The following is a 288,358-nucleotide window of genomic DNA, read 5'->3' on the forward strand; positions in this document are numbered from 1 at the left end:
CACATGCATGTGTCTTTATGTATTAGCTACAATATTTTTAGCCTCCATAGCTTCTTGAATGAAAATCAATATGTGTGAACCTATCTATTGATAGTGGTGCTTAAATGTGCACTTTTTCTTTTCTTCACCGATGGAACTTCAATCCTGATTCTTGAGTTATAAATTGAGTTTTATTGGGGAATACTACTCCTTTATAAACTTGGGTAGTAAACTGAACACACGATTAGCTCTTTACTTTGGCTACAGCACAGACCGAATGGTCATAATCTAGTGACCTTCCATTGTATAACATAATAGTTACTTAACGAACTAAACTCTCGTATGTATAAAAAGACATTAAAAAGGAAGACACCTCCCATCTTGTGTTAACAATATGAAATTTCCTATTTTGGTCAAGGAAGCAAAATCTACAGCCCTATTATAGAAGGTGGCATCTCTATCTATTGGTTTCTCAGCCCTAATGAAGGCTGCAATACTTTTGACAGTCACTTCGATCATCTTTATGTAACACCTACCTACTAAAATTGGTTATTACACAAGACATAGTTCTCCAAACCAATTAACTTAATTCACATATTTATTTTATTCGGACGTGATCCTTCATGACCATTTAGGTTTGAATCAGAACCTGCTTCCCTAGTTATCACCGTAACGCAGGAAATAACAAAAACAGACAAAAAAAACTCAACTACTAGGCGCTTAATAACCTTGCGACTCTTCCTGATCCAAGTACAAATCTTATGATGGGTTTTGAGCATTACAACATTCCTATGTGCACATGCAACCCTAATTGCTTTGGATCTAGGTTTTTCTCAAGTTGTACATGCAAATTAATTTTCCAAAGCAAGAACCCTAGATTTACTAGATAAAATTGAAATCTATACATATTAGGTTTTAGAATAATAACTTTCCTGTTAGCTAGTAGTAACGAGCAATCCTCACTTCAATTCCTTAAGCTTCAAAAGCCTAGTGCCCCGAGCGTTGCACTTCTAATGGAGTTACAAACACCACATGCAAAGAATGAGAGAAAGAGTAAGAAATTGGCTAGACTTTCTCTTATGAATCAAGTGGCCGATTTCTAGAGGCTAAGGGGTCCTTATATACTTATGGCTACTAGCGTTTTAGGTGGAAACCGTAATCTTATTGCCTAATTGCTAAGCAGCCCACGAAAACCTTCTAGAAGGCCCCCTTAGACGAATTCTTCTATGGGCTTCCCATAGATTTCATCCAGCCCTTCCAAGGTGATCCAACAATCCATTTGGCAACTCTCAATGATTTGCAAAACCAGTCCCCTTACTTTTATTTAGTTTCTTTTAACCCTAAAATTAATTCCAAATTAATTTATGATTAATACTAATTAAATAATATGATTTGTCAATTAATATATTATTCTTATAATATATTAATAAACCATTAATTAACCTCTTTCTCTAATACTCATCCTGTCCAGTTGCTATGGTGAAGACAACCTAAAAGGACCATGCTACTATCAAATCAAGCATGTACCAATTATAGTTATGGAATTAGATACCTAATCCAATAGTCTCTCAATTGGATAAGTATGAAACTAAAACTGCAAGTATAACTTCAAAATTCGATTAGCAATTATAGCTCTCAAAAGCGGTTGTCGCACTCTGACCTAGGCAATGACACATCCTTTACATAAGGGATCATATAATCCTTCATTCTGCAAGATATATTGTTGACAAAGATATGGAACATAATCATTCTCAGTGTCCAACATTTTGTTTCCCGATTTCTGATTTGTTTGACATAGAACTTAATTGAACACAACAATTCAGTCCTGACCGGGCCCGACACATAAGTCAACACCACATCATCGAGGGGCCAAAGATATCGCTTTTACCCTCTTAGGATAAAAGGAACAGATAAACTTCGACTTATATGCTTGTACTATTTACTAGTCAAATCATACACAAGAACATGTTTTATAACATCAAGTTACTGATAAGTTTACACACTATCAACGCACAACGAACTTGTAAAAAACAACTCATATATGTTCGTTTAAAGATTATACGATATTATCGTCTCACAATCACTCATGATATATTCAATGAAGTGATTCACATGAGCATGGGTTTAATCCAATACTCAAATCTTATTTCAGAAGTACTCATGAATGTTGCAGCAAACCTTTTCTATGTCTAAGGACTTAGACAATCTACAAACCAATTCATGATAGTCTAACCTCATAACTAACATCCAAAGTATGATCGACTGTGGTTAATTTGAACAATCTAATTATTCTGCAAGTAAAAGATGCAAAAGTGAAACAATAGTAAACAATTGACACAAGATAGTAAACATTACTCATAAATAATTCTCCATTATTTAATCATGAAATGTCAATTACCTTTATCTATTACATGTTTCTAAACATCTATCTAATCACTAAAACTAATATCATCCTTCAGACCAACGCTCCTTGCATGCTAAACGTGCTTAATCCTACTCAAACGCTTTATGAGAGGATTTGCAAGATTCTCTTCTGATGATACCCTCCTTACCACAAGAAGTCCTTCTTCTGCCTGATGTTTGATGAAGTGGTATTTTCTACCAATATGTCTGGATCTGCCATGATCCCTTGGTTCCTTATTTAAGGGAACCGCTCCTTCGTTAGCACAAAAAATCTCCATGGGATCCTTTATAGCTGGTACAACTCCAAGGTTTCCAATGAAGTTCTTCAACCATATCACATCCTTCAACGCTTCACTCACTGCTATGTACTTTAATTCACACGTTGAATCAGCCACAGTCTCTTGCTTGGAACTTTTCCAAGTAACTGCTCCTCGATTCAGAGTAAACACCCAGCCCGACTGAGGTAGGAAATTATCTCTATCAGTTTGAAAGCTGGCATTACTATACCCTTTCACTCTTAATTCATCACTCCCACCAGGTGTAAGGACCCAGTCCTTAGTCCTTCATAGGTACTTAAGAATGTTCTTAACTGTTGTCCAATGAGCTCTACCGGGGTTCCCGTGATACTAGCTAACCATGCACAATGCAAAAGCCACATTAGGGCGAGTACATGCCATAGCATACATGATCGTGCCAATTGCGGAAGCATATGGAACTCGAATCATTTCCTCTATCTCGACATCGGTACTCGGACTCTTAGTCTTACTTAGCTTGGTATTGGTTTAGATTGGCAATTCCCCTTTCTTGGAATTCTCCATGCTAAAACATTTCAGTACCTTGTCTAAGTAAGTACTTTGACTAAGACCTATTAGTCTTCTAATTCTATTTCTCAAAATCCGTATCCCCAGAATATAAGCAACTTCCCCTAGATCCTTCATTGCAAAACACTTCCCAAGACCAGACTTAACCTCCTACAAATTCAAGACGTCGTTTCCTATAAGGAATATGTCATCAACATACAAAACTAGAAAGCTAACTATACTCCCACTAGCCTTGACATACACATAAGACTCATCCTCACTTCTAGGGAATCCAAACTTTTTGACCTTCTCATCGATGCAATGATTAAATCTGCAAGATGCTGGCTTTAATCCATAAATGGATTTCTCAAGCTTACATACCCTATGGGGGTATTTAGCATCCATAAAACCCTGTGGATGACACATGTAAACATCTTCATCCGTCTTCCCATTTAGGAAAGCGGTTTAGACATCAATCTACCAAATTTCATAATCATGAAACACAATGATAGCTAACATAATCCTAATAGACCTGATCTTGGCCACTGGTGAGAAGGTCTCATCATAGTCAATCCCTGGGGTTTGAGTAAAGCCCTTCGGAACCAGTCGTGCCTTGAACGTATGCACCTTTCCATCCATGTTGGTCTTCTTCTTGAATCCATTAGCAACCAACTGTCTTTCGACCTGGTACATTGTCAACCAAGCTCCAAACTTGATTGTCATACATGAATAGGATCTCGCTGTCCATTGCCTCTTTTCATTTTGCAGACCCCGGGCCTGCCATTGCTTCCTTGTAGTTAGTAGGCTCATCCAAATTCACTAGTGTACTCTCACTGATAAACTTATCACCTTCCGTACTAATATGAAAACCATAAAACTTCACTGCTATCCTAACTCAAGAGGACCGTCTTAGAGGTAATGTCTCGTCAATCGGTTTAACAGGAATCTCTTCCTTAGGTTGAGTGCTATTGTTAGAGGTTCTTTTATTGCTTGACTCTTGAAGCTCTTCAAGACCAGTTTTCCTCCTACTGTCCTCTTGGCATATGATTTCTCTTTCACGGAAAACACCTATCCTTTCTATGAAGATGACGTTGTCACTAGGTCTGTAGAAAAGATATCTAAAAGATTTCTATGGGTAGACGATGAAAATACACCACTCAGTTCGAGGTTCATGCTTTTCGTCAGACTCTCGTCTTACGAAAGCTTCACAATCCCAAATTCTGATATGTGCCAATGAGGGAACCTTCCCTATAAACATCTCGTGAGGTGTTTTGGCAACCTTCTTCGTTGGGACTATGTTAAAGATCTGCACAGCAGTCTGTAAGGCATACCTCTAGAATGAGATAGGTAAAGAAGCTCGAATCATAATGGAACAGACCATGTCTAAAGAGGTTCGATTGCGACTCTCAACCACACCATTGAGTTGTAGTGTTCTAGGCGGTGTCAATTGTGAAGCAATTCCACTTTTGTTGATATGTCTAAGACAACAATGCCGCAAGCATGCCCTGTCTAAACCATTAGACAAATCGATATGCATAGCATTATTTCCTAAGTTATCTACGACCATCACTACTTCTTCTTAGCTCCTACAAATCAGAACAAATGTGAAAAACCACATCCTGTATCCAGGACCCAAGAACTAGCATGTGATGAGTTATTAGATAAAATAGTGTAAATACCAACGATGGTGGGTTTTATCTTCCCATCCTTGATGTCCTGCAAGTATTTCGAGCAACTTCTTTCCAATGCCCCTTCTCGTGACAGTAGAAGCACATTGCTTCATTAGGATCGGATGAAGGAGTGGCAGAACCGGCTTTACCTTTGGATCCAATTGAATAAGATCCATCATTGGAGTTTCCCTTGTGGTTCTTAGATGGAGCTTTCCTCTTTTTCCCTTTTCCATGTTTTATAGCAAGGACCACGACAATAGTAGTAGGGTGGACTGGATAGCTTTTCCTTTAAGTCCACTGTCAGTAGTTTTCAACTAACCTTGAAGTTTTATCAAAGTGACTTCCACCTTGTGCGTATGATAAGTCATCTTAACCTGATCATAACAAGGAGGTAAAGAGTGTAGGATTATATGAATCACCAACTCTTCGTCAAATTTGACATTCAACTTGAGCAAACGATCAACTTACCTTTCATTCTTTGCAAGTGGCTTGTGATGGAATCTCCATCTTTCATCTTGGTTGTTGTCAGCGAGGCGACAATCTCGTACCTTTCTTGACGCACACTTTCATGGTTGTTTTCCGTCAAGTCTTGGCACATCTAGTAAGGCTAGTAATCCTCATAGAAGCGTTGTAGCTCAGTAGTCATAGTGGTCACCATTATACATGACACCTTTGTCACATCTTTTTCATGAGACTATACTCAACCATTTCTTCAGCAATAGCTTTGGTTTCATCTATCACTTTGAGTTCTTTTTCGAGGACATATTCTTTCTCCTCGTAGCGCAAGGCTATTCGAATGTTGTGAATCCAATCGTTGAAATTGGATCCATCAAAGGTGAACTTCGCACAAATGTTCATAAGAGAAAAGGAGCTTGAGGAGTTGGAGTTTCAGCCAAAAGCGTTGTTTGAGCCAGACATCTGAAAAAGAAAAAGAAATTTTTTTTTATTAGATAAAGAATCCTTAATATAACACCCAAATGAAATATTAAGGCTAGGACCTAACACAATAATTCACAATTCTGAAGAGGGATGCCGTAATCCAATTGCAAATTAGTTGAAGGTAGGTAAGTGATGATTTACCAATTTCACCACTAAAAATGAAATGAAGAATTAGGTTTTAAATGAAATGAAATTCCTAGATTCTTTTGAGATTCATTGAACATTTCAGTGGTATGTTTAATATCGATTTTTCCCTTTAAGTTTGTAATTGGGATACCGTTAATCACAAACAAGGTGTGAATAACCATGCAATCAGATTGGCACTCTCGATGTCATTTACCACCTAATCAATGCGCCGGTTAACCACATATGCTCCATTGATCTATGGTAATTATCGAGCTACCCTTTTCCATCCTTGTTAGTCCAAGTTAGTGTGTGAGTTAACAACACACGGTCCACTAATGACTTGGCAAGGTGGATAGTGCAAGTTCATAGACTAGCATCATTTTTACATTTTACTAAACTAACTAAGATCGGGAATTTATAAAACCATTTAGTTACTTTATAATTTTCATTATAATTATTAATGAGGAATTAAATTCCTATCATACCCATTCGGCTAACGAGCCTCCGCTAGTCAAGAGTGTGGTGGGTAAGAATGGATACCCAATGACGGTCATTTTATAGGTCGCTTCCTTAAACACACCTTATAAACCATCTTCGTGAATGAGTCCTACTAACGGTAATACTGACTCATCTTATATATATATATATATATATATATATATATATATATATATATATATATATATATATACATATTAATCCTTTAATATTATAATAGTATGAGGGTTGTATTTTAAACATTTAAAATACTAGGGTTTTAGAATTTAATATTTCAAAATTAAACTTTTAATTAAATTTTAAATTCCAAAACATGAGGGCAAATTTTGAAACTTTTCAAAACTTCTAGATCAAATTTTACATAATTAAGCTAATCATCTACTTTTGAACATTATCTTAAAATTTGACCATTATATTTTTAATTAGATAAGGATATCCATTACCATATCAAAAAATCTGATATTTAACAGCTAAAACAATTTTAGGTAATTATCCTTATCTAATTTAGGCCTGAAATCTGAAAAATATGGCAATAGATGAACCAACTCGTCGACTCAGGGCATGGATTCATCGAGTTGATCCAAATCGTCAAGTTCATAGAAGTCGTCAAGTTCAGCAGACAGTGAGTAAAAAACGATTTTGATCGAACTTTGAACAAATTACAATTGCATCATATATAACAGAAAACACCCTAAGCTCTGATAGCAATGATGGGTTTTGAGCATTACAACATTCCTATGTGCACATGCAACCTTAATTGCTTTGGATCTAGGTTTTTCTCAAGTTATACATGAAAATTAATTTTCCAAAGCAAGAACCTACATTTGCTATATAAAATCGAAATATATATATATATATATATATATATATATATATATATATATATATATAAATATATAAATATATATATATATACATATATATATATATATATATATATATATATATATATATATATATATATATGGGTTTAGAAGACTACCTTTCTTGTAAACTAGTAGTAACAAGCAATCCTCACTTCAATTCCTTGAGCTTCGAAAGCATAGTGCCCCAAGCGTTGCACCTCTAATGGAGTTACAAACACCACAAGCAAAGAACGAGGGAGACAGAGTAAGAAATCAGCAAGGGTTTCTCTTAGTAATCAAGTGGCTGGTTTCTAGAGGCTAAGGGGTCCTTATATACTTGTGGCTACAAGGGTTTTAGGTGGAAACCCTAATCTGATTGGTTAACCCTTAAGCAACCCATGGAAACCTTCTAGAAGGCCCCCTTAGAAGAAATCTTCTATGGGTTTCCCATAGATTTCGTCCAGCCCTTCAAAGGTGATCCAACAACCCATTTTGCAACTATCAATGATTTGCAAAACTAGTCCCCTTACTTTTAATCAGTTTCTTTTAATCCCAAAATTAATTCCAAGTTAATTTCTGATTAATAATAATTAAATAATATGATTTCTTAATTAATATATTATTCCTATAATATATTAATAAACCATTAATTAACCTCGTTCTCCAAAACTCATCATGTCCAGTTGCTATGGTGAACGCAACCCAAAAGGACCATGCTACTATCAAATAAAATATATACCAATTATAGTTATGGGCTTTGACACATAATCCAACATCTTGTGCTTCCGATAGTACACTCCTATACTACCATTCACACATATGCATAATCACCCCAAGAATTGCTCGCGGTTCCTAAGTCATTATATATGATAACTACAAAATAATTCAACATACATCAATGTTTCCAAATAAGCACATATACCGATTTTTACTAGATCCTACTAAGGGTTTTTTCGCTATCACGCACATATTAAATCTTCCTTGACTTTCCTTACGTGATTCTTCTCACGTATATGCTTGATCTAGTGTATACTAATGCTTTTTATTCATTCTCTTTGAACTCTACTTCTAAGTTCTCCATATTTCTTCCAGTATAGTCTAGTGTGTAGGGTATACTATATATGAATGTACTTCGGTGGTATTGAGACAAACACTCTTTAATAATTTATACCACTTTTTGATACTTCAAATTCACCAGTACACCATGATATCTCTTCACGTCATCATCCTTTACTTTATAGGAGTTAATCCTAAAAGTCTTCATTTCAGCTGTATCTCTACATGTTTTACTACGTTCCACTTAGTCTTTGACGTCCCCTGACATTAACATTTCTTCTTATGCAATACTATAGTTATATCGCCTATTTAGCTAAATACACTAAATTTACTAAAGGAGTAGGTTATTTAGTACTTTACAAACCAATAACTAATTTCACCATCCTAGTCCTAGATGTTAAAACCAACTTAACGAACTATGGAATTCTCGTAAGGATGTCATAGAAATCAATAGTCACTAATTAAATACCAAGTAAGAGTATCATGTATATGGTATGGATCAGCTCTTATTACAAGACTCGAATTGCATACTACGTACCAACGATAGTCTAAGTTCTGTCCTAATGAGTCTGAAAGATGAAGACTAGACACTCGTGCTATAGCCCATTTTGATGATCGGTTTGTGCGGAATAAGAACATCTAGAGATTAAACAATCATAAAATATGAAGAACATAAAAGAGATGAGTAATTCCATGATTTTACTAGAAAGAGAGAAATAAAATATTACATGTAGAACATGGGTTTAGAGAGATAACTCTCCCTTGGTGGGAGAGAACCTACCACACACACTCTCTTTGGAAACTACATTTATGCACTCTTACTTTTTTACATGACTAACTCTCTCTATATATAAGGATAGAGAAACCAAACAATACAATAAAGGGAATAAATAATCTAACTTGTCACTCATAATATGTAAATCATTTACATGCTCCAACATTCTCTCCCTAAATGCTCGCAAATGATGAGGGACAAAAATAAGTGATAAAGGGCTAAAATACATAGTAACCGACTAGCAAGTGTGGTAATAAAAATGAAACATAATGAGAACCAAATGCTGAAATGTCTCTGAATAGTTTGTGAACTCCAATGTTGTCCATGAATCTCTAATCAGTATCGGTCTTCGGCTTCAAGGTATCCACCCTTGATGCAAAAAAATAAGATTTAAATCTTCAAAGTAGTCACAACCCCAATGATCAAGAAGAAGATTCAATAGGAAAGACACTTCGGCTTCAAGAAGTCTGAAAAACATCTCTAGTTCTCGAATCATAAAACACCCAAAATTCTACAATGAATAACCTATTAAAAATATGAAACATCTTGCGGTAGTGTTTGAATAATAAATAATGTAGATCTAATAAACATCTAGTGAAGCCAAAAATTTGATCATCATAATCTAAATTCAGTGCCACGTCGCATCACTTAATAAATCATTATCGCACCCCGGCCATCGGCGGAAACACTGGGCAGTGTAATGTCATTTCTCGTGTCATAGTTATCAACTTCCTGAAAACACATGCATTTAAAATACGTCAACATTAAAGATGGTGAGTCCACAGGTTTTGACTCCATATAAAGATAATACATATTCCAAGTTTCAAAAGTATAGTTTTGAAAGTATAATTTTGACTCTCCAACGTTTACTATATATATCCTAGGTATAAAAATTTACTTACCAAATAAGTGTATACCTATAAGTCTCATATACTACGAATATAAGTGTTTGTAATTCCATACAAATGAAAGTTGCTACGTATAAATCTTATTTCAGTTCTATACGAGTAAAACCACTACGTATAAATCTATTTCAATTCTATACGAGTATGTGTGCTAGGTATAATTATCTACTTAATATACAAGTAGTACCTAGGGTAGAAGTAAGGGAAACTTATACTTAACATTAATACTTGTATTGCGACGAAGTATAATGTTTCTAACAAGTTGCTACCATTAGTCTGTAACCGCTGCTTGACAATAAAACCTCTGACAAAACAATACACTCATGATTTACCATGAGAAACAATACACTCATGATTTACCATGAGAAACAACACCGCACACTTCATCGACGCCGGAATAAAAATAAAAGGAACGAATCGTCACTCGCTTGTCTTGGGTTGTAATTAACAACCACGAGTGGGGTCGTCAACTCGTATCTTATTCATACACGACTTCCTCGCTCACATGGGATTAACGGTTACAGGTCGGAGGACTTCCACTAAGATCCCCAATCTTAGTTGATGAATGACGTAGCTCATGTAGACTTTGACGGCTTCCTATAGCTCTAACAACAAAAGCATTTTCAGGTCTAAAACCCTAAGTCACTAGACTATGCTTTTAAACATTACTCCTAACTTCATAACATATAGGCAGTATAACAGCCATATCTTGAAGTATAACTAGGTTTTATCTTGACCTAAAACCAATAATAACAACACATAACGTTCCTAGTTTTCTCTTGACATAAAACTATCAATAACAATACAAAGATTTATCTTAACATAAAACTAACAATAACAACATATAACATATCCAGTTTTATCTTGACATAAAACCAATAATAACAATATACTTATCAATTCACATATAGAACTTCCGAGTATAAATCTGGAACTATATCGCACACAAAATATATATTTAATCCTAAGTATAACTCAAGATCTACATTAGTATGACAATAACATGCTAATATATTTATGCTAGTTGTATACTTTCAAATACGAAATAACTATATCCTGGTTATTATAACTATCTACGTTGATACTGATATATACTATCATATAGACATAATAATAACATATATATAATATTTAGCATGTGTTCTCGCCCGAAAATATTAGAAAGTGGGGCCATGAAACTCACCTTAGCAATGTGATTTTATATAATCTCAGCAGAAACGGTCAGCGGTACGAGGTCGTCGGGGCTTGGGATGCAAGAGGGCTTCAGCAAACGAGAGAGGAGAAAGGAGATCAGGTGTAAGAATGGTTGGGGTCGATATTTTTATTTATAGTAAGATTTTTGGTCCTCACGACGTGAAAAACTCATTGTTCAATTCGTGTGTTTGGATCTTATCTCTTCGTAGACTTGCCATCCGTCTGCTAGCTTCCGAAGGTGGCAAAATGAGCCCTCACGACGTGAAAAATGCCTTGTTCACGTCGTGAGTTTGGATCTTATCCCCCCGTAGCCTCGTCACAACTTCTAGATACGAAATATGGCAGTTTGACTACTCACGTCGTAAGTTTTTATGCTCACCTTGTGAGTTTAGTCAAATTAGGGTTTTCTGACAGCGACATATTGGGAAGGCCATAACTTTTGCATACGAACTCCATTTTTGACGTTCTTTATATGCACGTGTAGGTAATTCCGAGTACTAAAACTCTAATAGATTACAGTAGCTAATTCTAAGCCTATATTAAATTCCTTGTGTTATAAATATTTTATAGTGTTCGGTTTATCATAACTTCTTCACGCGAAGTCAGATTTAGACGTTCTCTATATTTTTGGATTCGTGTGGACGTATACTTTGAGTTGTATCATAAATTATGTATGAAAGTTCATACTTTATCATCAATTACATAGAAAGTTTGTCACTTTACTAGTTTAACAAAGTCTCATTACATGATTGGCATAATCACATGTGATTGTTATTGACCTAATTTTGACGGGTGTTACAATCATCATCTTCAAAAGTCTTCAAAAATCCAAACTCAAACAATCATAAATACACATCTGGATGATAACACAATATTATTTCCCTATTTATGAAAACCAATAACCAGATATCAAAAATAAGCAAATCATCTGGACGGAGAGTCTCGGATACCAAGAGCTTTGCATGCTCTCCCTAGATGTATGTGTGACAACCCAAAGTTCATTCCGTTACATTACCCCGTTTCCGTTGACGGAATATTCCACTGTATAAAAGTTCCGTTAATTTGAGGTCGTAAAATAAATAAATGTTTTATTTATTTATATCTTATGTCGTTATTCGTCGTAATAAGATAAGTAAAAACACTTAAATTTCATTTCCATATCAATTTGGTAAAAAGTAAAATTTTATTACAACCACTAAATGGGGTGCGACCAAAAGCCCCGTATAACGGCAGTATCGGGTAGATTCCCATTGAGCCCCAACTCAAGCCCCTATATAAGGGGGAGTGGACTTCATTCCACTCTTTTCCCACACCCATATCACTCTCTCTCTATACTCTCTCTCATAAAGCTCGTTTTAGCCTCAAATTCGCGAATTTCCGCCTCCAAAACGTAAGATCTTCAACCCTAACTTGTTCTAAACATGCATTATTGTCTTTATAGCTCAAAAATCACATGATTGGGACATGAAAAAGGAGTTTACGGCCTAAGAGCCTCCATAGGCCGTAAACACCCCAAAACTGGCCAAAAGTCCCGATTCTTCCTTATTTGAGCTTGGATACTAGTTAGGGAATTTATCTAGGAGTGTTTAAACATCAAAACACAAGGTTTTAGGTCATAAAAGAGAGTTTATGGCCCAAGCACATGCTTAGGCCGTAAACACCTCTAATCCTTGCAAAAATGCCCCAAAAACACTCCCAAACCACCCTTAGGCTTAAGACATAAATTAGGGACTTGCTATTTCGAGTTTAGAACAATTAAACACAATGAAATGAGGGGTAAAAAGGAGTTTACAGCCCAAGCATATGCTTAGGCCGTAAACACCTCCAAACCATGTCAAATGGTAGTTTTAAACCCCCTAATTGGCCTTATACCTTCACTAGAAAATGCTAGGGTTGAATCAAGGGCTTAAAATCAAAGTTTAAAGGGGTTCATGAGAGTTCACGGCCAAGCCAAGAGCTTACGGCCGTAAACTCCTAAGGAGTGGTCATTTGGACCATAAACTCCAAGGGAGTGCACTCTTGGAACCCCAAACACCCCTATAGCCTTGAACAATTACTAGGATTAAAATAAGGGCCTTAAACTTCCATAAAATCAAGAGGGTAGGAGTTCACGGCCGTGAACTCCCATAAGGGTGGTTCTTGGGCCGTAAACTCCCATATGGTCCCTTTAAACCCCTTAAATCCACTCATACAATTTACATTTGGACCTAGCAAAATTCCACGATCAAGATAAAGCCTTTAAACATCCTAGAACCCCCGCACCATGAGTTTACGGCCGTAAACTCATGGCAGTTGTCCCAGGGCCGTAAACACCATATGGAGTGTTTACTCTTGGAGAGTAAACTCCATTCCTAAGCCATTCAAGCCCTTAGATGTTACCCGGGACACCCCAAACACTTAACGAAAGTGTTTTTCGCTCCTTAAAGTGTGTATGCTTGTTTAATTAGTATTAAATGTACTAATTGTATGTGAACATATGTTATCATATGTTAAATAGGCCACTAAGTGTGTCCAAGTCTTTACTTGACACCGAGCACCCAACCGGCACCTTCGTCGGATCCACGTACACCAGGTGATTTCATACCCCTGAATGAACCTTTTAAATGTTTTTACATGTTTTATAGGGGGGAATACAAGTTAAACATGCCAGTTATCATATCAATCACATGTGATTGATAACCAGCATGCACAAGGATTTACCACAATGTAAACTGTTTTACCGAGTATTAGTCTATAAATGGTTTTCTAAAATGTTTTCACATGTTCAAATCTCTTACTTATATTGTTTTATCAAAGTTTCATTAAAAATTGTTTATAAAGGTTCTCAAAGGATTTCTAAAGGTTTTTCAAACTTAATTTACCAAAGAATACTAAGCTTTGATTTTCTTATGTATAAAGGTTTTATCAGGTTTTTCATCAAGGTTTTCTTTCATGTTATATACCCTCACATGTTTGATACCGCTGCTTCACTTCTACTTAGTTTAAACTCCTATGTGATACGCTTTTACCTAGTGATGTGCTTATTCTTCACTTATACTGATTTCGTTTCCGTTTCACTTATACCTATTAACAATTCCACTTTGGGGTACACTTATACTTGATGAAACTTTTGCTTCACGATTCGCTTATACATCACGAGTCAGTTATTCCACACTGTACGCTTATACATCACAATTCAGTCATTCCACACTGTACACTTATACATCACGATTCGGTTATTCCACACTATACGCCTATACATCACGATTCGGTTATACATCACGATTTGGTTATACTTCACGATACGTTTCCACTTGTTACACACTCAAACGTAGTTGGATGTATACGTATGCTTTTATAGATGCATATAAATAATGGTTAAAGGACTTAGGAAGGCTTGTTCGCCATATTTCCTTTTCTTCGTTGAGATGTGGTCTGGTGGGATCGGATGTCCGTCCGAAAGTCATTTGATCATTAGTTATATATTATGTACACAAGCATAGACATATAGGTTTACATTAGTTAGTTCAGTTAAGAGTCTCTATCACTAGTTCAACACTTATATTGGAAACCCACTACCCACTATTTGGGATGCATCTTCGGGACACGGCCTTCTCCGTCGTCTAGTCGGTAACCAGAGTCTCCTGTAGGGAGAGCGGACATTGTGTGTATAGACCTATACGGGATTGACACCCCCGCACCCTGACTGCTAGCTACAGTCCACGGCCTACCAAGCCAAGGGGTGAAAAATGTCACATTCTATAGACGCTTGCAGGGCGTCAGGTACTCTAGTGTCGGTTAGTATGGTTACGAGTATCCCGGGTTACCTTATAATTCATGGCCTTAAGGTAACGGTATTTCACCAGCAATTTACATTGTATGCTGGAAACTCACTCTCAGAGTCACACTATTCTTTGACCTTGCTAGCTGTATCTTTCATTTGATACTGTCTGGGGTCTGTATCCTTTGTTTTAGACCTTACTCGCTGTATCTTTCATTTGATACTGTCTGGGGTCTGTATCCTTTGTTTTTAGACCTTGCTAGCCGTACCTTTCATTTGGTACCGTCTGGGGTCTGTGTCTCTTTTGGTTAGACTGAGCCAGGCGTGTCGTTCGTTCGATACTCCCCTGGAGTCTATGATTCCTCTTGCCTTAGTCAACAGTCTTCACTGCTGAGGCATATGTTATTTTCCCTGATTTCTCCTGCTTTTTTTAATAATCAAATTCTGTATTTTGATAGTGATAGCGATTAAGGGAAAACTACTTTTTACCACATAACTCCGTCCAGTCTTGGTAGAAGACTGCTTTTATTAAAGAAGATATAGGATTTTCTGGAAAAGACACTAATGTAATGAACACTCTAAAACTACCACTTTTATTAAAGTTATTTGGATAAAACAACACTAAATACTTATGAACTCACCAGCATTTGTAAAAATGTTGATACTTGTTTTTCAAATAACTTGTATTCTCAGGTCAACATTAGACAGGTACTTCCCCGGAGCTGTTGATGAAGATAGCTTAGTACCATGTTGTACTTATATTATTGCTTGTATTACTATGATGTATTGAAATGTAAACCGTGTAAAACTATTAGTATTAAGGCAATGTTTTGTTGTACTTTGATTACTATAATACATCTGTTGTGATACTTGACATGACGTCATCCACCCCAGAACGTTTTCCGCCGTTCTGGTTTTGGGGTGTGACAGTATGAAAGGTCTCGATTAAACACAAGAATGAGCGTAAAATAAATACTATCCGGTCATATGTAGCTAGTTGATTTTGTCGCTGAAAAACTACTCGAAGAAATAACAAAGTAGCAAATAATAACTCTGCGTGAAAAATTCTACTATGCTGATAAATACCAATGTACCCAAACTGCAGTGTCGGAAATCTTGAAGTGGTCTTCATAAAAATAAAGTCCACATGCTCAAGATACATGGTTCGTCAACCAAAGATCAAAAGCGACAAGTCATAAAAATCCCGTGAAGCGAAGGTTGCGAAACAATTTTGTTTATCATATGCAACTGCGGTACAATCCTCTTGAAGAAAAATGTGATGTCCGACTACAGTATGGAGTAATCCTCATGGAAAGAACAATTAATTCTTCCAATATAATCAACATGAAATAAACCAATGTGACAATCATAGGTTGGATTGTGGCAAAAATTCGTACTAAAAAATAATTGATTTTAAAAAAATAATTTGGTTTTAATAAAAAAAAATAAAAAGGATAAGGTATTTTTTGGGTTTTGGCAAACAATTGGCTAAAATAAAAAAATTAAATGGTGTTGATTAAAAAGAAAATACGGCAAAAAGAATAAAGAAAAACGGGGGGGGGGGGGGGGGGGGGGGGCTGCTATGTGAAGGGAGGGGGGAAGGAGATGGAAGGAGGAAGTATTGAGGAGTGGTACTGAAGAAGAGGGAGGGGGTCTGCGGTATGAGAAGGGTAAGGGTGAGAGGGGTCTTCGGGTTGACAGGTTTGTAGTGGAAAGGTGAAGAGGTAATATGTACCAAAGAGGGTAGGAGGCTGCGACGGGTAAGGCTAATGCATAATGATTACCACAGAGTAGGGTCTTCGGTAGGAGGGGTGATGAGTGTTCCGAAGGGTCTGCGGTCAAGGCTTAGATTGCAGTAGGAGGTAAGATGTTAGTTTCCAGTGAAGGCTTAGATTGCGGTAGGAGGTAAGAAGTTAATTCTTATCTAGTCTATGATGCAAGGTTTGGCTCTGCGGTAGGCGAAAAGGATGAAGGTTGAGGTAAGTCTTGTTGAATTAGTGTCTAAGCCCGTAACTATATTTGGTAACTACTTGACCCGGTTGTGCATGGTCCTTTTGGGTTGCCTTCACCAAAGCAACATGGTAGGATGATTTATAAATAAATAGGTTATTATGATTTAATAATATATTATATGATTAATACATTAAAAGGAGAAATCATATAGTTTAATTAATAATAGATAAGAATTAATTAAGAATTCATTTTGTGGCTAAAAGAGATTAATTAAATAAAGGGGAATAGAACTGTCAATTGTGTGATAGTTGGTTATTGGGCTGTGGATCGTTATGTGTGATAACCCGATATTTCGAGACAATGTAATGTAACACCAGTCAAATTTAGGTCAAAATATAACTTTCCTAAAATCTTATTTGGGTTAAATAAAGTGGTAGGAATCATATCAAGGTTTTCATACATATAAAGAACATAAAAATCCGAGTTATAACGAGGAAGTTATAACCATTCTAAAATTCCGGACAAAACCGGCAACACCGATTAAACGAAAAATGCGAAGTTTCAATACAATAGTTTTTAGCCTTATGTATCTAAATGAGAGTTGTAGATAACATTAAACCGTGAGCGTACATAAAAAGAACGTCCAAATCTGACTTCGTATGAGGAAGTTATGATTTTTCCAAGATCCGGATATAGCAGTAGACAGCTAAAAACTCGAAATAGAGCTCGAGAGACTTTTGAATGAAACAAGCTAAATGAGAATTGAAGGTCTCAAAAATATTAGCGCAACGGCGAAATGTCTGACGAAAACGGACATCGGATGAAGAAGTTATGGAATTTTAACGGACTTTTCGTGTCCCGGCCCGTTAAAAATAAATAATTAAAAATAAAGTCAAAATTTGCCGATGAAGTCTAAACGAGAGTTGTAGATCTTATTTTTAGCTAAGTGTGCATATAAAGAACGTAAAAAATGGAGCTCGTACGCGAAAGTTATGGATTTTACAAGTTCAAGGCCCGAAATCCGAGGCTGTCAGGCTTGCCACGACGTGGCACAAGCTTGCCGCGACCCGGCAAGTAACTGAGGGTGTCCAATCAATGGAAGAGGATAAGTTTGACTCGCCACGACGTGGCCATCACTTGCCACGACGTGGCACACCCCAAAAATGCACCTATAAATAGATTTCAAGGTCTCCGAGTTCCATTGCTCAGTTCCCTTCTTTCTCGCGCCGAAACTCTGCGTTTATGCCCCCGAGACCCTCTTAAAGCCCCAGTTTTCACCTTCAAGTCCCGAAGGAAGGTTTTGTGTTCCCGAGATTCCAGAGATTCCCGAGTATCCCGAGATTTTCCCGCGTTTTCAACTCTTCCTGTCGAAGTTCTGCTCGATTCTTCTCTCGACTACTTCAAATCAACCACTTCAATCAAGTGAGTTCATACCCCTATAATCTACATTTTCAAATGCGTTATAAATGCTTTTATACACTTTTAAGGGGGGGAATACAAGTAAGCACACGGTTATCCCCGTGTGAAAGACAAATCTTTGTTATACTTTTTGGTTATGAAATCAATCACATGTGATTTATAACTAACATACAATTGGACTTACTACACTTTTAGCCGTTTAACCACATAGAGTACTTCAAATAGCTTTCTCAAACGTTTTTACATGTTAAAACACTTTTAGAAAACTGTCTTACAAACCGTATGTTTCCTTTTTGAATATGTTATAGTTGTGCATCAAACAAAGGTTTTCTTACACTTAAACTGTCTTGTCAACTGTTTTCGAATCATTTTATAAACTGACATCAAGTCACAAATTCTAATTTATTAAACTTTTCAAGGGTTTTACAAAACTTACTTTATGCTTTTAAATTATAAATTGCATACCTCTATATGTATAGTTATATAAATAATGCTTAAAAGAATTAGGAAGGCTATCCACCCTGTTTCCTTTTCCTCGATTTGGATGTGGTATGGTGGGATATCGAATACCCGTCCGAAGGTTGTTTAAATATTAGTTATATATCATGTGTACATATATAGTCATAAATGTTCCATCAGTTAATTTAGTTCCGACACTCTTGGGTAGCAAGGGTGAACCTACTTGGACACTCATCAATTACATTCTAGTAAACTATTATAGGAATAGTTTAGGAGATATAAAACATTATTCCTATTACAAGGAATCACACAAGAGTCAGTTCATTCATGAGTCTATACCAACATCTTATTTACAAGTATGTATTTTCATAACAAGGATAATCTTTTCATATAAAAAAGCATTTCGTTATATTACTCGTGAACTTGTTGTTAGCAAACATGTGAGACAATGGCTTTGTTAGTAACAAAACGAAAGTCCCCACCTATAACCAGAGTCTCTTGGAGGGAGAGCGTGACAAGTGTGCATAGATCTATACGGGGCTGACGACTCCACACCCTGACTGTTAGCTACAGTTCCCGGGGTGACAAATGTCAACATAGGTACTGCGTCTAGTATGGTTATGAGGAACTCACAACACGCGGAAACAACAACTCTTGTACGTAGTAATATACATTTAACTCAATCATGCTCAGGGGTAATAACTACACCATGGGATATTATTAGCATGTTCACAATTCGGGATAAACACCCTTTTAACCAGTTTTACTTAAACAAAAGACTCACGGGGAGTATTAAAAATATATTGGTTGACAGAGTCATCAAGTGCCTTGGCGATTTTATACATACATAAATCTATTATTTAGGCATGAAAAACATCATTGTGCTATAGTTTTGGAACTTTTAAGCTACCACACACTTATGGATAAATGTTGGACTTTTAGAAACAAATATTTAAAAACGGGAAGGTCTTGGTAGAAGACTACTTTCAAAACATTCAGGTCTTGGTAGAAGACTACTTACAAAACATTCAGGTCTTGGTAGAAGACTACTTTCAAAACATTCAGGTCTTGGTAGAAGACTACTTACAAAACATTCAGGTCGTGGTAGAAGACTACTTTCAAAACATTCATGTCTTGGTTGAAGACTACCTTCAAAACATTCAGGTCTTGGTAGAAGACTACTTTCTATACTAGTAGGAAATATGGGATTTTCTAGGGTTTTTCATACTTATACTAAATGTTTCATCAAACATTCACCAGTCTTTCATAACAACTTTTCAAAGCAATAACATTAAAATACTTATGAATTCACCAGCTTTATTGTTGATACTCGCTTTCAAGTCTAAAAACTTACTAACATTACCACAATGAGAACATTATAACAGAACCTAAGTCTAAAATACCATAGGGGTGTTTTGGGTTACCATAATTACTTAATTGAGAACTAAAAAGGATCTTCATTTTTAAGTTGATAGTTGCTAAGTGGATACACTAAGGCTATATGTAAGTAGGATGTTATAGACTTAGAACCGGTGAAATTTTTTCTTTACCCCTATTCCATGTGAATTTGGAGTTAAGGTCACTTATTCGAAAGCCTATCCTGTGCTGATTACATATGACTGGTATGCACTTTACAAATAGTGATGTAACTAATGAAGATTTTCTAATAATTATCTAAATAGTTTGTCTAATAATTATTTCCTTACCCCAATTCTTGCGTAGATAACATGGATGGACTCCATCCCCATGGCAACCCGTACTTTCCGAACGAAGTCATTGCTGGATGGGTTGGAGAAGGAACAGAGAATGATCATCCAATCTCTTTGAATGATCACCATGCTGAAAACCTTTCGGATGTTGATAACTCCGAACCCGAGGTTGAGAACCTACCCCCGGTAGCCCCATTTCCAAATCCTAACCCTCGTCCGACTTTTTATGGCCCGATGCCTCCTTGGGTAGAATGCGTGGAAACATGGAGCGAAGAGTAAGATCAACCTATGCCGTTTAATGGAGACTGAAGCTTCTATAATGTAAACGAAGGGAGCTCAACAGACAGAGTTCTACCAATCCTAATCCGTAGAAATGCCCGAAACGAAATTCAGGGTAAGACGGCTCTCCAATGTATCGAAGAGGTTAATACCAATGCGAGAATGCATACCCTCCACACCATTCATCTGGAAAATGCTCGTGAGAGCTCTGAGATAGACCATGAAGCCCTACTTCGAACACTGGCTAAAACACGATCCGAAGTCATAGAGCTCCAAGTACACCAGAGGGTGTACGAGAGATACCTGCTTGATATGGAACGTCAACTAGCCGAACTAAGGTTTCACCATAGGGTTGACCGTCGCCAATAAGAGATACCTTACTTCCTTCTTTGTTTTAAAGAACCGTGTTCTTGTCTATGTTCTATGTAGTACTTTCTATATGACTACCTTGTACTGTAAGTACTTTTAGTTAAGTCTTTATGCTGTCAAAGGCTTTTCTACTCTGAATATGATGTAAGACCTACAACAAGGTCAATTTCCCCAAATCTATTAAATCTTAAATATCAATGATATCGACAGTCGGCTAACTTCCGTGTCAATCTTTGCTCGAATGCTTTCATCATGCTTTCGTTGGGATCTATCTGAAACCCATTCTAGTCAAGTTATTGGACTAGGGCAATTTAGCTCAGGAATCATTCCCAATTCTCTTTCAAAGGTTGGATCATGTTATTTACCAACCAATAATACCCTGGTTTGGACGATAAACGTCTTGAGACCATTCTACAAGCTTACTTCTACTCCATACTAGGACTGCATCATAGGGATGTAGGTCACACCTTCGTGGACATACTCCTATTCCGTACTGTGACTGCATCATAGGGATGTAGGTCAAACCTTCGAGAACATACTTCTATTCTTTACATGAACGATCGAACTACGTCTAGGTTCAACCATACTCGCTCACAAATTCATTTTTTCTTTCTGTGTAACAGAATCATGTCGCCGAAGAAAAAAAAAACCGATCAACCCATTAACCAAACACCAACTCTTCAGATTGATGCAGCTACCTTTGAAGCTGCAGTCTCGGCTGCCGTTTCAGCTGTTCTGACCCACCTTAACGCTAACAACGCGAATGTTAGCGGGATTGTTAACAATAATTCCAATCCAAGTAAGAATCAAGTACCTCGACGAGAAACAAACTACCACGACACCCCGAATCCCAAGCCCAAGAATAACAAACGAAAGTTCTGGTCTAAGGCTAAAGGCAAATCACCCCAAGGGGCGAGCAAAAGACAACAACCTGCGGCAACCTTCGCAGCCGCAACAGATGTACCTCCTATTACCATCCCTTCTGGTATCCCAATTGTCCCTACACCAGCTAGGCAGTATGTCGAAAACCTACCGAAATGCAATAAGTGCAGCTTCCATCATCTGGGTAGTTGTCGTCTGTTACACTGCTTTCAATGCAACAAGAACAAACATACTACGAATTGCTGCAGGACTCAGATCCAACACATTACTTCAACCACCAATGTTGAAACCTCTCGAATATGCCATCTATGTGGCGTAATGGGACACTTCAAGAGGGACTATCCAACAGAGGAGAATGATGGTGAATCCGGAGGCGTTTGACCTCATAATGGAAAGAGGCAACGAAGGACCCTACTATAGTATAGGTTCACTTCCAATCGTTAGTATTATGTATGTTTTTAAAACATGTTTAGAACTAGTGCAACTCGAGTCTTATCTCTTGCGAGATCCCGTCAGTTAAGGGACCCTCGTGCTGCGTATACTTGCCTTTTATAGTATACTTTGTTCGCAACAGTATTCATGTAGTTACTCTAAAGTACTGTAACTCTGTTAAAAAGTTGCACCGTTGCGTTTTGTCTGTATCGCCTTTATGATCAATTCTAGTGCCTTTATTTCCAAGTGATTCTGATTTCATCATACGAGCAGAGTCTATTTGATCCTCACAATACCAGTTTCGTGCGTAAATCTCTTTCTCCGAAATCATCTTTCTAATGAAACTATCACTTCAAAACTCCAAAGTACTCATGCGTAGAGTGCCTCATGTTTCTTACCCTTTCCAATGAAACCTCAGCAAACCTCCCCGAAGTACCACTCGTGCAATACGTCAAGTTCAATCCAAAGACCCACAGTTTCAATCTTAATTATATACGACTCGTATACCCGAGACTGTGATTGATGAACCAGGTATGAGTTCTACTATGAACTTCAGGACGAAGACTGCCCAATACTGAGAGTGATCGTGCTTCCGTGAGAATAAACATAGAAATACCTATCCTTTTCCCTAATTCATGAGTAGTCATATTTTCTTTTAGATCTTCACGACATCGAATCCACCCCCAAGGTTTTGACATCATAATCAGTAGGAGTTGGTTAAGTCTACATCGAGCCGACATCAATTGCTTTGATAAAGCAGTTGATCTTAACCTCCCTATCAAAGAACCTCTTGTTATTTACGGAGACAAATCAAGTACGGACCTTCGCATCATTTCGTGTATTTAAGCTCAAAAGCGCTTACGAAGGGAATATCACACATTCCTTGCACACATCGTCGAAACGAGCCAAGAAGTGAAGGACATTCAGAACATCCCAAAAGTACGCGACTTTCCCAACACCTTTCCAGAAGAACTACCGGGATTACCACCACAACGTCAAGTCGAATTCAGAATCGACTTAGTTCTCGGGGCTACCCCAGTAGCCAAATCACCTTATCATCTAGCTCCAAATAAGATGCAAGAACTTCCTAGCGAGCTTAACAAACTCCTCAAAAGGGGATTCTTTAGGCCAAGTTTCTCACTTGGAGGAGCACCGAACTTGTCTGTAAACAAGAAAGAGCGTTCCAAACGCTAAAGTAAGCCTGATGCATCGAACCAATATTATCCCTCCCAAAAGGGATAGAATATTTCATGGTGTAATGCAATGCATCCAACCAAGGTCTTGGTTGTATTCTTAAGCAAGAGGAAAGGTCACTGCCGATACCTCAAGACAGCTTAAGACACAAGAAGTTAACTATTCAACACGTGATCTTGTGTCATGAGCAGCGGTAATTGCTCTGAAGATCTGGAGAGACTACTTGTAGGGTACAAGGTGTAATACTCTCACAGACCACAAAAACACTCAACACACATTCAACGAAGAAGAGTTATCATACCAGTGAAGTCAAACGAAAGAAGCAAAGTCATATTCTGATACTGAAAGGTTCGCTGGAATGCCAAGCGAGAACCTGAGCTCACTTAAGAACACAAGAAGCAAATAAAACTTCTATCCGTAACATAATTAGTAATTCTTGCTTAAACTCTAATTTCGGGACGAAATTCCCTCTAACGGGGGGATGATGTGACAACCCGATATTTCGAGACAATGTAATGTAACACCAGTCAAATTTAGGTCAAAATATAACTTTCCTAAAATCTTATTTGGGTTAAATAAAGTGGTAGGAATCGTATCAAGGTTTTCATACATATAAAGAACATAAAAATCCGAGTTATAACGAGGAAGTTATAACCATTCTAAAATTCCGGACAAAACCGGCAACACCGATTAAACGAAAAAAGTGAAGTTTCAATACAATAGTTTTTAGCCTTAAGTATCTAAATGAGAGTTGTAGATAACATTAAACCGTGAGCGTACATAAAAAGAACGTCCAAATCTGACTTCGTATGAGGAAGTTATGATTTTTCCAAGATCCGAATATAGCAGTAGACAGGTAAAAACTCGAAATAGTGCTCGAGAGACTTTTGACCGAAACAACCTAAATGAGAATCGAAGGTCTCAAAAATATTAGCGCAACGGCGAAAAGTCTGACGAAAACGGACATCAGATGAAGAAGTTATGGAGTTTTAACGGACTTTTCGTGTCCCGGCCCGTTAAAAATAAATAATTAAAAATAAAGTCAAAATTTGCCAATGAAGTCTAAACGAGAGTTGTAGATCATATTTTTCGCTACGTGTGCATATAAAGAACGTCGAAACCGGAGCTCGTACGCGAAAGTTATGGATTTTACAAGTTCAAGGACCGAAATCCGAGGCTGTCAGGCTTGCCACGACATGGCACAAGCTTGCCACGACCCGACAAGTGACTGAGGGCTTCCAATCAATGGAAGAGAATAAGTTTGACTCGCCACGACGTGGCCATCACTTGCCACGACGTGGCACACCCCAAAAATGCACCTATAAATAGATTTCAAGGGCTCCGAGTTCCATTGCTCAGTTCCCTTCTTTCTCGCGCCGAAACTCTGCGTTTATGCCCCCGAGACCCTCTTAAAGCCCCGGTTTTCACCTTGAATTCCTAAAGGAAGGTTTTGTGTTCCCGATATTCCAGAGATTCCCGAGTATCCCGAGATTTTCCCGCGTTTTCAACTCTTCCTGTCGAAGTTCTGCTCGATTCTTCTCTCGACTACTTCAAATCAACCACTTCAATCAAGTGAGTTCATACCCCTAAAATCTACACTTTCAAATGCGTTATAAATGCTTTTATACACTTTTAAGGGGGGGGGGAATACAAGTAAGCACACGGTTATCCCCGTGTAAAAGACATAAATCTTTGTTATACTTTTTCGTTATGAAATCAATCACATGTGATTTATAACTAACATACAATTGGACTTACTACACTTTTAGCCGTTTAACCACATAGAGTACTTCAAATAGCTTTCTCAAACGTTTTTACATGTTAAAACACTTTTAGAAAACTATCTTACAAACCGTATGTTTCCTTTTTGAATATGTTATAGTTGTGCATCAAACAAAGGTTTTCTTACACTTAAACTGTCTTGTCAACTGTTTTCGAATCATTTTATAAACTGACATCAAGTCACAAATTCTAATTTATTAAACTTTTCAAGGGTTTTACAAAACTTATTTTATGCTTTTAAATTATAAATTGCATACCTCTATATGTATAGTTATATAAATAATGCTTAAAAGAATTAGGAAGGCTATCCACCCTGTTTCCTTTTCCTCGATTTGGATGTGGTATGGTGGGATATCGAATACCCGTCCGAAGGTTGTTTAAATATTAGTTATATATCATGTGTACATATATAGTCATAAATGTTCCATCAGTTAATTTAGTTCCGACACTCTTGGGTAGCAAGGGTGAACCTACTTGGACACTCATCAATTACATTCTAGTAAACTATTATAGGAATAGTTTAGGAGATATAAAACATTATTCCTATTACAAGGAATCACACAAGAGTCAGTTCATTCATGAGTCTATACCAACGTCTTATTTACAAGTATGTATTTTCATAACAAGGATAATCTTTTCATATAAAAAAGCATTTCGTTATATTACTCGTGAACTTGTTGTTAGCAAACATGTGAGACAATGGCTTTGTTAGTAACAAAACGAAAGTCCCCACCTATAACCAGAGTCTCTTGGAGGGAGAGCGTGACAAGTGTGCATAGATCTATACGGGGCTGACGACTCCGCACCCTGACTGTTAGCTACAGTTCCCGGGGTGACAAATGTCAACATAGGTACTGCGTCTAGTATGGTTATGAGGAACTCACAACACGCAGAAACAAGAACTCTTGTACGTAGTAATATACATTTAACTCAATCATGCTCAGGGGGTAATAACTACACCATTGGATATTATTAGCATGTTCACAATTCGGGATAAACACCCTTTTAACCAGCTTTACTTAAACAAAAGACTCATAGGAAGTATTAAAAATATATTGGTTTACAGAGTAATGAAGTGCCTTAGCGATCTTATACATACATAAATCTATTATTTAGGCATGAAAAACATCATTGTGTTATAGTTTTGGAACATTTAAACTACCACACACTTATAGATAAATGTTGGACTTTTAGAAACAAATATTTAAAAACGGGAAGGTCTTGGTAGAACACTACTTTCAAAACATTCAGGTCATGGTAGAAGGCTACTTACAAAACATTCAGGTCTTGGTAGAAGACTACTTACAAAACATTCAGGTCTTGGTAGAAGACTACTTTCAAAACATTCAGGTCTTGGTAGAAGACTACTTACAAAACATTCAGGTCGTGGTAGAAGACTACTTTCAAAACATTCAGGTCTTGGTAGAAGACTACCTTCAAAACATTCAGGTCTTAGTAGAAGACTACTTTTTATACTAGTAGGAAATATGGGATTTTCTAGGGTTTTTCATACTTATACTAAAGGTTTCATTAAACATTCACCAGTCTTTCATAACAACTTTTCAAAGCAATAACATTAAAATACTTATGAATTCACCAGCTTTACAGTTGATACTCGCTTTCAAAATAAATTGTATTCTCAGGTTACAAATAGACAGGTGCTGATGCAAGGTTTAGAGAAGACAGAGCAGTCAAGATTCGTCTATTATTTTGATTAGTTATCATGTTGTCTTGTACTATGAAAGAACAAACTTGTAATCAAAATTATACTATAAATGCAATGGATGATGTTGTTGCTTATTTACTACTGTACATTTGTTGTGATACATTACATGATGTCCTCCGCCCCAGAACGTTTCCACCGTTCTTGGTTTTGGGGTGTGACATTATGGATCATAGGGTGGACGACATTAGGGTGTATGGACTCCTTGAATTCGTCCAAGACTTATTCTAGAAGGATCATTGGACTGCTTAAGGACTAAGTTATCCAATTAGGGTTTCAAGTTGTAACCAAGCAGCTCAAGTATTTAAAGACCCCATGGGCTACAGAAATCGGCTACCATAAACCCTAAGGAGTTCGTAGAGCCGACTTTGTGTCTGCAGCCTCTCTCCAAATCTTCCTCTTGCTTCTTGGTGTTAGTAAGCCATTAGAGGAGTGACATTTGTCACTCTATGCTCCAAGGATAACAAGATTCAAGCTTTCAAGAAGAGGTAATCATCTAGATCTATTTTTTATTATCAATTTCGAATTGTTTACTCTAGATCTAGGGTTTTCAAGTCTTTGATGAAAAGCATGTTCATTAGAGAAACCTAGATCCAAGCATTAGGGTTTGCATGTGCGCATATGAATGTTCTTATGGCTCAAACCCATCAGTGGTATCAGAGCCTTGATTGGCTTCTCTTGAATTTGATGCTTTGTGTTTGATTCTTGCTTGAAAAAATCATTTTTTTGCTCTCTGCCTGATGAACTCAGCGAGTCCCATTGTGGACTCGACGAGTTGGATGAACTCGACGAGTCCATCAGGGGACTCGACAAGTCGGAGTGTCAGACAGAGAGAATTTCGGGATTTCTTGCTGTTTTGTTTATGGATACTTACCTATGTCGTTTTAGTTTAATAAAATCCGAATTTCATTGCCTTTTTGTCAATATCCTTAACAAAACAAAAGATAACTACCAATTATTTAAAAGATAAATTCCTTATTTGATAATATTTGATTATTTGAATTTATTTAGTGAATTATCTTAATCTTGATTAGGTCAAATTTAGATAATCATAAAATTAATTGTTTAATTGAAAATTATTTGCTTTTTGATCCTTGTGTTTTGAAAAGTTCAAAACTTGTTCTCAAGTTTTGAAATTTAAATTTTGTGATTAAAATGTTTAATTTGATCTATTTAAATTTCAAACCCTAGAATTTTACAAGTTGAAAATCAGACCTTAAACTTTATAATATTATAAGATTAAGATATATATATATATATATATATATATATATATATATATATATATATATATATATATATATATATATATATATATATATATATATAACATAAAATGCTAGTCTTAAGGTTAGTAGGCCTCATTCACGAAGCCGATCTATAAGGGGCGTATAAGGTTATGGCCTATAAAATGGCCATTTAATGGGTGTCCACTCTCACCCATCACTTCATTGATTGGTGGAGGGTCGTTACCCGAACGGGTAGGATAGGGCAACCCTTTCTCATTAATATGTATAATGAATTATTAAAGTAACTAAACGTTTTTTTAAAAAATTCCCAATATTAGTTACTTTAGGCAAAGTGAATTGATGCAATCCCATGAAATTACACTTTGTACCCTTGCTAAGAGGTTAGTGGAGCGTGTGTGGTTAACCGACACACTAATTGGTTTTTAAGCAAAGGTGGCAAAGGGTGACTCATTGTTTGTCATATTTTGATGGAGCATGTGTGGTTAACCGGCACGTCGAATAGGTGATTGTAATAATGAGGGCACCATGTACCTTTGCATGGTTATGCACACCCGCTTTGTGATCCTCAGCATCCTAGTCACAAACTAGAGGGGCATATCAAGATTTAAACATGTCGTTGAAAGTTTCAATGAATCTCAAAAGCATCTAGGAGTTTTCAATACATTTAAAACATAATCTTTTTTTTTGTTTTTCATGGTGGAGAATTAGTGAAGCGTCATTCACTTCCCTTCAAGTTATTTGCATGTTAGATTACGAAATCCCTTTTCTAATATGTAAATAATGTTGTTGGATCGTACCCCTAATTTCTTATTGTGGGTGTTTAGTTACGGATTCATTTCTAATCAAACTTTGTTCCTTTTCTTTTTCAGATGTCGAACATGAACAACAACAACGCTTCTGGCTCGAGTTCCTCTGGCTCTTTCTCACTCGTGAACTTGTGTGGGAGGGTGATATTCGACGGAAACAATCTCAACGATTCGATCCGTAACATTGGAATGGCCACCCGATATGAGGACAAATAGTATGTCTTAGATAAGGAGCTGAAGGAGATCGACATGAACGCTGCTACTCCCGAAGAGATCGCTGCCTTTGAGGCCCCCGAGCGTGATTCCATGAAAGTCCATTGCATCATGCTGGCAACAATGACTTCTGAACTCCAAAAGTCCTATGAGGACATGTATGCCTATGAGATGCATCAAGACTTCCTAGATAGGTACCATCAAAGTGCAAGGAAAGAGAGGTATGAGATCATCACTTCGATGATCACTACCCGAATGGGTAGTGGAGAGTCCCTTACCGCTCATCTGCAAAAGATGATGAGATATGTTGACCGTCTTCTCAAGTTGAATGTTAACATTGATGAACATTTGGCGATTGACATTATCCTTCACTCCCTGCTTCCCTGCTACAACCAGTTCCGCATGACCTACCATATGAATAAGGAAGAGGTCACCTTGAGCAAGCTTCAAGGCTTGCTTAGGACTGTTGAGAGCAATCTCAAGGATAAGTCTGTTGCATCATCTCCCGCTACAACCGTTGCCCCTGTTTTGGCCATTGGGCAAGGGAGGGGTAAGAAGAGGAAGGCTCCCTCAAAGAGCAACCACAAGGGTAAACCCCAAGATGGTACCTCTTTTAGTGGAACCAAAGTTGGTTCTGCTAAACCCAACTCTAACCCAAAGGAGGAAGAGTGCCACCACTACCACAAAATAGGGCATTAGAAGAGAAGCTGCCCAGAATATCTGCAGGCCATCAAGGATGGAAAGATCAAGCCATCTTATTCAGGTATTTACATAATTAAATTTAATGATTTATCACACTCCATTTCTTGGGTACTTGATACATGATGTGGTTTTCACATTTGTTCTGATTTGTAGGGCCTAAGAAGAGATAGGGATGTGGAGAATTGGAAGGTAAATTTGATCATGGGGAACAGAAGATCGTCGCCTGTAACCAAGATTGGAATTTACTCTTTAATGCTTAATACTGGATTAGGATTAGATTTAAACAATTGTTGCTATTCTCCAGATATGGCAAGAAACATCATTTCATTTCATGGTTTATATAGACAAGGTTTTAGATATTCATTTGATAATGAAAAGGGTTCTATTAAGGCTTATCTTAATGGTGTATTTTAGTTTGAAGCATTGCCTATTAATGGAATATATGAAACTTTGATGGTTGTAGATAACTTGGGAAATGATGTGTTGTGTGTTGATTCATCCAATGGTTTGGATAAAGCATGCTTGTGGCGTTGTCGTCTTGGACATGTCAACAAGAAACACATAGCCCAACTCCAAAAAGATGGAGTGTTGGAGTCATTCGACCTTAGGGATGATCACGTGTGCGATTCTTGTTTACTTGGAAAGATGACCAAGTCACCCTTCACTGAAATTGTGAGAGGGTTGAGGGTCTATTGGATCTCATACACACCGTTGTGTGTGGGCCCTTTAGATCAACCACAAGGGATGCGATCCGCTTCTACATGAATTTTACTGATGATTATAGTAGATATTGGTATATCTACTTAATCAAGCACAGTCAGAAACCTTTGAAAAGTTCAAGGAGTTTAAACAAGAAGTGGAGAATCAGTTGGGCAGGAAAATGAAGACGCTTCGATCCGATCGAGGAGGAGAGTACCTAAGTCTTGAATTCCACGACTATCTTAAGGAATGCGGAATCGTTTCGCAATTGACGCCACCTAGGACACTGCAGTTGAACGGTGTGGCTGAGAGGCATGATCGAACCTTGTTGGACACGGTTCGTTCCATGATGATTCGTGCTTTACTACCTATCTCATTTTGGGGGTATGCCTTAGAGACTGCTGCCCATATCCTTAACTTAGCCCCTACGAAGAAGGTTGCTAAAACACCTCACGAGATGTGGACAGGGAAGGCTCCCTTGTTGGCACATATAAAGGTTTGGGGTTGCGAGGCTTTTGTAAGACGAGTGACTCACGACAAGCTCGAACCTCGTAGTGAGCGGTGTATTTTCATCGGCTACCTGCAAAAATCTTTTAGATATCTCTTTCTATAGACCGAGTGACAATTTTGTCTTCGTTGCGAGGGAAAGAGTTTTTCGAGAGAGAGAGAGAGAGAATTCATAAGCCAAGGGGACAGTGGGAGGCAAATCAATCTTGAAGATATTCAAGAGTTGAGTGATGAAGGAACCTCTAATGCTAGCACTCAACCCAAGGAGGAAACTCCGATTGAATCGATTGATGAGTCCTTACCTCTTAGACGTTCTGAAAGACTTAGAGTTCAACCCCAGTTATATGGTTTTCATATTACTATGGAAGGGGACACTTATATTAGTGATAGTACACTAATAAATCTAGACGAACCTAACAACTATAAGGAAGCCATGGCAGCACCGGAGTCTGCAAAGTGGAAAGAGGCAATGGACATCGAGATTCAGTCCATGTATGACAACCGGGTTTGGACTTTGGTTGACCATGTGCCCGGATGTACGACGGTTGGGTGCAAATGGATCTTCAAGAAGAAGACCGACGTAGATGGGAATGTGCACACATATAAGGCGCGATTGGTCGCGAAGGCTTTCAGTCAAACTCCCGGAGTTGACTATGATGAAACCTTCTCACCGGTTGCCAAGATAAAATCTATTAGGGTGATGCTGGCCATTGCTGCATTTCATGATTATCAAATATGGAAAATGGATGTCAAAACTGCTTTCCTTAATGCGAAGTTGGTTGAGGATATTTACATGGCTCAGCCAGAGGGATTTGTCAATGCGAAGCATCCCAATAGGGTTTGCAAGCTTGAGAAGTCCATTTATGGACTTCAGCAAGCGTCTCGCAGATGGAATCTTTGCTTCGATAAGAAATTCAAAGAGTTTGGGTTTCTACGAAGCGAGGATGAGTCATGTGTATGTGTCAAAGCTAGTGGGAGTATAATTAGCTTTTTCGTATTGTATGTCGATGACATACTACTCATAGGAAACGACATCCCGAAACTGTAGGAGGTTAACTCCTGGCTCGGGAAGTGCTTCGTTGTGAAGGACCTCAGAGAGGCTTCCTATATTTTGGGAACAAGGATAGTGAGAGAAAGAAGTAAGAGACTAATAGGACTTAGTCAGAATACTTACTTTGAAAAGGTACTAAATCGATTTAGTATGGAGAATTCAAAGAAGGGAGAGTTACCGATCCAAAGTAATGCCAAGTTGAGTAAGACGCAATGACCGAGTACCGAAGTCGAGACAGCAGAAATGAGCCGTGTACCATACACTTCCGTAGTTGGCTCGATTATGTATGCTATGACTTGTACTCGCCCTGATGTGGCCTTCACTTTGAGCATGGTCAGCAGATATCAGAGGAACCCTGGCAAAGCACATTGGACCGCAGTCAAAAACATTCTTAAGTACCTTCGGCGGACCAAGGAATGGTTTCTAGTCCTCGGTGGGAATGACGACTTAAAGATGTGAGGGTATAGTGATGCCAGTTTTCAGACCGACAAGAACAACTACCGTTCGCAGTTGGGTTGGGTCTTTACCCTTAATGGAGGAGTAGTGACATGGAAAAGTTCCAAGCACGAGACAGTAGTTGATTCAACGTGCGAATCGGAGTACATTGCAGTGAGCGAAGCATCAAAGGAGGCAATATGGTTAAAGAACTTCATTGGAGACCTTGGAGTTGTGCCAGCCATAAAGGAGCCCATGGTAATTTTCTGTGATAATGAAGGAGCGGTTGCCTAGACCAAGGAACCGAGGGATCACGGCAGATCTCGACATATCAACAGAAAATACCATTTTATTCGACATCGGGTGGAAGAAGGACTCCTCGTAGTAAAGAGTGTGTCGTTAGAGGATAACCCAACATATACGCTTACGAAGGGACTAAGCATGGTTAAGCACTAGCAACACACTAGGAGCATCAAGCTGAACGACGATATTAGTTTAGATTAGATAATTTAGAAACATGTAATAGATAAACTGTAATTAATATTTGATGATTAAATAAAAGATTATTATTTATTAGTAATGTTACTGTCCTATGTTAGTTGTTTACCTATTGTTTCACTTTTGCATGTTTTGACTTCCGGAATAATAATATTCGAACTGTCCATAGTCGTTCATATGTTGGAAGTAGGTATGAATGAAGATTGTCATGAATTGGTGTGTAGATTGTCAAAAATGTATTTGACATAGCAAAAGTTTGCTACAACATTCATGAGTGCTTGTGAGTTTGATTTGAGCATTGGAATAAAACACTTGCTAAAATCACTTCATGGAATTTCTCTCGAGTGATCGCAAGATGATAATATCATATGGTCTTTAACCCTAGATATATGGTTTATTGTTTGGTAATTGGGTATGCATCGATAATGCGAAAACGCATCACTAACTTGATTTTATAAAACGCATTGTTGTGTATGATTTGGTTAATTAATAATAAATGAATATAAGTCGAAGCTTATCTGTGACTTTTATCATAAGAGGGTAAAAACGATATCAAGGCCCGTCGATGATTTGGTTTGACTTATGTACCGGGCCCGGTCAAGACTAAATTGATGTGTTCAATTAAGTTCTATGTCAAACAAATAAAAAGATCGAGAAACAAACTATTGGACAACAAGTATGACTATGTTCCATGTAATTGTCCGCACGATATCTAGAACAGAGGGCTATACGATCCCTTATATAAATTACAGGTCACTGATAAGATCAGAGTTCAACAGCGTCTTTGAGAGCTACGATTGCTAACTTGGATTGTGCTTACATTTATAGTTACTAGACTTGTCCAAGTGAGAGACTGTTGGATTAGTGTCTAAGCCCGTAACTACATTTGGTAAGTACTTTACCTGGTTGTGCATGGTCCTTTTGGGTTGCCTTCACCAAAGCAACATGATAGGATGATTTATAAATAAAGAGGTTCTTATGATTTATTAACATATTATATGATTAATATATTCAAAGGAGAAATCATATAGTTTAATTAATATTACACAAGAATTAATTTTGTGGCTAAAAGCGATTAATTAAATAAAGGGGACTGGAACTGTCAATTGTGTGATAGTAGGTTATTGGGCTGTGGATCGTTATGGATCATAGGGTGGACGAAATTAGGGTGTATGGACTCCTTGAATTCCTCCAACCCTTATTCTAGAAGGATCATTGGACTGCTTAAGGCCTAAGTTATCCAATTAGGGTTTTAAGCTGTAACCAAGCAACTCAAATATTTAAAGACCCCATGGGCTATAGAAATCGGCTACCATAAACCCTAAGGAGTTCCTAGAGCCGACTTTGTGTCTACAACCTCTCTCCAAATCTTCCTCTTGCTTCTTGGTGTTTGTAAGCCATTAGAGGAGTGACATTTGTTACTCTAAGCTCCAAGGAGAACAAGATTCAAGCTTTCAAGAAGAGGTAATCATCTAGATCTATTTTGTTATATAAGTTTCGAATTGTTTACTCTAGATCTAGGGTTTGCAAGTCATGGATGAAAAGCATGTTCATTAGAGAAACCTATATCCAAGCATTAGGGTTTGCATATGCACATATGAATGTTCTTATGGATCGAACCCATCAAGTATGTGGTGCGAGGAGGGAAGAAACGAAGGCTGCAGTAGGAGCTGAAGGATTAGGACTGTGGTAGAGCAGCTCTCCGGTAGCTAAGCAGTTCTTCGGTGCTATGTTTGAGAGGGGTACCGCAGGGCCTTCTCAGCACACTTCGGTAAGGCAGTTTTTTTTGTGTGAATTTGGTCTTTGGTATGGGACCCGAGGAGGACATGCTGAACACGAAAAAGGGTATTTTTTTGAGAAAAATTGATGCCGAAGAGCCTATAACTTCAAGTTTATCAATAGGAATCTTTCTTAAAGTCATATGGATGAGGTGGTGTGTTGGGAAGGTAAAAAGTTTAGAGGAAAAAGCATAGGTCAAAGGGAAAAAAGGTTGAGTATGCAGGGAAATTAAGGGACAAAATGTGATGGGATGGGTCAAAGTCACATGGTTTTTGCTTTAGGAGGGAAAATAAAATGGAGTAATATTTCTAAAAAGAGTAACAAGGACAAAAGTCTTTTTGCAAACACCTTATTACGACTAAAAACTTTATCATAAAGATTCACAACAACATTAGAGTTGAAAGGCATGAAGATCATACCTTTTTTTGATGAACTTAAGAAGTTGTTGGACAAAATCTTCAAAGAGAAACTCTCCACTTTCTTCAATAAACCTAAGATTTTTTGTCTTATTTCCATGGCATAAATAAAAGGCATGGAGCAAATTCTTCAATTATTTTTACACCACAAAAATCATCTTCCCTTGAAATAGTCGCTTAAACCTTCAAGGTACGACTCTCTACCAATTGTTGTAGCCCATTTTGACGTTCATTTTGTGCAAAATTAGAACGTCTTGAAATTAAATGATCATAAATATGAAGAACATAAAAGAGATGAGTAATTCCATGATTTTACTATAATGAGAGAAATAAAATATTACATGAAGAACATGGGATGGGAGAGATAACTCTCCCTTGGTGGGAGAGATCCCACTACGCACTCTCTCTCTCTCTCTAGAAACTACATTTGTACACTCTTACTTTTTCACATAACCAACTCTCTCTATATATAAGGAGAGAGAAACCAAACAATACAACAAAGGGAATAAATAACCTAACTAATCACTCATAATTTTTAGAGCGTTTACATGCTCCAACACCTCGGTTTAAATCTTACACACTACCCCAACTATCAGACTATTTTGATTTCAAACTTACTTCAATATAAAATATCCTTTAGAAATCTTAATAAAAATTAAACAATACCATATCGCTAATAATGGATTTCCTAATCATTTTCCTATTTATACAATACTATCACAATATATGACTATTCATTTATTGAACTTAATTGGATCTAGATATTATTTATACATAGTGGTTTAAAACATGTACCATATTACAATCCCTGTAATCGACTTTTAATATTAACTCTTGTTTAAACGACACTATTCATAACCGAGTATATATTCTTAACACATAGTGTATTATAACATGTAGTAATCTTTTAAGTAATTACACTTAGTTTTAAGATTATCACATAATAATATCATATAAATCTTCGAACAATAATTAACCATAACTGGTTCACACAATATATGTTATCAAATACACATTTAATGAATATTCCATATAATAAACATCTAACTTCTCATATAAACTTTCAAGAAATATTAAATTTTTTTCAATAATTACTAGTATTAAGTTACATTCATGAAAGTAACTATACACTCACCTGATTTGGGCGGAAGACTTGTAGGAAAGTCAGATCTTTCATTCACACTTCATATTTTCTTTTAAAATGACCTAAACACAAATATTACTAAGCCTTGGTATTTGTTCGTATTTATAAAGTTTAATCATTATAATGTGTTCTCATATTTATCAGTAATCCCAAAATAAATATTGACATATAGATGATAGGACACAACTAGGTAAGATCTTCTGAGATGTAGGATCCGTTTGGTAAATAAAGATATAATGTATGGAAAATCCACTTGAAATACCTCACCGATCTATCCTTTTCATCATTCCCGTAAGTAGATCGGTCAATAAAACGATTGGTATCATAGATAAATGTTATTTATAAGTTCATAATAACAAGTATAAACATAAATATAAGTTATACTTAGAGCACGATATGGATAACTCAACATACATATTGTTTGATAAAAAATCGGACATTACACAGGAAATATTTCATAATTGAAAGCTCTTTTTCTCAAAGTTCTCTGGCACTTCATAATTTCTCTAATAACACCTAAGAATTAGTAAAGTTTGGCCTTGGGGCCTCAAGAAAAATTGAGAGAGAAAGGAAGAGTTTAGAAAGAAATTGGTGCAAAAATAAGCTTAAAAACATGTCTATTTATAGAGTTTTTTTAGAAGGTACACCGCACCCTGCCATGTGTCACCCATCTGTTTCAAGTCTTGGGGAGGAAGGGTTCCAATAGATCGTGCACTTCTCGTTCATCGGTAATGCCACATGTCACGATCTCGACAGTTGACATTTTATATTTTTCTAAAAATCATATCTTTCACAAATGGACTCCATTCTTGACAGTATTTATATCTATACATAGCTATTGACGAGTACTAGAACTCTCATTTAGATTTTGTTGGCTATTTTTCAATTTATTTTTAGTGTTTCTATTCAGGGGGGCTTATACTATAAACAAAGCTACAAAGTTGATAACTTCTTCATATGAACTCTTTCTTTGACGTTCTTTTTATCCCTGACTTTTTATCGACAAGTACTACAACTTTCGTTTAGACTACATCAACTAATTTTCATTGTATTTCAATTTTTCAAATCTTAAAAAACTTCTCGTTCGTGTCGAAACTTAGGTACCAAGTGTTTCTTATATCCATCACATACGAACTCCATTGTCGACTATCTTTATGGAGACAAATTTGTATTTAGGAGATCTTCAACTTTCATTGACGTTGTTTTGGCTAACAATCAACTGATTTTTATTTCGATTTATGTTTCTCACACTATTGTACTATGCCTTACTCGAAACTTTGAAAAATCAGAACTTCCTCATACGAAGTCATATTTTCGCATTCATTATAACCACAAGATTATCGTCACGACTACGACATTCCCAAACTTATGGTCAGTTTAAAAAATTTATGTATGCCTATTTTAAAACACATTATTTATTTTGTTGCGGAGCTGGTCCCACAAATATTATTTCAATGTGAGATACTATTAACATTAAACATTTTTGAAGAAAAATTCGATATTGATATTTTGTTGGATGTCATAACTGATACAATATATAAGCAGAAACATATCTACATTAATTTAAACTAATAATGCACATCCCATTTAATCTCTTAGTCTAATGTGTCTTCGGATCGATATATGTGATACAAATAAACTGATTAGGTGAGGTTAGAAAACCTGGTGAGATACATAGGGTTTTCAACCCATAATAATAAAGTTAATTCATTTATTCAGATATTTCATGTCAAATAATTAACTAGATTACCCATCCCCATTTTCTTTATTTATTATTCCTTAAGGATTCATCCTAAGGGTAATCTCATACATCACATTTACCTATCACCGCCTACATCGCATTTCCTTATATATTTGTTGCTACGGATTTTTCCTAAGGATCATCGCCTACATCACCTAGACAATAATGTTCCAGGGATTAATCCCCAAATACGTGTCCAGTAAGGTTTAGAGTATCATCGCATTAATACGTAGTTACTACATCGCGTAAACTTGTAGTTCATGAACTATTGGTTATGGGCATGCCAATGTTTCGACATGACTTGTTTAGATTAGTCAGTGGTCGCCAACTATAGGTTATGACATCTCCCAGTATCTCGTATTTATCATAACCTATTTATAATCACCTATCTACCATCACTTATCTATCATCTGCTATTCTACCATCACTTGTTACTATCCAATACATATTTATAAGTGTATAATACTTAAGTGATTTAATAAGTTAAACATCATCTCATAATATCTTATCTATCACGTAATATTCTCAGCACAAACAATAAGCACATAAGCGTGTAATAATCTCGATAATTCATATCTATGTGTAAGAGGAATGTAAGTATGCACTCACCTAAGAAATTTTTTGGTGACAGGTGAATTGGGCAAAGCATCATCTTAAACATTTTTCAAAAAGACCTAGATGTGGATACCACTAAGTCTTAGGCCCCGTTTGTTTACCTCTTAATTGCAAAATAAAGAGGCAATGTCTTAAAAATACATATTCAGAGCGTTTGTTTGCATATTATTTTTTACCTTTTAAAATTAAAAATGCCTCTTATTTTTTCAGATATTAAACGAAGTTTGAAAAATGAAAAAAGAGATGCGCATTCTATTTTCCCTAAACACATCGACCGCCTCCTCTTCTTTCTTCACTTCGAGTCTGCTTGCTTTTCATATTTTTCTCCTCAGTTTCGACGACGCTAGTGATGCCTCCTTCCTCCGCCGTCGCAATCATCGACGACGCTGCACCCAGCAACGCCGCCTTCCTCCGCCACTGCTTGTCTTCCATCTCCATCTCGTTCTTTAGCCGACCGCAACAGGCATTCTTCTGTTTCTTTCTTCTGTTTCTTTCTTCTATCCCCTCGAATTCATTAGTCTTCTTCTGTTTCTTCCTTCTTCCCCTTCAAAATTTAAAATCAAAAATCGAAATTGTTATGCTATTAGTTTCTGATTCGTTTCTTTTCTCCTGTTTTTTTTTTCTAAAATCGGTAATGATGCTTTGTGTTGTTTCAAATATTGATTTTTTTGTGGTGCTTATGTTTTAGATATGAATTGTTATTCTATGTACTATTGTTATTTTATGAATTGTGTTCAGTTTGCAATTAGCACTTGTTCTTCTCATTGTTCATTGCAATTTTTGTTGTGTTGCGGCTGACATCATTCAATGTTGTTAATAGTTTAAAGCTTATTGATTTTGTGTTTCTAATTATTTGTTATCAGGTTTCTCTTTGTAAAAGAGTCTAGAAAATGTGAAGAAAGAGCATATAAAGATTCATGGTTTTTAATATGTATGTTTTTTTTTCACAATTGTAAACATTGCGATCTTGATTACAATTAGGTTAAAGATGATTACAATTTATGTGGAATTTTTTATATACATACAAAGGAATTTAAAACGTAATGTGTTTTTGTTTTGAAATTGTTTATATATATATATATATATATATATATATATATATATATATATATATATGAGTTTTTAATCAGTATAGTTGTTTTCCATATAGCTTTCATAGCATTGTACTTCCTATTTCTACCTAATTAGCATAACCGGTCATACTTTTAAAGTGCAATGTTTTAATAAGAAAAAGTTTGGAAGTATAAGGTTGTAATTAAAAGAAATGATACAGAAGGGTAAAATAGTCAGTTTTGTTATTCAGCACAATACTTAAGAGGTTTCAACCAAACAACATTTTAAAATTCAGACCTTAAAAATTCAGACCCGCTTAGCAATTCAGACCTCTTAAAAATTTAGATCTTAAATATTCGGATCCTGTCAAACAACCCCTTAGTCTAATTTAATGTTTCATGGAACTTAGTATTCGAAGGACTTAGATTCCTCAACAACCCTAAAGTCTACATCAAGATCTATCAAGTAAAGGGAATCCAAGTAAGATCATATCGGAGGTAAGGTTCGTTTCTATACAAAGTATATTATTTGGAAATATCATATTAAACACCTCACTAAATTTTGCCTAGACATTACCTCTGTAAGTAGATCAATATGTATTATGATTTTTAATCACCGATAAATCCTATTTATATCTTCATAAAACAGATTATGAATCGAAAATTCAAGAATTATACTGGCAAGTGTAGCCTAACTTATAGAGATTTGAATCGAAAATTCAGGAATTATACTGGCAAAATTCTAGCTCGAGGGGTCCTATTTGTGGACATTTCTGACACCAAAAATCCTTGCTAAGATACTCCAAAATCCCACAAAAAAAACTTTAGAAAATGGGATATATATATATATATATATATATATATATATATATATATATATATATATATATATATATATAGAGAGAGAGAGAGAGAGAGAGAGAGAGGGAGAGAAAGGAATGTTTGGAAGTGATTTGTGATGAAGAAATGAGATGAAATCATCTATTTATAGGTTGTTCATGAGCCTCTCATATCGTTAGCCATGTGTCTCATTTCATGACAAATTCTTGTCACGTCGTGACCTTACATAGGCAGCAAGCAAAAACATAGGTAAAACTTTAATGTTAAAAAATTCATAACTTTCACATACAAGCTCCGTTTTTATGTTCTTAATATCAATACGTATCCATAGATGAGGTCTACAACTTTCGTTCATACTCTGTTGGCTAATTGTGAATTTATTTTTAAATTGATATTTTAACTAGTTAGACTGTTAAATTCTATTAAAATTTGAGAGCTCTTTCGTTCGACGTCTGTTCTTGACTATCTTTATATCGACAGACTCCTATTAGTGAGATCTTCAATTCTCGATTAGATTATTTTTGCTAAAAATTAACTGATCTAAAATTTAATTTCTAAGCTGTATACTAATACGTTGAATCCTAAAAAAAATCATAACTTCCTCTAATGAAGTGAGATTTAGACGTTCTTCAAATGCATACTCTAGGTTTAACGACTAATACGAATTTAGTTTAGACCACTTATCAAAAAAGTAATTTATGAAAAATTACTTTTTACGATACGAAAAATCGTGCTAGTTTAATCGTGAAACTTCGAGGAAGCATAACTTCTTAATACAAAGTCAGATTTCAACGGTCATTATGTGTACGACATCCTTGTGACATATACTATAACTTTGGTTAAGATTATTTATGCTAAATATTCTTCTATCATGAAGTCATTTTCAATGCTTACTATATCTTAATTGACTTGCCTAAATCTAGGGGTGTTTGTCACACCCCAAAACCGGAACGACAGAAACGTTCTGGGGCGGAGGACGTCATGTATAGTATCAAAACAATGTATAATAGTAAACAAGCAATAACATCATCCATTGCATTAGTAGTATAATTTAATACAAGTGTGTTCTGTGTATAGTTTATAAGACACCAAAAATGAATAATCAAAATAAAGACAAGTCTTGAAAGCTCTGTGTTCTCAAAACCTAGTCATCGGTACCTGTGTACTGGTGACCTGAGAATACAAGTTATTTTGAAAGCATAGATCAACATTAAAGCTGGTGGGTTCATAAGTATTTTAGTGTCATTGTTTGTATGAAAGCGTTTGAAAATGTTTGATCTAGATGTTTGTAAGTGTTTGTATTAAGTGTTTGAATCTCCTAGAAAATCCTATAGTTTCTACTAAAAAGTATCCTTCTACCAAGGCCCGAATGTTCTCCATTTTGTTTGTTTGTAAAAGTTTGTATCTTTCCCAAGTATGACTATCATTACCAAATATAGTTTGCATTTCCGTTTATGTGAGAAGATCATAATGTGAATGCAATGGGAAAATAACGATGTACTATAGTATTATATATAAGTAACTACCAATGTACTAACTACCTTAATCGAATTTGTTAATTAACGTAAAATGTGAAGAGGTTGTAACCATACTTGATAGACTAGTATAACACGACGATCAAGCACGTCGAAATGGTATGACATTCGTCACCCATAGACCTCCAGATCTCTATGTACCTATGAGCAAGGTGTAGGAGGGTCAGTCCCATATAGATCTATACACAAACTCACGCTCTCCCTCCAGGAGACTCTGGTTACAAAATGTGACACAGTAGTAGAGTGGCATGCCATGAAGTAGTGGCTCACATTAATGTTATAATGAACTAGTGTGTGTATAGTATGTTCTAGTTTATTGTATGTTCTCTCTGTTCTAGTGTATAGTATGTTCTCTTTGTTTAGTATGGTGTGTGCTATCTTATTTCTCATCATAGTATGTTCTTTCTGTTTCTCATAATAGAAAGTTTGTATCGACTCATGAATGAACTGACTCTTGTATGATTCATTGTACTAGCAGTAGTGAGTAGTAACCTCTAAATTATACCTATTACAGTTTACTAGTAATGTTGATTTAATGACCGCGTATGTTAGTACACCTTTGCTATCCAAAGGTACAGAACTTATGTAAGAACTTTTTTATCTATACATATATACATAATATATTACTAAGATTCAAATGACATTCAGAAAAACAACCTGATACCCTAAGTCCACAACCAAACAAGGAACAGGAAGTAAAGTGAGTTATCAGTCCTAAGTCCCTTCAACCTTACATATATAACTATATCTATATAGACATGATTTTGACAATATATAAGTTTAAAAGAGTTTAATAAAAAGATTTAACCATTTGAATGGTAAAAGGTGACTTGATGTCGGTTTATAAAATGTTTTGAAGAGTTTGTTTGATAAAACAGTTGAAGTATAAGAAAGTCTACTTGTTGGATAGTTATTAATCACATGTGATTGATATATTAACTATAATAGTTCCACTTGTATCCCCCCCACAAAAGCAGTTAAAATCATTTAAAAGATAGATTAAGGGGTATGAACTCTACTGTAGTGAGTGATGCTAATGTAAGATCGATATTGGATGCTAAGTGTCAAGTGAAACCATGAGCACAAACGGATCCTAATAAGAATATAATGATACATATATGGATATAATTGGTGTTTATACAACTAATCATGCAAGAAAGCCACTCTAGGAAGTAGGAAACACTTAGATTGAAGTGTTAGAAGAACCAAGGATTGCATAAAATGGGTTTTAAGGCCACACTAGTGTGTATACGGCTAAGGGTGTGTGGCCATGGAGTATACGGTCATACACTCCTTGAAGAGCATGTCAAAAAGGGTGGTCTAAGGCTATATCTAGCATCCCCTAAGTGTTCTTGACCTTATGTTGGAGTATATCATGAGTTTGAGGCCAAATATGCACTAAACAAAGGCTGTACAACCATATGAAGGTTGTACGACCATACACTCTTTGTGTTAAAGCATAATATGATGATTTAAGGCTATAAAAGGAGTGATTCCCAAGAGTTACAAGAAGATGGAAGAGTTGTTTACGAATTAGAAGCCTTTAAGTGTATTTAAGGTCCAAGAACTAGTGTGTGTGTTCTTGGTATTCTTGGTGTTTCTTGAATATCTAACCTAAACAAGTAATTTCATGGATGAAATCATGGATCTTCACTAAATATTGTAATGGATCAACAAATCAAGGGAAGTAACGCTTACATTTTGAAGATCTTGGTGAAAAATCTCATGATAGTTGGGTGAGAATCGATTTCTTGGCTTGATGGACTAAAAAGTGAATAAAAATGGCTAAGTCCCACATACATATGTGAGAGTGTACGGCCAGAAGGGGGGGTGTACGACCGCATACCCAAGTGTACGGCCGTACACTCCTCTTGAAGGAGTGTTTGGCCCTTTTGAAAAGTTATGAACTTAAGTAACACATTTCCAAAGCCTAACTTTGAAGGTACTAGGCTTAGAACACTCAAACAAACTCTAAACAATGCCAAAAGATAGCAGCAATGAGTCTGACTTTGATTGATTTGAACGGTTATACTAGATAGAAATCTCGGGTTGTCACAATGTTGCAATTATCTCCCCTACTTGGACACTCATCAATTACATTCTAGTAAACTATTATAGGAATAGTTTAGGAGATATAAAACATTATTCCTATTACAAGGAATCACACAAGAGTCAGTTCATTCATGAGTCTATACCAACGTCTTATTTACAAGTATGTATTTTCATAACAAGGATAATCTTTTCATATAAAAAAAGAATTTCGTTATATTACTCGTGAACTTGTTGTTAGCAAACATGTGAGACAATGGCTTTGTTAGTAACAAAACGAAAGTCCCCACCTATAACCAGAGTCTCTTGGAGGGAGAGCGTGACAAGTGTGTATAGATCTATACGGGGCTGACGACTCCGCACCCTGACTGTTAGCTACAGTTCCCGGGGTGACAAATGTCAACATAGGTACTGCGTCTAGTATGGTTATGAGGAACTCACAACACGCGGAAACAACAACTCTTGTACGTAGTAATATACATTTAACTCAATCATGCTCAGGGGGTAATAACTACACCATGGGATATTATTAGCATGTTCACAATTCGGGATAAACACCCTTTTAACTAGTTTTACTTAAACAAAAGACTCACAGGGAGTATTAAAAATATATTGGTTTACAGAGTCATCAAGTGCCTTGGCGATTTTATACATACATAAATCTATTATTTAGGCATGAAAAACATCATTGTGTTATAGTTTTGGAACTTTTAAACTACCACACACTTATGGATAAATGTTGGACTTTTAGAAACAAATATTTAAAAACAGGAAGGTCTTGGTAGAAGACTACTTTCAAAACATTCAGGTCTTGGTAGAAGAATACTTACAAAACATTCAGGTCGTGGTAGAAGACTACTTTCAAAACATTCAGGTCTTGGTAGAAGACTACCTTCAAAACATTCAGGTCTTGGTAGAAGACTACTTTTTATACTAGTAGCAAATATGGGATTTTCTAGGGTTTATCATACTTATACTAGATGTTTCATCAAACATTCACCAGTCTTTCATAACAACTTTTCAAAGCAATAACATTAAAATACTTATGAATTCACCATCTTTATTGTTGATACTCGCTTTCAAAATAACTTGTATTCTCAGGTTACAAATAGACAGGTGCTGATGCAAGGTTTAGAGAAGACAGAGCAGTCAAGATTCGTCTATTATTTTGATTAGTTATCATGTTGTCTTGTATTATGAAAGAACAAACTTGTAATCAAAATTATACTATAAATGCAATGGATGATGTTCTTGCTTGTTTACTACTATACATTTGTTGTGATACATTACATGATGTCCTCCGCCCAAGAACGTTTCCACCGTTCTCGGTTTTGGGGTGTGACATTATGGATCATAGGGTGGACGAAATTAGGGTGTATGGACTCCTTGAATTCGTCCAAGACTTATTCTAGAAGGATCATTGGACTGCTTAAGGACTAAGTTATCCAATTAGGGTTTCAAGTTGTAACCAAGCAGCTCAAGTATTTAAAGACCCCATGGGCTACAGAAATCGGCTACCATACACCTTAAGGAGTTCCTAGAGCCGACTTTGTGTCTGTAGCCTCTCTCCAAATCTTCCTCTTGCTTCTTGGTGTTAGTAAGCCATTAGAGGAGTGACATTTGTCACTCTATGCTCCAAGGATAACAAGATTCAAGCTTTCAAGAAGAGGTAATCATCTAGATCTATTTTTTATTATCAATTTCGAATTGTTTACTCTAGATCTAGGGTTTTCAAGTCTTTGATGAAAAGCATGTTCATTAGAGAAACCTAGATCCAAGCATTAGGGTTTGCATGTGCGCATATGAATGTTCTTATGGCTCAAACCCATCAGTGGTATCAGAGCCTTGATTGGCTTCTCTTGAATTTGATGCTTTGTGTTTGATTCTTGCTTGAAAAAATCGTTTTTTTGCTCTCTGCCTGATGAACTCAGCGAGTCCCATTGTGGACTCGACGAGTTGGATGAACTCGACGAGTCCATCAGGGGACTCGACCAGTCGGAGTGTCAGACAGAGAGAATTTTGGGATTTCTTGCTGTTTTGTTTAAGGATACTTACCTATATCGTTTTAGTTTAACAAAATCCGAATTTCATTGCCTTTTTGTCAATATCCTTAACAAAACAAAAGATAACTACCAATTATTTAAAAGATAAATTCCTTATTTGATAATATTTGATTATTTGAATTTATTTGGTGAATTATCTTAATCTTAATTAGGTCAAATTTAGATAATCATAAAATTAATTGTTTAATTGAAAATTATTTGCTTTTTGATCCTTGTGTTTTGAAAAGTTCAAAACTTGTTCTCAAGTTTTGAAATTTAAATTTTGTGATTAAAATGTTTAATTTGAACTATTTAAATTTCAAACCCTAGAATTTTACAAGTTGAAAATCAGACCTTAAACTTTATAATATTATAAGATTAAGATATATATATATATATATATATATATATATATATATATATATATATATATATATATATATATATATATATAACATAAAATGCTAGTCTTAAGGTTAGTAGGCCTCATTCACGAAGCCGATCTATAAGGGGCGTATAAGGTTATGGCCTATAAAATGGCCATTTAATGGGTGTCCACTCTCACCCATCACTTCATTGATTGGTGGAGGGTCGTTACCCGAACGGGTAGGATAGGGCAACCCTTTCTCATTAATATGTATAATGAATTATTAAAGTAACTAAACGTTTTTTTAAAAAATTCCCAATATTAGTTACTTTAGGCAAAGTGAATTGATGCAATCCCATGAAATTACACTTTGTACCCTTGCTAAGAGGTTAGTGGAGCGTGTGTGGTTAACCGGCACACTAATTGGTTTTTAAGCAAAGGTGGCAAAAGGTGACTCATTGTTTGTCATATTTCGATGGAGCATGTGTGGTTAACTGGCACGTCGAATAGGTGATTGTAATAATGAGGGCACCATGTACCTTTGCATGGTTATGCACACCCGCTTTGTGATCCTCAGCATCCTAGTCACAAACTAGAGGGGCATATCAAGATTTAAACATGTCGTTGAAAGTTTCAATGAATCTCAAAAGAATCTAGGAGTTTTCAATACATTTAAAACTTAATCTTTTTTTTGTTTTTCATGGTGGAGAATTAGTGAATCGTCATTCACTTACCTTCAAGTTATTTGCATGTTAGATTACGACATCCCTTTTCTAATATGTAAATAATGTTGTTGGATCCTAGCCCTAATTTCTCATTTTGGGTGTTTAATTACGGATTCATTTCTAATGAAACTTTGTTCCTTTTCTTTTTCAGATGTCGAACATGAACAACAACAACGCTTCTGGCTCGAGTTCCTCTGGCTCTTTCTCACTCGTGAACTTGTGTGGGAGGGTGATATTCGACGGAAACAATCTCAACGATTCGATCTGTAACATTGGAATGGCCACCCGATATAAGGACAAACAGTATGTCTTAGATAAGGAGCTGAAGGAGATCGACATGAACATTACTACTCCCGAAGAGATCGCTGCCTTTGAGGCCCCCGAGCGTGATGCCATGAAAGTCCATTGCATCATGCTGGCGACAATGACTTCCGAACTCCAAAAGTCCTATGAGGACATGTATGCCTATGAGATGCATCAAGACTTCCTAGATAGGTACCATCAAAGTGCAAGGAAAGAGAGGTATGAGATCATCACTTGGATAATCACTACCCGAATGGGTAGTGGAGAGTCCCTTACCGCTCATCTGCAAAAGATGAAGAGATATGTTGACCGCCTTCTCAAGTTGAATGTTAACTTTGATGAACATTTGGCGATTGACATTACCCTTCACTCCCTGCTTCCCTGCTACAACCAGTTCCGCATGACCTACCATATGAATAAGGAAGAGGTCACCTTGAGCAAGCTTCAAGGCTTGCTTAGGACTGTTGAGAGCAATCTCAAGGATAAGTCTGTTGCATCATCTCCCGCTACAACCGTTGCCCCTGTTTTGGCCATTGGGCAAGGGAGGGGTAAGAAGAGGAAGGCTCCCTCAAAGAGCAACCACAATGGTAAACCCCAAGATGGTACCTCTTTTAGTGCAACCAAAGTTGGTTATGCTAAACCCAACTCTAACCCAAATGAGGAAGAGTGCCACCACTACCACAAAATAGGGCATTAGAAGAGAAGCTGCCAAGAATATCTGCAGGCCATCAAGGATGGAAAGATCAAGCCATCTTATTCAGGTATTTACACAATTAAATTTAATGATTTATCACACTCCATTTCTTGGGTACTTGATACATGATGTGGTTTTCACATTTGTTCTGATTTGTAGGGCCTAAGAAGAGATAGGGATGTGGAGAATTGGAAGGTAAATTTGATCATGGGGAACAGAAGATCGTCGCCTGTAACCAAGATCGGAGTTTACTCTTTAATGCTTAATACTGGATTAGGATTAGATTTAAACAATTGTTGCTATTCTCCAGATATGGCAAGAAACATCATTTCATTTCATGGTTTATATAGACAAGGTTTTAGATATTCATTTGATAATGAAAAGGGTTCTATTAAGGCTTATCTTAATGGTGTATTTTAGTTTGAAGCATTGCCTATTAATGGAATATATGAAACTTTGATGGTTGTAGATAACTTGGGAAATGATGTGTTGTGTGTTGATTCATCCAATGGTTTGGATAAAGCATGCTTGTGGCGTTGTCGTCTTGGACATGTCAACAAGAAACACATAGCCCAACTCCAAAAAGATGGAGTGTTGGAGTCATTCGACCTTAGGGATGATCACGTGTGCGATTCTTGTTTACTTGGAAAGATGACCAAGTCACCCTTCACTGAAATTGTGAGAGGGGTGAGGGTCTATTGGATCTCATACACACCGTTGAGTGTGGGCCCTTTAGATCAGCCACAAGGGATGTGATCCGCTTCTACGTGAATTTTACTGATGATTATAGTAGACATTGGTATATCTACTTAATCAAGCACAGTCAGAAACCTTTGAAAAGTTCAAGGAGTTTAAACAAGAAGTGGAGAATCAGTTGGGCAGGAAAATGAAGACGCTTCGATCCGATCGAGGAGGAGAGTACCTAAGTCTTGAATTCCACGACTATCTTAAGGAATGCGGAATCGTTTCGTAATTGACGCCACCTAGGACACTACAGTTGAACGGTGTGGCTGAGAGGCATGATCGAACCTTGTTGGACACGGTTCGTTTCATGATGATTCGTGCTTCACTACCTATCTCATTTTGGGGGTATGCCTTAGAGACTGCCGCCCATATCCTTAACTTAGCCCCTACGAAGAAGGTTGCTAAAACACCTCACGAGATGTGGACAGGGAAGGCTCCCTTGTTGGCACATATAAAGGTTTGGGGTTGCGAGGCTTTTGTAAGACGAGTGACTCACGACAAGCTCGAACCTCGTAGTGAGCGGTGTATTTTCATCGGCTACCTGCAAAAATCTTTTAGATATCTCTTCTATAGACCGAGTGACAATGTTGTCTTCGTTGCGAGGGAAAGAGTTTTCCGAGAGAGAGAGAGAGAGAGAGAGAGAGAATTCATAAGCCAAGGGGACAGTGGGAGGCAAATCAATCTTGAAGATATTCAAGAGTTGAGTGATGAAGGAACCTCTAATGCTAGCACTCAACCCAAGGAGGAAACTCCGATTGAATCGATTGATGAGTCCTTACCTCTTAGACATTCTGAAAGACTTAGAGTTCAACCCCAGTTATATGGTTTTCATATTACTATGGAAGGGGACACTTATATTAGTGATAGTACACTAATAAATCTAGACGAACCTAACAACTATAAGGAAGCCATGGCAGCCCCGGAGTCTGCGAAGTGGAAAGAGGCAATGGACATCGAGATTCAGTCCATGTATGACAACCGGGTTTGGACTTTGGTTGACCATGTGCAAGGATGTACGACGGTCGGGTGCAAATGGATCTTCAAGAAGAAGACCGACATGGATGGGAATGTGCACACATATAAGGCGCGATTGGTCGCGAAGGCTTTCAGTCAAACTCCCGGAGTTGACTATGATGAAACCTTCTCACCGGTTGCCAAGATAAAATCTATTAGGGTGATGCTGGCCATTGCTGCATTTCATGATTATCAAATATGGAAAATGGATGTCAAAACTGCTTTCCTTAATGCGAAGTTCGTTGAGGATATTTACATGGCTCAGCCAGAGGGATTTCTCAATGCGAAGCATCCCAATAGGGTTTGCAAGCTTGAGAAGTCCATTTATGGACTTCAGCAAGCGTCTCGCAGATGGAATCTTTGCTTCGATAAGAAATTCAAAGAGTTTGGGTTTCTACGAAGCGTGGATGAATCATGTGTATATGTCAAAGCTAATGGGAGTATAATTAGTTTTTTCGTATTGTATGTCGATGACATACTACTCATAGGAAACAACATCCTGACACTGTAGGAGTTTAACTCCTGGCTCGGGAAGTGCTTCGTTATGAAGGACCTCAGAGAGGCTTCCTATATTTTGGGAACAAGGATAGTGAGAGACAGAAGTAAGAGACTAATAGGACTTAGTCAGAATACTTACTTGGAAAAGGTACTAAATCGATTTAGTATGGAGAATTCAAAGAAGGGAGAGGTACCGATCCAAAGTAATGCCAAGTTGAGTAAGACGCAATGACCGAGTACCGAAGTCGAGACAGCAGAAATGAGCCGAGTACCATACGCTTCCGTAGTTGGCTCGATTATGTATGCTATGACTTGTACTCGCCCTGATGTGGCCTTCACTTTGAGCATGGTCAGCAGATATCAGAGGAACCCTGGCAAAGCACATTGGACCGCAGTCAAAAACATTCTTAAGTACCTTCGGCGGACCAAGGAATGGTTTCTAGTCCTCGGTGGGAATGACGACTTAAAGATGCGAGGGTATAGTGATGCCAGTTTTTAGACCGACAAGAACAACTACCGTTCGCAGTTGGGCTGGGTCTTTACCCTTAATGGAGGAGCAGTGACATGGAAAAGTTCCAAGCACGAGACAGTAGTTGATTCAACGTGCGAATCAGAGTACATTGCAGCGAGCGAAGCATCAAAGGAGGCAATATGGTTAAAGAACTTCATTGGAGACCTTGGAGTTATGCCAGCCATAAAGGAGCCCATGGTAATTTTCTGTGATAATGAAGGAGCGGTTGCCTAGACCAAGGAACCGAGGGATCACGGCAGATCTCGACATATCAACAGAAAATACCATTTTATTCGACATCGGGTGGAAGAAGGACTCCTCGTAGTAAAGAGTGTATAGTTAGAGGATAACCCAACATATACGCTTACGAAGGGACTAAGCAGGGTTAACCACTAGCAACACACTAGGAGCATCAGGCTGAACGACGATATTAGTTTAGATTAGATAATTTAGAAACATGTAATAGATAAACTGTAATGAATATTTGATGGTTAAATAAAAGATTATTATTTATTAGTAATGTTACTTCCCTATGTTAGTTGTTTACCTATTGTTTCACTTTTGCATGTTTTGACTTCCGGAATAATAATATTCGAACTGTCCATAGTCATTCATATGTTGGAAGTAGGTATGAATGAAGATTGTCATGAATTGGTGTGTAGATTGTCAAAAATGTATTAGACATAGCAAAATTTTGCTACAACATTCATGAGTGCTTGTGAGTTTGATTTGAGCATTGGAATAAAACACTTGCTGAAATCACTTCATGGAATTTATCTCGAGTGATCGCAAGACGATAATATCATATGGTCTTTAACCCTAGATATATGGTTTATTGTTTGGTAATTGGGTATGCATCAATAATGCGAAAACGCATCAGTAACTTGATTTTATAAAACGCATTGTTGTGTATGATTTGGTTAATTAATAATAAATGAATATAAGTCAAAGCTTATCTGTAACTTTTATCATAAGAGGGTAAAAGCGATATCAAGGCCCGTCGATGATTTGGTTTGACTTATGTACCGGGCCCGGTCAAGACTGAATTGATGTGTTTATATTAAGTTCTATGTCAAACAAATAAAAAGATCGAGAAACAAACTATTGGACAACAAGTATGACTATGTTCCATGTAATTGTCCGCACGATATCTAGAACAGAGGGCTATACGATCCCATATATAAATTACAGGTTACTGATAAGATCAGAGTTCAACAACGTCTTTGAGAGCTACGATTGCTAACTTGGATTGTGCTTACATTTATAGTTACTAGACTTGTCCAAGTGAGAGACTGTTGGATTAGTGTCTAAGCCCATAACTATATTTGGTAAGTACTTTACCTGGTTGTGCATGGTCCTTTTGGGTTGCCTTCACCAAAGCAACATGATAGGACGATTTATAAATAAAGAGGTTCTTATGATTTATTAATATATTATATGATTAATATATTCAAAGGAGAAATCATATAGTTTAATTAATATTACGCAAGAATTAATTTTGTGGCTAAAAGCGATTAATTAAATAAAGGGGATTGGAACTGTCAATTGTGTGATAGTTGGTTATTGGGCTGTGGATCGTTATGGATCATAGGGTGGATGAAATTAGGGTGTATGGACTCCTTGAATTCGTCCAACCCTTATTCTAGAAGGATCATTGGACTGCTTAAGGCCTAAGTTATCCAATTAGGGTTTCAAGCTGTAACCAAGCAACTCAAGTATTTAAAGACCCCATGGGCTATAGAAATCGGCTACCATAAACCCTAAGGAGTTCCTAGAGCCGACTTTGTGTCTACAACCTCTCTCCAAATCTTCCTCTTGCTTCTTGGTGTTTGTAAGCCATTAGAGGAGTGACATTTGTTACTCTAAGCTCCAAGGAGAACAAGCTTCAAGCTTTCAAGAAGAGGTAATCATCTAGATCTATTTTGTTATATAAGTTTCGAATTGTTTACTCTAGATCTAGGGTTTGCAAGTCATGGATGAAAAGCATGTTCATTAGAGAAACCTATATCCAAGCATTAGGGTTTGCATATGCACATATGAATGTTCTTATGGATCGAACCCATCAAGTATGTTGTGCGAGGAGGGAAGAAACGAAGGCTGCAGTAGGAGCTGAAGGATTAGGACTGTGGTAGAGCAGCTCTCCGGTAGCTAAGCAGTTCTTCGGTGCTATGTCTTAGAGGGGTACCGCAGGGCCTTCTCAGCACACTTCGGTAGGGCAGTTTTTTTTGTGTGAATTTGGTCTTTGGTATGGGACCCGAGGAGGACATGCTGAACACGAAAAAGGGTATTTTCTTGAGAAAAATTGATGCCGAAGAGCCTATATCTTCAAGTTTATCAATAGGAATCTTTGTTAAAGTCATATGGATGAGGTGGTGTGTTGGGAAGGTAAAAAGTTTAGAGGAAAAAGCATAGGTCAAAGGGAAAAAAGGTTGAGTATGCAGGAAAATTAAGGGACAAAATGTGATGGGATGGGTCAAATTCACATGGTTTTTGCTTTAGGAGGGAAAATAAAATGGAGTAATATTTCTAAAAAGAGTAACAAGGACAAAAGTCTTTTTGCAAACACCTTATTACGTCTAAAAACTCTATCATAAAGATTCACAACAACATTAGAGTTGAAAGGCATGAAGATCATACCTTTTTTTGATGAACTTAAGAAGTTGTTGAACAAAATCTTCAAAGAGAAACTCTCCACTTTCTTCAATAAACCTAAGATTTTTTGTCTTATTTCCATGGCATAAATAAAAGGCATGGAGCAAATTCTTCAATTATTTTTACACCACAAAAATCTTCTTCACCCTTTTTCTTGTTCTTCTTCTTCAACAACATCATAAGAGGTTTACAAACCCGAATTTCCCAGTAGAATATTAAACAAGCATCAACAACTTCTTTTTATTCTTGAATGCTTGAATCAACACTTAAAAATAAAAAAACTCATCATAAGAACATCCGGTTCTGAAGCCAAAAATTCTTGCAAAAATCAAAAAGTATCTTCAAGATAAACACTGATCGGGTGTCGTTCCCTTGAAATAGTCGCTTAAACCTTCAAGGTACGACTCTCTACCAATTGTTGTAGCCCATTTTGACGTTCATTTTGTGCAAAATCAGAACGTCTTGAAATTAAATGATCATAAATATGAAGAACATAAAAGAGATGAGTAATTCCATGATTTTACTATAAAGAGAGAAATAAAATATTACATGAAGAACATGGGATGGGAGTGATAACTCTCCCTTGGTGGGAGAGATCCCACTACGCACACTCTCTCTCTCTCTAGAAACTACATTTGTACACTCTTACTTTTTCACATAACCAACTCTCTCTATATATAAGGAGAGAGAAACCAAACAATACAACAAAGGGAATAAATAACCTAACTAATCACTCATAATTTTTAGAGCGCTTACATGCCCCAACACTTCGGTTTAAATCTTACACACTACCCTAACTTTCAGACTATTTTGATTTCAAACTTACTTCAATATAAAATATCCTTTAGAAATCTTAATAAAAATTAAACAATACCATATCGCTAATAATGGATTTCCTAATCATTTTCCTATTTATACAATACTATCACAATATAGTATATGACTATTCATTTATTGAACTTAATTGGATCTAGATATTATTTATACATAGTGATTTAAAACTTGTACCATATTACAATCCTTGTAATCGACTTTTAATATTAACTCTTGTTTAAACGACACTAATCATAACCGAGTATATATTCTTAACACATAGTGTATTATAACATGTAGTAATCTTTTAAGTAGTTACACTTAGTTTTAAGATTATCACATAATAATATCATATAAATCTTCGAACAATAATTAACCATAACTAGTTCACACAATATATGTTATCAAATACACATTTAATGAATATTCCATATAATAAACATCTAACATCACATATAAACTTTCAAGAAATATTAAATTTTTTTCAATAATTACTAGTATTAAGTTACATTCATGAAAGTAACTATACACTCATCTGATTTGGGCGGAAGACTTGTAGGAAAGTCAGATCTTTCATTACTTCATATTTTCTTTTAAAATGACCTAAACACAAATATTACTAAGCTTTGGTATTTGTTCGTATTTATAAGGTTTAATCATTATAATGTGTTCTCATATTTATCAGTAATCCCAAAATAAATATTGACATATAGATGATAGGACACAACTAGGTAAGATCTTCTGAGATGTAGGATCCGTTTGGTAAATAAAGATATAATGTATGGAAAATCCACTTGAAATACCTCACCGATCTATCCTTTTCATCATTCCCGTAAGTAGATCGGTCAATAAAACGATTGGTATCATAGATAAATGTTATTTATAAGTTCATAATAACAAGTATAAACATAAATATAAGTTATACTTAGAGCACGATATGGATAACTCAACATACATATTGTTTGATAAAAAATCGGACATTACACAAGAAATATTTCATAATTGAAAGCTCTTTTTCTCAAAGTTCTCTGGCACTTCATAATTTCTCTAATAACACCTAAGAATTACTAAAGTTTGGCCTTGGGGCCTCAAGAAAAATTGAGAGAGAAAGGAAGAGTTTAGAAAGAAATTGGTGCAAAACTAAGCTTAAAAACATGTCTATTTATAGAGTTTTTTTAGAAGGTACACCGCACCCTGCCATGTGTCACCCATCTGTTTCAAGTCTTGGGGAGGAAGGGTTCCACTAGATCGTGCACTTCTCGTTCATCAGTAATGCCACATGTCACGATCTCGACAATTGACATTTTATATTTTTCTAAAAATCATATCTTTCACAAATGGACTCCATTCTTGATAGTATTTATATCTATACATAGCTATTGACGAGTACTACAACTCTCATTTAGATTTTGTTGGCTATTTTTCAATTTATTTTTAGTGTTTCTATTCAGGGGGGCTTATACTATAAACAAAGCTACAAAGTTGATAACTTCTTCATACGAACTCTTTCTTTGACGTTCTTTTTATCCCTGACTTTTTATCGACAAGTACTACAACTTTCGTTTAGACTACATCAACTAATTTTCATTGTATTTCAATTTTACAAATCTTAAAAAACTTCTCGTTCGTGTCGAAACTTAGGTACCAAGTGTTTCTTATATCCATCACATACGAACTCCATTGTCGACTATCTTTATGGAGACAAATTTGTATTTAGGAGATCTTCAACTTTCATTGACGTTGTTTTGGCTAACAATCAACCGATTTTTATTTCGATTTATGTTTCTCACACTATTGTACTATGCCTTACTCGAAACTTTGAAAAATCAGAACTTCCTCATACGAAGTCATTTTTTCGCATTCATTATAACCACAAGATTATCGTCACGACTACGACATTCCCAAACTTATGGTCAGTTTAAAAAATTTATGTATGCCTATTTTAAAACACATTATTTATTTTGTTGCGGAGCTGGTCCCACAAATATTATTTCAATGTGAGATACTATTAACATTAAACATCTTTGAAGAAACATTCGATATTGATATTTTTTTGGATGTCATAACTGATACAATATATAAGCAGAAACATATCTACATTAATTTAAACTAATAATGCACATCCCATTTAATCTCTCAGTCTAATGTGTCTTCGCATTGATATATGTGATACAAATAAACTGATTAGGTGAGGTTAGAAAACCTGGTGAGATACATAGGGTTTTCAACCCATAATAATAAAGTTAATTCATTTATTCAGATATTTCATGTCAAATAATTAACCAGATTACCCATCCCCATTTTCTTTATTTATTATTCCTTAAGGATTCATCCTAAGGGTAATCTCATACATCGCATTTACCTATCACCGCCTACATCGCATTTCCTTATATATTTGTTGCTACGGATTTTTCCTAAGGATCATCGCCTACATCACCTAGACAATAATGTTCCAGGGATTAATCCCCAAATACGTGTCCAGTAAGGTTTAGAGTATCATCGCATTAATACGTAGTTACTACATCGCGTAAACTTGTAGTTCATGAACTATTGGTTATGGGCATGCCAATGTTTCGACATGACTTGTTTAGATTAGTCAGTGGTCGCCAACTATAGGTTATGACATCTCCCAGTATCTCGTATTTATCATAACCTATTTATAATCACCTATCTACCATCACTTATCTATCATCTGCTATTCTACCATCACTTGTTACTATCCAATACATATTTATAAGAGTATAATACTTAAGTGATTTAATAAGTTAAACATCATCTCATAATATCTTATCTATCACGTAATATTCTCAGCACAAACAATAAGCACATAAGCGTGTAATAATCTCGATAATTCATATCTATGTGTAAGAGGAATGTAAGTATGCACTCACCTAAGAAATTTTTTGGTGACAGGTGAATTGGGCAAAGCATCATCTTAAACATTTTTCAAAAAGACCTAGATGTGGATACCACTAAGTTTTGGGCCCCGTTTGTTTACCTCTTAATTGCAAAATCAAGAGGCAATGTCTTAAAAATACATATTCAGAGCGTTTGTTTGCATATTATTTTTTACCTTTTAAAATTAAAAATGCCTCTTATTTTTTCAGATATTAAATGAAGTTTGAAAAATGAAAAAAGAGATGCGCATTCTATTTGCCCTAAACACATCGACCGCCTCCTCTTCTTTCTTCACTTCGAGTCTGCTTGTTTTTCGTATTTTTCTCCTCAGTTTCGACGACGCTAGTGATGCCTCCTTCCTCCGCCGTCGCAATCATCGACGACGCTGCACCCAACAACGCCGCCTTCCTCCGCCACTGCTTGTCTTCCATCTCCATCTCGTTCTTTAGCCGACCGCAACAGGCATTCTTCTGTTTCTTCCTTCTGTTTCTTTCTTCTATCCCCTCGAATTCATTAGTCTTCTTCTGTTTCTTCCTTCTTCCCCCTCAAATTTTAAAATCAAAAATCGAAATTGTTATGCTATTAATTTCTGATTCGTTTCTTTTCTCCTGTTTTTTTTCTAAAATCGGTAATGATGCTTTGTGTTGTTTCAAATATTGATTTTTTTGTGGTGCTTATGTTTTAGATATGAATTGTTACTCTATGTACTATTGTTATTTTATGAATTGTGTTCAGTTTGCAATTAGCACTTGTTCTTCTCATTGTTCATTGCAATTTTTGTTGTGTTGGGGCTGACATCATTCAATGTTGTTAATAGTTTAAAGCTTATTGATTTTGTGTTTCTAATTATTCGTTATCAGGTTTCTCTTTGTAAAAGAGTCTAGAAAATGTGAAGAAAGAGCATATAAAGATTCATGGTTTTTAATATGTATGTTTTTTTTTCACAGTTGTAAACATTGCGATCTTGATTACAATTAGGTTAAAGATGATTACAATTTATGTGGAATTTTTTATATACATACAAAGGAATTTAAAACGTAATGTGTTTTTGTTTTGAAATTGTTTATATATATATATATATATATATATATATATATATATATATATATATATATATATATATATATATATATATATATATGAGTTTTTAATCAGTATAGTTGTTTTCCATATAGCTTTCATAGCATTGTACTTCCTATTTCTACCTAATTAGCATAACCGGTCATACTTTTAAAGTGCAATGTTTTAATAAGAAAAAGTTTGGAAGTATAAGGTTGTAATTAAAAGAAATGATACAGAAGGGTAAAATAGTCAGTTTTGTTATTCAGCACAATACTTAAGAGGTTTCAACCAAACAACATTTTAAAATTCAGACCTTAAAAATTCAGACCCGCTTAGCAATTCAGACCTCTTAAAAATTTAGATCTTAAATATTCGGATCCTGTCAAACAACCCCTTAGTCTAATTTAATGTTTCATGGAACTTAGTATTCGAAGGACTTAGATTCCTCAACAACCCCAAAGTCTACATCAAGATCTATCAAGTAAAGGGAATCCAAGTAAGATCATATCGGAGGTAAGGTTCGTTTCTATACAAAGTATATTATTTGGAAATCTCATATTAAACACCTCACTAAATTTTGCCTAGACATTACCTCTGTAAGTAGATCAATTTGTATTATGATTTTTAATCACCGATAAATCCTATTTATATCTTCATAAAAAAGATTATGAATCGAAAATTCAGGAATTATACTGGCAAGTGTAGCCTAACTTATAGAGATTTGAATCGAAAATTCAGGAATTATACTGGAAAAATTCTAGCTCGAGGGGTCCTATTTGTCGAGATTTCTGACACCAAAAATCCTTGCTAAGATACTCCAAAATCCCACAAAAAAACTTTAGAAAATGGGATATATATATATATATATATATATATATATATATATATATATATAGAGAGAGAGAGAGAGAGAGAGACAGGGAGAGAAAGGAATGTTTGGAAGTGATTTGTGATGAAGAAATGAGATGAAATCATCTATTTATAGGTTGTTCATGAGCCTCTCACATCGTTAGCCATGTGTCTCATTTCATGACAAATTCTTGTCACGTCGTGACCTTACATAGGCAGCAAGCAAAAACATAGGTAAAACTTTAATGTTAAAAAATTCATAACTTTCACATACAAGCTCCGTTTTTATGTTCTTGATATCAATACGTATCCATAGATGAGGTCTACAACTTTCGTTCATACTCTGTTGGCTAATTGTGAATTTATTTTTAAATTGATATTTTAACTAGTTAGACTGTTAAATTCTATTAAAATTTGACAGCTCTTTCGTTCGACGTCTGTTCTTGACTATCTTTATATCGACAGACTCCTATTAGTGAGATCTTCAATTCTCGATTAGATTATTTTTGCTAAAAATTAACTGATCTAAAATTTAATTTCTAAGTTGTATACTAATACGTTGAATCCTAAAAAAAATCATAACTTCCTCTAATGAAGTGAGATTTAGACGTTCTTCAAATGCATACTCCAGGTTTAACGACTAATATGAATTTAGTTTAGACCACTTATCAAAAAAGTAATTTATGAAAAATTACTTTTTACGATACGAAAAATCGTGCTAGTTTAATCGTGAAACTTCGAGGAAGCATAACTTCTTAATACAAAGTCAGATTTCAACGGTCATTATGTGTACGACATCCTTGTGACATATACTATAACTTTGGTTAAGATTATTTATGCTAAATATTCTTCTATCATGAAGTCATTTTCAATGCTTACTATATCTTAATTGACTTGCCTGAATCTAGGGGTGTTTGTCACACCCCAAAACCGGAACGACAGAAACGTTCTGGGGCGGAGGACGTCATGTATAGTATCAAAACAATGTATAATAGTAAACAAGCAATAACATCATCCATTGCATTAGTAGTATAATTTAATACAAGTGTGTTCTGTGTATAGTTTATAAGACACCAAAAATGAATAATCAAAATAAAGACAAGTCTTGAAAGCTCCGTGTTCTCAAAACCTAGTCATCGGTACCTGTGTACTGGTGACCTAAGAATACAAGTTATTTTGAAAGCATATATCAACATTAAAGCTGGTGGGTTCATAAGTATTTTAGTGTCATTGTTTGTATGAAAGCGTTTGAAAATGTTTGATCTAGATGTTTGTAAGTGTTTGTATTAAGTGTTTGAATCTCCTAGAAAATCCTATAGTTTCTACTAAAAAGTAGCCTTCTACCAAGGCCCGAATGTTCTCCATTTTGTTTGTTTGTAAAAGTCTGTATCTTTCCCAAGTATGACTATCATTACCAAATATAGTTTGCATTTCCGTTTATGTGAGAAAATCATAATGTGAATGCAATGGGAAAATAACGATGTACTATAGTATTATATATAAGTAACTACCAATGTACTAACTGCCTTAATCGAATATGTTAATTAACGTAAAATGTGAAGAGGTTGTAACCATACTTGATAGACTAGTATAACACGACGATCAAGCACATCGAAATGGTATGACATTCGTCACCCATAGACCTGCAGATCTCTATGTACCTAGGAGCAAGGTGTAGGAGGGTCAGTCCCGTATAGATCTATACACAAACTCACGCTCTCCCTCCAGGAGACTCTGGTTACAAAATGTGACACAGTAGTAGAGTGGCATGCCATGAAGTAGTGGTTCACATTGATGTTATAATGAACTAGTGTGTGTATAGTATGTTCTAGTTTATTGTATGTTCTCTCTGTTCTAGTGTATAGTATGTTCTCTTTGTTTAGTATGGTGTGTGCTATCTTATTTCTCATCATAGTATGTTGTTTCTGTTTCTCATAATAGAAAGTTTGTATCGACTCATGAATGAACTGACTCTTGTATGATTCATTGTACTAGCAGTAGTGAGTAGTAACCTCTAAATTATACCTATTATAGTTTACTAGTAATGTTGATTTAATGACCGCGTGTGTTAGTACACCTTTGCTATCCAAAGGTACAAAACTTATGTAAGAACTTTTTTATCTATACATATATACATAATATATTACTAAGATTCAAATGACATTCGGAAAAACAACCTGATACCCTAAGTCCACAACCAAACAAGGAACATGAAGTAAAGTGAGTTATCAGTCCTAAGTCCCTTAACCTTACATATATAACTATATCTATATAGACATGATTTTGACAATATATAAGTTTAAAATAGTTTAATAAAATGATTTAACCATTTGAATGGTAAAAGGTGACTTGATGTCGGTTTATAAAATGTTTTGAAGAGTTTGTTTGATAAAACAGTTGAAGTATAAGAAAGTCTACTTGTTGGATAGTTATTAATCACATGTGATTGATATATTAACTATAATAGTTCCACTTTTATCCCCCCTATAAAAGCAGTTAAAATCATTTAAAAGATAGATTAAGGGGTATGAACCCTACTGTAGTGAGTGATGCTAATGTAAGATCGATATTGGATGCTAAGTGTCAAGTGAAACCATGAGCACAAACGGATCCTAATAAGAATATAATGATACATATATGGATATAATTGGTGTTTATACAACTAATCATGCAAGAAAGCCACTCTAGGAAGTAGGAAACACTTAGATTGAAGTGTTAGATGTAACGCCCCGGGTTTTCTCGGTACATTTGGTTATTTTAATTTAATTATCCTTGTAACCTTGGGTTAATTTATTTAACCAATGTCTGATTTCTTATGTTATTGGGCTCTTTTGATCATCTTGTAAACTCCTTTTATAGAAGTCCATGGGCTATGGGCCTATTTGCAAAGTCCATCTAGTTAATAGTACTTAATGTGTAAATTGAATCATTTGGAACACACACAAGGAAAACACTCTAAACCCTCCCTCTCTCTCAAAAATCGTCCCTCTCTCTCTCTTTGGGATCAAGAGCAGCCAAGGGGCTGTTTGGAGCTTAATCTTGTTCATTTCCAGCCTTGATTCGTATTGGTATGAACCTCCTTATCCTTTCTTACAACTTGATTCATAACCTTGTTCTAGTTTTATGATTTCATCTTCACCTCTTCTCCTTCTTATTTTATTTGTAATTGTATGTTATACATCATCTCAAGATCCTATCTTCACCCCATATATGGTGGATGATGGATCTAGGGGATTACATGTGGCAAAAGATCATGGAAACCCTAAAAGGGAGAATGATGATTTTATGTGCTTATGTTTATTTTCATGTTGATTATTATTACATCCTTGTGGCTAAATGAAATCCTAATGATCCCTAACCCTTTTTAGTACCACCATTATCATGGGGACTGAATTGGGATGATGAACACATCTTAAAATGTGTTTCAAAAGGAGAAGGATGGATAAGCCAAAAAGGAATCACGGGTGGCTACGATTATGTTTTCAATCAGATCTGTAGTCATTTGGTAAAAATCATATCTGGAGTTCTAGAACTCAAACGGACCCCAAACGAGTTCCAAAAGTTCACAAATTGAGTTGGCTAACTTTCTTAAGAAGGCCAACCTCACTGATAAGGGCTTTATCTATGTGAAAGAATTGTATCTTTGCTGTTAGGTCTGATCCGGGTCTGTTCTGATATGTCATTTTGTTTTCATCATTTCTAAGGCTTGGAAAAGGATCCATAGTGATTCCAAGTTTCTATATGTTCCTTATATTATGAATTTAAGATCTGGATAATATGGGGTGTTATTTCCAATTATAAATTGGTTAGAATGGATCCACACTCCAGGTCAGTGGGCAGTCACCAGCTTTTGCTAGTGCTGTGATTGTCCACAATGTGAATTTTATATCTGGAGTTTGAGAGACGATTTTCATTCAATTACAACTCTGAGACTTTCACTTGTATGTCCTTTACTTCTATTAATTTTCTTTTGGACTAATTCTACTCACAAGTTGGGTAGAATTGGCCAACATCACTTGACTGTATTGTTGGAGACAGAAGTGATACACCATTTTGTAAAATTGATATTTAATTCATCTTTTGGAGTTAGAATGAGTTCTTTATAGTTGTGGAATCCAGAGCAATCATAGTTTCCTATAAAATTTAGTTAAAGATATGTTTTTGTTTTAGATTTTGGAGTAAATCCGTTTTGAACAGCAGGTCTGTTTTAGAGACCTTGCTGTGATTACTCTTTTCTCAACTCATAGCTTCGTTACTTCTCCTTTCTAACCTTTAGTCCTTCTTAGGTGAGGTTTTGAAGTTTTCTCAAGCTTGGTAGCATTATTTGATTGTTAGCCATCCTTAATACTCACTCAAGGTGAGTTCTCTCACACCGTTGTATTGATGATTGTGTTTGCTAGTTAGCTCGTGTGTGATTATTTGAATTTATTATAAAAGCATGCTATATAAGTATTGTTTTAATTCGTACATGTGCACTGTATGTAACTAATTATGGATATGGGGACACCACCAAAGTATACGGATTTACCGGTGCGGTGGGTAGGTAAGATCACCAACGTAATACTCTTCGTGAGGTGCGGTGATTAGGGCCAAATGATACGGGATCTTCCCGGTGCGGTTCAAACCTACAAGTCCTTCTTGTAATATAGACATTGATTCGTTCTTTGCCTTTATCATTATAATTGGAAAATGGATTAGGGCTAGTAAATATGAATGTTAGTACAATGTTTGTGTTTGAATTCACTAAGCTTCGTGCTTACGTTTTTCCCTTATAACTTTTCAGGTGTTAAGATTAAAGAGGCTAAGGCTTGACATGGAGCATCGGGACATCGCTACTAGTTATTTTGTTGGGACCTTATTATTATTGTTACTTCCGCACTTATTTTATATGGTTATTAAGTTGATGGATTATGTTATGACTATTTCAGTTGTTTTAATTTAATTTAAGATGGGTTTTAAAAGTTTAAAATTTTTGCAAAAAAAAAAATTGGGTGTCACAAGTTGGTATCAGAGCCACAATTTGAGGGAACTAGGCATTCTTGTGGATGTTCTAGACTCAAATTTGAGGCTCTATAATAGTTTATTCACTTTTTAAAAGATTTTTCAAATTTTCTGAAGACTAGTAGTGAAAGATGTCGCGGTGTGCCAGTCGGCCAGCCAAGTAAGCCTTATTTCTTATGTTAAATGTTTATGTTAAATTGTTGACTATGAATTGGATTCTACTAGTCTTAAAATGCTAGATTACACACTTATTTAATGTTAACATGTGAGAGAGATGTAAAATTAACGGCTAGAGCGAGCTGGAAATTTTGAAACTAGACGCGATTGTGAAATTGGAACTTGTGTGGAAGATAGTAGAAGGGCCCTTACTATTTGAAACATCGGTGCCAGTTTCGGGTCGGGGCAAGGTTGAGAAATTTTCGGCAAGCTGAGTGTTTCGCCTGCTCGCCTTAATCAGCTCCAAATGGAGCAAGTTAGGAATATTGTCGCTGAGGAATTCAATAACGCTTTCAATGAACTAATCCCGGGCGTGACCAGTGACATAATCAACCAGGTCAAAGCTCTTTTGGTTGAGCGCCTCGCAGCTATTCCCGGGGGAGCGTTATCGGCTCCGCCCGTTCGGGATTCGGCATACTACTTCGAGAAGTTCAGCAAGTGTAGCCCTCCTCTTTGGAATGGTGAATCCGACCCAGTTGCTGCTAAGCATTGGGTGTCAGATGTTGAGGGCGCCATCATGACTGTTGGGTGTCCGGACCAGTACAAAGTTGTGATCGCCATGAATCAGCTGCGAAAAAGGGGAAAGACATGGTGGAACACCATCACCGCTCTATTAAACGAGGAAGAAGTGAGGGCCATGTCTTGGGCCCAATTTGTGGAGAGGTTCGAGGCACAATATGTTCCCAAGGTGGAGCAGCAGCGGATGCAGCAAGAGTTCATGGCCTTACAGCAAACTACCGAGTCTGTTAGCGACCTGAACACCAAGTTCTTGGAGATGCTATCTTTTTGTCCCACATTTGCTGGGAACGAGGCCTGGTTGGTCAGCCAATACACTACCATTCTACGTACCGAGATTCGGGAATTCGTTAGCATGCAGGAGTTCCCGACTTTATCCGCGATCATGGATGCAGCAAGGAGGAGGGAAATCGAGTTGCAGACCCAGACCAAGAGGAAGGCCAATGACACCTCCTCCAAGACATCCGGAGATGCCCAGAAAAAGCAAAAGCAGGGTGGTAAGTCAAGGTATGAGTACAGGCCGTCTTCAGGTCAGGGCGAGAAAAATCCGTTGATATGCTACAACTGTAAAAAGCCAGGGCATCATTGGAAGAATTGTAGGGCTCCCCCTGCGAGTGCGGTTCCTCAGATTACTTCTGCTGCTCCAGTCTGCTATCACTGCAACGAGACGGGACACAAGAAGCCCGAATGCCCGAAGTTGAAGGCTGGTAAAGGAAGCGGGGGTACAAATCCTGCAATTCCATCGTCTTCTAAGGGACCCACTATGGTGACATGAGGTCGTGCTCACCAGATGACTGCGGATGAGCCGGTGATTACCGCGACAGTGGCAGGTAAATTTCTTTTTTTTTCTTTCTTTTCTCTCCTGCCATTATTTAATAAATGGTAGTTAGAATTGTTTACATGATCGTATGTGGTAAATCAGGCACTTATTTGCTAGATTCTGAGCCTGCTGTTGTTATGTTTGATAGCGGTGCTACCCATTCTTTTGTGTCTCGCACGTTTATTAATCGTCTGGGGTGTAGTATCGGAAAATTGGCTGGCCCAATGGTTGTCGAAGTTGCCGACAACCGCACTATTTATGTCACCGATGTTTATCGAGGTTACACTCTCGATTTTTCTGGAGTTGAATTCCCCATTGATCTTATCCCTATTGCGAAGCGAGATCTCTGCGTTATCGTAGGCATGGATTGGCTTGATGCGTTTGATGCGGAAATCCACTGTCGTAGGAAGCAAGTTCGTGTTCGAAACCCTAGAGGTGGAGAACTTATTATTCAGGGGGACATTCCCTGCCTGGCTATGGCTTCTTGCTCTTCTGCTATCCTGAGGAACTCCCTGGCTTTCCACCTATTCGGCAAGTGGAGTTTCGCATTGATTTGGTGCCAGGTGCGACTCCGGTAGCGAAATCTCCTTACCGCTTGGCACCACCTGAAATGAAAGAGCTCCAAGATTAACTTCAAGAACTAAGTGATAAAGGGTTTATACGGCTAAGCTGCTCGCCTTGGGGTGCTCCTATTCTCTTTGTGAAGAAGAAAGATGGATCCCAGCGAATGTGTATTGATTATAGGGAGCTAAACAAGCGCACGATAAAGAATAGGTACCCGTTGGCACGTATTGACGATCTTTTCGATCAGCTTCAGGGAGCATCTTGGTTTTCCAAGATTGATTTACGTTCCGGTTACCATCAGATGCGTGTTCGTGAAGAAGACATTGAGAAAACAACATTCCGTACTCGATATGGGCACTTTGAATTCGTAGTGATGCCTTTTGGGCTCACCAATGAACCCGCAGCGTTCATGGATCTCATGAACCGGGTGTGTAGCCTGATGCTTGACCGTTCGGTCATAGTGTTCATAGATGATATCTTAGTCTATTCTAAGAGCAAAAAGGAGCATCAGCAACACCTTCGGGAGATTCTGGAAACTCTGGCAAGAGAAAGGCTTTATGCTAAATTTTCAAAATGTGAATTTTGGTTGGAAGAAGTTCAGTTCTTGGGGAATGTGGTAAACAAACAAGGTATCAAGGTCGATCAAGCCAAGGTTGATGCGGTTAAACAATGGAAAATTCCGAAAACACCTTCTAAAATTCGCAGTTTCTTGGGTTTAGCCGATTATTATCGGAGGTTCATTGAAAATTTCTCTAAAATCGCCTTACCACTCACCCGATTGACCAAGAAATCAATGAAATTCGTTTGGGGCCCGGAGCAGCAACTGGCGTTTGATGAGTTAAGGAAACGATTGTGTGAAGCTCCGATTTTGGCCTTACCTGATGGGGTTGAGGATATGGTGGTTTACTGTGATGCATCGCTTTAAGGTCTTGGTGCCATGTTAATGCAACGAGATAGGGTGATAGTCTATGCCTCCCGACAGCTGAAACCCCACGAACGAAACTACCCCACTCATGATTTAGAGCTTGGGGCTGTTGTTTTCGCTCTTAAGATTTGGAGACACTATCTCTATGGAGTGAAGTTTATCATATACACTGACCATAAGAGTCTAAAATATTTGTTCGAGCAGCCGGATTTGAATATGAGGCAGATCTGATGGTTGGATGTGGTAAAAGATTATGATTGTGAAATTCACTACCACCCCGGTAAAGCTAATGTGGTAGCTGATGCTCTCAGTCGTAAACAATCTGCCGAACCGATTCGAGCTAAGTGTCTCCGGATCACGTTGGTGTCGTCTTTGTTAGATCTAATCCGGGACGCCCAAAAGACGGCAATACTGGAGGAAAACATCAGGCGTGAGAAGATTGGGAAAGAGTTGCCTAAGATGGAACGAGACGGGCGGGGTTTGCTGACTCGCTACGGTAGGATTTGGGTTCCATATACCGGGGGAAATCGGAAAACCCTAATGGATGAGTCTCATAAGTCAAAATTTTCTATCCATCCTGGTGCTACTAAAATGTATCGGGACCTTCATGAGGCTTACTGGTGGCATGGAATGAAGAATGATGTGGCTCAATTTGTGGAAGAATGTATGACCTGTCGGAAGGTCAAGGCGGAACACCAAAAACCGCATGGAAAGTTGCAACCATTGGAGATTCCTGAATGGAAATGGGAGCATCTAACCATGGACTTCATTACAAAACTTCCTAGAACTGCCCGAGGATCAGATACAATATGGGTGATTGTTGATCGTTTGACTAAGAGTGCTCACTTTCTGGCTATAAAGGAGAGCTCATCGGCAGAGAAATTAGCCGAGATCTTTGTTCGGGAGATTGTCTCATTACATGGGGTGCCCGTTTCTATCGTCTCCGATCGAGACACCCGATTTACCTCTCGGTTCTGGAGGAAGTTTCAAGAGGAATTGGGCACACGATTACAATTTAGTACCGCCTTCCATCCGCAGACAGACGGGCAGAGTGAGCGGACGATTCAGACCTTGGAGGACATGCTTAGGGCGTGTACGATTGATTTTGGGGGTAGTTGGGATGACCATCTACATCTAGCTGAGTTTTCTTATAACAACAGCTATCACTCGAGCATTAAAATGCCTCCGTATGAAGCCTTGTACGGGAGGAAGTGCAGGACGCCCGTTTGTTGGGGCGAGGTTGGGCAGAGGGTACTTGGGAGTACTGATATCGTGCTACAGACTACGGAGAAAATCCAAGTGATTCGGGATCACTTGGTCACAGCGAGCAGTCGTCAGAAAAGTTATGCTGACAAAAGACGCTCCAATCTTGAGTTCCAGGTGGGAGATTATGTGTTGCTTAAAGTCTCCCCCTGGAAAGGTGTGATTCGATTTCGGAAGCGGGGAAAGCTCGGACCCCGATTCATTGGACCCTACAAGGTCATAGCTCGTGTGGGGAAGGTGGCTTACCGTTTAGAGCTTCCTGACGAGCTTAGTCTAATTCATAATACGTTCCACGTGTCTCAGTTACGAAAATGCGTTGTTGATGAGACCGCTGTGATACCACTGGAGGACATACAAATTGACGAGCGTCTCAATTATGTTGAGAAACCAATCGCTATTTTAGAACGAAAGACGAAAGCTCTCCGCAACAAGACTGTAAACCTGGTTAAGGTGCAATGGCAACATAGGAAGGGTTCGGAATGGACTTGGGAACCAGAATGCGAGATGCGGGCTCATTATCCGGATCTGTTTCTAGGTGTTGACTTCGAGGACGAAGTCCGTTCTTAGTGGGGGAGAGTTGTAACGCCCCGGGTTTTCTCGGTACGTTTGGTTATTTTAATTTAATTATCCTTGTAACCTTGGGTTAATTTATTTAACCAATGTCTGATTTCTTATGTTATTGGGCTCTTTTGATCATCTTGTAAACTCCTTTTATTGAAGTCCATGGGCTATGGGCCTATTCGCAAAGTCCATCTAGTTAATAGTACTTAATGTGTAAATTGAATCATTTGGAACACACACAAGGAAAACACTCTAAACCCTCCCTCTCTCTCAAAAATCGTCCCTCTCTCTCTCTTTGGGATAAAGAGCTGCCAAGGGGCTGTTTGGAGCTTAATTCTTGTTCATTTCCAGCCTTGATTCGTATTGGTATGAACCTCCTTATCCTTTCTTACAACTTGATTCATAACCTTGTTCTAGTTTTATGATTTCATCTTCACCTCTTCTCCTTCTTATTTTATTTGTAATTGTATGTTATACATCATCTCAAGATCCTATCTTCACCCCATATATGGTGGATGATGGATCTAGGGGATTACATGTGGCAAAAGATCATGGAAACCCTAAAAGGGAGAATGATGATTTTATGTGCTTATGTTTATTTTCATGTTGATTATTATTACATCCTTGTGGCTAAATGAAATCCTAATGATCCCTAACCCTTTTTAGTACCACCATTATCATGGGGACTGAATTGGGATGATGAACACATCTTAAAATGTGTTTCAAAAGGAGAAGGATGGATAAGCCAAAAAGGAATCACGGGTGGCTACGATTATGTTTTCAATCAGATCTGTAGTCATTTGGTAAAAATCATATCTGGAGTTCTAGAACTCAAACGGACCCCAAACGAGTTCTAAAAGTTCACAATTTGAGTTGTCTAACTTTCTTAAGAAGGCCAACCTCACTGATAAGGGCTTTATCTATGTGAAAGAATGGTATCTTTGCTGTTAGGTCTGATCCGGGTCTGTTCTGATATGTCATTTTGTTTTCATCATTTCTGAGGCTTGGAAAAGGATCCATAGTGATTCCAAGTTTCTATATGTTCCTTATATTATGAATTTAAGATCTGGAGAATATGGGGTGTTATTTCCAATTATAAATTGGTTAGAATGGATCCACACTCCAGGTCAGTGGGCAGTCACCAGCTTTTGCTAGTGCTGTGATTGTCCACAATGTGAATTTTATATCTGGAGTTTGAGAGATGATTTTCATTCAATTCCAACTCTGAGACTTTCACTTGTATGTCCTTTACTTCTATTAATTTTCTTTTGGACTAATTCTACTCACAAGTTGGGTAGAATTGGCCAACATCACTTGACTGTATTGTTGGAGACAGAAGTGATACACCATTTTGTAAAATTCATATTTAATTCATCTTTTGGAGTTAGAATGAGTTCTTTATAGTTGTGGAATCCAGAGCAATCATAGTTTCCTATAAAATTTAGTTAAAGCTATGATTTTGTTTTAGATTTTGGAGTAAATCCGTTTTGAACAGCAGGTCTGTTTTAGAGACCTTGCTGTGATTACTCTTTTCTCAACTCATAGCTTCGTTACTTCTCCTTTCTAACCTTTAGTCCTTCTTAGGTGAGGTTTTGAAGTTTTCTCAAGCTTGGTAGCATTATTTGATTGTTAGCCATCCTTAATACTCACTCAAGGTGAGTTCTCTCACACCGTTGTATTGATGATTGTGTTTGCTAGTTAGCTCGTGTGTGATTATTTGAATTTATTATAAAAGCATGCTATATAAGTATTGTTTTAATTCGTACATGTGCACTGTATGTAACTAATTATGGATATGGGGACACCACCAAAGTATACGGATTTACCGGTGCGGTGGGTAGGTAAGATCACCAACGTAATACTCTTCGTGAGGTGCGGTGATTAGGGCCAAATGATACGGGATCTTCCCGGTGCGGTTCAAACCTACAAGTCCTTCTTGTAATATAGACATTGATTCGTTCTTTGCCTTTATCATTATAATTGGAAAATGGATTAGGGCTAGTAAATATGAATGTTAGTACAATGTTTGTGTTTGAATTCACTAAGCTTCGTGCTTACGTTTTTCCCTTATAACTTTTCAGGTGTTAAGATTAAAGAGGCTAAGGCTTGACATGGAGCATCGGGACATCGCTACTAGTTATTTTGTTGGGACCTTATTATTATTCTTACTTCCGCACTTATTTTATATGGTTATTAAGTTGATGGATTATGTTATGACTATTTCAGTTGTTTTAATTTAATTTAAGATGGGTTTTAAAAGTTTAAAATTTTTGCAAAAAAAAAATTGGGTGTCACAAGTTGGTATCAGAGCCACAATTTGAGGGAACTAGGCATTCTTGTGGATGTTCTAGACTCACATTTGAGGCTCTATAATAGTTTATTCACTTTTTAAAAGATTTTTCAAATTTTCTGAAGACTAGTAGTGAAAGATGTCGCGGTGTGCCAGTCGGCCAGCCAAGTAAGCCTTATTTCTTATGTTAAATGTTTATGTTAAATTGTTGACTATGAATTGGATTCTACTAGTCTTAAAATGCTAGATTACACACTTATTTAATGTTAACATGTGAGAGAGATGTAAAATTAACGGCTAGAGCGAGCTGGAAATTTTGAAACTAGACGCGATTGTGAAATTAGAACTTGTGTGGAAGATAGTAGAAGGGCCCCTACTATTTGAAACATCGGTGCCAGTTTCGGGTCGGGGCAAGGTTGAGAAATTTTCGGCAAGCTGAGTGTTTCGTCTTCCTAGAAATATCTAGGCTGAATTATTTCTAAATATTTTCCTCCTTCTACGGATACAGATGGCTCCGCCTGCTCGCCTTAATCAGCTCCAAATGGAGCAAGTTAGGAATATTGTCGCTGAGGAATTCAATAACGCTTTCAATGAACTAATCCCGGGCGTGACCAATGACATAATCAACCAGGTCAAAGCTCTTCTGGTTGAGCGCCTCGCAGCTATTCCCGGGGGAGAGTTATCGGCTCCGCCCGTTCGGGATTCGGCATAATACTTCGAGAAGTTCAGCAAGTGTAGCCCTCCTCTTTGGAATGGTGAATCCAACCCAGTTGCTGCTAAGCATTGGGTGTCAGATGTTGAGGGCGCCATCATGACTGTTGGGTGTTCGGACCAGTACAAAGTTGTGATCGCCATGAATCAGCTGCGAAAAAGGGGAAAGACATGGTGGAACACCATCACCGCTCTATTAAACGAGGAAGAAGTGTGGGCCATGTCTTGGGCCCAATTTGTGGAGAGGTTCGAGGCACAATATGTGCCCAAGGTGGAGCAGCAGCGGATGCAGCAAGAGTTCATGGCCTTACAGCAAACTACCGAGTCTGTTAGCGACCTGAACACCAAGTTCTTGGAGATGCTATCTTTTTGTCCCTCATTTGCTGGGAACGAGGCCTGGTTGGTCAGCCAATACACTACCATTCTACGTACCGAGATTCGGGAATTCGTTAGCATGCAGGAGTTCCCGACTTTATCCGCGATCATGGATGCAGCAAGGAGGAGGGAAATCGAGTTGCAGACCCAGACCAAGAGGAAGGCCAATGACACCTCCTCCAAGACATCCGGAGATGCCCAGAAAAAGCAAAAGCAGGGTGGTAAGTCAAGGTATGAGTACAGGCCGTCTTCAGGTCAGGGCGAGAAAAATCCGTTGATATGCTACAACTGTAAAAAGCCAGGGCATCATTGGAAGAATTGTAGGGCTCCCCCTGCGAGTGCAGTTCCTCAGATTACTTCTGCTGCTCCCGTCTGCTATCACTGCAACGAGACGGGACACAAGAAGCCCGAATGCCCGAAGTTGAAGGCTGGTAAAGGAAGCGGGGGTGCAAATCCTGCAATTCCATCGTCTTCTAAGGGACCCACTATGGTGACACGAGGTCGTCCTCACCAGATGACTGCAGATGAGCCGGTGATTACCGCGACAGTGGCAGGTAAATTTCTTTTTTTTTCTTTCTTTTCTCTCCTTCCATTATTTAATAAATGGTAGTTAGAATTGTTTACATGATCGTATGTGGTAAATCAGGCACTTATTTGCTAGATTCCGAGCCTGCTGTTGTTATGTTTGATAGCGGTGCTACCCATTCTTTTGTGTCTCGCACGTTTATTAATCGTCTGGGGTGTAGTATCGTAAAATTGGCTTGCCCAATGGTTGTCGAAGTTGCCGACAACCGCACTATTTATGTCACCGATGTTTATCGAGGTTACACTCTCGAGTTTTCTGGAGTTGAATTCCCCATTGATCATATCCCTATTGCGAAGCGAGAGCTCTGCGTTATCGTAGGCATGGATTGGCTTGATGCGTTTGATGCGGAAATCCACTGTCGTAGGAAGCAAGTTCGTGTTCGAAACCCTAGAGGTGGAGAACTTATTATTCAGGGGGACATTCCCCGCCTGGCTATGGCTTCTTGCTATTCTGCTATAGCACTAGACGACATTCCTATCGTTTCCGACTTTAGCGATGTCTTTCCGGAGGAACTCCCTGGCTTTCCACCTATTCGGCAAGTGGAGTTTCGCATTGACTTGGTGCCAGGTGCGACTCCGGTAGCGAAATCTCCTTACCGCTTGGCACCACCTGAAATGAAAGAGCTCCAAGATCAACTTCAAGAACTAAGTGATAAAGGGTTTATACGGCTAAGCTGCTCGCCTTGGGGTGCTCCTATTCTCTTTGTGAAGAAGAAAGATGGATCCCAGCGAATGTGTATTGATTATAGGGAGCTAAACAAGCGCACGATAAAGAATAGGTACCCGTTGGCACGTATTGACGATCTTTTCGATCAGCTTCAGGGAGCATCTTGGTTTTCCAAGATTGATTTACGTTCCGGTTACCATCAGATGCGTGTTCGTGAAGAAGACATTGAGAAAACAACATTCCGTACTCGATATGGGCACTTTGAATTCGTAGTGATGCCTTTTGGGCTCACCAATGAACCCGCAGCGTTCATGGATCTCATGAACCGGGTGTGTAGCCTGATGCTTGACCGTTCGGTCATAGTGTTCATAGATGATATCTTAGTCTATTCTAAGAGCAAAAAGGAGCATCAGCAACACCTTCGGGAGATTCTGGAAACTCTGGCAAGAGAAAGGCTTTATGCTAAATTTTCAAAATGTGAATTTTGGTTGGAAGAAGTTCAGTTCTTGGGGCATGTGGTAAACAAACAAGGTATCAAGGTCGATCAAGCCAAGGTTGATGCGGTTAAACAATGGAAGATTCCGAAAACACCTTCTAAAATTCGCAGTTTCTTGGGTTTAGCCGATTATTATCGGAGGTTCATTGAAAATTTCTCTAAAATCGCCTTACCACTCACCCGATTGACCAAGAAATCAATGAAATTCGTTTGGGGCCCGGAGCAGCAACTGGCGTTTGATGAGTTAAGGAAACGATTGTGTGAAGCTCCGATTTTGGCCTTACCTAATGGGGTTGAGGATATGGTGGTTTACTGTGATGCATCGCTTCAAGGTCTTGGTGCCGTGTTAATGCAACGAGATAGGGTGATAGTCTATGCCTCCCGACAGCTGAAACCCCACGAACGAAACTACCCCACTCATGATTTAGAGCTTGGGGCTGTTGTTTTCACTCTTAAGATTTGGAGACACTATCTCTATGATTACTGTAATAGACCGATGGGTTTTGCATTTAATTACCTTTTGTCATATGATGCAATCGCTAGACACAATTCTTTTGAGTCAGAATTCAACATGGAAGAAACCTTCCTTAATGTTCTAATGTGATATAATCACATTATAACATGTAGCAATTCTAGCTACAAGTTGCTTAGCATTAAAGACGGTCGCGACACTTCTATGAATTTTAGTGATTATCCCTTCCTTTAACCACATGACTTGAGTCAGATACTACATCGAACATGGTTATCTGAACCAATTAACTGATTTCGTAGATTTATTCTCAAGTCGGACACGATCTGATATGACCACTAGGGTTGGAATAACGGTCATCTTCGCAGTCATTACTGAAACGATGGTAATGATGGAAACATACGAAACAAACTCAACTACTAATTTCTTAGTTAACTTGTGATTTTCCCTGATCCAAGTGCGAGTCATGTGCTTTAGGTAGTATATGCATCTACTACCTACCACTTCTACTCATACTTGTCCTAAGTATGGCCTCTCAGTTGTCTAAGTCACCACACATGAAAAATCATATAGAAAATTAATGCATTAGGTAAGATAAATAAGGTTTATATCATTTTTTGAAACGATTACATAGATATTCAAGTTCACCCTACACTATGCCTCTTATATTAGGCTACACAATATGATACTATCTATACGACTACTTTATATCTTAATCTTCAGATATATAGATCCTAACTCCTGATCCCTTGCATCATCGCTTGCTTCATCAAGGATCAGATGGAATGCTCTTCCCTTCGGCTTCGATGGTACATTCGGCCTTGCTCCTTCATTTCTCTTTAGCTAGTCATTCCTAAGATAACATGCTTCTCCGTGTTTGTAGCACACGTTGTGGGTGTAGTTACTAGCATAGTGACTAGTCTTTCCACACTTGAAGCAAGACACTTCATTGGTGCATCTTTTGAAGTGTTTCTTCCTACATTTCTCACACCACTTTGCCTCATTGATATCGCTAGTCCTTTTGCCGTTAGGACCGAATTTTGAACATCTACTCATTTTATAAGACCTTGAAGATCCCTCAAACTTCCTTTTCACTCTAGTATTAATTTTCTCTAAATATTTCTCCTTTATCTGGGTTTCTAGGTTTCTACTAGCCTAGATGGAAAATTTCAAAGTAATTACTAGCTTGACTGTTGGCCCATAATCCGATGGTAGTCCCATAGCAAACTTTTTTTTTACCTTTGAAAGTTCAGTAGAAAAGTTAGGAACTAGCTTCATCTTTTCAATGAAAGCGGTAGCATACACGCTGGCACTCATTTTCCATTTTTGTAACACCGTAAATTCTCAAATAAAATTTTCATTTAAAATCGCATATTTCTCATAACATATTTCACATAAATATCATGTATTTAATTTACAAATCACAACTCCATAATTGGTTGATTAAAATCCAAGATCTTCAAAACATAACTCTTTCACTGGTGTGTACAATCAATTCGGTGCCTTCCTGCGATCTTGAGAAAACCTGAAACACATAACACATAACACGGTAAGCATGAAGCTTAGTGAGTTCCCCAAAATACCACACAAAAAATAATTAGCCACATGAGGCTATAGCTCTATAAGACCCTCCGGTCAAGGTGTCTCAGTGGGGTCCTCCAGTCCCACGGCTCTTTGGACCCTCTAGTCCGAACTCTGTGATGACCCTCCGGTCTCACTGCTCGTTGGACCCTCCGGTCCAGTCTCAGTGAGGACCTTCCAGTCTCATGGCTTGTTGGACCCTCCGGTCCGGTCTCAACAATACATAACATAGCATATATATCACACAGACAAGACGCATGATATCAGATAACTCAAATAAACACATAAGACCCTCCGGTCACACAAAATTACCACTCTAGGCAGAGTATAGTGAGAAGACTCACCTCGACAGCAAGCACACATCCTCGTACTCGAATCTCGAACTAGCCATCGCCTACACATAGGGTAGTTATCTCAATAAATACTCGATTCTTGACTCTAAGCAACCAAATTTTATTCTTCTCTCTTTAACTCTTGAATTGGGTAAAGGACCATTTTACCCCTCTATGGTCTCCATTACTCATGTTGAGCAAATCCTAAAGTCAACAGAAGTCAAACTCTAGTCAACAGTCCATGTTTGACCTGACTCGTCGAGTGCACTCTTACAACTCGTCGATTTCCCTCGTTTCCTCCGAAGTCTCAAGAAGTTCCAGCTCAACTCCTTGAGTTGACCCCCAACTCGCCGAGTTATCGCACAATCAAAACCATCGAGACAAACCCTAACCAACTCGTCGAGTCAGGCCATGGACTCGGCGAGTCCCGTCGATCCGAATCCTCATTCAGATGATTTCAAATAGATCTATCACCCCACACACTAGATCTGTCATTTCAAGGATCAATAAGCACGTAAAGCTTCGATCTTTACGTTCATGCATGATGTTATTGCTTGAAAAAGGCTAATACAAGCCCTTCATGAACGATTATGCCCAAAAACCCTCATATGGATGAATAAAGTTGGGACATCTAGACTCTAAGGACCTCACAAGGTCCAGATCTGAGGTCAGGACTTCTTGATAACACATGCTACTCAAAAATCCAGTAAAAGGATGGAAAGAAGCCCTACAACACCATAGATATGAGATTTATCCAAAATAAGAAGAAAGCTGAAGACTTCATACCTTCCTCAAGAGATACGGACAGGAAATCACTAGATCTAATAGCCTCACCTCTAGCTCCTTGTTTGATAATCTCCTCCTCTTCTTCAAATGATGCACAAGAACCTCAATATGAGGTTCTCTCTCACTCTCTAGCTCAAATAGCAATTAGGGGTTGCTCTCGGGCGTGTAGGGTAACTGATGAGACGAAATGGAGGCTATAAGTGTCCTTAAATTGGCCACATGCCCGATAATTTAGTGTTTCCTTCAACAGCACTGACTCGGTGAGTCGGCTCACAGACACGTCGAGTCAGCTCATTAATTCACGTCACCATCCGCGACTCTACTCAACGAGTTGAGGCACCAAATCGTCGGGTCACCCATGCAAACTCATATAGAAATGTTATACCTCGGAACCCGGATGTTACACTTTCTTCAGTTATTGGTATTCAATGTTAATCTCTAAAAGATCTTACTCAAATTAGTATTTCATTTTCAGTTGCACAAGAAAGTCTTCCTAAGATATCTTACTAGTTTCTCCCTTAGGTATGCTATGAACCAGTAACCTCCACTAGCTTGATACTCTAATCTTTAACTATCTTACCATGAGAATGGTCTTATGCTTGTTTTTTCAGTCACAACTCCCAAACACCAAGTCCATCTCGGAGATCCATTTCATAACTTCCACCAATGTTGGGCTACCAGAAAGACTCGGTTGCTTCGATGCCATGAGGTCCTTGTACTTGCATCCATGTCCATCGTTTCCTCCATTTGTTTCGTTTCTTCTAACCACTCTTGGATTAGCTTGGCTAACAGTCCAACTGTAGTTTCCCTCATTAGACAGTTCTTCATTTGTAACATCCCGAAATATCAAGAGTAAAGTGGAAGGGCTAAAAGAGTAAATTGGGAAAGAATGACTCGGCGAGTCCATGGATGGACTCGGAGAGTAGAGACGCGATTTGGTCACGTTTAAGTACCCGACTCGACGAGTCAATGAGGTGGACTCGGCGAGTAGGCGCTGAGTGGAGAAGCACCATTGTTGAGCAAATTAGAGCTTGGAGAGGTGGTTATTGAAGAGATCCTAGAGAAGGAGAGGCTTGGAGCAAGGGGCTTTGCTTGGATTCAAGTTTCATTGCAGTTGGGGCGTTCTTTTGAGGTAATATCTCGTCTTTGAGCTGCTATTTCCTTGATGCATCCTTTTGGGGGTATTAGAGATTATATATTTGGATGTGTTGGAGTTTAGAGGTTAGATCTGAGGTTGCTACCTCAGATCTGGAATGGAGAAGAGCGGGAATGCATGAAAGTCCCTGTGTTGAGTGTTGGATGAAGCTATAATGTCCCAAACCTTATCCCTAATGTGAAAAATGCATAGATCTCTTTGGGTTCACGTAAAGTTTGCCACTTTACGTGATGGATGAGTTGTAGGAGGCTAGATCTATGTTTTGGAGCAATTGCATGGCCTGGAATGCTTCTGAATGGTTTCAGACCTGTGGTACTCGGCGAGTCACATGGGTGTACTCGACGAGTTGCTTGAAGATGAGCTAGAACTCGATGAGTTGGAAGAACAACTCGGCGAGTTGGATGATGATGGCCTGGAACTCGGCGAGTTGGCGAGTAGGTTGAAGATAGCCTTAGACTCGGCGAGTCTGTTCTTGGGCTCAGCGAGTCTTGTCGAAGAGTCCCAATATTTTTCTGGTCGAGTCGAGAATCGGTGAGTCAAGGGATGACTCGGTGAGTTGTAAGCGAGTGGACTCAGAGTTGTTAAACTCGACGAGTCTCGGGGTGACTCGGCGAGTTAGGTCGCTGATTGAGGGAAGTTCTTAGTATGGGGACTCGGCGAGTCATCGGGTTGACTCGGCGAGTAGAGTCAGTCAGGGGTTGACTTTGACCTTGTCTTTGACCAAGGGTTGACTAGTGGTTTCTAGAGGCATTGTGGTAATTGCTGATTATTGTTTTGAGTTCAGTGCATTGGTGGTTGTCCAGTGGCGGAGGTCGTTTCAGTGATCGGAGCAGCTTGGGTTATCTGTTCAGTCGGCAGTTTCGAGGTGAGTTATCCTCACTATATCAATAGGGTCTAAGGCACCAAGGCCAGACCTTATCGGATTGAGATTCGGTTAGTTGTTATTATGTTACTGCTTTGATATGTTTGGATCCTGTGAGTTAGGATGGTATATGTTAGAGACTTGATTGTGATCGGTATCCTGAGAGATAGGGAGATGTTGTGTTAGTGACCTGTTAGGTCGGTATCCTGGTTAAGATGGTGGTATGTTATGTGATCTGTTTGATCTGCTTGTTGACTGCGAATTGCTATATGATTGTATGTATATGTGCACATGGTTGTTTGGACTGGAGTTGGGTTGAGGCGGGTCCTGCTGTGTGCTGTAGGCCAAGATACCCAGGGCGGACCAGTTGTTCCGAAGGCCCAACGAGCGGTCCAGATAGGCTGAAGGCCCCGAAAGGGCCGACCAGACGTTCTGAAGGCTCGGAGAGTGGACCAGATAGACTGAAGGCCCGGTGCGGGCGGACCAGTCATACTGTAGACTCAGAGAATGGACCAGGTGGATTGAAGGCCCGGGAGCGGGCGGACCAATCACACTGCAGACTCGATGTATGTGGATAGACTCGGAGGGTGGACCAGGTGGACTGTAGGCCGGTGCGGCGGACCAGTCACACAGTAGACCCGAGGTGCATGGTTGTTCTGTGATCGGATATGTTATGGCATGTTATGCGTGTATGGTATTTATGGTTGGTATTTTGGGGATATCTCACTAAGCTTTCGGGCTTACAGTTGTGGTTTCATGTTTTTCAGGTTCTTCAGGAGACTGTGGCAAGGCGAAGGCGTGATCGTACCGCTCCTCATGATTTCGTAGTATTGTGATTCTGGGAATACGTTAAATGTTTTGTATTGAAAACCTTTTTGTAAAGATCTAATGGAATCGAGATGTTTTTGAAAAATTTAAACTTGGTTGTATATTTTGGTCGTTACAAGTTGGTATCAGAGCCTTGGTTTGAGTGAATTGGAGGAACATTCGTGTGACTCCAGTCTCAAATCGAGGAGAGTTTTCAAAAAAGTATTTAAAATGGTTTTCAAAATGAGTAAGGGAGGACGCGGAGGTACCATCAGTCGGAGCCAGTAAGTAACCCCAAAATACCATGCATGTTATTTGCTTTTGAGCTTTGATAGAACAACATGCTAGTGATAGGCTAGGGATCTTCAGGATTTCATGATATGTTGCCTGATTTGTGATGCCTGTAGCCTAGGGATCCTTATGGGATATTTTCAGTGATCCTCTAGTGGTGAGGGATGAGCGTTGTTATGCATGTTTCTCTAGGGCGTTGTGGTAGTACTTCATACAAATATGGGTAGGTGTGGAAGGTAGTATGGGCCCGTACTACTGAAAGCACAGGACCCATACGCGTATCAAGGAAACCATGATCTCTTGGGTTGGGTTGAGAGAGTTGGATCCCAGGTTGTGGGAAGAGTCTGAGATTTTGTGTGGTGTTTTTAGTATGGAGATTCTGAGGCATGATGAGAGTGGATCCGGATCAAGATCGGGAGCTGGAGAGGGAGTTCCGGGCGGATCGGTGCCGCCCGAGGTTATCGGTCAGATGCACACGAGCGAGTTGGATGCGAGGATTCGTGAGATCTTGCGTAATGTGATTGCTGAGTTGTTCCGGGCTGAGTTGCTAGAGCTGTTTGCGTCGATTAAGACCGCCATGGTTGAGTATTTTGATGAGCGTTATGCAGCTCTCACTGAGACGGCTTCCGCGGCGGCTACAGCGGCTGTAGCAGCGGCAGGGGGAGGAGCTAGTCGGGGTTTTCAGTATCGGGACTTCGATAATACGAAGCCTCCCACATTCCATGGAGTTCAGGACCCGATTGTTGCTATGAGGTGGTTATCAGACGTGGAGGGGTGTTTCTTCACGTGTTCATGCCCTGCTGATTAGAGAGTGAGGTGTGCTCTGAACCTGTTGAGGCTCGGGGCGAAGGATTGGTGGAGATTGACCATGGGGTCATATTCAGATGCGCAGAGGGCTGCGGTATCATGGGATCAGTTCAGAGAAATGTTCAACACTCGTTATGTTCCGCAGGTTGAGAGGGAGAGATTGGCTCAGGAGTTCCTTGAGCTGAAGCAGGGTTCAGAGTCGGTGACTGAGATCAGCAGGATGTTCACTGAGAGGGCGATGTTTTGCACAGAGTTCGCTTCGGAGCAGGCTCAGATGTCTCAATATCTGAGCATGCTCAAGAGGGACATCAGGCAATTTGTGTCTGCGCAGAGGTGCGAGACCTTGTTGGAGTTGCAGGAGGCCGCTAGGCGGCGGGAGTTAGAGATTGAGTTGCAGTTGCGTGAGCTGAGGTAGGCTCCGGTGCAGTCGCAGCCGGCGCTGAAACGGTATAAGACCATTGATGTTAGAGTGGGGGATCTGAGCAGCCACACTTGTGGGAAGTGCGGGAAGGGTCACACCGGAGTTTGTAGGTCCGGTGGTGCATGCCGCAAGTGCGGAAAGGAGGGGCACTATGCGAGGGATTGTTGGCAGTCAGCGCCAGTTCGGGATTTGAGGATTTGCTATCATTGTCATCAGGTTGGGCATTTGAGGGTCAACTGTCCACAGCTTGCTGCAGGACCGGTGCAGGCTCCAGCACCGGCCACTTTGAGGATCACAGGTGGAGGTCAGGGTGGAGCGGAGCCCCCAAGGGCTTAGGGTCGTGCTTTTCAGCTTGTAGCAGAGGAGGTCAGGGCAGTGCCGGATGCAGCTGCGGGTATGTTTCTTTCTTGATGTCTTGTTATCTTGTGATTATTGTGGTGTAATGTTTATGAGCTAGTATTTTGTTTTGTTTTCGATGTGGTATTCGTCATTTTGCGGGATGTGGTTTGGTTATGGGTTATTGTTTTGGGAATTCCGTTGGTTATCATTCATGAGGGTTATTAGTGGAAACCCGACATTGGGTTTTAAGTCGGGTAGCATCTGCTTTCTGAGAGTGGTTAGATGCAGATTAAGTTTCCTTCGAGCAGGTTGATCGGTGTTGATGTGAGATCTCGTTGAGGTTGTTCATGCTTGTGGGAAGCAGTCCACGTGTAAGTGTTTTCTTTGTGGAAGAGTTGTTCTGGGAGGTCGGTGATGGCGACCGGTGGTTGATAGTTAGTGCCCAAGTGGGGGAGAATTGGAGAATTCTCCAGGAGATCGATGAGTAATTGAAAGTGCTTAGCTGTTGGGATTCAGCAAGTGTTCTGTCAGCTCAGAGTATAGGCTGATAGAAGTAAGTGTCGGACATGCGGGGCGAGATTCAGACCTAGGGCATTTGATTGTGGAGGGCCTGGGAGCAGGCCGGGATCGAGTATGTATGATGGAGTTAGAGTTCGGAACCCCTAGAGGGCTAGAACGGTATGCATGGGAGGATTTCCGGGGGTGATAGCCCGGAATGTTGAATGCTAGTTGAGCGGTCCGGATAGACTGAAGGCCGGTAGGCGTACCAGTCAGGCTGAAGGCTCGGAGAACGGTCCAGCCAAACTGAAGGCACTGAGAGCGGTCCAGATTGGCTGAAGGTTCTGAGAGTGGTCCAAATGGACTGAAGGCCTGGTGAGGCGGTCCAGTGATGCTGAAGACTATGCAGGTATTGTTGGATCAGTTTGAGGATATGGATTGTGTATGTTGCAGTGTGATTGCATTAGAAGGTTTGGCCCCGGGTAGTGATCTTGATTAGTGGAGATAGTGCATGGGCTTGAGTGTCCCTGCGATGAGAGTCAGAGTATGTGTGTTGGATGGATAGCGGATACGCTAAAAAGGGTGGTGTAGCGTTGGGCGAGCACCGTAGCACTTGTTGGAGTGGCAATATGGCCAAGTGGATTCCTTGGAAAAGGAAGTGATAGAGGTGTGTAACTCCGAGAGGGATTGCGTGTTCACGGAAGTGAAAGCGGCAGAGCAGAGTTATGGTTAGAGTAATTCGAGTATGGTTTTTGAGCAGCATGTTTACGGCAGTGGAATAGAAGCTCATCCGGTTTGGGATGTTTGCTGAGATCGTGGAGGGAATTCCGCAGATGTAGAGCCAAGAGACTCGGAAGGGATGCAGGGAGAGAGTCTTGGGCTCTCTGTGTGATTCTGATCAGGGTATTGGATATGTATTAGTGGTTCATCCTGGGGGATGTTGGAGGATATCATCAGTGTATCAGGTCTTCCCAACCTGAGGGTGCTGGAGAAAGTTCAGCATGTGTATGTGATGCAAGAGGAGAACTCGTGGGAGTTGCTCTGAGATTGAGAATGGGTCTTTCCGTCGCCACGGAATGGATAGAGTGGGATTCGGATCGGGGATCCGAAGGTTCATGGCTTTCTAGCCCTTATGGGTCGAGTGATTGTTGGGATGTGGGGCAGTGATGCTTCATGGGTAATTCTTTGTTGTTGAGTGTGATTATCAGAGGGTACAGCCGGTGCCCAGCTCGAGACAGTGGTCAGGACACCGTAAGGAAAGAGAAAGTTTGTTTGAGTTTCGATGGGTATGCCTTGAGGGACTTGGCCCGGTTAAGGCCAAGTGGCGCGTTGTGAGAGTATCTTTGGGTTTGAATCGTTGTAGGCTTCGAGGACGAAGCCTAATTTAAGTGGGGGAGAATTGTAACATCCCGAAATATCAAGAGTAGAGTGGAAGGGCTAAAAGAGTAAATTAGGAAAGAGTGACTCGGCGAGTCCATGGATGGACTCACCGAGTAGAGACGCGATTTAGTCGCGTGTTAAGTAGCTGACTCGGCGAGTCAATGAGGTGGACTCGGCGAGTAGGCGCTGAGTGGAGAAAACCCTAATTTTCGGGGTTGAGCCCTATATAAAGAACATTATGTTTTCCTCCCAGCCTCTTTATTCCCCCTTGAGTCCCAGAAACCCTAAAATCATGGAGAAGCACCATTTTTGAGCAAATTAGAGCTTGGAGAGGTGGTTATTGAAGAGATCTTAGAGAAGGAGAGGCTTGGAGCAAGGGGCTTTGCTTGGATTCATGTTTCATTGCAGTTGGGGCGTTCTTTTGAGGTAATATCTCGTCTTTGAGCTGCTATTTCCTTGATGCATCATTTTGGGGGTATTAGAGATTATATATTTGGATGTGTTGGAGTTTTGAGGTTAGATCTGAGGTTTCTACCTCAGATCTGGAATGGAGAAGAGTGGGAATGCATGAAAGTCCCTGTGTTGAGTGTTGGATGAAGCTATCATGTCCCAAACCTTAGCCCTAATGTGCAAAATGCATAGATCTCTTTGGATTCACGTAGAGTTTGCCACTTTACGTGATGGATGAGTTGTAGGAGGCTAGATCTATGTTTTGGAGCAATTGCATGGCCTGGAATGCTTCTGAATGGATTCAGACCGGTGGTACTCGGCGAGTCACATGGGTGTACTCGACGAGTTGCTTGAAGATGAGATGGAACTGGACGAGTTGGAAGAACAACTCGGCGAGTTGGATGAAGATGACCTGGAACTTGGCGAGTTGTATGAACAACTCGGCGAGTAGGTTGAAGATAGCCTTAGACTCGACGAGTCTGTTCTTGGGCTCGGCGAGTCTTGTCGAAGAGTCCCAATATTTTTCTGGTCGAGCCGAGAATTGGTGAGTCAAGGGATGACTCGGTGAGTTGTTTGCGAGTGGAATCAGAGTTGTTGAACTCGACGAGTCTTGGGGTGACTCGGCGAGTTAGGTCGCGGATTGAGGGAAGTTCTGAGTATGGGGACTCAGCGAGTCACCGGGTTGACTCGACGAGTAGAGTTAGTCAGGGGTTGACTTTGACCTTTTCTTTGACCAAGGGTTGACCAGTGGTTTCTAGGGGCATTGTGGTAATTGTTGATTATTGTTTTGAGTTCAGTGCATTGGTGGTTGTCTAGTGGCGGAGGTCGTATCAGTGATCGGAGCAGCTTGGGTTATCTGTTCAGTCGGCAGTTTCGAGGTGAGTTATCCTCACTATATCAACAGGGTCTAAGGCGCCAAGGCCGGCCCTTATTGGATTGAGATCCGGGTAGTTGTTATTATGTTACTGCTTTGATATGTTTGCATCCTGTGAGTTAGGATGGTATATGTTAGAGACCTGATTGAGATCGGTATCCTGAGAGATAGGGAGATGCTGTGTTAGTGACCTGTTAGGTCGGTATCCTGATTAGGATGGTGGTATGTTATGTGATCTGTTTGATCTGCTTGTTGACTGCGAATTGCTATATGATTGTATGTATGTGCACATGGTTGTTTGGACTTGAGTTGGGTTGAGGCGGGTCCTGCTGTGTGCTGTAGGCCAAGATACCCAGGGCGGACCAGTTGTTCCGAAGGCCCAGCAAGCGGTCCGGATAGGCTGAAGGCCCCAAAAGGGCGGACCAGACGTGCCGAAGGCTCGGAGAGTGGACCAAATAGACTGAAGGCCCGGTGCGGGCGGACCAGTCGTAGTGTAGACTTAGAGAGTGGACCAGGTGGATTGAAGGCCCGTGAGCGGGCGGACCAATCACACTGCATACTCGATGTATGTGGATAGAATCGGAGGGTGGACCAGGTGGACTGTAGGCCGGTGCGGCGGACCAGTCACACAGTAGACCCGAGGTGCGTGGCTGTTCTGTGATCATATATGTTATGGCATGTTATGTGTGTATGGTATTTATGGTTGGTATTTTGGGGATATCTCACTAAGCTTTCGGGCTTATAGTTGTGGTTTCATGTTTTTCAGGTTCTTCAGGAGACTGTGGCAAGGCGAAGGCGTGATCGTACCGCTCCTCATGATTTCCTAGTATTGTGATTCTGGGAATACGTTAAATGTTTTGTATTGAAAACCTTTTTGTAAAGATCTAATGGAATCGAGATGTTTTTGAAAAATTTAAACTTGGTTGTATTTTTCGGTCGTTACATCATTAAACCTAAGTTGCACAATAGGAGCAATGGGTTCATCCCTATTATCATGTAACATTTGTCTCATCTCTTCCTTTGTTCGGCCATCATAGTCAGAATCATTGCTTCGACTCCTGCCATCATGACAGATTCAACTACTGGCACAACCTCAGGTGTACACTCAATCACACGAGACATAGGCTGTTGGTTTCCATTACCGTTTCCATGTGTGTTGCGTGTTCTTACCATGATGTTCTATACACCAAATCAAACATTAAGTGTATTGTGATAAGAATTATGATTGTGAAAACTTTATTTACAAGAGACATACAAATCTACTTATCACTCTAAAAAGTTATATGACAGTTCCTATACCGTAATTAATGTTTAGAAACCTGAACACATAAAATTTCCATATCTAGTCGGCAACATACGATAGATACGATCAAACGATAGCATCCTAAAGCATATAAGGCATCTTATATCTATAACATAAATCATTTAGCACATAAAATAAATTTAGGCATCTTTCCTAAAATAATCTAGTGCTTGTGTATATTCAAACATATTTACTAAATATAGCAGACACTCGTCTCACAATCATCGTTTAGCATTCTAAGTTTAAGTCTAGAAATCCTACAAATTCCTTGTTCGCTTAAACTAATGCTCTGATACCAACTATGACATCCCCAAATTTACGGTCATTTAAAAATTTTATTTATGCCTATTTTATTGTGGAATTGTTCCTAAAACTATTATTTCAGTGTGAGATAATTTTAACATTAAACATTTTCGAAGATGTGTTCGATATTGATATCTTTTCAAAACTTGAGATTTCATAACTGATAGAAAACATAACCATAAACAGATCTTACATTAATTTATAAAAATGATCTACATCTCCTTTAATCTTTCAGTGTAATGTATCTTCGCATCGATATCTCTGATAAAAATAAACCAAATGGGTCATGTTGGGAAAACTTTTTAGTTACATAAGGTTTTCCACACACATGAATGTATTTAATTTGTTTATTCACATATTTCATGTCAAACAGTTAACCTGATTACCCATCCCAATTTTCTTTATTTATTCTTCTCTAAGGATTTATCCTAAGGGTCATCTCCTACATCGCATTCACCAATCATCGCCTACATCACATTTCCTTATATGTTTGTAGCTATAGACTTTTCCAAAGGATCATCGCCTACATCACATAGACAATATTGTTTCGTGGATTACATCCCCAATACATGTCCAGTAAGGGTTAGGGTATCATTACATTAATATGTAGTTACTACATCGCTTGAACTCATAATTCATCACCTATAGGTTATGAGCTTCTCGATGTTTCCACATGACTTGCTCAGATTAGTCAGTGGTTGCCGTCTATACTCCAGTAGATGACTATGCATGGTCACACCGTATGATCTGATGAGTCAAACACATTACATGTTGATCTATTAGTGTCAGCTTATTCAAGTCAACAACACCGGCGTTTCAATTTCAACAACATTAGTTATCCTATGGTAATCTTTTGTATATTAGGAAGTTATTGTAGATATATATAGAATAGATATCTAGTCTGTAATCTTTGTGATAAAAATATGATCTTTTGTATAGATTAGACGCAATCCCTTCAATCAGGGGATATACATGTATATATTAGTATATATACAACATTAGGGTAAACCCTAATGTTGTGTGGTTAGATCGTGGCTTTGTGCCATTCGTCTTTCTGATAAACCCTTCTTCTTGGTGGAGGTGAAACCTCTTTTTTTAGTGAAAGGAACAATTTTAAGAACTTCTATGTTATTTACTTTCTATTTATTATTTTATTAGTTTTACGTTTGTTAGTCATACTTGAGGTGTATCTAATCATCAAAAACCTTGAATTGGTAACAGAGTAAGTTTGTGATACACTCTAGTTATTATGTCGATTTCAAGAAATTCCAAATCCTTTGGTCTTAATAAATTTTCTGCCTTCGATGAATACAACTTCGCCATGTGGTGTTGGAACCTGAAAGTGAGCCTCTAGCATTCTCTAACCTTCTTACAGTTCCAAATTTAACCTCAGTTCCGAAATAGAAGTTGGTGTATAATCAGTGTGTAGTTTGAAGAGAAGCTTGCATCTGGAGATGAAGTTCATTAGAAGACATTCTGAACGTAGTGAAGGCATTCCAGAATAGAAGTAGAGTCCATAATGATAATATGTCGAATCAGTCTTTTGTCCGTCTGAATGAATTATATTTGTCATTTAGCTTGATTTAACATGTCATACGAATTAGTCTCTTTTGTCAAACCTAGATAATCAGAGTATCAGAAATAACCCTATTATCCGGTCCTATGTATGAAATTGGTTAGTACGATGTAATATGTTCTCCTATTTAAAGGATATTTGTATTTTAAATCAAGTGACGGGTTGTTAAAAAAATAGCATTATTCTAGTTCACTTCACCTTCCATTCACTTTCAAGTCATTCTTTCAAACATTCTTCTTGCTTTTCATTTATTGTCTTTACCTTGATCATTATCTTCACTCTTCATTTGTGGCATGAAGATTTTGTTGAATGCATTAACTAAGACTTAACTGTTCTTTCCAGGCTTAACTTGAATATTCCTTAGTAAGCAGACATTAATCTTAAGCATTAACTCAAGGTTTGAGTTTTCAAACCTTGTCCACGCACATCAGATTTCTTGAACTCACAATTTTTATCAGAGCTTGAGTAGTTGTCCTTTCAGTCCATAAGAATAGATTATATTTGGTTTGAAATTACCTTGGTATTTCAATCAATTCTGTGTTCAGGATAAAAGTTCTTCTATATACCACTTTTCCTTGAATATATCTTAACTTTAATGGCTGCTTCTAATCCTCAACAAATGTATTCAATGCAAATAGCAAATAGTGTGGTTTGCCCTACCTGTTCCCCATTACTAGTTGTTGAAGAATATGATCATTGGAAAGTCAGAATGGAAAGGTTTTTACTTGCTAAAGAGAAAGGTGAAGCTATCTGGAGACCCATCAAAGAAGGTCCTCATGTTCCAGTTAGAACAACTGTTAGAGATGTTTCTGCCTAACTCATGGGTCAAGATGACCAAAGTCCAACTCCTCTCACTGCTGATGATATTGAAAAACTACATTCTAATCAAGATGCCTTTTCCAAAATGGTGTTTGGCGTTCCACCGATATCTCTTTCAACACATTAAGCTGTGTAAATTTGCCAAAGATATTTGGGACACTCTTCAAGTTCTAATCGAAGGTTCAAAAAAATATGAAAGACAAGCATCTAAAATCTATTGTAAATGAGTTTGACACCTTTACAACAACTCCTGGTGAATCAGTTGCCTCAGCCTCCAACCGATACCGAATCGTAGTCAACAACATAACTGCTCATGGGATTCTTCGAACTCCCTTGGAGTAACCTTTAAGTTCATAAAAATCCTTTATAAAGGAAGGGGACATGTGAAAGCTTGTCTTCAAAGCAATGGATCTCTAAAGAAGCTGAAGCTTTACCAACTATTTGATGAACTTCAGGGTCATGAATCAAACATTGCTCATACCTTAAGATAACTCTCCGAATGTCCTCTTGCTCTCATTAATGTTGAACCATCTATTCGAAACCCAATAATCTCATACCCCTTCAAATCCGTTTTTCCACCCGTTCAACCCTCCTTACCTATCCTATCTATTCAGAACTATCCTCTTGATGGTAATCATGATTCCGAAGCTATGGACTCCGAACTATATTTCCAACAGGAGTTTACACTGCTCTCCATGAAATACAAACGTCCATTTAATCCCTCTCACAAACCATATCACAATCATTTTCATGCTCATCATCAAAACGATCCCCAACCGTACTCTGTGTCGAAACCTCAATCCACTCCGGAAATTCCACCAGCTTACAAACCAAACATCACTAAACTCAATTCGACCCTCGAACATCAACCTGCTCTGAAATTTGACAAACCTAAAATTGTGTGTCATAAATTTGGTCATGCAAACCATTTTGCAAAAGATTTCCTGGTTGATATTCCACAAAAACCAAAAATCACAGATTCTTCATACTATGCCCGAAGAGCCCAGGAGATGGCTAAAAGTGAAAAGGCATTTCTTACAACAGTTTCTAGAGATGTGGAAGGATATTGGTCGTCTGAAGATGACGATGATGTGGTTACTGGAAGAAACATGTGTCTAATGGCAAGACAAACAATTAAGTGTGATGAAGGCTATTGGTCTTCAAGGTCAGAGGATGAAAATGTTCTTGTTGAACCAAACTACTACTACATGGCCACCAACGATCCACCAGGTAGAAGCATTGTTCAGCAAGTAAAAACTATGATTACTGATAATAATTTTTATATGTCTCTTTTTGAATTTTATCTGACCCAGATCCAAACAGATATGAACACCATCTATAGAGCCTATGAGTCATCCATAGAAGCCAGTGAGAAGAAGGACATTGAATTGAGTCGTCTTAGGTTACATTTCGAGGATAAGAAATTAAAAATAGAGTCTTTAGAACGAGAGCATGTAATGTAACAAGATGAATGTATCATTCTTATTGAAAAATACGAAATCACTTATTCTAAAAGAAATATTTTAATTTCGGATAACAAACGTCTCAATGCCAAAATAGATGATTTGCATAATTCTATTGACTTACTTGAAGAAAATCAATGGATGACTCATAACATTTGTCACCCTTGGTCTAAAGCTCTTGGTCTTGGAAGCGAGTTTCTAAAACTAGTAGCTAGTCCCTAGAAGGAGTTACAAAACCTGACTTTTATGGGAAATGTTCCGAACCATCAACATTCGAATACTCCTGTTTCTCCCTTATCACCCCTTCCTGAGACCTTTGACAAATTTGCATCCTTGATTCCTGAAATTAAAACAATTGTTGTCAAGTGTCCTGATTCCACGCCAATTCCACCTCTGACAAACCTGGACCTGAATCGGACCATGGAATTCCACCATAGTGTTTTAAATCGCATAGATTATGTTCCGAAACACAATCCTCCTAACAATTTTATTGTTGAGGAAATAATTCTTGTGACAACTGAAACTGTTACTTTTGTGTTTGCATGGGCATCCTTAGATGATAACATTGAAAACTCAAGCAATGTCTCCTCTGATTCTTGTCAATCAAATTCTTTGGTAACCTCTAAACCAACCTTGGTGCCCATCCAACCCAAGTTTGGAAATCCTTCAAATGGTCAATCATCCAAGTCAAAATCTTTCCAAAGACAAAAACCCTCCTTGAACAGAAAACATGTCATTAGTCCTAAGCAACAAGCCAAAAATGCCCGTAAAATGGAAGTTCGGTTAAGACAAAACTCCATATTTCTTGAGAATTACAAAAGGATTGTGTCTAGGAGTACTAGCAAATCTTCTTCTCATAATCAAAACACATTTGGTCCTGTTAAGATTCTTAAAAAGCAATCAAGTCTTCCTAGTCAGTCAGAACCTAAGAAAGTTGTTAAAAACACTCCTAAATTGCAAGTATCAACTACTCAACCTATACGAGATGATTCTTGAACTGTTTCATCAGTTTTTGTATCCAAAACAGATGGTACATTTTTCAAACCTCAATCCTTTTCAAAATCAAATGTACCATCAAACAAAGAAATATTTTCAAAGAAACCAATTTCACAAAAATATTCAAAACAAAAACTTCTTTGGAAAGTAAAAAATCTCTTGACTCCGGACGCACCCACAGCTCCGGAAGCCACATGTCCGCAAAAGGTCATTCCGAACCACCATGTTCTTGAGTATGATTATTGGATATATGAGAAAACCATGACCTTTTTCCTGTTTTCAAAAAATTCACGTAATAACTCTAAGAAACATACTGTTGTCCGAAAGTCATAACCGAAATCCAAAGCCCATATTCTTGTCCCAAAACCTATCTCGGAGCCTAAAAACTCCATCCCTCAATAATTTTATAGGCACTTTGTGCTTCGGAGCAAGATACAATAGGGTTTATTGATAGTGGTTTCTCCATGCATATGACGGGGCAGAAGGAATTTTTTATGAGATGTCAAACTTTCTCCAAATGTTGGTTACATGAAATTTGGCAACAACTCGAATCTCAGATTTTATGGTTATTGCATCCTCACCAATGGAAATTTCTCTATTTCAAACATGGATTAGGTAGCTGACCAAAGGCATAACTTGATAGGTGAAGCTCAACTCACTTATTCAAATTAGCATGTTGAATTTTGCAAGTAACATAGCTACGTGATGACCGAAGACAAAAAAGAATGTTTGATCAAGTCAAATCGCAACAAGAACATGTACCCGCTGGACATCAACATAATCATTGGTAAACCTCAACTTTGCCTTCTCTCCAAAGTTGTTCCTGACGTTAGTTGGTTATGGCATCGAAGGCTTGCTAATCGGAACTTTCGGTAAAGGAATGCTCTTGTGTCCAATGAAATGGTAAGAGGACTACCGCTCCTCAAGTTTGAAAGTGATCATTTGTGTGCTACATGTGAGTGTGGAAAGCAATCAAAGAAGAGTCATCCTGTCATCATTGAAAAATCAATCTCGGAACCATTGGAACTTCTACACATTGATTTATGTGGAGCCTCAAATGTAGCGAGTCTTCATCACAAGAAATACATTCTTTTGATTATTGATGACTTTACAAGGTTCACATGGGTCTTATTCCTTAGGATAAAGTCTAAAACAGCTTCAGAACTCATCAACTTCATCAAAGGAATAGAAGTTCTTATCAAACTTCTTGTAAGAAGAATCCGAAGTGACATTGGCTCGGAATTCACCAATGGCACCATTGAGAAATTCCTCACCGATAAAGGAATTGATCACAACTTCTCTGTTCCATACACTCCACAATAGAACAGTGTAGTCGAAAGACACAACAAAATGCTAGTCGAAGCTGCTCGATCCATTCTCAATTTTGAAAATCTACCACTCTATCTCTGGGCCGAAGCCATGTGAACAACTTACTTCACTCAAAATTGAAGTATCATCAATCGACGCCTTAACATGACACCATATGAATCTATCAAGGGTTGGAAGCCAAGCATTTCTTTTCTTCACATTTTTGGATGTCGATGCTTCATCAAGAATGATCGTGATCAGGTTACCAAACTCCAACCAAAAGCTGATGAGGCCATATTCCTTGGATACTTTGCTAAATCAAAGGCTTATCGCGTCCTTAACCGACAAACTCGTGTTCTGGAAGAAAGCTTTGATGTAACCTTTTATAACAACATAGTTCGGAATTCAGGTCCTACTCATGTGACTACTTACATCATGGAGTTTGATGCTACAGCACCAGGACACCCAACCAACAAACAATCTATGAATTTCACTTAGAGAACTTGCTCGGAACCTTAGAAATGGCTCTTGATTCAGAATCTCGAATAAGACTAACCGCATCCAAAGCTCCAGTCTCCCAAAACATTTTAGGTCTGACACCTAGTATTCCTCCTTTTGATTCTGAACCATTTCAACCTTCTCAGGTTGAGGGGGAGAATGGTCAACCTGCCCCTGAATCAAATGTGGATGGATTCCTTGATGTAGTTGTTGAATTTGATTCCAATCCGATCAACAATGATGATGATGTAAATTTCTTTGACTTCCCACCTGATGATGATGTCAATCTCTCCAGTTCAAAAGTTCAGGGGGAGCATTATCCACAAGTTCAAACTATTCACGGGGAGCAACACAACCCCATTGTCGATATTGGATCGTATGCCGCTCAAGAGCTACTGAGAGTTCATATCTGCACTCGAGACCACCCTCTGAATAAAGTAATCGGAAATCCAAATGTTGGTACTCAAACATGCTCAGCTACAAGTATTTAAAATGAATGTAATATTTTGGAATTTATCTCTATGGTTGAACCCAAATCCAATAAAAAAGAATTAGAACATGTTGATTGAGTTACAACCATGCATGAAGAATTAGCAGTGTTTGATAGAAACAAAGTATGGACTCTCATCCCTCCTAATTCGGATCAACCAATTACCGATACGAGATGGGTATTCCGAAACAAGCTAGACGACGTTGGAATTATTATTCGGAATAAAGAAAGACTTGTTTCCAAAGGATTCACACAGATCGAAGGGCTTGACTACGACGAGACCTTTGCTCCTGTTGCCCGTCTTGAATCAATCATAATCTTTCTTGCTTATGCTGCTCACAAAGGCTTCAAGGTTTACCAAATGGATGTTAAAAGTGCTTTTCTAAATGGTGAACTGGATATTGAAGTATATCTCCAATAGCCTCCTAGTTTTGTCAAAATCTCATTTCTGAATCATTCCTATAAGCTCTGAAAAGTTGTATATGGCCTCAATCAAGCTCCTCGCGCCGGGTACGAAACGCTCACTGAATTTCTCAAACGCTCTGATTTTCAAAGAGGAATCCTCGACCCAACCCTGTTCTGAAGATCAAATGGAAACATCTCATGTTTGTCCAAATTTATATTGACGACATCATTTTTGGATCCACCAATTCCACAATGGTTGCTGATTTTGCTAAATTAATGGTCAGTAGATTTCAAAGGAGTACGAATCGTGAATTGAGCTTCTTCCTTGGTCTCCAAGTCAAACAGACCAACCGAGGAATCTAGATTCATCAAAAGAAGTACATTTCATAACTCCTCAAAAAGTACTCAATGGACACCTATGCCTCATCCAAGGTACCCATAGGTTTCGGTCACAAAATCTTGTCGGACCCATCCGGTGTTCCTGTTGATGAAAAGAAGTACAGATGAATGATTGGTTCCTTACTATATCTTATAGCAAGTCGTCCGGATATCGTGTTTGCTACTTGTCTTTGTGCTAGATTTCATGTCAATCCAAAAATGTCACATCTTTTGGCTATAAAACAAATATTCTGATATCTCAAAGGAACAAAAAGTCTTGGAATCTGGTACCCAACAAATGAGAGTTTTCTTCTTCAAGGTTACTCATATTCAAACTACGGAGGTCTTAAATTGGATAGAAAAATCACTTCTGGTGGCTATCAATTTTTAGGAAGTCGACTGGTTAGTTGGTCATCCAAGAAGCAAAATTGCATTACTCTCTTAACAGCCGAAATGGAATACATTGATGCTACTAGCTATACCTCTCAAGTCCTTTGGATGAAATCTCAACTTCTATATTAGGGCTACCACTTTCAACGCATTCCGATCTTTTGTGATTCTCAAAGTGCAATTGCAATCTCGCACAACCCAATTCAGCATTCCATGATGAAGCACATTGACATAATGTACCACTTCATAAAAGATCATGTTTTAAATGGCAACATTAAACTCATCTTTGTTCCATCTGAAGATGAAATTGCTAATGTCTTTACTAAGGAATTAGACGAAACCAAGTTGTAGGGTCTGAAAGGTGTTGCGTCTTGGGCTTGCTATTTAGTCCATTTAATCTCCAGATTGGGCCTGTCCATCCGTGAGTTATATCTAGGGTTTTTTATTTTATAGGTGCTTGCATGCATCTTAGTACGTAATGATTTGGAAGTTTATTATCTTAACAGATTTGATCTTTCTCGTTTGTAACCCTAACAGCCTCTACAGCGGAAGTTCTTTATCGAGCTCTGCTGAGGCTTGAATCAATTGAATCATTCGACATATTTTGATTCATTCTTGTGTTTTATATTGCTGTTTTTCGTTCTTGTGATTAACCTGTTAGAAGATCTAAACGATCAAAGAGTTTCTTAACTCATCAATTGGTATCAGAGCAGGAGATTGTGTAATTCATACACATCTCTTCTGTGAAAGAAGTGATTAGGGTTTATTCCGCATTACTGATATTTATTGAGCTGTCACTCCATAATTGACATATCTCAGTATTTATTTATCTTGCCCTAATATTACGTATTACAAGTCTGATCTTATAACAGGTTAAACGATCAAGCATGGACGATTCTCAATCCAATCCTATCAACATCTCAAACAGTATAGGATCTACAACTAGGATTCCAATTCTCTACACACAAGATTACGAGGTTTGGGCGCATCACTTTGAAGACTACGTCATTGGATCTGAAGATAATGGGTATTTGATATGGGAAGCTATTGTGTCTGGACCATTTGCTCATTCAGGAACATCCAGAATTATTAAAACTCAAAAGGAATATAATGATTTGTTAAAAGATGTGAAAGATGTTGCTCAGGACGAAAATGAGAAGTTTCAGTGCAACATCAAGGCATTGAGACTGATTCGATTCGGTCTTCAATCTAACACGTTTAAATTGGTAAGTTCCTGTAGTACAGCCAAAGAAATCTGGGATCGGCTGCGAGAGCTGTATTCTACAGATGAAGATCTGGAGCACTCAATTCAGACCTTGCTTCTGTCTGAATTTGGAGAGTTCAAGCAAAATCCTGATGAGTCTGTTACACAGACGTTTGATCGCTTCAATCATCTGCTCAGCAAGATGATCAAACATGATATTGAAAGGAAGCTTATTGAACAGAAGGTCACTTTTCTGAATGGTCTAAGATCCGAATGGAGAGCTGTTGTGTCAACAGTTAAAGCACAAGAGCAGTTCAAATCGTACTCGTTGGCGAAACTGGTGGGAATTCTGAAATCCCAAGAAAAGATTGTTCTGCAAGAGAAAAGCGTGGTTTCTAGTCTGGGGTCTCTGGCACTTCTATCCAAGGGTAAAAGTGTAGAAGAAGATGAAGAGGATCTTAATCTGGGAGATCACGATCTGACAACCGAAGACTATGCTTTAATGGTGTCAAATCCTAGAAGGTTTATCAAGAAAAAGTTTCCTTCCAACAAAAATCATAGTTGGAAGGGAAGCTATAGTTCCGAAAGAATGAAAGATGAACTGAAATTTGAGGAGTCGAAAAAGGAAGCAAAGGGTGAAGCTGACTCTGGTGTCAGTTGCTTCTACTGTGGGGGAAAGAATCACTACGCAAAGGATTGCGTGCTGAAGAAGATGGCAAAGAAAGATGAAGAGAAAGATGAAGAAGCAAGTCTTATGAAAAGACTGGAAGAGATAAAAAGGAAGAAGTCTGCTACTAATTCTTCTATGAATGATCTTATTGTGCAGGGTTTGGCAGAGGATGACGAGTTCGGTGGCGTACAGGTGTGGTCGACCGACTCAGAAGATGATGAGGTGATAAATCCTTCTCATGGAAAGGCTTATGTCGCAAAAGGTGGTGAAACCGGTGGAAGATATTTGATGGTGACCGATGTATCTCAGATGAGGGGATACAACACCGATGGTGGAAATGAAGAGGCCAAGGAGCGAGAGGACTTCTGCTTTACAGCAAAACCTCTCAGTGTGCAGATCAGTGAACTTGATGAACTGAACAAGAAGGTACAATCTGTTTTTGTTTCATTTAAAATTCCACAAAAATCATACGAAAAGGAATTAAATAACTTGAATTCAAGAGTTTCAAATATAGATAGTTGTTTAACTCAAACACGAGTCACAAATTCTAATCTGACTGACCAAATAAGCAGGGTGTCATCCAAGAGTGAGGAGCGAAGGATGTGGATTGAGCAGAAGGAGTTGGAGCTAATTAAGTCTAGGGATGAAAACATTTATTTGCAAAGTGACAATTTAAAATTGTTAAAACAAAGGAATGTTTTTTGTTTGATCGCTAAAAGGCTTTATGCTAACATTACTCAACTGCATCTAAATTGTGAAATAGGGAAGAAGATACATCGCATGATTCTACCCTTCCTTGAGTTTAAGGAGGATGAAATCGATGCCGAAGCATACAACTGTGAAAGTGTTGTATCTTCCGATGATGTTAATCCTACTTATATGTATAGTATGGACAAAATAGAATCTTTTATAAAGTCCAAAGACCATAAGGACATGCTTAAAAATCTTTTGGATGAAAATGATAAGCTGAAACTTAGGACTGAAACCATACAAAATTTCGACTCATTAAGTACCAGTTTAAGTTCAGAAAACAAAATTGATGTTGAAAACGCATCTGAACTTAATGAGGACGATGATATGAGTGAAATTTCTGTAGAGGTTGAAGTCGACTGTTCTGAGTTTGTCAAGAGCGAACCCGAAAACCACAAAAACTTGATTTCTGAAAATTCTATGGAATTTGCTCGCTTGTCCAAAACTAAGTCCCCAGCCCTTAAAGAAAATGCCGTTGTGTTTCAGAAGGTTAGAACTACTCCCAATCAGGTGTATAAGGTCACAGGAGTAACCAAACATCAAACATCCGAACTCACTCCTATAGTGAACGAAGATAACGCAAATGGCTGTGATGAGTTTTTCTGGTCAGCACCCATAGACAATGCAGAAGAAACGGTTGGTCTGTCGGAGCGAACATCCTGCAAGACCAAAGGTAGATATGTGCCCGAACCGCTGAATAAGCCTACCAACTTCGACGTACCAAGTACAAGTGGAACAAAAGAAATTCCTGTAGAAGAAGTCACCTCCACAAGCGAAACCTCATCTATGAAGAGTGAACCAGTTGCCAAGAAGCTGAAGCAAAAAGCTAATATTCACAAACAATCGAAACAGGTGAAAAATCAAAAGCAGCTGATAAACCTAAGATACAAGAAAAATCTCTCAGAACGAAAGCAGTTTTGGCACTCTCAAAACCCTCATTACTCTTACCATGATAAAGATTCTAAGTCAGAGAGAAAGTCTTTCGGGCCGCACGAAGAACAGAACCGAAAGGATAGGTTCAGTCCCGAAAGCAACAGCAACCGACAAGCTACTTTCGGTCCGCCAAATAATAACAGGCAAAGACCTGATTTCAGTCCATCAATCTTTTATAATAAAAGACCAAGTTTCAGACCACCAACCAACAACACCCAAAAATCCAACTTCGGCTCATCATCAAGCGGCTACCGAAGGTCCAGGTTCGGTCCCTCCAATGACCACAAACGAAAGGGTCATTTTGAACCCCAAGTCAGGAAAGACTCTCATTCTAATTTCTTTTCCTCTAATTCTTCTCATTCTCAATCTTCTTCTAAACCCAATTCTGTTCCTACACAAAATTCAAGATCATCAACAAACATGAAAGGAAAAAGGAAGATTTCCTCAGCCAGGGAAGACCGAAAGCAGACTAGAGTCCATACCTCAGAATCTGAATCCAAAAAGCATGAAACTAATCCTAATAAAATCAAAGTGTTTACCATTAAAAGAAAAGATGAAACAACCTTAATAAAACGAACATATCTTGTTGATGTTTCTCTTACTATTCCTGTTCCTGTGAAAGGCTCACGAGGACCCAAGAAACTTTGGGTTCCTAAATCTGCTTAATTTTTGCAGGTTATTAGTGACGAGCAGTTTGACGAAGAATGGTATATTGACAATGGCTGCTCACGTCACATGACAGGAAGGAAGGAAGAGCTAAGGGAGTTTCGATCACTTCAAAATGGTGGCAATGTCAAGTTCGGTAACAAATCCTATGGAACAATAAAGGGTTATGGGATGATAACCAATGGAGACTTCACAATAAGAAAGGTGGCATATGTAGAAGGATTGCAGCATAATCTCATCAGTAAATCTCAACTGGTGGGAGGTATCGGTCTCAAAGTTTCATTCGACGACGAAGGTTTAGAAATTATAGAGAAGAAATCTAACAAGGTCATTCTCAAATCAGATCGAAAAGGCGAAATGTTTCCTCTGAATCTCAGACCAATCAAAGGGAATCCATCCATATGTCTTTTATCCAAAGCTCATTCAGACGAAAGTTGGTTGTGGCACCAAAGGCTGTCACATCTCAACTTCAAAGACATCAACAAACTTGTCACCGGAGGTCATGTTCGGGGTCTTCCATTGCTCAAATTTGATCGAGAACACTTGTGCAATGCATGTGAAATGGGGAAACAAAGTCGTCAAAGTCACGCATCAATTATAAACACGAAAGTTATTGAACCACTTGAGTTGCTTCACATCGACTTGTGTGGTCCATCATCAATCGAGAGCATTGGCGGTAGCAAGTATATTCTTGTTATTGTTGATGATTTCTCACGTTTTACATGGGTATTCTTTCTGAAGCACAAATCTGAGGCCACTCCTAAGACAAAGATGTTTATCAAGTAGGTGGAAGTGCAACTAAGAAAAGTCGTTCGAAACATTAGGAGCGACAATGGACTGGAATTCAAGAACAAAGAATTCAAAGACTTCTTGGCAGAAAAAGGAACCAGTCATAACTTCTCAGCCCCTTATACGCCTCAACAGAATGGTATTGTCGAAAGGCAAAACCGATCCTTGTGTGAGGCGGCTTGAACTATGCTAAGTTTTGCTTCTCTTCCCTTATATTTCTGGGTTGATGCTATTGCTGCAACATGTTTTACGCAGAATAGTTCTTATCTCAACAAGCGTTTCTCTCTCACTCCTTATGAGACCATCAATAACTGGAAGTCGAATGTAAAATTCTTCCATGTGTTCGGTTCGAGGTGCTTCATCTTCAACTCCAAAGAACATCGTAACAAGTTTGATGTTAAAGCTGACGAAGGAATTTTTCTGGGATATTCTCTTACTTCTAAGGCATACCGGGTTTTAAATAAACGTTCTGGAAAGATTGAAGAAACCTATTATGTGACGTTCGATGATAATTTCGTCAAGAAACTAAAGACTACTGAAGAAGCAATTGGAGAGATTTTCTCTCAAACAGGTCAAGTCACAGCCATGATTACTAATTTATTTGATCAATTTGTAGACTTATTCGATGAACCTGAGAAAGCCACTCTCTCAGAAGCCAAGGCGGAAGACAAAAAAATCGATCGTCTGAAGCAGATTGTCGAAGATGCAACCAAACAAATGGGAGAAGGAGAACCAGTTCGAAACGAACCTCCTCAGCACGGCACTTCAGTTGAGGGGGAGAATCGTTTCTCTTCAAATCAACCGGACTCACAGTTTCAGAGGGAGAATTCAATCCCTATAGCACCTGAAAGCCCGACTACACCTGAAAGTCCTGTAACGCCTGAAAGCCCGGCTACACCTGAGAGTTCTGTAGCACCCAAAGGTCCAAATCAACCTGAAGATCCAAATGATTCATCATCTATCGAGGGGGAGAATTCCGGCATGTTCTATGATGATGATATTAAATCCATGTTGGAAGAAATGGTCAACGCTGAATTGGATCCATCCTATGATCCAAACTTTCCTCCGCTCACTAAATGGACCAGAGATCATCCTGTATCTCAGATAGTGGGTAATGTATCTGAAAATGTCCTAACCCGATCTCAAGTGAAGGCAAAGCAAACCTCCCTATTCTCCAAAGTAGAGTTCTGCATGTATAATTCCTTCGTATCCAAAGTTGAGCCAAAGACCGTCAATATTGCTCTTGATCATTCTGATTGGGTCCAAGCAATGCAAGATGAACTCAATGAGTTTGAAAGAAATAAGGTCTGGCGTCTCATTCCAACACCAAAAGATGCCTCAGTCGTTGGTCTCAAATGAGTATTCAGAAATAAAATGGATAAGGAGGGAAATGTGATTCGTAATAAAGCTCGTCTTGTGGTGAAAGGATACTGCCAGGAAGAAGGAATTGATTATGAAGAAACATTTGCTCCGGTAGCAAGGCTGGAATCTGTTCGAATATTTCTTGCCTATGCAGCACACAAGAACTTCGAGGTCTACCAAATGGATGTGAAATGCGCCTTTCTGAATGGAGAACTTTAAGAAACGGTTTACGTGGAGCAACCTCCTGGTTTTGTGAATGAAAAGCATCCAAATGACTGCTACATTCTAGATAAGGCAGTTTATGGTCTGAAACAAGCGCCAAGGGAATGGTACGAAACACTAACTAAGTTCTTAAAGATGTCTAAATTCAAAAAAGGTTCGGTTGACCCAACCTTCCTTCGTAAAAAGGAAGGTAACCACCTTATGATAGTTCAAATCTATGTCGATGATATCATCTTTGGCTCAACGAATCCTAGCTTAACAATTGAATTCAGAAAGCTGATGGAGACTAAATTTGAAATGAGCTCAATGGGTTCGATTAACTTTTTCCTTGGTTTAAACATTAGACAGGGACCCGAAGGCATCTTTATCAACCAGGAAGCATCTACCAAGACTCTTCTTGCTAAATTCGGCATGACGGGAGATTCAAAGGTCAAAGTTCCTATGGCGTTCGGCACCAAACTCACACCATCCTTGGAAAAACCGGCAATCGATATAACGCTATACCGCCAAATGATTGGTTCCCTGATGTGCCTCACAGCTAGCAGGCCTGATATAATGTTTTCTGTGTGTTATTGTGCTAGGTTTCAGGCAAATCCTCGTGAACTGCACATTCTAGCAGTGAAAAACATACTCCGGTATCTGAAGTGAACTACCTCTCTCGGTCTCTGGTATCCCTCAAACTCAGGTTTCTTTGTTCAAGCCTACTCAGATGCAGACCTTGGAGGATGTGGTTTAGACAGGAAAAGCACTACAGGAGGCTGTCAATTCCTCGACGAGAAGTTGGTGAGTTGTTAATGTAAGAAACAAACATGTGTTTCACTGTCTACAGCCGAAGCATAATATATTGCAGCCGCTTCTTGAACATATCAAGTGATTTGGATCCAAAGCCAACTCTGGGATTATGGACTCAATTTGAAAAAGATCCCACTATATTGTGACTCAGAAAGTGCAATTAGGATCTGTCATAACCCAATGCAACATTCCAAAACCAAACACATTGCATTGAGGTATCACTTCATTAAAGATCACGTAGAAGACGGAAACGTAGAGATTTATTTTGTTCGAACTACTGATCAACTGGCTGACATCTTCACCAAAGCTCTTCCTGAAGCAAGTTTTAATAAAATTCTACAAGGGCTAGGTATGATGGAATCGGAGTTAGTACCAAAAACTACTTCTCAAAACTAAAAGTTGGAAGCGTAATGAACCGAACGTTCGGGTTCGGTTCACGTGAGTGCCGAAATGAACCGAGTGCTCGGGTTCGGTCCTATTCACTTGTCTTCGCTTATCACTTAAAGGTAGTTTCTTTGATGTAAACTTTTTGTACCCTTTTTCTCAATTATTTCTCTCTTATTTTCCAATTCATTCTCTTTTTCAAACATTTTTTTAAAACCAAAATGAACAGCGCGTTCAGTCTATTTCGGGTTCGGTTCCAAATTTTTTGTTTGTTTTATTTTTTTGTTTTTCTCTTTGAATCAAAAACTCCAAAAATATTTTTTTGTTTTGTTCGTTAATTTCTTTTTATTTTTATTTTTATCATTTGTGGATAATCAATAGGGCAGGTATTGTTCTCACATCTTTTAATAGTTAAGTGTCCCTAGAAGCATGCTGTTGTATGTTGTCCAAAGCCTCAACTGATTTTGAATAAAGCCTTACTGACGTGGTATATACAAACTATGTCTTCCAAATTAGGCTATTATATTTATTCTAATCATGAGCTACCTTATTCTCTTCTCACATGAGATAAGAGTTTTCTGATTGGTCCTTATTTTAACAGCAGAGGTACTTTGGTTTCTTTACAACATCTCCAATGTTTTTATCCATCCTATTCGCTTCATACACGTAACCCTTGAGACTCTCGGCAATTACCACTGAGGTTTATGGTTACAAAATTTCTTTGTTTATGATCTTAGCTTCATGCCACCACGTGCTAAGTGAAACCCACAATTCAATACCTACTATGCATTGACGGTGAACAATTAAATTTGCTCTAGTTTTCACTAATGAATTAACGAATTCACCCATGGGGCTGTACCTTGAAATATCTGAATTTTCTTTTTGTGTGATTCTTATGAAATTGTTAAATCCCATAACATTTCTTCCCTTAGAATCTAGTTTAATTTTTTTTTCTCTGAGATTTCACCTAAAAGTATTTTCAACATGCCACTTAAATTCTCTTCACACTTACTTGTTCAACAGACCACATTGGTCTCACAAGTACTTCAGTCGATTTCTGTCTTATGTCATGATCAGGAATTATGAACTGAAGCGCAAGCCTCCCAAATTAGCCTTATTAAAAGATGCCTTTCAACACTTCTTAATAAGTGTCTGATCGTAATTCAACGGGAAACCACACAAACACTTTAAGGTCTCTCTTGACCTTGAAGGAAGAGATTCGTGCCCGGGATCCATTGTTTCGTGTCTTTATTGACATCACAATTTCCCACATATGAGTTTCTTTATTTATTTTTCTTTTACACTCTATGCACAAAAATCTTTTTCATTTTCCATAAATCCGGTTTCGTTAATTACAAGCAATTTTTAGGTATGGGATTTAAGGTCATAAAAGAAATGTGGCTCACAATGTTACACATGGTCATTTTGCTCTATGACGACATCTCACTCTAAAGGGATAAGTTGCTGACTCAGCCGAAAGTCTAATCACTTTGATATTTCAAAAGGCGCTTGATGGGAAGGTTGTGAAGCGGAACCGTTTTTGACATTTCAAACGGCTCCTGATGGGAAGGCGTGTGAAACGGGACATTCTTTCTCTCTCTTGCGTAATCATCGGGGCTCTAAACTGTCACGCGTTAATCACCTAAGGAAACACTTTGTATTTTCTTTGAAGATTTGGGAACATATTTTTCTCTCTCTTTTCACCACGGTATAAAAGGTATTTTCTACCGTTGTTTACCTCTTTAATGCACCAAATATTCAGAGAGTAAGAAAAGATTAGTTTCTCCTACTATTCATCATCTTCCACAAATTCTTCTCTTCAATGGCGGACTCCTCTTCAGTTCATGCTACTTCTCACATTCTGCCAATCCGTCCTCAACAAGGCCTGATCATCGATCTCACTCCACAAGTTTACGATGCGTTCATGTTTCCAATCGTGGAATGTCTCAAGCATTCACCACTGGTTCTAGCACTTACCAAAGTCGAACGTGTTCCAATGGAGTGTCTGTTGCAAATCTTCTCCACAACCCACTATGACAAGTTTGTCGATCGAATCTTCTTCGACATTCTTGATAACGAGGCCTCCATCTCCAAACAGCGATTTTGTTCGCTTTTAGGGTTTCAACCTGATGAGTCTAGGGTTAAACCTAAATCCATTCCAGTGGGACAGTTGTTCTCCATGTTTTATAACATGGGTTACACTGAAATTCTGACGACTGTTACAAAGTTCAAGAAATCCTGCTTACCTCCTCAGTGGAACGGCTTCTTCACCGTGTTGTTCAAAGGGTTATCGGAACGAAGTGCAGGTTCAGACGGGGCGAGCCGTCTGTTTATGACCATTCTTTATGGGTTGTACCACGATATCAATCTCGATTATGGATCGGTTTTATGGCAGCAGCTGATTCACAGTCTAGTGTCTACTTCTCGCCATTCAGAGATCTCCTATACCAGATTCTGGATGCTGGTTACAAAGTGGGTGATGGACAAGTATCACATTCCTATTGTTGTTGATTCTCCACTCTCCTCGATAGGAACTTTCCACACTATGAAGATAATCATCTCTGATTCCTCTAAATTTCAGTTTGTTGGCTCAATCCCTGAGTCAATGTATGGATGTGTTCCCAGCGACAGTCGCATTATCCGAACTTACAAGGAGTTTCGTCGCTCAGGTCCTAGAGAGCTCACTCCTGAAATGATTCAATCAATCCATGATGCTGATAGGCCTGCTCCCAGGGGAAAAAAACATGACAAGGGAAAAGAAAAGAAGGTTGTCAAAGGAGCGAAAGGTCCTTCTCCGAAGAAATGCAAACCTTCCAAGGCAACTCAATCCCCTCCACCAAAGAAGAGGAAGACTCAACCTAGGCGCAAGGTTATTCTTGCCTCCTCCTCCAGCGAATCTGAGGAAGAGAGTTCAGACTCCGAAGAGTCCCTTCGAGGTAATACTCCTCCACGTTCGCCTACCCCTGAGGTACCTGTTTCCACTAGACCTGTCTCTCCTCCCCCAATCTCCATCTCTATTTCTATTCCCCCCATAACCTCCACTACTCAAATACCACACACCTCTATCCATGTGCCATCTCCTATTTTCACTGAAGCTACCACCACAACCACGGCTGGCGTTAGAACCAACGTATCTGATACGGGGGCTCCTACTACAGCACTCGAAACCTGTCCCGCTACCGAACATACATCCGTACCCGAACCTACTTCCACAACCGAGCCTCCACCCTCACCCTCATCTCCTGCTCCCTCAGTAGATAATGAAGAACCTTTTCTTGGAGGAGAGGACATGACGTTTGACTCGGTCTATTACAGTCCGTATCAAATGCAAAGTGATGATGATGATGATGCTCAAGTCACCAAGAAGCATCTCAAGGAGCTTCATGAGAAAATCGATTCTCTCATTGCTTCCTCCTCTTCTTCCTCACGATCTACTATCTCAGAGGTTGCTATTCAGGGGCTCGTTGATACATTTACTAAGGCTCATGAAGCCTCTATCAACTCTGCCACTACCGTTATCAATGCCTCTACCAAGGCGTGTGTTGTTGCGACCGAAAAAGTCGACAAACTATTTATTGACGCTACTTCTCTTTTGCACTCTTTACAGGGAACCGCTGATTCAATGCAGAGAAGCTTGACTCTCTTGTCAACACGCTGGCCACCTCAGTTGCTTCCGAACTGCAGTCATTTGCCAGTCTTCGTCAATCTCTTAGCGATGACAACAAATTGTTTCAGGCGACTGTTGAAGAGTGCCTAACAAAGCTGCAAGAAAATCTCGCTTCAGAGATCTCAGTGATGGATGCTCTTGCTCGCAAGACCACTGCTCTCAAGGTCAAGAGTCTTCATATTTTCCAATCTGAAAAGGAAGTTGCATCTCTTCGATCTGAGTGTGCTGTTATTTCATCGTGTGTTTTGGATGTCCACGCCGTCCTTTCCAACATCATTGAAGCACATGATCGGATCTTGAATTACTCAGTGAGGCACACTCTTGCAGAGAAGCTTGCTCCTGCCCTTGCCCTACTTAGCAAACGTGAAGGGCTTCTGGAGTTTGTGGCCCATCTGAAACAAGGGGGAGAAGATGTGTCTCAACCGCCTCCCACTTCCACAGCAACTAAAGCAACCAAACCTCCTCCAGCAGGTTAACCCTCAGGTTCGGGTGTGAAAGCCAAAAGAAAGAATATTGTTGAAGACAGTGATGATGATGATAAAGAGACCATTGCTGATCTCTTAAAGAAACAAGGCCAGGATAAAGATGCTGACATGAGCGCTTGCGTTGCCAGAGATTTCGAGGTGAACGAACGAAAAATAAAGGAGGCTCATGATCTTCTTGAGTGTAGGAAAACTCTTTTTCCTCCGTGGACTCTCGAGAAGCTTTTAAAAGAGGCAATTGAAACTCCCAACATTATGTGGCTCGAACCAGTGATTTCATTGGATCGAATCAATTCTGTCGATTCTCAGTTCGACATCCTTCATCTTCCATGCTTTTGATAACGTTGCTGATGTCCCTCATCCTCATCCAAAGGTTGATAGGGAACTTGTCGAATTCTATCTGAAGTCCGCTCAACCACAGTATCAGACTTGGAGCGCTAAGAAAATCATCAACGTTCGGGTTCTCAATCCGTTTCGTGAAGGGAACTTCACGAAGGTTCGGTTCAAAGTGCTGAGGGGTTCTGCTAAAACCGAAGACGCAATATCACTTGTTGATCTTCCCAACCTGAATCCACATGATTGGATTATTTTGCATAACATCCTCCTCACCAACGAAGCTGAGTATGGTCCAATTATTGATCACTTCAAAAGGATGCTCGTATGCTACATTATGGAGGTTGCCAAGATGGATAAGGAGATCGCTAGCATATTCAAGAAAAAGCCTACTATTTCTCCTATTGGCTCTGCTAGTGATTTGAACATGATGCAGATGGGAAGAATCGACCCAAAGCGGAATTTTGTCATGTTTACAAGGAACGAAGGCCAAAAATGCTTGTTCGCCTTGGCAGATAAGCACCTTTACACCACTGCATGCTTGGAACATGTTCTGGGAATCATTCATCGATGCAAGCAAAATTCAGCAGATGATAAGAAGTATTTTGATGACATGATTCAGTGGTACATTCGCTTCAGACATACCATCCTTGCTCTCATCCCACGTCTGTTTGAAACCACTAAGAAAGTTCCTGCAGCTGGGCCCAGCAAGCCGAAGTGATAGTCTCGCTCCAATTGACGCAAAGGGGGATATTGTAGGGTCTGAAAGGTGTTGCGTCTTGGGCTCGCTATTTAGTCCATTTAATCTCCGGATTGGGCCTGTCCATCCGTGAGTTATATCTAGGGTTTTGTATTTGTAGGTGCTTGCATGCAACTTAGTACGTAATGATCTGGAATTTTATTATCTTAAAAGATTTGATCTTTATCGTTTGTAACCCTAATAGCCTCTACAGTGGAAGTTCTTTATCGAGCTCTGCTGAGGCTTGAATCAATTGAATCATTCGACATATTTTGATTCATTCTTGTGTTTTATATTGCAGTTTTTTGTTCTTGTGATTAACCTGTTAGAAGATCTAAATGATCAAAGAGTTTCTTAACTCATCACAAGCTCAACGGTTTCCTGAACAAAATGGGTATGATGGTGCCTGATCCTTAATTCTTTCAAGGGGTACGTACTCTCTGATGGAAACATCAGGAATTATAATTGGTTTCGAAGGAAAATCCTTTTACCTACCAGAACTATTATTTCCCGGAATAATGAGGATCATTTTATGTGTCTTTTATCTAACCTTCAGTCTCAGTGTAAGTTGTACATCTCCTAAAACTTTTCACACTCAAAGACCAATACAGTCACATTGGTAACAACTTTGTCTCGAAGCATCCTTCGTAAGGCCTTCCCGGAATTCAAATCCGGAATAGTAGTAAACTCTTTCTATCTTTTGCTCTGGAAAATCCTAAAACCTGGCTCCATAAATCTTTTTGAAATTTTCATTCCGGAAATCTTTCTCAACCCTTATTCTCGAATCATATGAAACTTTTCTCTCTGGAATCTTTTCAACATTCTGCTCCGGAGTCACCTCAAAATTTTGTCTCCAGAATTTTCAAAATAACTCCGGGCCATTTTAAGCTCATACGCTTCATTCCGGAACAAATAACAAACTTTCATCCCAGAATTCTCATTTTATGAAAACCATTTTCAAAACTTTCAAAACACCATTGTTCCAGAATAAAACATTGTGAAGTCCAAAGGATTTTTAAGTGAAACGCTTTCTAACGGTAACTTTACGAGATCCTTATCGTGTCCACCTTGAAATCTATGCCACGTTTGCCCGATTCAGAAAGAAAACATCCATCGCCGTTTGCCGTTTTTATTTCCAACCTCCATCAATCAAAACCCTTCGTCATCTCAGGTCAACTCAACCCCAAAAAAGGCAAAATATTAAATGCTCCCCATTTCCAATTCGGATTTCCTCATTATAGTTTCAAACCCAACTCGTTTCCATCACATGTATAAGCCTCTTTAAACCATCATTCATCCCTTTATGCGCACACAATTGCTCAAAACTCTCCAAACTTCTTTAGCATTCTTGTGTTCATCAAGCTTTCATCTCCTCTTCATCAATGGCGTCTTCCTCTCCCTCCAAAACTGTTCAAACTGCTCACAAGGTCACCAAATCCATTGCTAAGAAGAAATCATCTAAGGGATCTGTTGGATTAGTGTCTAAGCCTGTAACTATATTGATATGTACTTGACCCGGTTGTGCATGGTCGTTTTGGGTTGCCTTCACCAAAGAACTTGATAGGATAATTTATGGAGAAAGCAGATTAATTACAATTTATTATTATATTATATGAATAATATATTAAAGTACAAATCATATTGTTTAATTAATATTAGTCAATAATTAATTAAGAATTAGTTTTGTGACTAAAAGACATTAATTAAACTTAGGGGACTGGAATTGTAATTATAAGATAATTGCAATTGGGCTATGGATCACCTTGGAACATAGGTTCAACGAATTCTATGGGAATCCCATAAGGAATTCATCCAAGGGGTGTTCTAAAGGGAGTCCATGGGCTGCTTGGAGAGTAAGTTGTCAATTTAGGGGTTCCTTGTGTGATAACCCTAATGGCTTCACTATATAAATTCCTCTATGGCCGCAAAACATGGTGAACTCTTTTGGAAGAACCCTAGGAAGTTTTTGGTGGTCCTCCTCCTTCTCATTAGTCACTCTCTTCCTCTTAGTGTTTGTAAACCATTAGAGGAGTGAAGTTTACAACTCTAAGCTCCAAGGAAAGATGATTGAAGAGATTCAAGCCATTTTATAAGAGGTAATAATCTAGATATGTTCTTACATGTCAATTTCGAAACTAGAATGCTAGATCTAGGGTTTATGAGTCTTGGATGAATTGCATGTACAATAGAGAAACCTAGATCCAAGCTTTAGGGTTTGCATGAGCACATAGGATGTTCTTTTGTATTAAACCCATCAGTAGTATCAGAGCCTTGAATAGTTTTTGTTGTATGATGTTTACATGTTCATCCATTGCTTGAAAAATCAATTTCTTCCCTCTTCCCGATTGAACTCGGCGAGTCACTTGCTGGACTCGGCAAGTCAGCCCAACTCGGCGAGTCCAGAGACTAACTCGGCGAGTCCGGGAGCCAGACAGAGGGAAAATTGGGATTTTGCTATTTTTGCTGAAGGATAATTACGAAAACCATTTTTCATTAATAAAATTCGAATTTTATCAATTTTTGGTGATTATCCTTACAAAAATAGAAGATAATTGTCAAAATTAAGATAATTACTTATTTTATAAGATAAATATTAATTATTTGTAATTTTGTTTTGAATTATCTAGTAAGAAATTCAATTAGGTCAAATTCAGATAATTACCAATTATTTGATTAATCTGAATCATTTGTAATTTGATCTTGATAGTTTTGAAAAGTTTCAAAACTTGCCCTCAAGTTTTGGAATTTAAATTTTTGATTAAAAGTTTAATTTTGAAATATTTAAATTCTAAACCCTAATGATTTGAAATGTTTAAAAACTTGCCTTGAAGTTTTGGAATTTAAATTTTAATTAAAAGTTTAATTTTAAAATGTTAAATTCTAAAACCCTACTTTTTTGAAAAAGTTCAAATTGCACCCTTATGGTTTTATTAAATTAATTAAGTGTATAATTAAAAGAGAGTTAATAAATCCATAATGATATGGTTTACATTTAATTAAATTAAACTTGTAATTTGTTAAATTAGACCATATACTATTTTAAAAGTGTAAAATACACCCTTATACTATATATAAACTTAAAAGTCTAATATTATATATGTATAACTTAAATGTCAGTATTTCCGTTAGTAGGCCTCATTCACAAAGCTGGTCTATAAGGGGTGTTTAAAGAAGCTACCTGTAAAATGACCGCCATTGGGTATTCATTCTTAACCACTGCACTCTTGACTAGTGGATGGTCGTTAGCCAAATGTGTAGGATAGAGCAAACCCTTTCCATTAAAAGTATAATGAATTATAAAGTGACAAAATGTTTTTACAAAATTCCCAATCTTAGTTACTTTAGGAAAAAGTGAATTTGATGCAATTCCATGAAATTACATTTTGTACCCTTGAGAATACGTTAGTAGGGCGTGTGTGGTTAACCGGCACACTAAATGCGTTATCATTAAAGGTAGCGAAGAGTGACTCGATGTTTGTCATAGTTCGGTGGAACGTGTGTTGTTAACCGGAACATTGAATAGGTGACTGTAACATTGGGGGCACCATGTAAGTTTGAATGGTTATTCACACCCTGTTTTGTGATCCTCGGCATCCTAGTCACAAATCGAGGGGTGTATCGAGATTTCAATATGCCATTGAAAAGTTCAATGAATCTCAAAGGATCTAGGAGTTTTTCAATACATTTAAAACTTAATCTCTTTTTCATTTTTCATAGTGGAAACTTAGTGAATCGTCATTCACTTACCTTCAAATGTTCTGCAATTTGGGTTACAACATCCCTCTCCCAAGTTGTGGAGTATTGTGTTGGGTCCTAGCCTTAATATCTCATTTGGGTGTTTTATTAAGGACTCAATCAATCAACTAACTTTAATTTTCTCTCGTTTTGTAGATGTCAAAGTATGACAACTATGGTCTTCCCAAATCCATTGGAACAAGCTTTCCACATGAAGATGATATTCCACGATTTGATTGAGGAACAAGTGATCGTGCTTCACTTCCTCCACATCCTCCTATTTTTCTCCCAAACCCACAAGTTCAAAGGCTTGAAAAGCTCAAGGCCACTCAAGCACTGTTGGCGATGAAACATGAAGATGGAAAACCCGTGTATGCTCACGTCTTTGGGATGAAATCATACATCAATAGGTTGATAATGTTGGGTGTAACTTTCCGAAAGAATTTGGTTGTAGACTGGGTTCTTCAGTCACTCCCTGAGTCATATAATAAGTTCATAAGAGAGTATTATATGATGGATCATGACGCGAACCACATTGACCTAACTTATATGCTTATTGCTACTGAATAAGAAATGATTTGGCAAAGTAATGGAGCATATTTGTCTGGTAATTCAACCAACCATGCTTCCATGGTCACTCCAAAAGAAGCCATCTATTTATGCTCCTATGAGAAAGGGCATTGGATATGAAGCTGCCCCGATCACATGACGAATCTAAAAGATGGGACAGTCAAGGAGTATGGCTCTACTTCAGGTAAAATACAGTATTTAACTCTATTAAGTTCCTATTCATTTATTCTTAATACATGATGTGATAAGATTACATTTGGATGCTTTTGTAGGATCAGAGAAAAAAGAGGAAGCTTGATGGAAGAGCAAAATGAGTCTGATCATGAAGAAATGGATTATGATCACATGGATTCGAAGATCAGATTTTGAGCTTAGGAAGTTATGATAGATTTGTTAGGAATATTTGATTATATAGTTTTCAGTTGATTTTGCATTGTAAGGACATCTTTTCTGCTGCTTTATGAATAAAATATTTTTTTGGGTTGTCTTATATATATATATATATATATATATATATATATATATATATATATATATATATATATATATATATATATATCCAATGAAATCATTGTGAAAAATTGATGTTTGTGTATTTCTATAAATGGACGTGATTCTTAGTTATGTTATTTGTAGTAATGTCGAGAATTCACCAAATAGAGAAAGATTTTTGTCACCCGACTTTCAATTGGACAGAAACTTGGAATCATACAACTTGTATTGTATGATGAATGAGAACCTTAATATTCGGAAAGTTAAGACAAATTCCTTGACAAAGAGTCAAGTGAAGGACTAGGAGAATTGGTACACAATTTTGGGAACTAGTCAAGTCTAACACAAAGAATGATAAAATTATTCGTCATGATTTACTAGAAGTCTAGTAAATGTGGTTACGCTTACATGATTAAGTGTGATTCTGAATCATTGAAAAGTTTCACTATATGGCAGAATGAATAAGAAGAATCAATTTTCCAGAAAGATATAAGTTTCTCCAATCTAAGAAGAAGGGAGAGTACTTTTGTATCGTGTTTTATGATCGTCTTGTTGATTATGAAACCATATCACAATTAATCCTCTAAGGACATCTTAGTGCACTAGTACGGCTAAGAAGAGGATTTGGAAATTGTTGAAATGGTTAAATCAAAAGGATGAGTCATACTTCGCTCCGAAATCAAGTCTTGGAATCGTACTCCAAGATTGTGAATTGAGTGACACATCTTAAGAAGGTCTAACACACTCATCAAATGTGAAGTATTGCTTACTCTTGCACGTTTGAAATTAGTAAGTTATGTCGTCTTGGAGAAGAAAGACCAACTGTGTGTAGTGGTTTGTCTTGATATAGACACACACTGATTCTTGAATATTTGTTTTATCAACAAATGTTACTTGATAAGAGAATCTAATATGTCAAGAAGTTAGTGGGAGTCTAAATGATCTTGAAAAGTTTCAAGAACTAATCAAGAGTAAACCTATTAAATACTAGCATATGACTTGAGGATTGCAGTCTATCATGTTGAAAAAAATTTATTTCTATGTCATTCTAGTAAAGTTACTTATGCATATGAGTTCTATGAATTCTCAAATGACTACATAAGGGCAAACACCTTATTAAATGGAAGTACATTGACTGGCATAGGTGAGCTGCTAAATCACTTGGAAGCAATGGTGGGACCCTTGATGGTAACAAATTAAGAATTAAAAAGTTCTGTAAATAAGAGTTTGAATTCGTCACAATCATTATCTTATGATTATGGTTAAGACAAATTTACATGGATAGGAACATATGCACCATAAAATCTAAGTGTCATAAGGTTTCACCCCTTCATGAAAATGATTGTGTAGAAACGATTTCACTAAGATCAATTTCAAGGTTGTAAAAATCGCTCGACGTTAGCTAGTCGGTGGACTGGGGTCAAGGGATTAATTAACTAGGCAGAAATTAATCAGGGGATTAATCGGGGACCATTAATCGCTAATTTGTTAGACTTCAAAAAATTAAATATGACTAAATTCATATAAAAGTTCATATATACCACTAATATCATAACACAATATGTTAATAGGATAAACACAACACTAATCATACCTCAAATAGTTTCTATGGAGATATAACTTCTTCAAAATGTTAAAATTTCATCGAGTTCTACTGTTTCAGTCATTTTGTATGCGTGGATTAATCGCTAGGCGCTCTCTAATCGGTCAAGTAGCTCCTAGGGATTAATCGGAGATTAATCGGGACCTAATCGAGATTTTTACAACACTGATCGATTTTAAGGACATAGCGATTATGTAAATTGCATTCTCAAATTCGATTATGATTACAACATCCCTTTTCATAGTTCGAATTGTGAGATTTGGCAATTAGTATGAACATTTGGGACTTAGTAATATAAGCTCTCGATTAGTTTAGACACACATGAAAGTTATCTAAGGAAGGTGTATGAGTTTGAGAAGCTTAGATAAAAGGCTTATCAAAGCACATCGTATTGGAAATCTGAACTTTGGAAGTGAATAAGTACTGTCTTCTAGAAGTCCAACTATTTTCTAAATACGTGTCAAAGCTAGTGGGAATATAAATGTTATGTTGGAATGGATATAATCATCATGTTAGTAGGAGCATGATTATTATTATTTGAAGTATTGCAAATTGGCAATATTAATTATGGAAAAACAAAAGTTTCACTTAGCAAAGTTGCAGGCGTTGATAAGTTGTTTTTGCTAAAATTAAGGGAGAGAATGTTGTATTTCGTTTCCAATCTAAAAGCTTAGATCAAGAAATTTTAATTGAATTTAGTCAAGGATATATTTATTATTTGCATTCTCAAAGTTCGATTATGATTACGACGTCCCTTTTCATAGTTCGAATTTTGAGAACACGAAAAATTGGAACACTATAACAATATTATACAAAGAAGATGATAAAGTATCACATTTTTCATTATAAATCGTAACCCATACGCTTCGGGTATAGGATCGATTGCATATACTGTAATATTCGACCGTTCTAGAATTTTCAAATTGACTAAGGGAATTTAGAGGGAAAAAGGGAATAGAAACGGATTTCACTAAAATAATTAGACAACTGTGAAGGACGATCTAAGGTACATTATGGATTGGTCGCTTGTGGGCAGTTGGAAGTATAGTAACGAATGGACCATAATGGCATTATTATGACTAGATATGATTCTATTAAAAATGAGTTGTCGTATGGCAAATATGGAAATATTTCCATATTGGGAGTTGGATATCGAGAATCTGTGTCTAGATTAGAAACTTTTATGCAAGAAGAATGTTTAAAGGAATGTACTTTGAATGTGAGACTTCAAATCTATGGAATTGTCTTGTAACAATATCTAAAAGAGCACTTTGCAATTTCATTGGCAAAGTCTTGGTGAGTTTGGCGCTGTGATATTACAAAAGGACTGTTGCTTAAAATGTTATAATCTAACATATTCTAGTGGTGGCGAGAATTTGTATTCTTACACTAATTGATTAAGATTAGGAATTGAGAAATGAGCAATCATTGGAAATGTGTTCATTTGATCTATTTCACAAAGTAAAGACCATAGGTAAACATAGTGTGCATGCTTGGTGCATGGGGCAACTGTTATAATTCAAATAAGAAGTTGATTACTCGAAACAACAAATAATAAGTAATCAATATGGTGATTAAATAAAAGGTGATTTATTTATACTCAAAAGTATGGGGCCATATAGGATTAGTATTATTATTGTGTTTCACTTTGCATGTTTTGATCTCCCGAATAATAAGATTATTCGAACCCTCCATAGTTGCTCATACTTTGGAAGTAGGTATGAAACAAGACTATCAAGAATCTGTCTGTAGTTTGATTAAAGCGTTTAGACATAGCACAAGTTTGATGTAGAGTTCATGAGTGTTGCTATAAGATTAGAGTATTGGATTAAACCCACGCTCACTTGGATCCCTTCATGGATTTTATCACGAGTGATTGGTGAGACGGTAATATCTTATATTCTTCAAACCGAGATGTGTGAGTTGTATCTTGCGCGTCGGTTACACACTGATAATATGTAAACGCACCAGTAATTTGGTGTTATAAAATGTATTGTTGTGTGTGATTCGATCAGTGAGTACAAGTGATCATTGAGTCGAAGTTTATCCGTTCCTTTTACCCAAAGTAGGATAAAAGCGATATATGTGGGCCCCTCGATGATTTAGTGATGACAAGCTAAGCGCTTGGCCAAGCCGGGACTAAGCTGATGTGTTCAATTGTAGTCTGTTTTCAGTCGTCAGAAATCGGAAATCAAGAAACAAAACATAAACAGAGAGTATGATTAAAATCCATGTCTCAGTTCATACGATTTCTAGAATGGAGGAATATATGATCCCTTATCTAAAGGACAAGTTGTTGATAAGATAAGAGTTCGACAGCGTCTTTGAGAGTTACCATTGCTAATCGGATTGTACTTACATTATAGTTACTAGACTTATCCAAGTGGGAGACTGTTGGATTAGTGTCTAAGCCCGTAACTATATTTGGTATGTACTTGACCTGGTTGTGCATGGTCCTTTTGGGTTGCCTTCACCAAAGGAACTTGATAGGATGATTTATGGAGAAAAAGGATTAGTTATGATTTATTAATAAATTATATGAATAACATAATAAAGGAGAAATCATATTGTTTAATTAATATTAGTCAGGAATTAATAAGAATTAGTTTTGTGACTAAAAAACATTAATTGAACTTTGGGGACTGAAATTTTAATTATAAGATAATTGCAATTGGGCTATGGATCACCCTGGAACATAGGTTGGAAGAATTTTATGGGAAGCCCATAAGAAATTCATCCAAGGGATGTTCTAAAGGGAGTCCACCGGCTGCTTGGAGCATAAGCAGTCAAATTAGAGTTTCCTTGTTTGATAACCCTAATGGCCTCACTATATAAAGACCCCTATGGCCCCAAAAACGTGGTGAACTCTTTTGGAAGAACCCTAGGATGTTTTTTGTGCTCCTCCTCTTTCTCATTAGTCATTCTCTTGCTCTTGTTGTTTGTAAACCATTAGAGGAGTGACATTTGTGACTCTAAGCTCCAAGGAAATAAGATTGAAGAGATTGAAGCTATTCTACAAGAGGTAATCATCTAGATCTGTTCTTACATGTCAATTTCAAAATTAGTATGCTAGATCTAGGGTTTATAAGTCTTGGATGAATTGCATATATAATAGAGTAACCTAGATCAACGCTTTAGGGTTTGCATGAGCACATCGGAAGTTCATTTGTATTAAACCCATCAGGATCCTCATCGTCAATGTCGTCTGAGCCCTTCCTCAGGGATACCACACAACTTTTTCACATAACCCAATGGATTTCAATGAACCTATCAGGATGATGATTGAATTCATTGTTCATCATCCGATCTCTATCCTTCTCTCAAAAATCCCAAAACAACCTCTTCTAGTTAACCTTCTTCACACAACATTCATATGAGTTACGATCGATAACAATGTTCTGGAAACAAAAATCACTGGTGATCGCATTGTGCCAATCCACAAGTTGACGTTTCTCAGAGCAATCAGATTTAAGGAAAACCCTAAAGATTTCAAGGTCCAAGAACCAACCATTGAGGAATTTCAACAGTTCTTGAACCACATAGTGTATGATCTAGTGTACAAGGCAAAGGAGTTCAAAAAAATTCGTTGTTTCCGGTCTTTGGACCGTTCGTATGCACTTTATCATCCGTGGACTGTCCGGAAAGCATGGAGGTATTGAAACGCTGAGTGAGGAATGGCTGTATTTCGTATACGACATCTTTTCCAAAAAAATATAATGCAGTTGATGTTCCTGAGGTGCTCTAGAAATATTTCCAGAAGTTCTCCATCAAGCACAAAGAAAATGAGATTTCAAGCCCTAGGTTTTAGGCCCTGACGATGCAAGAGCTGTACCGAGAAAGGTTCAAATCTATCCCAATTGCTACAATTCCAAAAGAGGTATATGTCTCTTTTAAAACTGTTAAGAATTATCGCATTTCAAACCAATCCTCTTTTGGATAATTTAGATGCTTACTATTAAAAAAACTACTCAATCATAGCAATGTTATTTAAACATGAAGGAATTCACTGCTATGATTGATTGGATTTTTAAATGTTGTTTTAATAAGAAAAAGATTGAAAGTACAATGCCATAATTGGGGTGATTTTTTAACGTGTCGTATCTTGATAAGAGAAAGATTTAAGGTACGAAGTTGTAAAATAGAGAAGTGAAAGTAAGATATTGAATAAAGAAATAAATGGAAGTTGTTTGATGTTTCTTGTAGTTAGCTCTTCATAATATTAACAGACAACAACTTATCCTTTGATAATTTCAAAAGTAAGTAATATTATATCAAAAAAACAATACCAAAATAATGATCTGAAACACTTATTATATAAAACTATACATAATCGGTGTGTTTTATTATGATTAAAATAGTAATATGATTTTTTTAATAACGCAATTTAGAAGGTTGTATTGTATGCATGAAAATTACATTTTGAAAATACAATGTTGTAATTGGGGTGATTTTTTAAAGTGTCGTATCTTGATAAGAAAAAGATTTAAGGTATGAAGTTGTAAAATAGATAAATGAAAGTAAGATGCATAATAAATAAATAAATGGAAGTTGTTTGATGTTTATTGTAGTTAGCTCTTAAAAATATTAACACACAACAATTTATCGTTTCATAATTTCTTAAGTAATCAATATTATATCAAAAAACTATTACTAAAATAATGATCTGAAACACTTCTTGTATAAAACTATACATAATCGGTGTGTTTTATTAAGATTAAAATAGTAATATGATTTTTTTGAATAAAGCAATTTAGAAGGTTGTATTGTATGCGTTAAAAATACACTTTGAAATTTATTACCTCTTAAGAAAGTGATTTAGGAGACTGTAAACATTTAGGTATATTTTGGGTGCATTTTTTTAATTGGGCTACGTGCACAAAACCGCAAGAAACTTCCATTAAGTAATGAAAACAGTAGCAGTAACAACAACAATAACATTTAATGGTTTAGCTAAATCACCAAATGTTTTTTATTCTTGCAAGGCAACCAATTGATGAGAATCACCCTCAATCTAATTGGCCTTAAGGCAAGTCTTGTTTCTTTTTTCCTAATTAATAGACTAAATGTGGAAAGACTTAATTTGCTACACTTTTGGAGCAAATTAGCATGTTTCATATCAAGTCAACTTGTTATATCTTATGTTGATGTGAACAAATTAGTTAATAACATATTTATAAAAGAATTCTATCAGGTAGCTAAACTTGATTGTGTGATAAATAAAAGCTTTTTGTTTCTAATAATGTTCAAGTCATTACTTGTTATCCACACTCGGTGGACAGCAACGCAGTACACTAGGTGGCAAACCAATGATAGGGATGTTTTTTTCTATGACATATGAAACAAGAAGGTGCCACTTAACACAAAAAGTAGTATTAGGTTATATAGTTAGGAAAAACCTCTTAGTAACAATGTACAATCAAATCCCCTTGATATCAATGTTTTACAATTTGTTCACATGATGTTATCTGATGAAATATATTTTTTGGTATATATTTGTTTCAATTCTTTTCTATTATGCGCAAATGAGTATCGTTAAGGGAAGTCATATATAAATATCATAATGTTGGGTTATGAGCATTCTAACACTCCTAAGTGTACAGGCAACCTTAAATACATTGGATCTATGTTCTCTCTATTATACATACAATATGAATATTCCAAGGTATTAACCTAACTAGCATACAATCTTTTGATACTTGAATAATAAACTAGATAGAAATACATACCTTAATGATGTAGCTTAACTCCATGAAGCTCGAGAGCCTAGTGCCCTAAGTCTGACACCTCAAATGGTTCACACAACATCAAATGCACTTGGAATAACTTATAGAGAAATGATACACTTCATGAAAACGGCTAGCCCTCACCATTCCTTCATAGTCTCGCGAGGATGCCAATTTTGACAAGAATAAGATGCTTATATAGTGTGTCACAATTAGGTTTACACCATGTAAACCCTAATTGTCAAGGCCTTTCATTTTCATGATCCATGGGTACAAAAACACCATGGAGCATCCATGGAGCATGTTATGGGTTTTAGCCCAACTTGATAATTCATGGAGCATTAGCCCACTATACAAGTATGGATGATTAACACAATCAACCCATATATTTAATTAGACTCCTTTTAATCACTTAATTAATTCCAAATTAATTATTGATCAATGCTAATTAAATAATCTTATTAATATATTAGAATTTATAATATATTACCAAACCTTAAGTGTTATTTCTCTCATTTTACTCTATCCAAATGCATGATGCCATGCAACCCAAATGGACCATGCCGAGTCAGGTCAAGTACATACCAAATATAGTTATAGACTTAGATACTAATCTAACAGTCTCCCACTTGGATAAGTCTAAAACTATTGTTGAATATGACTTCAAAACCTAACTAGCAATTGTTTCTCTCAAAAGTCGTTGTCGAACTCTGCCCTTGTCGATGAACTATGACCTTTGTCAATGACTTCTCCATTAGATAAGGGATCATATATTCCTCCATTCTAGATATCATATGGACTGAGACATGAATTATAAATCATTCTCTCTGTCCATTTGCTATTTCCCGATTTCTGATTTATGACGACTAACTGATTGAACAGATCAAATCAGTCCTAGCTTGGCCAAGCACTCACATGTGTCATCATTAAATCATCGAGGGGCCGACAAATATCTTTTTTATCCCGAAGATAAAAGGAATGGATAAACTTCGACTCATATTGCTTGTTCTACTACTTGTTGAATCATACACAAGGCACATTTTTTAACATCGTGTTACCAATGTGTTTTCGTGTGATCAATGAATAAACAACTCATAGTAACAAATCATATCTCTAGGTTTGAAGTATATAAGATATTATCGTCTCATGATCACTCGTGATAAAATCCATGAAGTGATTCCAATGAACGTGGGTTCAATCTAATACTCAGAACTTATGAGCACTCATGAGTGTTGTAGCACCACTTTGTCCAACAACTTAGACCTCTACAAGCCAACCCATGACAGTCTTGATTCATATATACTTCCAACATATGACCGACTGTGGATGGTTTGAATAACTTAGTCATTCAGGAAGAACGACCTAGTTATTCTGGAAGTCAAAACATACAAAATGAAACACAAGAATAATTATATCCAATAAGGTCTCAGAACTTATGAATATAAATAAGACACCCTTTATTTATCACCATGTTGATTACACATTATTCATTGCATACTATTTCAAACTATCAACTTTGTACTTGAATTGAAACAATAGTTGTCCTGTGTTCCAAGCATGTACACTATGTTTTTCTAAATAGTAGTCATGCCATACACCTAGTATGCACACTATGTTTGTCTAAACATTAGTTATGCCACACTCCAAGTATGCATACTAAGTTTGTCTATGATTTTTCCTTTGTGAAATAGATCGATTGTACATAACTCCAATGATTCTCATTTCACAGTCCTGAATCCTTACCGCAAATGTAGGAATTCCAAATTCATGCCATTTACCGAAATCTTGTTAGATTCTAAACTTATATGCACTGATCCTCTTGTAATGATTATGCACAAAGTCACAAAGACTTGACAACAAACATTATAGCACATTCCAAAGGAGATCAACTCCTTGGAAACAACCTTCTTGCATTAAGTTTCCTAATCATACATAGATTTATTGACCAATTTCCACCTTCCCATATTCTCATTTTGACTATCACTTCTAAATAAGAGTTGCCTCTTTTTTCAGTTTATGTCATTATGGTCTTTCCAAAATTAACACTATACTTCCAACATTCCCTGAGCAACCAATCTTTGGTAGACCTTAGATTTTCCTCGACAATTGCTTAATCATTTTAGTCATATCCAATTCGAGACATTTTCCCTTCTTAATGCCCCAGGCATTTGGAAAATTTTAGAAAGGATGAACATTATAGCACATGAAATCGATCCTATGTCCGAAGCATATGCGACATGATTCATGATGTCTCACATAAAGACTGATACTGTGACAACCCGAAATTTCCATTATGAACAAACCATTTGAAGCCAATAGAAGTAGAACAGTTACAGTGAAAACTCAGATTTCGAGTATAAGTTTGGCAGTTTTCAGGATTTTACACTTAAGAAGATATTAGGAGAGTGGATGCACTAGGGTTTTGTGCAACACTGTTTTTCCAATTCTCTAGGACATTAGAATTTGTTTCAGGAATAAAAATATTTTCTGCCAAAAATATCTCAGGACTATAAATAGAATTCTGAACCAAATTGGTTCATTAGTTGAATTCCATTTAGAGAAAAGTCAAAATTCTCTCTCATGGATCTTCGGGTTTTTATCCCAAATTGTGAGTAACTCTTTCTAGTAGTGTTAGAAAGCTTTAAATGTGTTCATAACATAGATTACATAGCTAAATCATTCGATTTATGAGTTTACTCCACAAGGTGTTCTTGGGCGGTAAACTCCCGAAACCAAGCCTAGATTGTCCCCGTGATATACTACTGTCTTGGAATTGTATAGGAGTATATTAGGGACATGAGATCAAGCAAGAATCACCCAAGTTTGGGAGTTCACGGCCCAAGAGTATCTTAGGCCGTAAACTCCAAAAAGCATGCTCAAAATGGTGCTTTTAAGGCACCTAAAGCCTAGAAAAAATAAGGAATCACAAGTATTAAGGATTTTACGGCCAAGTCAAGTTCTTGGGCCGTAAACCCCTTTAAAGGGGTCAAATGACACCCTAACTCCTTCCTTATGCCTAGAACCCAGCATAGATCATAACCTTGAAATGTTAGAGACTTGAAAACACCATAAACGCCCTCCCAAGGGAGTTTACGGCCATAAACTCCAAGGGAATATGGTCCCAAGGCCGTAAACTCCTTAAAAGAGTTAATAGGAAGCCCAAACACTTGATTTAGCCTTGAAACAATTCACCACTAGAGTTGTAGTAATTCTAAGCTTCATTTAGTGACCCTAAGGAGAGTTTACGGCCAGGAGTATACTCCCCTGGGCCGTAAACTCCAAAACATATGGTCATTAGACCTTAAACTCCCATTAGAGGTCTTGCACTCCTTTGTTGCAACCCATTAGCCTCCTAGCACTTGACCAAAAGTGTTTTCCTCGCTTTAAAATGTTTATGCTTTTATAATTAGTGTTTTAATCACTAATTATTTATATACATATGTCTTCATATGTAATTAGGATCATTGTGTGTGTCTAAAGTCTTCACTTGACACCAAGCACTTGTCCGATCCTTCCTTACGATAACAGTCCGTTCAATTCCAGTCACTTACTGCAGGTGAGTTCATACCCCTTAAATAATGTTTTAAACTATTTTTAAATGTTTTATGGGGGGGGGGGGGTACAAGTAGAATTATGCTAGTTATTATATCAATCACATGTGATTAATATGCAGCATTCAAATGATTTTTATAAACATTTTATATGTTTTAAACTCCTTATTACACTGTACATTTTATTCTGTATATTACATTTCAAACTTATTTACAATTGTGTTTCAAACAAATTTTCTTTATACTAAACTGTTTTATCAAACCCATGTCTTTGAAACCATTTTATAGATCGACATCAAGTCGATCATTTCTTAGAAAATATTTATGTTCAAAGGTTTTACAAATCTCATTCTATGCTTTTATATTATAAATTGCATGCCTCTATATGTATAGTTATATAAGTAATGTTTAAAAGACTTAGGAAGGCTATCCACCTTGTTTCCTTTTCCTCGATTTGGATGTGGTCTGATAGGATATCGGGTACTCGTTCGAAGGTCGTTTAAATATTAGTTATATATCATGTGTACATATATAGTCATAAAAGGTCTTCCAGTTCATCCCATGCCCTTGGGTAGCAAGGGTATACATCCATGTTCATATGTACCAGTTAGATTACTAGTAAACTACCATATGGGTAGCTTAGGAAGATACTAGAACTATTACTAGGATGCAATATCATACAATGAGTCAGTTCATTCATGAGTCAATACTTTCTAGAACATTACAGTACATTACTATACTTTCTAGATAGAGAGAGAACACACATTACAACTAGCACACGTAGAACATTTCCGTACATTACACTTACATTAATACGTTAATAAAATTGTAATCCACTGTATCAGAGCATGCGTTAAATGTCATGGCCCGAGTTGTAGCCAGAATCTCTTGAAGGGAGAGCATGAGTTTGCGTATAGATCTATATTGGATTGACTATCTTACACCTTGCTGCTAGCTACAGCGGGACCTGTAGGTCTGCGGGTGCCAAACGTCATACCTTTTTACGACTATACCTTGTCGTTGTTACCAGTCGATAGTATGGTGCAATTAATCACATGATACCTTAATATTAGTTCGGTTTAAGGTAGTTAGTACGGCAGTAGTTCCTATAATTCGACACTACAATACTACATTTATTTTCCCTTTACATATATTTAGTGATCTTTTCACTTAAACCTTTAATGTAAAAACTATATTTTGATAATGATAGTTACACTTGGGAAAATTACACACTTTTTCAAGAAACGAACATTTAGAACAGTTAAGTCTTGGTAGAAGACTACATTGAGAGCAGTTAAGTTTTGGTAGAAGACACCTTTATATAAAGTAGGAATCATAGGGATTTCTAGGTTTTTCAAACATTTACAGTAGTTTTACAAACATTTTTCATACTTACATTTCATTTAGAAACAATTTTTTACATACAAAATTGAGACACTAAAATACTTATGATCTCACGAGCTTCAAAGCTAATACTCGCTTTCAAAATTACTTGTATCCTCACGTCATCATAGACAGGTACCGACGCAAGGAGAAAGGAAGATGGAGCTTGTTCAAGACTCATCTTTCATTTGGATTTATGCTTTAGTGTTTATCAAAATTTGACAGAACACTTGTATAATAATTATATTATTAATGCAATGGATGATGTTGTTGCTTGTTTACTACTTTTCATTGTTGTGATACTGTACATGACGTCCTCCGTCCCAAAACGTTTCCGCCGTTCTTGGTTTTGGGGTGTGACAGATACTATACCAGTCCTTTTGCTACAACATTTCTATTTGCCATGTTCTCATAATTTAGATTATGAAAAGGGATGTAATAATCATAATCGAATTTTAGAACACAAATAATGGACCCATATATAGAATGTCCTCATGTTGAGCCAAACCAACATAAAATTCATATATATATATAAATATATATATATATATATATATATATATATATATATATATATATATATATATATATATATAGCAAAACAACTTTTCAACCCCTACAACTTCACGAATTGAAACTTTTGTTTTCTATAATTAACATTGCTAACTTGCAAACATTATCATAATTATCATACTCCCACTAACATGATGATTATTAGCATAGAACTTATGCTCCCACTAGCTTTGACACGTACTCTAAAATCAGCTGGTCTTCTAGAAATTAATATTTATTGACTTTCTTAACAAAGTTTAGACTTTTGATACGAGATTATTTGATAAAAAAACTTTATCAAAATCATACACCTTTCCTTAGATAGTACAAATGTGTGTACTTGGTGGAAGTGTTTCCTCGCCATCATTGTCATGGATCAGAGAGAAACCTTATGACCCTTAGATTTTATGGTGTATGTGTTCTTATCCATGTGAATTGTGAAAACCATAGTCACAAGACAAGGATAATGACAAATCGAAACTCATATGGACTGAAGTCAATCTTAATTTCTATCCACCTGGCAGCTCAAGGGCCTGTCATTGCTTCCAAGTTGATATGCAAACAATTGAGAACTCTCAAAACTCATATCCAAAGCCAACATTAACTGGAATGGGCACATAAATAGAAATATGTCAACACGATAGGTTAAAAAGCTCACGTCGTGTGCTAGTGTTAAACTATAGGTTATTTTTATTCTTCATTTGATCTTGAAATTCTTTTCAGGATCTTTAAGACTCCCACTGTCCTTTTGACATGCAAGACTATCTTGCCAAATATTCAAGAGACAGTGCACATTATTTATCAAGACAAACACTTCACACAATTGGCCTTAGTTGGTCTTTGTTTTATCCAAAACATCACAACTTACCAATTTCAAATATACAAGATTAGAACACACTTTACTCTTACATTTGACTAGTTAATAAACCTTTCTTTAAGATATTTCACTCGAGTTACAATCTTGGAGTATGACTCTAAGAATTGTTTTGGACCGAGGTATGAATCATCTTCTTGATTTGACCACTTCAACAATTCATAGCTCCTCTTCTTAGCTATCAGAATGCACTTAGAAGATGAATTGTGATAAGGTCTCTTAATCATTAAGGTGATCATATAATATGATACTAAAGTAATCTACCATCTTTTCAGATTTGAGAAACTTTTATCCTTCTGCCTAAATTGATTCTTCTCATTCGTTCTGCCATACATCGAAACTTTTCAAATGTTTCAGAATTATACTTAAACATGTAAGTATAACCATATTTACTAAACTTTAGTAAATCATGGCGAATAGTCTTATCAATCTTGTGTGGTGGACTAAATCATTGCACAAGAATGTCTACTCGATCCCTTAGTTCTTCACTTGACTCACATATAAACGTGATCAAGGAGCTAGTCTTAATTTTGCAAAGCTGAAAGTTCTCATTCATTAAACTGTACAACTTGTATGATTCCAAGTTTCTATCCAACTGAAAACTTGGATGATGAAAAGCTTTCCTTGTTTTGTAAATTTACACACTACCACAAATGAAAAAGACAAATTCATATTTTTCAATAATGCTAGAAACATACAAACACCAAGTTTTCATAAATGCCATTGCAAGGAGATATAAAATAAAGTAAAACAAAATTTTATTTATTTATAAAATGGGGGAAAAACTTTTCCTTACAATGCAACTTTAAATGTAAACTATTCTATTACATGTTTCCTAGCAATCTATCATAACTCCTACGAGTAGCTCAAGAATCTGATCTTCAATCAAGCGATACAAATTCATCTTCGCGATCAGATTCATCATACTCTTTCTTTAAGTTTCCTTCACTTTTTCTTTGACTCTTCAAAATCAACATGTGACTCAGTCACATCATGTAATAAGAATCTCATAATAGAAACTTACCCGAGTTAGATAGTGGACTTTACTTGAAGTAGAGTCAAACTATTGACTTTACCAGCCTTATGATATTTCAGGTAAATTTAGTAGCTTCGCAATCAATGCCCTTTCATTTTGGCAATAGAACCGTATGGACCCTTTTGGAATGCTACATGGGACAATCTCAGACTTATCCTTTCTCTTTACCATTTGGTCAACCGAGTTGACTATGGCCAATCCCTTTCCATTGGGAAGAGAAAGCTTTTACTGCGTATCCAATGCAACCATTGTTAATGTCCATCGAAGGTTTTGAAGGTTGATCTACTAATCAAATTTGCTTTACCAAAGCTCCAAGTCATTGCTGATTCAGCAGTACCAAGAAAATAAATAAGATCATTAAGGGTCATTCCATAGTCTATTTCATAGTAGTCCCAAAGGTAACTCACTATGTGACTTAGAAAGTGATTGAGCATCCAACTTTCTTAAGAATTTGACACCCAACTTTCCCGGCTTGTCAATATGTTACTTCATCTCCAATATGTGAGCACACAAATACCTTGATTACCATTAGGGCTTGAGTGACCTTGAACTTGTGGGTAAGGGAGGATAATTGGAGGAGGTGGAGGAAGTGAAGTTCGAAGAGATTTGGGAAGATCATAGAAGTATGAACTAGACATCGTTTGGGAGATATTCAAGATAGTTGATTTAAAGTTCTTAATATAACACCCAATATGAAATATTAAGGCTAGGACCCAACACGATACTTTTATAACTTAGGAGAGGGATGTCGTAATCCAAACTATAAAATATTTGAAGGTAGGCGAATGAAGATTCACCAATTTCCACCATGAAAACGAAATAATTTAATTAGGTTTTACTTGGATTTGAAACTCCTAGATCTTTTGAGATTCATTGAACTGTTCAATGGCATGTGTCAATCTCGAGTGTGCCCTTCATGTTTTGTGACTAGGATGTCGAGGATCACAAAACAAGGTGTGAAGTAACCATGCAAATCACTTGGTACCCTTAACATTTACCCTTTAATCGATGTGTCGGTTAACCACACGTACTCCACCAATACTAAGATAAATATTAAGTTACACTTTGCCTACCATGTTAAATCAAGCTAGTGTGTCGGTTTGTCACACCCCAAAACCAAGAACGGCGGAAACGTTCTGGGGCGGAGGACGTCATGTACAGTATCACAACAATGAAAAGTAGTAAACAAGCAACAACATCATCCATTGCATTAATAATATAATTTTAATACAAGTGTTTTGTCAAATTATAATAGACACTAAAGTATAAACAAAATGAAAGATGAGTCTTGAACGAGCTCCATCTTCTCTAAACCTTGCATCTGTACCTGTCTACTGTTGACCTAAGGATACATGTTATTTTGAAAGAGAGTATCAGCTTTAAAGCTGGTGAGATCATAAGTATTAATGTGTCTTAACTTGTATGTAAGTATTTGTTTGGCATGTAATGAAAGACTTGAAAATGTTTTGAAGGAAAGTTCGTGTAAGTATGAAAATGTTTGTAAAACAACTGTAAACGTTTGAAAAACCCTAGAAATCCCTATGATTCCTACTATTATATCAGGGAGTCTTCTACCAAGACCTAACTGTTCTAAATGTAATCTTCTACCAAGACTTAACTGTTCTAAAAGTAGTCTTCTATCAAGACTTAACTGTGCTACTATTATTATTATTATAAGAAATTGTATCCTTTGGTACTAGGATACTCAAATAATTCACCTCATCGGTTATGTGAATGAGTCACAAGATGGAGGTAATAATATAAATAACCTAAGTGTTTTCCTTTTGTACTAGGATAATTAATAGTGCCAGCTGAAGACATCCGTAGATGTACATTTACCTCTGTTGCTAACAGCTGGGTATAGGAATAGTTAGTCCCTTAAAGTATACCTATAATGGTATCAACCGTTGACATCCGTGGATTTGCTTTTACCTCTGTAGCTAACAGAGATTCTAGGGATGGTTAATCCCACAAGTATCCTTTGGTACTAGGATATTAAATCCAATCTATGACGCCTATTATGTGATTGTATCACAAAGTGAAGATAAGAATGAGGATTATATAACAGAATCTATACATATAAAATGTACTATTAATTCATCATATGTTATCTATGTTAACGTACTTATGTAAGTGTACTGATGTAAATGTACTCATGTAGATGTATCTAATGTAACTGTATAGTAATGTACTGTAATGTTCTACGTGTTCTAGCGGTAATGTGTGTTCTCTCTCTATCTAGCACGTATAGTAATGTACTGTAATGTTCTACGCGTGCTAGCTGAAATGTGTGTTCTCTCTCTATCTAGCATGTATAGTAATGTACTGTAATGTTCTATGTGTGCTAGTTGTAATGTGTGTTCTCTCTCTATCTAGCATGTATAGTAATGTACTATGTGTACTAGCTGTAATGTATGTTCTCTCTATCTAGCAAGTATTGACTCGTTAATGAACTGACTCATTGTATGATATTGCGTTCTAGTAATAGTTCTAGTATCTTCCTAAACTACCCATATGGTAGCTTACTAGTAATATAACCGGTACGTATGAACATGGAAGTATACCCTTACTACCCAAGGGCATTGGATGAACTGGAAGGACCTTTATGACAATATATGTACATATGATATATAACTAATATTTAAACAACCTTCAGACAGATACCCAATGTCCCACCAGACCACATCTCAAGCGCGAAAAGGAAATAGGGTGGATAGCCTTCCTAAGTCTTTTAAACATTTCTTATATAACTATACATATAGAGTCATGCAATTGATAATATAAAAGCATAAAATATGTTTTGTAAAACCTTTGAACCTAATTATTATCTAAGAAAAGATCGACTTGATGTCAATCTACAAAACGGTTTGAAAGCATGGGTTTGATAAAACAGTTTAAGTATAAGGAAACATTTGTTTGAAACACAATTGTAAATGAGTTTAAAATGAAACATACAAAGTAAAATGTACGGTTTAATAAGGAGTTTTAAACATATAAAGTATTTATGAAAATTATTTGAAGGAAACTGTTTGGTAAAACGGCTAACGAATAGTAAATCATTTGAATGTTGCTTATTAATCACATGTGATTGATATAATAAGTAGCATGATTCTACTTGTATCCCCCCCCCCCCCCGCCCCGTAAAGCATTTAAAAACATTTAAAACATTTATTAAAGGGTATGAACTCACCTGTAGCAAGTGGATCGGAAGGAAGTGTCAGATAAGTGCTTAGTGTCAAGTGAAGACTTAGACACGCACAAAGATCCTAATAACATATAACGATATATGTATATAAACAATTAGTCTTTAAACAACTAATAAACAAGTAAAGACACTCTAGGGCATGACAAAGACTTTGTATAAGTGTTATAAGTATTAAGGAGTGCATCTAAGTGTTGTAGGGAAAGGCTAGTATGATTGGGGTTCAAGGAACACTCTTAAAATGATTTTACTCCCTAAGGACCAACACCCCTTGAGTTTACGGGCATAAAATCTTGATTTTACGGTCGTAAACTCCTAACCTGTTGACCATTTGTTGGTTTGGAGTCTTCAATGCTATTCCAAGCATTCCTACTTCATGATTTAGCCTTAGAAGGTGTTGTGTGGCATCAAAACACTCCTAAATGGAGTTTACGGTCTAAGGACCATTTCTCCATGAGTTTACTACCTTAAAATCATGAGTTTACTACCTTAAACTCATAAGTTTGGTATTTGGGGGTTTTCAAGTCCTTAGCTCAATCATGGCAATATTCTAGGTTAGTTTTAGACATAAGGAACATCCATGGGACTTTTATGGGACTTTTACACATCATTTGGGGTGATTACGGTTTTGGGAGATCCCCAAACCGTAAACACATAAAAATGTACAATTTTGGTGCTTTTTGTGTGATAAACTCATCAAGGATGAATCTACACAAGTCCCTAAGGCATTGTGAAGCATCTAGCCACCCTAACACACCACTTTGGCCCTATTCTTGGTGTTTACGGTTTTGGGACCTCCCAAAACCGTGAACACCTTTAACTTGGTTTTCTTGGGACTTTTATTTGATATAAACATGTATAGCAAGCTTTAAATGACTCTAGGATAGAAGTACTTACATTATGGAAGCTTGAAATGAACTTAAAGTCCAAGAACACTAGTGTGTGTTCTTGGTGTTTTGGAAAAACTAGTCCAAACACATAAATGGATGGATTAAAGGATGTAAAATAACTAGATTAAGTGATACACTAACTTGAAAGGGCTAGAAACACTTACTAGATTGAAGATATTTGAACAAAACTTGGATGATACTTGAGAGGATTTTTGGAGTTTACTCTTTTGGTAAATGGGGAGTAAACATAAAATGACTAGATTTTGGGGAGTAAACTCATGCATATGCATGAGTTCATGGTTTTTGGATGATTTTTCGACCCAAACATAAATGTTTGGTCGTGAACTTCTAAGACACGAGGTGGTTGCGGTTTTTAAATTTCAAAACACGAGATGGCACTTTCTTTCACCCGTTCGTTTAAAGAATAATATTAAAATAATCAAACGAACTTTAAATTTGTTAAAATACGTAATATTGTAATTGACCTATAAATCGAAGTGATTGACTTTTAGGGTTTGACCGAATGAAAATTCCGAGTTGTCACACGGTTAACCATACACGCTCCATTAACCGACTTAAGCAAAGTGCAAAGTGTAATTTCATGGATTAGCAGCTTATTCACATGTTCCTAAAATAACTAAAATTGGGAATTATAAAACATTTAGTTACTTTATATTTATCATTAATACTTTTAATGAAGGGAGAATTATAGTCCTTGTCCTACCTGTTCAGCTAACAACCCTCCACCATTCAAGGAAGCGGTGGGTGAGAGTAGACACCCATTAAACTGCCATTTTATAGGTAGTAACCATATACCCACTGCCTTCGTAAATGAGGCCTTCTAATGGTAAGACGACTTGCTATTATACATATATAAGGGTTGAATTTTAACTTTTAAAATTCTAAGGGCTTAACTTGGAATTAAAGTATTCATAAGGGAAAAATTTTCAAATTCTAAAACATGAGGGAATGTTTTGAAACTATTCAAAGCTATTCAATTCCGTAACTTATGTGTTTAAAATAGATTTAATCCAAACACTCTTCAAGTTCCATAACTTGAGGACAAGTTATGGAAGACTTTAAACTATTAAAAGAATCTGACTCTTCCTTATTTATAACTTATGGAAATCTTTATGAGTTTTAGGGATCTTAAATGTGACTTTTCATATAACTTGAGGAAAACTTACAAAAACATATTTTAGAACCAACTCTTAGATTAATTTGGATTGAAAACAACAATTTCACATAACTTTCCTATTAATCTAAGCAACTCACAAGAACAAGATAATTCAAATCAAACTTTTTCACGTAATTAGTCTAATCCGTATACTAATACAAAAATTGAATCTAATGACAATTATCTTTGAAATTGGATTAGCATAAACATTACCACATCAAAAACCAGTTTATAAGTTGAAAAACAACTTAGGGTAATGTTCCTAGTCCAATTCCAGCCAAAACAGTTGAAGATATGATGTCTGGGGGTCCAACTCATCGAGTTCATGAACTAACTCAACGAGTTGGATCGTTTTTTTTAACACTTTTAAATCATCTACTCGCCGAGTCCGTTATCCAGACAGCAAAAAACTTCGATTTTTAAGCAGATCTTGCAGGTATAACAAGAAAACAAGCCTAGGCTCTGATACCAGTATTGGGTTATGATCATTCTAACACTCCTAAGTGTACATGCAACCATATATACCTTGGATCTATGTTTTCTCTATTATACATACAAATATGAATATTCCAAAGTATTACCCTAACTAGCATACAATCTTTTGATACTTCAATAATAAACTAGATAGAAATACATACCTTATTGATGTAGCTTAACTCCATGAACCTCAAGACCCTAGTTCCCCAAGTGTGACACCTCAAATGGTTCACAAAACATCAAATGCACTTGGAATAACTTAGAGACAAATGATACACGTCATGAAATCGGCTAGCCCTCACCATTCCTTCATAGTCTCTCATGGATGCCAATTTTGACAAGAATAAGATGCTTATATAGTGTGTCACAATTCGGGTTACACCATGTAAACCCTAATTGTCATGGCCTTTCATTTCCATGATACATGGGTACAAAAACACCATGGAGCATCCATGGAGCATGTTATGGGTTTTAGCCCAACTTGATAATTCATGGAGTATTAGCCCACTATACATGTATAGATGATTTACACAATCAACCGATATATTTAATTAGTCTCTTTTTAATCACATAAATAATTCCAAATTAATTCTTGATCAATACTAATTAAATAATCTTATTAATATGATAGAACTTATAATTTATTACCAAACCTTAAGTGTTATTTCTCTCATTTTAGTCTATCCAAATTCATGATGCTATGTAACCCAAATGGACCATGCCGAGTTAGGTCAAGTACATACCAAATATAGTTATGGACTTAGACACTAATCCAACACATAAATGGTTGCAGAAGTTTATGACACACAAATTCGTGCCATCTTCATTTATGACATCGACATTAATGATACACAATGCGTGTCCTAAATGCACGTCGTAAGGTTACGACATGCAAATGCATGTCGTCTTCCTTTATGACAGGGCCTTCCATTACATGCAATATGTGTCGTAAATACACGTCGTAAGTTTACGACACACAAAAGTGTGTCGTCTTCCTTTACGACAGGGCCTTCCTTGACACTCGTTTGCGTGTCGTCTATACCCTTTTATGACACGCAATGCTTGTCATTAAAGGGTATTTTTCTAGTAATGTGCTGCTCTTCGTTAGGGTGATCAGGGAGAATCCTACTCCAACTTTTAAACTGATGTGCTTTCCCAACTGTCCTTAATGGTGCAGTTAACTTAGTCAATGGATAAAAGGTTGAATAAAGATTAAAGGGATGTAGCTACAATCAAGAGACTTATTTCTTTGGATGATGGGGATGATGATAAGGTTGTTAATGACACTCTATCAATTTCTCCTGGTGATAAGCCTCCTTCACCTCCACTTCCATAAAAAAATCTTCCCCCACCACCTCCTTCACCATCTCATCCTCCTCCAAGAACTCCTTCTCATCATCCTCACTTTCCTATCCAATCTGATGTTGTCAAAAGGGGAGAGGGTCCTCAGCCAAAGAAAATGCAGATGGTGATTGCATCTTGGCCTGAGATGATTGAACGGAGTGAAGCTGAAGTTAAACCTCTAAAGCAGATTGTTGTTGCTGATATTCAGGATGTTGAAGCTACAACAGATCAGCCCATTCCAGACACTAGTGACCAATCGGAAACAGATGACTATCAAGGGTTTTTCGATCTTGGTTTCATGCAACAAGCTGCTTTTTTTGTTATTCCATTACTTGTTCACTATTGTGACAACCCGAAATTTCCATTCTAAACAAACCATATCAAGCCAATAGAAGTTAGAACAGTTACAGAGAAATTCCAGACTTTGGGTATAAGTTTGAGTATTTCAGGTTTAACACTTAAGGAGATATCAGGAGAGTGGATAGTGACAACCCGAAATTTCCATTCTGTACAATCTATATCACTTCAATAGAAGTTATAGCAGTCTCAATTAATTTTCAGACTTTTTCGTGTAAGTTTGAGTAATTCAGTGTTACACTTCAGGAAATATCAGGAGAGTGGGTGCACTAGGGTTTTGTGCAACACTGTTATTCCAACACTCTATTATATTAAAGATCTTTTCAGGAATAAAAATATTTTCTGCCAAAATATCTCAGGACTATAAATAGAATTTTGAACCAAATTCATTCATTATTCACATTTCCAACTAGAGAAAAGCCATTTTCTCTCTCACGGATCTTCAGGTTTTTATCCCAAATCGTGAGTACCTCTTTCTAGTAGTGTTAGAAATCTTAATATGTGTTTATAACATGATTTAGATGGCTAAATCACTAGATTTAGGAGTTTACTCCCCAAGGTGTTCTTGGGCGTTAAACTCCCGAAACAAAGCCTAGACCTTCCCTTGTGATATGCTACTACCTTGGACACATATAGAAGTGTCTTAGGGACAAGAAGGCAACCAAGAAACTCAAACACATGGGAGTTCACGGCCCAAGATGATCTTGGACCGTGAACTCCAATAAATTGGATCAAAGGGTGCTTTTAAGGCACCTAAAGCCCTAGACATTTACATACAATTGTTCCCACTTAATTGAAGGACTAAAACACATCAAAATCACCCCTTTAAGTGAGTTCATGGCCCTAATAAGTTTCTTGGGCCGTGAACATCAAACAAAGGCACCAAAGTGTGCCTAAGGCCTTCATATGCTTGAAATAAAAGTCTAGAACCTATCCTACATATGCAAGAGACTTGAAAGCATCAAAAATACCCATCCTTAAGAGTTTACAGCCGCAAACTCTAAGGGAAATGGCCTTAGGTCCGTAAACTCCTCAAAGGAGTGTTTCTATGCCTTAAACCCTTCCAAGGACTTAACCACCAAATTAGAATAATTCTAGGGATTATTTAACACGTTAAAACAACCAAAGACATTGAGTCTTGGAGTTTACGGCCGTAAACTCAAGAGTTTACAACCGTAAACTCCATGTGTCATGGTATAGTAAACTCATATATGGGGTCCTTTGGAACCATAAACATAAGTGCCTTGTCCCGCAATAGCTTAGATGCAATCCTTAGGGCTTAAAACACTTATATAAAGTGTTTATTATGTCTAGGATGTCTTAACATTATCAATTAGTAATTTAAGACTAATTGAGTGCATATATGTGTGATTATATGTTCATTAGGATCGTAGAGTGTGTACAAGTCCTCACTTGACACCTAACAATCCTACACCGTCCGGTTCATCAAAATCACCATCTACATGTGAGTTTATACCCCTAATCAATGTTTTAAATGATTTTAAATACTTTAATGGGGGGGGGGGGGAATACAAGTAGAAAACAACATGTTTTTAAATCATCTTTATGTATTTTATAACTGTGTTTTGATTCAACAGATTTCACAATGTGATGCATGAAATGGTTTTGTATCTTTAAAATATTTTGTTATCAAATGTATTACTTTTGAAATGATTATCAAAATGACATCAAGTCACTTTTATATTTTTTCAAAACCCTTAAATGTCTTACAATACCATTTTACATTCATGAACTAAACTATGCATATACACTTATATGTATTGTTGTTATAGTTTACATCTTTCATTTAGTTTCCCACACATTTGAGTAGTAAGAGTGTATAAACCTACTTGAACAACCAATTACCTTTCAGTAAATTATCATAGGGATAATTTGAAGATATCAAACATTATTCCTATTACAGGTAATCACACAAGAGTCAGTTCATTCATGAGTCCACACCAGTACATTACCTGATACATGAGTACATATACATATAATTACCTGATACATGAATACACTTACATGAATACCATACATGAACACTGTTACATAGATATATTATTCTGTATTCACTTGGATACTTGTATCTCAACTTGTGAGGATGATTTGTTAGTATTTTTTGTATAAATTATCTTTCCTATCCCGGTTCAATGGATTATCTCGGCGGGACTAACCATTCCAAACGCCGCTGATTAGCACCAGTGGTCGATGACCATCTACGGAGGTCTATGGTTACTATTTTTATTAGGTAGATCGATATCAGGACTAACCCTTCCACTCACCGGCTGCTGCTACAGAGGACAGTTGGACAATCTTCGGATGTTCATTAGGTTATACTTTTCGCTTATTGCGATGTTGTGTTACTCCTAGTACCCAGTGATAACACTTACATTAATACTTTTTCTGGACAATCTTCGGATGTTCATTAGGTTATCTATTTCGCTTATTGCGATGTTTTGTTAGTCCTAGTACCCAGTGACAACACTTACATGAGTATATTTTTCCGGTTTACTTTATTTTGTGATATGTTCACATAAACAATGAGTTAGACTAAGTACTTTAGTACTAGTCAATAGAAGGAAAAACTATCATTTTACTTACAAAATAGTCGGGTCTTGTTTGAAGACTACATTTCATAATAATAGAAAATAAGGGATTTTCTATGACTTTTCATACTTACATCAACATTTTTATTTAAAGGTTTACATGACTTTTAAAATAGCTTTTCAAAGCCAGACAATGACACTTAAGTACTTATGAATTCACCAGCTTTAAAGCTGATACTCTCTTTCAAAATAACTTGTATTCTCAGGTCATCAGTAGACAGGTACGGAGGCCAGTTTTTGAGAAGACGGAGCAGACAAGTCTCATCTTTTATTTTGATTATATATTTTTGGTGTCTTATTACAACGAAAGAACACACATGTATTAAAACTTTACTTATAATGCAATGGATGATGATTTTGCTTGTTTACTATTTTACATTGTTGTGATACTGTACATGATGTCCTCCACCCCTGAATGTTTCCGCCGTTCGTGCTTTTGGGGTGTGACAGATTGGTATCAGAGCATTGTTTATAGTGAATAAAGTATATCAACCCATAAAAGATATACTAACTATAAATACATGGGGATTAAAACACTCTATCTAAGAATTATACTTTTAAATAATAAAATATTTAAGTAAGTATACGTGCCTGCATTCATACTAAAATCAGTGTCACAATGACAAGAACAAAAGTATTACGATTGTTGAATATCACAAGTAAATCTGGGGATATATGATCAGTCTTGGGAATGGCATAGCCTCATCAACTATGCTGGTCCGAGGAGTGATTAGCATATGCCCAAGAATGGTTGTGACATGGCAACAAGTCAAAAAACTTACCAACACAACCATAAAAAATACCATAGGGGTATTTGGTCTTACTGTAATTATCTTAGTCAGTTCGTCTATTTAGCTATTTCTTATATCCCTTTTCTCGCGTAGATTAAAATGACTGGATTTCACCACGGCGATCCGTACTTCCCGAACCAGGGCAATGCTAGTTGGCTAAAGGCAGAACCAGAAGATGATCACCCAATCCCTTTGGATGATCACCATGCTGAGGGTTTTTCCGATAGTTTTGACTCGGAGCGTGAAGTCAACAACCTACCCCCAGGTGCTCAAAACCTAAACCCTCGTCATGTGTTTCAAGGAGCCACACCTCTGTGGGCCACTAACTTGACTAGATGGAGTCAGGAACAAGGTCAGCCCATTCCCTACAATGGGGACCGAAGTTTCTACAACCTCACTGAAGGAGGTTATGCTGACAGGGTCCTACCCATCATAGTTTGCAGAATTTCCAGAAACACGATACTGGGTCAAGCAACTATTGACCGGGTCGTGGAGATTGAAGGCAACTCTGGCGTTAACACTGTCCATATTCGCCAACTAGATTCTGCTCTTGAAAGGACTTTGGTCCGCAATGCAAATCTGCAGAGGGAACTTGCTGAAACTCAAGCTGAAGTTAGGGAACTTCGAGCTCAACAAGTGAGAGCTGACAGACGTATGAGAGACATGGAACGTCTAATATCGAGATCAAGAACTCATGCTAGCAGTTTTCGTCGCCGATAGAATCTCGTCAACTCATCTTTTGGATATAACCTAGTTTATGTAAAAACTTTGGTCTAATTTGCTATCTTTATAAATCCTAGACCTGTTAGGTCTTGATCTACTCTTAATTCTGTCAAAATTTTCCATCTTGGTTGATGTAAGGCCTACTTCTAGGCCATTTTTCCCGAACTTGTTACATCTGTAATTCCAGTATTATTGAAAGATATCTAATCTTATGGAAATTATTATCCAAATGATGTGTTATTCGTTTAGTCATTCTATTCATTCTGTTGTTGGACTATGGGGAGATAGTCCATGAGACACATTCATTATTCATTTATTCTTACCCATCTCATCCTCTTTTAAACGTATAGTTAAAGATGTCGCCACGCTGAAATACAAGGCGTAACCCAAACAACGAAGCACCGATACCACCACCTCTACCACCACCTGAACCTCTTCAACCACCTAATCCTTTCGATGCCAATATGTTCCAGGCAGCTTTCGCATCTGTTGTGTCAGCAATCAACGCTCCTGCCCCTAGTGGATCAGGAACAGGTGCACCTCCCTCGAACCACGGCGAAAGCCATGGACACCCTCGGGGATGCACCTACAAGGACTTCACGAATGCCAAACCCCGCAGCTTTAATGGAACTGGGGGTGTTATGGTGGTGAGACAATGGATTGAAAATATGGAATCTGTCTTTGAAATCTGTGCTTGCCAGGAAGGCAACAAGGTCAAGTTTGCAGCTTGTACCTTCTCTAACAGGGCACTAACATGGTGGAACGACCATGTTAACTATCTGACTTTGGTGGTGGCGTATTCCATCAGCTGGGAAAAGTTGAAAGACATGCGGATGAAGGAATACTGTCCTCGAGGTGAAATACAAAAACTCGAGCAGGAATTCTGGGGTCTTCAAATGGTTGGATCCGACATCACGACCTACACAAACAGATTCTGTGATCTGGCAAACTTATGTCCTGATATGGTTGCTCTTGAGAGCAAAAAGATAGAGAGATACATCTGGGGACTGTCGCCCCAGATCCAGTCAAGTGTGATCGCTTCCAGGCCTATTACCTTCGATAGCGCCAAAGAACTGGCACAATCTCTCATCGATCACCGGAAACCTCAGAACCCAACAATCCCTACATCCGTACCACCGAAGGACAACAACAACAAGAAAGGGTGGTCTAAGAGGAAAAGAGGGGCTTCCCAAGGATCCTCTAAGAGAAAAAAACTTTTAGCAATCAATGCTGCCACAATTACTCCCGTTGTCCCTACGAACCCCTTACCAACAAAAACTTATTCTGGGTCTCTCCCGAAGTGCAACAAATGCAGCTTCCACCACCGCAGACCTTGCAGGGAGATGCAGTGCTCTAACTGCAACAGGAAGGGGCACACAGCCCGTTTCTGCCAGACTCCAACAGCTCATGCCGCCCAGGTTCCTAACGCCGGTATGGGCCAAACTTGCTACGGTTGTAGCAAAGTGGGCCATTACAAGAGGAACTGCCCTAAAGCAGGGATGGCTGGAGGAGTAGGAAGAGTTATGGCCCTAGGCCACGAGGAAGCGGTAGCTGATCCTACGATAGTTACTAGTACGTTTCTCCTCGATAACTCATATGCTTGCATACTTTTCGATAGTGGAGCAGAGAAAAGTTTCGTAAGCCACGAATTTGCACACCTACTTAAACAAAAACCTTGTGCTTTAGATAATTCATTCACGGTAGAAATAGCCAATGGGAAAACAGAGAGTACTAACTGCATATACGTAGGTTGTACCTTAACTTTAGATAGCCATACTTTCAAGATAGACCTCATGCCAGTCCAAATTAAATGTTTCAACCTTATCAACGGCATGGATTGGTTGAGTCTTCTTCGCGCGGACATCATGTGCTTTGAAAAAGCAGTTCGTCTTAACCTACCTAACAACGAAACCTTAGTTATCTATGGCGACAAACCTAGTACAAGCCTTCGCATCATTTCGTGCATTCAAGCCCAGAAGTGCTTGCGAAAGGAATATCATGCATTCCTCGCACACTTCGTCAATACCAGTCAAGAACTGAAAGACATCCAGAACATCCCAGAAGTACGCGACTTCCCCGACATCTTCCCAGAAGAACTTCCCGGTTTACCACCGCAACACCAAGTCGAGTTCAGAATCGACTTAGTGCCAGGAGCTACCCCAGTAGCCAAATCTCCTTATCGTCTGGCACCGGCCGAGATGCAGGAACGTTCCAGTCAACTTAACGAACTTCTCAAGAAGGGATTCATTCAACCAAGCTTCTCACCATGGGGAGCACCGATCTTGTTCGTCAAGAAGAAAGATGGATCGTTTCGCATATGCATCGACTATAGAGAACTCAACAAACTTACCATTAAAAATCGTTATCCTTTGCCCCGCGTTGACGATTTATTTGAAAAACTTCAAGGAGCCAACTACTTCTCGAAGATAGATCTACGATCTGGATATCACCAACTACGAGTATTAGAGGAGGGTGTTCCCAAGACAGCCTTCCGAACTCGTTATGGGCACTACGAGTTTGTGGTGATGCCATTCGGATTAACAAACGCGCCTGCCGTATTCATGGATCTGATGAATAGGGTGTGTCGTCCTTACTTGGATCAGTTCGTCATCGTCTTGATCGATGACATACTCATCTACTCTCGAAGTAAGGAGGAGCATAGTCAACATCTCCGTAGAGTCTTATAAACATTGCGAGCAAAGAAGCTCTATGCGAAGTTCTCTAAATGTGAATTTTGGATTCAACGAGTCGAATTTTTGGGCCATGTTGTTAGCGAAGAAGGAATACACGTGGACCCCTCCAAAATCATGGCCATTAAGAACTGGTTAGCACAGAAGACACCTACAGAAATTCGTCAATTTCTAGGTCTCGCTGGCTACTATCGCAGGTTCATTCAGAACTTCTCCAGCATAGCGAAACCTCTGACAACCCTGACCCAGAAAGGCGTGGCCTTTGACTGGGAAGAGAAGCAGGAAAGAGCGTTCCAAACGCTCAAACGAGCCTTGTGCACCGCCCTGATACTATCCCTCCCCGAAGGGATAGAAGACTTCATTGTCTATTGTGATGCATCCAATCAAGGACTCGGAAGTGTTCTGATGCAGCGAGGTAAGGTCATAGCCTATGCCTCGAGACAGCTGAAGACACATGAGGTTAACTACACCACCCACGATCTTGAGCTAGGAGCAGTTGTGTTTGCTCTAAAGATCTGGCGACATTACCTATATGGTACAAAAAGAACGATCTTTATAGACCATAAGAGTCTACAACACATTTTCGACCAGAAAGAGCTCAACATGAGACAACGACGGTGGGTAGAGCTACTCAGCGATTACCAGTGCGATATTCGTTATCATCCGGGTAAAGCCAATGTAGTAGCCGACACCCTAAGTCGGAAAGAATATTCTGCTCGAAGGGAAAATATTTGACTCTAACTATCCATTCACACTTGTCCACGCAAATAAAGGAGGCTCAGTTCGACGCTTTGAAACCAAAAAACATGACTGGTGAATCCCTTAGAGGGATGGATAAGAACTTGGAAGTCAAGGGTGGCGGAGCCTTGTACCTCATGGATCGGATCTGGACACCGAAACACGGTGACTTCAGAGACTTGGTCATGACGGAAGCTCACAACACTCGTTATTCCGTCCACCCGGGTTCAGATAAGATGTATCTGGATCTTAAAAAGTTATACTGGTGGCGTAACATGAAAGCAGATATTCCTACCTTCGTGAGTAAATCCCTTACTTGCGCAAAGGTCAAGGTCGAATACCAGAAACCCTCCGGTCTCCTACAGCAACCGGGGATACCAGAATGGAAGTTGGAGCGGAACACTATGGACTTCATAACCAAGTTTCCCAGGACAACGGGTGGACTTGATTCCATATGGGTCATCGTCGATAGACTGACCAAGTCTGCACACTTCCTGCTGATCAAAGAAACAGACAAGATGAAGAAACTTACCAAAACTTACATTAGGGAGATTGTAAGGCTGCACGATGTTCCTTTATCTATCATCTCGGACAGAGATAGTAGATTCACTTCGAGGTTCTGGAAGTCATTACAAAGTTCCCTAGGAACTAGGCTGGACATGAGTACAGCCTACCACCCACAGACCGACGGGCAAAGTGAGAGAACTATCCAAACCTTAGAAGATATGTTGCGTGCCTATGTGATTGACTTTGGAAAAGCTTGGGATACCCATTTACCCCTCGTCGAATTTTCCTACAACAACAGTTATCACACGAGCATAAAGGCAGCTCCATTCGAGGCCCTTTATGGTCGAAAGTGCAGATCCCCTCCGTGTTGGGCTGAGGTGGGTGATACCCAGTTAGCTAAGGGACGAGTTCCCGAAAGTGCTCTCACGGGTCCGGAGATCATTCGGGAAACGACAGAGAAGATCGTTCAAATTCGTGAACGATTGAAAGCCTCTAGAGACCGACAGAAAAGCTACGCTGACAAGCGGAGGAAACCATTGGAATTCCAGGTGGGCAACCGAGTCCTACTAAAGTTCTCACCCTGGAAGGGCTTCATACGCTTTGGAAAGCGTGGGAAGCTGAATCCAAGATACATAGGGCCTTTTGAGATTCTCATGAGAATCGGCCCTGTAGCTTACAAACTCAATCTACCGCACGAACTCAGTAACGTACATCCTACCTTCCACGTCTCGAACTTGAAAAAGTGTCTGTCTGACGAGACTCTTGTTATTCCGCTTGACGAGATCGAGATCAATGTGATCCTCAACTTCGTGGAGGAACCAGTAGAGATCATGGACCGAGAGGCCAAGCAAACAAAGCAGAGTCGTATCCCAATAGTGAAGGTGCGCTGGAACGCAAAGCGTGGACCTGAATTCACTTGGGAACGAGAGGATCAGATGAAACTGAAATACCCTCACCTTTTCAATTAGGTTATTTGTAGCTTCTTAATTGCTTAAATTCTAATTTCGGGACGAAATTCCTTCTAACGGGGGGATGATGTTGATGGGTTTTGAGCATTCTAACACTTCCTAAGTGTACATGCAACCCTAGTAACCTTGAACCTATGTTTTCTCTATATACATGCAAGTTTCTTTTTCAAGGTTATTCCCTAACTAGCATGGCATGGGGATTACATAAAACATAAAAACTAGTAGAAATACATACCTTGTTGTTGCTTGGATTCCTTCAAGACTTTGTGAGCCTAACACCCCAAATGTTGTGCCTCAAATGCTTCACACAACACTACAACCTTGGAATAACTAGAGAGAATACTTCTACACTTCAAAATCGGCTATGCCCTCACAAGATTACTCTTAGTGCCGATTTTGCATGCTATAGGATTTCTTTTATAGTGTGTCATAATTAGGAGTTACAAATGTAAACCCTAATTTTCATGACTCTTCATTTCTCATGACCCATGGGTTTGTAACTCCCATGGACTATCCATGGAGCTCCATATGGTTATAACCAAAGCCATAAACCATGGATCATTAATCCACCATAAAAGAATTGATGATTGTCATAATCAAACCTATATATTTAATTAGTCTCACTTTGATCACCAAATTAATAATAGATTAATACTTGATCAACACTAATTAAATAATACTATTATTAATATATTAGAACTTATAATATATTAATAATCACAAGTGTACTTTCTCTCATTTTGTCTATCCAAGTATTGCAATGCCATGCAACCCAAATGGACCATGCCGGGTCGGGTCAAGTACATACCAAATAAAGTTATCGACTTAGACACTATATCCAACAGTCTCCCACTTGGATAAGTCTAATAACTGTCTCCCACTTGGATAAGTCTAATAACTATATTTGCAAATATGACTTCAAAATCCGACTAGCAATCGTAGCTCTTTGAAAGTCTCTCGGAACTGATATGATGATGATACTCCATTTAAGATAAGTGATCATATAATCCTCTATTCTCATGATATCATCCGGACAAACACATGGAACATGGTCTTACTTATTATCCAGCATTTGTTTCTCGATCGCTGATTTGTTTCGACATAGAACTAAATTGAACGCATCAATTAGGTTCTGACCGGGCCCGGTACATAGGTCAAAACCAAATCATCGAGGGGCCCAGATATCGCTTCTATTTCTAGAAGGAACAGATAAACTTCGACTGATATGCTTGTACTAACTACTTGTTGAATTATTCACAAAGGCACGTTTTATAACATCGAGTTACCAATGCGTTTTCGTACAATCAATGAATAACCAACTCATAGTCAACAACTCATATCTCTAGGTTTGAAGATTTATATGATATTACCGTCTCACGATCACTCAAGATAAATTCCATGAAGTGATGCAAGTGAGCATGGGTTGAATCCAATACTCAGCCCTTATGAGTACTCATGAATGTTGTAGCAACCATTGCATTGTCTAAAGCACTTTAGACAAATCATACAAGCCAAATTCATGACAGTCTTGATTCATATCTACTTCCAACATATGACTGAATGTGGATGGTTTGAATAATATGATATATACCATAACATAATTATTCTGGAAGTCAAAACATGCAAAGTGAAACACAAGAATAATACTAATCTTATATGGCCCCAACACTTTGAGTGTAAATAAAACACCTTTTATTTAAGCACCATATTGATTACTCATTATTTATGTTTCGATTAATCAACTTTATGCTTGAATTAAAACATTACTTGTCCCATGCTCCAAGCATGTACACTATGGTTTTCCAAACAATTATGCCATACTCTAAGTATTCATACTATGTTTACATATGGTCCTCTCTTTGTGAAATAAATCAATTGACAATATTCCAATGATGCTCATTTCACAATTCCAATCCTTGTTGTAAATGCAAGAATACCAAACTCTTGCCATTTACTGTAATCTGTTAGATTCTAAACTTATATGCAATGATCCCCTTGTAATGACTATGCACAAAAGTCACAAAGACTTGGCAACAGACATTACAAAGCATTCCAATGGAAAACAATTCCATGGAAATGAACTCTCAAATTCAAAGTACATTCCTTTGAACATCCTTCTTGTATTAAGTTCTCTAATCTTACACAGATTCAAAGAGTAACTTCCACCTATGGAAACAATTCCATATTCCTTCATGCATTAAGTTCTCTAATCTTACACAAATTCAAAGAGTAACTTCCACCTATGGAAACAATTCCATATTCCCATTTTGACCATCACTTTTGAACAAGAGTTGCCTCTTTTCAAAATATGTCTATATGGTCCTAACTCTATATGTGACAACTCGAAACTTCTAACCCATGTAATTGATCTGTGTTTCAGCACTAAAACTTGAGTTCATTGTCTTTTAGTAAATCTTGTGATTTCATATGGGTGCTTTAGACTTAGTATAATTTAGATATGAGTCTTAGGAAGGGTTGGAGAGTTTTTAGTATCACAAAATCGGGCCAAAACACACCCAACCGCAAACACCCTCAACCTCACACCTAATTAAATTTATGGATGGATACCTCTTCATTCATTCATTTAGATGTTCTCTTCCCTCTCTTTACTTTCTATCTCTAAATCATTAACCAAGAACACTTGGAAGGCTTCATAATCGTGATCTACTTCATCTTCAAGCTAAGTGTAGTGGTAAAGACTTGAATTCCAAGCTTAAAACTCATTATATTCATCATATTCATCATCCCATGAAGGTGTACGGCCGCACACCTTCAAATGGGGGCAGCATACATTCAAAATTCCCAAGTATGAAGAGCATACACTTCAAAATCAACATATGGACTCAAATGAGGAGTGTACGGCCGCACACACCCTCTGTACGGCCGCACACTCTTGTGTGCTGCCTCACACACACTCCTGGCCGCACTCCCCAGCCGCGCACTCATTTTCAAGACCATACACCCACTCTAATACCCATTTTTGGCCCTAAACTTGCATAAATCATTAAGTTTGGATCATAGGACACTTATTCTTAGTAATTCCAAGCCCTAAGGATGTTTTCCCATCATGTTTAGTCATGGAAAAACCTTAGTTCTAACTCATTTATGTGTCATCACATGTAAAATAGGGGCCATAGGAGTTCAGGGCATCCGTTGACACTCGATCGCTACATTAAGCGCTGAGTTCATACCCCTACCCTTTTTCACTGTTTTCATGGAGGGAACATAAGCAAAGTACAAGGGGTTACTTGTACTCAAAACTTGTTTTCATGTGTGCTTCACATTTTATATGCTTTTAACACTGATTGATACAACTGATAATCGTTTGAACATACAGATCACATAAACATATTATTTGTGAAATGGGTTTATACACTATTATGTTTTATATATATTTCACAAATGGTTTCTACATTTTATCAGTTAAAAGCATGTTATTATCATAAAACTTGTACACTGTATATCCTCGGTAACACTCCACAGAGATACGCGAGTGGAAGATTATCATATTATTACTAGTAAATTGTTAGTCCTGTATGATTGGAGACACGTCCTCGGTGAACACTCCACAAAGATACGCGAGTGGAGGACTGCACCCGTAACCAGAATCTCTGGGGATTAGAGAGCGTGACTTGAGTGTATAGATCTATACGGGGCTGACTACCCCACACCTGGCTGCTAGCTACAGCCGAACTGAAATGGTTCAAGGGTGACGAAAGTCATAAGGTGATGTGGACTACTTATTGCCATATCTAGTCTATCATATGGTTATGGAACTCGCAATTAAGATAACAATGATTTACTTAATAGTAGTAATGAATAAATCAACACATTTTACAAGATAACCAGGTTTTAAAATACATCTTTTACATTGATAACCAACATTCAGGAAAGTATGGGACTTTCCTGGGAAATGTTTGCATAACTAGAAAAGTGTAACAAAACGGATAACTTTACGTCTGTTACAATTGGTAAAAACACAATCAGGAAAGTATGGAACTTTCCTGGGGATACATTGGTACGTAACCAGAACAGTATAACAAACCAGATAACATAACTGTACATTTTCACAATAGTAAACGTGTTTTCAGTGTACAACTATACTTTACATGTTGAGAACAAAAACCAATTTTTTTAAGAAAATATGGGATTTTCTTGGTGTGTGTAACATTTTCAGAAACAGAAAGGAAACTCGAACACTTTCACAAAACAAAAACCGCTTATGAACTCATCAGCGTTATGCTGATTTTCAAACAGCTTGTGTTCTCAGGTTAGCGTTAGAACAGGTACCCGAAGATCATTTTGTTCCAGGTCGGAGTACGCAGAAGACTTGTCTCGTTTTGTTTATCTATACTATGTATTACAACTGTACAACTTAATTTTGAAACAAATGTGAGCTTTTCTATATGTAATGTAATGGTTGTTCTACTTTACTTACTATGTGCATTGGATTTGATACTCAACATGGAGTCAACCCCGGAAATGTTTCCGCCTTCGGTTTTTGGGGTGTGACAGATTGGTATCAGAGCCCTTGTTTATAGTGAATAAAGTATACCAAACCTTACATGGTATAAAACTATAAACAATAAAAGGTCCTAAGTGCTCTGAATTAAAAGTATCTTCAAACGATAAGTATTTTCAAAAGTATACAAGTATACCGAACCGTCGAGATCCGTAACTACAAGTAGAACAAAACATAAGTAAATGGGTGTTGAGTACTACGGTTAAACCTGGGCAGTTATGTAGTCGTGTCTAGGATCAATATAGCCTGGCCAACTATATTCATTCGAGACACGACCAACATGTGCTTGGGAGTGACTGTGGTATGCGGCATGCCTAAAACTTACCCTAATACCACAAACATCGCGCCAGTATAGTATCGAATCATGAAATACTATGGGAGTATTTCTCGAGCCAATTCTTCGTAAGAATCCTCATTCACGTATAGATCCTTGATCAATCCATTAGCGATAGTTTACCTGCTTTGATAACTCTTTCCTGCTTTATCGCTTATTTGGAATAAATATCTGTCATATCTCTCGATCCAATTCAGAGGACTTATCATCCTCTCTTTATTGATCTTATTAGATCAAGATGCCTCCCAGAAAGTGACCCAACTCAAAGACCAACAACCCTCCACCACCACCTCCTCCTAAAATTGATCATGTGTTATTCCAAACAGCTGTTACTGCCGCGGTTGCAGCTGCTATGTCCCAATTAAACACTCGTGGTTCGGGAGGTGGTACTCAAGATCAAGAAAGTAATCAGGAACACCGAAAGGAGGGTTCCTACAAGGACTTCATGAATGCGAAGCCTTCATCCTTCGATGGCACTGGTGGTGTCATTTCCTTGTCCCGATGGTTCAATAAAATCGAATCCATTTTTGAAATCTGTGTCTGTGCTAAGTCCGATAAGGTCAAATTTGCAGCCTGTACCTTCAGTGATAAAGCCTTGACTTGGTGGAATGGCCGAGTCAAATCCTTGACCCTACCCGTAGCCAATGCCATGGGCTGGGACACCATGAAAGAACTCCTCCTTGCCGAATACCGTCCTCGTGGTGAAATGCAGAAGCTAGAGCACGAGCTCTGGAACCTGAAGATTAAAGGTTCCGACATTGCTGCATACACTTCTCGATTCGATGATCTTGCCCTTCTCTGTCCTGGTCTGGTCACTCCTGAAAGCAAAAAGATCGAGAGGTTTATTTGGGGGTTAACCAATCCAACAAAGGGTCATGTTTTAGGTGCTCGCCTTGATACATATGATAGTGCTAAGACTTTAGCCCAAGCCATAATTGACCACAGTGATGATGTCGAGGAAACCACTACCGCTCCTTGGTTGACTAAAAGCAGTGGTGAGAAGAGAAAGTTCTAGAAGAAGAAGAAGGGTCAATCTTCCCAAGGATCCTCCAAAAGACAACAAACTGTAGCAGTCCATGCTGCTACTACCCCCGTTGCTGCTGCTTCTGTTGTGGGATCCACAGCTCCAACTCCTACCAGTCGGTATGCTGGTAATCTTCCCCTCTGTGACAAGTGCAAGTATCACTACAACCCTAGCCCCTGCTGAGAACTGTCATGTACCAATTGTGGTAAGAAGGAGCACACGGTCCGATTCTGCAAAGCTCCGGCCCAATCGACCAATCAATCTTCAAGAGCAGGCGTTGGTCAAGCCTGCTACAACTGTGGTGAAGTTGCGCACCCTAAAAGGAACTGCCCTAAGAAGTCTATAGCTGACAACACTAGAAGGGTCCTCGCCATGGGACGGGAGGAAGCGGTCGCTGATCCCACTGTTGTCTCGGGTACGTTCCTTCTCGACAACTCATATGCTAATATTCTTTTCGATTCGGGTGCTGAAAGAAGCTTTGTTAGTCATTCGTTCAAACATAACCTAAAACATAATCCCCAACCTTTAACTGAAACGTTTACCATCGAGATGGCTAATGGTGAGAAAGAAAGCGCTAACGAGATATTCGTAGGTTGTACCCTTACCCTGAACGACCATTCATTTCCTATCGATCTCATGCCGGTTTCCATAAAGAGCTTTGATGTCATCATTGGCATGGATTGGTTGAGTCCCAATCATGCTGATATCCTCTATTTCGAAAAAGCCATCCGTCTCAACCTTCCTTTGGAACAAACTGTCATAATCTATGGCGATAAACTCAGTTCCAATCTTCTTATCATCTCCTGAATCAAAGTTCCAAAGCTCCTGCGAAAGGAGTGCATTTCATTCTTAGCTCATGTAATCAACGAGAAACAGGAAGTTAAGGACCTCGCGAGCATCCCTGAAGTCTGTAACATTCCTGATGTGTTTCCCGAAGAGCTTCCAGGAATTCCTCCCGAGCGTCAGGTCGAGTTCCGTATTTACCTAATTCCTGGAGCTACTCCCAGAGCGAAGTCTCTGTATCGCTTAGCTCCAACAGAAATGCAGGAGTTATCCAGCCAACTCAATGAGTTGCTCAGTAAAGGATTCATTAGACCGAGTTTCCTCACCCTGGGGAGCTCCTGTATTATTTGTCAAGAAGAAAGATGGATCCTTTCGGATGTGTATCAATTATCGCGAGCTAAACAAGTTGACCGTCAAAAACCGATATCCTCTTCCACGAATAGATGACCTCTTCGATCAAATCAAGGGAGCCAGTTACTTCTCCAAGATAGACCTTCGGTCAGGGTACCATCAGCTACGAGTTCATGAGAGTGATGTGTCCAAAACAGCTTTCAGAACTTGATATGGACAGTACGAGTTCGTAGTGATGCCCTTCGGTCTAACTAACGCACCGGCAGTGTTCATGGACCTGATGAACCGGGTGATTCGTCCCTATCTGGACAAGTTCGTCATTGTATTCATTGATGACATACTTGTCTATTCCATAAGCGAAGAAGATCACAAACAACACTTGAGGCTAGTGTTGGAAACCCTTAGATCCGAGAAGTTGTACGCAAAATTTTCCAAGTGTGAGTTCTGGATTCGGAAAGTAACTTTCCTTATTCACGTGGTAAGCGAAGAGGGTATTCATGTAGATCCTTCCAAGATAAAAGCGATAGAGAATTGGTCGGCACCGAAGACACCCACAGAAATTCGACAATTCTTGGGTCTCGCCGGCTATTATCGGAGATTTATCTAGAACTTTTCTAGAATCGCCAAACCCTTAACCACTCTAACGCAGAAAGGTGTACCCTTTTGTTGGAGTGATAAGCAAGAAACCGCGTTCCAGACGTTGAAGAAAGCCTTGTGCAGCGCGCCTGTTCTGTCCCTACCCGAAGGGACAGAGGACTTCGTTGTCTACTGCGATGCCTCTAATCAAGGCTTAGGCTGTGTGCTTATGCAAAGAGGAAAGGTAATTGCTTATGCTTCTAGACAGCTGAAAACACACGAAGTCAATTATACCACTCATGACTTGGAATTAGGAGTCGTAGTCTTTGCTCTGAAGATTTGGAGATATTATCTCTACGGAACCAAGTGTACGATCTTCACTGACCATAAGAGCCTGCATCACATCTTTGATCAGAAAGAATTGAACATGAGGCAACGGCGATGGGTAGAACTACTCAGCGATTATGAGTGTGAAATCCATTACCATCCCGGCAAGGCCAATGTGGTAGCAGATGCCCTTAGCCGAAAGGAAAGTTCGATACGCAAAGTGAAGAACCAAACGATGACCATCCATTCCAACTTACCCATGCAAATCCGAGAAGCCCAGTTAGAAGCCCTCAAACCTGAGAATGTGTCGATCGAAGCCTTAAGAGGAATGGAAAAGAAACTTGAGATCAGGGATAACGGAGTCTCCTGCTTCATGGATCGGATCTGGATTCCAAGGTTCGGAGGATTCAGGGAGATTGTTATGGAGGAAGCACACAAGACTAGATACTCTGTTCACCCGAGTTTGGACAAGATGTACCTAGATCTCAAGAAACAATACTGGTGACCAAACATGAAAGCTGAGATAGCTACATTCGTAGGCAAGTGCCTGACTTGCGCCAAGGTGAAAGTCGAATATCAGAAACCCTCGGGTCTGCTCCAGCAGCCTGAGATACCCGAATGGAAATGGGAGATGATTTCCATGGATTTCATCACCAAACTACCCAAGTGTCCGAGTGGGTATGATACCATTTGGGTAATTGTCGATCATCTGACAAAGTCCGCTCACTTCATTCCGATCAAAGAATCATTCAAGATGGAAAGACTCGCGAGAATTTATATCCAAGAGGTAGTTCGACTGCACGGTGTACCTGCGTCCATTATCTCTGATCGAGATAGTAGGTTTACCTCCAGATTCTGGCAGTCTCTCCAGAAAGCCCTTGGAACCAATCTCAACATGAGCACAGCGTATCATCCTCAGACCGATGGACAAAGTGAGAGAACTATCCAAACCCTGGAGGACATGCTTAGAGCATGTGTCATTGATTTTGGAAAGTCGTGGGACACACATCTACCTTTGATCGAGTTCTCGTACAACAATAGTTACCACACCAGCATCAGGGTTGCCCCGTTTGAAGCCCCATACGGTCGTAAGTGCAGATCCCCTCTGTGCTGGGCCGAGTTGGGGGACACACAGCTAACCAAGAGTCGAATCCCTGACAGTGCTCTCACTGGTCTTGAAATCATCCGCATCTCTTTCCAGATGCATGATTTGTATCTTGACTTGTATCTTAATTTTAAATTTCGGGACGAAATTCCCTTTAACAAGGGGATAATGTGACAACCCGAAACTTCTAACCCATGTAATTGATCTGTGTTTCAGCACTAAAACTTGAGTTAATTGTCTTTTATTAAATCTTGTGATTTCATGTGGGTGCTTTAGACTTAGTATAATTTAGATATGAGTCTTAGGAAGGGTTAGAGAGTGTTTAGTATCACAAAATCGGGCCAAAACTCACCAAATAAGGTGTGTGCGGCCACACACTTGTGTGTGCGGCCACACACCTGTGTGTACGGCCACACACCCAACCGCAAACACCCTCAACCTCACACCCAATTCAATTTATGGATGGATACCTCTTCATTCATTCATTTAGATGTTCTCTTCCCTCTCTCTACTTTCTCTCTCTAAATCATTAACCAAGAACACTTGGAAGGCTTCATAATCGTGATCTACTTCATCTTCAAGCTAAGTGTAGTGGTAAACACTTGAATTCTAAGCTTAAAACTCATTATATTCATCATATTCATCATCCCATGAAGGTGTACGGCCGCACACCTTCAAATGGGGGCAACATACATTCAAAATTCCCAAGTATGAAGAGCATACACTTCAAAATCAACATATGGACTCAAATGAGGAGTGTACGGACGCACACTCCTTTGTACGGCAGCACACATCCTCTGTACGGCCGCACACTCTTGTGTGCTGCCTCACACACAGTTCTGGCCGCACTCCCCAGCCGCACACTCATTTTCAAGACCATACACCCACTGTAATACCCATTTTTGGCCCTAAACTTGAATAAATCATTAAGTTTGGATCATAGGACACTTATTCTTAGTAATTCCAAGCCCTAAGTATGTTTTCCCATCATGTTTAGTCATGGAAAAACCTTAGTTCTAACTCATTTATTTGTCATCACATGTAAAATAGGGGCCATAGGAGTTCAGGGCATCCGTTGACACTCGATATCTACATTAAGCGGTGAGTTCATACCCGTACCCTTTTTCACTGTTTTTCACTGTTTTCATGGGGGGAACATAAGCAAAGTACTAGGGGTTACTTGTACTCAAAACTTGTTTTCATGTGTGCTTCACATTTTATATGCTTTTAACACTGATTGATACAACTAATAATCGTTTGAACATACAGATCACGTAAACATATTATTTGTGAAATGGGTTTATAAACTATTATGTTTTATATATATTTCACAAATGGTTTCTACATTTTATCAGTTAAAAGCATGTTATTATCATAAAACTTGTACACTATATATCCTCGGTAACACTCCGCAGAGATACGCGAGTGGAGGATTATCATATTATTACTAGTAAATTGTTAGTCCTGTATGATTGGAGACACGTCCTCGGTGAACACTCGACAGAGATACGCGAGTGGAGGACTGCACCCATAAACAGAATCTCTGGGGATTAGAGAGCGTGACTGGAGTGTATAGATATATACGGGGCTGACTACCCCACACCTGGCTGCTAGCTACAGCCGAACTAAAATGGTTCAAGGGTGACGAAAGTCATAAGGTGATGTGGACTACTTATTGCCATATCTAGTCTATCGTATGGTTATGGAACTCGCAATTAGGATAACAGTGATTTACTTAATAGTAATAATGAATAACTCAACACATTTTACAAGATAACCAGGTTTCAAAATACATCTTTTACATTGATAACCAACATTCAGGAAAGTATGAGACTTTCCTGGGAAACGTTTACATAACTAGAAAAGTGTAACAAAACGGATAACTTTACATCTGTTACAATTGGTAAAAACACAATCAGGAAAATATGGAACTTTCCTGGGGATATATTGGTACGTAACCAGAACAGTATAACAAACCAGATAACATAACTGTACATTTTCACAAGAGTAAACGTGTTTTCAGTGTACAACTATACTTTACATGTTGAGAACAAAAACCAATCTTTTTAAGAAAATATGGGATTTTCTTGGTGTGTGTAACATTTTCAAAAACAGAAAGGAAACTTGAACACTTTCACAAAACAAAAACCGCTTATGAACTCACCAGCGTTATGCTGATTTTCAAACCGCTTGTGTTCTCAGATCAGCGTTAGAACAGGTACCCGAAGATCATTTTGTTCCAGATCGGAGTACGCAGAAGACTTGTCTCGTTTTGTTTATATATACTATGTATTACAACTATACAACTTAATTTTGAAACAAATGCGAGCTTTTCTATATGTAATGTAATGGTTGTTCTACTTTACTTACTATGTGCATTGGATTTGATACTCAACATGGATTCAACCCCAGAAATGTTTCCGCCTTCGGTTTTCGGGGTGTGACACTATACTTCCAATTGTACATGAGTAACTAATCTTTGGTAAACCTCAAACTGTCCTCGACAATTGCTTAATCATTTTATTCATATCCAGTTCTAATCCCTTTTCCCTTCTTAATGCCCTAAGCATTAGGAAAATTTAGAATGGATGAATATTATAGTACATGCAATCGATCCTATATCTGAAGCATATGAGACACGATTCATGCTATAAAATTTTTATTTCCCAAGTTCTCACAATTTGAACTATGAAGAGGTATGTCGTAATCATAATCGAATTTTGAGAACGCAACATATATAGAAATTCCTTATGTTGAACAATTCCAACATAACATTCATATATATCCTTGACTAAAGCTGATAAAACTCAATCTAAGCTGGTAGAATCGGAATAACGTATAAAATCCTCTCCTTTAATTATAGCAAACAACTTTTCAAAGAAAATTGAAACTTTTGTTTTCTAAAATTAACATTGCTAACTTGCAATACTTCACATAATCATCTTGCTCCCACTAGCATAATGATTACCAGCATAACACTTTATGCTCCCACTAGTTTTGACATGTACTCAGAAATCAACTGGACTTTTAGAAATCAATACATTATTTACTTTCTTACCAAAGTTCATATTTCTGATACTAGATTGCTTTGATAAGAATTTATCAAAAACATACACCTTTCCTTAGATAGCTCACATGTTTGTCTAGACCTTTTGCAATTCTCACTAGTTAGTGTGTCGGTTAACCACACACGCTCCACTAACTATATGAGAATGCAAACATCACAACCGCTATCTACTTAAAATCTTCTTAGTGGAAGCGTTTCCTTACCATCATTTTCATGAATCGAAGAGAAGCCTTATGAAACTTAGATTTTATGGTGTATGTGTTCTTTTCCATGTGAATTTTGTCAAAACCATAATCACGGGACTAGGTTAGTGACACTTCCAAATTCATATAGACTGAACTTGTGCAATCTTAATTTCTTGCCACCCGGCAACACAAGGGCCTACCATTGCTTCCAGGTTGTTATGCAAACAGTCGAGAACTCTCAGAACTCCAATGCAAAGCCAACCTTAACTGGGATGAGCACATAATATTTCAACACAATAGGTTACAAACTTCAAGTCGTGGGCTAGTGATTAACAAATCTCTTTATTGGTTCTTGAACCTATCTTAAGATCTTTTTAAGACTCCCACTGACCTCTTGACATATATGATTCTCTTTGTCAAGAACCATTCCTTGACAAAACAAATATTCAAGAGCTAGTGCGGATTCTTATCAAGTTAAACACTTCTCACTATTGGTCTTAGCTGGTCTTTGTTTTATCCAAAACATCACAACTTACCAATCTCAAATGTACAAGAATAGGAAACATCTTATTCTACATTTGACAAGTGTTATGAACTTTCTAAAGACTATGTCACTCAAGTTACAATCTTGGATTATAACTCCAGGATTTGTTTTTGGCACGAAATATAAATTATCTTTAGAATTAACCATTTCAACAATTGACGATTCCTCTCCTCAGGCAACAAACTCACTAAGGTGTCCTTAGAGGAACAATTGTGATAAGGTTCCATAATCACTAAGATAATCATAAAACAAAATACACAAGTACTCTCCCATCGCTTCAAATTGGAGAAACTTTTATCTTTCTACCTTATTTGATTCTTCTTATTCATTATGCCATACATTGAAACTTTTCCAATATTTCAGAATTACACGTAGACTCGTAAGCATAACCATATTTACTAAACTTTAGTAAATCATAATGAATAATCTTATCAACCTTTGTGGTGGACCTGACCAGCACACAACCAAGTGTACCAAATCTCTTACTCCTTCACTTGACTCACATGCGAATGTGAACAAGGAATTAGTCTTAATTTACTAAATATGAAAATTCTCATTCATCACACAATACGACTTGCATGATTCCAAGTTTCTATCCAACTGAAACTTGGGTGATGAGAATCTTTCCTTATTTGGTAAATCATGATTCCAAGTTTCTATCCAACTGAAACTTGGGTGATGAGCATTTACCCATATTGCTTATCAATGGAAACATATAAGCAACAACCTTTTTCATAAATGCCATTGTAAGGATACTTAAAATAAATAAAATCAAAACCATTTTTTCTTTTATTTGAAAATTTTGCGGAAAACTTATCCTTACAACCCATATGAAAACCTTGTTGTTATCTATTCCTAAGCAATATGTTTCAACTCTTAAGTAACAACTTAAAATTCTGATCACTGAACCATTCGATCGAAATCCATCTTCACGATCAGAATCAGCATATACTTCCTTTAAGTTTCTTCACTCTTCTTTGATTCTTAAAACATCAACATGTGACCCAGTCACATCATGCAATAAGAATCTCATAATAGAAACTTAATAGAGTTAGACGATGGACTTTACCTGAAGTAGAGTCAAACATTTGACTTTACTATTCTTATGAACTTTTTGGTAAATTAGGAAGCTTCGCAACCAATGCCCTTCCTTTGGCAACAGAAACATATGGACTCTCTTGAAACGGTACACGGGACTATCACAGACTTAGCCTTTCTCTTTACCATTTTTTCAACCGAGTTGACTATGTCCAATCCCTTTCATTTGGGAAGAGAAAGGTTTTCTGGACTTCCAATTTTACCATTGTCAATGTCCATGGAAGTTTGGGAAGTTGATCTTCCAATCAAATTTTGCTTTACCAATGCTCCAACTCATTTATGATTCAGCAACATCAAGCAAATAGGTAAGATCATTAAGGTTTATGTTGTGATCTGTCATCAGGGAGTGACCAAGTCAACAGCCAGCTACCTTGAGACTTCGACACCCGTCTCTCCCGGCTTGTCAATATGTGACTTAATCTCCAAGACCTAATCACATATAGACTTTGTTTGCCAATAGGGATTGAGTGGCTTAGAACTTATCATGTCTTGAAACTTGTGGGATAGGGAGATTTATTGGAGTAGGTGAAGGAAGTGAAGTATGATTTTCAGTCCCACTAATGCACAACAAAGGGATTGATCTTTCACCTTGATTGCCATTTGTGATATCATCTTCATTAGGAAGCTTCTTCCTAAAGATTTGGGAAGACCATAGCTGTCTAAACTAGACATCTATAATGGGAGAAATTCAAGTTAGATGATTTAAAGTCCTTAATATAACACCCAATATGAAATATTAAGGCTAGGACCCAATAACCTATTTATAACTGGAAGAGGGATGTCGTAATCCAAATTATAAAATAGTTAAAGGTATGTAAATGACGATTTACCAATTTCCACCATTAGAACGAAATATTTTATTATTAGGTTTTATTGGTTTTGAAACTCCTATATCTTATGAGATACATTGAACTTTTCAATGGCATGTTTGAATCTCGATTGTGCCCTCTCAAGTTTGTGACTGGGATGCCGAGGATCACAAACAAGGTGTGAATAACCATACAAATTGACTTGGTACCCTTAAAAATATTACCTAATCGATGTGCCGGTTAACCACACACGCTCCACCGATCTATAATAAAGTCAAGTTACCCTTTGCCACTCTTACTAGTCCATGTTAGTGTGCCGGTTAACCACACACGCTCCATTAACGACTTGGTAAGGTAAAAAGTGTAATTTTATGGACTAGCACCGATTTCACATTTTCCTAAAGTAACTAAGATTGGGAATCTATAATGTATAGTTACTTTATAATTCATTATACTTTTAATGAGTATTTAAAGTCGTATCCTACTTGTTCGGCTAACGACCCTCCACCGATCAAGGAAGCGGTGGATGAGAGTGGACACCCATTAAGTCACCATTTTATAGACAACCACCTTATACCCCCCTTATAGACCGACTTCGTGAATGAGGCCTACTAACGGTAAGAATGACATATTCTTATACATATCTATATAATTAAAATTATAATAATAGTATAAGGGTGTATTTTAAACAGTTAAAATACTTGGTGGTTTAATCTATTAATTAAACTATACTCTTAATTTAATTAAACTTAAACCATGTCTTTATGGAATTATTAACTCTTTTAATTAAACACTTTAATTAATTTAATGAAGTCCATAAAGTTTGAAATTTTCTTTTTTAACTTAAAAAAAAATAATTTGGATTTAAAGTGTAAGACTTTACAAATTCCAAAACTTGAGGGCAAGAATTGAAACTATTCCAAGTCTCTTCAATTTGTAACTTATCAGTTTTAATGGTTCATAAAGTTGAAGACTCTTCATTTTATGAAACCTACTACTCTTTAATTTCAACTTTTAAAGAAGTGACTTTTGGTTATCCATAACTTGAGGACAAGTTATGGACACCATCATTGCCATTAAGATCATGAATTAAACATACATGGAGGTTACACATAATTCCTATAATCTTCTAAAAACTCATAAGAACACAAATTCATGTCAAACAATTTCAAGAATCATATTAACATATACAATACTTGAAAGTTGATAAAAGTCATGCAAAATGGGTTAACATAATCATTATCATTTTGAAAAACAGATTTTACAAGTCCAAAACAGATTGGGATAATGATTTTAATCCATTTCTAGCAACAAAACACGAAAATCTGCCCAACACGCTCCTAGTCGTCGAGTGCAAGATCCTACTCGACGAGTAGGATGAATTTGTTCATGGACTCGGCGAGTCCAGTCGTCAGTGAGCAGATTTTTCGATTTTCAAGCAGTTTTGCATCAAGTATACAGAAAACAATCCTAGGCTCTGATACCACTGATGGGTTTTGAGCATTCTAACACTTCCTAAGTGTACATGCAACCCTAGTAACCTTGAATCTATGTTTTCTCTATATACATGCAAGTTTCTTTTTCAAGGTTATTTCCTAACTAGCATGGCATGGGGATTACATAAAACATAAAAACTAGTAGAAATACATACCTTCTTGTTGCTCGGATTCCTTCAAGACTTTGTTAGCCTAGCACCCCAAATGTTGTGCCTCAAATGCTTCACACAACACTACAACCTTGGAATAACTAGAGAGAATACTTCTACACTTCAAAATCGGCTATGCCCTCACAAGAATACTCTTAGTCCCGATTTTGCATGCTATAGGGTTTCTTTTATAGTGTGTCATAATTAGGAGTTACAAATGTAAACCCTAATTGTCATGACTCTTCATTTCTCATGACCCATGGGTTTGTAACTCCCATGGACTATCCATGGAGCTCCATAGGGTTATAACCAAACCCATAAACCATGGATCATTAATCCACCATAAAAGAATTGATGATTGTCATAATCAACCCTATATATTTAATTAGTCTCACTTTGATCACCAAATTAATACTAGATTAATACTTGATCAACACTAATTAAATAATACTATTATTAATATATTAGAACTTATAATATATTAATAATCACAAGTGTACTTTCTCTCATTTTGTCTATCCAAGTATTGCAATGCCATGCAACCCAAATGGACCATGCCGGGTCGGGTCAAGTACATACCAAATAAAGTTATGGACTTAGACACTGTATCCAACAGATGTGACAACCCGAAATTTCCATTTTGTACAAAGTATATCACTTCTATAGAAGTTATAGAAGTCTCAGTTAATTTTCAGACTTTTTCGTGTAAGTTTGAGTAATTCAGGGTTACACTTTAGGAAATATCAGGAGAGTGGGTGCACTAGGGTTTTGTGCAACACTGTTATTCCAACACCCTATTATATTAGAGATCATTTCAGGTATAAAAATATTTTCTGCCAAAAATATCTCAGGACTATAAATACAATTCCGAACCAAATTCATTCATTATTCGCATTTCCAACTAGAGAATAGCCATTTTCACTCTCACGGATCTTCGGGTTTTTATCCCAAATCGTGAGTACCTCTTTCTAGTAGTGTTAGAAAGCTTAATATGTGTTTATAACATGATTTAGATGGCTAAATCACTAGATTTAGGAGTTTACTCCCCAAGGTGTTCTTGGGCGGTAAACTCCCGAAACAAAGCCTAGACCTTCCCTTGTGATATGCTACTACCTTGGACACATATATAAGTGTATTAGGGACAAGAAAGCAACCAAGAAACTCAAACACACGGGAGTTCACGGCCCAAGATGATCGTGGACCGTGAACTCCAATAAATTGGATCAAAGGGTGCTTTTAAGGCACCTAAAGCCCTATACATTTACATAGAATTGTTCCCACTTAATTGAGGGACTAAAACACATCAAAATCACCCCTTTAAGTGAGTTCACGGCCCTAATAAGGTTCTTGGGTCGTGAACATCAAAAAAAGGCACCAAAGTGTGCCTAAGGCCTTCATATGCATGGAATAAAAGTCTAGAACCTATCCTACATATGCAAGAGACTTGAAAGCATCAAAAATACCCATCCTTAAGAGTTTACGGCCGCAAACTCTAAGGGAAATGGCCTTAGGGCCGTAAAATCCTCAAAGGAGTGTTTCTATGCCTTAAACCCTTCCAAGGACTTAACCACCAAGTTGGAATAATTCTAAGGATTATTTAACACCTTAAAACAACCAAAGACATTGAGTCTTGGAGTTTACGGCCGTAAACTCATATATGGGGTCCTTTGGAACCCTAAACACAAGTGCCTTATCCCGCAATAGCTTAGATGCAATCCTTAGGGCTTAAAACACGTATATAAAGTGTTTATTATGTCTAGGATGTCTTAACATTATCAATTAGTAATTTAAGACTAATTGAGTGCATATATGTGTGATTATATGTTCATTAGGATCCTAGACTGTGTACAAGTCCTTACTTGACACCTAACAATCCTACACCGTCCGGTTCATCCAAATCACCATCTACAGGTGAGTTTATACCCCTAATCAATGTTTTAAATGATTTTAAATACTTTAATGGGGGGATACAAGTAGAAAACAACATGTTATTAAATCATCTATATGTATTTTATAACTGTGTTTTGATTCAACAGATTTCACAATGTGATGCATGAAATGGTTTTCTATCTTTAAAATAGTTTGTTATCAAATGTATTACTTTTGAAATGATTATCAAAATGACATCAAGTCACTTTTATATTTTTTCAAAACCCTTAAATGTCTTACAAAACCATTTTACATTCATGAACTAAACTATGCATATACACTTATAATCTTATATATGTATTGTTGTTATAGTTTACATCTTTCATTTAGTTTCCCACACCCTTGAGTAGTAAGAGTGTATAAACCTACTTGAACAACCAATTACCTTTCAGTAAATTATCATAGGGATAATTTGAAGATATCAAACATTATTCCTATTACAAGGAATCATACAAGAGTCAGTTCATTCATGAGTCCACACCAGTACATTACCTGATACATGAGTACATTTACATATACTTACCTGATACATCAATACACTTACATGAATACCATACATGAACACTGTTACATAGATATATTATCCTGTATTCACCTACTTGGATACTTGTATCTCAACTTGTGAGGATGATTTGTTAGTATTTTCTGTATAAATTATCTTTCCTATCCCGATTCAATGGGATATCTCGGCAGGACTAACCATTCCGAACCCCGCTGATTAGCACCAGTGGTCGATGACCATCTACGGAGGACTATGGTTACTATTTTTATTAGGTAGATCGATATCGGGACTAACCCTTCCAGCCACCTGGTGCTGCTGCAGAGGACAATTGGACAATCTTCGGATGTTCATTAGGTTATACTTTTCGCTTATTGCGATGTTGTGTTACTCCTAGTACCCACTGATAACACCTACATTAATAATTTTTCTGGACAATCTTCGGATGTTCATTAGGTTATCTATTTTTCTTATTGCGATGTTATGTTAGTCCTAGTACCCAGTGACAACATTTACACGAGTATATTTTTCCGGTTTACTTTATTTTGTGATATGTTCACATAAACGATGAGTTAGACTAAGTACTTTAGTACTAGTCAATAGAAGGAAAAACTATCATTTTACTTACAAAACAGTCGGGTCTTGTTTGAAGACTACATTTCATAATAATAGAAAATAAGGGATTTTCTAGGACTTTTCATACTTACATCAACATTTTTATTTAAAGGTTTACATGACTTTTAAAACAGCTTTTCAAAGCCAGACAATGACACTTAAATACTTATGAATTCGCCAGCTTTAAAGTTGATACTCTCTTTCAAAATAACTTGTATTCTCAGGTCATCAGTAGACAGGTACGGAGGCCAGTTTTTGAGAAGACGGAGCAGACAAGTCTCGTCTTTTATTTTGATTATATATTTTTGGTGTCTTATCACAACGAAAGAACACACATGTATTAAAACTTTACTTATAATGCAATGGATGATGTTGTTGCTTGTTTACTATTTTACATTGTTGTGATACTGTACATGACGTCCTCCACCCCTGAACGTTTCCGCCGTTCGTGGTTTTGAGGTGTGACATATTCCATTACTTGCTCTCTATTGTGACAACCCGAAATTTCCATTCTGAACAAACCATATCAAGCCAATAGAAGTTAGAACAGTTATAGAGAAATTCCAGACATTGGGTATAAGTTTGAGTATTTCAGGTTTAACACTTAAGGAGATATCAGGAGAGTGGATGCACTAGGGTTTTGTGCAACACTGTTATTCCAATACTCTATTATATTAGAGTTCATTCCGGGAATAAAATATTTTCTGCCAAAAATCTCAGGACTATATATAAACATCTGAGCCATTTTCATTCATTAGCTACATTTCCAATTAGAGAAAAGCCATTTTCTCTCTCACGGATCTTCGGGTTTTTATCCTAAATCGTGAGTACCCCTAATAACATCAAAATCATGACAGAACAACAAGATTTGTGAGTTTACCGCCCAGTAACACTTTGGGGAGTAAACTCCTTTTCAAGAGACAAATAATGCTTGGTCCTTCCTTAAGCCATGAAGCTAGTTTGGACTTGTACACTAATGAGTTTAGGGACAGAAAAAAACCTCAAAACACTAAGATCTGTGAGTTTACCGCCCAAGAACACCTTGGGGAGTAAACTCCTTTTTAAGGGCCAAAGTGTGCCCCATGTCCCTCCAAACCTTGGAAATGAACCTTGAGACTACCCATGACATGTTTAGACATCCAAAACAAATAGAATCAAGGGTTGAAAGTGAGTTCACGGCCAAGGAAACTCTTGGGCCGTGAACTCCATATTAGGGTGCCAAAATGCCCTAAAGACCTTCACTAAGCCAAGAGACAAACATAGCACCTTATCTTGATGTGTCTAGGACCCAAAACAATAAAAATATCAACACCCATGAGTATTTAAGGCCGCAAACACATGACCAAATGGTCCATGGGCCGTGAACTCAAGTTAAGGGTGTGTTGATGCCACAAACACTTCCAAAGGCTTAGGCTTGAAATTAGAATGCTTCCTTATGACCTTTAGGACCCTCATAAACATAAATCGCCATGAGTTTACGGTAGTAAACTCATTTGGGCAGTGAACTCCTCAGAGCTTCAAACAAAGTGGGTTTTCTTCATCCTATATTAGAGCTAATGTCCCTAAATCATTCCCTAGCCTTCAAAATTGCATTCCCACATGAGTAGCCATGAGTTTACGGCTGTAAACTCCCTTGGGCCGTGAACTCATGGTAGTAAACTCATGTGAGTGCCTTTATACCTTCCTATGTTGAATCACATGTGATTCCAACACTTGGTCAAGGTGTTACCTAGTCCCGGAAGGTGTTTCCTTTCATATAGATGTTATAACACTATATTCATGTCAATATGTGTCCTTGTATGTCATTTACGACTTATTCTGTCTCGGGACTTCATTCGTGGAACTTCTCATCCATACACGCGTACCCGTTAGAACCACTCACAACAGGTGAGGGCATACCCCTTAAGCAATGTTTTAAATGATTTTAAATGCTTTAATGGGGGGGAATTCAAGTAGAAAATAGTATGTTATTAAATCACTCTTATGTATTTTATAACTGTGTTTTCACCCAGTAGATTTCACATACTTCAAAATGTGATACATGCAATGTTTTTCTATCTTAAAATACCTTGGTAACAAAAGTATTAGTTTTGAAATGTTTATGAAAATGACCTCAAGTCACTCTTAATTATTGTCCAAAACTATTACATATCTTACAAAACCATTATTTTTACCTTCTTGAACAAAAGTATAATTATACACTTATGTTCGTATAAATATTTTGAGATTATAGTTTTCATCCTTAATTCAGTTTCCCACACTCTTGTGTAGCAAGGGAGTATAAACCTACTTGAACAATCAATTACCTTTCAGTTAACTATCATAGGGATAGTTAGAAGAGACAAAACATTATTCCTATTACAAGGAACCACACAAGAGTCAGTTCATTCATGAGTCCATACCAGTACATTACATGATACATGAGCACACTTACATATGCTTACATGATACATGAGTACATTTACCAAGGATTACATGATACATGAGTACGTTTACATAGATACATTTATCTGAATACGCTTACATGAATACCATTACATAGATACATTTTCATGTATACACTTACATGGATACATGTACCTAGAGTTACGAGGATGATTTATTAGTACTTTCTATGTAAATTGTCCTGCCTATCCCAGTTCAACGGGATATCTAGACGGGACTAACCATTCAGAATCCCAGCTGATTAGCACCAGTGGTTGATGAACATCTACGAATGCCTATGGTTATTACTTATATTATTCTATTGCTACAGGACTAACCATTCCTCGAGCCTACTATTCGCTACAGAGGTTGATGACTATCTACGGATGTCAACGGTTAATACTTATATTAGGATATCTATTACGGGACTAACCCTTCCTTTCCCCTGCTGCTGCTACAGAGGACAATTGGACAATCTTCAGATGTTCATTAGGTTATACATTTCTCTTACCGCGATGTCGTGTTAGTCCTGGTACCAAAGGATAACACTTACATTAGTACATTTTCCTAATTTACTTTATTTTGTGATACATTCACATAAACGATGAGTTATACTAACTACTTTTTGTAATAGTCAAAAAGAAGGAACAACCATCATTTTCATAGCAAAACATTTGGGTCTTGGTAGAAGACTACATTTCATACTTGTAGGAAATAAGGGATTTTCTAGGGTTTTCAAACTTATATCAATTGTTACATTTAAAGATTTGCCAGACATTCATAACAGTTTTCCAAAACAAGACAACGACAATTAAATACTTATGAATTCACCAGCTTTAGACTGATACTTGCTTTCAAAATAACTTGTATTCTCAGGTCACCAGTTAGATAGGTACGGTGGCCAGGTTTTGAGAAGACGGAGCAAAGTCAAGACTCGTCTTATGTTGATTATTCATTTTATTGTTGTACATTATGAAAGAACACGCATGTATTAAAACTGTACTTTTAGTGCAATGGATGATGTTGTTGCTAGTTTACTACTTTACACTGTTATGATACAACACATGACGTCCTCCACCCCGGAACGTTTCCGCCGTTCTTGGTTTTGGGGTGTGACATCTATCCTGGTTCTTATTTAGAGGGCAGTGATTTCTCAAGAGGTTCCTCAAGGAACAAATGATGGTGTCCATCTCAATCCTCAAAAAAGGAAGGCTTCCTTCTCAGGGGGAGCTCATGACACTGAAGTTAGAAGTTCCTATATAGCTCGACATCCTCAAAAGAAAAGCAAGCTCACCTTTGATCTGAATGACTTAGCAGAAACATGGAGCTTACCTATTGTAGAAGTTACACAGATCATGTTAGAGAACGATGTTGTTATCCGACAAAAGAAAGAAGCCAAAAAACAAGAATTTTTGTCTGCTAAACTTATTCAAGAACTTATTTTTGCTGATAAGATTGCTAATGTTCAAAGCACTGATAATTAGGTCAAAAAGATCTTTAATACCAATGTGGAAAAGCAGTGCATTTCTTCAGACCTAAATGAGTGGATCAATATAAATAAGTTTGGAGATGTTCTGAATCGAAGATCAAATCCTGATCCCATCATCAAAGTGAGATGCACCAAACCTCGAGACGGGTCACTAAAGCTTCACTTGGTCAAGAAGAAGACATAGTATAAATACACTAAAATTGTATTTGCTCATGAGCTAGTCGAATTTAGCTACACCGAGTGGATGCAGATTCTAGAAATCATCAACAAACATAAAAATGTTCATGGCCAAGAAGTTAAGTTGGCAATTCAGCAGCAAATCAACAAAGTAAAGAAACTGAAACTGGTGCCATTCGTGGTCCATCAGCGAGTTCATCTAGATCGGTCTCATCAGGAAGAACAGGCGCACCCTGACAGTCCAAGAATACCAAATTTCTTCTTCCGTATGGCACCATATACATTAATAACATATTGCCAACTAGTGTTGAATCTGTTCAGTACATGTTTATTCCAGAACCAAAGCACAAGATCTTCTATCTCGACAGTCAAAATTAGATGTGCTTGCAATGCACTATTGAATTTCCTTCTGCTCCCATTGAGCACTTGTTTCGCCTTCACTTGGAAGGACTAGGTCACTATCAATTAGAAATAGGATATTGTATGCTGAAATATCTAGAGCTTAGTCGAAGACTGGATGAACTTAAGCTTGATAAATTATACGGGTCAAGCCTGAAACCCTAAAAGAAGCCGACGAGTTATATAATGGCTCTTCTGATGACTCTGAAGAAGACATTTATTTTTGACATCATCAAATTAGGGGAGATTGTAAGGTCTCGCATTATGATATGATGACTCAAACACATGATATGCTGATCTACCAACATCAACTTATTCAAGTCGACAACACCAGTGTCTCAAGTTCAACAACGTCAACACTTAGTCTAGTTATCCCATTGTAATATTTTGTAGAATAGGAAGTTATAATAAATAAATATGGAATAGATATCAGTTCCATAATCTTTGTGATAATGATCTAATCTTTAGTATAGATTAGACGCAATTGCTTCAATCAAGGGATATACATGTATAGATTAGTATATATACAACTTTAGGGTAAACCCTAATGTTGTGTGGTTAGAACGTGGCTTTGTGTCATTCTTCATTATGACAAACCCGTATTTCTGGTGAAGACAAAACCTCTTTTCTTAGTAAAAGGAACAATCAGGAGAAATTTTGTGTTATTTACTTTTTGATTACTATTTTTCTTAGACTGATTTTACGTTTGTTATTCATACTTGAGGTGTATCCGATCATCACAAACCTTCAGACTACATCGCAACATTTCAAGTCTAGGTCAAGGCATCTCTTAGCCATCTTCTTTTTTTCATCATCTATTTATCACCACTTGTCTACCATTAACTATCTATCATTTCATATCTACCATCACATAATACTATCTAATACATATTTATAAGTGTATAATAGTTAGATGATTAAATCAGGTAAACATCATCTCATAATATCTTATCTAACACATAATATTCTCAGCACGTATAATAAGCACATAAGCATGTAATTATCTAGGTATCTCATATCTATATGTAAGATGAAGGTAACGATGCATTCACCTATCAATATGTCTGGTGATTGGTGAATTGGGCAGAGCTTCTCCGTACACCTTTTTCCAAAAAGACCTAGATGTGCAAAATGCTAAGTCTTAATCTAATTTCATATTTCATGGAACTTATTATCCAAAGGATTTAGATTCCTAAACAATTCCAAAGTCTACATCAAGATCTATCAAGTAAGGAGCAACCAGGTAAGATCGTATCGGGGGTAGGGTCCACTTGGTATATAGAGTATACTATTTGGATATCCCACTTTAAACACCTCACTAAATCTTGCCAAGACATCACCCCCATAAGTATATCAATCAATATTATTACATGGAATCATTGATAAATCTTCTTTATAGGTTCATAATAACGATTATGAATACAAATACATATTACACTTAAAGAAATATAAGTCTAGCTTAAGTTATGTAGATTTATAACAAAAAGTCAGGAACTGTACTGCATAATCACACTGAATCTTAAAAAAAATCATAACTTCCCCTAATGAAGTCAGATTTAGACGTTCTCTATGTACAAACTCTCGGTTTAACAACAACTATGACTTTTCTTTATACCACTTAGGCTAAAAAGTAATTAATCAAAAATTTACTTTTACGATACGTAGAGTCATGCTGGTTTAATTTTCAAACTTCCAACAACCATAATTTCTTCATACGAATTTGGATTTTGGCGTTTTTTATATGTACGATATCCTTGTGATATAAAATATAATTTTTTTTAAGGTTATTTATCCTAAATAATCTTCTATGAAAAATCCTTTTTTAACACTTATTATATTTTAATTAACTAACCCGAATTTGTGGGTTTTATAACGACTACTACAACTTTTGCTAACACAGCTTATCCTAAATAATATTTTATTTTTAATTGTTATTTTATTGCTTAACGATAATTTTTATACTAAGGTTTTCTACAAATATTCTATTACACTAATATTTGTCCACTTAATGTTGGTGATTTTAGTGTTATCAACTTATTTTGGTGTAATTATTATTAATAATGAGATAGGTCGTGTTTCATTTACTAATCGAGCACGGAGGTGTGAGGTGCACACTTAGTGTCATAAATGTGAACTCAGGAATACTTGGGTTCGGGGGCAGCTCCCCAAGTGTAGGGCTCCAAGGGGTTGTCGCCGTTTGGAGGGGTCTAGGGGCAGCGCCCCTAGAGAGGTCGATGGGGTAAAGACCATGGCGGGGTTCGAAGGGACAGCGCCCCTGGCGGGGATCGGGACAGCAACTCGAAACATAAACAAATTTTAAATCGGCTCCATGAAATTTCCTGCCGAAACTCTCTTGATGACATCTACATGATGCAAGTTTTAGTTATGTCTCATAACTACCAATTTTGGAGCCAAGTCTGGAGGCAACCGCCATAACCTCAGTTCCCTCAAGCATAAGAACCTTTCTCTGGGTCTAGGAAAAATGTTGGAACTCTTATACATGAAAATCATATATTGATTTCTTTTATATCTCATAGAAAATAAAACAACAAGGTATATTTTTCCATGTTTCGAATTTGGAAATGGCTTGATTTCCAAATTGCATTTCTTGAACTCTCCCTAATCAGATTTCGCATACCTCAGACACAAGGGTTGAAATGAAACATTTTGAAAAGGATTGCAATCCCGATCCCATAAATGATCCAAGTTAATTGATATTCTAAGACCCCAAAATCTTACATTCAAATTTTATGATTTTGTATAGAATATCAATGGCAAAATCTATTAAAGACATGACTTCCAAATTTAGGAAGTTGGACAAGTTTGAAGGCGCTTATTTTAGTTGGCTGAAGAAGATGTATTTCCTTCTTACTACCTTGAAATTGGTTCATGTTTTGAGCACTCCTGCACCAAAACCAACGGAGGATGAAACCCTTGAACATACTAGAAGAAGATGCAAACGGGAAATTGATGATTAAACCTGCCGTGTTCACATCATAAATGGTATGTCTGAGTCTCTCTTTGTCATCTATCAAAATCAAGAATCTGCAAAAGATTTATAGGATTCCCTTGAATCCAAATACCTGGCATAGGATGCCTCATGTAAGACATCCCTTGTTAGTAGTTTTAATAGTTACAAGATGGTGGATTCAAGGCCTATCATGGAATAGCACAATGAACTCATGAGGTTCTTGGGAGAATTCGAACAACACAAAATGCAAATGGATGAATCCATTTCTATCTAAAGTGTTATTGACAAATTTCCCTTATCCTGGAAAGACTTCAAACGCATTAAATCACCAAAAAGAAGAGTTGCCTCTATTACAACTTGGCAGTCACTTGTTAATTAATGAGGGACTTCGAGCTATAGAAAGTGGCAAGGGAAAAGAAATAAAAGTTCATGGATCTTCAGTGAACATGGTGGAAGATGACAAACATCAGAAAAATAAAAAAAGGAAGAAGAAAGAAGAAAGATGACAATCATAAGGGATCAAACTAGAAAGAAAAAATTATGTGTTGGAACTGCAACAAACCCAGTCACATGAGATTGACATTTGAAAAAGAACAAAAATGGTGCAAGCACTTCTAGATAATGATCGAATGATCGAGGTCCAAAACCAAAAAGTCAGAACTTGACTTCTGAAATTGCTACTACTGTTGTTATATATCATGTAAAATTAATTATTGAATCATTTTATGTTGAGGATGATGATCATGCATGGTAATGGTATACTAGGTTGGTAGTTCTAGGAAACCTACTACTGACCTGGTACTCACCAGGTCGACACTACAAGCATTGCCACTTTTCTCGGGAAAGCCCGAATTTGAATACATCGTCCGCAAGCATTGGAATCATATCCTAGAAAATATGCCAAATATTACGAAGTATATAAAATAAACAAAGAAATGACAGGAAGTGTGACCACTTACATACCGTGTAAGGTCATAAATTTTGGTTTATACGTTGCTTTTCATAAGCTATTAGAGTTCTCGATCTGTACCAAAAACACCATGAATTGGTGTTGTTTGGACTAAAATCACATATGATTTCGGTTAGGCTTAATATTTTCTTGCTTGGATTTTGGGCTGGGCTTTGGTTATTAGGTCTAGGTATAAGTAGTGTTATTTTAGCCTTGTAATGTGAGTGGGACGTTTTTCGAGGCTCCCATAAGCTTAGAATGTGATTCGGAGAGAAACAAGACAGAACCTAGTGTAATCAAGAATCTTATGTACCCGATTATTCAATAAGAGTGTGCATTGAAGATTAACCATTGTGTTCTTATTCTGTATTTTGTCTTGTTTGATTCACTTGATTAGGATTCGACACCATCAATTGAATCTAGTTGATACATTGTAGCATTTTGGGTTTTACAATTGCTATAAGAACTTGGACCGGTATCAATCGAATTGGCAAGATATTAAGAGTTTCTTAGATTTTTTCTTGGATTTCTGGGAATTTTTGAATTGTTTTGGACATATTTTAGGCTATTTGTTCTTCATGTTCTTCATATTTTTGGAGTTTTGATCGAGTGTGGCATTAATGATTTGAAAATAATATTTGTCAGAAGAATGACTAAGTACCGGAATTTGACCAGTCAAGTCAGTTCCTCCCACCTAGGTCCCCGACTTCGCTTTCTTGTCCGGAATAGAACCAGCTTGAGTTCCGAGGACAAAAGCCTTTTTTTCTGGTTGGCTAGTTGGTTTTCATCTGTCGGAAGAACACCAAAGAAGCGTCTTCACAGAGCCTCCTAGTCAAGACCTGGAAGGTTCACTGTGGCTGTAACCATAACCATCGGAATCGGGCTTGTGAAAGAGAGGCAGTGGTAGCCCTCTCTGAAACATAAAGATCCTACTCACGTTCACTTTAAGAGGTAGTTTAAGGAGTTTATAGGTTATCATCAAGGTACGTAGTTTTCCCAAACCAAAGGTTGAAGGATTGGAGTTACATACCCATGAAGAGAAGGAGATGAGCGCAAAAAAGCCTCTGGCAAGTTTTAGGTGTTTTTGGTCGAAATTTGCGAGATTTCGGTGGCACTCCTTGGTCCTCGGTCAAACACTAGAGGTTCTCGGCGGCTAGCGATGGTTTTTACTCAACAGCGAAGGTTCTCGGTCAGCAGTGAGGGTTCTCGGTCCGCAGTCTTCGGTTCGGATGTTTTTGGTTCGGTTCTCAGTCAACGATATCGGTTCAGTAATCTCGCATATTCAGTCTATTGTTCTCTTTGAGAGCATTCTCGGTTTGGTTGAGAGGCCTTGCAATTTCGGTCCAAAATCTGATTTTTTGGCCCAAAAGTCACATTCTTGGTCCAAAACCCTCATTTTCGATTTACAAACTTTTATTTTTGTTTGAGGTTAATTTTTTCTAGACAAAAAGTTTGACTTTCACCTTTGACTTTTGACTTTCAAGCTTGACTTTTGACTTTAAAGTTTGACTTTTTGCTTTCAAATTTGACTTTTGACTTTTAAGTTTTCACGCTTGACTTCAATTTTCACTTTCAACTTTGACTTTCAAGTTTGACCTTCAATTTTGACTTTTAAGTTTGACTTCAAGTTTGAATTTCGAGGTTTCATGTCAAAGCGCATTTTTCTTGGCTTCACAATCAGTTCTATTTTTGGTGAATTATCCTTTTTTGGTGAATAATGAGTTCTGCAATCACCATGGTTAATGAAGCTTCATGCTCTCAGTCCTGTGAAGCTAAAATTAAACTTTATCATGATCAACTTGATTTATTAGTTAGGGAAATTGGGGACCTTAAATATGAAGGATACACTCTCAGAAAGGCCCAAAATCCCTTAAAAATCAATTAGAGGCCCAAACAAAAGATTTAAAAAGAATTAAGGAAAAATACAGTATAAAATGTGAGCATTATGATTATGCTCAAGTAAAAATTGTCAAATTAACTGCCGAACTTGATGCATTAAAAAGCTAACTATAAAGACGCTGAATTTAACTTTAAGAAATTTGACGTATCATGTGAGGTAGTTGTGCCCATGATAGAAAAACAATTAAAATTTAAGGATAATCAAAATAAGGGTCTAGGGTATCCCAGTGTTACACCTCCATTCAATGATAACTATACCCCACCCCTTGAAACCAAAGAGGTAGAGACACATGTTCAATATGGCCAACCCTCGGTAACAGATTTAGTTAACACTAAACAATCTGGCCCCACTAGAAGTGTTGAAGTGAATGATTCTCATACTTCTACCTCAACTGAAAAGCAGGTCACAGTGCATGATAGGCATGAGCAAAACACAAATAATTGTTGTTCTGCTGATAATGATTCAAAAGCTCGTGATGAGGTGAATGATTCTAATGCTTCTACTTTGTGTGCTGATAAAGAAGCAATGCAAGTTGGGAGTGAGCTTATCAAAATCAATTATGATTCTGCTGAAAGTGTTTCAAAATCTTGTGATGAGGACACCCCCACTGTTGAAAAATCCCAGCCACAAAAATTTGTCAACCAGTCTTACAAATGTTCTTGTGCTTGTGCTTGTACTTGTGGAAGTTCTTTAAAAGAACGTCTGTTGGACAAGAACCAAATCACAATCTGATTTATATGAAAAGACAAACTTGCTTTAACTATGGGATTCCCGGTCACATTGCCAGAAATTACCCACAACGTTTATATGTTCCTTACTATGCACAAGGTTGGCAGAATGTGCCAAGAGGGAGATCCTACAAAAGAAACCCTTCGAGGTCACGTTCACAAAATGGTGACTGGAATGCTAAGAAGGCCAAGCTTCAAACTCTCAAGGACAGGAAGGGAATTTTTGACAAGAAGCTAAATTTAAGAGATGGTTCTTTTAGACAAAGATCGGTTAGGTCGAAGTCATCTCGGCTGTCGATTTCAAGTTCTAAAGCAAGTGTTAAGGCATCCATCCGATCAAAAAAAATGGGATTAACCCGACTACAGATGGGTACCAAAGGTTCATACTCACAAATCATGTAACGATTCTAACATTTCTTCATCTTCTTTGTCTGATAAATAGGATATATCATAGGAGAGAGTACCTTGTGTAACACCCAGAATCAGAAAGGCTAAGATGAAACATCCGGATTCCCAAGTATATTATTTTATTCATTTAATTTGCAGTTTGTGGAGGGACTCGGCGAGTTGGTGATTAGACTCGCCGAGTAGGGTCGCGAATTCTCATCTGGATTAGTAACCGAACTCGGCGAGTTCATGAGTGGACTCGGCGAGTCCGTGCTGTTTAATGAAACCCTAATTTCCCAGGTTTGGGACCTATTTAAAGGCCCTTAGGGCTGTCATTTGCGGCTACCAAACCCCAGAGAGAAACCCTAAAAGAGCTAGAGCGTTTGTGGGAAGAACGGAGCCATTTCTTGATTATTGTGGTTGATTCCTACAAGAAGGAGGTGATTCTAACTTGGAGGAGACCAAGGAGGTTGTGCATCTTGGGATTTCTAGCAAAAGACTTCATCTTTGAGGTATTATATCGCCCCTTTATCTGTTTTGTTGAAGGAATCCATAGATGTAGAGTTTTTATGTCCTTTATTGGAATGAATTGTGAGGATATGGCCCCATATTCATGTTGAGACTTCAGATCTGGACCCATAGTGGTCTAAAGAGCTTATTCCTGCTTGCTTTATGTTGAGCTATGGAGGTAATGAGCTTAGGGTGTTGTTTTTGGGGATAAATCACCAAGTGAAACCTCCTAGACGTCACATGAGTGTCAAGATCCAAGCTTTACGTGATTATCAGGCTTGGGAAGGTCGGATCTTTGGCTCAAAGGAACAGATCTGACCTCAGGAGGCTAATTGAGTTTATGCATGACATGAACTCGCCGAGTCCAAGGGCAGACTCGACGAGTAGGGCTAGGGTTTCCCGTAAGTCACTCAGTGAGTAACTTGTCGAGTTAGGGGAATGACTCAGTGAGTCAGAGGAGGGATAAAGGACTGGAGTTCAAGCTGGAACTCATCGAGTTGATCTTGAGACTCGGCGAGTTGAGTCGGGGTGGCCCCGCGATTCATGCCAGGTGTAGCTCGTAGAGCAAGGGGAAAGACTCGGCGTGCCAAGCAAGACTAGAGAGATAGTGCACATGATTAGACTCGCCGAGTCGCCCAAATGCACTTGACGAGTCGGGTCAAAGTTTGACTGTTGACTTTTGTTGACTTTTAGTGTTTGGTCAACAATGGGATCGTTGAGCCAAGAGAGGGGTAAAATGGTCTTTTACCCTTCTGAGGATGCCAAGAGAGAGTTGAGTCTAGTCTCGAGAGATATATTTATGAGATTATTTACCTTATGTGATCAGGCGGAGGCTAGACCATATTTCTACCGAGTCAGAGATTTACTGAGATATCTGAGGTGAGTCTTCTCACTATACTTTACCTTGAGTGATAATTAGAGATATGTGACAGAGCGAGTGTATGCTATTTATGTGATGTGTTGCACTGCATTATTTCTATGCGATTTATGCCATGTGTATATCAGAGTATATTAGAGTTAGAACCGGAAGGTTCACATAGCTAGGATCAGAGGGTCCACAGAGTTTGGGGCCCAAGGGCCCACATAGTTATAGCCTCGAGTGGCTAGTATGTGTTATGCACAGTATTTTGGGGAACTCACTAAGCTTCGTGCTTACAATGTTGTGTGTTATGTGTTTCAGGTTTTCTCAGGATCACAGAACGGCACTGGCTCGATTGTACACACTGGAGGAAGAGTTTGTTTTGAGGGTCCTGGTTTATTAATTAATTGAACAAAAGGGTCATGTATTGTAATTAAAACAAAAGGGAGATTTTTATGAAAAGTGTTAAAGAGATATATACTATTTTAAATGAAAATTTCGTTTTGAAAAATTCGGTGTTACAAGTTGGTATCAGAGCCTTGGTTTGAGGGATTCAGATGCACCTTCGGGTAAATCTGGACTCAAACTGAGGAAGTAAGAAAAGTTTTCAAATAAATGATTTTTTAAAAGTGAATAAGAGTTCAAAGAGAAAGCGAGAAAGAGCAGTGTGCACAATCAGCCAGAGCCCGAATGGTGATTTCCCAAAATACCCGTACTTTTGTGTTATGAGATATTTATGATACATTTTATGAGATACTATTCATGCTAGAGACATGCTAGGTATTTCATATCTTAGCATTAGAGTGGCCTGATTTGTGATGCCTTAGCCTAGGAGTTGTTGTTATATGTGATGCGCTTTTGAGTACGAGTGATAGTATTCAGTTGGAATCCTTCTAAGGGATTTGAGTAGAGGAGTAATCTAGGAGAGACGCCTAGATGAGTATCGTGGTGCTTATCGAGAGAATAGTTAGAACCCGCGAGGGGTAGAATTACAGAGTTCGGTGGTACTTTGGAGAATGAGTAGAGCAAGCGGAGCTATAACCCAGAGTGAGTTCTATGTATTCTTCGATGCCCGAATGTTGCTTGCTTCGTGCTTTGTGAAACTCTCGATGATGGGAGTCAGCTACCGAGCGAATATGACGATATTCAGGAGGTAGATGGCTGGCATCATTAGGAGCTCTTCAGCAGCTGATGGCAGAGAAGTGGGAGGACCAAGGAAGAGCCTAGGGAGTAACCTTAGCCAGATGAGTACACTGGCGGACTAGAGCATTTCGCTGAGGACCGAGCACGTGTGACGGAATTGGTGAACGAGAAGGTTAAGCAGCTACTTAGGAGCTCTGGGATGGTCCGGGTGGAAAGTATGGGTATATGTGGTAGGTAGTATGGGCCCGTATTACCGAAAGCAGAGGACCCGTACTCGATACAGGGAGTATTCTGAAGGTTCTAAGGAGCAGACTAAGGAGTGATGTTATGGTTCGAGTACCATGCATTGGAGCATATTGAGGAGTGATGTTATGGTTCGGGTACCATATATTGGGGTATATTGAGGAATAATGTTATGGTTCGAGAGCAGATTGAGTAGTGATGTTATGGTTCGAGTATCATACATCGAAGCAGATTGGGAAGTGATGCCATGGTTCGAGTACCATGCATCTTAGTAGATTGAGGGGTAATGTTATAGATCGAGTACCATATATTGTAGCCGATTGAGGAGAGACGTCATGGGATGAGTACCATGGTTCGTAGCAAATGATGCTTGCGATTCTCCGGTTGTCCAGTTAGGATTAATTGGTGGAGTTTGGACGCAATGGAGTTTTAGGCTAAGGGCCATGATTGAGTCCTAAGAAGCATCCCTTGAGAGGGAGGTCGAGAGCATTTCAGAGTATTATTGGTAAGATGTCAGATGTAGTCGCAAGACTCAGGGATTAGTAGAGAAGACGTTTATGGGGGATTGCGGTCTGAGTGAGCAATCAGTCAATGGAGGAGATGTCACCTTCTATGACCTGATGGGTGCTGTTTATGTTTCTTGTGGGAAACAAGAGAAACGTGAGATTTTAGTTCTGGGTTTAGGAGTAAACTCTATGGGTTGACATTGATGTCGATTTTTCCACCAGTACAGCAGGCAGCAGGTCTGTCGCGAGGAAATGATCTACCATGAACATGTAGTCGGTGGGGACTGAGATGGTCAAGGACCACATTACACCTGAAGTGGGTATAATAGGGCGTGTGGTAGCGGTATCAGCGGGTAATCCAGACGAGTATATCAGAGCGGTGGCTATTCTGTCTATCATGGGTATTGAGTATGGTAGAAAAGTCCCTATTCTCATGATGATTCACATGTTGGAACGGGGGTTGAGAAGTCGAGGGTGAGGAGCATGATGATTTGTTGTTTCAGTCTAAGAGTCAGTCATAGTGCTGGATAGTTGAGATGTTCGGTATTGGGATGGTATGAGGCTTCGGATGGCTAGGGGTAGTCGTGATGAGAAATTCCTGAGGATTTCATCGGAGATTTAGGGTATTTGAGGTTTCTTGATCCCTACGTCGGGAGATCATTGGGCGTTATGTGGCACCTTCCAAGCGTAGGTGCGATGTTTCTGATGGAAACCGTTTGTGGGGTAGATTGTTGATGCGTCAATTGGTGATGGTTCGAACCCTAAGTGGGGGAGAACTGGGTATTTTATTGGGGGAAACCAGAGATTTGTGCAAGAACGGTTAGGGGTTGGATACAGAGACCTGCGACTCGAATTCATGAGACCAGGGTCATTGGTGATCAAGGAGAGGTGCAGAGCGAGATAATGCATGTGGTGCGTGTCTGAGAAAGGATGAGTGTCTCCACGGCAGGTGGCCGAAGGTCAGGAATCTGGTGGTGGTCAGGGTCGTTTCGAGTGGAAGGCTCGTAATGATGTTATGGGCAGTTGAGGACTTCTGGGTCGAAGTATGGATAGAAGATTATTGAGCAGCCATCTCCCGGACCGGTATGTGTATTTTTGCTTGGATTTTGAGCAGTAAGGGAAAGGGTTTCGGAGTATCATCAGCGTGTTCTGAAGCATGAGCGCTTTCTTTGTATTCCATTTGAGTGTTTGGATACACTAAAGTTGCGCATTGGGTAAAAATGAAGAATTATTTATGGGGTTCAGAGGAAATGTATTGTTGTATCTGTATGGTGCTAGGAGTAGGAGATCAGTGGTTGAGGCAGGACATTGTGTTGTTCTGTAATGGTGTTCCGTAATACCCGGGTATAATGATCCGATTTCGGAGTTATTTGGAAATTTGAGTTGAGACGAATATTGGTGTATCATGTATTTACAGTTCTAGTGGGAGCCCTTCGGGTGTTGGCATCAAGAGGGATTATATAAGAAAGTGGATCTCCACAGAGGTAGGTATTTTGTTATAGCGGTTACCGCCAGAGTCTGTGATGCGTATGTGGGACAAGGGTGTGTAGCTATCTATGATAGTCTACGGAGCATGGGTTAGTGGACGTAGTGTGCCGTTGTGATGAGAATGAGAGTATGGGGTGAAGCTATGGGTAGCCGTAGTATTCACTAGTCAGAGGGTGTTATGATGCTACGGGGAGCCATAGTACTCTCAAGTCAGAGAGAGGGAGTCGTGGTACTACGAGGAGCCGTAGTACTCACTAGTCAGTTGGTGTTGTGGTGCTACGGGGAGTTGTAGTACTCACTAGTCAGAGGTTGTCGTGATGTTGCGGGGAGCCATAGTACTGACTAGACGGCAAGAGAGTGTGATGATGGAGTGTTCTCCGATCAGTGTATGATGCAGAAGAGTTTTAGGCATGAGTAGCCCTGGTATTGTGTTTTTGGAGCCTGGTGGTTAAACTAGGGGTGAGACTGGGGTCTCCGTCTCTATCGGGAATCATTATATTTTGTTTTGAGTTGTGATTGTCGCAACATGAGGAGGTTGGAAAAGTGGTATTTCATGGGGCGCAGGCCGAGTCATGAGAAGAGTATCTTATTGGGTAGCGAGGTTCCATCTTTGGGTCGGACCAAACTCTCGAGTTGAGTTTGGCATTGATGGTGCATCGGTAAACGAGATGAAATTCTGGAATTCTGACTTGAATTCTTGGATGAGGGTATTGTTGTCGTTCGATGTTTAAAACCTGGATAGGTCAGTAATCGGGTACAACGGATACCGCGAGATGCACATGAGATATGCGCAGCAGACATCAGAGGTCGGGGTTGTGTCGATCTTCGGTCGGATTGTAGTTTTCGTATGAGGTAAAGAGAATTTTGTGACTTGTGTGTCACTGGGTCGAGATAGTTGACACGAGAAGGACGTTAGTAAGACATTCTGAATCATGTAATGGGTAACCATGGAAGTTCAACTATGGGGTTGAGGTTATATGAGTTTTCCTATAACAACAGCCATCATTCGAGCATCGGTATGCCACCCTTTGAGCTGTTGTATGAGAGGAGGTGTCGGACCCCCAATTGCTGGGGAGAGGTAGGGAAACGTGTGATGGGTAGTATAGAGATTGCGCTTCAGTCGACCGAGCAGATTCAGCAAGTCAGACAGAGGTTGTTGACCGCTCATAGTCGCCACCGGTCCGAGCTCGAATTTCAGGTCGGCGATTTCGTGCTCCTGAAGGTCTCTCCTTGGAAAGGAGTGATCCGATTCAGGAAGAGGGACAAGCTGGGGCTCCGATATATTAGACCTTTTCAGGGTGATCGCAAGGGTAGACAGGGTAGCCTACCGTTTAGAGCTACATGCCGAGTTGGGTCAGATACATGACACCTTCCACGTGTCGCAGCTGAGAAAGTGTATGGCCGACGAGTCGGCAGTGGTACCATTAGAGGATATTCTGGTGGACACGAGCCTGAACTAGGTTGAGAGACCGATGTCGATTAGGGATCGGAAGATCAAAGATTTGAGGAACAAGGAAGTGCCTTTGGTGCAGGTCCAGTGGCAGCATCGGAAAGGGTCAGAGTTGACTTGGGAGCCGGAGCGAGAGATGCATGAGCAGCACCCAGAGTTGTTTGCAGAGTGAGACTTCAAGGATGAAGTCTGATTCTAGTGGGGGAGAATTGTAACATCCGGATTCCCAGGTATATTATTTTATTCATTTATTTTGGAGTTTGTGGAGGGACTCGACGAGTTGGTGATTAGACTCGCCGAGTAGGGTCGCGAATTCTCATCCGGATTAATGACCGGACTCGGCGAGTTCATGAGTGGACTCGGCGAGTTCATGAGTGGACTCGGCGAGCACGCACAGTTTAATGAAACCCTAATTTCCCGAGTTTGAGACCTATTTAAAGGCCCTTAGGGCCGTCATTTGGGGTTACCAAACCCCATATAGAAACCCTAAAAGAGCTAGAGCGTTTGTGAGAAGAAAGGAGCCATTTTTTAATCTTTGTGGTTCATTCTTGCAAGAAGGAGGTGATTCTAACTTGGAGGAGACCAAGGAGGTTGTGCATCTGGGGATTTCTAGCAAAAGACTTCATCTTTGAGGTATTATATCGCCCCTTTATCTGTTTTGTTGAAGGAATCCGTAGATGTAGAGTTTTATGTCCTTTATTGGAATGAATTGTGAGGATATGGCCCCTATTCATATTGAGACTTCAGATCTGGACCCATAGTGGTCTAAAGAGCTTATTCCAGCTTGCTTAATGTTGAGCTATGGAGATAATGAGCTTAATGTTTTGTTTTTGGAGCTAAATCACCAAGTGAAACCTCCTAAACGTCACATGATTTTCAACATTCGAGCTTTACGTGATTATCAGGCTTAGGAAGGTCAGATCTATGGATCAAAGGAACAGATCTGACCTCAGGAGGCCAATTGAGTTTATGCATGACATGAACTCGCCGTGTCCAAGGGCAGACTTGGCGCGTAGGGCTAGGGTTTCCCGTAAGTCACTCAGTGAGTAACTTGCCGAGTTGGGGGAATGACTCAGTGAGTCAGAAGGGGGATAGAGGACTGGAGTTCAAGGTGGAACTCGCCGAGTTGATCTTGAGACTCGACGAGTTGAGTTGGGCTGGCCCCGCGATTCATGCCAGGTGTAGCTCGCCGAGCAAGGAGAAAGACTCGACGTGCCAAGCGAGACTAAAGAGACAGTGGACAGGTGTAGACTTGCCGAGTCGCCCAAGTGGACTCGACGAGTCGGGTCAACGTTTGACCGTTGACTTTTGTTGACTTTTAGGGTTTGGCCAACAATGGGGCCGTTGAGCCAAGAGAAGGGTAAAATGGTCTTTTACCCTTCTGAGGATGCCAAGAGAGAGTTGACTCTAGTCTCGAGAGTTATATTCATGAGAGTATTTACCTTATGTGGTCAGGCGGAGGCTAGACCATATTTCTACCGAGTTAGAGATTTACCTAGATATCTGAGGTGAGTCTTCTCACTATAGTTTACCTTGAGTGGTAATTAGAGATATGTGACAGAGCTATTGTATGCTATTTATGTGATGTGTTTCACTGCATTATTTCTATGTGATTTATGCCATGTGTATATCAGAGTATATTAGAGTTAGAACCGGAAGGTTCACATAGCTAGGATCAGAGGGTCTACAATGTTCGGGGCCCAAGGGCCCACAAAGTTATAGCCTCGAGTGGCTAGTATGTGTTATGCGTAGTATTTTGGGGAACTCACTAAGCTTCATGCTTACAGTATTTTGTGTTATGTGTTTCAGATTTTCTCAGGATCACAGGACGACACTGGCTTGATTGTACACACCAGAGGAAGAGTTTGTTTTGAGGATCCTGGTTTATTAATTGATTGAACAAAAGGGTCATGTATTGTAATTAAAACAAAAAGGAGATTTTTATGAAAAGTGTTAAAGAGATAAACTATTTTAAATGAAAATTTTGTTTTGAAAAATTCGGTGTTACATAAGAAAGGAAAGGAAAACCCTAAGTCAAAGGGGGTTCAACTCATCGAGTCAAAGGAATGGATCGACGAGTCGAAGCGGGCTCCGTGTTGCAACTTAAGTAACTGACTCGGCGTGTCATGGGGCTGACTCAACGAGTCAGGTCTGGGTTGGGAAACCCTAATTTCGGGACTCGGTGCCCTATTTAAATGCCATATTCTCATTTCTAGGGCTTCTTTTGCTGCCTTCACTATCAAGAGACGAAACCCTAGCCATCCAACTTCATTCTTGAGCTTGTGTGAGAAAATTAAGGTTGCTTTTGAGTGCATCTTGAAGGTTGTAGGTGAAAGGAGCATAGATCTAGAATTTGGGTGACATCTCAGATCATTTGAAGGTATGAAGCTCACACCTTGGCTATTAATCATCTAGATCCCCTTCTTTGCTTGTATGTTGTCACTTTTGGGACCATTTCCAAGGCCAACCCGAGTATTGAGCCTTTGAAGAGGAATAGAGATTAGATTTGAGCATTTCTGAGCTCTAGAAGCTCTCAGTGAGAAGCTTTACTTAGCTATGGCTTCCTTTCATGACTTAGACCTCCTTTGTAGCTTAGATTTGGTGTTTAAGCTTCGTAGCACCTTGTATGCACATAAAGTTAGCAACTTTACATTTAATGCTAGCCTTAGGAATCCAGATCTACAATTGGGAAACAATGGATTGGACTGTAATCGACAAAATGAAGATGATGAAGGTGGACTTGGCGAGTCTGTTCTTGGACTCGGCGAGTCGGGTCGAAACCCTAATCCTTTCTGGTTATGAGTGAGACCAGTGAGTTGAGTGGTGACTCAGTGAGTTGGACAGGATAGGACTCAGAGATTGGAAGACCCGACGAGTCATGGGGTGACTCGACGAGTCGAGTCGCGACCTGTAGGATTTTCTGAGTTTATGAACTCGGCGAGTCAATAGTGTGACGCGACGAGTAGGGTCAACCTGGAAGGTTGACTTTGACCAGGACTTTTCCTTGTCTAGAGTTGACTTGGTTTGACTTCAGGAGGACAATTTGGGACGAAGTGTTATGCTGATATTGGTAGCTCGGGGAGCTAGACGAGTCGTAGTTAAGGGAGTTATTGGATAGCAATCATGAGGGTACTAGTCAAAGCTTCAGTAGTGTAAGGTGAGTCTCCTCACTGTGTGAATGGGTCTATGGCCACAATGCTGGCGCATGTAGTTATGAGTAGGAAGATCCAGGGGTTAGCCCTAGGCATTGTATGCTATTATGATATTCAGGACCAAGGTCCAGTGTTAGCGGGTGGGTGCCCAAGGAATGTTTTACATGATAGTTTATACTTGTTGGAATAGTGTCTAAGCCCGTAACTATATTTGGTATGTACTTGACCCGGTTGTGCATGGTCCTTTTGGGTTGCCTTCTCCAAAGCAACTTGACAAGGTAATTTAAGGAGAAAGAGAGAGTATTATGATTTATTAATATATTATAAGAATAATATATTAAAGGAGAAATCATATTTATTTAATTAGTATTGGTCATAAATTAATTAGGAATTAATTTGATGATCAAAAGAGATTAATTGAATAAAGGGGTATAAACTGTCAAATGTATGATAGTTGAGTTTTAGGTTAAAGAAACCTAATGGGCTTAAGGGGGAACGAAATTATGATGGGTAACCATCATATTTTCATCCAAGGCCTTATTCCAGAAGGTTCCATGGGCTGCTTGGTGGCTAAGCTGTCCATTAGGGTTTAGACTGAAATCCTAGTAACCTGTAACTATAAATATGACCCCTAGGGCATTGAATTCGGCTACCACTTGATTCTAAGAGATCCCTAGGCCGATTTCTAGCCTCTCTCTCCCTCTCTCATATTGCCTTCTTGCTTGTGGGGTTTGTGAACCATTAGAGGAGTTGCATTTGTGACTCTAAGCTCAAGGAAAGAAGAAAGAGAAGATCTAAGCCAACAATTGAAGAGGTAAACATCTAGATCTGATTCTATATGTTAATTTAGTTGTTTATATGCTAGATTAGGGTTTGTAAGTCTTGGAATCAAAGCATGTTCAATAGTGAAACCTAGATCCAAGCATTAGGGATTGCATGAGCACATAGGAATGTTTCTTATGCCTAAAACCATCAGTGGTATCAGAACCTTGATTGGTTTCAGTTGTATGTGATGCTTAACTGCTTTATTTGCTGAAAATCGAGTTTTTTGGCCCCTGCCCGACTCAACTCGGCGAGTCAGTAACTGGACTCGGCGAGTTGACCCCTACTCGGCGAGTCCAGGGCTGACTCGACGAGTCAGCTTGTCAGGCAGAGGGATTTTCGGGTTTTGGCTGCTGTTTTGACTTGGACTTGATGCTTAATTTGTTTTATGAAGTTAAAATCTGAATTTTATCTTAATTAAGTGTTTATCCTTGCCAAAAGAATAGATAATTTCAAATCTTTTAAATATTAGTTGTTTTATGTGATAAATATGGATTATTTAAAATTATTTGGTAATTATCTAATGACTAAAATTAAGATTAGGTCAAATATAGATAATTATAAAATTAATTGGTCAATTTGAATTATTTGTTATTTGATCCCTTGTGTTTTGAAAAGTTCAATTCTTGCCCTCAAGTTTTGAAATTTGAATTCATGATTAAATGTTTAATTTTGAGTAATCTTAATTTCAAACCCTTAGAATTTTACAAGTTTAAAATTCAACCCTATACTATTATATATTATTACAAGCTTAATTAATATATATATATATATATATATATATATATATATATATATATATATATATGTATGTATAACTTAAAATGCTAGTATTACCGTTAGTAGGCCTCATTCACGAAGCCGGTCTATAAGGTGGGTATAAGGTTGCTGCCTATAAAATGGCGCTAAATTGGTGTACACTCACACCTACCGCTTGCTTGACTGGTGGAGGGTCGTTAGCCGAATGGGTAGGATAGGGCAACCCTCTCCTCATTAAAAGTATAATGTTGATTATAAAGTAACTACATGTTTTACAAATTCCCATTCCTAGTTACTTTAGGGTAAAATGTGAAAATGATGCTAATCCATGGAATTACACTTTGTACCCTTGTAAAATGTTGATGGAGCGTGTGTGGTTAACTGGGACATCAATTTGGGGATGACATTCATAGCGAAGGGTGACTCGATGTTTGTCATAGATCAATGGAGCGTGTCGCACCCCAAAACCGAGAACGGCGGAAACGTTCTGGGGCGGAGGACGTCATGTATAATATCAACAACAATGTAAAGTAGTAAACAAGCAACAACATCATCCATTGCATTAATAATATAATTATTATACAAATATGTTCTGTCAAATTTTGATAAACACTAAAGCATAAATCAAAATGAAAGATAAGTCTTCAACAAGCTCCATCTTCCTTTCTCCTTGCATCGGTACCTGTCTATGATGACCTGAGGATACAAGTAATTTTGAAAGCGAGTATCAGCTTTGAAGCTGGTGAGATCATAAGTATTTAGTGTCTTAATTTGTATGTAAGTATTTGTATGTAAGAATTTGTAAGTCTATGTATTGTAAGTATTGAAAGTGTATATGGACTGTAAGTGTTTGAAAAACCCTAGAAATCCCTATGATTCCTACTAGTATAAGAAGGTGTCTTCTACTAAGACCTAACTGTTCTGAATGTAGTCTTCTACCAAGACCTAACTGTTCAGAATGTAGTCTTCTACCAAGACCTAACTGTTCTGAATGTAGTCTTCTACCAAGACCTGACTGTTCTGAATGTAGTCTTCTACCAAGACCTAACTGTTCTGAATGTAGTCTTCTACCAAGACCTAACTGTTCTGAATGTAGTCTTAGTACTACCCTTTGGTACCAGGGTAACTAACGATGTTAACTGATAACATCCGTAGATGTACATTTACCTCTGTTGCTAGCAGCTGGGTATAGGAATAGTCAGTCCCTTAAAGTATACATGTAATCGTATCAACCGTTGACATCCGTGGATGTGCTTTTACCTCTGTAGCTAACAGAGATTCTAGGAATTGTCAATCCCGCAACGTATCCTTTGGTACTAGGATATTAAATCCAATCTATCTCGTCGATTATGTGATTGTATCACAAGGTAAAGATAAGAATGAGGATTTGATAACAGAGTCTATACATATAAAATGTAATAGAACTCATCCTATGATATTTATGTAAAAATACCCATATAAGTGTGATCATGTAATTGTACTTATGTAAGTGTGATCATGTAATAGTATAGTAGTGTACTGTAATGTTCTACGTGTGCTAGCTGTAATGTGTGTTCTCTCTATCTAGCAGATACAGTAATGTACTGTAATGTTCTACGTGTGCTAGCTGTAAGGTGTGTTCTCCCTATCTAGCAAGTATAGTAATGTACTGTAATGTTCTAGAAAGTATTGACTCATGAATGAACTGACTCATTATATGATATCGCGTTCTAGTAATTGTTCTAGTATCTCACTAAACTACCCATATGGTAGTTTACTAGTAATCTATCTGGTACGTATGGTCATGGATGTATACCCTTGCTACCCGAGGGCATGGGATGAACTGGAAGGACCTTTTATGACTATATATGTACACATGATATATAACTGATATTTAAACGACCTTCGGACGAGTACCTGATATCCCACCAGACCACATCTCAAGCGCGAAAAGGAAATAGGGTGGATAGCCTTCCTAAGTCTTTTAAATATTTCTTATATAATTATAAATATAGAGACACGCAATTTATAAAATAAAAGCATGAATAAGTTTTGTAAGACATTTGAAACATAAATATTATTTTAAGAAAAGATTGACTTGATGTCAATCTATAAAACAATTTGAAGGCATAAGTTTGATAAAATAGTTTAAGTATAAGGAAACATTTGTCTGAAACACAGTTGTAAATAAGTTTGAAAGGTAATGTACAGAGTAAGATGTACAGTGTAATAAGTAGTTTAAAACATATAAAATGTTTAGAAAAAATATCATTTGAAGGAAACTGTTTGGTAAAACGGCTAATGTGTAGCCAAATCGTTTGAATGTTGTATATTAATCACATGTGATTGATGTAATAACTAGTATAATTCTACTTATTAATCACATGTGATTGATATAAGAAGTAGCATCATTCTGCTTGTATCCCCCCCATAAAACATTTAAAATAGTTTAAAACATTAGTTAAGGGGTATGAACTCACCTGCAGTAAGTGACTGGAATTGAACGGACTGTTATCGTACGGAATGATCGGACAAGTGCTTGGTGTCAAGTGAAGACTTAGACACACACAATGATCCTAATTACATATGAAAACATATGTATATAAATAATTAGTGATTAAAACACTAATTATACAAGTAATAACATTTAAGCGCGAGGAAAACACTTTTGGTCAAGTGTTAGGAGGCTAATGGGTTGCAACAAAGGAGTGCAAAGCCCCTAATGGGAGTTTATGGTCAATTCACCATATGTTTTGGAGTTTACGGCCTAGGGGAGTAAACTCCTGGCCGTAAACTCTCCTTAGGGTCCCTAATTGAAGCTTAGACATACTACAACTCTAGTGGGGAATTGTTTCAAGGCTATACAAGTGTTTGGGCACCATATGAACTCCTTTGGGGAGTTTACGGCCCATAGACCATATTCCCTTGGATTTTACGGCCGTAAACTCCCTTCGGAGGGTGATTATGGTGTTTTCTAACCTCTAAATTAACTAGGAACAAATCTAGGCTTTGGTACTTGTCTTTAGAAGAGTGTATGGCACATTTGGCACCATTATATGGAGTTTACGGCCCTGGAACCTTTTGGGCCGTAAACTCCCTCACTCATTGAGTTCTAAGTGTTTTAACTAGTCCATAACTCATTTAGGTACATGCCCAAATTTGTCTCTTGGCTTAAGGAAGGATTTAGAGTGTCCTTTGACCCCTTTAAAGGTGTTTACGACCTAAGAGTTTGTTTTGGCTGTAAACTCCTTTTTCCTTGTGATTTCTTGTGTTTGCTAGGCTATAAACACTTTAGGATACTTGTCCTAATTTAATCTAAACCTTAGGAAGTTTTCAAAGCATTTTGGCACTTAAAACTTGGAGTTTACGGCCTAAGAAGCTCCTTGGCCGTAAACTCCCTTCTAGCCATGATTCCTAATTGTTTTGTGGTATAAGGCATGAATTGGAAGCCCCTAGTTCGAGTTCTAAAGCTTTGAGGGTCATTGGAACCCTTTAGGACCTTAAAATGGAGTTTATTCCCCAAGAACGTTCTTGGGCGGTAAACTCCTGGATCTCACATATTTGGCACGTAATCTATGTTATTAAGCTTATAACAAGTATTATAAAACAAGTAGAGAAGTATACTCACGATTTGGGATAAAAACCTGAAGATCTATGAGAGAGAATTTGGCTTTTCTCTAATTGGAATTCAACTAATGAACCAATTTGGTTCAGAATTCTATTTATAGTCCTGAAATATTTTTGGCAGAAAATATTTCTATTCTCGGAATGAACTCTAATATCCTAGAGTATTTGAATTTCAGTGTTGCACAAAACCCTAGTGCATCCACTCTTCTAATATCTTCTTATGTGTAAAATCCTGAAACTGCCAAACTTATACTCGAAATCTGAGTTTACATTGTAACTGTTCTAACTTCTATGGGATTGAAATGGTTTGTTCAGAATGGAAATTTTGGGTTGTCACAGAGCGTGTGTTGTTTACCAGCACATTGATTAGGTGATAGAGACATTGAGTGCACCACATTGATTCGCATGGTTATTCACAAATTTGTTTGCGATTCTTCGCATCCCAGTCGCAAATTTGTAATGCATATCGAGATTTAAACATGCCATTGAAAAGTTCAATGAATCTCAAAGATCTAGGAGTTTTTCAATACATTTAAAACCTAAAATGCTTTTTCGTTTTTTGTGGTGAGAGTTAGTGAATCGTCATTCACTTACCTTCAAATTATTTACTTTTAGAGTACGGCATCCCTTTCTAAGTTGTAAATAATGTTGTTGGATCCTAGCCCTAATTTCTCATTTGGGTGTTTAATTAGGGATTCATTTCTAATCAAACTTTGTTCCCTTCTTTTTCAGATGTCTGCAAACAACAACGCTTCTGGGTCATTCTAGTTGATGAACTTGTGTCAGAAAGTGACATTTGATGGTTCAAACTCCAACGAGTGGATGAGGTATATCCACATGATCACACACTACGAGGACAAAGAATATGTCCTTGATGAAAAGCTTGAGAAGATCATCCCAGATGTTGCTACTCCTGAAGAATTGGCCGCCTTTGAGGCCCATGAGCGTGATGCCACGAAAGTTCACTGCATCATGCTGGCCACCATGAACCTCGAACTCCAAAAGTCCTATGAGGACATGTACCCATATGAAATGCATCAGGATTTGTTGGACAGGTATCACCAGAGCGCGAGGCAAGAGCGCTATGAGATCATTACTAACATGATCACCGCTAGGATGGGGAGTTTAGAATCCCTAACCTCTCATTTGCAGAGAATGCAGAGGTATGTTGATCGTCTTCTCAAACTTAATGTTAAGTTTGATGAGGATTTGGCTATCGACATAATCCTCCTTTCCTTGCCCTCCTACTACAATCAGTTCAGGATGACCTACCATATGAACAAAGAGGAGGTCTCCTTGAGCAAGCTCCAAGGACTCTTGAGGACTGCTGAGAGCAACCTCAAAGACAAATCCGTTGCACCGTCCCCTGCTGTGGCCGCTCCTGTGATGGCAATAGGTCAAGGAAAGGGCAAAAAGAGGAAGGCTCCATGCAAGAGCCACCATAAGGGGAAACCCCATGACGGTTCGTCCTCAAGTGGGACCAAAGTTGGCCCTGCTAAGCCCTCTTCCGATCCCAAAGAAGCAGAGTGCTTCTATTGCCACCAAAAGGGCCACTGGAAGCGAAGCTTCCCACAATATCTGTAGGACATAAGAGATGGGAAGATCAAACTCATCATTTGCTACTTCATGGGTTCTTGATACAGGGTGTGGTTACCACATTTGTTCTGATATGCAAGGCCTAAAAAGAAGTAGGGAGATGGAACATGGGAAGATGAACCTAATTATGGGAAATAGAAGATCATCGCCTGTGACCAGAGTCGGTGTTTATTCTTTAATGTTAAATAATGGGTTAGGTATAGATTTAGAGAATTGTTGTTATGCGCCAGATATGGCAAGAAACATTATTTCTTTTCACAGGTTGTTTAGACAAGGTTTCAGATATTCTTTTGATAATAGTAATGGTTCTATTAATGTTTATTTGAATGGTGTCTTTTATTTCAATGCATTACCTTGTAATGGGATTTATGAATCTGTGATGATTGTTGATAATTTAGGAAATAATGTTTTGAATATTGATTTGTCTACTAGTCTAGACAAAGCATGCTTGTTGCATTGTCGCCTTGGCCATGTCAACAAGAAACGCATATCCCAACTCCAAAAGGATGGAGTGTTGGAGTCATTCGACCTTAGGGACGATGACACGTGTGAATCTTGTTTACTTGGGAAGATGACCAAGTCACCCTTTACTGGCACTTGTGAAAGGGGTGAGGGTTTATTGGATCTCATACACAACAATGTATGTGGGCCCTTTAGATCCACCACAAGGGATGCTTGCCGCTTCTACGTGACTTTTACAGATGATTATAGCAGATATGATATATCTACTTAATCAAGCAAAATTCCGAAACCTTTAAAAAATTCAAAGAGTTTAAGAATGAAGTGGAGCATCAGTTGGGCAGGAAAATCAAGATGCTTCGGTCACACCGAGGAGGAGAGTACCTAAGTCTTGAGTTTCACGACTATCTAAAAGAATGCGGAATCGTTTCGCAATTGACGCCTCCGAGGACGCCACAATTGAATGGAGTGGCTGAGAGACGTAATCGAACCTTGTTGGACATGGCTCGTTCTATGATGAGTCGGACTTCGTTACCAATAGCTTTCTGGGGGTATGCCTTAGAGACTGCCACCCACATACTTAATTTAGTTCCCACCAAGAAGGTTTCCAAGACTCCTCACGAGATGTGGACAGGGAAGGCTCCCTCGTTGGCACATATAAAGGTCTGGGGTTGCGAGGCTTTCGTAAGACGAGAGACTCACGACAAAGTAGAACCTCGTAGTGAGAAGTGTTATTTCATCGGCTATCCGCAGAAGACTTTTGGCTACCTTTTCTATAGACCGAGTGACAATGTTGTCTTCGTTGCTAGAAGAGGAGTTTTCCGAGAAAGGGAATTGATAGGCCAAGAAGACAGTGGGAGGCAAATTGAACTTGAAGAAATTTAAGATCAAAGCGATGAAGGAACCTCTGACACTGGCACTCAACTTGAGGAGGAAACTCCTGTTGAACCTATTGACGAGTCCTTACCTCTTCGACGTTCCACTAGGGCTAGTGTTCCACCCCAGTTTTATGGTTTTCATATTACTACTGAAGGGGATACATTTATTAGTGATAGTACACTAGTAAATTTGGATGAACCTAGCAGCTATAAGGAAGCCATGGCAGGCCCAGAGTCTGCAAAATGGAAAGAGGCGATGGACAGCGAGATTCAGTCCATGTACGACAACCAAGTTTGGAATTTGGTTGATAATGTACCGGGTCGTAAGACAGTCGGGTGCAAGTGGATCTTCAAGAAGAAGACGGACATGGATGGGAAAGTACATACTTATAAAGCGCGATTGGTTGCGAAGGGCTTTACTCAAATTCCCGGATTTGACTATGATGAGACCTTCTCACCGGTTGCGAAGATAAAGTCTATTAGGGTGATGCTTGCCATAGCTGCATTTCATGATTATCAAATATGGCAGATGGATGTGAAAACCGCATTCCTTAATGGAAAGTTGGCTGAGGATGTCTACATGAATCAGCCAGAGGGTTTTGTCAATGCGAAGTATCCAAATAGAGTATGAAAGCTTGAGAAATCCATTTATGGATTGAAACAAGCGTCTCGCAGATGGAATCTTTGTTTTGACGAGAAGGTTAAAGAGTTTGGCTTTTTGCGAAGCGAAGATGAATCTTGTGTGTATGTCAAAGCCAGTGGGAGTATAGTAAGCTTTCTCGTATTGTATGTCGACGACATACTACTCATAGGAAACGATGTCCCAACCTTGCAGGAAGTCAAGTCCTGGCTTAGGAATTGTTTCGCTATGAAGGACCTCGGAGAGGCTACTTATATTCTGGGAATAAGAATAGTAAGAAACAGGGAAAAGAGACTAATAGGACTCAGTCAGGATACATACTTGGAAAAGGTACTAAAGCGTTTTAGTATGGAAAATTCCAAGAAAGGGGAGTTCCCAATCCAAAGCAATACCAAGCTGAGTAAGACTCAGAGCCCGAGTACATAGGCAGAGATAGCTGATATGAGCCGAGTACCTTACACTTCCGTACTAGGCTCTATCATGTACGCTGTGACTTGTACTCGCCCTGATGTGGCCTTCGCTTTGAGCATGGTCAGCAGATATCAAGGGAATCCTGGTAGAGCTCATTGAATTGCAGTTAACAATATTCTTAAGTACCTTCGGAGGACCAAGGAATGGTTTCTAGTCCTCGGTGGGAGTGATGACTTAAGGGTACGAGGGTACAGTGACGCTAGTTTTCAGACAGATCGGGATAACTTCCGATCGTAGTCGGGCTGGGTCTTTACCCTAAATGGAGGAGCAGTGACTTGGAAAAGTTCCAAGCAAGAGACCGTAGCTGATTCAACATGCGAATCAGAGTATATTGCGGCGAGCGAAGCGTCAAAGGAGGCTATAAGGTTGAAGAACTTCATTGGAGACCTTGGAGTTGTGCCATCCATAAAAGAGCCGATGGAAATTTTCTGTGATAATGAAGGAGCGGTTGCTTTGACCAAGGAACCGAGAGATCATGGCAGATCTCGACATATTGACAAAAAATACCATTTCATCAGACATCGGGTAGAAGAGGGACTCCTCGTTGTGAAGAGGGTATCATCAGAAGAAAACCCAGCAGATCTCCTTACGAATGGACTGAGTAGGGTCAAACACTTGCAGCACGCTAGGAGCATTGGGCTGAAGGATGATATAAGTTTGGATTAGATAGGAAATGTGTAATAGATAGTTTGTACTTGACATTCGATGGATAAATAAAATGTGTTATTTATGAGTAAAGCTACTATCTTGTGTTGGTTATTTATCTATTGTTTCCATTTTGCATGTTTTGACTTCCTGAATGATATGATTATTCAAAAGGTCCACAGTCGGTCATATTTTGGAAGTGGATATGAATGAAGACTATCATGAATTGTTTGTAGATTGTCTAAAAGGTTTTAGACATAGCAAAGTTTTGCTGCAAAGTTCATGAGTGCTTATGAATATGAGTTGAGCATTGGATTAAACCCGATTTTGCTGTATCACTTAGTGGTGTTTTATCTTAAGTGATCACAAAGCGATAACATCATATAGTCTTAAAACATAGAGATATGGTTGTTGTTTGCTGGTTGGTTGTACATTGATAATGTGTAAACGCATCAGTAACTTGATGTTATAAAACACATTATTGTGTATGATCCATTAGTAAATAATAGATGCATATGAGTCGAAGTTGATCTGTTCCTTTTATTCTATGAGAATAAAAGTGATATATTGGCCACTTGATGATTTGGTATGACTTATGTGACGGGCCCGATCAGAATGAGGTTGATGTGTTCAACTAAATTCTATGTTGAACAAATCGGAAATCAAGGAACTACTGCTAGACAATAAGCACTGTCAGCATGATATCCAGAACAGAGGATTATACGATCCCTTATCTAAAGGACAAGTTGATCAGAGATGACAGCGAAGTATAAGAGCTACGATTGCTAATCAGATTCTGAAGTCATATATGAGATATAGTTACTAGACTTATTCAAGTGGGAGACTGTTGGAATAGTGTCTAAGCCCGTAACTATATTTGGTATGTACTTGACCCGGTTGTGCATGGTCCTTTTGGGTTGCCTTCTCCAAAGCAACTTGACAAGGTAATTTAAGGAGAAAGAGAGAGTATTATGATTTATTAATATATTATAAGAATAATATATTAAAGGAGATATCATATTTATTTAATTAGTATTGGTCATAAATTAACTAGGAATTAATTTGATGATCAAAAGAGATTAATTGAATAAAGGGGTATAAACTGTCAAATGTATGATAGTTGAGTTTTAGGTTAAAGAAACCTAACGGGCTTAAGGGTGAACGAAATTATGATGGGTAACCATCATATTTTCATCCAAGGCCTTATTCCAGAAGGTTCCATGGGCTGCTTGGTGGCTAAGTTGTCCATTAGGGTTTAGACTGAAACCCTAGTAACCTGTAACTATAAATATGACCCCTAAGGCATTGAATTCGGCTACCACTTGATTCTAAAAGATCCCTAGGCCGATTTCTAGCCTCTCTCTCCCTCTCTCATATTGCCTTCTTGCTTGTGGGGTTTGTGAACCATTAGAGGAGTTGCATTTGTGACTCTAAGCTCACGAAAAGAAGAAAGAGAAGATCTAAGCCAACAGTTGAAGAGGTAAACATCTAGATCTGATTCTATATGTTAATTTAGTTGTTTATATGCTAGATTAGGGTTTGTAAGTCTTGGAATCAAAGCATGTTCAATAGTGAAACCTAGATCCAAGCATTAGGGATTGCATGAGCACATAGGAATGTTTCTTATGCCTAAAACCCATCAATACTTGGTGTCTGTGTGATACACGTATATGCCTGGTAGGGAGGTGAGTGTGGGCGAGGTCCCATACCTCACCAATAGCAGAGTTTGGATGGTGTTCCATATCTCATTTGCAGGAGAGCAGGGCGAGGACCAAGGTAGGAAGAGAGTGATTGTGTGTTGGGCCTATATCTCACTATCAGTAGGAGCGTGGACGGGGTTCCATGACTCATCAGTAGCAGGACAGGGGCGGGGCCCAAGATAGGTGAGGCCTTAGAACAGTATCCATTAGTATATGTTTCAGTATATGTGTTATGATATGATTGTATGCTAGTATGTGTTAGCGGGCGGGGCCCAGAGACAGGCAGGGCCTAAGAGAAACAATTTGTACAACGAGCGGGGCTTGAAGCTAGGCGGGTCCTGTTGTAGCGGGCGGGGCCCGAGGTAGTGGGCGAGGCTCGGTATTTGAAATATGCGATTATGTGCATAGTATGTGGTAGGTTGTGGGAACTCACTAAGCATCATTCTTACGGTTTTCAGCTTTGGTTTCAAGTACTTCCGGTAATGGAGGGAAGAGCTCGGGGTGATCTCATGGCACACACCATCGTTTAGTCAGCCTGGGATGTTTTACGCTGATACTAAAAATATGTTTTGATTTAACACTCTGATTTTATATTATGAATTATATCATGTATTGATAAGTGTGGTTTAAGTAACGTTCTAAAAATGAAATTTTTAGTCATGATTTTCGGGTCGTTACAAGTTGGTATAGGAGCCTTGGTTTGAGGGATTCAGGCACACACTCAGGTTCCATTGGACTCAAACTAAGGAAATGGTAAAAAGATTTTCAAAATAAAAATGTTTTCGAGAGAATTTTTTAAAAAGAAAACTTAAAAAGAAGAAGATTTTTTGAAAAGAGAAAAAAGGGTGTGGTACATGCGATCAGCCGAGCTCAAGTAAGTACTCCTAGATTACCCATACAAATTTATGTTATGATTATCAGTTTTAGTTTCAGTAGAACAACATGCTAGAATAGGACTAAGGATCTAGGAGGATGCCTTATGTGCCTGCTATATATGTTTCATCTTTACGAGAATAGCATGCTAGTATTGAGTAGACAGTAGTACGATAGCATGTTTAGGTTATGCCTGATAGTATGAGCTTAACATTGTATGCCACTACAGTTCTTGTTATGAGGATAGAATTGCTTGAGTAGTTTCCCGTGCCTGAATGCTGCCTACTTTGTGCTTGTGGGACTCTGAGTGATGGGAGTTAGCCATTAGGTGAATACGTCATGTCAGATGTGATCAGGGTTGAATAATCTCAGAGTGCTGGATTCGGCCCTATTATGCAGCTCTCGTTTGAGTGTAACCGTTGTATGGACGAGTCTTTTACTCAAAGGATTATTTGAGCCTCATCACAAGTGATGGTATTCAGGTGATGGCTAATTGGCATTACAAGAAGGCCTTCAACAGCTGAGGACTAGGTTCAGGGTGGAGGATACCCTAGGGAAAGCCTAGGATGAGATTAGTGTTGAGAGTGGTAGTAGTAGAAAAAGGGACATGGTGGAGTCGAAGCAGTTCTTCAGGAAAGTACGGATAGATGTGGAAGGTAGTATGGGCCTGTACTACTGAAAGTAGGGGATCCGTACACGATTCGGGAAAGGCTGAGATGAAACCGTGAAGCTTGTAGTGTGTGTATACGATCCCTCAGCAGTGATGAGTATTCTGATAGTTATTGTGATATGTTTTCAGCATAGTGACATTGCGTGAGAGATCAGTGGGCGAATCAGGCCCCAGAGAGGGATCAGGCTCGGGTTTAGGGACCGAGAAGCTCGAGGAGCATATGAGAGAGCTTGTATCAGCGGAGATTATGCATGGCATACTAGACCAGACTCATGTGATCTTTGGCACGGTCAAGGAGGGTATCCTAGAGATTTTGGATGAGAGACTGGGAGCCTTCCGGACACAGATGATAGCGATGATGGAAGCGCGTACTTTGACTTTTCGGGAGTTCAGAGCTTGTAGAGCTCCAGACTACCATCGGGCTAGGGACCCGTTGCTAGCAGCAGATGGTTGGCCGATGTTGCCAATGCATTTCGTACGAGCCGGTGTCTCGAGGAGGACAAGGTCAGACTCGCCTCCTGTCTTCTAAAGTACAGAGCGAGGGATTGGTGGGAGGAGGTTGGTCATGCCTTGGGGGATGATGCCGCGTTGGACGCGATGGCATGAGTGATTGTTTGGCCACGTTTAGGGATAAGTTCTCACCGATTATTGAGGTGCAGCAGTTGGGACAGGAGTTTCAGGATTTGATACAGACTACTGAGATTGTGGTTGAGATCACCGCCAAGTTCAGAGAGAGGGCTCTTCTTGTTCCGCAGTATGTCGCAGTTGAGGATATGAAAAAGGCCCGATATCACGAGATGTTGAGGGTTGCCATCAGGGAGATTGTGAGCAGGTCCGGCTGTAAGACGCTATAAGACATGATTTCTCGGACTAGGGAGAGGGAGATCGATTTGGAGCAGATCCGGAAGAGGAAGCCGGATGAGGTTCAGGTAGCCACAGGATCGGGCAAAAGGCCCAAGGTGTCAAATTCTAGATCAAGGGATTATCAGAAGCGCAACCGATGCGGGAAGTGCGGCCGAACACACGAGGGTGCGTGTAGGAGTGGTAGTGGTGGAGATTCTGGTTGCTTCAAGTGCAGTCAGACTGGTCATTTTAGCAGAGATTGTACTGCGACCACAACTCAGGAATCAGACCTGATATGTTTTCACTGTAGTCAGCGGGGCCACAAGAAGGCCCAGTGTCCGAGTTTTCTTTCAGCAGGACGGGTGATAGCACCTTCCCCTGTGATGTTGAGGATTGAAGACGGCCGTCAGGGCCGAGCAGAGGTGCTTGCGGTAGGAGGCAGGGCTTTTCAGATGACTACCATGGAGACCCGAGCAACACCAAATGTTGCAGGTGCGTATCTTTTATTCCCTCGTTAACTTTAAGTCATGATTATATTGTTACGATTCTGCATCGTTACTGGTATTAGTATTTCATAATTGTGCGGCCTGCTTGTGAGTAAGATATATGCCACCTGCATACCGAGAGCTTTACAATGATAGTTAGAGTATGTTCCTTTCTAGAGCAGCTTACTTAGGATGCAGTAACCGTAGCATGCCTGTGTGGGACTCGGTGGTGTACCGCTAGTACAGAAAGGTGTTGTTGAGTGATAGATCGGTTAGACCCCTGGCTGTGGTAAGCTTGGGTTTGTAACAGATTGGTTATTGGATGATCGGAAGAATTGGGAACTCTATCCAAGCTCTGAGCCGCCAGGTATTAGTAGAATAAAATTTGGGGAGAACCCTTCGAGTTTTCAAGGGCAGGAGCACACGGATCTAAATGAGTGCGCGACCTTTGAGAAAGAAAGGATGCAACGTCGTGACTGATGGATCAGGGAGCACAGGGCTGGGAGTTTGAGAAACTTCCCAACATAGAGTTCATGTTTTCGAGCTGGTTGGTAACTAGTCTGGGAAAATCAGGTTGGAGGAACTGCCTGTAGGAATTGAGTGAGTCGGAATGTGGATTGCGAGAACGTTCGGCATAGGATGCTTTCTAATTAGTAGTCAGTGACAAAGACAACATGGGGAGCATGGTAGGACTGCGGGGTAGCCGCAACATTCCCCAACAATGATTTAGTGAAGGAAGTGATGTAAGACTGCGGGTAAGTTGTAGCATTCATTTGCAATATAGTTAGTGGAGTGTGGCCGGAGGCCCTTATCTCCTAGTGATCAAGTGTGACAACCCGAAATTTCCATTCTGAACAAACCATATCAAGCCAATAGAAGTTGGAACAGTTACAGAGAAATTCCAGACTTTGGGTATAAGTTTGAGTATTTCAGGTTTAACACTTCAGGAGATATCAGGAGAGTGGATGCACTAGAATTTTGTGCAGCTCTGTTATTCCAACACTCTATTATATTAGAGATCATTCCGGGAATAAAATATTTTCTGCCAAAAATCTCAGGACTATAAATAGAAATCTGAGCCATATTCACTCATTAGTTACATTTCCAACTAGAGAACAACCATTTTCTCTCTCACGGATCTTCGGGTTTTTATCCCAAATCATGAGTACTTTAATCTAGTTGTATTATATAGATTAGATTGTGGTTTATAACATCAAAATCGGACCAAAACCCCAAGATTTTGGAGTTTACCGCCCAAGAACACTTGGAGAGTAAACTCCATTTCTAAGGGCCAAATGGTGCCTAGTCCTTCCTTAAGCCATGAAACTAGTTTGGACTTGTACACTAATGAGTTTAGGGACAGAAAACAACCTCAAAACACTAAGATTTGGGAGTTTACCGCCCAAGAACACTTGGAGAGTAAACTCCTTTATAAGGGCCAGAGTGTGCCCAATGTCCCTCAAAGCCTTGGAAATGAAACTAGAAGCTACCATTGCATGTTTAGACATCCAAAACAAATAGAATCAAGGGTTAAAAGTGAGTTCACGGCCAAGGAAGTTCTTGGGCCGTGAACTCCATATTAGGGTGCCAAAATGCCCTAAAGACCTTCATTAAGCCAAGAGAAAAACATAGCACCTTACCTTGATGTGTCTAGGACCCAAAACAATAAAAATATCAACACTCATGAGTGTTTACGGCCGCAAACACATGACCAAATGGTCCATGGGCCGTGAAATCAAGTTAAGGGTGTTTTGATGCCACAAACACTTCCAAAGGCTTTGGCTTGAAATTAGAATGCTTCCTTAGGACCTTTAGCACCCTCATAAACATAAATGGCCATGAGTTTACGGTAGTAAGCTCATTTGGGCGTGAACTCCTTAGAACTTCAAAGAAAGCGGGTTTTCTTCATCCAAAATTAGAGCTAAGGTCCCTAAATCATTCCCTAGCCTTCAAACTTGCATTCCCACATGAGTATCCATGAGTTTACGGCCGTAAACTCCCTTGGTCCGTGAACTCATGGTAGTAAACCCATGTGAGTGCCTTTATACCTTCCGATGTTGAATCACATGTGATTCCAACACTTGGTCAAAGTGTTTCCTAGTCCCGAAAGGTGTTTTCCTTTAATATAGATATTATAAACACTATATTCATGTCAATATGTATCCTTATATGTCATTTAGGACTTATTGTGTCTCGGGACTTCATTCGTGGAACTTTTCATCTCTACACGCATACCCGTTAGAACCACCCACAACAGGTGAGTTCATACCCCTTAATCAATGTTTTAAATGATTTTAAACGCTTTAATGGGGGGAATACAAGTAGAAAACAACACGTTGTTAAATCACTCTTATGTATTTTATAACTTTGTTTTCACCCAGTAGATTTCACATACTTCAAAATGTGATACATGAAATGGTTTTCTATCTTAAAATACCTTGATAAAAAAAAGTATTAGTTTTGAAATGTTTATTAAAATGACATCAAGTCAGTCTTAATTATTGTTCAAAACTCTTAGATATCCTACAAAACCATTATTTTTACCTTCTTGAATAAAACTATACTTATACACTTACGTTCATATAAATGTTTTGAGATTATAGTTTTCATCCTTCATTCTGTTTCCCACACTCTTGTGTAGAGAGGGTGTAAAAGCTTACTTGAACAACCAATTACCTTTCAGTTAATTATCATATGGATAGTTACAAGAAACAAAACATTATTCCTATTACAAGGAATCACACAAGAGTCAGTTCATTCATGAGTCCATACCAGTACATTACATGATACATGAGCACACTTACATATGCTTACATGATACATGAGTACATTTACCTGGGATTACATGATACATGAGTACGTTTACATAGATACATTTATTTGAACACGCTTACATGAATACGCTTACATGAATACCATACATGAGTACTGTTACATAGATACATTATCCTGTATTCACTTACCTGGATACTTGTACCTAGAGTTACGAGGAAGATTTCTTCGTACTTTCTGTGTAAATTGTCTTGTCTATCCTAGTACCCGGGATAACTAGGCGGGACTAACCATTCCGAATCCCAGCTGATTAGCACCAGTGGTTGATGAACATCTACGGATGCCTACGGTTACTACTTATACTAGGAACATCGATTACGGGACTAACCCTTCCTTTCCCCTACTGCTGCTACAGAGGATAATTGGACAATCTTCGGATGTTCAATAGGTTAATCATTTCGCTTATTGCGATGTTGTGTTAGTCCTGGTACCCAAGGATAACACTTACATTAGTACTTTTACCTGTTTACTTTATTTTGTGATACATTCACATAAACGATGAGTTAGACTAATTATTGTTTGTAATAGTTAATAAGGAGGAAAATCTATCATTTTTATAACAGAACATTCAGGTCTTGGTATAAGACTATCATATTCTTTTTCTTGTTTACTTTATATTGTGATACATTCACATAAATGATGAGTTAGACTAATTACTGTTTGTAATAGTCAAAAGAAGGAAAAACTATCATTTTCATAGTAAAACATTCAGGTCTTGGTAGAAGACTACATTTCATACTAGTAGGAAATAAGGGATTTTCCAAGGTTTTCAAACTTATATCAATTGTTTCATTTAAAGATTTACAAGACATTCATAACGGTTTTTCACAACAAGACAATGACACTTAAATACTTATGAATTCACCAGCTTTAGGCTGATACTGGCTTTCAAAATAACTTGTATTCTCAGGTCACCAGTTAGACAGGTACGGTGGCCAGGTTTTGAGAAGACGGAGCACAGTCAAGACTCATATTATTTTGATTATTCATGTTATTGTTGTACATTATGAAAGAACACACATGTATTAAAACTTTACCTTTAATGCAATGGATGATGTTGTTGCTTGTTTACTACTTTACATTGTTATGATACTTCACATGACGTCCTCCACCTCGGAACGTTTCCGCCATTCTTGGTTTTGGGGTGTGACATCAAGGTAGAGATGAGGAAAGGGTAGTTGTTGAGAATAGTATGGAGTTAGCATGCGTAGCCCTAGAGAGGTGAGACCTTGGGAGAGGCCGCTCCAGGATACAGTTGTGTGAGACTTGTGGGCGAGGCCCGTATGTGAGTAGCAGTATAGGTGAGACCTGAGATTAGGGTTGCTCAGTAATATGGTTTTGGGTGAGACTCGTGGGCGAGGCCCATGAGATTATAGTAGCACAGGTGGGACCTGGTAGGGACCTTAGGTGTCATGTTAGGGGATCAATGATCCTAGGACTTGTAGCGCCAGAGTGGTAGAGTAGATAGAGCAGCTTAAATAGCGGAAGTTTCTTCTGAAGTCGCTGGGAGCGACCGAGAGATTGTGCTGGATGTAGTAACCGGTGGGAGTCCGGTAACCCAGATATTGACAGATTAGTTGGGACCAGGGTGGTCTGACTTCATCTGGAAGGCGGATAAGGAACAACAGAGTTTATGGTTAACGATGGTAATGATAAGAGAAGTATGGTATGAGACAGCTGGTTGACCGAGGACTGCTACGCCTCTCACAACAGGGTCGAATAATCTCAGAGGGAAAAAATTGACCCTGTTGCGCAGCTCTCGTTTGAGTCTAACTATTTCAGGGATGAATCTTTTACTCGAAGGATTATCTTATACATTCGCTCGGTTGGGTTCATCACTAAGTTATAGTAGCAAGAGGTATTCAGTATGTATCGGCTGTAGCGACCAGCACAAGGAGTGGCAAGAGAAATAGACACCGCGAAGGATATGTCCTTTGTAGTGATAGAGGAAATGATTAGTTATGGAACGTTGCCTTGGGAAGGCCAGTAAATGCACAAGGAAAAAGGGGGTAAACCCCTAGGATGTCCAACATAAGTACTCGGGGAGTACCAGAAGAATTGTCAATTGAGTAAGTGGTGTTCTCAAGATTAACGGGATTAGAGTGCACTTGAGGATTGTTACCTTCAATGACTAGCATTTATTCTGAGTGACCGGGCTGAAGGTCAATGGAAGTGGTCGGTCGGAGTTATACTCATCAGGCAAGGGTGATGTGAGCAGATTGCAGGATAGTTACATGTAGCAGACTTCGAGGACGAAGTCTAGTTTAAGTGGGGGAGAGTTGTAACACCCAGAATCAAAAAGGCTAAGAAAGGAATGGAAAGCCCTAAGTCAAAGGGGGGTCTACTCGTCGAGTCTAAGGAATGACTCGACGAGTCGAAGCGGGCTCCGTGTTGCAACTTAAGTAGCTAACTCGGCGAGTCTTGGGGATGATTTGACGAGTCAGGTCTGGCTTGGGAAACCCTAATTATGGGACTTTTGCAGCCTCCACTGTCCAGAGACGAAACCCTAGCCACCCAACTTCATTCTTGAGCTTGTGTGAGAAGATTAAGGTCCCTTTTGAGTGCATCTTGAAGGTTGTATGAGAAAGGACCAAGGAAAGGAGCATAAATCCATAGTTTGGGTGACAACTTAGATCATTTGAACGTATGAAGCTCATACCTTGGCTATTAATCATCTAGATCCCCTTCTTTTCATGTATCTTGTCACTTTTGGGACCATTTCCAAGGCCAACCCGAGTATTGAGCCTTTGAGGACGAATAGAGATTAGATCTGAGCATTTCTGAGCTCTAGAAGCTCTTTTAGCCACAAAATTAATTCTTAATTAATTCTTGTCTAATATTAATTAAACTATATGATTTATCCATTAATATATTAATCATATAATGTATTAATAAATCATAATAACCTCTTTATTTATAAATCATCCTATCATGTTGCTTTGGTGAAGGCAACCCAAAAGGACCATGCACAATCGGGTCAAGTACTTACCAAATATAGTTACGGACTTAGACACTAATCCAACAGTCTCCCACTTAGATAAGTCTAGTAATTATAAATGTAAGAACAATCCGATTTAGCAATCGTAGCTCTCAAAGACGTTGTCGAACTCTGATATTATCAGTAACCTGTCTTTTAGATAAGGGATCGTATGGTCCTCTATTCTAGATATCGTGCGGACAATTACATGGAGCATAGTCATACTTCTTGTCCAGCAGTTTATTTCTCGATCTTTGATTCGTTTGACATAGATCTTAATGGAACACATCAACTTCGTCCTGACCAGGCCCGACACATAAGTCAAACCAAATCATCGAGGGGCCCTGATATCGCTTTTACCCTCTTAGGATAAAAGGAGCAGATAAACTTCGACTTAGATGCATTTATTATTCACTAATCAAATCATACACAACAATGTGTTTTATAAAATCAAGTTACTGATGCATTTTCGCATTATCGATGCATAACCAATTACCAAACAATAAACCATATATCTAGGTTTTAAGACGATATGATATTATCGTCTTCCGATCACTCGAGATAAATTCCATGAAGTGATTCCAGCAAGCGTGGGTTTATTCCAATGCTCAAATCATACTCATAAGCACTCATGAACGTTGTAGCAAACTTTTGCTATGTCTAATACATTTTAGAAAATCTACACACCATTTAATGACAACCTTCATTCATACCTACTTCCAACATATGAACGACTGTGGATGGTTTGAATAATTCTTATTATTCCGGAAGTCAAAACATGCAAAAATGAAACAATAGGTAAACAAATAACATAGGACAGTAACATTACTAATAAATAATACTCTTTTATTTAATAATCAAATGTTAATTACAGTTTATATATTACATGTTTCTAAACTATCTAATCTAAACTAATATCGTCCTTCAGCCTGATGCTCCTAGCGTGAAGCAAGTGCTTAACCCTGCTCAGTCCCTTCGTTAGTGGATCTGTTGGGTTATCCTCTGACGATACCCTCTTTACTACGAGGAGTCCTTCTTCCACCCGATGTCAAAGAAAATGGTATTTTTTGTCGATATGTCGAGATCTGCCATGATCCCTCGGTTCCTTGGTCAAGGCAACTGCTCCTTCATTATCACAGAAAATTTCCATGGGCTCGTTTATGGCTGGCACAACCCCAAGGTCTCCAATGAAGTTCTTCAACCATATCGCATCCTTTGATGTTTCGCTCGCTGCAATGTACATAGATTCGCACGTTGAATCGGCTATTGTCTCTTACTTGGAACTTTTCCAAGTCACTGCTCCTCAATTAAGTGTAAAGACCCAGCCCGACTGCGAACGGTAGTTGTCCCTGTCGATCAGAAAACTGGCGTCACTGCACCCTCGCACCTTTAAGTCATCACTCCCTCCGCGGACTAGAAACCATTCCTTGGTCCTCCGAAGGTACTTAAGAATGTTCTTGACTACGGTCTAATGTGCTTTTCCAGGGTTCCCTTGATATCTGCCAACCATGCTTAAAGAGAAGGCCACATCAGGGAGAGTATAAGTCATAGCATACATAATCGAGCCAACTGCGGAAGCGTATGGTACTCGGCTCATTTCTGCTATCTCTACTTCGGTACTCAGGCATTAAGTCTTACGCAACTTGGCATTACTTTGGATCGGTAACTCCCCCTTCATGGAATTCTCCATACTAAAACATTTTAGTACCTTGTCCAAGTAAGTATTTTGACTATGTTCTATTATTCTCTTACTTCTGTCTCTCACTATCCTTATTCCCAAAATACAGGAAGCCTCTCCGAGGTCCTTCATAGCAAAACACTTCCCGAGCCAGGACTTAACATCCTGCAGTGTCGGGAAGTCCTTTCCTATGAGTAGTATGTCATCGACATATAATACGAGGAAGCTAACTATACTCCCACTAGCTTTGACATATACACATGATTCATCCTCGCTTCGTAGAAACCCAAACTCTTTGAATTTCTCATCGAAGCAAAGATTCCATCTACGAGACGCATTCCTTAACATAGTCGTGGAATTCAAGACTTAGGTACTCTCCTCATTGATCGGATTGAATCATCTCGATTTTCATGCCCAACTGATTCTCTATTTCTTGTTTAAACTCTTTGAACTTTTCAAAGGTTTCTAACTTGTTCTTGATTAAATAGATATACCCATATCTACTATAATCATCGGTAAATGTCACGTAGAAGCGGCTCGCATCCCTTGTGGTTGATCTAAAGGGCCCATGCACATCGGTGTGTATGAGATCCGATAGACCCTCACCCCTCTCACAAGTGCTAGTTAAGGGTGACTTGGTTATCTTTCCAAGTAAACAAGACTCTCACACGTCATCGTCCATAAGGTCGAATTACTCCAACACTCCATCTTTTTGGAGTTGGGCTATGCATTTCTTCTTGACATATCTAAGACGACAATGCCACAAGTATGCTTTATCCAAACCAATGGATGAATCAACACACAACACATCATTTCCTAAGTTATCTACAACCATCACAGTTTCATATATTACATTACAAGGCAATGCTTCAAAATAAAATACACCATTAAGAAAAGCATTAATATAAACCTTTTCATTATCAAATGAGTATCTAAAACCTTGTCTATATAAACCATGAAATTAAATGATGTTTCTTTCCATATCTGGCGAATAGCAAGAATTGTTTAAATCTAATCGTAATCCACTATTAAGCATTAAAGAGTAAATTCCGATCTTGGTTACAGGCGACGATCTTCCGTTCCCCATGATCAAATTTATCTTCCCATGCTCCACATCCCTATCTCTTCTTAGGCCCTGCAAATCAGAACAAATGTGAAAACCACACCCTGTATCAAGTTCCCACGAAATGGAATGTGATGAATCATTAGATTTAATTGTGTAAATACCTAGGTAAGATGGCTTGATCTTTCCATCCTTAATGGCCTATAGATATTCTGGACAACTTCTCTTCCAATGCCCTATTTTGTGGCAGTGGTGGCACTCTTCCTCCTTTGGTTTATAGTTGGGTTTAGCAGAACCAACTTTGGTTCCACTAGAAGAGGTACCTTCTTGGGGTTTACCCTTGTGGTTGCTCTTTGAGGGAGCCTTCCTCTTCGTACCCCTTCCTTGGCCAATGGCCAAAACAGGGGCAGCGGTTCGAACGGGAGTTGATGCAATAGACTTATCCTTGAGATTGCTCTCAGCAGTCCTAAGCAAGCCTTGAAGCTTGCTCAAGGTGACCTCTTCCTTATTCATATGGTAGGTCATGCGGAACTGGTTGTAGCAGGGAGGCAGGGAGTGAAGGATAATGTCAATCGCAATCTCTTCATCAAAGTTAACATTCAACTTGAAAAGACGGTCAACATATCTCTGCATTTTTTGCAGATGAGCGGTAACGGACTCTCCACTACCCATTCGGGTAGTGATCATCGAAGTGATGATCTCATACCTCTCTTGCCTCGCACTTTGATGGTACCGGTCCAACAAGTCTTGATGCATCTCATATGGATACATGTCCTCATAGGACTTTTGGAGTTCGGAAGTCATTGTCGCCAGGATGATGCAATGGACTTTCATGGCATCATGCTCGTGGGCCTCAAAGGCAGCGATCTCTTCAGGAGTAGCAGTGTTCATGTCGATCTCCTTAAGATCCTTATCTAGGACATACACTTTGTCCTCATAACGGGTGACCATTCTAATGTTATGGATCCAATCGTTGAAATTTGTTTTGTCGAATATCACCCTCCCACACAAGTTCATGAGTGAGAAAGAGCCAGAGGAACTCAAGCCAGAAGTATTGTTGTTGTTCATGTTCGACATCTGGAAAAGAAAAGAACAATGTTTGATTAGAAATGAATCCCTAATTAAACACCCAAAATGAGAAATTAGGGCTAGGATCCAACAACATTTTTTACATATTAGAAAAGGGATGTCGTAATCTAACATGCAAATAACTTGAAGGTAAGTGAATGACGATTCACTAATTCTCCACCATAAAAAACGAAAAGAAGATTAAGTTTTAAATGTATTGAAAACTCCTAGATTCATTTGAGATTCACTGAACCTATCAAAGGCATGATTAAATGTCGATATGCCCCTCTAGTTTGTGACTGGGATGCCGAGGATCACAAAGTAGGTGTGAATAACCATGCAAATGTACATGGTGCCCTCATTGTTACAGTCACCTATTTGATGTGCCGGTTAACCACATACGATCCATCGAACTATGACAAACAATGAGTCACCCTTTGCCATATTTGCTTAGAAACCAATTAGTGTGTCGGTTAACCACGCATGCTCCACTAACTTCTTAGCAAGGGTACAAAGTGTAATTTCATGGGATTGCATCAATTCACTTTGCCTAAAGTAACTAAGATTGGGAATTTTGTAAAAACGTTTAGTTAGTTTATCTAGATTCATTATATTTTTAATGAGGAAAGGCTTGCCGTATCCTACCTGTTCGGTTAACGACTCTCCACCAATCAAGGAAGCGGTGGGTGAGAGTGGACACCCATTAAATGGCCATTTTATACGCCATAACCTTATACCCCCCCCCCCCCCCCCCCCTTATAGATCGGCTTCTTGAATAAGGCCTACTAATGGTAAGACTAGCATTTTAAGTTTTATATATATATATATATATATATATATATATATATATATATATATATATATTAATCTAATAATATTATAAAGTATAAGGTCGAATTTTAAACTTGTAAAATTATAGGGTTCGAAATTTAAACAGTTCAAATTAAACATTTTAATCACAAAATTTTAATTTCAAAATTTGAGGACAACTTTTGAGCTTTTAAAAACACAAGGATCAAATAACAAATAATTTTAAATTAAACAATTAATTTTATGATTATCTAAATTTGACCTAATCAAGATTAGGATAATTCACTAAATAAATTCAAATAATCAAATATTATCAAATAACGAATTTATTATTTAAATAATTGGTAATTATCTTTTGTTTTGTTAAGGATATTGATCAAAAGGTAATAAAATTCAGATTTTATTAAACTAAAACGATTTAGGTAAGTATCCTTAAGCAAAACAGCCAGAAATCCCGAAATTCCCTCTGTCTGACGCTCTGACTCGCCGAGTCCCCTTATGGACTCGTCGAGTTCATTCTACTCGTCGAGTCCACAATGGGACTCGCCGAGTTCATCAGCAGAGAGCAAAAAAACAAATTTTTCAAGCAAGAATCAAACACAAAGCATCAAATTCAAGAGAAGCCAATGAAGGCTCTAATAACACTGATGAGTTTGAGCCATATGAACATTCCTATGTGCACATGCAAACCCTAGTGCTTGGATCTAGGTTTCTCTAATGAACATGCTTTTCATCCAAGACTTGCAAACCCTAGATCTAGAGTAAACAATTCGAAATTGACGTAACTAAATAGATCTAGATGATTACCTCTTCTTGAAAACTTGAATCTTGTTATCCTTGGAGCTTAGAGTCACAAATGTCACTCCTCTAATGGCTTACAAACACCAAAAAGCAAGAGGATGATTTGGAGAGAGGTAGTAGGCACAAAATCGGCTCTAGGAAAGTCTTAGGGTTTATGGTAGCCGATTTCTGTTGCCCTTAGGGTCTTTAAATACTTGACTTGCTAGGGTTACAGCTTGAAACCCTAATTGGATAATTTAGGCCTTAAGTAGTCCAAGGATCCTTCTAGAATAAGGCTAGGACGAATTCAAGGAGTACATACACCCTAATTTCGTCCACCCTATGATCCATAAGGATCCACAACCCAATAACCAACTATCACACAATTAACAGTTCCAGCCTCTTTATTTAATTAATCTCTTTTAGCCACAAAATTAATTATTAATTAATTCTTGTCTAATATTAATTAAACTATATTATTTATTCTTTAATATATTAATCATATAATATATTAATAAATCATAATAACCTCTTTATTTATAAATAATCCTATCATGTTGCTTTGGTGAAGGCAACCCAAAAGGACCATGCACAACCGGGTCAAGTACTTACCAAATATAGTTATGGGCTTAGACACTAATCCAACACATATAACATTGGTAATTGACAGTGGACTTTCCAACATGGGCTCATATGACACAGAGCAAGTACAACTTCCAACAAAAATGCTCTCTTTACATAGAATTGGGAAAATAAAGGCACAAACGCAAGAAGATAGGTGGAAAAAGATACAGAGTCATCACTAAGTGAGAAATAGCATAGGACAAACGGTAAACGCATGCTATGTATGTCCACCTAGCAGATCCTACTTTTCTAGATCCCATTCAAACGAGCTAAATCTGGAGAAAGAGGGACGTAATGACTATTAAAAGTAAACTAATCACCACACTTCTTTAAAAGATAAAAATTTCGAAACAAGGATACATGAAGTGGTATCTCATGACCAACACAAAAAACTTCAAAAGTAATAATCTTCGACACTACATTCAAACACATCTGGAAAAGATAAACTTTGTAGTGAGAAGAATTTCTAAGAAGAAGCAAGAAGGGTGTGACCATAAACTACATACTTGATGTCAAAGATAGAAACCAATCTTACCTGGTGCAGAATCAAGAAAAAATGAGGATGAAGATGCAATTTTAAAACCAAGTACATGAGAAATGTGATATACTTGATTATACCACTCCAGCATGCAGCAGTCCACTTCGGACACCATTGCAGACATGTCATCATCCATACCAGTCATAGTGATGGGAAAGTCAAAGGAAGGGTAATGTAAGGAAGTTTCTACAAGAACAAATTAGATTCACCTGATAAATAATTAAAAGGACTGGTTAAATAATTTATTAAAGGCAATCTAATCAAAGCAAGAAAGATAATGTGCGAAAATACAAGAATCTAATTCACAACATGGGATGGATTTTACTGTACCTTATATGGATTTAAAGGTTTGAACGGAAAAAATATTTCGGCAATATTATATTACCCTTTAGATTGGGGGGGGGGGGGTTAATGGTGTACCAAGTCGTAGTTCTAGGAAACCTACTAGCAGCGTGGTACTCACCAGGTCACCGCTACAAGCATTGCCACTTGTTTTGGGAAAACACAACTTCTAATACTTTGTACGCAACCATCATAATCGTATCCTAGAAAATATAACAAATAGCAAGAAGTAAATAAAATATACAAGGAAAGGAAAGGAAGCGTGACTGTTGGCAGACCAGACAATGGGCGAAGGGTCGGTCTATGAAATTGGCTTTAGTAACCACGGGTAGCCTATAAATACCCCAGGGACATGAAAACCAGAGAGTTAAGGAAGAAGAACTCGTATTCCTTAACACAAAAGCAATATAAAATATTCGCAATCTAACGTAAGCATCAGAGAGATATATCGGGGGTCCAACCCTCGATATCGTTGAATTAGTTCTTATTTATCTTACGTAGAGTGAATTCAAGGAGGCTTATTGGACGAGACCCCTTGGGATGAAAGAACTAAGTAGTCGACTGAAGTTTGTCATACCAACACATGGTGGATAGAATCGGGGGCGACGATTCATGTGTGTAAAGATCGCTCTTGGTTCAAGGATTATGAAGTAGTTAATGATGGGTCAGTTTTGTACTTGGGAAACCATAACATAGCACATGTTTTGCGTCGTGGCTATGTTTCTTTATGTTTTAGTTCTGGTTTCCAACTTTTTTTTAGGTTTTATATTTATCATTATGCATCCTTTGCTGTTGATCTCAAGGATCTTAACAAGTTAAATATAATCTTTGAGCTAGGTTCGCCTCTTAAACTGTTTAATCAGCTACTAGGGGGTTTTCCTACCCCAACGTTAATTTCATCCTTTTATCTTTTACCTTTTCCCTTTTTTTCAAGAGTATTTTATATTTTGTATTTTTCAAACTTTGTTTATTGGTTTCTTTTTACCTTGAAAATATTTGTAGTGCACATGCACTTTTAGAACAATATGGAAAATTAGTAACAATCCAAACTCGCCAATTGTTGATTTTTATCCAACAGGTATGAAAAAAGATGAGCATTTTTGTACTTTATAAATAGGTTTGAAGTTCTTTAAACTTAATTTCGTGATTCTTTTTCTGTGCATCAGATTTTGATGTAGACATGAATGGCAAGCGGTTTGCATGGCAGGTTTGTTATTTCAATATTTTTAATATGGTCATAAAAATAATGCTATTAGTCTAGTAATCTATTTTTTTTAATTAAAACAACATACAAATTGCAACCTTTCTGATTGTTTTATTTTTTTTACTAAAAAAAGTTTGGAAATATGTTAACAATTAGGACTTAATGGGAAAAAGAGCTTTCTTTCATTGGCGTTTTGTATTATTGTATTAAGTTCTTTCTGAATTAATTCATAAAGACACATGCATATCTATCTTATGGAATTAAGTTTGGTTCTCATTAAGTCAATAAAGTAAAAAGATAAAATAAAAAAGACTCATATATAATTTATCAAATACACTTATTACATGTGACTCACATAAGAATCACATGTAATTCACATGTAAATCACAAGTTAAGCACATATGAATTACATGAGATTCACATATAAATCAGAAACGAATCACATATGAATTACATGTGATTCACATGTAAATCACATGTAATTTACATATGAATTACATGTGATTCACATGTTTATCCCATGTAAGTCACATATGATTCACCTGTTATTCACATGGAAATCAAAATTGAATCACATATAAATTACATGTGATTCTCATGTAAATCACAAGTGAATCAATTACATGTGATTCACATATAAATAACATGTAATTCACATATGAATTACATGTTATTCACATGTAAATCACATGTAATTCACTTATGATTCACATATAAATCACAAGTGAATCACATATGAATTGCATGTGATTCACATGTAAATAACATGTAATTCACATATGAATTACATGTGATTCACATGTAATTCACATATGATTCATTTTTTATTAAATGTAAATGACAAGTGAATCACATATGAATTACATGTGATTCACAAGTGAATCACATATGAATTATGTGTGATTCACTTGTAATTCACATATTAATCACATGCAATTCACATGTAAATCAAAAGTGAATCAAATATCAATTACATGTGATTCACATGTAAATCACAAGTAAATACCATATGAATTATATGTGATTCGCATGTAAATCACATGTGAATCACATGTGAAGTACGTCTATATGCACACTTGCCTTTTGTGTGAGTGTTCTTCGTTATTTACTTTTTAAAATTTTCTTGTGAATTTCACATTTGAATCTTAAAAGATACTATCACATGTGAATAACACATTATATAATCACATGTCAATCTTACATGATATAATCTTATATGAATCTTACTTGCTATATATATATATATATATATATATATATATATATATATATATATATATATATATATATATATATATATATATATATAGATATATATATACGCATGTGCATTTTTGTGATTGTTCTTGTATTAATCATTTTTTTTATTTTCTTGTAGATTTTGAAGAATTTATGGAAAATATTGAAAATGTGAAAAGTGATAAATTGAAGAAAATATGAAAATCGTAATATAAAGAAATGATGACATTGTGAATCTTTGTAGTTTTTTTTATATATTTTATTTTGTATCAAATAAAATAGTTGTAGTATTATGTTTATAAATTGATTAATAAAAATGAGATTTTTTATGATTACTTACGAATATTATAGTATAAGAAATATTCATATATATAAATTTGAAAAAATAGGCGTATATGGGCCTAAAACATTGATTTTTTTTTCGTTAAAATAATTAAAGATTTTTTTTAAAAAATATTTAAGTTTTTTTAATTTATTGATTTTGAAAAATTTACTTTTTAAGAAAAATGCAGTTTTTTTTTTTTGAAAAAATTTAGTTTTTTTTTTGAAAAAAATTGCAATTTTATGGAAAAAAAATGCAGTTTTTTAAAATAAAATTGCAGTCTTTTTTTGAAAAAATTATAGTTTTTAAAAAAAATTCAAAATTGTTTTTAATATATATATATATATATATATATATATATATATATATATATATATATATATATATATATATGGTTAGGTTATTTTGTTTTTACTAACTATTGTGTGCCAGAATGCACAGATCTGGACCACCGGATGAAATAGAATCAAAGGTCATGATCTGAGGGTTTATGATATTACAATGGGGTAGCATGTACCATATAATCACACAAATTTCAGCATATGGGCATTTTAGTCATTTAAGACAAATTTAAAAAAGGAAAAATCGAAATTTATGGGATAATAAATGATTTTGATTTAAAAAATCTGATTTTTTTTCAAATTAATTCAATTTCAAACGTAATTTGTAAGCATATACGATTTTATTCTTTCAGAATGTCATTTTGTTAGAATGATATTCTGTAATTCTGTCAGAATGGTATAAAACTATGAACATAATATTATAAACACATATTATCAAGATCAATAATTTTTAATCAATTACAACTGTTATATAAGACGAAGTTTAATAGTTTAGATTAAATAATTACATTCATTTTTAAAGAATACAACTATGAACATAAATTACATTCATTCTTGAAATCTCTTGCAAAAAAAATATCGACATTCTTGAAAGAATTCTCATTCACTTTCTTGTTTCGTTCCTAGATGTCTTGTGTATGTTTGACCTCTATGCTACTTCAAAATATCTAGCATTCTATGAGATTGACATTTTGTGAGATTTGCATTCTGTCAGAATTGTATTGCATGAGAATGATTTTATAGGAGCTGCAAAAGGAGATAAACTCGAGGATCCTAAGTGATCCCTTGGCAAAACTTCAAACACCTGAAAAACATAAGAAACAAAAATCATGTTAAAACATCAGCCAATTGCAATACAACCCTTGCAGAATCATTCTTATGTGATGATACCGGAAATACAATTCTGGCAGAATCATCCATATGTGATTTCCAAGATGATAATACTCTCCACAAAATATTCTTAAAGAATGAAATAATTATTCTTACATAATGAAAAAATTGAAGATAAGAATAAACACCCAATAATTATTCTACAAAAATATTCTTATGTGATTTCCAACACTTTATTTCATAATCGAAAAATGATTCCCTCCCTTGCAATATTGAAAGAAAATGAGAGTAATTCTAAATTTAAAGTATGATAGAATAACATAATTCACTATTTTTATTTTGTTTACCTTAGGAGATGAGATGCACAACAATAAACATTCTATCGTTAACCATGAATACAATTTTAGATTGTCATATTTCTCTTTGGCATTTCATCAAACACTTTAAGAACGCTCCCTAAATCACCATATTTTCTATGAATCGTGAATGAAAAAAAATCCAATGCAGAACCATCAACATCAAAATCATATGAACAACAATATATTTCAACACCATTATAAAAATCTGAAACTAAAAGTTGAAATTGTAGAAATTGGCTAGTTGGAAAAATGAAGAAAAAAACATGTTTTCTATGGAATGGAATTGCAAGTCTGGTAAATTAAATTTTAGAAATCTATTTGACCAACTATTGGAGATAGAAGCTAGCTTCGATTGGAGATGGAGTCGTCGAGAATAACATCTTCATCTTGTCAACGGAATGGGGAAACTGATTTGCAGCTTCTGATCCACGACTTCTTCTTCATTCGTCAATAAGAAAAGAAATTGGGAGGAGGCAGAAATAGAATACGTATCATAAGAGAGGCTAGGGTTAAATAATTGGTCAAAGAGATTTTTATTGTAATTTCCATGAATTAAGGGATTTTATTTTAACTGTTATGTTAAAGTTACATAATTACCCTTATAACAATTTTTATTTATTTAATTATTCCTAAATTACTATTGATACATTCATGCACACAATAGTTGCTACAAACATTTGAACCTAACTCTATATATATATATATATATATATATATATATATATATATATATATATATATATATATATATATATATATATATATATATATATACTCTTTCTTCATTAATATATTGCCTACATTTTATTGAAAATAAAGCCGTTATGTAAAAGCATGTGTCCACTGATTTACTTTTGAGCGTTAGAAGGTAGAAACACTGGTGGAATAAACAAACAAGGGTAAATTGTTTGTTCTCTACTCATTTATTGTTCTATTCTTTATCGACTTTGATTTTAATTGTGAAAGATATTAAAGAAATAGACAAGAAATTCGCCCCCCTAGTACGCTGTGTAAGGGACCCATAACCTTTGAAAGTATTATTATGTTTTTTGTTTTTTCGTTGTATCATAAAAAATATAAGTAGCTATTTTAATTCATGATTTCTACGCATGATTATCACAAGGTATCGGCGATTTGTAACTTTTGTTATATATTTTTATATATTTTCTCTTGCAAAATAACATATTACATGTTTAAATTATGAATTATATTTGAATATTATATAATGTCATATTTTGATGATATTTAAAGGGTTTATTCAACATTTTTATTTTATTTGTTTAGTTATATAATTTTTACGGATATTGTCTTTCTCTTCAAAATAAACCAAACTTTCACATATTCTTTTGATTTCATTATAGGGTTAATCAAATTGAGTTTATTCAATACAAGATCCTAATTTTTTTCAATGAAGAAATACAGTTTTCGTATTGAGTTGGTCAAGCTCCAAATCAAACGCATTCACCATGACAAAAAGAACCTGAATTGTCTTGTGCTTCACAACCTATGTAGATGTAAAATTGTAAAAGTCGAATATAGTGTTTTGTATAGTTTCACATTTTATGTTATTTTACTAAGTCATCTTTATGCGAAGTTAAATGTCTAGACTTAGTATATTTTTTGTACACTCATGTTCCCTATAAATAGGGACTGAGGTTAGAAGTAGAATGAGACTTTTCGTAACAAATATCTCTTTTCTGCTTATGTTGTAATCAGTCTTTATCAATATGAGATCTGATTAATATTTACTCTTCGTGTTCTAAATCTTCAATTACTAAAATCAAACTTTGCTTTCTCAAATCTCGATAACAATTCTCATCAATTGGTATCAGAGCGGGATTCAAACTGCTTCGATCTGATTTTCGTGTTAGAATCATTTGTTTTTTGAGTTGCAACTTTACTCAAAATTTTCCGCGCATTTTGGTTATGAAAATCACATTTGATCCTCAGATTTGAATTGATTCTGTCTTTGAATTGTTAAGTCGAGTAATCGATTAGTGATTTGTGATCAATTCAATTGATCAAATTCTCTATTTCATCAAGTTTTTCAAGCTTTCTGAAAATTTTTGTGTTCATCAATGGCGAACTTCAACATGAATACAATGACTTCCTTCTCTCACTTGTTTGGTTCTTCAACAAAAATTCTGATGTTAATTCCAGAATACTATGATCAGCGGGCTGATAGAATGGAAGATTACTTAAATGGAATTGATGAAGAACTTTGGAATTGTATCGATGGAACAGTGCAAGCTCCTGTTAATGTTCAACCAATTGGTCCATCTACTACTTCTACTGAAGTTGCTGATCAAGAAAAACGGTTGAAGAATAATGAAAAGAGGTGCATGAAGGAACTAAGAGGTGCTCTACCTCCTGTGGTTTACAATTACATCCGTAGTTGTAAAACAGCCAAGGAGATCTGGAACACTCTAAAAGAGAAGTATCAAGGTAGCAAAAAGACGAAGATCAACTCTGTGAAACAATGTCTAGTTGAACTAAAGGAATTCAGACAAAAGGATGCAGAAACTCTTGAAAATTACTATGATCATCTGAATGAGCTTATGTTTCGCTGCAATAGGTATGGAATCACTAGGTCTCTCATGGAGTTCAATTTAACGTTCATTATGAGTCTTCGCAAGGAATGGCGAAGTGTGAGCATGATGATTAAGAATCAACAGAGTTTTGATACAACTAAATTGAATCATCTCTACAATCAACTAAAAACACATGAATGTGAGGTTTCAGAAATGTATGAAGAATCAAAACAAAGTATTGGAGGTCCTTTGGCTCTTGTTTCAAAGGTATCATAAACTGATGTTAATGAAAAAGATGGTTCATATGAAGAAGGATTTTTGATGAACTCTGATGATGAAGCTGTGGCATTCTATTCAAACAACAGAGTTAAGAAGTTTTTCAAAAAGCCTTTTAATCCAAAAGGAAAGGCTAGTGATGTGAAAAATGCAGTCACAAGAACTGGAGGGGAGGAGAGGAAGAAATTGGAGAAAGCTGATGAGAAACAAAAAGATGCGAAAGAAGAGAAGAAGCTGAAAGGTGATTCAGGAATTTACTGTCACTATTGCAACGGTGCAAATCATTTTGCAGCTGATTGCATGTTGCGAAAGAAAGAAGAGAAGAAGGAAAAAGTTAAAGATGAAGCATACTACTCTAAAAAGATTGAAGAGATACGTGCTAAGACCAAAGGAGCGTCTTTGGTTGCGAAAGGTGAAACTGACAATGAAGAAAGTGGTACGTATCAGATCTGGTCTTCAGGATCTAATGACGAGGAAATGAGGCATCCCACACATGGAGCAATGTTCGCAAGTTTTGAAGATTGCGAAGAGTAAATATCAGGAAGGTGCTTCGTATCCAAATCCACGGACAAATCACCCATGACAACCAAGGTACGTGCAATACTTGAATCTTTTAATATTCCTTTATCTGCTTATGATGCTGAAATTGTTTCATTTGATGAAACTATGGCTTATTTTGATTCTGTTATTGTGGCTGCTAGTACTAAAGCTCAAAAATTAAGTATGCAACTAGGTGAGACATGGAGAGAATTAGAAATAAAGAGGAGCAGAGTAGAAAAACTTGAAATGCAGATCAAAAATATAGATTGTGATAGGAATAAACTTACAAATGATGTTAGGTTGTTGCTAGCACAAAGGAGCATATATTGTAATTCTGCCAAACGACTATATGCAAAATTAACTGCTTTACATCATTCTTCTGACATTAGCAAAGAACAACATAGGAAACTGTTACCTTTTCTTGAATATGAACGTGAAAAAGTTGATGTTGTTTCTTATGATTGTGAAAGTACAATTGCTCAATTTGACAAAATACTTGATGATAGATATACATATGGTATTGTCAAAATTGATGAATTTCTGAATGCTGATGAGTTAGTTAACATTGTCAATGAAAGTTTGACAAAGAGTGAACAAGTGAAAATCTTAAAGAAAACAAAAAATTCAACTCTTGCCTCACAACTCAATTATGCTGATATTGATGAAAACTCAGATAATGTGAGTGAAATCAGTGAGATAGAAGAGGAAGAAGAGGTCGATTCTTCTCAATTGTCAATAGTTAATATCACATCTAAGATTAAAGATAAAGAAATTATTGTTGATTCGATAGTAGAGGATGAAATCGATAAATCTTTAACTTCACAACATTGTAAGTTTGATAATGTGGAAGTTGAAAGCTGGAAATCTGATGATAATGAAGAAAACAGAGAAGAAAAGAAAGATTCAAATGAAACACCTCAACGAGTTGTGGTTGATCAAGTGTTTGAAAATACAAAAGAATTTGACAAAATTTTAAATGACAAAGGCACACATTATTTGGAAACCAACACAGTGGTATATCCAAATTTTGTATGTACTGATAAAACCATTTTTCCAAATCAAGTTTTTGTCACTACTGGATATGTTGAGAAAGTTCATCCTGAATTCAACAAAATGATTGAAAAAGATAATCTAAAGTCAACCACAGAAGGTTTTTTCGCAAATCAAAACACAGAAGAAAACAATTTAACTCAAAATTCTTATGTGTTTCAAAAACAAAAATCATTACAAAAATGGGTGGTTAAAGATGAAAAACCAAACAAAATTTTTGAAAAAGTTGAAAAATCAAAGGCTGAAGTGAAATTAAAATGTCATGAATTCAAATTGATAGTTGAAAATTATTCAACAGAAAATAATGTTTCAAAAAGAAAAGCAAGAAAAGCAGTTTTCTGGCAAGTTGTGTCAAATGACAAACCAGGAGATGAAAAAGAACAAATTTCAAAAACAAAATCATCTAAATTTCAGAGCAATAATAAACAAACAAATTTTGTTGATAAAAGTCCATATGTTCGCAAATATGACAACAATCGAAAATTTGAGAATTCGCAAAAATTTGCAAATAATCAAAAGTTTCAAAATGTTAGCAAATTCACGAAAACTTCATCAAGTTTGACAGATTCAACTCAAGCAAAAATAAAATTTTCACCAAAACAACCAAATTTTCCAAATCCTTCAGTTTCAAAACAGACCAAAGTTTCATATACAAAAGGAAAATCTGATGTAAGTACAGTCAATCGATGGTTTGAAGGGAAAGGAAGAAAATATCAAAGTGGGAAGTTTTCAGAGCAACAAATCAAGAATGCATTTGACAAGTTCGCAAATAACTCTTCCACTGCTAGTTCATCATCTCATCATTCGCAACTTCCAGTTCAAAAATGGAAACCAGTTATCAAAAATGCGAATGTTGTGAAGGATAAGATTACAATCAATGGAAATCCAAAACTATTGAATGAATATATCTCAATATCTAGATCTGATGATGTTGATATAATGGATTCTGTCACAAACAAAGTCAAAACATGGTTTTTAAATTCCAAGAATTTGTTTCATTCTACTAATGATGGACCCAACAAGTCTTGGGTTCCTAAATTCTTTCAATAAATGCAGGTGATGTGTGACGAGCAATATGATTCGAAATGGTATATTGATAGTGGTTGCTCTCGTCATATGACTGGAAGAAAGGAAAACTTGCGAGATTATAGAAGCTTGGAAAATGCAGGAGTAGTCAAATTTGGGAATAATCACAAGTGTCAAGTGAAAGGCTATGGGAAAGTCACAAATGGAAAATTCACTGTGAATAGAGTTGCTTATGTTGAAGGAATTCAACATAATTTGATAAGCATGTCACAACTTGTTGTTGGTACTGGAAATCAAGTTGTATTAAATGAAGAAGGAAGTATCATTTCAAATGCGAAGTCAAATGAAATACTTCTCAAATCCAAAAGATATGGTGATATGTTTACACTGGACATCAAACCAATTATGTGAAAACCTGCTGTGTGTTTACTATCTAAAGCATCTAATGATCTCAGCTGGCTTTGGCATAGAAGATTGTCACACTTGAACTTTCGAAATATTAATAAACTTGTCACTGAAGATTTAGTTCGAGGGTTACCAGTACTAAAATTTGACAATGATTCTTTGTGTGCAGCTTGCGAACAAGGAAAACAACATCGAAAAGGTCATCCGATTGTGATAGATTCAAAAATCGTAGAACCATTGGAACTTCTTCACATTGACTTATGTGGACCGTCGAATGTTGCAACAATCAATAAAAAGCGGTATATTTTAGTTGTTGTTGATGATTTCTCTTGATTCACATGGGTGTTTTTTCTCAGGTTGAAATCTGAAGTTGCTCAGACGATGATTGATTTTCTCAAAAAGATTAAACTTAGTCTAAAGAAGAATGTATGAAAAATTAAAAGTGATAATGGTTCTGAGTTTAAAAATCAAACTCTTGATATTTTTCTCACAAGCAAAGACATTTCGCATAATTTCTCATCACCATATACTCCACAACAAAATGGTGTTGTTGAAAGAAGAAATCGATCTCTATGCGAAGCAGCCAGGACCATGTTAACATATGCGAATCCACCTCAATATCTTTGGGCAGAAGTAGTGTCCACTGCATGTTTTACTCATAATCGATCATTCATTCATCGTAGATTCAATGTTACTCCATATGAAATAATCAATAATCGGAAACCTAATGTAAAATTCTTTCATATTTTTGGTTGCAGGTGCTTTATCATGAATCTCAAAGATAATTTGTCCAAGTTCCAAGCTAAAGCTAATGAAGGCATATTCTTAGGATATTCACAGAATTCAGTTGCATACAGAGTGCTTAATAAAAGAACAAGAAAAGTTGAAGAAACTTTCAATTTAACATTTGATGATTACTATCTTAAAAAAATAGACAGTAAATTTGAAAATAAATCAATACTTGTGGATTCAAATACTCAAATTGATAATTCTGAAATCAATGATTTTGATTATGACTTAATTTTCGGAATTCCTGACAGGGCACTTGATGCAGAAAATAATGCTCCTGATAATCAAACATCAGAATCTTCAAAACATACTGATGATTCAACAATAAATACAACATCGATAACTTGTGAAAGTACGACTGATATTCGTATGGAGGAGGAACATACGAATATTAATGAAGATAGTCAGCCAACTTTCGAGGGGGAGAATGAAATTATGAATCATCAAGTTGAGGGGGAGCATTCGCAGAATCAACAGGAACATCAAGTTGAGGGGGAGCATTCGCGGAATCAACAGGAACATCATTTTGAGGGGGAGCATCAAAATAAAGATCATGTTGAGGGGGAGCATGATGAAACAGAGACAATTAATCTTGATGAAAATGATGAGTTTCATGAACTAAATGATAATTTTTCTGTTGCAGGATCTGAAAATGAAGATATGTATGAAGATGCACCATTAGAATTTGATCCTAATTTTCCACCACTTGAGAAATGGACAAGAAATCATCCAAAAGAACAGGTAATTGGTAATCCACAAGATGGTGTGTTGACTAGAGCTCAAATTCGTGCGAAAAATGAGGTACTGAATGCGAACCAAGAACTATGTATGTTTAATGTCTTTATTTCGAAAATAGAGCCAAAGACAGTAAAAGATGCTATGGAACACTCAGATTGGGTTGTTGCTATGCAATCTGAACTGGCTGAATTTGAACGAAACAAGGTTTGGAGATTAGTTTCTAAACCTTCTGATGTTTCAATTGTCGGATTAAAATGGATTTTTAAAAACAAAACCGACAAAGATGGCAATATTATTCGAAATAAATCTAGCCTAGTGGTTAAAGGTTATCCGCAACAAGAAGGGATAGACTATGAAGAAACATTTGCACCTGTTACAAGACTTGAAGCAGTTCGCATATTTTTAGCCTATGCAGCTCACAAAGACTTTGATGTTTATCAAATGGATGTTAAATGTGCATTCTTAAATGGAGAACTAGAAGAAATAGTGTATGTTGAACAACCACCAGGATTTATAAGCAATGATCATCCTAATCATGTTTACATCCTAGATAAGGCTGTATATGGATTAAAACAAGCACCAAGAGCCTGGTACGCAACACTTACAAATTTCTTGAAACAATCTAAATTTAAACAAGGATCAGTTGACCCCACATTATTTCATAAGAAAGTTGGGTGTCATCTAATGCTTGTTCAAATTTATGTTGATGATATTATCTTTGGCTCAACTGATCCAGCATTGTCAATTGAATTTAAAAATCTAATGAAAAGTCCATTTGAAATGAGCATGATGGGAAAAATTAATAATTTTCTTGGCTTAAACATAAGACATAACAGGGATGGAATCTTAATCACTCAAGAAAAATATACGAAAAATTTGCTTGAAAAGTTTGGAATGTCTAATAGCACGAAACTCAGAGTACCAATGGCAGTAGGAACAAGACTAACTCCTTCGTTAGATGCTCCTGCTGTTGATTTAACACTTTATCGAAGCATGATAAGGTCTTTATTGTACTTAACTGCAAGTAGACCTGATATTATGTTTTCGGTTTGCAATTGTGCTAGATATCAAGCTAATCCCAGAGAACCTCATTTGACTGCAGTGAAAAATATTTTTCGCTATCTTAAGGGAACAGTTTCTTTAGGACTTTGGTATCCTACGAAAACGGGGTTTTTCATTCAAGCTTTTCAGATTCTGATCTAGGAGGATGTACTTTGGATAGGAAAAGTATGAGTGGTGGATGTCAACTATTGGATGGGAAGTTGGTGAGTTGGCAATCAAAGAAGCAAACTTGTGTGGCTATATCAACCGCTGAGGCAGAATACATTGCTGCTGCTGCTTGCACTTCGCAAATTATTTGGATTCAGAGTCAACTTCGTGACTATGCAATCAACATGAAAAAGATTCCTTTGTATTGTGATTCGCAAAGTGCAATTTGCATTTGTCATAATCCAGTACAACATTCAAAGACAAAACACATTGCTCTTCGATATCATTTTATCAAAGATCATGTGGAAGATGGGAATATTGAAATTCATTTTGTTAAAACAACTGAACAACTTGCTGATATTTTTACAAAACCTCTTGATGAAAAATTATTTGTTAGAATTTTAGCAGGTTTGGGGATGATTAATGCGAATTCAATTTCAAAAACTCATGCCTAAAAGTCTGGTTCAGCAGATATGAGTCAAATTTGTTCAGAGGTTACTGTTCATTCAGAGGCTTCGCATGGCTTCGCATCCACATCGTTTCGCATCTGAGATCATAACAACTAAGGTAAGGTTTATGACTAATTTTGAATTTTTTTTTACTTTTGAAAAATCAAAAATCCAAAAAGATTTTATTTTGTTATGTTCTTAATTTTGAAAAATTAAAAATCCAAAAAGATTTTATTTTGTTATGTTTTTAATTTTGAAAAATTCAAAAATCACAAAGATATTTTTGTTTTCTTTGTTCTTTAAACTTTGTGTGCTGAGAATTTAATACAGGGCTAAAATGCGAAGATGTCATACTTATGTGTTTCTATGGGAACGTATCAAATTTCTTTTAAGAACTAGTTAGGATGTCCCTAGAAGCATGCTGCTGTATGTAGACCAAAAGCCTCAACAAGACTCTATGTGTGAAAAGAAAGCCTTAATGAAATTATCACATGAAAATTTCTTCCCAAAAAGGCTTATATTCGCATAAGTCAACATAGCTACCTTACTATTCTCAAATGAGTTAAGAGTTTTCTATTTTGTCCATTATAACAGAGGTATACTTCGATTCTTATCCAATCTTTTTATACCAAACAATTCTTACACTCCAAATTTTTGAAGAGATTTGTCCTTGAGGTCTTTGATCAAACCAATCAAAACCTAGACAAATCACAAGTCTGTGTTTATGATCTAACATCATGAGTCCGTGATGGAAGTGAAAACCAAAAATCATAAACCTTAAGGAATTGACGGGGAACTTTGTTCCAGATTTTTACGAAACCTTTGTTTTAGTATCAAAAATTTTGAAACTTCAAATCATATTCAATTCGCATGTGTGGTCTTGATCAAATATTCACAACCAACAATGTTTGTTACCCAACAAGATCCAGAAAAAAAAATTTTTGAATATGATTTCTGTTTAAGTTTCATTCGCAAATCCTAGTCATGATAAATATTTTCACAAGCCAACTTGTCACTGACTACACTGGTCAAACAAGTAATTTTATTTACAATTTCTCACCTTATGTTAAGGCTGATATGTACTGAAATTTCAAACCAATCCGAAATGTCTTTTAAAAGAAGCCCTTCGATACTTCTCTACAAGTATTCGATTGTAATTCACGGGAAACTACACAAGCTATTGATTATCTCTCTTGATGATTAACGAAGCAACCTTTGCCTGGGGTTTCACTGCATTCATGTCAAATTAAATTTTTGACATCACAAAATTCCAAATTTTTTGTTTCTCATCTTATTCTGTTGACACAATGCACACACGAAATCCTTGAGGTTCTGACTAAAACCAACTCAGACTGATGATTTCGCAAATCTGGCATATGACTTCACTTTATATCCCAAAAGTGAAAGAGCCTTGAGTCCATGCGAAGGGTTTTAACGGTTCAGATTCTATAACGGGAAACTTGACAGGCTGTGTACTCAAGATGGTTGGTATTCTATCCGGTTTTCAAGGAGATGTGACAGTTACTTTTTGAAGCATGGTTATCTTTTGCAGTCATGATTCGATTTTCAAGGTGCCACATCGGATAACATTAAATGCATCCCGCTTTAATTTCAAATCAATTTGAGTAACCTATAAAAGGGGGATCAAGAACACTATATACGGTTACGCAAACAGAACTTTCACAAACATCCAAAGTTTCAACCTTGATCAAACTTCATCTTTTTTCAAACCCTAAAAATGGCAGCCACTCAATCCAACACTGATGAAGTTCTTTCTCAATCCCTGATGAAAATCCAAAGCACAAACTATCAAGTTGATCCAAATGTATCTTCTTATCCTGAAGGCTTGAAGATGCTTATCGTTGCCCTGAAACGATCACCTCTGTCAACTGCCATGCTTAGTTCCTATTCTGTTCCGATGACATGGTTATCCTTGGCAGCTTCAACAGCATCATACAATCATACAGCGGATGTGATAACATTCAACTTAATCAACAAAAAACGGGTCAAACTGTCCAAGAAGATGTTTGTTGAATTCTTGCAGATTCCAAACAAACCTCCATTTGTCAAACCTGTTAACTCTCAAATCATTCACATGTTCAACGAGATGGGTCATCAACCAGAGCTTGAGAAGATCAGTGACTTTCAAAAGTCTGGTTTACCGTGCATATGGAATTTCTTATTTGGAATTTTTCTCAGATGTCTTACAGGAAGATCAGTTGGACTGGATAGAGGACCAATGGAAGTATATGCCATGGTTATGGGCATATACTATGATATAAACGTTGATTATGCAACCCAATTATGGAAGGAATTTGTTAAGAGTCTTGAAAACACAAATTCGGAAAAGGGGATTTCGTGTGCAAGATATTGGAGCTTGATACTGTAGAAGGTCTATGAAAAAGAAGCAATTCCAGTAATGGAGGATGTTGAAGTTGCTGAATTTTCTTTGTATCAGTTTCCAAAGGCAGTAGAAGATGATGAAGCAATCTTTACTCATGTGGCTCGCATTCCAGATGCGATGCTTCGCAAGGTATGTCAAACTCACAAAGTCTTGGTGAGATATTTGCGAACAGTTGATCAATCAGAGCATATTGGAGTACTATTGGATGTTGCTGCTCCGTCAAAGAAGAAGAAGCTCATAAAGAAGGATGTGAAAGGTTCATCTACCCAACAAGTTCAAGATGAAGTTATTCAGATTGAAGAAACTTCATCTAAGTTAAAGAAAGAAATAATACCTTCTAAGTCTGGGGTATTGAAGAAAATTCTCAAGGCCAAGGTGAGTAGTAAAGGCGTTACTATTCGTAGTATTCTAGCTCCGGTTTCTCCAGGAAAGAAAAGACAAAGAGCTGAAGATGTTGCCAAGAACATGCAACGTACTCTCATCAAAAGAAGGAAGATGGTGATTCGCAATGAATCATCTGATGAAGAAATAGTACCAAAAACTCCACCAGTAACATCTACGGTAAATGTTTCATTACCTATCATCCATTCTTCGCAAATCTCTACCACCTTCCACTCACCAAACCGCTCGAAATAGTCACTACCAAATCAGTTTCTGAGGAGGTACCTATTTCTGATACGGTTGTCAATGTATCTGATATGGGGGCACCTATCCTGAGTGTTGCAACCACAATCCCAATTTCTTTACCAATTGTTTCAATTCCATTTACAACTTTATCCACCACTTCATCAATTTTTGATCATGCTCTTCAAAACCCGTTTACAACACTTTTTCCATCTCAATCACCCGAAAATCCTCAACTTTCGCAACCTTTATCTGATAATGAAGCTGAAGGAGGTGCCTTTGGAGGGATAATTGAAGACATTCATTTTGATTCAGAGGAGGAGGATATTCCTGATCATATGCTTATGATAGGAAAACAATTTAAAATCCTGAATTAGAAGTTGAATGCTATTATTTAGTCGCAAGCTGATTCCGGCAGGATGTCGTCTATATCAGCAATGAAGATTGATGTAATGATCAAAGGTGCTGAGAAGCGTATTATGGAGAAGGTTGATCAATCTGACAAGAATAATGAGCTTCGCATTCAAGCACAAGGGAGCAATTTTTCTTCAGTGGTCAAGGATTTGAAAGTTGTTGCAAAAGAACGTCATGTTCTTTTTGTACAGGATGTGAAGAAAGTTCAGGAGGATGTCAACTATAAGCTTCAAGAGTTGAAATCTGAACTTGCGAAGGAGCTTCAGGATATTCATACTCAAAATGCTGAAGTTCAAAAGCAGATTGCGGAGGTTTCTTCAAGAGTACAAAAGTTTGTTGATGTTCCTATTCTTGAAGCCCATAACGAAGAAACAAATGAGAAGCTTGATCAGCTAACCAAGTTGGTGTCTGAGCTTAAAATGGTGGTTTCGCAATCTTCAACTACACAAATTCTCACTCCTGAGTTCTTGTCTCTAAAGATTAATACTTTAGAACAAGCAATTCAAAAAGATCTTGCTCCACTCGCCAATTTTACTTCTTTACTACCAAAGGGTGCCCCACCTGCTTTCACAGGGGTGCAAGGGGGAGAGAAAATTTTAAGTAAAGAAGAGGATGCGAAGACAGTTGGAAAAGTTATATCTACTCAGCTTATAACTACTCTTCCCATACTTACGAAGCCAATTTCCTCAACCACAGTAACCACAAAAACGATTGCCAAAGGAATCGTTATTGGAGAAAAAGAAGGAGGTTCAAGTTCAAAACCTCAAACAGATATGGTGGGAAAAGGAAAAGGGATTTTATATGAAAAATCAACGGAGGAGAAGAAAGTTGAGGCTGAAGCAGAGTTGGAAAGGATGAGGCAAGTACAAAGCATTATGAGGCAGAGGGCAAGTGATCCTCCCACAATGAACAAAGGAGATCCTGCGAAGCTTTACTCTTACGAAACTATAGAGTCAAAAGTTGTGGGGAGGGAAATGTACGAATTCGAGAAGAAGCCAAAGAGAAGTTATGATATTGCGAATTCAGACAATTGTCAGCTGGATTTTCCAATAAATGAAATGCTATTCATCACTGCTTAGTACAAGATTAGTGAGAAGTTTGATAATCCTGATGATTATATACACATGAAAATCAGATTTCATGCTGTTTTGGAGAAGAATCCAGATGAAGTTTGGTCTTTAATAAAGATCAAAAAGGTGCTGACAATCAAGAAAGACATATTGTTTGAAGACATGCTTCAAAATTTTCGTTATTTTGTTATCCGAGCAGACAACAAGCAGTATGACTTCATTGTAGAAGATTTTCCTCTGATGAACTGCAATGATTTAATTCAAGTGGCTCTGATATTGAAGCATATGGAGGAAAATAATCTCAAAGGCTCTGAGACTGAAGTGTTCAAGATAGGCTTCGCACATGTGAAGACATACATTGACAACTACTTCGATTGTTTGGCTCTTACAGATGAAGAACTGACTAATGTGTTGGGAAGAGAAGTGAACGTTCCTTGGGAAGAAACTTTATCTCAATCAGCATTATCGAAATATGTTGTTGGGGAAATATGACAGAAACCTTTCGGCATGGTGTTTTCTGGAAGAGATACAAAAGGGAAACCTAAGAAGTTCTTGTTTAAAGTCTCAGAGATTGAAAGATATAATTCTTCGCAAAATACGCACTTTATTGTTCGTATGAACAATTGCAAGAAGAACAATGAAGGAGACAAGAAAGATCTGGTATGGAGAAGTGCGAAAGACAATCCACTCAGTTGTTCAAAAGCTTCTGGGATGAATAGCTTCGACTGTTTACAAAGGGGGATAATGTAGATATAAAATTGTAAAAGTCGAATATAGTGTTTTGTATAGTTTCACATTTTATGCTATTTTACTAAGTCATCTTTATGCGAAGTTAAATGTCTAGACTTAGTATATTTTTTTATAAATAGGGACTGAGGTTAGAAGTAGAATGAGATTTTTCGTAACAAATTACTCTTTTCTGCTTATGTTGTAATCAGTCTTTATCAATATGAGATCTGATTAATATTTACTCTTCGTGTTCTAAATCTTCAATTACTAAAATCAAACTTTGCTTTCTCAAATCTCGATAACAATACTCATCAACCTATGAGAACACCTTATGATAATCAATCCCCTCTTAATGAGAATACCCTTTCGTCACCAACACAACATTGCCTTGAACCTAGCTGGTTCAACTCCTGGTATCCCTTACTTCTTCTTAAATATTCATTTGCATCCCAATGGTTTTGATCCCTTTGGTAATGGAAAAGATCCAATGTTTCATTCTTTTATAAAGATTTCATTTTTTTTATTCATTGCCATCAACCGGTCATTTTCTTATTTACTCGCTACAGCCTCTTTATACGATTGAGGTTCCTCAATGTCAATGTCTTCTCCAATTGCTAAAGCAAAAGCAATGGAGTCAAGCTCACCCAAATTCACACATCCCACATATCTGTCAGGTTGTCAAATGACCCTCTTTGATATTCTCTTAGCTATAGATTCAGACCCATCATCCTTCCCAACATCAGCATCACTAGACGAAGGTCTCATGGGTTTGCCTTGGGTTTCATCTTGTCTAGGATGTTCACTGCCGCCTTGCTCTTTGTTACTTATCACAACTATGTCTGGAGTTTGAGTTGCACACTCCACCTTCTAGATAGCATCCTGATCTTTGTTCCCTGCTTGACTTGTATCACCTTCTCCCTGGTTACCCATGGCAAATTCACCAAAGGTTACATCTCTGCTCATGATAAATTTAGGAGCTCTTCCTTCTTCTGTACAACACATTCAATAATCTTTTACTCCTATTGCATATCCTAGAAATATGTACTTCATTGCCATTGGCTCTAGTTTAGCACCATTCACATGAACATATACGAGGCATCCAAATATACATAAACCAGAATAGTCATATGGTTTCCTAGACCATTCCTCTTAAGGAGTCTTCAAGTGTATTGTAGGTTGTGGTGATCTGTTCACTAGATAGCAAGCAATGTTAAATCCTTCCACCTATAAATGTTTAGATAAGTTAGCACATATTCACACGCACCTTTCATGCTACATGAGTGTTTGGTTCATCTGTTCTGCCACTCCATTTTGTTGTGGTGTGTGTCATATAGTGTGGTGTCAGACTATACCTTTTGCCTTGCAGAAACTATCAAATGGAGCATTGCATAACTCCAAGCTATTGTCAGTCCTTAAAGTCTTGACCTATTTTCTAGTCCTTTTCTCAACCATGATCTTCTACTCCTTGAACTTCCAAAACACCTCATATTTGTTCTTCAGAAAGTACAACCAAACCATCCTTAAATAATAACCAACCAAAATCACAATGTATAAGCATCCTCCATGAGACTTCACTGGTGTAGGATCCTATAGATCTGAGTGAACATACTATAAAATTACCTTGTTTGTGTGTTGACATGTACCGAACTTCACTCACAATTCTTTCCCTTGATGCAAGCTTCACAAAACATTATCTTTCTTGTAGCCTCTCCACCAAGCAGTCCTAGTTTACTTAGATCGGACATGCCCTTCTTAATCATGTGCCCCAACCTACAATGCCACAAGTCTGCCTTTTCATCACCTTCATTCATGGATTGATAGATAGCCACCATTCCTATAAATGTACTGTCATCTAGGATATAGACCCCTCTACGATTCATATTCCCTTTAATTATAACAAGAGCACCTTTGGTCACATTGACCCAGTCACCTTCACCACCATACCTCATCCCATTCTTAGCCAAAGTGCCAAGAGAAATTAAATTCTTCAGATGTTCTGGAACGTACCATCAATCTAACTTACTGACCATGCCAACATGCATCTTGATCTACACCGTGCCACTACCTTTAATATTTCTCACCCAATCATGACCCATCTTGATTGTGCCATCCCACCTTTCAAGTAGTCGAATCAGTCATGATTATACATCATGTTATAGGATGCTCCAAAATCCAAGACCCAATGATCTACATGTCACACCCCCGGACCAGATGGTGGAAACGTCTAGAGGCGGGTGACTTCATTGTGCAGTATCATAACAATTGAATATAAATGAAACAGATCAATCCAAACATCATACAATGAGATAACCTTACATTGTTTACATATTGTATTTGTTCTTCGGATTACACAAAAGGTACATATGTAGAAAACTTCAACTACAACTAAATGATCTTGCATCAAAGTGTCCCTTGTTTCCTGCTTACTAGATCCCTGAGAATACAAGTCGTTTTGAAAAGCGTCAACTAAAAAGTTGGTGAGTTCATAAGCATTTTTGTATAAAACCGTTTACACTTGTTTAGAAATCGTTCTCGTTTTACTTTCAGATAATTAGATATTTTCTATAAAATCGTTTGAAGTATTGCCTTGAAAATCATGGATATATGTGTGCATGTCATTACTTTTGTTCATCCTTATAAGGAGTGATTTTGAAAAGTAGAGTGATTTGTAAAAGCGAGCTGTGTCCGAGAATAGTTCTTTTGAATAGTAGCAATCAACCATTTCAAGAAAATCCCATATTTTCAAAGATGGAACAGTAACTTAGGGATGGAACAGTAACTTCTAGCAAAGTCAACAATTTAGTTACCTATCGAGTTTTCAGCAGGTGAATTTTTAGTAGAATCAGCTTCTGCAGCCAAATTATCAGAATTTACACTACCAAATTTATCCACAACAATAGTTTTAGAATCAGAATTTGAATCAGCAATCTGGAAGCTCCAGCTTAGCTTTAGAAGATATTGTTAAAAGCCTAGCCACCATCACCCACACGTTCCAGAATGAAACCAAAGCAAGCATCAAAAATCTCGAACAACAGGTGTCTCAGCTTGCCACTTCTAAGAGTCAACTAGAATCTCAAGCTAAATTTCCAAGGAAAACCGAAAATAACCCGAAACATAACGTGAGTGCAATTAGCTTGAGAAGTGGAAAAGTTTATGAAGACCAAAGCGAACTAGAAAAAGGAAAAAAAATATTAAATAAAAAAGAAGAAGAGGTTGAAGAGGTAACTGAAGAGGTTTTGGGTAAAAAAGAAGTTATAAGAAATGAAGAGAAAGAAACTCCCAAACATGCAAAGCTCGTTCTAAAGGAGTACAAGCCAGTGCCACCATTCACGTCATGACCAAAAAGCACGAAGCATGAACGAGAGGATGAGGAAATTATGGATACCTCTCGTAAGGTGGAGGTAAATATTCCACTTTTAGATATTATAAATCAGATTCCTCGTTATGCTAAATTATTAAAAAAAAAAATTGTGGCTTTCACAGAAATACAAAAAATTGGTGAAACTGTCAAGGTTGCTGAAAATATTTTTGCAATTTTACAAGAAGGTTTACCTCCAAAGTGCAAGGATCCAATAATTTTCTCGATTCCTTGTAAATTGGGTGGCCATATTTTTCCAAAATCTATGCTTGACTTAGGTGCCTTAATCAATGTCCTCCCATTTTTAGTTTTTGAAAAATTAAAAATGGGACCTTTGAAAAAGACCAAGACTATCATTCAGTTGACTGATCATTCGACAATACACCCAATAGGTGTATTAGAGGATCTTCTTGTGCAAGTGAATGAACTTATTTTCCATGTTGATTTTTACATATTAGACATTGTTAATGTTGATGTATCATACAAAAACTCAGTCATTTTAAGAAGACCATTTATGAAAGCTGCTGAAACGAAAATTGATGTATTTGTTGCTACACTTACTACGGAGTTTGATGGTGATGTGGTCAATTTTAATAGAAATGATGCTAAAAATCTAATTAGTAACCTTCCTGTTAACTTTCTGGGTACCAACTGTCCTTTACCTGAGGACTGTTGTGAGTTTTTTGATGATTTTGTGCAAGAAATATTTGTAGACAGAAAATTATCTAATGATGCATTAAAAGAGATGAAAAGAAGCAAGCTTGGGGAGGTGAAGGAGGATATCATTTATGTTGAAGGAGTTGATATGAAGCTGATAGAAAAAGACAAGCTTGGGGATCAGAAGATTTCTAAAAAAATAACAGAAAAAGAAAAAGACTCAACAATTTTGAAAACGAGTCTACTGTTAAAAATTTGAAGTTTTTCATGGGTGTTGAGCAAGTTTCGTATCCACAAATTTTTCCATATCTGAAGGGATCTACAGTGAGAAAGAAAAGAGTTGAGCTGAAGAGGAGTCCCAACAATACTAGTTAACAAATCTCGTTGGACAAAATCGAGTCAACGACTTTAAAAAATGGCCACTTTACAGAAGGAAACCCGCATAGTTTATATTTCTTCATTTAATAAATAGTGCTCGCAGCTCCACGCAAGGTTGGAGAAATCATAGGATCTTCTATGTTGCTGAAATTTAGATTTTTCGCCAACATCTTCATCAAAATCAGAATTTTTTGTAACATATCGGGTTTATTCTTTCCTAGTTGCAATCTTTTGCTTTTATATGTCTTATTGAGTTTTTCATTTCTTTCTCTGAGCGTTGAAGACAATGTTTCATTTTAAGCTTCAGGAGGGGGCTACTTAAAAATTTGCATTTTTGTTAATTTTTTTTTTAGTTTTTTAGTTAAAATTTTCGATTTTCTTTTCTACATTTCATTGTTATATAAAACATGAGAAAAATTCTAACACTCTAAATTTTCAACTAAAATTTTCATGTTTTAAATCACATAAAGCCCAATATCACATTTCTCAAAAACCACAAAATGTATAAGTTGTCAAAACACAAGTCAACAAATGTTTGATAATAACCCAAATTCCTCAAAAACGTAATCTCTAACTGGTGTGTACAGTCAAACTGACACCTTCCCGCGATGCTGAGATGTACCTGAAACACAAATCACCCAAAAACGGTAAGCACAAAGCTTATCGAGTTCCCCAAAATACCACATACACAAATAATAAGCCTCTCATGGCTATAACTCGGCATGGACCCTCCGGTCATGCGTCTCAGTGAGGACCCTCCGGTCTCACGGCTCGGTGTGGACCCTTTGGTGATGTCTCTAAGTGAAGACCCTCCAGTCTCACAACCCAAGTTGGACCCTCCAATCATGCAATCATGTATCTCAGTAAAGACCCTCTCGTCTCGCAACTCGGTTTGGACCCTCCGGTCGTAACTCAGTAAGGCATATAATAACATATAACATAAATCATATAGACAAAATGCATAATATGGAATAATTCAGTATAAGCACATAGGAGCCTCTGCTCGATAACTCAAATAAGACCATCCGGTTACGTAATATTACCACTCAGGTAAGTATAGTCAGAAGACTCACCTCATAAGTAAGAAAGTAGATCTCGTACCCCTCGAACGGTCTAGACTCTGCCAGATATCATAATCATCTCTAATTAACACTCTATAACTACAACTCTAAAAAGTTAGGCTAACCCCTTCTCTAACTCTTGGAAAGGGTGAAAGACCATTTTACCCCTCCATGGTCTCCATAATTCATGTCTTGACCAAACCCTAAAAGTCAACAAAAGTCAACACTCGAGTCAATAGTCCATGTTGACCCAACTCGTCCAGTGCATCTATGCGACTCATTGGGTTCCTTCATTTTCTGTGAAGTATCAGGAAAATCCAACTCAAGCCGTCAAGTTGTCTTACCAACTCACCGAGTTGTAACACGTCCAAACTATCAGGGAAAACCCTAGCCAACTCGTTGAGTTGGCTCATCAATTCATCGCCTTCAGTCTATTCTATCATTCAAACGTTTTTAAGCAGAACAAAGGCCTCATACTCTAGGTCTAGCCTTCTAAGGCTGAAGTATCGCGTAAAGTTGCAAGCTTTACGTCCATGCATGACATCTAGGGCTCAAAATGCCAAAACAAGCTCTATAGAAGGTTTAGTGCATGAAAGTTGGCCAATAGCTTGATAAAGCATGAATATTTAGGCCTAAGGGACCTGATATTGTCACAATCTGAAGTTTCAACTCCATGGAAAGCTCAAACAACTTAAGGACCCAAAGAAAAGATGGAAATAGCCATAAAATCTTAGTGAAGATATCTAACCAAACAATGATCAAGGTATTAGCTTTTTACCTTTAAATAGAAGCTAACACTAAAAGAACACCAGATCCAAGGGCTTCTTCTCGTTCCAAGCCTTTTTTTTCTTTAATCTCCTTCCAAAAATGCACTAGAACATACAATGTTAGCCTTTTTCTCTCTTACAAATGAATACAACTCTATTAGGGTTTCTCTCAGTGTGTCAAGATGATAAGGGAGGCATATATGAAGGCTTAAGGTCCATTAAATAGGACACAAACGTTGAGAATTAGGGTTTTCACACTTAGCTCCTACTCGTCGAGTTGGGGTCCTCCAACTTGTCGAGTAGACTCTAAACATCACGCGATCATTTTAATTCTCTACTCGGCGAGTTGAGGCCTCCAACTCGTCGAGTTGCTCTGACAACATGCATATAAATTAATTAAATATTATAACTAGGAGTCAGGATGTTACAAATCTCCCTTGCTATAATCAGCCTTCCCCCCTCGAAGTCATCCTCCAGAAACAACTCTGGGTACTGCTCCCGCATCTCGGACTCTGACTCCCATGTCCAATCGGATCCCTTCTGATGTTGCCACTGAACCTGAGCCAACGGAACCTCTTTATTACTCAAGACATTCATCTTCTTATCCAAGATCTCTCCTTTCCACAGGGATGCCTTCAGGAGGACAAAATCCCCGACCTGGAACTCTAGCTCTGAACGTCACCGGTTTGCGTAAATCTTCTGATGACTATGGTCTTTCAGTAACCTCTGTCTGACCTGCTGGCTTAGCTCTATCATTTTAATCACTATCTCAGTGCTCACCATCACTCTCTGTCCTACCTCTCCCTAATAGATGGGAGTCCGACACCTCCACCCATATAAAAGCTGAAAGGGAGGCATACCGATACTGGAGTGATGGTTGTCATTGTATGAAAACTCAGCCAAGTGCAAGTAAGTGTCCCAACATCCATCGAAGTCCATAACACATGCACGTAGCTTGTCCTCGAGTGTCTGAAAACTCACCCATATCTGCCCGCGGAAAGTCATAATCCCCCGAATATCCATCTCCAACTCAGAAATATGCCCGATCACCCACTCTCTCTTACGGTTCTCTGGTGTCACGGCCACTACCTGGGCCTCTCGGATGATATCTAAGACTTCATTCATCACCGTCATCCTCATGCACACATCTGGGATCGGAGCACTCACTACTCTATGACTCAGGGCATCGACTACCACATTACCCTTGCCAGGGTGATAAAAAGTCTCACATTAATAGAATTTCAGTACATCCAACCACCTTCTCTGTCTAATATTCAGGTTGGGCTGATCTATAAGGTACTTCAAGCTGTTATGGTCTATGTATATGGTACACCGGAGACCATAAAGATAGTGGCTCCAAATCTAGAGGGAGAACACCATCGCCCCCAACTCCAAATCATGGGTGTGATACCTCGTCTCGTGAGGCTTCAGCTGCGTTGATGCATATGCTATCACATGCCTCGTATGCATCAACACGACACCCATCCCTAATATAGATGCATAATAGTAGACTATGAAGTCCTCCACTCCGTCAGGAAGGGCTAACACTGGAGCTTCGCACAATCTCTGGCGAAGCGTCTCGAATAAAGCCTACTGCTCGGGCCTCCATACAAAAGTAACACCCTTCCTCGTCAGTCTCGTGAGAGGAACGGAAATTTTGAAGAAATCTATGATAAAGCTCTGATAGTAGCCTACCAGGCCCAGAAAACTCTTGATCTCAGATGGGGATCTTGGCACCTCCCATATCATGACTACCTCAATCTTGGTCGGGTCGACCAAAACCCCATTCTGGTTAATGAGGTGTCCCAAGCACCGGACCTCTCATAACAAGAAATCACACTTGGAGAATTTGGCATAAAGCTTCTCCATCCTCAATACTCCAATAATCTCCCGAAGATGCTCCTGTTGTTGTTCCCTAGACCTCGAGTACACCAAAATGTCGTCTATAAACACGATCAACGACATATGCAACATAGGCCTGCAAACACTCATCTGATGATACCCAAATATCAAATCAATCTTATAAAACCAAGACGTCCCTGCAATTGATCAAATAAACGATCGATCCTTTGTAGTGGATAACAGTTCTTGACCGTTAGCTTGTTCAACACCCGGTAGTTGATGCACATCCGGTGTGAACCATCCTTTTTCTTAACAAAAAGGATTGATGTTCCCCATGGTGAGCTGCTCGGTCTAATAAAACCCTTCCCCAGCAGCTCCTGTTGCTACAAGGATAACTCTAGCATCTCGGGTGGTGCCAGGAGATAGGGTACCTTGGCAATAGGCTCCACACCCGGAATCAAATCGATCAAGAACTCCACCTACCTCTTGGGAGGCACACCCAAAAATTCCTAGGAAAAACATCCGGGAACTCACACACTACCGGAACATCAGAGATAAAACTCGACCTCTAAGTGGCAACTCTCGTATTCATCTCATATGCTAAAAACCCATGCACGCCTGCTGTAGACCCTACCTACCCCTGGCGGCAGAGCAGAAAGCTGATCCAGATCCGGTCCCCTCGCCATACACAGTAAGTACTCCCTTACTAAGGTCTCGTATGGTCACCATCTGACGCTCATAGTCAATCACAACTCCATACCGGCTCAACCAATCCAGGCCCACTATGACAAAAACACCACCCATTGCTATCGGCACCAGATCTATCAAGGACTCAACACCGAAAATCTCTAATACACATCCCCGGAATACATCAGTGGCAAAAACCACATGGTCATCAACTATAGAAACCATCAGTGGTTGACTCAACGCCTCACGTCTAACAATAATGTGATGACGAAAGGATAAAGACACGAAATATCGACTCGCACCTGAGTCAAGTAACACCAAAGCAGGCACAAAACGCACAAAAAAGTACCTATATACAACATAGTATAAGCATAAACAAATCATAAAATAACATCAATAAGGAGATATGTACTAGAAACAACATCAGGAGCTACGCAAACCTCTTCCGCAGTCAACTGAAATGTTGTCCCATGAGCCCTCCGAAGCTCGGCCTTCCCCGGCCGACCATCAGTAACACGTAAAGCAGCATGAGCAGAAGCCTGGGCTGATCCCAGAGTGAGATTAGGACACTCGGCCTTCTGGTGGCCCGTCTATTTGTATTGAAAGGAAACTGAAAATCCCTTTGGGAAGTCCTTCCCCATATGTCCCTCCTTGCCACATTTGTAGCAAATCCCCACTCGGCAAGACCCCTCATGACTCTCTTCGTACTTGCCACAAGTGTGGACCTTCTAGCCTTCAGCTCTCGAATCAACGGGCTTAGCCCGCTTCACCTCCGGCTGCGACTGCACTGGTTTCCTTATGCCGAAGGGACCTCATATTGTCCAGATCTGAAGTCTCAACTCCATGGTAAGCTCAAACAACTTAAGGACCCAAAGAAAAGATGGTAATGACCATAAACTCTTAGTGAAGAGATCTAACCAAACAATGATCATGGTGATAGCTTTTTGCCTCCAAATAGCAGCTAGCACTGAAAGAACACCGGATCCAAGGGCTTCTTCTCGTTGCAAGCCTTTTGCTCTTCAAGCTCCTTCCAAAAATGCACTAGAACATGCAATCTTATCCTTTCTCACTCTGATAAATGAATACAGCTCAATTAGGGTTTCTCTCGGTGTGAAGATGAGAAGGGAGGCAGATATGAAGGATTAAGGTCCTTTAAATAGGACACTAACCCTGAACATTATGGTTTTCACACTTAGCTCCTACTCGTCGTGTTGGGGTCCTACAGCTCGTGGTGCAGACTCTAAAAATCATGCGACCATTTTAATTCTCTTCTTGGCAAGTTGGGGCCTCCAAGTCATCGTGTTGTTCTGACAACATGAATATAAATTAATTAAATATTATACCTTGGAGTCGGGATGTTACAAAAATTCAAAATTATTTCATGTGTTTTCTGCATTATAAAAAACCCCAAAAATATTTTATTTTTTGTTTATTTTCTATGTCTAAAAATGATTGTAAAAAACAAAAAATGAAAAAAAATATATTGGAAAATTATATGAGATGAGGATATCCTTTACAATCGATAACTGTCAAAAGATGGAGTGTGATATGAACTGAAAATAATAGTTGCACTACAACCAAATATAAGAATTATCATTTGAAGATTCGAAAGTACTTTAAAATGTTTATGTAATACAAACCAATGTAAGAATCGAATAATTTTTATAATGAAAGTGTGGGATGGAAAACCGAATACTTTTTTAAAAATAATTTCCTTTAATGCCTTAAAAAGAACGTAGATTGAATAACCCTTTTCATTCCCTGAAGTACTAAACCGTATAGTTTCTGCGCCTTTTGAGATTAGGAGAGAAATATTGTTATATGCACACAATTAATTATCATTTTCGAAGTATTGAAGATATGTTGGGCCATAAAGTGAAACCCCTGCTCAATCAATGTACTTGTTAGAAATGGTACATCAAACAACTTGAAGAAATCTGAAATTCAAATTTAAGTTCAATTTGAAATCAACAACCAGAAAACTTAAATATTAAGACTTGATCAAGACAAAGAAGATGTGTGGTATAATGAGTTATGTCCCTCAATAATGGAATCATAGGTGTAAGCATGGATTTTTTTGTCCATAATCGAGCTTACCGCTTTCACTAGAGGAGTTTAGGGGTCGGTGAAGTTAAGTTTTTACAAAGGAATTTTCATGAAATTATCTTTAAAAATACTTTGTTTTCACAAATTTAATTTGACATAAAAATTATCAATCAAAGGTTAGTTTGTCATACTAAATATAAGTTTTGAAACTACAATATGGGTATTGAGACTGTTGTCTAAGTTCATGATTTCATTGGAGCTTCCTCGTTGTGAAGTCTGATCTCGTGAAAAAAAGAGTGAAGTTTTTAGTTTCCTTAATTTTGTTTTATTTAAGTTTGTTTAATTCTAAGTTCTTTTTAGGTTACCTACATCTTTCCATTTTGTTTATAATGTTTAATCTTTTTATTACTTTAGGAAAAGTGAGGTTTAAGCTTGGGGAGATTTGATAGATGCCATTAAGTTTCTTTTATGATAGTTTTTATAAGAATTTTACATCATATTTGATGTTTTTCATGTACATTAGTTTAAATAATGTTAAGGTCATGTATCTTGTCATAATTTACATAATGTTCATGTATTTATGTCGTTTTCAGATATTTCGAGTGGAGCGATGATTTGGAAGCAACTTGGATGAATTATAGGGAAAAGATCCTCAAGCGTAATCATAATCCCAAATCTTTTGGATCTTTCAGAATCCCGAACCTTTCTTAGGATCTTGATTATTACCACTGATATTTCATAGCACTTATGATGGCTATATTTTCTTTCTTTTTCTCACATGTGCAGAAGTAGTCAACACAAGACTCATTCTTAACAGTGAATCATTTCAACCGAGCTTAAGACTCGGGAATACCAAGTCAACAACATGAAAATACTTGTTCAAGGAGAATCCCGGAATCTGTAATCTCATATTAAAATCAATAAAAAGAAACAAGGTAGGTGATGATTGTCACATCCGAAGGATTTATGCCGGAGATCCTAAAAAGATCAAGGGGTTTCCTTGTAACTCACTTCTTTCACTTCGATCACTATTCTACACTCGTATTACACTAACACCACATGTAACATCCCAAAAATCATGACCAAAAATTTCATTTTTATTTATTAAATAAACCATAGTTATCAAAATCATTCCATCCAAAAACATAATTCATAGTATCAAATTAGAGTATCATATCAGAACATCAAAGTAAACACCCTAGGCTAAACATCGTGGTGTGTGCTCTCTTGAATCTGAGCTGATAGTCCCCAAATATACCTTTCAACATTCTTTCTCTCCAGAGCAACCATTCCAGGACATAGAATCGGTAGATCACTAAATCTATTGGTGTAAGTTGTTATGTCTGTACCTGTCATGGTAACACCCTAAAGCTCTTGTTCGAGATTTTTTACTTCACCCATCGGGCAATACTCTTGAATCATCATCAATTTCAGATGTTCCGAGCTTATTGAATTAGCCAATATAAGAGTTAGTGACTTTAGATGGCCATTCCACCATGTGAGAACAAGTTCAAAAAAGTTGCAGGCAACAAATGTCACTTTGCTCCCTTCAAGGCACGAGCAAATCTCAAAGGCTGCTTTGGTTTTCTCTATCCATTGAGTTAGATCCATAACTCCGCTAGTCCCATTAAAGATTCTAGGTTTTCTATTTGTGAAGTCCTTATAAGAACACTCTCGTGGGTGTCCATGACTTTCACCATGATTGGAGGGATGGGCACCACTCCGAGATCCACTGGAACCAGTTGTATTTATGTGTGACATGGTGGCTGCCACAGCTGCGGTGACCTCTGCCTGAAACATAGCAGCTTGAAACTGTGGTGGTGGCACCGGAGGTGGAGGTGGTGTCGGAGCTACATTATCATTGATACCCCTTGGATTTCTTCTTGGAGGCATCTTTTGCTTTAAGGTTTAAAAGACAGAAAGGTAGTAGGACATCAATAGTGATTATAAATCAGATGTCTTTGAACTAATTATAATAGTTCAATATGTATTCTAAAAGGAGTTTATATAGAAGTCTACCACAATGAATAACTTCCAAAGCAATAATTTGAAATTGGGTAGTGATTTTCAAAGTAAATAAGATGTCTGTCATTTTCATTGGTATATTAGATACATAGAGTTCGGAAAATTTGACCTTGTAATAGGTCTACAATATACCAACATAACGGAAAACTTGACAGCGTATTGACCTATCGAGAAATGAAATTTCGAGGTCGTACTATGAACATGAAAACATCACTAATGTATATACGTAAACTATCCAAAAGAGTGAGTAGAGTAAGCTCTATTCGCGAGGAGTGTGGTTTGACTTCCTACTAGTTTCAGCCTTGGATTTAGCCAACTGGTGTTTTGTTTTAAACATGCGCCTTTCCAATTCTACTTGTCACTCCCGTAGTTCTCAGAGTTCAGCTCGGGTTGCAGCCACTTCTATTTGCAGGGCCTCGGTGTGATTTCTGGTTAACTCTTGGTGCTCGCTCAAGTGGCGGAAGCGAACTATATTAAATATTGAGGTAGCAACGACCTCCACAACTTGGTGGATGGCTGCCCTTGCTTGCTTGTCTTTACGAGCAACTCGACGTACTCACTGCCCACTAAGGTGTCGGACCTTGGAAGTCCTGACGGGGGTTTGGGTTTTGGGCAAATTGAGGTGGATTATAGACTTCTGGTTCTGAGTCAAAGTCTTCTTGTATATCCTTTTCATCTTCCTCCTCGAAGTCTTCTTCAATTGGAACCACATGGTCATCCTCTGGTTCATCTTCAATCCAACCTCCGTTTCCTTGATTGGGTAAGTACGGGTCTCCCGGTACATGAAATCCAACCATGTTATCTATGCAAGAATAGGGGTGTAAGAGACATCTAATAGACTTATTAAAGGCAAGTAAACAATTTCAAGTTTCCATATAAGAAACTTATAGTTAACAGCTAATGTATTATGTATGGTATATCTAATAGTGGGTCCTTCTATAACCACAAAATGTATACCAATTATATATAACTTGGGTCAAATAGACCTTCGAATAAATGTTCCTACTCTACATCCACATCTAAACAAGGAAAAGGAAGTAAATCTAAGCCACACATTCTATGTCTATAAAACCTTAATTATATAAAACCGTAATATATACACTTAGTACTTATAGATCTACCAGTAAGGGTCCTTTGTTTTCACATAGTTGGTTCTTAGTATTATAGTGCTTTAAATACTCCTATAGCATTTTAAGTTTTTATGTTATGTTCTATAGTTCTTATGTATAAGTAGAGTTGGTAAGTTTTAGACTTGTCGCAACACCACCATCACTCCTAAACACATGTAGGTCGTATCACAAATAAATATAGTTGATCAAGCTATATTTTTCCTAGATATGATTACATAACTGTCCAGGTTTAACTGCAGTGTCCAACATCCAAATACTTTTATGTTGTTACTTACTATGATGTTGTTCTTGTATGTATGAGTGTTAGTCTACTACTTATAAAATACTTATATTTTAAAAGTAAACTTATTGTCAGAGCTCTTTAGCTCCAATGTATTTATAGTTGTATATCTTTTATGAATTGATATACTGAGTTCACTATAAACAATGCTCTGATACCAATCTGTCACACCACCAAACCGGAGCGGCGGAAACGTCCGGGGGTGGATGACTTCGTTTTAAGTATCAAAACATATGCATCATAGTAATCTAAGTACAACAACCATTGCATTAATAATCCATAAGATTTTACAGAAGTGTTCAAGTCATTTTATATGTGACATCAAAATTTATATATAACAACAGATAGAAGACATGATTCTATACTGCTCCGTCTTCTAAAAAATCATGGTAATGTACCTGTTTACTGGTTCTTTGAGAATACAAGTATTTTGAAAAATAGAGTTTCAACATTTAAGTTGGTGAGCTCATAAGTATTTATGTTTAGAAGCTTGTTGTGTATTTCTTGAAATACTAATCATGTTTATTGTTCCAGAAAATCCAATATTTTCTAATATAACTGAAAAGTAGTTTTAATACCATAAAACCATTATGTGTTGTTGTTGTTGTACTATAAAATAGTGTAACATAGTTTTACTTCACAATTAAACTATAAAAAGAAATATTTTCTGTATTGTTTATGTTTCTCGTAGTTGTTACTAGTATGCTCTAATTGTATTCTTTGAAAACCCTGTAATTGTGCATTGTATATTTACTCTTTGGTTTATTTATTCCTACACTAATCATATTTTTCATTTCATTTTGTGAGTTATTATCACCATACCAAGACTAGTAAGCCTGATACAACGCTTTACGGGCGCTAAAACTATAACAAAATTTGTCACTCATAGGAGTACCAACCTAAGTGTAGCGAACAGTCTGAGTGCAGGATTGTCAATCCCGTCTAGATCTATACACATTTGTCTCGCTCTCTGTTGGAAAATTCTGGTTATAATTATCAGGTCTTTAATAGTATTGCTTATATAATTAAGTGAGTAAACTTAGTCTCACAAAAAACATATTGACAATTACGTGTATAATAATGATGAAAAGTTATTCAGAAATACATGAAATAATAGTATGATCCATTTCTAGTATACTTAAATGTAAAGTATTTGTACGAGAGTATATTGTTAAAACTTGTATAACTGACTAGTGAAAATAGTAAGAATGTTCCATAAATTATACCTATTATAATTTATATTTGTATTATGTTTGATATGAATTATTCATGAAAGTACCACCCCTTTGCTCGGCATGATACAAAAGGTAATGAATCAGATTGAAGTAACTTTTACATTCATATATATATATATATATATATATATATATATATATATATATATATATATATATATATATATATATATATATATATATATATAACATTAAAATTGAAACGACATTTGGACAAATAACTCTACCCTGAGCCAACATCCAAACAAGGAAAAGGAAATAAAGTGAATTATTAGTCCTAAGCCCTTTAAATCTTATATGTGTGTGTGTGTATATATATATATATATATATATATATATATATATATATATATATATATATATATATATATATATATATATATATATATATATATATATATGATTTTAGTAAAATATCAGTTTTAAAAAGAGTGTATAAAACATTTAATGGAGTTTAACAATATTTAAAAAAGTTTTAGTAATTTAAAGTCATTTTAGAAATACTTAGAAATCATTTATTTGTAAACACAATATTCTTGGGTTAGGCTTGTATTCCCCCTAAAACAGTGAAAAATAGTAAAAAATGCAGTGGTATGACCTCACCTTATGTGAGTATTCTAGTGAAGATCCGAAATGGTAGTGTGAATTCTATAAGTAAGATCCCGTAACAAAACCGAGTCCCAATAGCATATGACACAATATATGTGTACATAATTAGCGAAAATAGTGACAAATATGTTATGAACAAGCCTTGGATGTAAGAATTACTTACAAAATGAGTGTTAGAAGTAATTCTCGAGGGTGTTTGGAGTTTTCGGTCAGCCTTGAGTTTTCAGCCACTTGATGATTCATGTGGTGTTCTTGGTGTTCTTAATGAAAGCAAGAAGATGTCAGTGTTTTTGGCTAGAGTTTAAGATGATGGATGATGATTTATTGAAAGGATGAAGAACACTAAGTGAAATTAGCAAGATCCTAAGGAGAAAATGCTGAATTTTCGTATGATATATGAGAGAAAACAAGGTTCTCGGTTTGATGAACCTGGGAGAAAAAGAGGTGTTTTGCGGTTGGAGGGTGAAGAAGTAAGGATATGTTTTCGATCCCATGAATAAATAGGAAGGAAAGGTTAATGGGATAAGTTCGTTGGGATGCACAAATTTCCTCAAAACCCAAGACAACTGGATAGGAATTGACTGATTTCGGCCGAGAACCGTTTGCAACCTAGAATCGTTTGCTGCCTTCGGGCGTTTGCGATCCGAGGTGGGTTTACGGTCCGAAGGGTCTGACCGAGAATCATTTTCGGTCCGAATATTTAAAGGTTTGTGAGGGTTTTCGGCTTGAATAACTTTCCTTCTAATTATCACAACACCTTTAATACAAGGTTTATGGATACTAATATTATTAATTTAACTTAATTAAATTGACAACACAATAACTTTGACTTTTATTTGGCATGTTTGACTTTTACAAGATAGAAAATAATGGGTTGTCACACATGATTAGTTATCACACTATCCCAGGCTACTTTTAAGGATATGGGAACGTCAAACACCAATCTTCTCTCACCTCTCATGACGTATAAAAGGGTTTTCGACGATTCATTTTCTCTCACAGCTTACAAAACTCTCAAGGAAAAAACCCATTTCTCTCTCTACTTACTGTTCATCATCTTCTTCGTTGCCACCATGGCCGGACCATCTAAAAACACCTCTTTTGCTGGTCAGTCAACATCCGTCATCATGCTGAACCTGAAGCCCGGTCAAGATCTCATTCTTGATCTTGGCTTATCTCGATACAATGAAACCCTAAGGCTGATGATTTGATGTCTGAGGTATTCTCCACTTTCTCAAGCTTTGACAATGGCAATATTGATTCCTTTGGTTCATCTTTTCAAGGCGTACTCTTTTGCAACATACATCCGGGCTGATGGAATCATAACCTTCGAGGTTGCCACTAATAGGACACCTATCAACAAAGCCCGTTTGTACAAAATGTTATTGCTTGACTCATCTGAAGGCCTTGTGGATCCATACTCAATTTCATCCACTGATCTCATCGACATGTTTTACTAGATGGGTTGTATTGGAGATATCTCCTTTTTTTCCAATTTCAGGAAGCGAAATCTTCCTCGAATATGGAACGAACTGTTCACGTTGTTGTTCAACAACTTTTCAGAACGCGTTGCAGGCTCAGACAATGCAAGTAAGCTCTTCTGTACCATAAGCTATGGCGTCTACCATGGCATAAATTTGGATTATGGCTATATGCTTTGGACACAACTCATTCAGAGTACCGCCTCTTCTACTCATAACACCGAGATCTCCTAGGCTCATTTTTGGTTGATTATTGTCAAACGAGCCCTAGTTTACTTCAAAGTTCCAATCTCGGATGATTTTGTTTTTGCTTCTATACTGATCCTTCAGACGTTGACATTTATGATGGCTGACCCAACCAAGTTTGCATTTCTAGGTTCAATTCTGGAGGCGATGCTAGCGAAAGGTAAAGTGACAGTGAATGAGTATCGGAAATTACCTCCTTATGCTGTTTACCCTATGAAATATGACTTGCGAAAGGCGATTGAGGATGCCAACAAACCAAAGAGTGGTGCAAAGTGAAAGGGAAAGGCTGGTCCTTCTAAGGTTGTCAAAACTCTAAAGAAGCAGATCAAGAAGCAAGCTCGCAAACCAAGATCTCAATGTCTAGTTGTTCAGGAGCCTTCAAAATCTATAACTCACAATGATATTCAAGAGGATTCAGGTCGGAATGATGTTGATGACACAATGTCTATTTCGGAACCACCTACAACCGCACCAGTTCTGAAGGTATCCACTACACCTATATCTTCTACTCCTTTCTCTGATTTCTTTTAGATGCACACTCCACCATCCTCTTCGATTACCATTACAACTCCAATCACCATTACTCCGTTACCACCGACGATTTATGTGGGTGTTTCTCTTTCACATATCTACATTCCTTTTTCTACCCCTATATTAACCGATTCCACTATTCCTCCTAGTTCTACATTCACAAGAACACTAGAAGTCACTGTTACGAAGTCTGTTTCGGAGGAGGTAGACACTTCAGGTATTCATGTCAACATATCTGATATGGGGGCAGATGCCAATATTGGTGTGACTAACGAACCAGTCACTTCAACAACTTCTACTACTTTTGATTTTGATCCTGATATTCTATTTGGGGATGATCAAGAAATGTTTGAAGATTTTTTTTTAAATGTTTCACCATCAATAAAAACAGTGATGACGATGAAGCCCCTGATGTCTAAAGGGCAATATAAACAGTTAAATGAGAAGTTGGACTCTATTTTGTAGTCATCTCCAATGCTCATCCAATTATGAGTTTATGCTGAAGTCCCATGGATCAATAATTGAGATTCTCACGAAGTCAAATGTGAAAGTCCTTGAAGACTCGACCCAGGCAATTCAAGCTTCTAAGAAAACCATTTTAGAAACGATCGAAAAATTCGAAAAACTACTCCAAGATTTTTGATCATTTATGACTGACTTCAGATCCACTACTAATTCTAACACTGAATTCATGAACAAGGTTATTGTAGGGTTTCCTACTTCCATGCAGGCTAAAAAAGAAGCTCTTTTCCTTGTCTGTTTCAATATCAAACAAGACACCAATGATTTCAATGCATCATTTGTCTCCTAGATTGATAAGCTTCAGTATGATCTTGTAGGAAAGAACAACCTTATGGATAAATTGGCTGAGAAGACTAGGAAAACCAAGGTTCTCTCAGCAAAGTTGCAGTACAGAAACAAGCACCTTGATGATCTGAAATCTACGAAAACAGTGGTCAAAAGTTGTGTTTCTGAGATTAACCAGTACTTGCACAGGAATGTGGAGACTCATGACTCCATACGCATAGTCTCGGTTCGCCAACAGCTTACCGAAAAACTTCACCCGGTTTTTGCGATGCTAAATCAACTTGAGGGTGTTTCGGATAGCAATGCTCTTCCGAAAAAAGGGGGAGACAAAGCAAACAAGGAAGATCCTCAGCCGAAGAAACCAAATTGTAAAAAACATGAAGCAAAACCAAAACCTAATGATCTGAAGGATAATGAAGCTTCTGCATCAAAAAAAGGCAAAGAGAAAGTTGGTTAGAAAGAAGCGTCATAAGGAGCTTGATACTTCGTCGCATCTTCGCAAAGAGTTAGAAGATAAGGTAAAGAAATTTGAAATTGCCAAAGTAACTCTTGAGACTCATAAGTTGCTCTTTCCTCTGTGGTCAATGGAGCGAATTTAGAAGGAGGCTATCGATGATCCGAACATCTAGTGGCTAGAGCCTTTGGTTTCCTTTGATCTAGAAAACTCTTTAGAATCTCAAATTGATTTCCCTATAACTCTAAGGGCATTTTTATTTAGATGCTTTGATAAGATTGACAAGGCACGTCTCTCAGACTATGATGTCAATCATAATATCTTCTCTTTCTACCTTAAATATGCCAAACCTCAGTTCCATACTTGGAGTTCGTAAAAGATTGTTGTTCTGAAGATTTATGCTCCTGTTCCGACTGAAGACTTCATAAACGCCAATTTCAAAGGATTTAGAGGGACAAGTCGTACTGAAGATGAGTTCACACTTGTTGAGCTGCCCTGATTTAATCCATACGATTTGATCTCTTTGTTCTTGACTTTATCAAAAGATGAACAGAAGTACGAACCAATTGTTGCTCACCTAAAGAGAATGTTGATTTCCTTCATTCATGAACTTGCTAAAATGGATGTAGAAATAGCGTCTGTACTGAAGAAAAGGCCAATTCTGAAGCCTGAGCCAGAACCAGAGGATCTTCATAAGTTCAAACTGGGCAAAATCCGAAAAGACAATTGGCGTGTGGTGTACCGAAGGAAGGAAAAGCATAAGGTTCTAAAGAGTATGTTCTTCTTGAAAGACAAACACTTATACTTTACTTCTTCTCTAAACACTATCCACATAATGAATGAAGCTTACAGAGCGAACAACACTGCTGATTAGAAATGCTTTTCAGATACGATTTAGTGGTACCTTATAGTCAGAAATACACTTCTGGGTTTAATGTTGAGACTATTCAAAGTTCAGAAGAAAAAACAGTGAAGAATCTCCTTCGCAATTTAACATAAAGGGGAAGATTGTTGGGCTTATTAATGTGTTGTGTCAATTGTATGTGCTAGAATATTCCCATTTATACCGGTTTGGGCCTGTCCATCCGTGCTTATTGCTTTCTAGGGTTAGGCTATTTATTGTGCATTGATGTATCTTATTAGGGTTAACGACTGTATCGCCCGACCTAGCTCTCCTAGAAAAGTTCACGTTGAACTCTCCTAGAGCTATTATAATTAAATCATTCGGCACTACTTTGATCTTCATTTTTCTTATTATTTAATTCATGTCTCTTATAGAATTTGTCAATCCTAGTAATTATTGTTTCTATTACTGTATGGATCTAATAAAAGGTTCTCTGTTATTACGAAGATAGCTCATGCCAACAAATAGGTCCATGTTCTGCGGGTCCAGACTTGTCAAGCAAGGTTCTTTTTAGACATTGAATAGCATATCATTCTGAAACTGTTATTACCGCCTATATAGTGTTTCGGTATGCCACACTTTTAGTATTTACAACTAGCGTCTCTACACACGATGTTTTGTGACTCATAGTTATCGGAACTACTATTGAACTTATCACTATCGATCTAATTGCTTTGGATATTCATTTTCCATTTTAAATATTTAATGAATAGAAGTAATGTCATGAATGATGAAAAATAATTATAAGATCTATTTGGGCTTTTAAGATAGATAAAGAGTAAGAACTTCAAGTAATGGGCTCGAAATACGAATTAGATGAACAATAACTATAAACTATTTTGGACTTGATCTTAAAGAAAATTTTGGATCATCAATGACGTTGAAATTTTTTTGATCAAACGAGTCAAACCAATCAAAGATCAAAAAAGAAAAGCAAGAATTGAAAATTAGATTGAATTCGGAGTTCGAGAAAACCTAAATCGTTCATCATTGGATCTTCAAGAACAAGGTATCGATCTCAACATTAATTTTTTGGAATCCATTTGATAATTTTAGAAACCTTCTTGATAATTATTTTTCCCTTTGCAATACTCGAATCGATTATTTAAGATCTCAATTCTTTTGTTGGAACACGAAAATCACCAAATTTCACATTGTATCACCCACGATGCATGTTTGTACAATCCGTTCAACTCATTTTCCAAGATCTAACATCATCTTCATAATAATTTTTAGAATCTTCAACAATTTTTAGTTTGGAATACGAATTCATTGCACTATTTGATGATAGTTTCTTTGGAACGCAAATTTGCTTCATTAATTTCGGCTTCATGACCACATTTGAAGAATTTTGTTTAAAGACCCAATTGTTCGTGTTTTTTTTATCTTCTTCTTCTTCTTCATCTTTTTGGATCATGAAGTTTTGAATTAAAAAACAACATCACATTCTTTACAACTTCAACTTTGCAATTTTGAATCAAATCATTTGGAGTTTGATACATTTGAACTTCTTGGATTGAAGGCTTCCTATATGGCACCATTCCTTCAAATGAATCACATGAACTCAAGAAAACATCAGTTTGAACTCCAAAATAACAAAAAAAAAAAGTTTGACATCTTCATAAAAATCACATTGAATTCCCATTTCTTGAACTTCAACAAATTTATGAACATGAAGATCATTTGGGTCATCTATTTTGGTTAAAAAGATAATTGAACTGAAATAGACCAAAGTGTATGAGAGGCTATGATGTTCAATATAAAGCGAATAAGTAAAGTGAATCAGAGTAACACAACTCCTTTACAAGGAAATCCATTGATCCTTGTCAGGATCACCGGCATAAAACATTGGGAGGTGATAACGATCACCTGTCGTGAGGTTTTAATTGATTGAAATGAATAATACAGAGAAAATGGAATGAGTATGAGTACAAGTGATAGTATTCTTCTAAGTCTAATGTGTAGTGTGATGAATACAAGTGTTTTACTTAGTCAAAACCTAATAACTAGAAATATGAAAATTTCAGGATCCTCCGAGAATACTAATAGTCGTTTGCTTGACTTGGTTCTCCAAGTCTTTTGCATGGTTTTGACGACTATACGTTGAGAATGTGACTTTGACTGGTTATTTCTACACATGTGAGAAAGAGAAAAGAGCATATAGCCATTATAAAAAACTAAAAATATTAGTCAAGATCCTGAAGTATATTTGGGATCCTGGGGTTCCAGGATCCTGAGCCTTTGAGGATCCTTAGATATGAGGATCTCGGAGTAGCTCCAGAATCTTGGCCCTAACAATTGCCCCCAAGTTATTCCTGAAAAACGAATGAGTTAGTTTCGAGATTATTGAAGGGATAACTTAAAGAAAATAAAGAAAAAAGAGATAATAATAATAATTTTCGAATTTAACCATAAACGACTAGGATAAATCAAATTCAAATGGTTGGATTACTAGTCCTTATCACACGGTCAAATCATTTTTTTTTTTAGTATAAATAGAGATGATTTGTCTCGCGGTTTTCTTTAGTCTTCCCTGTTGATTACCGGTTATTTATTAGAAGGAAATTTTCTCTTTTTCTTCTACGTTTTTACTTCATCTATCATGGGTATAAAAATGCCCCTTTCTCGCACAAACCATTCTAGCTCTTCCTAAAGACGACTTGATTAACCATGGGATTCATTCCTACTAGAAGATGTGTTCCTTCGGCGATGATGACATTGAGTCTTTAAGACTCAGTGGAGCCTTCCCTCCTAAAGCCATTTTTAGTCCTTTTGATCCTCTCATCCAACTAGACTTTGTTTCTCCTTCCTGGGTATGCTTTCCTGAATATCCCTTCTCCCTAGGGCTAAAATACCCTTTTTCCTGTAATTTTCTCTGAGTTTTTCAAGGTGACTAGGATAATATATATTCAGGCCATGCCTATCATTTGGAGGATTCTATATTGGATCGACCAAGTGACCCAGTCAAAAGCCCTTGACATGTCTTCCTAAACTGGCATGTATGTATGATCTTACGACGTTCGGGAATTCTTGCTTTCTTCTTAAACTCAAAACCCTCAAATCTCCTCTTATCCTGAAAACCAAACATAACGCCAGAGCTTGGATAGAAAAATACATTTTCTGAGACATGGTTGTGTTCTCGGTGGGGATATCCTGTCGGATGCTTATGTTAAGAAGGATAGGATTCTTTTATACAAATGTAAGGATCCCATAATTCACTTCTTCTAATTTTGTTTGCATTGTTACAACTTTTAAATTCGAAGAGCTTGTTCTTGTTGCTCAGGATTCATAGGAGAATATTTAGAAGTTTTTTGCTCTATCTGAAGTTGAGAGATCCTTTCAATATGAACAGTCCACTTTGCAAGAAAGGTCCTTTGCCACCGACCTCATGTCAACAGGTAACGATCCCTGATAGTTTTTGCTTGTGATGATGGATCCTAATATTTTTATGTTATGTGCAGGATCTAATATTACTGGTTCTAGTGCTTGCTTCACACATGCTGACCTTGACACAACCATGTCTAGGGATCAACTAACAGTAAACAAGGAAAAGAGCTCGTCTTCTATTCTTCCCAAAAGACCGACCATTGACTAGGAAACATCCCAAAGCCTAGGAGACATCCCTGAAACCCGAAGAAAGTCCCGATGCCCCGAAGACCCAAGAAAATAATATTTTCAAGTTGAAACTCTATCCGCACAAGGTCTAGTTTTCAACAAAAATCCCCAGTTTCGTCAAAGAAAGTCATATTTAGAGGCGAAGTGCTCCCCAAATTATCATTTTATCAATCAAATAATTCACAGTGAGTTCAATATAGGGACAACTGTATGTTATGTGTTATATGTGCAATGCTTTTTCCCATGTTATTATGATAATGGAGCTATACCTTTGACGAGAAGTTAATGAGTAAGCATCAATTTGGTACTGGTATGTAGCCTTTGACCATGAAGTGAATGAGTAAGCATTCACTTTGGCATTGGTAGAAGGCTAAGTAGAGCTTAAAGCCTGTAAATGCGAGCCAAAATGTTTATTCAAAATCGTTTATTTTTTTATGCCACATGGGCTGAAGTCTTATTAATGTATATCAAGTAGAAATTGTTATGTCTTATTGATTGTAAATCTTTGAATCACATTATTCGTTGATATGAAAAGCTTGTCACATGATTCACATATGCCTTTGGTGTTCTTAGTCCCTCTTTGCTTCTGTCATATTGATATGTATATGGAATAGTGTTATATTGTAACTGTTATTGAACTCACTAAGCGTTACCTGCTTATCCCCGCTTATCCCTCTCGATGTTTAATCTATTTCAAAGGACTGGGTCTTTACCCTTGGTGGGAGTGATGAATTGAGAGTGATAGGGTATAGTGACGCTAGCTTTCAAACTGATAGAGATAATTTCATCTCTCAGTCGGCTGAGTATTTACCTTGATTGGAGCAGCAGTAACATGGAAAAGTTCCAAGGAGGAGATCGTAGTTGATTCAACGTGTGAATCAGAGTACATATCAGCAAGCGAAGCAGCGAAGGAGGTGATATGGTTGAAAAACTTCATCGGAGACCTTGGAGTTATTCCTTCCATAAGGAGCCCGTGGAAATTTTCTGAAACAATGAAGGATCGGTTGCCTTAACCAAGGAACTGAGAGATCATGGAAGATCCAGGGATATCGAACAAAAGTACCATTTCATAAGACATCAAGTAGAGGAAGGGCACCTCGTGGTGAAGAGGATATTGTCAGAGGACAACCCAACAGATCCTCTTACAAAGGGACTGGCTTAGAATAAGCACTTGCAGAATGCGAGGGGCATTGGGCTAAAGGACGATATTAGTTTTAGTGATTAGATAAACCGAAACTTGTAATAGCTAAATTGTAATTCACATTTAATGATTATTAAAAGGAGTTTGACTTATAAGTAAAGTTACTGTCTTTTATCAATCGTTTACTATTGTTTCACTTTTGTAAGGTCGTATTATGTTGGTTTGGGCTAGGAATCCATCCGTATGAGTCATGTTAGTGTCTGTTTGGGTATTTATAGTGTTTACGGTTCGGTGAACCGAAAACTGGAGTTTTCGGTTCAGTTGGTGTTTGCGGCTGCAATCAGTTTACGGTCGTGAACTGTTTACAGTTCACTATTCCATATGTATGTGTATATATATATATATATATATATATATATATATATATATATATATATATAATTGTCAGACTTTTCAGAGTATACGTTGTATGTGTGTGTGTGTGTGTTCCATTGTACCAAACATTTACTACTTAATAGAACGTGTGCAATTTGGATCAATTCTAGCTTCTACTCCTTGTTCTCGTTGATTACAGCTTGTTCTTGTGTTTGATCACTAGATGGTTCCAGATTTGGGGACTTACAATTGGTATCAGAGCCAATCTAGCTTCAAAACCGTTCAAGTTGCGTTTTTTGGTTGGAGTATTCCTCAATTGCATGATTTTCAAGCTTGGTTACTGAGTTTATACTATTGATCGTGATTCCAAGGCCAAAGGGATTGAAGATCTGCTCGAAATCAGTTGTTTTCATCAAATTTCTGGGTGTTTTCGGCTACAACTATTCATCAATGTTCGGCCGTTAACTCGTTCTCGGACGTAAACCCATTGAGTTTTCGGTTGTAAACCATTTTCGACCGTAAACTGTGTTCAGCCGTAAACCCTATTCCGCCATAAACCATTCTTGGTAGTAAACCTTGTTCTCAGCTGTGAACCTTTTTTCGGTGGTGAAACCTTTCTGTTTTCTATTGTGTTTTTTTTCAAGTTTTTTTTTCAATCAATTAAGAAAATTAAAAAAAAAAAACAAAAAATGAAATCACAAAACATGACTGTTCATCAGGAGTTGGACTCGTCATTGGAACCACTACCAGAATGTCGCGTCTTCTGTCAGCTGAGATATTTCTGGAGTGGAAATACAGAATGGAGAAATCCATCAAGATGAAGGATTTCAAGATATGGCGCAACATTCTGAAGGGTCCAGATAGAATCACTACCACTCTTGAAAATGGAACCATTGTTGACAAAGAGTTTGCAAATTACACAGATGAGGATTTCGAGAAAATCGACGAACAAGAAAAGGATCTTGCAACACTGACAATGGCATTGTCTCCAGAAATTGCACAAGGATTCCGTGAGTATGACTCAGCCAAAGCTTTGTGGGAAGAATTAATTGAAGTTTATGAGGGAAATGAGGACATGAAATAGAGCCGTCAAGACATGCTTAGACAGAAGTTCAACATGTTTAATCACATTCTTGGAGAATCTTTGGAGGCTAAACTGCAGCGATTTATTACTCTTACCACTGAGATGAGTTCCGTTGGAATTTCAGTGCCAAGATAAGAAATTAACAAGAAATTGGTGAACTCTCTCCCTAAGTCACCAGACATGAATGTCTCAGTTATCAAGAAGACAAAGGATCTCAAACTACTCAGTGTTGCAGAAACAATGGCAATCATTAAAGCCTATGATCTTGATGACAAGTAAAGGGATATCAACCATGTGAACTCCTATTCTACTACAAATCTAGGAATTTCATCAAACAGTGCTTTTTCATCCTTTACTGTTCCACAAAATCAAGCTTTTTCTATTTCACAACCACCATCCCATGTTGTTCCCTCATCCATGCCTTATCCACATACTGCCTCCTCCTCAAAAGCTCATGTTATCACCTCTGCTCCCAAAGAAGCCAAAGAGAACATGGCCCTAGCCTCTGGCCTGGTAAATTGCAACAATACCTTTGTGGCTGGAGAATTTCCTCCTCAGATTTCTTTTGCTGATCTTGACCAGATTCACCCAGAGGACGTAAAAGAAATTGTGAGTCCCCAAAATTGCTTGTGTATCAATCAGATCCAATTGATGGTGCGGAATCTCAATCAATTGGATGATGTCAGATCAAATAGAAGAGAAGGAGAAGAAGAATTAAGATGAATCTAATGATGTATTCAATAATATGAATGATGCTCCAACACACAAGATTCTCTCACACACACAATTCTTCTCTCTAACTTTCTCTCTTTGCTCTCCTTTCTCTCATCTAGCCTTACACTCACATGACTCCTCACCCTATATATGGGACATGGGCCACTAGCAGCACACGAGTGTATAGCTGCACATGCATGTGCGGCCGTACACAGGGTTTGTGGTCGCACACACATGTGCAGCCGTACATAGCCACAAAATTACAGAAAAATATATTTTCCTAGAAAAGCAAAGTGTAAACCATCTTTTTGATCCAACAATCTCCCCCTTGGTTTATAGCTTTCTTTTTTAATTGGTCAAACAAACTCTCCCTAAAAAGTAGCTGGCTTTTCTTGTTAATCTTAATTGGGAGCTTGGCTTCAGCATTAATCTTTGAATTTCTTCACAGCATCAACATGAACATATGAATCCTTAATAAAAGACTTCATCTTGAGCAGTTGGGATTTCTGCAGAATTTGACATTGAATGCACATTGGGTGAGGAGACTTCTTGTAGAGATTCATGAAAGATGGCGCTTTCAGCTTGAGAATCTTCAGAGAGAACAGAGAGAACGAATCTTCTGGATCACTTCCGCTGGTTTATAGACAGCAACATATTGATTGAGGAGGCTTCAATGCAATCCGTCACATAATCTTCAAGCGCAGCTTGACCTTGCTTCCGGGGTTGAAGGATTGAATGTTTAAATAATAATCTTCATTTCTTGCTCCTTCGAATGAAAATTCTTCGATGCTCACAGATGAAGCCTTGGCTCAAAAAATCTTCAATACAGTCTCCACGAGTCTCATCTACGTCTGAAATAACTTTTCAAGACAAAAGAAAACTAAAAGAAAAATTAGCACACAAAAAAATATTTTTGGATTTTTGATATTTTTTATAAAAATAAAACATAAATAACACTATTTTTTTAATTTTTAATTTTCTATTTTTTTTATTTTTGAATATTTTTTTAATTATCCCCCTAAATTTGTACATTGAGGAAAACTTTGAACAAATTTAACAAAAACAAAAATATTTGGGAGCAAAGTTGTTAGACAGTCTTAATCCGTTTGTTAGTACCTTCCCCTACATGAATAGATCTAGTCGATCGTCGGTATTGTGGTCCACTTAAACACGAAAAATTATGACAAATTTTGGACATGCTATAAATGACAAGACAAGTTGATCCTCTGTTCCTAGATAAAGCTTCCTAAGGACCATTCATCTGACGACGACCAAGGATATTGTTGTCCACCTAAGTTGAGAAGTGAGATCTACAAACAATCTAGAATTGTTCAATTTTAGATGTACTAGAACATGTTTCCCGCTTCCTGATATACTCCAATAATCAATAACTTCTGAGATACTCCTTACTTTAGGTGAGCAGACTATTATTCATAGAGAGGATAGATTTAGATTATTATTAATTATAGTTTTAGAGGGATTGAGAAGTAGAAGGTTGCATATGTTGTGTACCAGGTCGGATTGTTAATCACACAAAGGAGACAACATATGGCTAACAGATAGGAAGAATTCCATAGATATAAGATGCAGAGAAATAGATTTGCATATGTTGCGGTCCAGGTCAGATCTCTTCCAATCACATAGAGGAGGCAACATATGACTAACAGTAAGAAAGAAAGAAAATAATTTTCTACAGACCTACATTATCGGAATTCCCTAGTCGCTCCGTCAATACCAGAATTAAGGATAGAATCCGTACATCGAGGAAAAGTAAAACCACAGTCCTAGATACGGGTTCCTTAGTGTGACTGGTGGATTCTCATGTATATCTCCCTGCTCAACCTATCCGAGCGTCATATTGTCAGGGTAAACGGATCTATCTAGGTCAAGAATTGTCAAGTCATTTGACTTCTTAAGTTCATATTTGCCTAGTCAAGCCCATTAAATTCTTCATGCCTACCAATGCATCAAACACAACGCCTAGACAATTCAGCTTTAGTACCTTACATAGATCCAGATTGCCTGCTATCACCTTTTGATATCACTTCCCAATAATAACTACTAACGAAAAACTATTAAGATAATGAAGAATTGTCTTTAAAACGAATTAGAGTAAGATAAACTCAGGAGTATAGAGAAGAAATACTCAAACCGTAAGTCACCGATTGAATTTGCATCCAGAAGGTCTGAGTACAGCACGCATAAACTCATAACAGATCCAAAAACTCATCACATCGTTAAGCACAAACCCCAATGTGTGATCCCTTCCTTTCTTCCTTTCTCGAAAATGACACATACTCTCAAACAAAGTTCTGAGTGTTGTACAGTTGAGAGATGCCTTCTATCATGTGCCTGGAACAACCACTATCAACAAACTGAAGTCTGATGATATGCCTCCATAGCTGCTCCGACACATAGCAGGATCAGTTGGTCTTTGGAACCTAGTCCATTTTGAAACTGGGTCGACCTTTGTCATCTTTGCAAGGAACATTCTCCCATGACCTGTCCTGTTTATCACAAACAGAATATGTAGAAATATTATAAGCATTAGGTGATTTGGGAGATTGAACCTTTGGTACCCATTTGTAGTTGGGTTTAACCCATTTCTTTTTCGATCCGATGGATGCCTCGGCACTTGATTTTGAACTTGAAGTCGATCGTCGAGATGACTTTGACCTAACCGGTCTTGGCTTCACTGGAGCATCTCTTGGATCGGACTTCTTGGCTGGCATTCCCTACTTGCCCTTGGGATTTGATTTCTTGGCCTTGGGAGTTGAACTCTTGCCCTTGTTGGCATTCCAATCGCCATTTCGCGATTGTGACCTTGAGGGGTTTCTTTTGGAAAATCTCCCTCTTGGTGTTTTCTGCCTGTCTTGTGCATAGTAGGAAATGTATGCACGATTAGGACAATTTCTAGCAATGTGTCCAGGTGTTCCACAGTGAAACCATATCTTTTTCTTCACTGGGAAGTTGTTTCTTCCTGCCCCTGGTGACGTATCCTTGCCTTGTTTCTTATTGTTCCCAAATGCACACTTGCAACAAGTCGGCTGTTTCACTTGATTTGGTGGCCTGTATTTCTCAACAGTAGGTTGATTAGAATCAACTGAGTTCGAGCAATAGATTCAAAGTTCAAGGAGATGTTGGTTTGTTCAATGGTGTTCTCTTTGTTCTCATCTTCTGCTACTTTACCTGCACATGTAACAGAATCATTAGAAACGTTCACTTCATCCTTTTCTGGCACAACCGCAATAGGTTTCCCATATTGGATATGTGCCTCCTTGTGAATTCTTCCTGTGTCATAGGGGATGTGTAGTTATGATTGAAAGGTGGAGGAACACAATCATACCCTAAACCCTAGTTTTGATTATCTTTGAATTTTAATTGTTTTTCAAATAAGGACTCGACTGTCTTACTTAACACAATATAATTTTTGAAACTAATATCTGTTTTTCCATACTTAATATTCAAAGTGTCAAGTTCCTCAGTTTCAACAGCAAGTTTTTTCTTAATGTGATCATAATTTTCACACTTGTTGCTGTAATCTTCTTGGAGTTTTCGGAAATCCTTGATTTTGGTTTCTAATTGAGCTTTTAACGGTTTTTGTTCTTTCCTAATGGTGTATCTTTCATATTTTAGGTTCTCATTCTCTCTCTTGATTAGAACTATTGATTCTCATAAAAATTTAATCGTTTTAACACAAGATGGAGTACATGAAACTTCATTTACCGGAATGGATGAGGAACTCATTTTTATTAAAATATGCCCTTTGACTAAAAACTCAAAAGTCAACCTTAAAGGTCAAATTTAAAAGGTCAAGTTTAAAAGTCAAACCAAAAAGTCAAACCAAAAAGCTAAATTTGAAAACTTAAAAGTCAAACGAAAAAGTCAAAGTTTAAAGTCAAAGGTCAAATTTTAAAAGTCAAAGTCAAAATTTTATGGTCAAAAGATAAAAATAAAATCAAAAATAAAAAACTAAAATTTTTGGGTTGAAAATGGAATTTAAAAATAAAAGAAATTGATTTTTGGGTTAAAAGTATGAAATTTGCGAAACTAGATTCGAAAGGTAGTCTTTTTAAATTAAAATGAGAAGGATAGTAACATCTAGCAAGGTAGATCAGATGGTAAAGGCGCTGGAATTTGAACCAGGGGACCCAGGTTCAAAACCTGGCAACTCCAAAACTCCCCCAATTTTTTTAATGAACGTTGCTGCGAGGCTGTTGTTGAGACGAGGTTGCGATGGGAGGACGAGGACCGCACACACCGAGCCGCACACTCCCTGGCCGCACACCCGAGTCGCACACCTTCAACATATTCGCGAAAAAAACGACGTTTTTCACCCTTTTTTGCTCCAAAACTCGTTTTTATGAAAAATGCAAAGAAGAAACCCCCTTATTTTTCATAAATCTATCCAAAAACACAATTATCTTTTCAAAATAAGATCAAATAAGCTCCAAATTTGACAAAATTGACTGATACAATCCAAGTTCTGATACCAATTGTAAGTCCCCCAAATTGCTTGTGTATCAATCAGATCCAATTGATGGTGCGGAATCTCAATCAATTGGATGATGTCAGATCAAATAGAAGAGAAGGAGAAGAAGAATTAAGATGAATCTAATGATGTATTCAATAATATGAATGATGCTCCAACACATAAGATTCTCCGACACACACAATTCTTGTCTCTAACTTTCTCTCTCTACAATATGCTCTCCTTTCTCTCATCTAGGCTTACACTCACATGACTCCTCACCCTATATATATGGGACATGGGCCACCAGCAGCACACGAGTGTACAGCTGCACACGCATGTGCGGCCGTACACAGGGTGTGCGGCCGCACACACATGTGCAGCCGTACACAGCCACAAAATTACAGAAAAATATATTTTCCTAGAAAAGCAAAGTATAAACCATCTTTTTGACCCAGCAGAAATGGACATTACTTGGCAGATTGCAATGGCAATGTTTAGGGCCAAGTAATTTGCAAAGAAAAATGGAAAGAATAATTGGGGGATGAATGTAGAGAAGAAGGTTGTACTCAACAAAGGAAAGTTAAGGTGCTTCAATTGTCACGAGTCGGGTCACTTTTCTCATGATTGTCCAAAAACTGATAGAAGAGTAAATCATGAAAGGACAATGATGCCGATTGGAAATAATAGGGGAGTTGTTGCTAACAACGAGACTACAAATCTGGCGGTGGTAGCTCAGTCATTTGATTGGGAAGACCAAATTAAGGCCCTAAAAATTTTAGGACTTGAAAATGCTCATTTGGACCAGATAAGTGAACTCACCGAGGAGAATGTTGGAGAGGATCATGAAGAAGAGATGATGGAATTCTAGTTTGCGTTCATGGTATCCACTACCCATGAGCCTGAAAAGAAAGAGGTCAGTCAAATTTCTTTTTCTCAAACACGCATTGATACTGTTAAATTTTTACGTGAACAATTCGAATTATTGCGTAGAGAAAACGAGGCCCTAAAATACGAAGGATATAACCTTAGGAAGGGCCAAAGACCACTAAAAGAACAATTAAAGGCCAAAACTAAGGATTTTAGGAAATTACAGGAAGAGTATAGAACAAGTGTGAAAACTACAATTTTATCAAGAAACAACTTGCCACTGTGACTGATGAGCTTGACACATTAAAAATTCTATTTGAAAATATTGATTTTAATTTCAAAAAAATTGATGTGTCAAGTGAGAAAGTTGAAACCATGATAGAGAAACAAATGAGATGGCAAGACAAGAAACATGAAGGTCAAGGGTATGAAAGTGTCCCTCCTCCATTTAATCATAATTACATTGCTATCCCTATGACCCAGTAAGAGATGGATAGAGAGGAGCATCTTGCGTATGGTAAACCAAATGTATCTATGTCGGATAGTTGTGCTAGGGAAAAGGATACTAACATTTCCACTTCCTATGCAGATTCACAATTAAGTCAACGCAAGAAGGCTTCTAAAGAGAGTGTTTCTAATAATAATCTTGTCTCAAAATCTGATGTTTTTATTTCAAACAATGATGCTTTTGTTTCTAACTCTAAAACTGATGTTTTTATTTGTGATGATTTTGTGTCAAAGTTTGATGATTCAGATGTTCTATGTGGTGATGTGTTTGATAAATCTGATGTTTCTATTACTAGCACACACACACACTACCAACACCTATCACACAACCTAAATCTTGTACATGCACTTTTGGGAAGAGTAAGGGAGTCAATAAGAACACAAGAATAGAAAAGAGCGGTACCAATTTTTATGCTAACAAACAAACATGTTTTAACTATGGAACTGCTGGTCATATTGCTCGCAGTTGTTTAAATCGGGCATTTGTTCCTTTTTATGCACAAAGAAGAGAGAACGATTCTTGAGGAAGATCTCTGATTAGAAAATTCTCGAGATCTCGTTCTCATGATGATGACTGGAATATCAATAAAGACAGAAAATAGGATGAGCTTGAAAAGAATAATCAGGTTTTACATGAAAATACAACAGGTACTTTAACGAAACCGAACGTGGCTAAGCCAAGATCGGGATCGTCAAAGTCTTCGTCAGGATATTCGGGTAATATTAGACAAAAATCCAAACGATCAAAACCAAAGAAAATTGTTTCAAAATCACTTGTAAATGTTTCTAAACCTAAATATCAATGGGTGCCCAAGAATTTAAATGTCCAATCACCTTCATCTTCTGTATGTGCATCTGGTAATCAATCAAATTCAAAAAGTGAAAAAGAAATTTCTATTGCTAAAAGGGGAAAACCCAGTGCTTCAATGACCTGGGTTCCAAAAACTAATTAATCTCATGTATCGTGCAGGAACAACTATGGAGGAATGGCGTCAGACCTTGGTATGTCAACAGCGGTTATACCAGGCACATGACAAGACACATCTCCCAACTGCACGACATTCAAAATTTTAATGGGGGCTATTTTTCCTTCGTGGGTGGAGAAGGCGGAAAGATCAACCAGAAAAGAACTGTCACAAATGGAGTTCTTAGCTTTGAGAACGTCAACTATGCTGCCGAGTTGAAGCACAGTTTGCTAAGTGTCTCACAAATTTGCGACAAAGGCTATTCAACACACTTCACTAACAGAGTGTGCCTCATCTTGAAGCCTGGAATTATTATCCTTGAAGAATGGATCTTGTTGAAATCAAAGAGGGATGGAAATGCGTATATCATAGACATAAATCATAATATTCCAGAACAAGTCACTTGTCTCTTCTCAGAAGTCTCTGAACACAATGCCATGCTTTGGTACAGTCGTCTCGGTCATGCGAATGCCAAGAACCTAAATTGTCTTGCTAAAAATGAAATTGTGTGTGGCCTTCATGTCAAAGACTTTATCACTTTTTAAAAATGTATGGCATGTGCTCAAGGCAAACATCATTGCAAGCCCTATTTGCCAAAGACTATAAAGTCAATAAGCAAAGTTCTTCAATTATTGCACATGGATTTATTTGGTCCGGTCAACATTCTTAGCATTAACAAGAGCTCTTATTTCTTAGTTGCGATAGATGACTACTCACAGTTCACATGGGTTTCTTCTTATCCAACAAGAGTGGGATCGCTGATCTGATCAAGAAGTTCATCATAACGATTGACAGTCAAATGACTGAGATGGAGAACGCACTTAGAACGGATAATGGTACAGAATTCAAGACCCTAGTTCCAGATCATTTTTGTGCTGACAAGGGTATACTACGTCGTTACAGTGTTGTTCGAACTCCTCAGCAAAATGGTGTTGTGGAACGGCGCAATCGTACTCTAATAGAGGCTGCAAGGACGATGCTCTGTGACTCTAAACTAACGGTCATCTTTGAGGTGGAGGCAATCAACAATGCCTGCTACATCCAGAACCGTGTCCCGATCAATAAAGCCCAAATGAAGACCCCATATGAATTTCTATACACTCACAAGCCATCAATTGCTCACTTCCAAATATTTGGATGTCCCTGCACCCTCCTTCACTTAGTGTCCTACCCCAAGTTCAACTCGAAGGTCGATGACTGCTACTTTGCGGGATACGCCGTGCACACTATTTATCATGTCTACAACAAGAAAACCAAGCAGATTGTGGAATCTTTGGATGTGCGCTAGCTCGAAGAGAATGAGACAGATGCCCAAGTTGGTCCTGACTCGTTATTTGATTATGCTTCTTTATTTAAATCATTTAACTCAGGTACGAAGGTTGTTATTGAAGATGAAGAGGAAGATGTTGTGTACAGACCACCTTTCGTGCCTCTTACAACTCCTATGGTGGATGAAGCTGTTCCAAGTACTTATTCAGGTTCTCCTAGTCAAAGAATCAATCCTAATGTTGAAGCCACTCCTCTAACTCCTGCTGAAAGAGAGTTCATGACCAGAGATACTTCCGTTGCTACTCAATCTTTCATGAAGCTTCTCTTTCCCTAGCCAATCTCAAATGAGTTCGTGGCAAGCACCTCTCACGGTTCCAGATTGTCTTAGGTGGATGATTCAGTAGATGACAAACTCATCAACATCAACAACCTTCATGTCACACTCAATGACATCAACCATAAAATTCCCACCAAACTTCAACGTGATCATCTGATCGAAAACGTCATCGGCCAACTAGGCGACAAAGTTAAAACGAGGAGTGAGAGTGGATATGTCAATACATGTCTCTACTCTTTCTTGATTTCTCAGATCGATCCAAAGAACGTAGAAATGGCACTGAATGAGCCTAGTTAGGTTGATGCGATGCACATGGAACTTAACCAATTCGAGAAACTAGGGGTATGGAAACTGGTTCAGCTTCCGAAGGGCAAAAAGTATTTAGTCACACGTTGGGTGTTCCATAATAAGCAAGACGATTGAGTGGTGATTGTGCCAAACAAATCATGTATGGTTGTTCGTCGGTTTCGGCAAATTGAAGGCCTTGACTACACTGAAGTGTATGCTCCTGTAGCGCGCCTTGAAGCTATTTGTATCTTCCTAGTTTATGCCTCCTACATGAGGTTTACCGTTTATCAGATAGATGTTAAGACCGCCTTTCTATATCCAGCCGTGAAAGAGGAAATTTATGTTGATCAACCTCCTGGTTTTGTCAACTCAAAATTTTCGAATCATGTCTACAAATTAGACAAGGCTCTGTACGGGTTGGATCAGGCTCTTCAAGCTTGGTATGCCACTCTAATAGATCATTTATTTGAACATGGTTATACTAGAGGCACGATTGATCAGACGCTCTTCATCAAGCATGTGGATGCCGACCTAATTCTTGTACAAATATATGTTAATGACATCATTTTAGGGTCGACAAGCTCAAAGTTGTGCAAAGAGTTCGATATTGTTACCACGAAGAGATTTGAGATGAGCTCCTTGGGAGAAATGACCATGTTTTTGGGGTTGCAGGTCTGCCAAGATTCAACCGGAATCCTTTTGCATCAAGGAAAATATGTTGAAGACATGCTTGAGAGATTTTGGTTTAAGGAATCCAAAGCTGCCTTGATGCCGATGGCTGAGCAACCCTTGTTCTCTCTAGATCCTGATGGTGAATCCGTAGATCAAACAGAGTATATATCGATGATCGGATCCCTGATGGATCTGACTATGAGCAGACCCGACATCATGTTCGCAGTCTGTCAGTGTGCGCATTATCAGCCTAATCCTAAACTCGCTCATTTAATTGTTGTCAAAAGAATCTTTAGGTATCTCAAAGGTTGCCTAAAAATGGGTCTTTGGTATCCTAAAAAATTCTGATTTTGATTTATATGCATTTACTGGCAGCAATTATGGAGCTTGTGAGCTTGAAAGGAAATTAACTTCTGGAGGATGTCAATTCTTAGGCGATCGTCTAGTGTTTTGACAGTGCAAGAAACAACAAAAGGTCTTAACCTTCACGGTGGAGGCGGAATACGTTGCTGCTTCTGCCTGTTGCTCTCATGTAATTTCGATTTAACATCATCTGTTGAACTACAATTTGAATTTTCTTGAAACCCTATCTTTTGTGATAATGATGCTGCAATCCAAATTGCTACAAATCCTATTCAACACTCCAAAACCAAGCACATCGACATCAAAGTTCATTTTATTAGAGACTATTATGATCGTTCGCTCATCCGTTTGGAACAGATTCACACTGATAATAATGTGGTGGATCTGTTCACCAAACCGTTTAACAAAGCTCGATTAGATGTGCTTGTGGGCTTTCTCAAAATGATATGTTTTGCAGACTAATTTTTGGTTTAGGTTAGATTAAATTTACGCATTTAATTTCCTTTCTCTCCTATGCACAAATTTAGGGAGAGAAATAAAAACAAAACAAAAAAATCATTAAAAAATTCATAAAATTAAAAAACTCAAAAATATGTGCTAATAGGGGTTGTCTGCAGGTGATGTGTTGGGAAGTGATATTAACCAAGTGATAACAGACAATTTTAATTTGAGTAAGGTACCAACGTTGAACTGTGTAGGCTCTGTGTTAAATGCACAGTTAGGCATGATAAATTTAAATGGACCAGACTAGGCATATATTGACATTTAAAAGGACTTGACAAGTATTGACTTAGATAGTTCCGTTTGGTCTGACAATACGGCGCTCGGGTAGATTGAGCAGTAAGATATACATGGTAATCTGCGGGCTACACTAAAGTAATCCGTGTCTAGAAGTGTGGCATAACTTTTCCTTGATGCATGGACGCATGTCCTTAATTCTTGTACTGATAGGGCGACTGGGAAATTCCGATAAAGTAGATATGTAGAAAGTTATTTTCTTGCTTTCTTTCTGTTACTCATATGTTGCCTCCTCTCCATGATTGGAAGAGATGCGACCTGGACGGAAACATATGCAACTCCATCTCTATGCATTTCCTTCTATATGCAATTATTTCTGACTGTTAGTCATATGTTGTCTCCTTTATGTGATAAGTTTTTATTTGACCTGGAACACAACATATGTAACATTCGATTTCGCAATCCCTCTAATTCAGTTAGTCATATGTCAATCCTCTGCGTGATTGGAAGATATCCGACCTGGGAATAAGACATATGCATTTCTAAATCCATATTCTTTCTTAATAGTTGTCTGCTTATCTAAAGTAAGGAGTATTTCGGAAGTCCTTGATTTGCGGGGTATATCAGGAAGCGGGAAACACATTCTAATACATCTAAAATTGAACATTTAAAAGGTTGCATGTAGATCTTGTTGATACGTTTAGGTGGACAACAATATTCTTGGTCGCCGTCAGCTAAATGGTCCTCTAGGAGTATTATTTAGGTATCTAGGTTCAAAAGTCTTGTCACTAGTAACATGTCCAAATTCATCACAATCATTCGTGTTTAAGTGGACCACGATACCGGCGATTGACCAGATCTATTCATGAAGGTGGAGGTACTAAAAAATAGATTAATGATGTTTTAAAACTTTGATCCCAAAATCACAAAAATAATATTAGTAATGGTGAAAAGATTAAGGATATCTTAAAACTTTGAATTTAATATTTAGTTTTTATTTTTATTTTATTTTAATTTTCTATGTGTTTCAAAACGTCTTCATTTTTTATTAAAATTTGATTTATTGGGCTTGGATTTGAGGCATTTGAGTTTGCAGCCCATGGGTTATGGACCAAGAATGGTCCAGGGTATATAAGGGTTGGTTCATTCTTGAGTTATCGGCTGCAAACCCTTTCCAGATTCTCCCTCAATAATTCTTCGATCCATTCATCGATTCATCATCTTCTTGTTTTATAATCTAAAATTGACATGTGTTTCGTGTAGGTACTACAAAGGAGAACCCACACAGTTGTTTTTATACGAATCGATCATGTTTTGTGGGTCTATTGAAGCAAAAATGGTTTTGGGCATTGAACAATGTTTACGGCCGCAAACCGTTTACAACCATAAACATGTTTACGACCATAAACCCATTTACGGCCGTAAACCCGTTTACGGTCGTGTACCTGTTTTTGGCAATAAAATTGTTTTTCACTCTAAATCATTTTTTATAAGGCCTAATCAATTGATAACTGTAAAACTTAATTTTAATTGATTAAATCATTAGCTTTCTCACTTGGCTAGTTTGGTGCAGATCAAATGGCAGACTTGAAATTTTCTGATAACCACAACATTACTGCTTTCTTGTTTGATCCTCCAGCAGCACACCAAAAATTCAAGTCCTTGATTAATGGACTCAAGAGATGCTGCCTTGCACATGCGTTCAGGACAAATCCCATCATCTGTCAAGACTTAGTGAAACAATTCTGGAACGAGGCTTATATGCATAAAAGAGAAGATGGTGAAGACACAGTGGAATCAGTTATTCATTGAAAGAAGATTGTGGTGTCTGAGCAAACCATTCATGAGGTATTGCAAATTAATGACCAACCCGGGTTTCAAACTGAGATTTCCATGGAACAAATAGAAGAAATTATCGAAAGAATGGGTTATGAAGGAGTGTTTCCTCGTATTGTGAAGAAGTTGTTTCCTAATTACTGGCGATTTCTTGCTCAGTGCTTCATAATCTACATCTCAGACAGAAGAGATGTTTCTGATGAGATTTCATTATTGAACACGGGTGCTATTGCTGATCTTTCCATGGGTCTCAAATTCAACTTTTCAAGATACATTCTGAATGTGATGATGAGTAACTTGGAAGGAAAAAGGAAGGACAAGTTTCTAATGCTCCCAAGGTTTCTCCAAATGATATTTGGCAGTGAATATTGGGAGTTGGAAAGACGAGGAGAAACTTTGGAGTTGAATTCCTTGGGTGGAAATACTTTTGAGCTGATGAAACAGAACCACAAGGGTACAAAGTTTGTATTCTAAGGAAAGTACCCACTGGTGAAATTTGGCCGGTTTGTGGAGTTCAATGATGCATCTGAGTCAGAAAGTTACTCAGTTAATGAAGAATATGAAGATGATGGGATTACTGCTTCTGAACATGAAGAAGACCCGGTTCCCCATGTTGCAATGGTTGTCGAGGAACATGTGAAAATGACTAACGTGGACATGAATGATGATCATGACGCAAGTGATGATGAGGAAGTTGAAGTTGTGACGAATCTGCGGGATGATATTCTTGGTTTTGATGATGATGATGATGATGATGATGAATTATTCTTCGACTTTGAGCATAATGATGATTTCAGGCCAAGCAATGATGAACTCCATGTGTTATTTGATGAACTCCATGCGTTATTTGATGATGTCAGTGATATTGTACAACCTACAATGGAGACTTAGGGAGTTAGTAATGTTATCAAGGTAACGCCCCCAACCACAGATCAGATGGCCGACATTTCAGCTAATCTGGATTCAACCATAAGGATTCCTCCCCTTACAGCTATTACTCCAGCTACTTTGCCATCTGAAAGTGATCTTATCATGACACAAGCCTCCCAGCCTCCAATCAAAAGGAGAAGAGCTGATACAGGGTCGGGAGTGCTGATTAGGAAACAAGCTCCGACTGTCCAACAAGCTTCTGCAACTACTGCACCAACCCAACCAACCCATGAAGAAAGTCAAGTTTTGAAAGAAGGTCCAAGTGTTGCTCGATCTTCTTATGAAGTTGGGAGCTCTTCTGCTCCTGGGGGTTCCTCTCCAGCACAACCTGCTCATGATGTTGCCTCCGAGAGGCTTGCCAGGTTGTTGATCGAACAAGATTCAGATCCTTCACCCCGAGGTAAAGGGATATCCATAGGTGAAAAAAGTCCAGGGGGAGCAGACCCATCGATATCAGAACTTAGAGCAGAGATTGGAATATTAAATCAAAAGATTATCGAGAAGAATGTTTTGATTAGAAATCTCGACGTCAGATTTTCAAAGCTTGAAGAAGAAAATACTCTAAAATCAAAACAAATTCCTTCTCTACAACTCAGCCTTGGAGCCTTGACCGCTGGTTACTTCGACCGAAGAACAAACTGTTAACTGAATTTGGTGACAAATTCAAAACTACTGTCGAAGAACCAAGTGCAGTCGAGACTTCTCAAAGTGCCCCTGCCAATACATATCAACAAGATCCTTTTGTTAATCCTCCTCATGTCAGAACCACAACAGTTGTTGACCGATTTGACACAGAACCTGCTCAAGCCAATCCAAGAATTACTCTCAAACAAGCTCAGAGACAGGTAACTTCACAAAAGAAGGGGAAGTGGCTCTTCATTAAAAAACTCAGATCAAAATGTTTGTGGAGACCAACCCCAACTGACTGTGACTGATCTTGGAAAGAAGCGGTTCAGAGATAAATATGGTCATCGGTCAGGTATTGTTATGTGGGGTTTTCATGACAGATTAAATTGTTGGCTGGTGAAGCGAAAGAGCGGTAACGTGGAGTACTATAGGGACAAGAATGATTTTTCTTCTTTGACAAAGGTGGAACTTACTGAGCTTTCTGAAGCTCCATTCTCCAACCGAGCCAATGATCCTCGTGGAACTGATTTCAAATCTTCTTGGAGTATCAACCTAGGAGGAAATTTGATGGGATAAAGACTATCGAATCCTTCCTGAAAAGAGCCAAAGGTGTTGTTGACCCTAAGACCAACAAGAGCTTCAAGAATGTAATGTGCCCCCCTACAAAATAGATGACACAGATTCCTATTCTTAAGAATTTTTGTGATGGATCACTACGCAATATGGAATACTGGGTTTTTGATGAAGCCACACCCTCTGTTGTCATCAAAGTCTCAGATGGTGTTTTTCGCAAAGTTGATAAAAAGGATTTGCTACTATTTGGTCAATGTGATATAAACACTTTGGCACATCATCAAATTTTATGCAAGCATGAGATTTTTGAGGTTGCTGCAAAAGAATTTAGAAGCATGATAGTGGAGTTTATTGAAAAGAAGATGTGGTTGGGTGCAATGGGAAGGTCTGACGTGTAGGTCATAGAAAAAGACTGAACATATACTGGCCTCAAACAAAGGGGAGATAGTAAGTTCATATTTTGTTGGTTTGGGCTAGGCATCCACCTGAATGAGTCATGTTAGTGCAATCCGTTTACGGCCGTGAACTGTTTTTAGTTCAGTATTCCATATATATATATATATATATATATATATATATATATATATATATATATATGTGTGTGTGTGTGTGTGTGTGTGTGTATGTGTGTGTGTGTGTCAGACTTGTTAGAGTGTACGTTGTGTGTGTGTTTGTGTTCCATTGTACCAGACGTTTACGGATTAATAGAACGTGTGCAATTTGGATCAATTATATCTTCTACTCCATCTTGTTCTCATTGACTATAGCTTGTTCTTGTTTTTGATTGCTAGCTTGTTCTAGATTTGGGGACTTACAACTTTGCATGTTATGACTTCTAGAATAATAAGATTTATTCAGACTATCCATAGTCGATCATACTTTGGAAGTAGGTATGAAAGAAGACTGTCATGAGATGGCTTGTAGATTTATCTAAGGAGTTAGGCATAGCAACATGATTGCTAAACCATTCATGAACAAATCTGAAATAAAATTTTAGTATTAGATCAACCCGCACTCACTTGAATCACTTCATGGAATTTATCTCGAGTGATCGTGAGATGATAATATCATATAAGTCTTCAAACCAAGACATATGAGTTGTTGACTACAAGTTGGTTGTTCATTGATGATACGAAAACGCATTAGTAACTTTATGTTATAAAACATATTGTTATGCATGATTCTTGGGCCCCTCGATGATTCTATTTTTACTTATGTGTCGGTCTCGGTCAGAACTAAATTGATGTGTTCAATTATGTTCTATGTCTGATGAAGCGGAAATCAGGAAACAAATTGTTGGACAATAAGTATGACATTGTTTAGTGTATTTCTCCAGCTGATATCTTGAGAACAAAGGATTATAGGATCCCTTATCTAAAGGATGGGTCACTGACTGGGTCAGAGTTGACAGCGGCTTTTGAAATCTTACGATTGCTAAGTCAGATCCTGCACATTGACAATTATAGTTATTAGACTGATCAAAGTGGGAGACTGATGGATTTGGTGTCTAATCCCATAACTATAACTAGGATGTACTTGACCCGATTGTAGCATGGTCCTTTTTGGGTTTCCTTCAGCAGTGCAACTTGATAGGATGGATTTGGGGAATAAGGTTGTTTATGGTTTATTAATATATTACAAGTATAATATATTAATATGAAACCTTATTATTTAATTAATATTGAGTAGGAATTAATTTGGAATTAATTTTTTGATCAAAAGAGACTAAGTAAATATAGGGGATTGATTATGTAAATCAATCATTTTTATAGTGTGGGCCAAGGATCCATGATTACGTAGGTGGGCCAAACTAATCCATGGATAGTCCATGGAGGTTAAACCCATGGAGCATGAGAATGTGGAAAGTGATGGATTATTAGGGTTTACAAAGTGTAACCCTAGCATGTGCAACACTATAAATAGAACCCCCTAGAGCCAAAATCAGCTACACCATCTGTTGGAGATAGACAACTTATTCTCTTAAGCCTCCTCTTGCCTTTTGGTGTTTATGATCCAATAGAGGCATCACACTTGAGGTGCTCAAGCTTTCAAATGTCAAGAACTCTATCCCACTCAAGAGGTAAGCATCCAAACCAAGTTTATATTATATAGCTTCAATTTTATGTTATATAGGGAGATTGCTTTCGAAAAATTGAAAAAGAATGTATAATTAGAGAAAACGTAGATCCAAAGCATTTGGGGTTGCATGTGCACCATAGGAGTTTTATAGTGCATAAAACCCAACACTAAGAAGGTATGGAAAAGCTACATCCATATCTTATATGAAAGTTTGGGGTTGTGAAGCCTATGTTATACAAGAGGCTTCCAACAAACTCGAGCCTAGGTCTACCAAGTGCATCTTTGTAGGATATCATAAAGATTGTTTAGGATATTAATTCTACTTACCTAGTAAGATTAACCTCTTTATTTCAGGAAAAGTTGAATTCTTAGAAAGCAAGTTTCTAATGGATGAAGCAAGTGGGAGGCCCATGGAACTTGAAGAAGATCAAGAACCACAGCCTGATGAAACTCAAGTTGGCACTAGTACTGAACAAGAGGTTGTTTAGATGAAGAGACCATTACTCTTCAACCCGTTGAAACACAATGCATTCGCAGATCCGTTAGAATTCATCAAGAACCTGAGAGATATGGATTTATATATGATGAATGTTAATGAGCCCGTCACCTACTAAAATGCAATGGGACATCATGAATGTAACAAGTGGGTTGAAGCCAAGAATGCAAAGATACAATCCATGGGAGACAACCAAGTATGGGATTAAACTTCCTCCCTAGCAAAAGATTATAGGGAGTAAGTGGGTCTTCAAGAAGATGACTGACATGGATGGCAATTTACACACATTGAAAGCAAGACATGTTGCTAAAGGATCCACTTAAGCCCAAGGGGTTAATTATGATGAAACCTTTTCACCAGTTGCTATGATTAAACCTACTAGGATACTACTTTCCATAGTTGCATATTATGACTATGACATATGGAAAATGGAGGTCAAAACCAATTTTCTAAATGGAAACTTGGAAGAATATTTCTATATGGTTCAACCCGAAAGTTTTGTCGACCAAAAGCATCCTAGTAATATGTGTAAGCTTAAGAGATGAATTTCGGGTTAAAGCTACTATCTTGAAATTGGAATCATAATTGTGATGATTAAATCATAAAGTATGGTTTTATTAGAAACAAATATGGCTCTTTTTTTTACATGAAAACTAGTGGGAGCTTGGTGACCTTCTTGGTCCTACATGTAGATGACCTACTTATCATAGGAAATCACGTTCCAACTTTATGAGGTGTAAAGGCTTGTCTTGGAAAGTGCTTTTCAGCGAAGGATCTTGGTGATGCTTAATATATTCTTGGAATCAAAATGTATAGAAATAGATCAATACAATTAATTGGTTTTATCCAAAGTACATATATTGATAAGTCTTGAAACGCTTAAAGATGGAAAACTCAAAGAGTGGATTTGTACCTATGGCGCATGGTACACTACTAAGTACATCCTAATGTCCTAGCAGAAAGGTTAAGCTCGACAAGATGGAAGATGTTCCATATGCTTTGCAGTTGGATCCATGATGTATGCCATGAATTGCAATAGAGTTGATCTTGATTATGCTATCAACATGACAACAAAATACCAAAAAAAGCTAGTGTAAAGTCATTGGAGAGCTATGAAGAACATCCTTAAGTACTTGCATAGAACTAAGGATATGATCCTTGTCTATGGAGGCGTGGAAGAAATCTTAAGTGTAAAGTGGTACACTCATTCTTTCTTTAAACAATATCATGATTATTGCAAGTCACAATCAAGATATGTGTTCAGTGCCATTGGGGGTGGAGTGTTGTAACGCCTAGTTTTGAATTGTTTCCCATTTTTGGGTGGTGATTAAGGATTGGGTGTTAGCAGACTGGGGACCCTTGAATAATTGGTATTTCGAATCATTGGGTGGTGGATAATGTAATTTGGAAGATTCGGGTATTTGGTTTGTGTTTCGGAGTCAACAGGTATTTTGGTAATTTGTCAGCTCAGGCTTTTATGGAAATTGGATGCTTATTCGTTAAATGGTAAGGCCAGTATGATTTTTTTAAAGCGTAGAGCTTCTCGTTACATTTTCATTGATATATGGATCATCGAAATCGGATTTATATCGAAGAAGTTATGGACTTTAGAATGTGTTAGGGTTTGAGAGGAAACCCTAGTATGCGAGGTATACCTAGGGAGTACGCGCAACGTACTGATGTGAAGGCCATTATGTTGGGTTTAATGTGGTGTATGCTTAGTGTACTGTGAAGGTGAATCGGGGATGCGAGACCTCATACGCTAGGCGTACGAGTGGTACGCAGGGCGCACGAGGATTGAAGGAAAAACACAAATTTGGAAGTTGTACCCTGTATAAACACATTAATTCTTTTTAACTGTCCTCTTTACCAGCCTCCAAGTCCACAAAACCCTAGAAATCGTCTCTAAGCCTCCATGGTTGTAATTTAGAGCACATTATGTGCATTTTGGTATTTTTGGGTAATTTCCAAGAAAATGGAGATTGGTACAATGTTGTCAATAAAGGATAAGCTTGTGGATCTTGATTATGTGCATCATTTCCAGCTTGTTTGAGGTAAAAAGCTTTGATCTTGTTCATTTGTAACATCCCAAAAATTTCAACAAATTTAAACTTTTCAGAACAACCCACTTACTAATAAAAGTTTTTACAAAACCATTGTTTCCAAAACATGTTATACAATCAGAGTCTCCCAAGATGCAGTCAGTTGTAAAACCAAGGATGTGTGCGGCCATGCCTTTGCCTTGCCAAAAACATCTGAAGCACCTGAAACAATAAAGTGAAACCGTCATCACAAAACATAGTGAGTTCCCCTAAAGTACCACCACACAAGCAGATAATGTATACCACTAAACAGGATGCATATAGAGCCTTCAACAGTACTAGAACGCCCCACCGGCCTACAGTCTATCTGGTACGGCCATAGAGCCTTTAGTCTGACTGGAATGCCTCACCGGCCTACATTCTATTTGGTACGCTCACAGAACCTTTAGCATGACTAGTACGCCTCCTCGGGCCTTCAGCCTATCTAGAACATTCTCTGGGCCTTCGGCCTGACTTGTATGCTCTACTGGCCTACAGTTTGTCCGGGACGCCCTGCGTATGTTAGCCTTCAGCAGAAAGCAGGACCGCCTTAACCCAACCACACACACACAGATCATGTTGACATATACATAATAGATAAACATACATACAACATATCAATATAAATATTACTAGGTATTTTGACTGGCAGCATAAAGAACTACAGTATTAACCCAACCACACTACATTAACATATGCAACCGGTAAACATATAGCCAGAACAGATAACAAGTAGATCTAACAGATCACTATAGTACTCAATCATATGATAAATCAGGATAACAATCCAAAGTGTCGGCCTTGGCCCCTTAGACCCTTAAGTACAATGAGGAAAACTCACCTCACAAACTAAATAGAAGTTGATGAGGTCCCGACTCCGAATCTCAGCTCCAACCGGCACGTATTCCTCTAAGTGACCAATCAAAGTCAAAATCCTGAAATACCCAAAATACCCTAAAGGTTAAACTTGGTCAAACTTGTCAAAGTCAACTGGTCAAACCATCTAGCTCAACTGAGTCAACCCAGCCGAGTCAACTCGACCTAGTCAATTCAGGGAGCATACGTAGGGCGTACTTCGGAGGTATGTGGGGCGTACCCTCGCAAGTCCCAAACACCATTAAGAGCTTATTCCATTAATTTCTTATATCCAAGCCTAAAATGTTGTTCTAAGTCATAAAGTTTCCAACTTTATGACTTTGCATGGTTATGAAGTGCTTAATGTCCAAAACCGTATGTTCTTAACCCAATAATCACATTTTTATAGTTCATAATAGCTTTACAATGGATAAAGTTTCAAACTTTATCCACTAGAATAGTACCAATAAACAAGATCTAGTCTTTAAGTCTTAAAGGGACCTAAAAGATCATCTTTTTCAACCTAATGCATTAAGTACAAGTATCCAACTTTCAGATTTGGTTCAAAATGATGTTTAGATGGATAAAGTTTCCAACTTTATCCATTACAAGATCGCACACTTCCAAGATCTAAACTTTATTCAATAAAATGACCAAAAGCTCATAACATCCAAAACTAGTTAGATCTAACAAATGCATCATCAAGATTCAAACTTTATACCTCTAGAAGATAAATCAAGGTGAATAAAGTCCAGATCTACAAGCTCCAATGCAACCAAAACTTCTCCAAGGATTTCCTTCTTCTCCAAGGTGCACCATGTATACTCTCAAGCACTCAAAAATAACTTATTTTATCACACAAGGCATAGCAGGCTTGTGGTTAAGTCCGAGTAAAGGGCTTTGGGGTTCTAAGCATGACCCGAACACCCGATTGGATGTAGGTTTCGGCTCAGGAGACATAAGGTTGTGATGGTTAGGGTGTGGTAAGGACATGGGTGGTAACCATGGTTAGTTACGAGTGATGTAAGACTGCGATGGGATAGCATCATTCTCTAGTCCAAGATAGACTATCATTGGAGGTGTTCATGAGCACTAAGAGGGAATCACTTCATGTCGTAGGTACGTAGGATTGTCAAGGAGTAGTTTTCTGTTATAGGTTGAGGACCATTGGGGTCCGAGGTGGAGTCGAGCCTCTGTAGATCTAGATGGGTGGGACTCATGGGCAAGGACGCTCCGTGGTATAGTTAGGTGGGACCCAAGGGCAACGCCCGTGTGATTATAGCAAAAGAGGTGGGGCATGGTAGCGACCGTTGGGTCAAGGTATGAGATCTTGAGTTGCAGGATTAAGTGGGTGGTAAGTGTGTGACACGAAGGGGTTTTAGGATGTGTGGAGTTGTTATATGGACTCTTGTGAACCTGATGGTTGGACCAGGTGCGAGAGTGGTAGTCTCGGTGATGGTTAAGTAAACCTTTATATCTCGGTCTATCAAGGGGTTGTTGTTATCAGAAGGGCTTGGATCAAATGCAAGTGTAGATCCATGGATCTCAGGTTATTCTTTCAGGATTTTTTTGTAGAATGTTCTATAATTATTCGCTGAGAGATCTCTATAATGTTCTAAAAGCTCATGAAAGTGAGAACAAACAAATATATGAAGAAGGAAAAATGAATTTGGGAGGACCTCTTGCATTGGTTTTGAAGGTGTTAGAAAAAGAGTCTGAAACTCATCATCTGGGAAGGCGTTCAGTCCAAAGTTCAAAGGAAACAGTGTTTTCAAGGGAAGCTCATTATCTGGGAAGAATATTAGATAAGAATCGAAGGATGAGAACAAAGAGAGTAAGGTTACTGGTGAGAAGGTGGAGAAGAAGTTAAAAGGAGACTCTGGTTTTCATTGCAACTATTGCAATGGTGCAAACCATTTGGTAGTTGACTGCATGTTAAGGAAAAGAGAGGAGAATAAGGATAGAGTGTAGAATGAAGCCTATTATGTCGAGAGGCTGGAGGAAGCTAAAGCAATAGCAAAGGGGATGTCACTTGTCACAACGGGAAGTGGTGATGGGGATGGTACTAATCAAATCTAGTCATCTAGATCAAATGATGAGGAGATGAGGAATCCCACACACGGAGCAATGTATTCGCGGTTTGAAGATGGAATCTCTGAGGAAGAGAAAGTTATAGGAAAGTGCTTTGTTTCTACTGGAGCAGAAAAATCTTAAATGACTTCGAAGGTACTTTCTCTTCATGAATCCTTTGATATTACTTTTAGTTCATATGTTACTATTTTATCTTATTTCGATGATAGTATCTCATAGGTTAATGACTTGCTTATTTATGTTACTAGTGATGCCGAAAAATCAAAATCCTTAATGATAGAAAAACAAAAATGGTTGGAGTCAAAGAGGAGTATAGTAGACAATCTTGAGTTGCTATTGAAAAATGTTAATATTGATAGGGATCACGTTAGAACAGATAATTGTATTTTGATGAAACTGTGTCATCCCCAAATTCGCGGTTATTTTAAAAAATTTATTTATGCTTATTTGAAATTATAGTATCCATTTAAAAAAAATATTGCAGAATTTGCTTCCAGAAAACATGATAAATATATTATCAAAGCATTTCCTAAGAAATATAATTTATTTATATATTAACCTTGGGATGTCATCGTCAATACAGAAACATAAGCATAAACAGACCTTACATTCATTTACACTAGTGATCTACATCTCCTTGAATCTCTCAATGTAAATTAGCTTCTTATTGATACCTGTGATACAAATAAACTAAGTGGGTAAGGTTGGGAAACATGGTGAGTACATAGGGTTTCCAACCCACAATAATATAATTGTTATGTTTAATTGTCAAACAATAAACCCAATTACCCATCCCCATTATCCTATTTATTCTTAATGATCTACCCTAAGAAAAATCTATTCAGCAATTATTCATTCCTACGGATTGTCCTCAGGAATAGGCACGAAGTCAATCGCTGCCAATAGCACAGCTGCCAATGTTATCTATTAGGTCGAGCTGCCAATATTATCATTTAGGTGCAACTAAAAGGATTATGACGTTCTCTATTAGGCGTAGCTGTCGGTATTATCATTTAGGCATAGCTTTCAGGATTATGATGTTCTCTATTAGGCTTAGCTTCCGATATTATCATTTGGGCACAGCTTTTAGGAGGTTCAGAGTACGTCATAGTTCAAAAACAGCTACAGCTTGTGGCGCTAAGTCCATAGCTGCCAATGTTCATTTATAAGGCACTAAGTCCATAGTTGCCAATGTTCATATATTGGGCACTAAGTCCATAGTTGCCAATGTTCATCTATAGGGCACTAAGTCCATAGTTGCCAATGTTCATCTATATCAGCTTTCATCCTTCATCATTCATCTACCCATGTTTTACCCAACATATTCGTAGATGTAAAATACAATATACAGTTTAAATCATTTATAACATGTATACATCGTTCATCCAGCAATGATATGAAGAACACAGATATTATCCACACGTCACACGTAATTTATATTAAATACTTCATATCTATGTGTAAGATGAATATGCACTCACTTGTTAATGTGTTGACTCAAAATTCAGATAGTGCCTCGCTTCTAGCAATTGTTTCCTTCGACAAAACCTAGTATTATTACCACTAGATTTTTGTCTAATATTTGTTGTGACTATTTACGAGCGATATTGTTTTATAAGTGCTAAGAAATACTTTTCAACCACCATGTACAGACAACATCCAGGCATGAAATACCGCAGGGCAGGACCATTTTAGCATTATAGCACTTCTGAAATCCAACAACCTTATGCGACTCTCCAAACCAGATTCCCCGTACCGCGTGTAGTTAAATGATATTATAATTACACTTCAAAGATTATATTTTATTATATGTATATTTTTATATGTTCATAATAACGATAATAAATTTAAATCTAAGATATACTTAAAGTAGGGTAAGCATAACTCACTTCCTAGGAGGTTTGCCTAGGAACCAGGCTCTATGGGGGCAGAACTTCCGAGCCGAAAAGCTCTTTTTCTCGGAGCCTTCTGATGCTCTAGGGCTTTCTTCTTGCACTTAGAAGTTACTATAGGTTGGGGGAGGTTTAGAGAGAGGTTAGAGTGAGAGAAAAGGGTGATGGTGTGAAAAATGAAGGCAACCCTCAGATGCTATTTATAGCGGTTGAACTTCGGTTACGCGGTGCGTTCCTCGCATGTACGCAGGTCGTTCTTTGGTACGCAGGGTGTACATGTGTACATTGCATGTACGAGGGGACAGACATAAGATATCTGAGGGGGTGACATGGAAACTTCAGAGCCAAGCATGCGAGAACGTAGGGTGTAGGGCTTCTTTACACGGGGCGTACACGTATACTCTCACATCTGCCGCTTCCTACTTCTAATTTCCATAACTTTCGCATATGAGCTCCGATTTTTACGTCTTTTATATCCACACGTAGGTGGGGATGTACTTTACTACTTTCATTTAGACTCTATCGGCTAATTTTAACTTTATTTTTAAAGTTATATTTTAATAGGCCTGGACAGGTAAACTCTATTAAAAATTCATAACATCGTCATCCGACGTCCGTTGTCATCTGTGTTTTTATCGTTGAGCTCCAATTAACGGGATCTTCGATTCTCGTTTAGGTTGTGTTGGCTAAAAATACATCGATCTAAAATTTGAATTCTGGGTTGTGCACTGCTATGCTAAATCTTAGAAAAATCATAACATCCTCATACAAAGTCAGATTTGGACGTTCATTTTATGCATGCTCTCAGCTTAACGTATACAGTCATTTTCGTTTAGATCCCTAAGGCTAAAAGTATTTTATCATGGACTGTCACACCCCGAAAACCAAAGGCGGAAACGTTCCCGGGGTTGACTCCACGTTGAGTATCAATTCCAATGTACATAGTAATCACAGTAAACAACCATTACATTACATATATCTGAAAGTTTACATTTGGTTCAAAAGTAAATTGTACAAAGTTATACATATATCATATGAACAAAAGAGACGAGTCTCCAGAGCACTCCATCTTCATCAAAAGATATCGCCGGGTACCTGTCTAACTTGTACCTGAGAATACAAGCGGTTTGAAAATCAGCATAAAGCTGGTGAGTTCATAAGCGGTTTTGTTTTGTGAAAATGTATCGATTTCCTTTAGTTTTCTGAGAAGATTTGATATCCAAGAAAATCCCATATTTTTTTATGTAAAGTATTTAAGTTATCTTTCATTACAGTTCTGTTATAGATATAAATTAACCCCAGAAAAATCCTATATTTTCCTAATTGTAAGATTGATTAGATAACACATAGTATAGTTTAATTCACAAAACTATAATTTAGACGAACTGTAAATAGAAAGTATTTCGAAAACCTTGGGACTACATCCCGAACTAGTTATAAGATAATTCGATAAAGATCATGGGATCACTATCCCGAAAGTAGATACAAAATAGCTTGATAAACCATGGGATCACTATCCCGAAACTAGATATAAGATAATTTGATAAAATCATGGGGTTATCATCCCGTATAAGATTTAGTTTCAAAACCATGGAATTATCATTCCGAACGAAATGTAGACACAAGATCATGGGATTATTATCCCGAACGAGATACAGACATAAAATCATGGGATTACCATCCCGAACAAGATATAGATTACAAGTCCATGGGATTACCATCCCGAACGAGATATAGATTCTAAACAGATCCTTGCTGTGAATAGGTTTATAATAATACGTATTGTGAGTCGGGTAACCATACTGATATGACAACGAGACCTCCTTGACGTTAGTCAGACGTCGAATGATATCCAAAATTTGTCACCCCAAGCGTGCCCGTCCAACTGTAGCTAGCAGTTAAGGTGTGGGATTGTCAGTCCCGAATAGATCTATTCACAAACTCTTCGCTCTCCCTCCAGGAGACTCTGGTTACACTTCCGGAGAGGATTTACTTGATCATCCATAAAAGGGTAGTGACTATCTCACAAGCTAGTATTAAACTATTCACAGGATTCTCATACGATAATCAAACATACAAAGACTTTAAGACATGATACAGTGAAAAATAGATACATACAATGAAACTATCTGGCAAAACATTTGAATGATACGGAGATAAACTGAATCAGACATAGTTTATCTAATAACTTAATACAGATTTTAGTACATGATATAAAGAGAAACATAGAACCCCAAATTATTCCCATAATAATTTGATTAGTTTAGTTATTTTCTTAACTAAAATCCATTTAGTTGAAATCGATAAACCATTCCTTATGCTCAACATAATACATAAGGAGTAAAAGAGTTTATAAGATTGCCAGATATTATTTGAAACACATAAATGTTATGATTTGAAAACAGTTTTGGTTTGCTTGTATTCCCCCCTGAAAACAGTTAAAAACAGTGAAAAAGGCGTAGGGGTATGAACTCACCGGACGAGAAGTAGGGCGGTTTGAATGCTAAGAGTTGATCCGGGGCTTGTAAACACACGAGGTTCCTAATTATAATGTAAAGATACACATTTGTATCTAATTAGGACTTAGATTTATTGTTGGATAGGGACAATTGCTTCTAGTCGCGAAAACACTCCGATACAAGTGTTTGGAGGGACCCGGGTGGCGTTTAAGGATGTGAAATGACACTAGGGACTTGGGACTTGAGTTTACTCCCCATGAGTAAACTTTTAAATGAGTTTACAACCACAAAACACACACATACATGAGTTTACGGCCGTAAACTCATGTGGGTGTGGTTTTGGGTGTTTAAATGGCTTAGATGGCTTACATGGACATGGGAAATGATTCTAGGCTTTGATCTAAATGCATGGAATGGATTAAAATCACTAAAATGATTAATTTAGGGGAGTTTACGGCCTAGCATAGGCTCCTGGCCGTAAACTCCTTAATCCTTATGAAAATGATGCTAAATGGTGCTAGAACAAATCACATGTGATTGGTAAAATTAATCCAAGGCCTAACATGAGTTTGCATGGGATTTTTGGGGGATTTATGGAGTTTACGGCCCATGAAACCCCCTTCATGGCCGTAAACTCTTGTGTGTGGTGTTCCAAGGTGTTTCAAGGTCTAGAACATGCATGAAAGGACTTCTAAAATTCATCTAAGGGATGTAGGGGTGTTTAGTTTGCATTCTAACACCAAAATTTTTGGAGTTTACGGCCCAAGAACAGGTCTTGGCCGTAAACTCTTAGAAATCCCACAAAAGTTGTGTTTAAGGCCTTTAAAGTATTTTTGGTTGGTCCCTTGATTTATTCCAAGGCTTTTGGTGGTGTTGGATGGCTTTCTAACACCCTAGAATTGGATTTATGCTAAGTTTTGGGGAGTTTACGGCCCAAGAACTCTCCTTGGCCGTAAACTCATCTAAGTCCCTCAAAATTAATGTTTCAAGTGTCCAAATGCAAGAATCAAAGTCCTATAATTCATATCTAGGCCATAGAGGTGATTTGGAAGGGTTTAAAGACATGAAAAACACCATTTTTATGAGTTTACGGCCCAAGCTTATGCCTTGGCCGTAAACTCCTTCAAATTCCACAAAATTATAGTTTTAGGTGTTCTAAGTCCATACCTTGAAGTCCCTTAGCCATATCTAAAGTTCATTTGAGTCTAGGAAGGAGTTTAAGGGCTAAAAACCCTTCAAAATGGTGTTTACGGCCTAGGCTGCCTCCTGGGCCGTAAAATCACATATATTGTCCAATTTCATGATTAAGTGTCTAATTTGGAAGCTAAACATGCTATAGATTAAGGCTAGGAAGGTACCTTAAGGATTTGAAGCCTTAAATTTGAGTTTTGGACACTTAATCTTTGGATTTAGGAGAGAGGTTAGAGAGAGAGTAGAGAGAGAAGGAAAAAGCTTCAAATGAGTGCTTAAACATGTTTATATAGTCCCTAAAACTTGGACACGGTGGAATTCTACCCGATACTGGCCTCAAACGATGCTTTGGGTCGCACCCGATTGAGTTTCCGTCACCCGACGAGGATATTTCTAAAATTTATGAAATAAATGTTTTGGGATAAAATTCATGAGTTCCTAAATGATTTGGACCCTCATTGAATGAAAATAAATATATAATTTTAGATAACTAAGCCCAAAAGCAATAACGGGACATTTCGATTTCCGACGAGTTATTCGGGTAGAACGGGTTTTCGGCGAAGAACAACTTCGGGTTATTACATTATCCCCCCGTTAGAGGGAATTTCGTCCCGAAATTCAAATAATAAGATACAGGTCATGGATTGGAATGAGATACGAATGGATTTGTTGCCTCGGATCTTCACTTCCTCAAGTGGAATCAAGTCTCTATTGGGCGTTCTAACGAATTCTCATTATCGGAACATGCCTTGGTTTCGCTTCTTGACTCTCTCTCAATCTACGATATCAATCTGCTTTCCCGTGAAAGCTCCAACCCTGAATGACTTCGGTTTCCTCAAAGGAATCACTAGGGTTTCGTTGGGCAGACGCTTCTAAGGATTTGAGACGTGATGGTCTAGATAGATATTACCAAGCTCTAAGGGCATCCGAAACCTGAAGGTTGCTGAATCGATCTTTACGAAGATCTCGAAAGGTTTGATGTCAGACTAAACTGGATGTTCGAAAGAACCTCCCGGGAATCCTTCGGGATAGACATTTAGAGGAAATAGTTGCTAACTTCCCGTTTTTCAATAATCACAGAAACGAGGGATGCGTGGTAATTCACGTTGGGAAAACTTTTGAGTTCTAAGGCATAGAATGATACGAAAGTTTGATGCCGAAGATCATGAGAATCGGGTCGAGAAAAAGATCTAACGAGCGGCCCTTTCGAAAGTAAAGATAACAACACGAACGAAAACTCGGTCATTTCTGGTTAAACATGGCACCAAAGTATTTTCATGGAAAGTTTCCCCCTTTATAAATCGAATGGAATACAATAGTCCTCCGGACCGAGGATTCAATCTATAGATATGAAGTTAGTGTTCTCTATCTCACTAGTTAGTCGTCTCAACGGTATTCATTTCGATTACATGCGAAGGATTGAGTTTAGAATACGTTCGAATAGATAGATAACAGGTTTCCCTTTTGCACCCAAAATCGAAAAGAGTTGCAAGTATAAGAATTATTAAAGAGAGATATACCTGCGGCAGCAGAGGGATTTGTGGTTGTAGCTGTCTTGGGACAATTCCTTTTGAAGTGCCCAGCTTCACCACAATTGTAGCAGGCCGGACTGATTCCCGCTCCGGATGATTGGTTTGTTGGCTTGGCTGGTTTTCTACATGTTCGCGCAAGATGGCCCTTAATGCCACAATTGTCGCAGATCCTTTCGCGACAGGGACCAGGAATGCGGTGGTGGTAGCTACACTTACCACACCAAGGAAGGGTACCAGTGTATCCACTGGCGGGAGTTTGGGCTGTGGAACCTACAGCTGAAACAGCAACAGGGGCAGTAGCAGCATGGACTGCTACCGTTTGCTGTTTCTTAGAAGACCCTTGCGTACTCTGGGCCTTACGCTTGTTCCATGATTTCCTTTTACTTCCGCCTCCACTAGTGACTGGCTCGGGGGTAGTAGCTTCTTCATCAGAGTTGTCTTCGTGATCTATCAGGATTTTCGCAAGACATTTGGCACTGTCATAAGTGTCTGGCTTCGCAGCCAAGACATTCCCCTTTGTTGGCTGGCTCAACCCCCAGATGAACCTCTCTATCTTTTTACTTTCCGGGGTAACCATTCCCGGACAAAGTAACGCCAGATCGTCAAATCTTGAGGTATAAGCAGCTATGTCGGAACCCTTCATCTTAAGGTTCCAAAGTTCGTGCTCTAGCTTCTGAAGTTCGCCCCGAGGGCAATACTCAGCGAGAAGAAGCTCCTTCATAGCTTCCCAACCCATAGCATTGGCTACAGGTAAAGTTAAGGATTTGACTCGGCCATTCCACCAGGTCAGGGCTTTGTCTAGGAAAGTACAGGCGGCAAACTTGACTCTATCAGACTCCGAACAGCCACATATTTCAAAGATTGATTCAATTCTCTCGAACCATCGGGTTAAGGCAATGACACCCCTTGTGCCATCGAAGAATGTGGGTTTTGCGTTTATGAAGTCTTTATAGGAACCCACTTTTTGGTGTCCCTGACTATCTTCTGGGTTTTGGGGTTGGGGATCACCTCCTGAATTTCTAGAGTTCATTTGCGACATGGCTGCTACCATTGCAGCAGTCAGAACTGTCTGAAGCGATGCAAGATCAAGTTGAAGAGGAGGATTGTTGTTGTTCGTTGAGCTGGGTCTCTTTCTTGGAGGCATCTTGATCTAAAAAGATCAGGAAAGAGAGGATCATAAGTCCTCTGAATTGAATCAAGAGATATGGGACAGGAGATATCTCATCATGGTAGATATAGCGTCATACAAAGCGGTAAAGCAGAAAGGAGTTATCAATATAGAACATTTTATCGCTAGAGG

At 37.8% G+C, this 288,358-nt stretch overlaps 3 protein-coding genes across 3 annotated transcripts; all 3 read left to right on the forward strand.

The window, feature by feature from the left end:
* Positions 1–65,119: 65,119 nt before the first annotated feature.
* On the forward strand, positions 65,120–66,163 carry LOC128125958 (uncharacterized). Its single transcript, XM_052763618.1, has one exon. It carries the CDS (start codon positions 65,120–65,122, stop codon positions 66,161–66,163), a length of 1,044 nt encoding a protein of 347 aa, XP_052619578.1.
* A 15-nt stretch (positions 66,164–66,178) lies between these two features.
* On the forward strand, positions 66,179–72,523 carry LOC128125959 (uncharacterized). The gene is made up of 3 exons (XM_052763619.1): positions 66,179–66,218; positions 66,311–66,621; positions 72,320–72,523. Exons 1-3 carry the CDS (start codon positions 66,179–66,181, stop codon positions 72,521–72,523), a joined length of 555 nt encoding a protein of 184 aa, XP_052619579.1.
* Positions 72,524–73,006: 483 nt separating this feature from the next.
* Positions 73,007–75,325, forward strand: LOC128125960 (uncharacterized). The gene is made up of 3 exons (XM_052763620.1): positions 73,007–73,451; positions 73,544–73,720; positions 75,273–75,325. The coding sequence occupies exons 1-3, from the start codon at positions 73,007–73,009 to the stop codon at positions 75,323–75,325; spliced, it is 675 nt and encodes a 224-aa protein (XP_052619580.1).
* Positions 75,326–288,358: the final 213,033 nt, after the last annotated feature.

Source organism: Lactuca sativa, chromosome 5 (assembly GCF_002870075.4).
Source record: "Lactuca sativa cultivar Salinas chromosome 5, Lsat_Salinas_v11, whole genome shotgun sequence".
NCBI classification, from domain to species: Eukaryota; Viridiplantae; Streptophyta; class Magnoliopsida; order Asterales; family Asteraceae; genus Lactuca; species Lactuca sativa.

Bases quoted from the DNA above. Each gene is read 5' to 3' on its own strand.
- LOC128125958 (XM_052763618.1), top strand. From the start codon at position 65,120: ATGGAGCAAGTTAGGAATATTGTCGCTGAGGAATTCAATAACGCTTTC.
- LOC128125959 (XM_052763619.1), top strand. From the start codon at position 66,179: ATGACTGCGGATGAGCCGGTGATTACCGCGACAGTGGCAG. The intron at 66,219-66,310 runs GTAAATTTCTTT...GTGGTAAATCAG, and splicing joins GATTACCGCGACAGTGGCAG to GCACTTATTTGCTAGATTCT. The intron at 66,622-72,319 runs GTTCGTGTTCGA...CTACGGATACAG, and splicing joins TCCACTGTCGTAGGAAGCAA to ATGGCTCCGCCTGCTCGCCT.
- LOC128125960 (XM_052763620.1), top strand. From the start codon at position 73,007: ATGGATGCAGCAAGGAGGAGGGAAATCGAGTTGCAGACCCAGACCAAG. The intron at 73,452-73,543 runs GTAAATTTCTTT...GTGGTAAATCAG, and splicing joins GATTACCGCGACAGTGGCAG to GCACTTATTTGCTAGATTCC. The intron at 73,721-75,272 runs GTTACACTCTCG...TATAACATGTAG, and splicing joins TGTCACCGATGTTTATCGAG to CAATTCTAGCTACAAGTTGC.